Source organism: Elgaria multicarinata, chromosome 10, assembly GCF_023053635.1.
Source record: "Elgaria multicarinata webbii isolate HBS135686 ecotype San Diego chromosome 10, rElgMul1.1.pri, whole genome shotgun sequence".
NCBI classification, from domain to species: Eukaryota; Metazoa; Chordata; class Lepidosauria; order Squamata; family Anguidae; genus Elgaria; species Elgaria multicarinata.
The window spans coordinates 92,427,950-92,716,307 of NC_086180.1; the positions used below are offsets into that span (position 1 = coordinate 92,427,950).

The 288,358-nt window shown below is 43.4% G+C and overlaps 3 protein-coding genes and 1 long non-coding RNA gene across 11 annotated transcripts; 2 read left to right on the plus strand and 2 right to left on the minus strand.

Moving 5' to 3' along the window:
• Positions 1-39,335: 39,335 nt before the first annotated feature.
• LOC134404817 (solute carrier family 2, facilitated glucose transporter member 3-like) lies at positions 39,336-64,470 on the plus strand. The gene is made up of 10 exons (XM_063135730.1): positions 39,336-39,350; positions 42,403-42,498; positions 48,751-48,911; positions 49,457-49,697; positions 50,787-50,949; positions 52,996-53,183; positions 54,972-55,076; positions 55,765-55,866; positions 58,763-58,966; positions 61,601-64,470. The coding sequence occupies exons 1-10, from the start codon at positions 39,336-39,338 to the stop codon at positions 61,796-61,798; spliced, it is 1,473 nt and encodes a 490-aa protein (XP_062991800.1). The 3' UTR covers positions 61,799-64,470.
• A 2,299-nt stretch (positions 64,471-66,769) lies between these two features.
• ABLIM2 (actin binding LIM protein family member 2) lies at positions 66,770-171,854 on the minus strand. 3 transcript variants are annotated; one of them, XM_063135741.1, is made up of 21 exons: positions 170,698-170,737; positions 154,026-154,169; positions 147,630-147,813; positions 145,548-145,657; positions 143,757-143,883; positions 140,809-140,902; positions 134,595-134,682; positions 132,712-132,770; positions 127,799-127,882; positions 127,212-127,358; positions 118,504-118,624; positions 112,557-112,655; positions 92,646-92,747; positions 91,464-91,517; positions 85,596-85,648; positions 83,693-83,837; positions 75,972-76,030; positions 72,643-72,697; positions 70,485-70,492; positions 69,938-70,018; positions 66,770-67,822 (listed from the first exon to the last, which is right to left on the minus strand). In XM_063135741.1, exons 1-21 carry the CDS (start codon positions 170,720-170,722, stop codon positions 67,709-67,711), a joined length of 1,953 nt encoding a protein of 650 aa, XP_062991811.1. In that variant the 5' UTR covers positions 170,723-170,737; the 3' UTR covers positions 66,770-67,708. The 3 variants fall into 3 exon arrangements, with proteins under 3 accessions (XP_062991811.1, XP_062991810.1, XP_062991809.1); XM_063135739.1 differs by lacking the exons at positions 66,770-67,822; positions 69,938-70,018; positions 170,698-170,737 and adding an exon at positions 171,665-171,854 and having other exon boundaries at positions 70,403-70,492; XM_063135740.1 differs by lacking the exons at positions 66,770-67,822; positions 69,938-70,018; positions 91,464-91,517 and having other exon boundaries at positions 70,382-70,492.
• Positions 171,855-205,530: 33,676 nt separating this feature from the next.
• Positions 205,531-212,359, minus strand: LOC134404905 (uncharacterized). Of its 2 annotated transcripts, none has more exons than XR_010025910.1 (3): positions 212,189-212,359; positions 211,728-211,828; positions 205,531-205,650 (listed from the first exon to the last, which is right to left on the minus strand). It is a non-coding gene; the product is annotated as an uncharacterized LOC134404905 (long non-coding RNA). The 2 variants fall into 2 exon arrangements; XR_010025911.1 differs by lacking the exon at positions 205,531-205,650 and adding an exon at positions 206,551-207,089.
• Positions 212,360-212,564: 205 nt separating this feature from the next.
• Positions 212,565-277,671, plus strand: SH3TC1 (SH3 domain and tetratricopeptide repeats 1). Of its 5 annotated transcripts, XM_063135755.1 has the most exons (18): positions 212,573-212,654; positions 213,447-213,553; positions 215,287-215,515; positions 217,283-217,410; positions 219,909-220,014; positions 221,185-221,325; positions 222,093-222,258; positions 223,834-223,907; positions 229,627-229,834; positions 231,131-231,261; positions 242,719-242,760; positions 243,470-245,158; positions 250,912-251,092; positions 253,045-253,195; positions 265,715-265,837; positions 266,039-266,189; positions 274,985-275,181; positions 276,881-277,671. In XM_063135755.1, exons 3-18 carry the CDS (start codon positions 215,299-215,301, stop codon positions 277,136-277,138), a joined length of 3,963 nt encoding a protein of 1,320 aa, XP_062991825.1. In that variant the 5' UTR covers positions 212,573-212,654; positions 213,447-213,553; positions 215,287-215,298; the 3' UTR covers positions 277,139-277,671. The 5 variants fall into 5 exon arrangements, with proteins under 5 accessions (XP_062991824.1, XP_062991827.1, XP_062991828.1 ...); XM_063135754.1 differs by lacking the exon at positions 213,447-213,553 and having other exon boundaries at positions 212,565-212,654; XM_063135757.1 differs by lacking the exons at positions 213,447-213,553; positions 215,287-215,515 and having other exon boundaries at positions 212,565-212,654.
• The last annotated feature ends 10,687 nt before the right edge of the window (positions 277,672-288,358 follow it).

A 288,358-nucleotide genomic window follows, 5' to 3' on the forward strand; every position in this document is an offset into this window, starting at 1 on the left:
CTAGCCCAGACAGCATTCTGTTTGCAACAGCGGCCAGTATCGGCCCTGGGCAGCCTATAAGCATAACATGAGGACAACTACATCCCTCTGCTACTTGCTCACCACTACCTGTTATTTTTTATTTGGGGGACAGGAATGGGGGAGAAATTATATATGTGCACGAGAATGAAAGAGAAAGAAGGCTGCGTGGTCATTTCTCAAGCTTTGGTGTTATGTTCTCCATCTTTACAAGAGGACAATGTTTTCTAGAAAATCTTATACATCCTTACTTCCTTGAGCATGTAATACTTATCTTGGGTGGCTTGGCTCACTCTCTTAAGGCATCTGTTCTGCATACAGGAGGTTATTTGCAGCTTTCTGATTGTGGCACAGCTGTAGTCCGCACTAGGTTGATCTATAATAGCCTGCCATCATGTGTGGATGGCATTGCTTGGTAGCACGGGACTTATAACTAAAAAATGGTCAAGCCGTGGCTTGTTGTTGAGTCCTAAACAATCCAGTAGTTGGGGTCTGGACATCATGTTCAGCAGCCTATGAAGGAGGCAATCATGGATTGCTGATAAAAATTATGGGTTAGTATTACATGCAAACAGGGCCTAAACACACATACACACACTCCTGAAAAGATCAAGGATGATCACTTCCTAGCACTACCAGTCAAAAAGTGTTCCATCTTTTCCTCTTCAATGGACTTTTTATGGTAAGAAAAATGGAAGAAGAAATTATGGGGGGAAACCATGGGGGATTACAAATAGATGGCATTGAATCCCCCATAGAATTCCATGACTGAAGGAGGCTGACTACACAATAAAAGCCTCATTTGGAAGCACCCAACCCACTATTAGGGAATAACTCATGGAGGATACGCTATCCCTCTCTGCATCTGTGGCATCAGAATCACCCAATTAGACACCACTTGACATTGAATGGACAAGCTCCCAATAAACCTCTGACCTGGTTCACATGACATGGTCAGCTCATCATAGGTAATTTAACATGCCATGTGGCTGCCATTTTCGGGGCAATCAGGGGTTGTGCCATGTCATTGTGTGTTATTAGAGGGTTAAACAATCCTTGCATAACCTTTGATTGCTAGCAGAGTTAAGCAAGGGTAGTTCCACTTCTTAAATAACCTAGGATGGCCAGTTTCGCATGACATGGCACAACCTTAAATCACCCCAATCAGGGGTTGCATATTCAAAATGGTGACTACATGCACAGCCCGACAATGAGCTGGCCAGGATAAGCCAGCCATGTCAAGTGAGTTGGGCTTCTGTTAGGTGGAATCTGAGTTAAGATATTCTCAGGAATTGATACCATGTTTATGGGGATTTATGTGATGGTTGAAACCTAGAAAAATCCTTGGATACAAGGGACAGAAATGCAAATAAGTTGAATTTACTATTTTCTAGTGGTGGGCTGAAAATCTCAACCATTCCATTTTTGGAATTTCATGGCAGGGGTGTGGGGCAGGGAATGAAAGATGAAAGAGGCTGGGAGAATTTTTGGAGAATTTTCTCCTTGGGGAAGGAGGAAGGTTTTCTACATACCTTTTCAAATGTAGCCAGATGTTGAGGGGTCCTGCAAAGTTTCGGGGGAGGATATTCCACATTCGATCTTGCCCATGTTTCACAGTGGTTGCCACTTCACAACTGTGATGCTGTGGGTTTGGGGGCGGGGGGATCAGCAGTGAGAGCGGTGCTGTGTAGACAGCCCCTTTGTGCCTTTGTTTACTGCCTCCCCCGCAGTTTAGTAAAGAAGAATGCATCCCAAAGGGTTGCTGCCAGGTAGCTGAACTGAATTCTTGGAACTTCGATGCCCTCCGTGGCCAAAGGTGGCTTTCAGGATGTGTGTTGCTGGAGCATTAGCTTTGCGTGAGCAAGGCACTTCCCTGAAGTGAAGTGATTTGTGGTGCTATTGCGCACAGGAGGAGTCTGCTGTTACACCCCACCCCACCCACCCACCCACCCTCCCTCCCTCCCTCCCTCCCTCCCTCATTATGAGCAAAACCCAAGAACTCTGAGGCTGTGGCATGAGGAGTCCAAGTTAAAGATACGCAATATAATCTCAAAGGAGCACATCACCTCTATCTCCCAAGCTCCTAAGCTCTCCCCATTAGTCCAATTGCTATGACAGCACCGTCTCTATGACAACCCTTCAGCAGAGAACATCCTCAAGGAATCGAAGCAGGGAAGATGAGAGTGAATATGAGAGAGAAAGAGACAGGAGGCGTCCCAGTGCTTCTTTGCTGACTGCATCATTGAAGGTTAAGTGTCAATTGTTCAGCCTGGCATTTTGCTTGGATCTGGACTTAAAATGTCAGGCTGTGCCTCTGCTGGGTCCTCTTAATCTTTTCAAGAGTGGAACTGAATATTCACAAGATATTTTTCCATTCAAATTCTAAATATGAGATTTTGAATTCAATATTCAAATCGATATTTTGCATTTAAAATTCAGGTTGGTGTTTTAAATGTGAACTTTTCCCTCAGGAATTTCACGTTCTTTACAACTGCTAGTAACTCTTGCATGGGCAGGCATCAAATATAAAATAACACTATGTGCAGGGCCAACTCAATACATTTTACTGCCTGAAGCAGAGCAGAAGGGGGCTGTCCCCACCCAGCCAAGTCAAGGTGCATAGCACCCCCAAAACAACCACGTGTCCCGCTTTGAGACCTTGGACTTATCATAGCTACATGGAAACACTTGGCAGAGCCCAGAGAAAATGGACTAAAAATATAATAATTAATTTGAGGAGTGCTCTTTTCAGTCACCATAGATTATCACGGGAGACAATCTTTTTGCTACAAGAAATTCCGCAGACACTTCCTTCTGGCAAGTAAGGACTCATATATTTTTACCTTTGTAATAGGCCAGATTTATAAGGTTTTAAACAATAGTGTATAGGCCTTATTGCACTGTGTCATGTTTAAAAGTTGTTGTTTTTTACCAATATATATGCATAGACTCCTGTGGCAATGTGCTTAATTAACCTATTAGCAGAAATATAGAATCATAGAATCATAGAATAGCAGAGTTGGAAGGGGCCTACAAGGCCATCGAGTCCAACCCCCTGCTCAATGCAGGAATCCACCCTAAAGCATCCCCGACAGATGCTTGTCCAACTGCCTCTTGAAGGCCTCTAGTGTGGGAGAGCCCACAACCTCCCTAGGTAACTGATTCCATTGTCGCACTGCTCTAACTTTCCTCCCATGTCCGTCAAGATGAGGCCTAGGATGTGGTCATCCAGAACCAGAACGTTGTTACATTGTGGTAAGTGATGACAAGTTCAGTGTGGGGCTGTGCCCCAAATCTTCAAGTGCTTAGCAATGCCCTTTGGTGTGAACACCCCTTCTGGAACCCAGGTCATGCTTGTTTGCATGGTCCAAGAAGCTCACACTATTTCTTCTACTTCCATTTGTTTATCAATCTCAAACTGTAATCCTGCCCCCTCAACTTCTGCTTCACTTTTTCCAGGGGGGTCATAGACCCGCTTTTGAGAGAAGACTGAGGCAAAGTAGTAATTGAGCACTTCAGCCTTTTCTTTGTCATATGTTATCAATTTGCCATCCTTGAACCACCATTTCTTTCCTCTGTCTTTTACTACTCACATATCTGAAGAAAACCTTTTTATTGCTTTTAGCATCCCTTGCTAATCTCAGCTCACTCTGAGCTTTAGCCTTCCTGACGCCATTTCGGCACTTCTGCGCCACTTGTCTGTACTCTTCTTTTGTAGCCTGGCCTTCCTTCCACTTCCTATATGTATCCTTTTTTGTTTTCAGGTCATCTCTAAGCTTTTTGTGGAGCTACATTGGTTTCCTCTGTTGTCTTCTATCTTTTCTTCTTGTTGGAATTGTTTGTAACTGTGCCTTTAAAATTTCCTTTTTTAAATACTCCCACCCATCCTGCACTCCTTTTCTCATTAGGCTCATTTGCCATGGGACCTTACTTATCATAGTTCTGAGTTTATTAAAATCAGCTTTCCTAAAATCCAGAGTACGTGTATGGCTACACTCAACTTTTGTCTCCTTCATAATCAAGATTTCAAGTATGATGTGGTCACTTTCCCCCAGAGTTCCTGTAACTGCCACTTTATCCACTAAGTCATCCCTATTGGTCAATATCAAGTCAAGGATTGCCGATCCTCTAGTTCCTTCCTCCACTTTCTGTAGGAGAAAGTTATCACCCACACATGTCAGGAATTTCTTGGAAGGGCCGCTTTTGGCAGTATTGATCTCCCAACAGATATCAGGGTAATTGAAGTCCCCCATCACTACTACATCACACTTCCTTGAAACACTGGCAATTTGTTTCTCAAAAGTTTCAACCTTGTCTTCTCCTTGATTGGGTAGTCGGTAGTAGACTCCGATTACCATGTTCTTTTTATTCCTTGCCCCATTTATTTTAATCCAGATGTATGTATAATCCAGATATATGTTTTAATATTATGTGTTGTCTCATTGTACCCTTAATATTACAGCCCCCTGAGGAAGGCTTCTTGAAAATAGCCATTTTGCATCCTGAGAATGTGTTCCAAATTTGAGGAGGTGCAGGGAACGCTTATCAAATTTGCAGATGACACAAAATTGGGTGGGATAGCTAATACCCTGGAAGACAGAAACAAACTTCAAAGTGATCTTGATAGGCTGGAGTGCTGAGCTGAAAACAACAGAATGAAATTTAATAGGGATAAATGCCAAGTTCTACATTTAGGAAATAGAAACCAAATGCACAATTACAAGATGGGGGATACTTGGCTCAGCAATACTACAAACAAGAAGGATCTTGGAATTGTTGTAGATTGCAAGCTGAATAGGAGCCAACAGTGCGATATGGCTGCAAGAAAGGCAAATGCTATTTTGGGCTGCATTAATAGAAGTATAGCTTCCAAATCATGTGAGGTACTGGTTCCTCTCTATTCAGCCCTGGTTAGGCCTCATCTGGAGTATTGCGTCCAGTTCTGGGCTCCACAATTCAAGAAGGACGCAGACAAGCTGGAGCGTATTCAGAGGAGGGCAACCAGGATGATCAGGGGTCTGGAAACAAAGCCCTAATGAAGAGAGACTGAAAGAACTGGGCATGTTTAGCCTGGAGAAGAGAAGATTGAGGGGAGACACGATTGCACTCTTCAAATACTTAAAAGGTTGTCACACAGAGGAGGGCCAGGATCTCTTCTCGATCCTCCTAGAGTGCAGGACACAGAATAACGGGATCAAGTTAAAGGAAGCCAGATTCCAGCTGAACATCAGGAAAAACTTCCTAACTGTTAAAGCAGTACAACAATGGAATCAGTTACCTAGGGAGGTTGTGGGCTCTCCCACACTAGAGGCCTTCAAGAGGCAGCTGGACAACCATCTGTCAGGGATGCTTTAAGGTGGATTCCTGCATTGAGCAGTGGGTTGGACTCGATGACCTTGTAGGCCCCTTCCAGGTCTGCTAGTCTATGATTCTATGATTCTTTCTGACCCACATAGTACCCAAAGCCAGCCAAATTAGTTTGGAACACGAAGCATAGGATCTCACAATCCCTTCTCCCCATCCCCAGCAGTAAAAATATAACAATAAATTAACTCACAATTTGCTTCCCCTTCATGACAGCCAAATCTGCTGCCTGAGGCAGATGCTTCACTTTCCCTAATGGTAGGGCCGGCCCTGACTTCATCTCATCAGTCCTCTCTGACAACGTTCGACTGATACAAATACAGTGAAATGTCAAATACCAATACTTGATTAATACTACGATGTGCTTAAACCTCCAGTTGGATGGAAAGAAGCATCTGCTGAAGCTCCTCCCACAAATTTCATCCACAGTTAGGTTTTCTGAGACTTTTTATATTATTTATTTGTTTATTTATTATTACATTTTTATACTGCCCATATACGTATACTTTATACGTATACTTTATGTGAACTATTGGGCAGTTCGCATAAGGCCTTTATTCATGATTCTTCACTCATGGTAGTTTGCAAATGCTCATTCTCCAGGACCTCTCTTGTTCTTTGTCATCAGCATCACTTTTTTTTCCTAACGAGGAAAGTCTGGTATTTCTGTGAACAGCAGCATGAAACCCTGGTGTATTTGTGCAATTGCACTATACCATAGCACCTAGTGGTTTTGTAATGGAACATACAGAAAGGCAGAGAAAGAAAAACCATGGGGGTGGGGTGGGGAATGAATCCACAAGCAGAAGCCTCAGTAAAGTGGCGGGTTGAAAGCCTCGTGTAAAAAAAGCCCTCTGTTTCTCTCTCACACACGCCTGCTGTAGTGAGCAGATTTCCAGATGTGCCACACAGGAAGCAATGGGCAATAGGACCATGAAGGGAATGCATTGTCATCATCGTCATCATCATCATCATCATCATCATCATCAATTTCACAGTAAAATTACCATCAAAACATTTTTTTTCTGAAATAATTCATACATTGATTGATTTAGGTAATAAACCAAATTCAAGTAACAGTAAGGAAAAAGGCTTTCAAACATTTCCTTGACATAGATTAGACAGACAGAACACTTTCTTTTGAAAACTGTTATTTTTGAACCTGTGCAGGCAGAACCAAGAAGGTCAACTCTCAGGCCTTAGCTAGACCTAAGGTTTATCCTGGGGTTGTCCCTGCCTGCTCCCGGGATATCCTGTGTGTCATTTACGTGAACAGGGATGACCCCGGGACGATCCCGGGATAAACCTTAGGTCTAGCTAAGGCTTTAGTGGAAGCAAACTGAGGGCTTTGCTAGACCTACCGGGTGTTCCGTCGTTGAGGAGCAGTGAAAGCGGATTTTCCCGTTCAGCCGTGACGCCTCATGATCCACATCTGCCTTCGATTTGTGGCGGAAGTTTGCGCCGTTTGTGCTGCTGCCACCGCGAGCACAGTTGCGCAGCCACACTGGCCTGATTGCCGCGGCTTTTTTTTCCGCTCGCTGCACGGTTTGCGCAAGTCCGAAAGACCGCAAACTTGCGCAGCCGTCAGCGATGCCGCCGCCGCCCCGGCGGCGGAGCCGGCGGCAGAGCCGGCGGCAGCGGCGGCAGTGCCAGTGCCAGCTGAAGTGCTGTTGGTGCTGTTGAGGGCATTGATGCGCTCACTTCCTGATGGGGGTCGTGGCGGGTGTAACATGACCCGAGGTCAATCGTCTGCATGGGCACTCTGTGCCTACATCTCCCATCATGCCTCTGAGGTGTCAGCGGCGATGACCGCCTCTGTGCCCTGTGCCCCATCCCAAGGAGCCAACCCACATCTGGCCGTAGCCATGGCAGCAGCCCACAAACAGCTCTGCCCTCTGCCAGCCTGGTACCCACACTAACAAGCAGCGTACAGCACCGCCATTATGCGGCCACGGTAGCTGCCCACCGCAAGGAGTCACCAGCCACTTTTCCGTTCCTCCGTTCCTGCGCAAACTGTCACTGGGGGAATAATAAAAAAAAGCCGCTCCGCCGCACTGCCCCAGCTGGCGGACTGGGCGCAAATGGCGGAGGCGGCTTGACCGAAGCCGCTGACCACTCCCCCTTAGCACGCCTTTTCCTGCCCAGTGCGGATCGCAGTGACCTCACATCCTCCCACACGTACTCCGAATTACCGTGGGACGGCAGGAAAAGGCGCACTAGAACTCACTTTTTTAAAGTCGAGAGAAAGAGGCTTCACCGCAGGATAACGGCGGATCCTGGTGAACGTCATCTGGAAGCCTCGATGTGATTGCAGAAGGTAACGCGCGCTAGAGCCCCGTCTAGTAACACCCTGAGACACCTGGGCCCTGAACACCTAGGAAACCCAATGCATGTTGTTCTGTATCTAAATAGCCATCTCTGGCTAATTAGTTGCCCCCACTGAGAGGGAACGGAGGAGAATGTAGATCTAAAGAAGTTGAATATGTCAATTCTTATGCTCTTCTGCAAGTTTTATCACCCATAGTGCTCCTCAAGTAGGTTGTAAGTTGCTGCAGACATGAAAATGTTCATTCACATCCAGGACTTGATGAAGTTACTGCAATGGCTATGGCACACAGTCAGTGAAGTTCACTGAAAGACAATTTCAGTTCTTCTGAAGTAAGCATTTGGTTCATCGTGTCAGTTTGTATTTGTCTTTCTCATTCATACCTTTTAGAACTTTTGGAAAGTCCATCCATGTCACTGATATAATGTCTTGCAAATAATCTGAGCTTTTCTGGATAAAGAAAGTTTTCTGGATCAACGTTTTGAATCACAGAATAGTAGAGTAAGAAGGCCATCAAATCCAACCCTGTGGTCAATGCAGGAATCCACATTAAAGCATACCTGACAGTGGTCCATCTTGTCCAGCACTCTGTTCATACAGTGGCCAACGAGCTGTTGGCCAGGGACCAACAAAGCAGGACACAGCGCAACAGCATCCTCCCACCCATGTTCCCCAGCAATATAGGTTTACTGCCTCAGATACTGGAGATTTCACTTAGCCATCATGGCTAGTAGCCATTGATAGCCTTCTTCTCCAGGAATTTATCCAACCCCCTTTTGAAGCTATCCAAATTGGTGGCCATGACTACATTTTGTGGTAGTGAATTCCGTAATTTAAATACACGCTGTATGAAGAAGTACTTCCTTTTATTTGTTCTGGATCTCCCACCAATCAGCTTCATGGGATGACCCCGGGTTCGAGTATTTTGAGAGAGGGAGAAAAATGTCTCCCTGTCCACATTCTCCATACCATGCATAATTTTGTACACCTCTATCATGTCTCCCCTTAGCCTCCTTTTTTCCAAGCTAAACAGTCCCAGTTGATGTAACCTTCCCTCATAGGGGAGATGCTCCAGCCATCATTTTAGTTGCCTTTTTCTGCCCCTTTTCCAGCTCTACAATATCGTCTTGTACTGTTCCTCTATTCTTGCCAGATCTACGGCCTGTCTTGACAACAACGCAGTGGCGTGGTGAGCCCCCCAAAACCTTCAGTTTCGTTCCTGCAAGGTTGTCCCCATGCCAAGGAGCAAACACGTGGTTTGCATTCATCTGAGGAGGAGCTAGCACCGCTGCCAGTCCCCCCCACACACACCTTGAGGGGCTTTCCCTAGACAGACAAGGGAACAGGAATGGAGGAGAACTTTGCTTCTCCCCATGCCGGAGGCAGTGCAGGGGCATTCTGGCAGCTATTCAGCTTGCCAGCCCACCCCTCCCTGCCCGGGCAGACGGCAACCAATCATGAATCATAGAATCATTTTTTAGTAGACTTGGAAGGGGCCTCTAAGGCCATCGAGTCCAACCCCCTGCTCAATGCAGGAATCCACCCTAAAGCATCCCTGACAGATGGTCGTCCAGCTGCCTCTTGAATGCCTCTAGTGTGGGAGAGCCCACAACCTCTCTAGTCGTACTGCTCTGTCAGGAAGTTTTTCCTGATGTTCAGCTGGAATCTGGCTTCCTGCAACTTGAGCCCATTATTCCATGTCCTGCACTCTGGGCCATCTTAAAGTTAAAATCACTAAAATAAAGAACAATGCATCTGATTCAATACAAATTTCAATGTATCTGAAATTAACTTCACTTACTCCTACTTTTGTAGCTTTTGCTGTACTCTGTGTGATACATTCTCCCCTTAATTTTAAAACCTCAAAAATATTCCTAAACATCAATGGATGAATGGATCTGATTCAATATTGGCATGGCTAAAGCCCTTCTTGAGATATGCCAAGGCACCAAGTTTCATCTCTTTATCTTTAAAAATGACAGGGGTTGTTTTTTAAAAAAATAATAATTTCAAAACCTCAATGTTTTAAAAAAATCCTAAAACTCAATAGATGAACAGATCTGTTTCAAATTTGGCATGAATAAAGCTCTACCTAAGAGCTATCACGGTGCCAAGTTTCATCTTTTTATCTTTAAAAATGGGGAGCTATAAGCATTTTTGTTAATTCCTATTAAAGTAGAGCTGCCTTTGGAGTGGGGAGGATGGGAAAAATCCAGATTTTTCTTCAAATTTCATAATTCCCCCCGTCCCAGATTTGTTACCAAAAATCCTAACAAATCCAGGTTTTTCCTGCATCTGGTCACCCTAGGGCCCTGTTTTATCAGGAAGCCCAGACCAATTCAACCCTGGTTGCCGAAAGTGACACACATTCTTGCTTGCTTGCAGCTAGAGGCACCTTCTTGTGCTTTTTGCAACATCCCAAGAACTCTACTACAATTCCTGTGAAGGACATTGACCTGGGTTCTGCTTTAATTCAGTGTTGCCTTTTTGTGCCTGCCAGAATGTGTACATTATTGTGATCTGAGTTTCGCTGTCCCAGGCTCGGGTGGGAGGGAAGAAGCAGGTCATCTTGGCCTGGCAGTTCCAACTCCCCCTGTAGCACCTGGGGATTATCAGGGGTGCTTAGAAGTCAACTCATTTCAGCTGTGGGAAAGACTGTGGGTCTCGCTCCTGTTGGGAAGGGTTGTCAGGAGCCCGGGAAAGGTACTGGTTGGTTGGTGTGGATCATGGGGTCAAGTGGCCGAAAAGGGATAAAAGTGTTTAGTGCTGGAGGGTGTCCATCTTCTTTGCTAGACGACATGCATATCAAGAGAAGATCAGGTCCAAGCAGTCAGGGGGGACTGCTTGGAGTTAGTTAGTTTTTTCTTATGTTTTAAGTGTTGGGGTATCTTGGACAAGGTCAGCCGCCGCTGCGGCTGGGTGGTGGAATGACTGATGGTTTTATTGGGGTAATTGCTAGCTTCCTTTCCTCAGCTTTGTTTCTCACCCCTTCCCCCCACTCCCTTCCCCAACATTTTCCCTTTCCCTTTTGCTTAGCTGTTACCAACCAAGGCCTTACATGTTAGTCTTAGTGGTGTTGATAAACCTGCTTTGGTCCCTAATGTGTGTTTGTGCTTTATTCATGGAGCATCTGGCTCACCCCGGTTGTGGACAGGGCTAGGGAGGCAGGTTGCCTGGGAGTCTAAGACATTTGGTCCAGGAGCCTACCTTGCAGGGATGTCAGGTGGACCCTGACTTCCGTTACAATTCCCATCTTAAAAATTCTACTACACACCAAAGGGGGGTGTAGAAAAAACAACAGAAGCTCTAGCTGGACCCTCCCTCACCCACCCACCCCAGCAATGTAGCTGTCCACACCTCTCCCCTGCTTATCAGATGCTTCTTCTTTTCATTAATGGATTGTGACTGGTCTGTTGGCATCTTGAAAACTATGAGCTCCATCGGATGATCACTTTATTGCATGCTCATGGATGTTGTCTGCCTCCCAAGTGCCTCTGCTCCTTCTAGCCTTCTTCGCGCAACAAAAGAACACCCAGTAACTCTGACTTATTACCAAAGACAGAAGTTGCCGTTATCTCCTGCTCTGTGCAGGAGAAGCAGCGTGATCAAAACGTCCCACTGAATGGACCACACATGCAAGTTGTTTACTTCCTCTTTCAAAGGAGGAAGTAAGGAGGGACAAATGCATGGGTAGAAAAGTGACGGTAAGCAAACGTGGTTTCCTCCATGTGATGACGCTCTGTGTCAATAAGCTGCAAACTGTGTAGAATCATAGAATCATAGAACAGCAGAGTTCCTACAAGGCCATTGAGTCCAACCCCCTGCTCAGTGCAGGAATCCACCCTAAAGCATCCCTGACAGATGGGTCCAGATGTTGGCTCAAGAGCTGCACCTGGACTGTAGAAGAACTGCAGGGGATATTAACATATGAGATGCATGTGGTATATGTGGAAAGGTCCTTTTGATCAACTAATGACAAGAGTCCAGCAATGGGGGGGAAGCTCCTTGTTTGAGGGGGCACTTGCCCCCCCCTTTACCCTTCTGGCGCTGCCCCTGTCTGCAGATTCACAATTAGCAATGTTCCCAACACCACCAGCCCACAAGCTGAGGCATTCCTGGGGTTGGGTCACTTGGGGAAGTGAGTATGAGCACAATTAATGTTCTAGTAGGATGGAGCTACAACTTTGCTTTGACTCAGTTGTACACAAGATTGAAAAAGGTTCACTTCAGTATACAGGACATTTGGGATCCACTAATTTTGTAATGTGTGAAGGAGATATATATATAGCCTGCTTCAACAGAAGTAGATTGGCATTTATGCAATTCACAATACTGCCTCATAAAAATATTTGGACCAGATTGTGAGGCACCTTAATTAGAGGGAAGGAGGATAATATATGTGTGAAATGCATCATAAAACTTCAATAAATAAATAAATAAAATAAAGGTGGTGTGAAAATACCACAGGGGAGGAAGACAACATTACACAATGGTGTACACATGATGACAACCCATAGGATACATTACAATTTTGGAAAGGAGAATAAGGGTCCTGGTGGGTGGGGTGCACGAGATAGTATTATATTATTTCAATTAGTTCTTTTTAATTTCATTATTATGATATATTAAGTTGATGTAGCGTGATTATTGTATGTATTATAAAATTCAAATAAAAATTATTATTTTTAAAATGACAATCCATAGGTTGTTAAAACCACTCACCCGCTCACCACTTCCACTTTGCATTCTCTTTCACAACCAACCTGGGAACACCCCATTCTTGGGTTGTTTGATGCAATATCTGAACCTAGAACTCTGGGTTGTTGGACGACAAAAAATCCAGTTTTAACCCATGGTTTGTTATTGGGTTAAAACTTTGGGTTGTTTGGCCCCCACAACCAAGAATTCTGGGTTCAGATATTACATCAAATAAGCCAGGAACACCGTGTCCCTGGTTTGTTCATGAAAGTGGATGCAAAATGTGAATGGAGAGTACGAGAGAGGCAGTGTGCTTGCTCACTCTGGCATGACCTCACCAATTTGTTGCTTAAACAACCCAAGAATTGGACTTACGTACAAACCTGGTCTATGATTGTCATTTCATACTGGAAAGAGGCTAATGGGGGTTGAAGTAAGAGGGCAAACTTAACAAACTAGTGGGAAAGAATGTGTTAGATGAGCAAGACAAAAGATTGTATGTATCAGGGGACTGGTCTTGAAGTCTCTGTCTTTCATACATGCTCCAAAATCTCACCAATCATAACAATGCTACAAATTGATCTCCTGTTAACATAAATACTGTTGTTTTATACTTTGAATGGTTTTAATTTTTGTGAACCGCCCAGAGAGCTCCGGCTATTGGGCGGTATAGAAATGCAATAAATAAATAAACAACTTCTTGAGTGAGCAGCACTTATTGGGTTTGGTTGTTGAAGGGACGAGAACAAATTAGACACACAGGCATAGCTGGATAATAAATTGGCCACAACTTCATTGACTCACTTGAATAGGCTTGGCGGCAGCATAGGGCCTGGATCCTGTAATTGGCCCGCCTGCTTGTTGACTGCTTCCGCTTCCTGGCCCGCATGCCAGAGGCACTGGTGGTGGATGGTAGGGCCAGGGACACACCACGGCATGGACTGCTAATGGAAACCCCTTTCCATCTCTCTGGATGTGGCCAGCTCGCAGCCCCCATGTTGGTCTGGTCTTGGTGCCACGTCTCTGAGATCCCTCATGGGAATCCTCACTGTGGGGTAGCAGGGAGGCCAGTCCTGCTTCCCCTCACCAATGGATCCACGTAAGATGTGACAAATGTTATAAAATGAAGCATCCACACAGAATTTACTGATAGTCCATTTATTTACTATGGAATTAATCTTGCAATGGGGAAGGCAAAAATCCTGTACAGTCTTTGCCAATTGGTGTGCAGGTATAATAATAATGATGCCCCCTCACTTATTTTGTTGATAATCCATGTATTATATTTTGGGTTATTGTGATATTTTACTCGTTTACCCTTGGGGGGCTTTCAAAGGTAAAAAGGCAGAATATAAATACTTTTATTCTATTAATTGCTCCTTTTAGCTTGCCAATGCTTGGGCAGTCTTGGGCAAAATTCTGAAAAATCCAGGTGCCCATTTACGTCACCACTCATGGTCCTCCACCCCATCACTCCTTTTCCTTGCCCATTCCATTATTATTTATCTCTGATGCTGCCTGACTTCGTCTCTGTGCCGCATTAGTTCACACCAATCCGTATCTGAAACTGCACTTTTCTGGAGGGCGCTTTATTTTTTTACTGTTCTTGCACAGCTGTGCTTCTCTGGTTTATAAAAACTGTGCCTTTCTGGAGGGAGATTTTATTCTTTACTGTGCTGTTGCACAGCTGTGTATATCCCGGTTTGAAAAAATAGAGATCTGTGGGATGAGTTCATGCCCATTCCTACAACATAGCAGGGCGAGCCTGGAGTGGGACGGGTAACGAGCCTCTCTCTTATGGAAAAGGTTTGCTCTCGCCCACCCACCCGCCCACCCACCCAGAAGTATGTTTTTCCCAGCACTGAAAAACCGGGTTTTAAGGGCAGCTGGCTCCGCTGTCTAGCGTTGATGGAACAAAGCCAACTTCAACATGCAATGGAGAATAAGAGCAATGCACTTTCATAGAATCATAGACTAGCATAGTTGGAAGGGGCCTACAAGGCCATCGAGTCCAACCCCCTGCTCAATGCAGGAATCCACCCTAAAGCATCCCTGACAGATTTATTTATTTATTTATTACATTTTTATACCGCCCAATAGCCGAAGCTCTCTGGGCGGTTCACAAAAATTAAAACCATGATAAAACAACGAACAGGTTAAAAGCACAAATACAAAATACAGTATAAAAAGCACAACCAGGATAAAACCACGCAGCAAAATTGATATAAGATTAAAATACAGAGTTAAAACAGATGCTTGTCCAGTTGCCTCTTGAAGGCCTCTAGTGTGGGAGAGCCCACAACCTCCCAAGGTAACTGATTCCATTGTCGCACTGCTCTAACTTTCCTCCCATGTCTAGGCCTAGGATGTGGTCATCCAGAACCAGAACGTTGTTACATTGTGGTAAGTGATGACAAGTTCAGTGTAGGGCTGTGCCCCAAATCTTCAAGTACTTAGCAATGCCCTTGGTGTGAACACCCCTTCTGGAACCCAGGTCATGCTTGTTTGCATGGTCCAGGAAGCTCACACTATTTCTTCTACTTCCTGCAGTGGTCACTCAACGTTCCCTTTTTTTGGTTTCCTACGAACACCATTGAGCAAGTCATCATTTCCTCTTCTTTTCTTAACACATCCTCTGTTGTTTGTAGGTTCTGTTGCTACAAATAAAACTCTCTAAAAAGCCTTTCCATCTAATAACCTCCCTTGCTTCTTTTCATTCAATCACTGATAAGGGTGAGGGTGTATTTACATTTAATTTACTTTTCGTTTCCATCTCAACACTAACCTTAGTTCATTTGTCTCCTTGAGATAGAGGGCTTGAGCATTTTCTAAATAAATAAAGAGGGATTTTTCTTGGGGCAAACAAATTGGATAAGGGCTTTTTCTCTCCCTAGTATCTCTCCTCAGCATCTACCATATTGGATTCATGTTGGCTACAGTTTTAGTTCTTGTACCTTTACCATGCAAGTGGCCACACTTTTTAAGGTTTCCAGCCAGGAACCTCCTTGACTGACATTGAGGGCTACATGTTGCTACACTCTGCAAACGTCTATGAAGCATGTTGGAGGAGGGTTGGACTTCAACAGTCCTCACTGTCCATTTCAGCTAGCCCATTTTCAGGTAGCAGTGAAGGATGGAGAAAACAGAGGTCTAATGTAGGCAGCACAATCTGTGGGGTTGGAGGGTGGGTATTGACTTCTCCCAGATCCATTGACCCAGTTTTGTCATAAGTTTTCCCCACATCCCTGCTTTAGTTCTAGAGCACTGTGGTCGGTTTGCAAGAGGCTCCAGACAAATATGCCAGAGACGCGAGGGGTGTGGAGGACAGACATTGAGGAGAAAGGTGAATGAAGTCCAGCCAAGCTGAAGCAGGACGTGGGTGGGAATACTCCATAGGCTGGATTTGTAGGCTGAGGGATGCTGAGAAGAGAGAGAGGTTGAGCTGGCTGGAAACAATGGCAGGGAACATTTTGTGTAGTCATTGTTATCCTGCTGATCCTATTCAGACCCCCTTGTAAGGTTCACATGATACATGTCACAACTAACGTCTGCTACCCAATTTAGTCTTCTTTACTTGCTGTACTTCCTGTTTGGCTCTCCTCGTAGACCATCTGCTGTCAGATGAGAGATATGCCCATAGCACTAGGCCGCTCTCCCAGCTTCCCCGTGACTCTCGCTCGATACATACATTACCGGGGACTTGTGATATTGCAGGCAGACTTATTATTATTATTATTATTATTATTATTATTATTATTATTATTATTATTATTATTTATTTATATAGCACCATCAATGTACATGGTGCTGTACAGAGTAAAACAGTAAATAGCAGGACCCTGCCGCATAGGCTTACAATCTAATAAAATCATAGTAAAACAATAAGGAGGGGAAGAGAATGCCAACAGGTACAGGGAAGGGTAAGCAGGCACAGGGTAGGGAAAAACTAACAGTAGAAAGTAACAGTAGAAGTGTTATTGCAGTCCCAGTTATACCCCCTTTTTAATCTTTTTATTATTTCCAAACATCAGTAAATAAAAAACACTAACAAAACAAACACGCCCACAAAAATAAGACAAAACAAAATCAAACAAACAAACAAAACACCAAATAAATTGTTCTTCCAATATTCTCCTCCCAGTTATGCCCCCATAAGCCTTTGGTCCTCCAGCAAAGGAGATCGTTGCCTTGTCGTGGTGCTGGAGCTTGAGCACCTCAAGGATGCCATGAGCTAAACCGTGAAGGGACACCCAAGATGGGAAGGTCATGGTAGAGAGGTCAGACTAAATACAATCCCTGGGGAAGGTAATGGCAACCCAGCCCAGTATTCTTGCCGTGAAAACTAAATGGATCAGTACAACCAGAGATATGTCAGTACAAAATGCTACTGGGGAGGAACAGAGGATAAGTTCAACTAGCCCCAGATGTGATGACACAGCTAGCTCAAAGCCAAAAGGACGGCTAGCGGCCGACGGTGCTGGTGGTGAACAACGAATCCGATGTTCTAAAGATCAACACACCAAAGGAACCTGAAAGAAGGAAAGCAAAAGGCAACAGTGATAGGGGGAGATATGCCCAATTAAATGCAAAATTCCAGAGGTTAGCCAGAAGAGATAAGGAATTATTTTTAAACAAGCAATGTGCGGAAGTGGAAGAAGACAATAGAATAGGAAGGACAAGAGACCTCTTCCAGAAAATTAGAAACATCAGAGGTAAATTCCAGGCAAAAATGGGTATGATCAAAAACAAAGATGGCAAGGACCTAACAGAAACAGAAGAGATCAAGAAAAGGTGGCATCTGTATATATACGGAAGATCTGTATAGGAAGGATAATAATATCGGGGATAGCTCAGACGGTGTGGTCAGTGAGTTAGATCCAGACATCCTGAAGAGTGAGGTTGAATGGGCCTTAAGAAGCATTGCTAATAACAAGGCAGCAGGAGACGACGGTATCCCAGCTGAACTGTTTAACCCTTTTGCAGCCCCTGGCCTTGCATGTGGCAGGCTATACAGATGCCTTTTAAGATGAGAGCGATCCGGTCCACTTCTTGTTTCTGTCTTCCTTACCAGTGAGCAATTTTGTAGAGAGCCCTGTTAGCATTAATAAGTCCATCTAAAAAACACACGTGTTTCAGCTTGGTTCTTGAGGACACTGTTCTACTGGGAAGATGTGATTTCCCCTGGACCTGCCAGTGAATGGATAAGAATGTGAACCCCCTCTATCCTGAATCTCAAACCGCTAAGAGAGGCTTGTTTAGTAATATTACCAAGCATTTATCTAGCATTTTGAGTGCTCAGGAAATGTTGCGTGCACATTGTCCACAATCCCTACAATCTGGGCACCTAATCCACATTAGTGCCTAAATCAGTCCTGGGACTCCTCCCAACTGATGCCTGGCTCAGAGTTTTTCTACACAAGGCTGCTAATTAGCTGCATCTACTTCTGGTTTCATCACGGAATTGCGATCCAAGCACTGCATGAGGAGTATTTCCTTGCATGCTTTCCCACTACGTAGGTGGCACTGTTTAGAGGAATAGCACAAATGCACAAGAGAAACTGTTTAAAATACTGCAAGATGATGCTGTCAAGGTGATGCATGCCATATGCCAGCAAATTTGGAAAACACAAGAATGGCCATCAGACTGGAAAAAATCAACTTATATCCCCATACCAAAAAAGGGAAACACTAAAGAATGTTCAAACTATCGTACAGTGGCACTTATTTCACATGCCAGCAAGGTAATGCTCAAGATCCTGCAAGGTAGACTCCAGCAATTCATGGAGCGAGAATTGCCAGATGTACAAACTGGGTTTAGAAAAGGCAGAGGAACTAGAGACCAAATTGCCAATATCCGCTGGATAATGGAGAAAGCCAGGGAGTTCCAGAAAAACATCTATTTCTGTTTTATTGACTATTCTAAAGCCTTTGACTGTGTGGATCATAACAAACTGTGGCAAGTTCTTGGTGGTATGGGGATACCAAGTCATCTTGTCTGCCTCCTGAGGAATCTGTATAACGAACAAGTAGCAATGGTAAGAACAGACCACAGAACAATGGACTGGTTTAAGATTGGGAAAGGAGTTCAGCAGGGTTGTATACTCTCACCTTACCTATTCAACTTGTACGCAGAACACATCATGCGACGTGCTGGGCTTGACGAATCCAAGGCTGGAGTTAAAATCGCAGGAAGAAACATTAACAATCTCAGATATGCAGATGACACCACTTTGATGGCTGAAAGCGAGGAGGAGCTGAGGAGCCTTATGACAAAGGTGAAAGAAGAAAGTGCAAAAGCTGGGTTGCAGTTAAACCTCAAAAAAACCAAGATTATGGCAACCAGCTTGATTGATAACTGGCAAATAGAGGGAGAAAACGTGGAGGCAGTGACAGACTTTGTATTTCTGGGCGCAAAGATTACTGCAGACGCTGACTGCAGCCAGGAAATCAGAAGACGTTTCCTTCTTGGGAGGAGAGCAATGACAAATCTTGATCAAATAGTTAAGAGCAGAGACACCACACTGACAACAAAGGTCCGCATAGTTAAAGCAATGGTATTCCCCGTAGTAACCTATGGCTGCGAGAGCTGGACCATAAGGAAAGCTGAGCGAAGGAAGATAGATGCTTTTGAACTGTGGTGTTGGAGGAAAATTCTGAGAGTGCCTTGGACTGCAAGAAGATCAAACCAGTCCATACTCCAGGAAATAAAGCCAGACTGCTCACTTGAGGGAATGGTATTAAAGGCAAAACTGAAGTACTTTGGCCACATAATGAGAAGACAGGATACCCTGGAGAAGAGGCTGATGCTAGGGAAAGTGGAAGGCAAAAGGAAGAGGGGCCGACCAAGGTCAAGATGGAGGGATGATATTCTGGAGGTGACAGACTTGACCTTGGGGGAGCTAGGGGTGACAACGGCCGACAGAAAGCTCTGGCGTGGGCTGGTCCATGAAGTCACGAAGAGTCGGAAGCGACTGAACGAATAAACAAACAACAAAGAGTAAAAAGGGGCTGGGCATCCATCTCATTATCTACCCTCTGACCTTGCCTTGTATCTTTGCAAGGCTTTACAAATTTTCCCGACAGCTGGATAGGTAAAGTTAGGGCTAGAAAAGCTCTGACAATGATGGGAAAGAGAGACTGGTGGAGGTGGGTGGGCTATGGGATAAAAAACTGGAGGAGAGACATTGTGGGAGAATTTAATGTGAAATGGGTTATGAAGAAAGTGCAAAGTGGGAAAAGGAAAGGGAAGGGGGAGAATGGGAAGACGGATCAAATGAACAAATAAAAGGCACCACTGGTGCTCACGTGTTGGTTCATGCTGGTTTGCTTGCCTGCCTGAATCTTTTATGCCTTAAGCTCCATCCGACAAGTGTCTTATTGCACGCTCATTCCTGGGCTCTCACAGAGTTTGCTCAGGGCCCTCACATGACACCATCTGCCTCCCGTACAACTTCTGCCTCTTCTGGCCTTCCTCTTCACGTGACAAAAAAAACCCTCTTTAAGTCCAATGTTTTTTTAAACTCAGAATTGCTGCTCTCTCCTGCTGTGCGCGGGAGAAGCAGTGCCATTAGAACAGCGGACTCAATGGGCCTTGTGCTCCTTGTGCACTTCCTCTTTTGAAAGAGGAAGTAACTGAGGAATGAAAACACGGGCGGAGAAGCGATGGTAGGGAGCGTGTTAACCCCCGGTGTGATGGAGCTTATAATCTTATAGGGCCTTTTTGCACATCCAGTGCTGTTAACATGCACACAGACACATGTGTTACATGTTCCTTGCTACTGTTGTGAAGGTATATTTTCCGAGCACTGGATTGTCTACGTTGGTGGTGGCCAATGTTTGGGCCAAACTAAGACGATGCGAAAAGCGAGACCCGCCACCAGCCACCTCCGAGTGCTGCTTGCCTCGAGTCGACTGAGGCAGTCCCCAGGTCGGCTTTCCACCTGACACTGCACATAGTGCTGTTGCATGACTGAGGCGATGCCACTAGTCAGGAGTGGCATGTTCTGACCTTCCTCAAAATAGTATTTCTAATTCTTTCCACTGGCTGGCATTTCAGTCGGACAGTCTTAACTTTCTATCAGATGTTGCCGGAAAAGAAACAACTGTCTCTCTTTTTTAAAAGTTGTCACTCTTTAGCCTTCCCATCATGTTTTGCTAAACTATAGAAAACAAAGCCAAGGGGCTAGGGCAAAACCTTCCCATCCCATCCCTGGCAGTGGACAGCCCAGCCTCCTTGGATGGAAGCAGAAGGCTGCTTTGTGCAGAGTCCAGAGCAATGAATTCTACTCCCTCTCTGGGGTCTCTACAGTATAAGGCCCTTCCTTCATACTGACTCCAGCAGACCCTCAAAGCCACATACATGGGTAACAGGCCATTCCGCAGCCTCCCAGGATTCCTCATGTTCCAGTGTGATGGAGATGTTGGAGGCTGGGGGGAGCTGCTGCATTGCCTCACTTTGCTTGCCCTGCATCAACATGACAGGCCTCGGTTCCCTCTCTCCAGTTATGCAGGGCCTGGACAGAGGCTCTGGATTTGCACCGGGCACAGCATCCCCAAACTGGGATGGGGAAGAGAGAACAAAGTATGAGGGTGACAACTTTGGGGGCTGGCAGGCGTTTGTTACCACTCGAGCTGCCTGCTGCAAGGAGTGGGGATGCTCTCTAAACAGTGGCCCCAGGAAATGAGTTGAGCTGGTGGTGGACAAAGCGGTGGGAAGCATTTTGGTGGAGTATATGGTGGTGCCACATCCCCCATTACCTGGCAAATCTGCTGATGTTTCCTGTTATAAAAACATATAATAAATAAACACAGTAATAATATAATGATGGATAGAAACAGCAGCAGCAGCAGCAGCAATACGGGCATAGAAACATCAGGGAGTGTTATCCTCACCTAGAAACAGATGTTCACACAAATACAGATATGTGCCACAAAAAGAATTGTAATAGCTTGTGGGTTTCAGAGATTGAAAGACAATCTCAAAGAGAAACGTGACTGTGATGAAAAGCACAGGTCAGCCTCTAAGCCAACACAAACTGTACATTTTGGGCCAGGTCATGTGACTTAGCTTTCCAATCTTCTCAGAGTCATCTTGAAAATACCGACGGGGTGATGTGATGTAGCCACACAATTCCAGGGACAACAGGGGATCTGTGGAGAAATCACAGGGACAGCAAAAGCCACTGCAGGGCAGGCATCTGGCAGCCTTGGAGGGCAAATATATGCACACACAGGAAAGTGCTGCCAGCATAAATGCTTTGTTTGTAAGGAAAATGAGGCGAGGAAAGAGAAAGCTGTAAGTGTGGCCGGCTCTTTGTAGCAGAGGGTGGAGGCGAGGGACCCGGTAGAAATCCTTCAGCATGGACAGATTCCTATTGGCTGAGAGAACCCAGCATCCTCCAGATTCCCATTGGCTGAGAGAACCCAGCATCCCTCCGACTGATGACTGATGCTCTGCACGTACACACCCTCCTTTTCTGTCTTCTCAAGCACAGGCTGACTGGAAAACAATTATTTGTTTCTAGGGCCCATCCAAGGCAAATTCTTTTCTCATGAGTGAGCTACAAAATTGCCATGTAGCAGATGTAATCCTGCCTCCAGTGGCAGATTTGGGGCATCCTTAAAGATGGTAATGTGGGATGTTGATGGGCCAGAATTCACTGGATCATTCTCCTGTGCAAGCATCACCTATTGTGCCCTTGTGCAGCTTCTGTTCATTTCAATCATGCAAGAGAACGTCTTAATGGATTGTGTCCCATGTAAATTAGAGCAATTTGGGCCTCATATGAGACAGCAAAATATCTTGCACCATCTCTGCCTGATAAGAATATCAAAATGTTTTGTACTGATTACATTTTCATTTTCAATTTCAATCACTTTTGAAAAGTTCAGCCTTAATGCCAGGCAAGGAGCAGCTGGAGATGAGCAAATATGCACAGGGGCAAAACCACTGTTGGGCAGGACAGATTTCTTGGTTCAACTCAAATGCACTGAACTACACTGTTAGTCATGTTTTTCCAAAAGAAATATCTGAACACATTTTCTGAATCAAGGGACCACCGTCTGTAATTTTACAATTGGCACTTGAGCAGAGGCTGTACAAGTAATGTCTACTAAAAACTGATTTTCAATCTGTCATCATGGTATTAATTGGATAATTAATAAGTGAATGTACTATTGAGTTCTAATGAGGGATGCTGATGCATCAGAAACTCAGCAGACCAGCTCTGGCTGCTCAGGCAGAGCCAGGCTCTGTCCCACCCAGCCTCCCAAGCAGCGCTTTGCCTTGGGACTCATCAAGACCTGCACAGGCCCTGTCATGTAGGAAGGGGTAACAAAGATGAAAGTGCCTCTGAGCATGCACAGAATGTGTGATACATATTTTGCCAATACACACGTTCCTGAAATGTCATGTTAAAGCAGCTCCTGAGGGGGAGGCCTTTACCAGTTGTACTTCTGGAAACCCTTGGGTGCCAAAGATCAACCCTGGAACTTTAGGCAAGAGGTTTACAGAATTCAAAATTAACACAAACATGTTACCTAAGAAAGGGGTTCTGCTGGTGTTACATTTGGAGTCTTTAAAGGACATAACATAATTTATGTTTGAGGCACGGATGGATGGCACAAGTGCCTTAGTCAGCAAGAGTTTGTGAGTATGCCTGGGCAATGGGCATGCCAATGGCTTAAGCCCTAAGCTGTAAGGTTGGGCCTCCCTGCCTGCCTGCCTCTCCAGTGCTGTTCTTTGGACTTGAGGCAAACCAACAGTAAGGCATAGCTGGGTTGGGGAGGGGGGTTTGCCTAGATACTGTTCAGTGGCAATTTCCAGAAACGGGACATATTAGTCTATTGCAGCAAAAACAACAGAACCTTGTACCACCATGAGGATTAACAAATATATTCCGGCAAAAGCTTTTGTGGACTAATTAATTCTATCACCAGAGGCTTGAACAGCAAATAAAGCATATATCACACTATGTGTGTTAATTGGCTTGCCTAATGAGAGAATATTTGTATTATCAGCAACAATTTCACAGTGAAAGACCACTGTTAAATAATGTGATTCTCATTTTCTGTATCTAAATTCCTTTTGAGATCACTATTTACAGTTCTTTTCCACCACCACAAGAACTCCATCTGATGAAGTGGGCTACAGTTCACAAAAGACTTGCAAGACTTCAGATATCTCATTCCGGAAATCTCGCAAGGCTTGAGGCTTCTGGGAGAGGCAGCGAGGCCAGCTTCCCTTCTTCTCCCAGAAGGTATGTGCACCAGCTGCCCAGGTGGGCAGTCTGGGTGGGCGAGAGATGTGCAGGTGGGCAATGGGACCAAGAGGCGGCTGCTTGCTCAGGCACCTCTCAGCTGCTAGGGCTGCTTGCCTGGACAGCCAGCTGGTCGTGCCCGCTGGCTGCAGAGGGGGAAGAGATCACGGGAGGAGGAGGCCATGGGAGGAGGCTGTGGTGGGGAGGGAATCACGTGGCTGAGGAACAAGAGATAGGTGCAGTGGGTTTCCACTTCAGGTGGTGACCTTCCTTGGGCCATGCCTGGTCTCCCTGTTTCTTTTCTGGGCTCCCTCTCCCTCTTGAGGAGCACCAAGGCATTTGGTACTCCTGCATCTCAGTCCCACAACCCCTAAACTTTTCTCCTGCAGTGGAGGGGTTGAGAAAGCAGGTGTTCCCCTCCTCACCTTTAAAGCTCTGATTGGAGCAGTGCCCCCCTCCCCGGAGAAAGAGCACTTTCCCTTCCTCTGCTCCAATCAGGGCCTTTAAGGTACAGCCCTATTGAAATGTTGGAGCCCTATTGAAATGCTGCTCTGTTGGAGCAGCACTATTGCATACTTTGGACTCACTTATATTTATTTAGTTATTTGCTTGCTACATTTGTACACTCTATAACATAAAATATGCCCAAGACAGTTAATAACAGTAAAATCAACAATTAAAAAACAATACAATAACAGACGCTAGGGGATGAAAGAAGTCTAAATGCTTTATGAGCTAGCAAGCTAAACGGTAATATAACACAGGGTTAATCAGCAATCCCAGGCCGGATCTTACGTCTCTGGATCAATATGTCGGAGGGCCCACTGACGACAGAGGAGTGAGTTCAAATGGCCCGTTCAGTTGCACAGCACCTTCCACTGCAGTCTCCGTGGACCCAGAATGCTGAAGCTCCTCTCACGCTGCCCAAATGTCTCTCCTGAAGCTCTCTCCTCAAGAAGTTTTCAAGTGGGCTTCTGACAGTCTTTTATGCACAAGTTTCCCAGGGACTACCTGCAATTCTGTACATCTCCCCAATTGATCACACCTGTGATGTGACCAGCTAAACTCCCAAGGGAATGGCTGGTAGCCAAACTGATACAGAGAAAAACCCTCCCTGCTGTCAATTACTAAAAGGACATTAGCCAAGTTAAGACTCTCCTGCATATCAAGGGTGTTCCCTACAGCCTTGAGACATGGATTATTCAGCTTTCAAGAGTTAACCCTTGGAGAACCTGATTCTGAAATCCAGAGAGCAAAGAGGCATTAGAGGCACAGAAGAAGCAGTGATATTATATCACTATGTCCTCGAGGTTCCATAGTCTTCCGCATTTGCATTACGCTTGGCTGCAACGTTCTGAACCAGTCTTCAAAGGCAGCCACACAAGGAGCCCCATGGGGAATAATACAAATGGGATGTAACTAAGGCAGGTGTCTTCATGGCCAAATCACACGCCTCTGCCACATATCTGCAAAAGGTTGGCTAATATTGCCCTGTAATATAAATAACCCTACCCTGACTACAATACACATTGCATTTGTTTCCAACAGTAATAACATTCCCAAGTAACAAAAGAAGTGCAACTTATGTTCAATTAAGACAAGGGTGGGGAAATAAATACTGGGGAGGGGCCCACCAGCACTCCACATGCTGAATGACATCAGAGAGTGGGGCTGCACACACCACTGTCATTAAGTTCCTGGCCAATACACCGGGTGAATCATCGACCTGGTGCACCAACTGGAGCCTTTCTTCTCTGTGTTCCAGCTTCCCCCACTGGGCAAGGCCAGTGCGCAGCAAAGCCGACCTGAGTGCTCCAGCTGCCAGCTCAGCCGGGAGATGCTTCACCTTCATGGTGTCCTCCCCAATGAGAGGAAAGCACTGCATGAGAAAAGCTGCCCTGGCCGAGTCAGTGGCTGGAGGCTTGCTCTGGCCAGTGTTCTTTGCCTATGCAGCATCCTCCCCGACAGGGAAGGCAGTGCACGGGTGAGTCACTGTGGCACCATGCACCATCCCCATGGAGCAATGATGCACAAACATGCTGAGCCAGTGGTGGGAGAAACAGCTCCTCCCAGCACCAAGTGTATCTCCCACCACCCACCACCCAAATCTCCTGCAGGCCTAGCCTTGCCCTATGGAAGCATCCGTAAAAGCTCTGGGGGTGGGGGGTGGAGGGTGGGGTGGGGTCTCTCTTCCTGATTTAAGGCGTGGGTGTCTTTAGTCCAGCCCTGACCATTCAGATTTTACCTCCTGCCACTAGTCATTGATCTGCTGTTTGGAATTGCTGGGACTATTGGAAGGAGGAAGCAAAAATTCTTTGTACCAGGAGTGGAAAAGCAGCAGAAACTCCCATCTTGTGAGGAACTCTTTGTGTAGGATCTTCCAGTCCTATTTTACAGGCAAGGATTCCACAAGCCATAAATGTTTATTTTCTTCACCCAGCATGATTGAGGTCTTTGATCAAAAAACCAAAACCAAAACCCTCAGCCTCACAGCTTCATCACACAGTAGCGTGACCCTATTTCGGAAACCAAACAGGAGGACAACATGGCCTGCCCACAAGGAGGCGTGCCCACCCTGACATGCCCAGCCCCAAGGGAGTGGGCCCATCCAGCCCCCAGGGGCGCATGGCCTTGGTCACATGTCTGATTCTACAGCTCACAATTAAGACAAACCTATTCTACATAATATGTTACTGTTAGAATCACTGAAATAAAGAACAAGTGAGACATTCAATGTATCTGAAATTAAAATGTATTTTTAGTTACTATTCAAATTTCTTTGTGGTAGTTCTTTTTGCTGTTTTCAAGATCAATAGAAAAGAAAATCTATTATTTTCCATTTTTTAAAAAAGAAAACAGGTCCGGGATTAGAAAAGAAATAGCTAAAGAACACTGCAGTTAGGAGCGGGTACAACAGTGCTAGGCTAGACAGAAAATGGGAAATATGTGATAAAGAAAGATTAGAAAGGAAGGCAAAAGGGGCTGTCCTCTAGCCAGAAGAGAGTCCTACAACTCCCAGCATTCCACAGTCAGCATGCATAGGACTGTGCCCTAACCAGAAGCAAGAAGCCTCACTGAGTTTAATAGGACTTATTCCCATGGAAGGGTGGAGAAAGTGTCACTGTAGCAATCTTTTCTCAGGCCCATTCAGTGTGATTTAATATTAAGCAAGAAAGAGTGTCTCTCTTTAAAACATTTTAACACTTGAGAAGAAATACAAACTAGATTTTCATAAGGTCTTGCTCCAGGCATAGCCTTTTCAAGAGTTTTAGCTGTACACTATTGGGAGAACTAATGATAAGCCTCAGTGATATGATTTTATTTATTATTTATTTATTTATTTATTGCGTTTCTATACCGCCCAATAGCCGGAGCTCTCTGGGCGGTTCACAATAATAATGATATGGCCTCAGTGGTGAGTTTCTACCAAACCCTGTTAACTATACCACTATCAAAACATCTGACTACAAGTTGCAAGATTACAGAGTTTACATTTTATTTGTTTATTCCATTTATATACTGCTATTTCCCCTCCAAGGAACCCAAGGCAGTGTACTTAATCCTCCTCCTCTCCATTTTATTCTCACAGTAACAACAACCCTGTGAGGTAGGCCGAGCTGAGAGTCTATGGCTGGCCCAAAGTCACCCAGTGATCTTCCATGGCCGAGTGGGGACTAGAACCCAGGTCTCCCAGCTCCCAGCCCAACAGTTTAGCTGCTACACAACAATCAACAACTTCAACATTATTAAATGGATAGTCAATGTGTAATTCAGGTTAAATCTGGTTAATTTTGTGTGAATGACTAGGCAACATAGCATAATCCTACTCAGAACTAAGTTCAATTGAGTTTACTAAACACAAAAGAAGAAGAATGTTGTAGTTTAGTTATAACAGAAAAAACACAGCATAAAAAAGTCTCATAAAGTTAAAGGTGGTGGAATCACTGAAATTATTATGAAAAAAGGAAAGCAGCCAGAACACAGAATACTTTATTGGCATAATTTACTATATAATATCTACATTTTACAGGTTTTGGCAGAGAGCCAGGATGGTCAAGGCCACTGGTGATTTGGACCTTTTATCTAAAATACTTGTGCTCGGAAGACACACCATGGCACTTCCTTATTTTAATTTTTTTAGTTAAATGAACTTGTGTATAAATTGACCATCTGCACGACAATAAGTGCACACATAAGGAATCATAGAAGAGTAGAGTTGGAAGGGGCCTATAAGGCCATCGAGTCCAACCCCGTGTGAAGACACATAGAATGATACAGCCACTGATTAAGATCCAAACGGCATGTGGCTTGAATTGTGCTTAAACAGCATGCTTAAGATTGACCATCTCTCTTTCTTTACAAAAAGCAGCTGTGGGGACCCAATTGTGATCAGGGCTGTAGCACCCACCCATCCATGCTGTTTTCCTGGTTCAAATTTCCCCAAAGCTGCTATTTGACCCAGGTAGGATCATTAACAGCAAACAGCACATGGCCCTGGTTAATGGTCAACCCACCACCTTATGGTGCTGGTGGCATTATGCCACTGCTATGGACCCACATAGAGGATAAAGCAATTTTCAATACCTCCTGCTGAAGAAATTTTATTTATGGAAAGTCCTGAAGGAAGAGTAGCAATTTGTGCTGGTCATGACCATGAGTCATAGTTTGGTGGCAAGAGAAGAGTCTTGGGAGTTGCACCCAAGGCATGCTGGGAGTTGTAGGCATAAGCCTCAGTTTTTTATTAAATTCTTTAAAAATACTTAAAATCCAAAATTTCATGTTTTTAGTTTTTTCTGGTACATTGTACAGCCAGACCTATCAGTGTGCCAGATTTCAAGGTTCTACCCAATGTTGCTCAGGCCCCCTAAGATATATGTCGGCAAACATCTTCAAGTAGTATGCCAGCGCTAGGCCTGTGAGTTAACTTAAACGAATTATTTATTTATTTATTTATTAAACTTATATACCGCTCCCATAGCCAGGGCTCTCTGGGCGGTTTACAGACATTCTAAAATTGAGGTAAAAACAAGTATACAAAAGTATAAATTTGTTTCTTTTTTAAATTTGTTTCTTTTTTTCCTCTCTTACCCTCATGACAAACCTGCAAGGTAAGCCAGTGCTAGGCCTGTGAGGTAACTTTAAACAAATTAAATACATTTCTTTCTTTTTTCCTCTCTCTCTCTCTCACCCCTGACGCCTTAAAGCCACAGCTCTCGGCCCACTTGACCATCTTCTGCCTGAGGCTCTTGGCGGGTAGCTGGGCTGAAGGCCTGCTCCTGCCTCGGCCCGCACTTCTCACGGACCAAATGCTCCAGCAGGGGGCTGCACTGAAGCGCTGGGGCCTGCCTGGGCACTTGATCTCCTTCCTCAGGCCTACTCAGGCCTGAGGAAGTTGCCACCACCATGATTTTCCTTGTCCCCACAGAATACAAAAACTACCACTCCTGGGCATGCTTTTTGCCACTGTGCCCGACTTGCCCAATGGGACTCCTGCCACCAAGGCTCGCGGGAGGTGAAGCCTGGCCAATCCGGTCCATGCTGCACTACGCTGGCTGGCTGGCTGACGGTTAGCTTGGTCATTGTCATTGGCGATGGGCCTGCATCTGCATCCTCCTTCCCTTCCGCTCCTGATCACGCCCAGCAACCAAGGCAGCCAGCCGTACCTGGGGCAGATCCACACTTAAGCTTTGGGACGCCCTGACGGCGCATTGGGGCGTCCCGAAATCGATGATGTGAACCCTACCTTAAGCGTTGCAAGAAGAGGCGGCGGCAGAGGAGGAGGAGGAGGCCCCTCGCGGGGATGGGATGAAGAGTAAACCACGCCCGGCACCTTTGCCGGGCAATCAGCTGCCCCCCCCCCGCTGTTTGCCTGGGTGAGATGTTCACTGCCGTCCACCTACCCGCCGGCCTCCTTTTGCCGGCGAAAGAGCCACCCGGGCAGAAGCTGCCGCCGGCTTCTTCCGCCAAGCTCTCCAACCCGGGTGGTCCCGGGTGGCTCTTTCGCCGGCAAAAGGAGGCCGGCAGGTAGGTGGGCGGCAGCTGATTGCCCGGCGAAGGCGCCGGGCGCAGTTTACTCTTCATCCCGTCCCCGCGAGGGGACGCCTCCTCCTCCTCCGCCGCCGCCTCTTCTTGCAACGCTTAAGGTAGGGTTCACATCATCGATTTCGGGACGCCCCAATGCGCCATCAGGGCGTCCCAAAGTTTAAGTGTGGATCCTCTCCGGCTCTCCCTTCAGGCCCAGGATGGCGAGCCATTTTGAGATGACGGTTGCCAAAGCCTGATAAATCTTCCCTTCCCACCGAAGGCATGCTGGGAGTTGTAGGCCCTTGAATAATGTGTTAATCTTTGAACACCGTCTGGGGTGTGGTGGAAGACAACTGGAGAGAGGGCCTTCTTAGTTGTGGCACCCTGCTTAGGGATTTCTTTTTCCCAGGCAGGCTTGCCTAGTGACTGCATTAATGGCTTTTAAGTGCCAAGTCAATTTGTTTTTTTAATATATATATATATATATATATATATATATATATATATATTCTAAGGCCTTTTAACTTGATGAGATTTTTTATGTTGGGGTTTCCCCCCCTGTTATAACTAAACAACATTCCAAGACAGAAGCAAGGATTACTGAATGAAGTTTATGATTTTTATGTAAAAGCCTGACTTTGCCATTGAAACAGAAGATTGAATGGAGGAATGACTGACAGCTGAGGCTAGAATGGAATGGTGGGTTGGGTTAGTGGCATTGGGGAAAGTCAGGTAGAAGGATTTATTAGCAGAAGAAGAACAAAGACAGTTAGTGAGAGGTCAGGAAAGTGGGAGCTGGGTTAGGATTGAGAGATAGTGACGTGGTTTGCACATACTGACCTGGTTTGCTAACCCATGCTTTATTTAAAATCAGCCACTCTACATGCCGGTACTACACCTCCCAGCATGCTTTTGGGGGCCCGCAGGTGCACACGTCCTCTGAGAGGCGCTTCCCTCCTCTCATTGCCGATGCTGCTCTTCGATAGAGGATTGAGGAGGAGTATTGCGAAGGAGGGGAAGTAAGCGGCTGTCAGTGAACACGCCCAACTCCAGCCAAGTCCTGCCAGGACTGCCTCAGCCTGCACTTCTTGCCCACCAAGTGCTCCATCAGGAGCCTGTACTGAAGGGTTGGGACTGGCCCATCTATTTGTGTGGGGTGGGTCAGAGCAGGGCGTACATTCTCCGGGCCTCTGGAAAGCCGGACATATTAAAAATTCTGCTCGGAGTCCCCTGAGGGCTCAAAAAGGAGGACATGTCTGGGCAAAACCAGACAGTTTGTTAACCTATCACACAGGGGAAAATCTTGTTTGCTTACCGTCACTTCTCTGCCCATGCGTTTATCCCTCATCACTTCCTCTTTTGAAACAACTTGTATGTGGCCCATTCAATGCACCCTTTTGATCCCACTGCTTCTCCTGTATACAGCAGGAGATAGTGGCAACTTCTGTCTTTAAAAACAAGTCGGACTTACTGGGGGTTTTTTTGTTATTGTTGTGCGAAGGAGGCTAGAAGGGGTGGAAGGCATGTGGGAGGCAGATGACACTACAAAAATCCGTGAGTACCTAGTAATGAGAGTTCAATAAAACACTTGTCTGATGGAGCTCTCAGTGTCCATTTTATTATGATCTTTTCCAGCTTCATAGTACTCCTATTAATAAAAGAAAAGAAAGACGGAAGAATGAAAGACATTAGTTTGTTAAAAATTTACAAAAATAAATATAAACTTTTATATGTACATATGTCTTGACTTAAATTTCTCCAAAAGATACAAGATTAATGCTAAAGAGTTTTCCTTGGAACATATATACACAATATATTAATTTATTAATATACATAATATCAACTCTTCCATTCCAGTTAGCCTAGAAAATGTTGTAACCTTTGACGATGGAACGTTTACATATTTGTACCCATTAACACATGCAAATCAGCCCTACAAATTCTCCCTTCCTGAACCTCATCCATCAGAGAGGCGGTGACCTATAAAGGTTTTGTTAGAACATTTCCTTCAGATTGACCTAGTTTTAATTCTCTCCACATTGCTCCCGTTGAATCTTGGAGATATGTTTTACCGAGAGAGGTCAAATCAGAACTGTCCACTTGAGGCAGACAGTTATAAAGTCCTTATGTTTTCAAAATGTGGAACTATTATTAACCTAGCAATGATTGGCCCCAAACTCTGGCATTTCTGGATGTCATCAACTTAATCTGTACCTAATTTTAGTCTCTAGTAGTGAGATGAAAGGAGAGACTGGTTCTTTCCCGTGACTCTTGCTGATGTAATAGGTTTAATGGACACTCCACCCCTATTTGCTCGATGTCCCTCCCTCAATAATTATCTTCATTCCAGGAATAGAAAGTATGTGTATTGTGGGTGTTCTCAGTACCGGCTCGGGACATTTGGCTTTGTGAGGCCAATCAGCAAGTGACATCTCCTTCCATCAATGTACCTATGAGCATCCACACAGTGGATTTTAGGGGAATATTTTATTTGAGATCAGGAGACCATTGTTAAGCCTCCCCACACATAAATGAGAACACATTAAAAACAGATGCCCCTAAGCTCAGCCTCTGTACCAGAGGACTGGAGGATGGCCAATGTAACACCAATTTTCAAAAAGGGATCCAGGGGGATCCAGGAAATTACAGACTAGTTAGCTTGACATCTGTTCCAGGTAAATTGGTTGAAAGTGTTATTAAAGCCAAAATTAGTAAGTATATAGAAGGGCAAGTCCTGCTGAAGAAGAATCAACATGGCTTCTGCAAAGGCAAGTCCTGTCTCACTAATCTACTAGAATTCTTTGAGAGTGTCAACAAACATGTAGACAGGGGTGATCCGGTGGACATTGGACTTCCAAAAGACTTTTGATAAAGTCTCCCATCAAAGACTCCTGAATAAACTTAGTAGTCATGGAATAAGAGGAGAGGCAACACATTTAACCAGACAACCCACAACTTTGTGATAGAAGGGTCACAAAGGGGTAAAGGAGAGAAAGTACCGCCCCTTCCACCTCAAATTTTTAGTTGCAACCTCTTTTTCTTTCTACATACAATGACAAGGGGAATGAAATCCAGAAAATGTGAGGGGACATGATGGATTTGCACCCATTGCAATGGGTATGTGTATATTGAATGTATTTAGACAGAAGTAAAGATCTTGTAGTTACAGCAGAAACAGTACAATGAAAATGGCAGCCTAGTGCACTGCAGCAATGGAAAAGCATATTCAGTGTTAGGATTTACTAGGAATGACACCGTAAAGAAAACTTATATCATAATGCCATCGGCATAACACTGTCTATGGCATACACATCTTTATTTCCAAATTCCCCACTAGATGCATGATTCAGTGCCTCTATTGTAAAAGGCTGTAAGCTCCATCACACTGGGGGTTAACATGCTCCCAACCGTCGCTTCTCTGCCTGTGTTTCCATTCCTCAGTTACTTCCTCTGTCAAAAGAGGAAGTACACAAGGAGCACAAGGCCCATTGAGTCTGCTGTACTAATGGCACTGCTTCTCCTGCACACAGTGGGAGATAGCAGCAATTCTGAGTTTAAAAAAACATCTGGACTTACTGGGGTAGGAGGGTGTTTGTCGCACAAAGAAGACCAGAAGGGGCAGAAGGGGCGTGGGAGGCAGACGATGTCATGGGAGGGACCTGAGCAAACTCCGTGAGTGCCCAGTAATGAGCGTGCAATAAAACGCTCGTGGGATGGAGCTCTGACTTGTGTAAATGATCCCTTTCCTGTCTGTTTCAATTTCCTGGGCAGTATTCAATATTATCAGTCTACCAGCACTGGTCATGTTGCGCTAGTGGAAATGGCCACTCATGCAATGGGAAGCTGGCACTTGGGAGTGCATCCGAAAGGAGTCCAAAGGAGCCCTTCCGGAAGAGGACAAGCCAGTGAAGTTCCCTTCCACGTGCACAAGGGCAGCATACAAAGTTTATCTAGGTAGCTCTATGCCTGGTACCATTTCAGCGAGAGCTCTGCAAACACATTTTGAAGGAGAAACCACATTTTTGCATCCTATCTTGCCACACAGAAGTCATATGCTGGCTTGTTTTCTTTTGTGAATAGCTGCAGATGGTAGTGGGGGGGAAATGAATATTATGAGGGAAGGGGAAGAGAACAAATATTGTCAGTTGCCAAGTGGGAAGGTGAGAACCAAAGGGTCTGTCTTCCCTATTAGAATTTGCCCGTGGTGGAGCTTCGGGTGTGTATTGGAGAGACCTTCCCTTTGCTTCATTACTTCTGAATGTTTTGCAGGGACATATACATCTCTCTCTCTCTTTCTCTCTCTCTCTCTCCCCTGTCCTGAAATAACCCTGCCTGCCATTCCCGCCATGGCCCACCCACACAGCACTTTGCCCAGTTGCTGCCAATCCCAGCCGCCTGTCATCCTCCTTGCCCCAGGCGTCCCCCCTCCAGAGCTCTGCTAGTGACTTTCTCATCTGGTTATTCTAATCTTCCCCTCAGGAGGACTCTGCTATCTCAGTCTTTAGAAATGGCAACTCTGCCAGTTTTTCTCAGCCCTGATCACTGATGATTGTACTACTAGTGCTCTCATCCCGAGGGGGTTTGAGGGGTGTTTTTTTTTTAACTCTTCTCCTAGTTTGTACCGATGATGCTCTCTTCAGTGACACTTCCTCATGCACTTTTTCTGCTGCTGCTGCCTCCTTAGCCTTCTTCCAGCAGCTGTTTTGCTGCTGTCCTGTCCCTTGTCCTCTGCGTTCAGAAGAAATGCAGCTTTCAGTGTCAGAGACCTATGAAACATAAGCATAAATATCGCCCTCAATTTCTAAGGGTTGGGCTTGTGATTTTAATTTGTAACTAAACTATATGCAGGATCTCCTGAGAATCTAGTAACTCTTGAGAAATGTAAGTCCTCTTAGATTTAAGCTTCACAAGTGTGCAGAACGCAGCACCTTTGAGGAGTTCCGTGGCTCAAGAATTCTGTCCACATCCTTTTTCCCCAGCCCTTCAAGAGTGACAGCTGAGGAGCCCCCATTTCTGAAATTGGTCCATTCACATGATCAGGATGGGGGAGATAAGCCATGGTGCCCTATTCCCTCTGCTGCCTTTTTAAAAAGTCAAAATATATACCCCCTGCACCTATTTCCTGACAATAGGCAGGTATTATATAAAGCTTCAGCTATTGGGCGGTATAAAAATGTAATAAAATAAATAAATAAATAAATATTATCCCTCCTAAGGGGCTATTATGTCTGCAATTATTACCCAGTTCTGACCAAGAGAAAAAAGCTATAGACCTTTTTAAAAAAATTCCCATGATAGTCAATGAAAAGCAGGATGCCTTGGGTTTCCAATTTTCAACCTGAGTTCAGTACCGAGTTGAAGTGGGCTGACTCCAGACCAGTCCAAGCAGAAGCAGGACATTTAATTAAGCATTGAACTGGGATCTGAGTTGAAGCAGGGGGTTAGTACACACCTCTATTACACATATATATCCACACACATATAAGCACACACAGCCATGACTGGAGATTTTGAGATTATCCAAATATGTGTGTGTGATGACGGCCAAGACAGGTACACACTCCACACAGAGAGACAGAACTACACAAGAAATGAGCATCATCAGTATGGTGTAGTGGCTAAAGTATCAGACTGGGAGTCAGGAGATCCAGTTCTAGTCCCCACTTGGCCATGGAAACCCACTGGGTGGCTTTGGGCCAGTTGCAAACTCTCAACCCAGCCTACCTCACAGGGTTGTTGTTGTGAGGATAAAGTGGAGAGGAGGAGAATTATAAATGCAATAATAAATAAATCGCTTATGATACTCCTTAAAAATATTCCTTTCTTGCTTGTTGCAAGGCCTTGTTATTATGGTAACATTGTTCAGGGAAAACTGAGCTTATGAGCAAGATGCTGAATCGGAGCCTGAGTAAGAGTGAGCGAGGTGGCCTGAAGGATTGAAGGCAAGGACATTTCAGACAAGCTTTCCCAGGATGTCACGTCCGCCTCGTGAGCAGTGCGCAGCAGTGCTGCAACAGCGCAATCTTTCTCGTAACAGCCCCTTTTCTGTGGCTTTGATGGTTTCCTCATGTCCTCTCCACAACACTTCTCAGACTTAAAAAACGGAAGGAGCACCAAGATGACTGCTCGTATCTTGTATAAACAGTTGCAGAGGAAAGCAGTGAAAGAAAGGTGAAGGGAAACTTTTCCCATGCATGCCTCCCTCTATGATTTTATAAACATGTACACAATGCTAAAACATTGAGAAGATTGATTTCCAGTTCTGGTCCAGACATCATCCTGTTAGGACCGCAGGGTGTGTGTAGTTGTCTTCTTGGCTGTTTACCAAATGGCTACTGTCTAAGCTCCAACTGGAAAGGCTTGATGCCTGATTCATAGGCAAAGGATTTGCATTTGTGGGAGGGAACTGAGTGCATTGCGAATGTCAGGGTTATTTGGGCAATGTCAAAAAGTCCTGGAGCAAAACCAAAGAACGAGCCTCTCTGGCCCAACTCAGGCTCCTCCCACTGAATGTTTGAGAAGCCAAGATTACAATTTGGAAGCTGACCGATTGGGGGAGGATCTGAAATTCAGATTTTTTAATGTTGTTGGATGTAGTATTTCTCCCATGTCTTCTGAAACAGTTGACATATATCTACACCAATTCTGTAATGTACCTAGAATATTTACAATATATTCTCTAGAGTTCTAGATCAGGCCATTCCAATCATTAGGGAAAGTAAAGTAGCTACTTCAGGCAGATGCCTTTGGGTGCCATTAAAGAATATATTTAATGTATTTATGTATTTATTTATTTACAATATTTAAATACCGCCCAATTATCTAACAGATTCCAGAGTGGTGAACATAGGTATAAACAGTAAAAGGAAGATTTAAAAAGTAATTTAAAATTGTTCAATTTAAAAACAAAGGAACATGAAAAAACAGTGGCTAGTCAGCTGAGGAAGGCTTCCCAAAACAGTTGTTTTCAGGAGGTGCCGGAAGCAGCCTACTGTTGGCGCCTGCCTGACCTCCAGGGGCAGGGAGTTCCACAGAGAAGGAGCCATTACACTAAAGGCTCGTCTCATGGTGGATTCCCATTGGGCCATAAGTCCACATGGAACCACCAGGAGCATGCCCTCCAATGACCTCAGTGATCAGGTAGGATGTTAGGGGAGAACCATCTGTCAGGGATGCTTTAGGGTGGATTCCTGCATTGAGCAAGGGGCTGGACTCGATGGCCTTGTAGGCCCCTTCCAACTCTGCTATTCTATGATTCTATGATTCTATGAAGGTGCTCTCTCAGGTATCCTGGTCTCAAGTTATTTAGGGCTTTGTACACTAGTACCAGAACCTTAAACCTGGCCTGGTAGCCAATAGGTAGCTCCTGTTGTCAGGACATGCTGAAAAAAGGCAGCTCCTGACAACTGCTGAACTGCACAATTCTGCACTAGCTCCAACTTCCGGAGCAGTCTTAAGGGCAGCCCCACTTACAGCATAATGCAATAATGCAGTCTTCAGGTTACTAATGCCCATAACACTGTGGCCAAGCTATCCCTGCCCAGAAGAGCCAGACGAAGCTGATAAAAGGCACTCCGAGCTGCTGCGGCCACTTGGGTCTCCATTGACAACGATGGATCAAACTATTAACCTGATCTTTTAAAGGGAGTGCAACCCCATCCAGAACTGGCAATGAGCCTGTCTCCCGGACTCGGGAACCACTCACCCACAGGGCTTCCATCTTGCCAGGATTCAGCTTCAGTTTATTGGTCGTCATCCAGCCTATTACTGAGTTGAGGCATTGATCTAGGACTTGCACAGCCTCTCCTGATTCAGATGTCACAGGGAGATAGAACTGCGTTTCATCCTTGAACTGATGGCATTTTGCTCCAAATCACCCAATGACCACACCCAGAGGCTTCATATAGATGTTAAACCACATTGGGGACAAGATGGTGCCCTGCTGTACCCCATAGCTTAATTGTCAATGGGCTGAGAAATGATTACCCAATGTTACTGTCTGAAATCGACCCTGCAGGTAGGACTGGAACCACTGGAAGACAGTGCGCCTCCAATGCCCATCTCACAGAGTTGATCGAGGAGGATACCATGGTCGATGGTATCAAAAGCCGATGAGAGATTGAGCAGAATTAACAGATTTGCACTCCCCCTGCCTCTCTCTCGACAAAGGTCATTCATCTGGGTGACCAAGGCTGATTTACTCCCGTAACCAGGTCAAAACCCTGATTGAAATGGGTCTAGATAATCAGTGAAATCAGATAATTAGGCTGAAATCCTATATCCACTTACCTGGGAGTAAAGATAATTAAACTCAATGAAATTTACTTCTAAGTAGACATGCATAGGATTGTGCTGGAAGTGTATTTCAATTATTTATTGTATTATTATACTTTTACAGCTAAGGTGTGCATCTGGATTTTCAAAATGTCTTGGGCTGTACACCAAGCAGCATATGACACTTTGAAAACAGTTTGAAAACTGTATACGGAGCATGTCCTGGGCCCCAACAGTTGTCACTACTGTTACAAAGCATTTCAAAACAGTAGTGTAGATCTTGCCAAAGACACATTGCTGAACTAGGTGGATGTGCAGAAACAAACTAGTTCCAAAGTCACTTTTTTTTTAATATTGGTTTGTTTCCAATCTTTGATTAATCATCCTTAGCAATCTTTATGGTGTCAAAAGAATTACAGAAACCAGATTAATTAAAATGAATTGTTCTAAATCAAGTTGTGGAAAAGGAAAACATTGATAAAACAGCATCAGGTCCTTTGGTAGGCTACAGCTCAGGAGCTCTGCCAGGGTCTAGAATATGCCTCACTGGGAAAAGGTTTAGCATGTAAACCTATACATGCCTGTTTAGACAGAAGGAAAAGTCCTACAACTCTCGGCAGGCCCCAGCCAGAAATTGTGGGGCTTTTTTCTACCTAAATAGACATAGGATTTCACCCTTAATTGTGAAACGTTCGAATTTCCTCAAAATGTGATTTATTTCATCTACTTCTGAATTGTGCTTACCTGTTTAAGAAATGCAGTTGAAGGAGAAACTGAGATTCAGGCTGGACAACTAATTCTTCTTCATTCTTTATTCTCCAAAGCGTAAAACAATTTGGCTGAATTGTGCTGCTCTACGATCGTAATACATTTCTTTGTCTAATTTGGAGGTTTGGGGGACATTTTCATCACCCGCCTACACTATGGTTTGGTGCTTGCAGCAGGTTTGAAACGGGGAAACAATGTCGTCACGTGTGCAGAAGGTATAGTAAAACAATACATAAACCATGTGGTTCTCTGTATTTGGCTGAGTTCGGAAGCCACGCTAATCAACGCGCGCGCACCCGCACGCACACACCCCGGTTAGCGCGGCGTCGGAACGCAGCCTTCATCCCGCGCAGGGATGGACTAGGGCGGGGCCTCGTCTTTCTGCCACCCTCGAACTCTCCTCCCCGCCTTTCCGCCAGAAGCCATAAATAGGCAGCGAATCTAGAAAAGCAGACACGGGAAGAGGCTCTAGACCAAGCAACTCCCCCAGTCAGTGGCCGCGTCTGCGAGGCTTGGGAAGGATCCGCGCCGCCTGCGAAGGACATCCGAGCCTGCCCCAAGAGGAAGCCTGGGCGCGGGGGGCGGTGAAACCAAGGGCAGGCACGATGGAGAGCAAGAAGGTAAGGAAAGGCTGCTGGGCGATCGGCGCAAATGCGTGGTGCGCGCCGTGCTTCCAAATTAAGCTTGTTTCTAAGCAGTTTACACCGTGCTGTTCTGGCGCCGCCGAATGTGCATCCACTTTTTAAATGCTAAGCTAGGAACAATAGCAACAGACAACGAGGATGGGGTTGGGGGAGGCAGTGCTGGTGTTTCTGTGAGAGCCGGGAAGTCCTTGAGGAATGCAAAAGGTTGCTGCTGAAGTGTTCCTCGAACATCATTTAAATATATTAATCGTTTCTTTTTAAGCTGATTTCTAGACTAACCCCTCCCCCAGAACACATTGGGGTGGGGGGCTGGTACTTAACCCGATGTAATGGGAAAGGAAAGAGAGCACGGCCCCCCACCCCGCAGCGTGTGCAATATAAATGAATGAATGTGTCTGTCCTCACCCTATACATCCGAAGGCTTCGAAGTTTCCACATGGAAAAGAAAAGAAAAGAAATTACCTTTGTTCCTCCTGATGTTGAGAATTAGGCTCTGGGAGGTCTGAGGGCCACGTTGTGGCTGGGCATCCCCCTGGTGTGCTGCTGTGTGCATGAGTGGAGGATTCATTTTAAGCATGTGCCTGAGAGCACGCAAGCCAAGACGCCAGAGGAGGGCAGGCCAGGCCAGGCCAGGCCAGGCGCACTGCAGAGATGATGGAGGGATGCCTGGGGAGGCTTGCTTTGCCGGAGCACTTCTGGCCCGTGGGACAGATGCACTGTTTGACTGCTCCTGTCCTGGTTCAGGAGAGTGGTCTTGCCAAAAACCTCTGTCAAGGTCATTTAGAGGATGGCAAAGGACAGTCCTTACTGTACCATTTGAATTCAACAAGTGATAACAATTCTAGAACTAAATTTCTAGAGGAGAGGTTTTAAAGCCTTCATAAAATGTGGAGCTAAAACACTTGATATGTGAGCAGAGGACAAAAAATATTAAGTTCAGAGGAATGGACAGCCAAGCACATGAAGTGTTTTCAGGCAAAGGTTGCTCATGGACTTGCACAGGGCTCTGAGGGCCTTTGCAGTGGGAAAAGGCAGTAGCAGAAACTCCAGAACAGAGCATTGTCCATAGTTGCGCTTAGGACTATCACAGACCCCTCTGAGATATAAAGGCATTCAGGTGAGTCCGCAGGAAGACAGAGCTGCATGGGGAGGAAAGCCAGGCTGCCTAGCAGAGTGTGGCCTGTAGAAGAAAACCACGTCCCACGGTGTTTGCACATGTGATCATGGACTTGCACGGGGTTACACATCATTGGAGAAGGGGTTGAAGACCCCAGCCCCCTACAATCAATCAGAATAGTGTTGCAGTTGTAGGCCAATATAGTGACTATGAGTGTGAGCTATTCGACAGGAAGTCCCTACTTCAAATCTCCAACTATGAAATCCCAAGCTGACCTTAGGCAAGTGACTCTCTCTCTCTCTCTCTGTCTGAGCCCTCCATCTTCAACTGGCATGGGGTGGGGGTGGGTTAATAAGATTTTGTGGTTAAGATTACAGATATTGAAGTGCTTTGAACATTCAAAACGCATTTTACCCATGTTAAATGATAATTATTAGACTAAGAACTGAAAGATCCTAAACATTCGTGGCCATCCTTGGGGGATTTATACACATGTCTTTGTGCATTATGCTTCTTCCCTTTCAACTAAAAGGGCTACCAAGGGGCTCTTGTTAGACCTGAATGGCAGCAGATGGCATTGCTTCAAATTTGCATAAAGTGGGATGGGGAAACTGAAAAGCACAGAGGGAGCAGACAGGCAGGAAGGAGGTAGTGGGGCTGAATCCCTCCCCCACTCCTCAAAATAAGCTCCTCCCAGCAATTTTCTACCAGTGTTTTGGGGGTTGTTTGTTTTTGGCCTTAAGCTCCACTGGGAGAAAAACAGCTTGTGTACGTGGGGCGGGATAGAGGTAATAATGGCGAGACAAGTGAGGGCAGGGGAAGAATTCAGCTCTCCTGTCCCTTCTTTGCTTTAAATCATCCGCCACATTTTGCTTTATTGAAATTAAGTGGGACCCATGTCCACAGGCATTGCATTATCGTGCTATTATGTATAGTTAGTCTCTTCAGTGCCCCCAAAATGTAGTGATAGAAATTAGCTATCTTCGAGGAGGAGATGATGATGATGATGATTTTGAAGATACTCCCAAGGCTGGCTTTTGGGGCAGTGGCTTTATTCTGAATATACAAGACACCACCACTGGAGAGTGCCTTGCTATTCCGTGGCGCACAGCAATCTCTGTTACTTTTGCAAAAATTTAAAATATGAACTTTAAGCACATTTAAACAAAACAAAAACCAGGCCAGATTTCTACTGAGATCTTATAAAATGCAATTAAGGCAAGACACTGCATTAACACAAGCATCTGGATTTCTCTTTGGTTACTGACTAGGAATCTGGAGTTGATGTGATTATGAGCTTGTTGCCTTGCATGGCAGACTCCTTTGCCTTTGGGCTTAGCTTCCTAAAGGAGGGATGCAGGCAGGAAATCTGGTGGGGATCTCATGAAGGGATAGGATAAACTGAAAGCATATGGAATCAATGGACTTGAATAGACCTTACCTGACTGGACCCATACACATTGCTGTGGTGGTCTGTCCCACCTAGGGCCTTGAAGTGGGCACCTGGGTACCTGTAAATAGGCTGGCACAGTTTAAAGGCATAGGAAGGACCAGGGTGGTCATCTTAGATATCCCACTTAGTAGCTACCTCCAAACTCTCTGGGACTATACCTATAGCAATTCCAGAGCATTTAAACTCAATAATGGAGGCTCAGGCATTTTGTTTATCTCGAACTTCAGTATTAGGTAAGGCACTGGAAAGTTAAGCACATGTTACATTCTTAGCTATCCCTAACTCACATTCAGTCTAGGTTCTTCTTTAAAAAATCTATACTTAACACTTTAAATTCATTGAGCGATATATTCTGATATTTAAGAGATCCTGAACTGCATTCTATGTCTGCATAGAATGACAATTTGTTTGAGGACCATGTGAAAGGACTAACCCTCTTCTCGCCTTCCCTTCTGCAGAAGATAACGTGCTCCCTTGTCTCCGCCGTGTGTGTGGCTGTCATCGGATCCCTGCAGTATGGGTACAACACAGGAGTCATCAATGCTCCTGAGGAGGTAAGGGCACTGACAAGCACTTTATGGGCTTTGAGGCGGCTCCGTCACTACCTTAGAATCAGTTGTGCTTGGGTGTAGTGACAAGGAGGTTGAGGGGTCAGGAAAGTCATGAAAGGGTACAGAAGACTGAGAGGAGAGAGAAGCCACGGAACTGCATCTTCATAAATAGGATGTATCTTTATTCCATGACTTCTCTCCTCTCAGCAGAGAAACTCTCTTCAGAGGGACAAAAATCCTTTATTTTGAGTTTACAGGTGCCATCTTTGTCCTGACAAAGGTGCTGTTCATAACAGCTTTATGTGAGGAAGAAATTCAACAGTTGCAGTTCCGTACTGGTGATACCTCCTGGATTCCTGACTATCACACAGCTGTTAACCCACGATTTGCCATTGTTTTGTGTGAATCCAGTCAACATATTATTGTTCGGAAAATGCAATTAGTTTTCCAGGTAATAGATGGGAAAGCTCTTTGTCAGGTATATATACACACACACACACACACACACACACACCCCATGCAGCAAATCTTCAGACTTGGTCTTGAGGCAGAGGGAAACTGATAACTTACAAGGGGCATCTCCAGATGTTGCCTTCTAATTAATCATTTTCAATTTCATTCAGTTTCCTCTTTGTAGGGAAATGCTTCACCTTTGGTAGGCAGGCACACCATCCAGTCTTTAAATAGGGCTGGGAGAGCAGGAAGATTATGAATTTCCCTTTCTGCAACAAAGATACCTCCCCACAACTATTTGGAGCTGCTAGGTTGCAACCCAAGAAGCATTCATATAGAAAGCTGGTGCAGTGGTTAAGAATATTGGACTGACCCTTGGTAGACCCAGGTTCAAATTCCCACTCAGCCATGAAGATTACTGGGTTATCATGGGCTAATCATTGACTCTCGGCCTGACCTACCTGATAGTATAGTGTTGTAGTCATTATTGTTGTTGTTGTTGTTGTTATTATTATTATTATTATTTAAATTAAAAGTATACAATAATCACAACACATCAACTCATTACCCTACAATAATAACCAATAAAGAACAAAGAAAAAACTAATACAATAATCTAGTAATAATAGTAATAACCATAATAATCATAATAACCATTATAAAAATGATAATAATAGAATCATAGAATAGCAGAGTTTCAAGGGGCCTACAAGGCCATCGAGTCCAACCCCCTGCTCAATGCAAGAATCCACCCTAAAGCATCCCCGACAGATGCTTGCCCAGTTGCCTCTTGAAGGCCTCTAGTGTGGGAGAGCCCACAACCTCCCTAGGTAACTGATTCCATTATCGCACTGCTCTAACAGTCAGGAAGTTTTTCCTGATGTCCAGCTGGAATCTAGCTTCCTTTAACTTGATCCCATTATTCCGTGTCCTGCACTCTGGGAGGATCGAGAAGAGATCCTGGCCCTCCTCTGTGTGACAACCTTTTAAGTATTTGAAGAGTGCTATCATGTCTCCCCTCAATCTTCTCTTCTCCAGGCTAAACATGCCCAGTTCTTTCAGTCTCTCTTCATAGGGCTTTGTTTCTAGACCCCTGATCATCCTGGTTGCCCTCCTCTGAACACGCTCCAGCTTGTCTGCGTCGTTCTTGAATTGTGGAGCCCAGAACTGGACACAATACTCTAGATGAGGCCTAACCAGGGCCGAATAGAGAGGAACCAGTACTTCACGTGATTTGGAAGCTATACTTCTATTAATGCAGCCCAAAATAGCATTTGCCTTTCTTGCAGCCATCTAGCCCACTTTTAGCTAGTTTGTTAATCAGAATGTCATGTGGTACTTTGTCAAAAGCTTTGCTGAAGTCAAGATATATGACATCCACAGCGTTCCCACGGTCCACAAGGGAGGTTATCTTATCAAAAAATGAGATCAAATTTGTCTGACAGGACTTGTTCTTGACAAATCCATGTTGGCTTCCAGTGATCACCACATTGATTTCAAGGTGTTTATAGATTGACTTCTTTATAATCTGCTCCAGAATTTTCCCAGGGATGGATGTCAGACTGACTGGTCTGTAGTTCCCAGGTTCTTCCTTTTTGCCCTTTTTGAAGATAGGGACAACGTTAGCCCTCCTCCAGTTGTCCAGCACCTCACCCGTCTTCCATGATTTTGCAAAGATAATAGACAAAGGTTCTGAGAGTTCTTCCGCTAGCTCCTTCATTACTCTAGGATGATTCAAGGAAATTAGGTGTTCTTTGACCATTTATCAATCACAAACTGTAATCCTGCCCCCTCAACTTCTGCTTCACTTTTTCCACAGTGGTCATAGACCCGCTTTTGGGAGAAGACTGAGGCAAAGTAGGAATTGAGCACTTCAGCCTTTTCTTTGTCATCTGTTATCAATTTGCCATCCTCATTAAGCAGTTGAACCACCATTTCTTTCCTCTGTCTTTTACTACTCACGTATCTGAAGAAAGCCTTTTTATTGCTTTTAGCATCCCTCGCTAATCTCAGCTCATTCTGAGCTTTAGCCTTCCTGACACCATTTCGGCACTTCTGCGCCACTTGTCTGTATTCTTCTTTTGTAGCCTGGCCTTCCTTCCACTTCCTATATGTATCCCTTTTTGTTTTCAGGTCATCTCTAAGCTTTTTGTGGAGCCAGTATAAGTGCAATAAGTGCAACCCACCCCCTGGGACCATTATTCTCCACTCCAAAATTGTAACACCTCTTGTGACAGTTTATACCCTTTCCATTTCCCTAATACAAATTTAACAAAATCATTCCGCTTTAATATTCCTTTCTTAACTTTCATACACCCCGTTAGCCTATCATTAATAGCAATATCCCAGACTTCTTTATACAGTTCTTCTATTTTATATTCCCTTTGTTCTTTCCAATTCCTAGCAATTATCAGTATAGCTGCTGTTAGTAAATTAGTTATTAATTCTTTACTATTTTGTGTACATTGGACCCCTTCATATATTGATAACAATGCTGTCTGTGGGTCTATTTCTACATTTCATCCCATTATTTCATTTATTTCTTTAAATACCATTTGCCAAAACTTCTGAATATTTTTACAATCCCACCACATATGAAAATACTGATAGCATAGTGTTGAGGATAAAATGTGACGGGGAGAACTTTGCATGCCACCTTGAGCTTACTTGAGGAAAGGTGGAATAGAAATGGTGTGTGTGTGTAGGTATATAAGTCCCCCTTTGTAAATGGAAACAAGCAGCCACCTGTGCCCTTTCCAAATGATTCCAACATCTGTTCACCTCCTTTGCCTGCTGGAGTGAGTCGGACTTCACAAGTGCTTCTGCAGCAGAAGCTGGCAGGACCAGGATTGGGAATGGGCAGGAGAAGTCACAGCTTCTTTTTTTCCTGCTGCATCAGGCAGCTTCACAGTAATTCCATATTCTCTGGTGGCACCTGGAAGCCTACATCAATTAGATGAAAGGGATTGATTGATTGATTATTTATGGAGATTTCTATCCTGTCCTTCAAAAAAAAATTCCAGGGTGCTTTACAAAAAAAAAAAAAAAAATCAGCATTGCATTAAAAGCTATTAAAAACATTCAGATAATAAAAGAGAGCAATGTAAAAGTAGCAGCAACAGAGTTTTTTTTAAAAGATCCGATTAAAAGGCCTGGGAAATACAAAGATATTTTCCGGGCATCAAAAGAATATTGCTCTATTGTCTTTGCAGAAGAGTCCTGTAAGGACTTAGAATGTTATAGGGCACAGTTGGAACTATTAGCTGGAGGACGCAACCTAAGAAATGCCCCTGCTCTTGCTGGCCATACTTCAAAACACAAAAAGGCCTTGTTGGTTCTATAAAGAGAATTTTGTGGAGGGGGGGTGGAGATTTGAATCCTTGAATTAGAGTGAGATTGAACTACCTTCTCAGGAACATGAGTGCTTAGGAGGAAATGGACCCTATTCTTTGGGGATGGGACTGGCAGGGGTAGAGGGCTGGCCATGACAAACTGAGGGCAAGGCACATGAAGCTGCTGAATCACGGAACAGCTAGTTGAAGGAACGAGGGGAGCAGAGGGCAGGACAGGGCATAGGGAAGGAAGCGTCCAGGAAGAGCCAAGAGAGAGGAAGAAGGTTCCTGTTTCTCCTGGGTTTCTCTTCTACTTCAGCGCTCGCTCCTAGCTGCCCCGGCTGCACACTCGTAGCTAATTGCTGCCTCTCGCTCAGTCATGTACCTAACTACTACTTCTCCCTCTTGCTCTCATGGATCTAAGTCTTGCCTGTCTTATCCAGCTCTCATATTTTAAATTCCTTGCAGTCAAAACAGGGAATTGCTGGGGGAAGGAAGATGACTAGGGGGAAATTCCCAATAGCACATCTCACACTTGCGCCATTCCATTAAGAGAGAGGTGCGTGGGTGGGGTCTTTTTTGAGAGTGACTCACATGTAGCACAGCCACCCAGACTCCGGAAATATGTGGATGTCATCGCCTGGGGGTGGGGGGTGGGGGTGGGGGGGAGATGCAAAGCTGCTCTGCTGGCCAATCATGTTATTGTCCTGTTGCCATCTGGTGGTAGAACAGAATATGGCTGTACCCTGATCTCTTTCTTCAAATAAAGCAGCACTAGTATTTACACATTTGAATTGGGTAGTCCAGATGCAAAGGTGGCAAGGAAAGGATTTCTGTGACTTTAACAACTGTGAGAAGAGGGAATTTTAGCAGAGAGCACTTTTCTCACTTCTGGCTTCACCAGCCCCTTTTTTCGCAGGAGCCCTGGATCTATTGGAAGGTGGCCCTTGTGTGTCTCTATTAATTTTTTTAATTCAGTGGTTTTCTCTAAAAAATGTTTGGGTCACATGGTTAAAAGAATTGTTTAAACAGAGCCACATGTGAGAAAATGGACCCTTTTAGAGATACAACCTTCTGCAATTTTTCAATATAATCAAGGAACTTACATTGATCGATATGTTAATATTACACTGTATAGGATCTATTTTGGGATATCAAAATGTAGCCTATACTTTCCCAGGTAAATGAGTATAGGATAGCAGCTTTAGCAAGAGAAGATTGTCTCATGCACCGATAATACCCTCTGAAGTACCGAGTCTGTTGATCTCTCCAAAGGCACTCTGCTTTTCTTCCTGAAAGAGGCTCTATGCTTTGTCAAAGAATGATGCACCTTTTGAATTTCTGCCTGATATGCAAGCAGCAGCTGTTAAAGGCAGTAATCCACCTAAGGGGGGAAACTTGGGAATCCCAAGGCAGCCTCTCTTCCCTTCCTACTTCAGCCATGCATCTCCTATCCACTCCATATTTCCAGACTGATTCTTTTCTCTGCCTCAGATACGACCTAAGTACTCATTGGCAGAGAACGGCTGTGGGCACCAGATAAAGACTGGAGGCTGTGGGAGCAGCAGCTTGCAAAGAAGCAGAAGGTCTTCCAGCACTCATGGGGCAGGGTTTCCACACTACTTCACTGAATGTTCATTCCTGTAGAACAGCTTTTAGACTTTGAATCTTTAGGGAAACTTTCTACATTGACTTATCTGTAATGGAGCCACATTGCAGAGGATCTGGGGATATTTTCTAAGATGTGCACCCAGTTTATGGGGTGTACTGGATAGACCTGTTGGATCTCACCACTGATCCCTGTAAACTGAGACCATGACATAGATTCTAGATTACCCCATATTCTCCTGAATTGCATAATGATAGGTCAATAGCTTTCAAGGAAACGTGCCTGCCATTGCAGATATTCAATTGTTGTAAACTGCCCAGAACGCTTCAGTTATGGGGCAGTATAGAAATTAAATAAATAATAATGAAATTAATATGCTCATCAAGAAATTCCTGGTCAATTTTCACGGAACCAAGGCTTCTATCCTAATTTAGAATTTCTGAGCATTTCACCTTTTCTGAACCAGATTAGCGTTTTCGTCTCTTAATTTCTGTGGTTCCAGAAATCTTCTGTTGCTGTAACAGTATATTATTTTTAAACCACCTAAGGGTGCAATTCTGCGTCTAGATAGAAAAATTCCTACAACTCCAAGCATTTCCCAGCTAGCCATGCTATCTGAGGAATGCTGGGAGTTGTAGGACTTTTTCTGTCTAAACATGCATAAGATTGCACCCTAAAATCCCTAACATTTTTGTAAGTTTAAGAATATTTCCCTGTGTTTTCCTGCTTTTCTTGTTCCCTTCTACCCCTTTGTCCTTTTGTACCATGTCTTTTGTGTATCAAATTTCCAAAATGTTCTTGATGTATGGCTCTAACGATTAGAATCTAACCCAATGCCTGGTGTCTTTCTTAATTTTACAGATTATCAAAAGCTTTTTCAATGACACATGGATAGAGCGGACAAAACGCCCCATCTCTGCTACTCTCCTAACTTCACTGTGGTCCCTCTCTGTGGCGATTTTCTCAGTAGGAGGGATGATTGGCTCTCTTTCTGTTGGACTTTTTGTCAACCGATTTGGCAGGTATGGTAGAAAGATTCTGGCCGACTGAGCAATTTCTTCCTCCATTGTGAAGCATAGGAAGGGGGCGGGGAGAGAGAGGAAACTGTATCCCCTCTTGGAAACCAATGGGGAATTCCTTTCCAAAAAGTGAACTCAGACACAAGGTGGAGATTTAACTGTCTCTTGCCAGACATGACAGATACATGTTGTGGAATTACCTAGCGGGAGCTCTGCCCAGAGGTGAAATAAGGTGGCCACTTCAGCAGCAGATTTTCGGTTCCATTATGGGCAACAAAGGGAAAGAAGAACATAGCTGAACTGTGGGCTAGTAGGAAAGGCTTCTGTGCATGGCCCGTTGAAATGCTCTTCAATGAGGTTTGTTTGCATGGGAAGATGTCCCCGTGATGGATTGTGCCTTGTGTTAATTAGGGGTGGGTAGTGCCACTTGGATTTTCTGCTTCAAGTACCCAAATCTCCTGGGCCAGCCCTCAGTATATCTATTTCCAATGTGATTTTCTCCAAACTTTCCTCTGTTTTTTTAAATCACTACTGATTTTTCCCTGTAGGCGAAACTCTATGCTGCTGGTGAATATTCTGGCCATTGTGGGTGGCACTTTGATGGGCTTCTCCAAGCTGGCACATGCCGTGGAAATGTTTATTATTGGCCGCTTTGTTATTGGTCTCTTCTGTGGCCTCTGCACTGGCTTTGTGCCCATGTATATCAGCGAGATCGCCCCCACTGCACTGCGAGGGGCATTTGGCACACTGAACCAGCTGGGCATTGTTGTGGGCATCCTGGTGGCACAGGTGAGACCAGCTTTTCTGCAGTGGTTTCTAAGCCACACAGCTTTGTCATTCATTGGTATTATTCGAAGGGAGTCTGGGAGCTTTTTCAGCTGAAGAGCGGGCAACATTTTCCAAAGAAATACCCTAAATGGGATCAGGTGGGTGAGGTTTTGGCAGAGCTTTGCTAGTACTGGTGCCGATTTCATCTTATTAGGGGAACTCTGGGATGGACATCTGTGCAGAGGGACTTTTGAATCCACCAATCCTGAGCAAACTACCATTTCCAGGATTCTTTGAAGGAAGCCATGTCAAAATGGAATAACTATTATCCTATTACTGGATGTGTGTCTGTTTGTCTATCAGGGCAAGACCATGAAACCTAAAACTTGTCTGTTGGTCTGTTAGTGCAATATTGCCAAGACCATGAATCCTAAACACCTGATACTTGGGGTGCATACTAAGAGGATCCTAGGGGCATACGCCTTGGACTTATTTGATTTTCAAAATGCATTAATTAATGTTAATGAATCATAGAATAGTAGAGTTGGAAGGGGCCTATAAGGCCATTGAGTCCACCCCCCTGCTCAGTGCAGGAATCCACCTCAAAGCATTCCTGACTGATGATTGTCCAGATGCCTTTTGAAAGCCTCTACTGTGGGAGAGCCCACAACCTCCCTACGTAACTGGTTCCATTGTCGTACTGCTCTAACAGTCAGGAAGTTTTTCCTGATGTCCACCCGGAATCTGGCTTCCTGTATGTTTGAAGTCTGCAGTACCATCTTCAGTGGCAAGACTTCCCTAATGAGGGCATGCCTTTGCAATCAATACAATTTGAAGCCAATCGAGAGAAAGTATTACACAGCTGCCTCCTTCCTGGCTACTGAGGAGCACCGCCACTGCTCAGAGGAATGAAGTGAACAGACCCCACTCCCAGGGTGGGCACAGTGTGTCCAACTCTGACACCTGCATAATGTTACTTGTAGGCTTCACTGTACCAAACTAAAGGCTCTTCCAACCATGCCATTTGCATATATACACATAATTGAAATATATGGGAATAGTTCATGATACTTCTATCTATCTTTTCTCTCCACCAAATGTTACCATTAGGTCTTTGGCCTAGATGTGATCATGGGAACGGAAGCACTCTGGCCACTGTTGCTGGGATTCACCATTCTCCCAGCCATCTTGCAGTGCGCAGCCCTGCCCTTCTGCCCTGAGAGTCCACGTTTCCTGCTGATCAACAAGATGGAAGAAGAGAAAGCACATGCAGGTAGCCACAAACTCAATACATCACCAAAACAACCTCAGCCCCTTCTGCCAGTACATATTTGTGGATCAGGACCACCTTACACCACCTCTGTTACCACTGGAGTAGCTTTTGTTTTTACCTTCATGGAAATTTTCCCTATGCACAGTTCCTAACACAATTGCTCTTCCACTGTAAAGTACAAGTAGAATTGTAATTGTCTTCTACATTACTGGGGGTTCATTCCTCCTTTCCTGCATTTAACTTCTTCTCACTATGTTCAGTTAATACTGTTGGTTATGGCACAGTAGGGAAGGAGGAGGGCAGTCATTCATAGATATTTTTTCTGATCAACTTTTTCTTAGTCAGGCACTTGATTTGTGCTGTAACAGTTATTTATTTAACCCCAATTGCCCAACGGCTTACTTGTAAAAAATGTTTTAAAATGAAGCACTTAGCAAGAGCTGTATCAGAAGTGTTTTATTTATTTATTTCATTTCTATATTGCCCAATAGCTGAAGCTCTCTAGGTGGTTCACAAACATTACAAATCACAAATATAAATACAAGGTAATAAAAACATCATATAAAATCATTAACATACAAAATTTAAAACAATTTAAATAGTTAAAAGGGTTACAATAACAAACTGTACCTGATAAAAACAACTGAGATAAATGCTCCATCATATGCCATCAACTGCCTGGAAGTGGAGGACAGCCCTAAACTGGCTGGTGTCTGGGTAGGTTTATTTGTGATAGTTATATACTATAGTTACATAACCTATAAAGTTATATAACCTATAGTTATATAACCTATAAAGCCCTACATGGCTTGGGACCACAATACCTGATGGAACACCTCTCCCGACATGAACCTACCCATACACTGCGCTCAACGTCTAAGGTCCTCTTCCGAGTGCCTACTCCGAGGGAAGCTCGGAGGATGGCAACAAGGGAGAAGGCCTTTTCAGTGGTGGCCCCCCAATTTTGGAATGATCTCCCCCACGAGGCTCGCCTGGCGCCAACATTGTTATCTTTTCGGTGCCAGGTCAAGACTTTTCTCTTCTCCCAGGCATTTTAACAGCATTTAACAACGTTAAGTTTGTTTTTAATGGACCCCAGAATTGTTGTTTTTAAATGGATACTGTTGTTTTTATACTGTTTTTATGTTTTTTAAATTTTTGTATACTTTTAATGTTTACTATTTTTAATTGTTGTAAACTGCCCAGAGAGCTTCGGCTGTGGGGCGGTATATAAATGTAATTAAATAAATAAAATTAAATAAATAAATATACTGTTACATATAATAAAATCCCTTATTTATTTATGTATTTATTTATTATGTTTATATTCTGCCCCATAGCCGAAGCTCTCTGGGCAGTTTAAAAAATTAGCAGTTCATGTTGGAAGAAGTGCTTTTAACTGGGGGGAAAATGCTAAAATTACAGTTATATTAGCATTATTACACACTTGTATTTGCAGGCTATTGCATGTATATTCTAATTTTTTTAAATGGATATGCTTAGCAGGTCTCAGCCTGATCTTATATCATCATCATCACCACCACCACCACCACCACCACTTGATACAGCACCATCAGTGCACCTGGTACTTTATAGAATTTGACAAGCAAAAAGGAGAGTTTCCTGCCACAGTGTAAAATTTGCCCAAGACGTAAACAGAGAAAGTAAAGGGAGAAGAGGGAGCCTTGGGGCACAAGGCATGAATGTGGGGATTTCATTCAAGTTGTTGTTGATGATGATGATGATGATGGGGTTAGGCCAAAGGCCAGTTCATCTCTAAGCTGAGCAGAAGGGTTAGAGTAGCCTTCCCCAACCCTTCTGCTCCTGGGCATAATGGGAGTTCTGGTCCAATACATCAGGGAGGCACCAGGTTGGGGAAGGCTGGGCTAGAATAAGGAACAGACTATGTCACCATGGCGATGTGAATCCCCAAGTTAGGAAGGGTTCCCACCTGGAAGTAAGCTCAGAGCGTATAACTAGTTGGTTCTCTGTAAATGGATGCCTCCTTAAGTGTAATTCAGACCTTTGATTCCCCACCTCCATCAGTTCTCCAGAAGCTTCGTGGTATCCAAGATGTGTCCAGTGATATTCAAGAGATGAAAGAGGAGAGTGCCAAGATGTCCCAAGAAAAGAAGGTGACCATTCCGGAGCTCTTCCGCTCCCCCAGCTACCGCCAGGCCATCATCGTTGCCATTGCACTCCAGCTCTCTCAGCAGCTCTCCGGCATCAATGCGGTATGCGAGCTTCCTGCTTAGTTTTCTGAGCTCTTCTCTCTTCCTGCCAACCATTTGCGTCACGCCGAGGGAGAGCCCCACCTCCTAAATGGCTGGCTGGCTGTATGGAGAGGCCAGTTCCCATGGGTATTCATTAGAATGAACACCTAGTGGTTGTGAGCTCACGTGGACAAGTTGCAGACTTGTAACTTTCCTACATGAGACATGTATTGTGCGTTCATCATTTCTGCTTGTTTACAGTTCTTTAGGCTACGTCATGACCCTCCAGTTTCACTCCCGTTTTTTAAGAGCACTTTCACGGAGTGTTAAGAGCATGAAAAATGGAGTACCCTATCACACTGAGCTGGGAGCAAGTCCCATTGAATTCACAGTAGACAGGCCTAAGGTTGCTCTTAAGAAAAACGTGACGTTCAGAAATCTTCAGGGCTGAACTCCGTTACAAAGGCTTTGTGTAGTTCACGGTTTTGCCACCTGAGTGCAGAAATGAATTGGTGGCTTCTGCTCCTGTGTGTTTATCACCAACCTCACAGGCACAGCTTCATCTGCTACATTTTTGTGGGACAGGTTGGTGTCAGTGCTATAGAACTGGGGTCGGTTAAAAAGGTGCTAAGGCTAGGACAAATTGGTATTAGGCATAGAATTCATATATTGTGACCTTATATGAGTGAATGGCAAGAGACGGATGAATCAGTCTTTAGCCAACCTGTTGCTTCTCAGGGTTCCAGGGATGATCACTGTCAGAGGCAAAATTAGAATTGCATTTTAATAGTCTCTTTAACAGCAGCGTGATGTACAGATATTGCTTAGCAAGTAATAATGTGCTTATCTCCATACTGTAAAAGCCACTATCAAAGGCACAGGAGCAGATTTGGCTGCTTTTTCCTGGTTGGTTGGCAACACTAGACAGGGTTATGAGTTGAATAGTATTTATTACATTTTTATCTCCGCTTTCTTCCAAAGAGTGCAGGGTGGCACACCTAGTTTCTTTCTCCCATTTGGGAGTGTTTGTTCATGAGACACTTGTTTGCACACCATTCCCTACTCATGGTTGTTTACAGAATCTTTTGATGACAGTGTGACCCTCCAGTTTCAGCAAAAGAAAATGCCACTTCCATTTATGTATTTGTGCTATATCACAGTGCCACCTAGTGGTTTAGTAGTGGAAAATCAGGAACAGAAAAACTCATTGTGTAGTGTTCTGATCTCAATTCTGTGACAAAACCAAAAGCAAATGTAGCATTGTGTAGAACAGCCTTGTGTAGAAAAGCCCTAATTATCACAACAGACCTGTGAGGTGGTTTTATGGTGAGGATAACGACTGGTCCAGTGGCAAGGTTGATGAGTGGACATATGAACCTGGATTCCTCCAGTTTAAGTTCATTGCTATCTAGTACACTACACTGCCTCTTCATTTGAAATTGTATTGCTGCGTTTAATATATGACTGACCATTTAAAAAGCCTAGTTCTATCCCGGTATTCCCTCCACATGACAGGAATGGGGTGGAGAGGGAGGGAAGGGCTGTGCCTGTTGACTTCACCCCACTGTCATGTCCACTGTCAGCCCTGCCCCCCATGTGATGGGGGGGATATCGGTATAGGGGAACCTTCTGTATGGGCATAAGCTCCCGTGGTATTTGAGAACGCGGATGGCTCCGAGTTCCTAATCATGGGGTAGCCTGCACACATCCAGCAGGCTTCCCTTTACAGAGGACCACCCCACCCCAGATGGCAAGGGGTCCCATGATGCCATGATGGGTCACTGCTTACAATTATTTCTCTGCCTCCAGGTGTTTTATTATTCAACTGGAATTTTCAAAGAAGCTGGAGTGCAACAGCCCGTCTATGCTACCATTGGCGCTGGTGTGGTCAATACCATCTTTACTGTTGTATCGGTACGTAGCGCTGGGTAGCGTGGAAGACTGGGTAGCATGTCTTTTATGGCTGGACCAAGAGGTCTAAAAGTAATTGGGGGGGTGGGAATTGAAGGGGGGGAAGGTTTCCTGAAACTGCCCCGTCCTCATTCACCGTTTTTGCTGCTGCAGCCACATGGTTTATCACACTCTCCATGCTTATTGAGCACCATTTCTTTCTTTCTTTGAAGTTGCCTCTATTCCATCTGCCCCAGACTGGGCGCATGTGTTCCTAATTCTGCCTTCATTCTGATTGTTACCCTGAAACTAAATCAGCTTGAGAGCAGAAAGCAGGCTGGGAGAGGGATGGGACGATCAAGTGGGGGCAAAAACCAGCCCAGTTTGCATTCCTTTCGCTCCTCGGAATGTCCACCCCCCAACTGAAGAGGGGAAGACTTGGGGGTTGCACTCTTAGACAGTCTTAACTGAAGTGATTTGAGGCACCGCACAATACAATTTGGGCCTGAAAGCTTTAACCGATTTAAACTGCAACCCTATATCCATTTGTGTGGGTGGGAGTGAGCCTCACTTGAATGTGACTAAGCCACACTTAGAATAATAGAATAGTAGAGTTGGAAGGGGCCTATCGAGTCCACCCCCCTGCAAGTGTGAGCCTCTTCTGCTGCTGCTGCCACAGAAAGCATTTCATTTATTTCTCCTAATTTTTCAGCTCTTCCTCGTGGAGCGTGCAGGGCGCAGGACACTCCATTTAATTGGTTTAGGAGGGATGGCGATCTGTGCGGGCCTCATGACCCTCGCCTTGGTATTAAAGGTAAGTTGTGAGTGTTCCTGCTGCCTTGTGTGTCAGCAGAGTCAGTGACCCACTTTGGGTGTTGCAGCAAATTGAGGTTTAATTAAGAACATAAGAAGAGCCATGCTGGATCAGACCAAGGGTCCATCTAGTCCAGCACTCTGTTTGCACAGTGGCCAACCAGCCATTAGCCAGGACATGGTGCAACAGCACCCTCCCACCCATGTTCCCCAGCAACTGATGCACACAGGCTTACTGCCTCGAATACTGGAGATAGCACACAACTATCAGTGCTAGTAGCCATTGATAGCCTTTGCCTCCAGGAATTTATCCAACTCCCTTTTAAAGCCATCCAAATTGGTGGCCATCACTACATCTTGTGATAGAGAGTTCCATAATTTAACTATGTGCTGTGTGATCTCCCACCAGTCAGCTTCATGGGATGGCTCCAGGTTCTAGTATTTTGAGAGAGAGAAATGTCTCCCTATCCACATTCTCCATACCATGCATAATTTTGTACACCTCTATCATGTCAACCCTTAGTCTCTTTTTTCCAAGCTAAACAGTCCCAGTTGGTGTAACTTTCCCTCATAGGGGAGATGCTCCAGTCCCTTCATCATCTTAGTTGCCCTTTTCTGCACTTTTTCCAACTCTATAATATCCTTTTTTAGGTGTGGTGACCAGAACTGTATAGAGTATTCTAAGTGTGGTCACACCATAGACCTTACTGAATGTAAACAAAAGATTAAACCCAAAATGTCCCCATGTGCTCAGTATCAATTGTTGGTTACCTTTCCCCCCCTTGATCTGAAAATCTTATACTTTGAAATGAGACGTGTCACTAAGAAAAACAAACCAAGATCTGAGCAATTTTTAAATGAGGAAAGGAATCACATAAATGAAGAAACCAGTCACTAATTGGCATTTTACCATAGCAGGATTAGGTTGTTGACTTGAGTCTTCTGTAGTCAAGTTTAACTGGGAACTGCCAAAAAAAGTGCAGCCAAGTAACCCACAATATGAAGCAAAATCTCTACTCTCATGCAAATAATAAAATAAAATAAAATAAAATAAAATAATAAAATAAAATGTACATTGATGGTGCTATATAAATAATAATAATAATAATAATAATAATAATAATAATATCCAAATAATTAATTCCATATATATTTATATTGCATGTACAATTGATGATGATGATTCCATCAATTCCAAGAAACAATAGACCATGTAACAGGAGGATGTAAAATTCTGTGAGGAATGGACTATACAGGCAGACACAGTACAGCTGCAAAAATAATTCACCAATAATTGATCATCAAATTCAGTCTCATCAAACAACCTACACCATACTATACACACTCACCCGAAACAATCTTGGAAAATGCAGATCATAAAATATACTGGAACAGAACAATTCATATGGACAAGACAATACCTTGCAACCGACCAGACATAATGGTCATAGACAAAAGGCAGTCAAGTTACCCAAAGGCAGTCAAGTTATTGCAGCACCTGAGGAAGAAAATCCTACAATTGCTTTTGACCCTCCCTGGCAATAATGATAATAATAGATCAGATTATGAAAACATATGTACACCTAGTGGAAGGGAAACTCCGGCAGCTGCCACCGAAAATGAAAAAAGATTAAGAGAATCTCCCTCCCACCCCGCCCAGGGCCTCTTGTGGCCAGGTGAAGACTGGGTGGGTGCAATACTGAGCAGGAGCAGACCCGGGCAGCCAAATTAAGCCAGACCGCAGCTGAAAAAAAAGGGGGGAGGCCCAGGTAGCCAAATCAGGCCACAACACAGCTGGAGAAAGGGGGTGTGCTCGCCTGGGCAAGGACATTCTCAGCGCTACCTCCTCCTTACCTCCTTCGCCCATACTGCTCTTGCTGCTGCTGCTATCACCGCCTCACTGGCCCCAGTGGTTGTCCTTGTCCTCTTCCTCCTTTTCCGCTTCTTCCAAGGAGAAGGCTAGATCTGCACTGGGTGGGGGAGGATGTGTTCCCGGAAGTCCAGGAATGCGTCCTCCAGCACCTCCCAGGCTGATCCAGGCCTTCTGCTTGGCTGGTGCAATTGCGCCAGTCAAGGAGAAGGCCAGATCGGCACTGGTAGGGGCTGGAGGACGCGTTCCCAGAAGTCCGGGCATGCGTCCTTCTAGGCCCTCCTTGCACCGATCGGATCTGGGCCTTTCCCGGTAAATTGGGGCCCAGTCCCAGTTGCCCCAGAGACCCTCATTTTCCTGGAGGTCTCTGGGGTTTTCCGGGTCATCTAGTCACTCTAATTTAAGACATCAAGAAATGTAACCTCTTTGTCATGACTGGAATATGAAGTTATCCAGTCAATGTTCTGCGAAAATATGGGGGGAAACGGGGAAAGATGATGTTGGCTGAGGAATTGTACAATGGCTGTTTTGTTGCTATTTGCTGCTGCTGTTTTTTGAATGTTTGATGTCTGTGGTTATTTATTTATTTATTTGTTATTTTGTTTATATTTTTCACTGTTGGGTGGGGGTTAACTGAAGAACGTTTGGGTAGAGGGTGGCCTTAACTTTAACCTGAACGTCCTTCAGTTTTTCCCTGCCTCCAAATAGTAATCCAATCTTCAGGGAGAGAAGATTCAGGGAGAGAAGATTTTTGCTCCCCCACCCTCATGGTTTTGGCCTCCCACCCACACCCACAAGTTTCAAAAATTGCTGGGCTAAAGTAAGATCTTTACGTAGCTATGAATACAGTGGGGCAGAGGGGAGGCTCTTTGGGTTGTTGTTTTTCCAGCACCATTCCTTTTTTTGTAAGATGGGAATAAAAGTGAGATGAACCAGATAAAGACTCTAAAATGCTTTGCCAAAAGTAGGCATGTTAGGGCTATGTTAATGTGCTAAGTGTAGTTAATTCTCAATCTCTTCGTTGCAGACTACTGTTACCTGGATGAGCTACATCAGCATTATTGCTACTCTTGCTTTTGTGGCCCTGTTTGAAATTGGCCCAGGGCCCATTCCCTGGTTCATTGTATCGGAACTCTTCAGCCAGGGTCCTCGTCCGGCAGCTGTGGCAGTGGCTGGTTGCTCAAACTGGACATCCAATTTCCTGGTGGCCATGCTCTTTCCCTACGCAGTGGTAAGCACTCTCCTTTGACCGCTTCCTGCTGGCAGGCACACTACTGACCACTACAGCAGTCTGTGTCTGGGGGCTGACAGTAGAGCAAAAACAAAAAGCCTGGTCCCTTCCCATGGCATTAGTAGTCTAAAATTTAAAAGAGAAGAGAAGGAAAAAGAAAAGTGGGGAAAAACAGAAGAAGGAACAGGATAGAACGCAAAGGCATAAAGAGATAAGTGTGAGCAAATCTACTTTATGGGTCCTGCAACTTCACCAAGGTTGGGAGTGTTTGGCAGGGGGGCAGCTAAGCAAGGGCTTCATGGTGAAGGAGTGACATTCCCTGCAAGTGATTCATCAAATATAAATGTTCTTTGGGACCATCCCAAGTGGAAGAGTTTTTCCTGGTAACTTCTACACAATCTTGACTTCAGCAAAGCTTTTGATGAAGCGCTCCATGACATTCTGATCAGCAAACTAGCTAATAGTGGGCTAGATGGAACAATTATTAGGTGGATCCACTGTTGGCTACAGAATCAGACTCAGAGTGCTTTTCAAAGGTACCTTCTTAAACTGGGAGGAGGAAACGAGCGGGGTACCACAGGGCTCAGTCCTGGGCCCAGTGCTCTTCAACATTTTTATTAATGACTTGGATGAAGAGGTGCAGGGAATGCTTATGAAATTAGCAGAACACACAAAACTGGGTGGGCTAGCTAACACCCTAGAAGACAGAAGCAAACTTTAAAGTGATCTTAACAGGCTGGAGCACTGCACTGAAAACTACAGAATGAAATTTAATTGGGATAAATGCCAAGTTCTACATCTAGGAAAAAGAAACCAAATGCACAGTTACAGGATAGGGGATACTTGGCTCAGCAATACTGCAAGCGAGAAAAACCTTGGAATTGTTGTTGATCACAAGCTGAATATGAGCCAACAGTGTGATGTGGCTGCAAAAACAGCAAGTGCTATTTTATTATTATTATTATTATTATTATTATTATTATTTATTTATTTATTTATTTATTTATATAGCACCATCAATGTACATGGTGCTGTACAGAGTAAAACAGTAAATAGCAAGACCCTGCCGCATAGGCTTACAATCTAATAAAATCATAGTAAAACAATAAGGAGGGGAAGAGAATGCAAACAGGTACAGGGTAGGGTAAGCAGGCACAGGGTAGGGAAAAACTAACAGTAGAAAGTAACAGTAGAAGTCTGCACAACATCAAGTTTTAAAAGCTTTAGGAAAAAGAAAAGTTTTTAGTTGAGCTTTAAAAGCTGTGGTTGAACTTGTAGTTCTCAAATGTTCTGGAAGAGCGTTCCAGGCGTAAGGGGCAGCAGACGAAAATGGACGAAGCCGAGCAAGGGAAGTAGAGGCCCTAGGGCAGGCGAGAAACATGGCATCAGAGGAGCGAAGAGCACGAGCGGGGCAATAGTGTGAGATGAGAGAGGAGAGATAGGAAGGAGCTAGACCGTGAAAAGCTTTGAAGGTTAACAGGAGAAGTTTATATTGGATTCTGAAGTGAATTGGAAGCCAATGAAGAGATTTCAGAAGCGGAGTAACATGGTCGGAGCGGCGAGCTAAGAAGATGATCTTTGCGGCAGAGTGGTTAACAGAAACCAACGGACTGATGTGAGAAGAAGGAAGGCCAGAGAGAAGAAGGTTGCAGTAGTCCAACCGTGAAATAACCAGTGCATGAACAAGCGTCTTGGCAGAAGAGACAGACAAAAATGATCGAATCCTGGCAATATTATACAGAAAAAATCGACAAGATTTAGCTACTGCCTCAATATGAGGAATAAAGGAGAGCGAGGAGTCGAAGATAAAGCCAAGGCTACGAGCTTCCTTGACCGGAGTAAGCGTAACATCATTGACAGTAAGAGAGAATGAGAGATGAGGAGAAGGTTTAGGAGGAAGGAGGAAATTTTGGGATGTGTTAATAGAAGTATAGCTTTTAAATTGTGTGAGGAACTGGTTCCCCTCTATTCTGTACTGGTTAGACCTCATCTTGAGTATTGTGTCCAGTTCTGGGCGCCACACTTCAAGAAAGACGCAGACAAGCTGGAGGGGGTTCAGAGGAGGGCAAGGAGATGATCAGGGGTCTGGAAACAAAGCTCTTTGAGGAGGACTCAGTGGCCTTATAGGCTCCTTCCAATTCTACTATTCCAACTCTACTATTCTATGATTCTATGAATGCATACGCACGCACACACACACAGGGTGGGGGGGCTAGAATGACCTACTCCCTTCTCACTTGCTGCTCAGTGAAGAGTTGTACAGGGGCTAAACCCTTTGCTTCTCCCCACGAAGCACAAAAGGTACAGCCCCCACCCTTCAAAAAAAGTGTGAGATGTGGTGTCAGATGGAGCATCTTACCTTGTTTGTAAGATGCCACCAAATTATGCAAAGTCTTCCAGTGACGGGGCATTTAACAGCATACCGGGTATGGCCACACCATAGTATGTGGTAGAGGTGATGTATGAGTGGTGTGAGCAGCATTGCACCCTGCTGGGTTCCTGCTCACTCAGCACAAAGGACAGAAGGAAAAGACCATTGATATGTCACTCTGGCCCTTGCAGTCCTGTTGCAACCATCAGGCATGTTACCTTGTTGGAAGTAATAAACGTTTCTTGTTCCTTTTTCCCTTGCAGCTGTATTGTCAGGCCTATGTTTTCCTCATCTTTGTTGGCTTTCTCATCTTCTTCTTCTTGTTCACCTACTTTAAAGTCCCTGAGACAAAAGGCAGGACTTTTGAAGACATCTCCAGTGGCTTCGAAAGGCGGACAGAAGACGGCGTTGCCCCAGCAACTGTAGAAAAAAGTCAGATGGTGGAACTGACTAGCATTTAGCCTATTGAACATGCTGCAGACAATGTTTAAAGTGCGCCACTCGTGACCCTTGCTTATCTCTGGGTATAATTCTGATACTTTCCACAGCAATTCTATGTTTTCATTGCTGCTATTCATGTTTTTCAGTGTGGCTGTGGAAAGTGTTCAAAATACTGAGATTTAATGTAAATCGGGGAGAGCCATGTTACTTTATTTATTTGATTAGATGTATATTTTCTTCATCTGTGGAAAATAATATGGATAGAAACACAAAATATTTTCCAAACATTTGTCTACAACCCATAAGGGTTTATTTACTAGAGTTTATTTATTCCTGTGTCATTTTGCTTGTAAATATTTATTTTTATGTAAAAAATACTTCTATGTTTTAAGAAAAAATGTTTTAAGATAAAGAAGTGTTTTAAGAGATGGTGTTGTGAATTGAGAAACATGATGACTGTAAAGGATTTTTGGTGGTAGGTAATAGCATACCAAAGAGAAAAAAGGTTGCTCTGCACATAGGTACATGGCCTCTGCCACTTTTAAGAGTGAATTATGCCTTCAAGAAAACTGAGCCCTGGGGAGAACAAGCGTGACATTTCTGTACTTACCAGAAAATGTGATGAGTGTGTTGAATACCTCTCATTAAGTATTACTTGAAAATTGTGATGTTAAAGGGGCATTGCAACTCGATACATTCAGTCATTATTCCTATTCACAGAATAAAGACTGCAGGCCGTTTCTGGTCTTTGAAGACATGGCTGCTAATGTGAGAACGTAATATAGGTAGGGGACCCTACGTGACTCTTTACCGCTAAGGACACGGCCTCTCGCGTTCTGCAGGGGCTGCCATTTGGGCTGAGGGATGAAATGGCTCAAGCCAGACCTGGTGGCATCTCAACAGTTTTCACAACATTCCCTTTCTTTCTTTTAAGAGTAAGCAAAGTTTGAAAATAGACTGAAAGTGAAACTAAATTAGTTTTTCCAACACATATTTTTGTAATCAATTATTTTATTAGATGAAAGCATATGGCAATTTCTGATCAGCTTAGGCTGGAGATGATGGAATGCAGGAATAGAGACCAAAGCTACTAAAACTTGATATTTCAAAAATAAAAAAAGATCTAAGCCCATTGTATCTGAATAGCCTGAAGAAAATATTTATTAACCATAATGAATGTAGATAACTATTGTTTCTTTTGGCTAACTACTGTATATGTTATCAGTATAATATATACAGATTTAGCTAATTATTGTATATATTTTCAGCATTGTCAATGGGGTATGTTTTCTTATAGGTGCAGAAATATAAAGAATTTTAATATGGGTGTGTCTGTGTGTGAATGTAAATGTGAATGAATGCATTTCATTGGAGGGAAAAGCCTCTGTGTGTTAATGTGTCTTCTCCTGTTCATAGTGAGGGAATGGGAAGATGTATTGAATCTGTGGGTATATCTACACCATAACCTTAAACCAATATTACCATCATTCCCCCTTTCCAGGGGACCCTGGGAACTGTAGCTTGGAAGACCTCCAATAGAAAATGTTCAGCACCCTTGGCAAGCTACTATTCCCAGTATTCTTTGGGAAATGACAGGCAGTTAACATGGTATAAAATAAATGTAAGTTTGTAGTGTAGACAGGGCATCTGCTGCTGCTGCTGCTGCTATGGCTTTCCCTTCAGCATGATGGTGTGTGTTTGCCGTTTGTTATTTAATTAGCTAGGAGGCTCTGAAGGAAGAGAATCTTTGGGGTCATGTCTACTGTCCTGAAGGATTGCTAACATCCATAGCTGAGTTTCACATGAATGAATCACTTTTCCAGAACCACTGAAAGCAAAATAAGATGGCCATAAAAATTGGAAATAGAAAGTCTTTACTGGTTAATTTTACCATCCTAGTCCAAATACTGCCTACATACTGCTTCTCTTTACTGCTTCGCTCATCCCATTAGATAGGGCACTGTTTGTGTAGTTGGAGCAGGTTTATTGTAATTATGCCAGAGCACAAGAATTGGATATAGATTTTGCAGCTGGGATTCTCAGAAATTGGTATCCCAAATCTTTGTCCCTCATGATTTGAAATATTTGGCTTACAAGAAGGACATAAAAAGCCTCTCTTTTTCTCTCCCAAGCTGCATTTCTCCAAGAGGTAGTGAAAAGATTTTTTGTGGCTAGTTCTCCTTTCCCACATATCAAAACATCCTGGTGAGGTATAGTTCTGGTGGTGCTCTGAGAATTCTCCTTTTGCTTAATACCTTCATCCAAATATCTGTAACTTACACCGAGTCTGCATCACTATTTTATATATATTTTTACAGCCTCTGGAAAAAAGTTGTTTTGTGACAGCTTATAGACTAACACATTTTAAATGGTATAAGCTTCTCTGGACCCCGGCCACTTCATTGGAGACATCTTTAGAACTTGAAATCCCCATTATTGGAGCAAATGAGTTTGTTTCCATTCCTCCAGCTTTCAATAGATGAATGTTGGCATCTACTGAAAAACAAAATCCTTTCTGTGTGGGTGCAACAGCCTTCTACATTGTGCGTTCCACTATTTGTGCAATGCCTCAAATTGAAAAGTGTATGTCATTCTTTTTGTTGTCTGTGTTGTGAAGATTTCCCATTGGTTTTATAAGTTTTCTTATTGTGAATATGTTTTTAATAAAAACAATAAAAAGTTTCGATGGAAAGATTACATATGCATGTTCATCTATTATTCTGAATTTTGTCCCATATTTGCAACCAAGGTATCTCCAGCAAATGGAAGAGAACATATGTATTTCTACTTAACTTTTTCATGTATATTCAACCCCTGCGTATCGTTACACAGCCCTCTTCTTAATCATTTAGATATGTTCTACACTCCCTGTGAACCTCCTTGAATGCCCATCAAGACCCCTCTCTACAGACACTTTGGATGGCCTGCATACATATAACCTATGACTAAATCCCTTGCTAATCCTGATGGTGAGGCCTCTGCAAGCAGGTCGATGATGGGTATTGGCAGGTGTTCATATCCCTGCTCCCTTTTAGCAACTGACAAGTTATCTGTACAGTACCACCAGACGTCATTTGGCCCTGCAAGGAATAGCTCAGCAGACCAATGATGCAGCATGGCTGCTCTTCTGAGCAGGTGGTTATCCAATCAGTCTGCTTGCAGAGGCCTAAAGAAAGCTTTGGCCCTTTGCCCATCCAGCCCGCTATTAACCCCCACTCCTAATTAGCACCACTGCAGCAAGTTGCTAGGATACAACATCCAGCTGCTATCGTAGGTTGTTGATGGCATTGAGCTACGCTAGTTTCTAGAGGCATCTGCCAAGACATAATGAAGCCCAGGGGCCTGTCTTCACAGTGCCACTCCTCCTCCCTGAAGCCCTGCAATATCACTGTTGTGGGGTGGTGGTGGGAAGTCCCCATGCCAGGAGGGGGAGTGGGGTTTCCTGGCAGTCATCCAGGTACTGGAGCCCACCCACCTTCCAGCAACTAATCACTGGTCGTCATTGCCCAGGAACACCCCTGGATCAACCCCAGATCGAGGTCACGTGGCAGAAGGGCTGTGAACTCGCTTCTTCAGGAAAAGTCGGGGTAAGTCCCTGACTGTTCCAACATGCAGCTGCAGGGGAAAGCTCCACAGTGGCTGTGCTGTATAACCAATGCAGCGCCGAGTCACAGCCACCACAGGGTTTAGAAGATGTCTAGACAGCCCCCAGGTCATCACAGAGTCTTGCAGATCACAAGGAGCCATCGTCTATGCACACCGTGAGAATCTGTGTGGATTCTAGATATTCCATAGGAATCTAGTATCCAGTCAGATGTACAGATTAATCTGTGGAATTCCTCCACATTTTGCTCGTATTGATTTATTTACAAATTAGTACCAAACTAATTTACTTAAAATAAATCCCAAATATTTTGTCCACTGGATTAGGACAAGACAAAGTAATCAACCTAATAGTGCAATCTTACACATGTCTATTCAAAAGTAAGCACCACTGAGTTCAACTGGACCTATTCCCAGGTAAGTACATATAGGATTTCAACTTAAATGTATTATTTCATTTTAGCTAGAGAGATCTGAAATGATTACTATTGCTGGACCCACTCTTAGCACTGCAGAGGTTTCTTTGCACAAAAACATGCATATACTCATAGACAAATGGTTTTATATTATTGATGGGGTGCTGTTGCATGTGAATTGGTTTTTATTGTGTATCTACTTTTCACTGTAACAGTATCCTTAAGTGAGACTGACAGGGAAATCTGAAGAAACCCCCAAAACCCTTCTGTCTGATGTGGGAAAGTGCACAAGCACCCAGGATCTCTCTTCACCCCTCTCTCCCTCCCCTTCTTGCTTTTCGAATTAAGAGGCACAGAAAAGCCTCTTGGCCAGCTGTTCGAGGCTGCCCTGAACTCTGCGCCTTTTCACTGGCCCCCTATCTAGCATGGCCAAATGCTGCTTTTTCCTAAAACACATCTGCCTTGTGTTTAGGAACCAAGCTCTGTAACACATACATGAAGGCGCATCATTCTCTGTTTATTGCCCTAAGCCCCCCTGACTGGGCATTTTGGAAGAGTCAGAGCATACTCAGGACTTACCATTCACCCTTGGGGTGCTTATCAGGTACAAAATGTAACACTTGTCAGTAATAGAAAATATTGTTTATGTAACAATGGTTTTGTTTATGGAACATGTATGGGACTTATGAACAGTCACCGGAGGGGGAGGAGGGAAAGTATGATTTCCTCACAGCAACTTTGAAAGGATAAAAGTCTGCTGTATGTGGATGATGGAGAGAGAGAGAGAGAGAGAGAGAGAGAGAGAGAGGGAGGGAGAGTGTTCAGCCTTCGGCTTGCTGGAGGTGAGCTTTTCTCCTACGTACGTAGTTCCTGAATAAAGTCTTTGAATCTGGGCATGCCTGGATTCCTGTCCTCCCCCTACTGGATCAGGGAATTTCCTTGACACAACAAACAATGGAGTAACAAACCATATAACATTTAATTACAAAACAATATTTTTAATGTGAACACCAGTGTATGCATAGAGTCAAGATTCATTACACATTCTTTGTACTAGAGTGAAATGTAGAAAAAATAGAAATACACAGTCAGAATTGCACAGCCTTATGACATTTCCACACAAGAATTTACTTTTCTGATGTGAAGATTAAATTTCTACATGATCCCTAGCTGAGTTAATCCAAAGAAATTAGAGGAACTTTGACTCACTAAAGTAAACACCTAATACATTTTAAATCAAGTATTCTGTATAAAGTGGGTTGTAGATTGAACTGCCTGTTATGGTCATCTGGACACATTTACATTACAGTCTATTTTTACTAAAATAAAAGTTTTGATAGCTTTTTTTTTCATTTGCTACATTACTTTTGAAATAGTAGCTTACATTTAAGTGAGAGAATGAGACTTAAAGTGCTTTATTATACGTTTTCTTTTATTCCTAAAAAGATGTCACACACAAACATTGGCAAGAGTGACTTAATCACATGCTTTTCTTTGGCCTTCATGACATTTGCTTCTGGGGAAGTTTTGTTTTCCACCTCTGTTTTGATTCTGTACAAGTTTTGCTCACTAGTGCAAAATGTAGAAACAAAATGGTAGCTAGCTATTTTGTTTGTTTGTCCAAATGACCCTTCCTTCCTATTTAAAATGACTTATTTTTGCAAAAAGCGACAGTTAAAGCAATCATTAATTTAAAGCATTAATTTGTTATATTCTTTAAAGACCAAGCGTTTACTGAGATATTCATCCGGGTCACGCAAACAGCATGTTTTTTTTTTTCTCTTTGCTTCTGCTTGCCCACTCCTAACACATGAAGTTGGACAAAGGGTCTACAGCAAGTGCACATGATAAGTTGTGGCAAGTGTGAGTAGTTTGTTTTCATTAAGCACATTTCTGTTGGTCAGTGGGAGGCTAGAAAAGCAAAGCCTTTTTCTTTAGCTCATTCCGTTTCCAAAGTGCAAGTCGTTCAAATTGTTCAATGCTCATTTTGAAGACTTCCTGGAATTCTTCAGGGGACAGGTGCCGCTTGAAAAAGAAAGGGAAGTATTTCTAAACAAAACATCCTTCCATTTATATATCTTGCAAGAAATAACGTTAAGATTTGGATCAAATTCATAACATCTTTTGGAAATCAGCTCCACAGAAAACATAACATTTCCAGTTAAACTCTTTGTGAGTTCCTGCACAGCTGTAGCACTTCCTGAGAGAACAACTACATCTTACAGCAGAGGTGAGTGAAATGAGTTGACTGAATGCGATGGCCACATCACGTCCTCTCCCTTTAATATACAGTTCCATTTACCTGTGACATGACATTGTACGATTTTGAACTTCCTATTCCCACCAGCGGCAGCTGAGGATGTACACCAGATATTGGTAAATATGCAATAGTTTGGATCCAAAAATACGTTGACTTTAGGATGTTCTTGGAAAGAAATTTACCTGTCCTCTCCTCCTCCTTACAGTCATCTGCACCTCCCCCCACCCACTGCACCCAAAATGTCTCTCTAGAGGGCCAGAGGGACTTCCTGAATAGCACTGGGCAGACCTCAGCCTGATTCTGAGCAACTCCCCTAACTGTGCCCCATGCCCCAGCCCACATTATTCAGGAGGGACCCTGATCCCCAAGAGAGGCTTTGGGGTGGGGATGGTGCATATGGCTGAAACGGGGAAGAGGAGATGGGTCATTTTCATTCTGTGAACTTCCTGAAGCTACCTAATTTTAGGATCAAAGCCATGATATGACAAGCAAGTGGAACTACACATGAGAGGGAAGGGAAGGTGGAATGGGAATGGTAGTTCCAGACATCTCTCTAGCCCTACTCAGGCATTCATCTACTCGCTTGTAGCACTGAACTGTATAGGGGTGTGTGGGTGTACATAAGCTACACACACACACACACACACCAGTGTCCCTTCACGCCTGACTTCCATGTAACACACAAAGGTTTGTACAGGGCTCTGCAAGCATGCTCAGCTGAACTTGACAGGAAACCCTGAAAAAGCAGGAATCACAATGACAGAAACTCTGTAAGCGTGTTCAGCTGAGCACACTCACGGAGCCCTCTTCAGATCTTTGCACTTCATATGTGGAGGTCTGTATGGAAGCCAGCATGTGGGGACAAGCTTATGTGTACATCTATGCCCCCCCCCCCCCCACACACACACTTCTGCCCTACATGCAAGCAGGCACAGACCTGTATAGGGCTTCTACATCTGCCATAACATATATTTTACCTATGAGTTCTGCTCTACTCTGTATGGTCCTACTTTTGTGCTCTTCTTACTGCTTAACCATCTCCATTCTTGAAAATGATGTCTCACTGGAAGGTCATTGGCCTTTGATTATTTATTAAAACATTTATACTTGCATATCTGTCCCACACAGAAAGACAGCTCACAGTCATTAAAACAACAGTATAAAAAGCAGTAACTTAAATGACATCTTAAGGTTAAATTTTAAAAATAGAAAGAAAGCAATGGCAGCAGTGAAATAAACAAACAAAAACAGTGTGCAGAAACAAGAGAAAGCATCATCAGTTCCGGTATACACCAAAACTCAGTAAAGAAGATAGGACAGGGAGTTCCAGTGTTTGGATGCCACAACAGAAAAGGCCCCGTCTCATATCACCAATGGCACTTCTGACAATACAGAGCAGGGCCTTCCTCAGATAACTTACCAGGCAGGCATGATCAGGTGGGAAACTGTAGCTCTATAAATATCCTGTTCCTAAATAATGGAAGAGCCACATTCCGCTTGGAACCTCCCTGACTTCAGTCCTTAACAGGGGTGGGTAACTGGTGGCCCTCCGGAACTCCAACATTGGAGGGCCACATGTTTTTATGGGCTACAACTCCCATCAACCCTAGCCAGCATATCCAATGATGAGGGGATACGTGGGCCCAACCATCTGAGGGCCACAGGTTGTCCACGCCCTGTCTCAACAAAACCTGATGCTCCTGATATTGTCTCTTGAGCATGATCCAAATTTGAATGGACTCCAGAGGAGTTATTTTCTGACATATTTGTATTAACCAAGCCCCTTCTGAATCTGCATGGCGGGTGGGGGGTTGCCCATTGCAATTAAACCATAATTAAACTATACAGTTATGAGAATTATAAGCAGATGCCTTTCTCACCTCCAGCCTGGTTCTATCGACATCCTTTGGTAGTTTCACCCGGACTCTATTTGTTACAATAAGTGTGTCGTAGGGATAGACCTATCACAAAAGAAAAGGTATGATGCCTAGAAGGATGTAAATGGGTCATGCATGGATCTATAATGTATGTATAAATTCCACATGGAATAAAGAAGAAGAAAAAAGGAATACCATAATCTTGCTAAGAAGAGCTGATTCAGAGTCACCCAAGACATTTTGCTGCCTGAGGGGAAGAGGACAAAGTGCCCCCCCTCCCCATTCTGGATTGGCAATCAAATCTTACTTCACCCTTGGCAAGAGGACAGCACCTCTCATGGTGGCCGGCTCACAGCGGCGACACAGGGCAGGCAGAGCGGCACACGCAGCTCCGCCCCCCCCCCGCCACCGCCGCCAGCCCTAGCTGCTGCTGCTGCTGCTGCCCACCTCCCAGCATCTGCAGCCTGAGGTGGCTGCTTCACTCTGCCTAATGGCACGGCCGGCACGGGATGCCTCTCGACATTCTTCCAGTGTTAACAGCAAGCCTTACCTTGTATTCTGTAAGAAACCAAAAATAAACAAAAGTGTGGATTAGAGCAGGCCCGGCTGTTGTTCATATATTTCCTTTTGAGAACCAGTTTAGGCCTTACTTTCCTCATGTGAGTACTGTCAAAAAGATTTACTCTGTGGAGCCTCTCCATTTGGAGGCTGCAATAGTTAAATGGTCCTAACCCCATATGTTAGTCAGAGACATACATATATTAATATATGCCTACCAGCTCTGGAATATCCTTAATATCAGTCTTATTGGAATATGTTTTGTACACTTGGGCAAGGATGGGCTAAAAGCATTTCAGTATTACCACACCCACACGAAGTCATTCCAGACAGAAGAGGACTTGAGGGAAAGACACTCACATGAGGGGGCTCCCATCTAAACCAGTAGTCTTCAACCCTTTCAGACTGGCAGGGTTACTGTGGCAACTCACTAGAGGCCAATGTCGTGGGTTCTGACTTACCAGTTAGAAGACCAATGATCTAAGCCAGGGGCTGTAACTTAGTACCTGAGGGTACGCAGGGGCACTCATCAGGACCCCCGATGGCACTTACCAAGCCCCCCATGCACCAACCTCAGCCCCCGCACCTCCTTCACTTCCCCCGGATCCACCTTCTCCAGCCATCGCCCACCTGGCCTCAGCAGCCCCAGAGCCCCAACCAGTAAGCAGGAAATTGGCAGCTTAGGAGAAGTCGTCTCCCCATCTGCCATCTTCCACTTCCTGGTGAAAGCTTTGTGGCTGCTGAGGTGTTTGCAACAGAGGTAGGCCCCAGAAGGGGGGAATCCCAAGCATGGGAGGAAAGGAAGGTGTGGTGGGCAAGGAAGGCAAGGACAGTGGGAAAGGAGCAAGGGAAATGGGAATCCAGGGGGCGGGGAGCAGGAGAAGAGGGACTCCATGGAAAGGGGGCAAGAAAATGGGCCTGGGCCTGGGGGGGTGGAATAAAGGGTGCCTATAATACGGGGGGGAATGTAAAGCAGCCTATAGTGCCTCCCAAAATGTCACATCTGCCCACGAGCCCACAAAGAACTCCATCACACCTACTTTCCCCCCCTGGTTTCCCTCTGCGATTTCTAGCTCCGTTTCATTAGTGTATGGTTTTGCGGCATCACACTATACCGATGAAACCTCCATTTCACTTATTTGCTCTTCCACTCCACTCCACCCTGCCCCATCCCACCCCTTCTCCTTCTGCCTCCAGTTCATTGGTTGCAACATTGTGATGGGTGTGGGCTCATTCCTCCCTCGCTCTGGCTTTGCTGCCTAGTGATTTACTGACATGGAGCTGGAGGGGGAGAACCGCCCCACCCTCCCCTTTCGTCAGCAAGCTCTCCCTTCAAAGCACATGACCCCCCAACAAAGGAAATAGTGAGAGGACAGCACTACAGGGGGGCTGAAGGACACTTTAATTCCATTTGGGGGAAATAATCCAGACTTTCCCTGCTCTAGGAAAACACAAAAAAGGGAGGGGAACAGGTGGGGTCTCTGCAGGACAGGCACAACGTCATCTGAGTGTTGCACTGCAAAACTGCAAACCAGGCATGATGAGAGTGCGATAAAACACTGGTGTAATGGAGCCCAAAGGTTGCCTATGTCTGATCTAAACCATCCCTGAGGGTCTGAACTCACTGAGATGACCTCTCTTACCCAAGTGGTCTGAACGTCCTTAATGTTATTAGTTTTAAAAGCAACTTAAGTTGGTAATTTGATGCAAAGTTTGCAAATGCTGCATGAATCCAAAGTCATTACATTATAGAGAGCAGCCCAAGGTTTGCCTGTGCATCCAGGCATAGTTCTGAAGTCATCTGATGGTTGTTGTATGCTCAGTTTTGGAAAGTACCTGAAGGCTGCAGTGAGAGACCACAGCTCAGTGTGACGGAGTGCATGCTTTGCAGGCAGAAGGTCCCAGGTTCGAGCCTGGGCTTCTCCAGGTAGTGCAAGGAAAGGACCCTAACCCTGAAACCCTGGAGAGCTGCTGCAGCCAGTCAGCGTTGACATTACTGGGCTAGATGGGCCGAGGGTCTGACTCAGTAGAAGGCAGCTTCCTATGTTCCTAACAGCAGAACTCACTCAAAAGACCTATGTTTGGGGTCCCACCCTCATAAGGCAGCCATGGGGCGGCCATGCTGACTAAAAAGACGTTGTGTGGTATACCTCTCTTTCCCCAAGCAGCATCCTGGTCAGTGTCATATTGGGTCACATCTGCAGCCTAGAACAGAAAGAAAGACAGATTTTGGGGGGCAACATTTATGTTTGTAGAATTCAATTCCTATGGAAGCCCACAGGGCCCCCTTCACCACCAGCCATTACGCCTAGGGCCTGAAAACACTCACTTGCTTTGAGCCACTTTGGGTGCTTCCAGACAAGGCTTTATATTCTGCAGTTTAATTGCCCTCCCTCAAACACAGAATTTTTACATCAGGCCAGATAGTGACAGACGTTCAATTTGTAACTTTCCCGTTTTCTCATCAGATCCGATTTTTCTTTTCTTACCAGAAAAGACAGGAGTAGCAACACCTGGGGGCTGCCTTCACAGTGCCTGTTTGGCACCGCCTTCCTTCTCAATCCTGTGGGGTGGCGTCGGGTAATCCCAACACTGAGGAGGGAGTGCAGGGTTCCTGGGTGGCCATCCGGTTCCTGGAGCTGACCCCGCCCTCTTCCTGGTGGGAGGCGACCAATCGCTGCTCAATGTCCACCAGGCTCTGCCCCCAGATTGGCCCTGGAGTAATGTTACATGGCGGAAGCATTGTGTTGATGTCGCTGTCTTTGAAGAAGTTGGGGTAAATCCCTGGCTTTTTCAAATCGCAGCATTTAACAACATATGCTGAGTTTGTTTGTTTTTAACGAACCCCAGAACTATTGTTTTTAAATGGATACTGTTGTTTTTATGCTTTTGATGGTTTTAAATTTTGTATACTTTAAATTTTGTTAACTGTTTTTAACTTTTGTAAACTGCCCAGAGAGCTTCGGCTATGGGGTGGTATATAAATGTAATAAATAAATATAAATAAATTGCGGTGGCTGCGAACCTGTGCCTCAATCATTCAATCGATGGGGCATAGATCCACAGCCTCTGCCAGGCTTTCTCCATGTGTAGACAGTCCTCTGGGTCTTTTTATTGGTAGTACCAAGGGTCCTCTGCAAGATCAAATCAGCTTTTTTATTTGTCAGATCATCACACACCAAAAACATTTAGCAAAAGTTAGTGGATCTCAAGAGAAAGATAACTTATTTACATAATGTTAAAACAAACCCAAGTCCTTTGTCTGGAAGCACCCTTCCTCTTATAAGAGATATCTGGGGATGCTGGTTTTAAACTGAATTAAAGTAGAAATTGAAGCAAATATCTTTTTAATCCATTTTATGTAATAGCAAATTTATTTGGTTGGGAAGAATTCCCTGCTTTACTAGCCTTATTGGTATTATCTTGCTGTTGGACTCTATTGTGGTCTTTATTGGCCCCCCTATTTTTGCTTATTAATTATTTCTAGTGAGTTTTATTATACTAGAAGCTGGCTTGTGAAGGCTTGACCCTAAAGGGCAGTTAAAACTATCTTAAACAAATAATCAAAGGGTAACACAGGGGAGGAAAAAACGTCTTCTAAAGGGTGAAACCTTTAATATAATACTTTACCTATGATGTGAAAGTGAAGAAACAAGAGAACTATAAATGTTTATACTAAGAAATTTTGGAGTGTGGTCTGTAAATATTGAAACATTCATAATTATAATATTGTATTAAAGTCAATGTTTATTTCCTTCAGTAAGCATGACATTGCCATTTTTGAGATCTATATCTTGTTCAACAACTCTTTAAACTGTAAAAAAAATCCTAATATGACAGACAATAAAAACAACAAAACAACATATTTGATGATTCTGTGTGAAAGATCATAATCATAGAATAGAAGAGTTGGAAGGGGCCTACAAGGCCATCGAGTCCAACCCCCTGCTCAATGCAGGAATCCACCCTAAAGCATCCCTGACAGATGGTTGTCCAGCTGCCTCTTGAATGCCTCTAGTGTGGGAGAGCCCACAACCTCCCTAGGTAACTGATTCCACCGTCGCACTGCTCTAACAGTCAGGAAATTTTTCCTGATGTCCAGCCGGAATCTGGCTTCCTTTAACTTGAGCCCGTTATTCCGTGTCCTGCACTCTGGGAGGATCAAGAAGAGATCCTGGCCCTCCTCTGTGTGACAACCTTTTAAGTATTTGAAGAGTACTATCATGTCTCCCCTCAATCTTCTCTTCTCCAGGCTAAACATGCCCAGTTCTTTCAGTCTCTCTTCATAGGGCTTTGTTTCCGGATCTCCAGTCAGCCAACACTCAGGGTCCCAAAGGCCTATTGTTAATACATTAGTTATCTCACTAAATTAACAAAACTTTTTGAGTGCAATCTTATATCTATTTACCTGGGAGAACGTCTTATTGAAAGCAATGGGGCTTACTTCTGAATAGACATGTAGAGAGGCTTACAATCTTGACTGCTCTAAGGTATCATTTTAAGTAATTCAATCTACCATTTTATTTATGAATGCTGTTAGGATTATTTTCTTTCTTTTCAAAGAAGCATTAACATCAGATGACCAAACTGCACATTATGATAAAGTCATGATCACGTTTAACACATCTGGTTTTTCTTAGTAGCAACATTCAAAAATGGCATTTTAGAGTGTCTTTTCTCAACTTTTGCCTTCCTTTTGTACTGTTTTCTTAATAGTAGCCATGGCGGGCCCTAATCAGGATTAATACCTTGGCACACAGGAAAAGGATTTGCCCCTTTCCCCCATGACCTGGCCCCAGTGAAAACCATTCCCTTATTGATACTGCTATTCAGCCTATGCAGGACATTGCTATTGGTGCCACAGAAAGGGATCCCCGCCCCCCCCCCCCACACACATATTGTTGGTCTACATAAGACATGTTGTTTGTACTGATGAAGTATATATCATATTTAAGCATGTGAGATTCTGTTTTGTTAAAACAACAGCACTCTGGTAAGTAAAATGAAGGTACTTTTTCAGTTGTAGCACAATGTAAGATGTTGAGATGGCTCTTAGTTTAACTTGATTCTGAAGTGGATTAGAGGTGTGTTTGGAAGGTAAATCTATTAATGCTTATTAGCCATGGTGGTCATTCACTGGCAAAATGCAGGCACATGGTTGCAGAAAAAAACTCTAGAGCTGGTACAAGGAACTGAAGCTCAGCAGTAGTGCCCATGTCTCATTTGCAGAAGGTCTGAGGGCCGATGCCTGAGAAAGCTCTCCATGTTAAAAAAACAATCAGGTAGCAAGTGACGTGTAAGACCTATACCTGAGACCTTGAAGAGTCATTGCCAGGTAGAGTAAACAATACTGGGCCTGACTGACAAATACTCTGACCTGGCACAAGGCCCTTTCCCTAAGCACAGAGGGCTAAATAGTTCATCAATCTGACGAAGGCTGACATTCCATATGTATTTGGAGATTTTTATGTCTACCTACATGGTGTAATCCATTCTTTCCATAGTCAGGAAGAGAAGCAGATTTGGAATATGGAAATCCTGTAAAATATACAGAAAAGAAAAGAGATTTTTAAAAACATGCGGTCTTACATGGGCATAGATTACAATAAGCAAAACAAACAAACAAAAACAATAAGGAAGAGCTCATCTCAAGTATTTAAGTCATATTGGAAAAAACAATTAGGCCTTGTCAAACTGATCTATATGAAGGCAACATCTGCTACATTTCTTCTAAGTTTATGTAAAAATTTAGCTGATTTCATGTTATTCATTATTTTACCATAGCAACTTACTAAAAACGAGTGGACTATGGATTTCAATCTTTCTAGTTATACCACCCCCAAAGAGGAAAGTGGGAGGAAAATAAATGGTTCATTAGGTCCGGGATTTTAGCATACATTTATTAGTGACATGCACTTGGAAAAATCTTTTTTCTTCATTTTTGTATTTTAAATATTTTCACAATTTATTTATTACATAACATTTTAATTCATATTTAGTTAATTCAGGATAAGTTAATTTGGATTTAAATTCATATTTCAGACATCAGTATTTGCAATTAGAGACACCACTATCCTGTCTTCTGTTGCCTATTACTTTGTCATTGCAATGGACTAAAACTTGCAGACCCCTCCCTCCATGCCTTTGTCCGTCAAATTTCAGGACAATTGGTCACACTGCCCCACTGCAAAGATGGAGGACTTGGGGTCATGACAGAAAGTGGGAGCTGAAAAGCCCCGAGGTGTGAGTCAAGCACTGGGTGAGGAAAAAAGAATTCAAAAGGAAATGTGATCAAGCTGAGTGTGCAATCATTATAAATACTAATAGTGAACTCAGGTGGTGACCTATGCAACTAAAATGCAGTACCAACAGGCTCTGAATAACCCCAGGTTTTTTGGGTTTGTTTTTTAGGAAAAGCAACCCCCTTGACAAGAAACAGTCCAGTGAGGGCTAAGTGGCCACAGGAGTGTCTGTGGGAACATGGGGGGGGGGGCAGAAAAGCAGGAGAAATGGAATGGGGTTGCTTGAAAGAAGGGATGGCAGGCTGGTGGAAACACTGAATGGAAGCTCTGCAGACGGCAATGTTTTGTTGCAGGTTCCACTTGTGAAAGTCTAATTCCTAAACAAGATCCCAGAAACTTGAATGGAGAAAATTCTTATTATTATTACTAAACAAGGTAAAGACCTAAGGATTATCCCAGGCAAATGGTGGGGCTGTCCCTGCCTGCTCCCAGGATCCCCTGTGTGTCATTCAGATGCACAGGGATGATCCCGGGACAATCCTGGGACAATCTGTGGCCTGGCCATAGATCTCTCTCTTTCTCTCTCTCTCTGAGTGCTGAAGTCGATAATATAATAAATTGTGAGAACTAACTGAAATAAAATTAAAAGCAGTTTCTGGAGGGGTGATTTATACTAGGATTTATACTAGGATGGAAATTAATATGTTAGTGTCTATTGAATGAAGAGCTGAGCAAAAACAAGAGCATATGTTTCCTGAAAAGGGTTGCTCCATGTGAAATGGACAACATTTCTGAGGGTTCAGAAAAATGAACCCTGAGAAAAATATTATCCACCTATTCAGAGTAAGAGCAGGAAGCATTGTCCTCACTCAGATTTGACTTCCTGTAATATCCTGACTCAGAAGGAAACAATGATGGTGTCATGTATGGGGAATCAATATGGATTTAAGAGATTTATAAATTGTCATCATGTGCTGATTTTCTTCGAATGATTAGAATCGCTTGAGGGAGAACGGGAACACTCTCTCCCGGCCCTCCACATGTCGGGAATTCACGGTTCTGCATCTCACAGCGAGTCTACACTAGTATAGTAGGCTTCCAACTATGGAGCCCCCCTCCACATGCTGGAGGCTGCAATGGGGATGGGGTGGGCCTAGTGCTCTCATCCCCACTCCCCCTCATTGTGTGAGGGACGTGGACTGGCTGGACAGGGCTACCAATTCCTTGAAAGAGGGATCCTGAAAAATATGTGTAACAGGGGCAGGGGTTAGGTTCCCATTTCTTTTCTAATCAGATACTTCATAACAAAGCATTTTCAGGAACAGTGACAAGTCAGATATTTGACAAACTTTAAAGAAGCTATGAGTAAGTGGCTAAAAGGTGTTTGGAGAAATCCAGCAGTTATAATAACAATCTCCATCAGCTTTCATCATCTCCAGTCATCCCCATTTTGGGTTAAACACGTTCTTCTGAACAACTGGAGTCTGCCTCTCTATGTACCTACTCTCCTGCTATTAACGTAAGACATTTTAAAAAGAAAGAGAAACGAACATTCAGGCAGTGTCTATACCAGCCCTTTCCCCCTGGTTCTTCCCTGTGCATCCAAATGACACACACGGGATCCTGGGAGCAGGCAAGGACAACCGCTCCATTTCCCCAGGATAGAACTTCTTCAATAGTTGTCCCGATTTTACCTGTGGTCCCAGGACGATTCCGAGGACCGCTGGCTTCTTCCCTCCTCCCCATGAGTAGCGGGGTGGGTGGGTCAGCAGAGGGAAGGGGCCAGGCAGGGGGGAGTCCAGGGACATCGAGGGGGGAGCAGGGGCTGGGCTTTCTTTCTTTTTCTTTTTTACTTGCTTTTCGCTGGAGTGCAAGAATGTTCCAGCTCCTGACTTCTTAAAATAAATGGTGGGCATGACGGGTGCAACGTATCTATTCCCTTCCACAACATCACACTTCCATTTGGACACAGGTAAGTCCGCGATCCTCCCCCCTCCCTCCCTCTACAACCTTAGGTGAAGAGTCTATCTTGGAGGCCATTTCAAGGTCAATATTGCATATTCGTGTCTCCAACAATAAATGCAGGTTGCTTACCTGTAACCGTAGTTCTTCTAGTGGTCATCTGTGCATTCACACACTATGGGCTTCTGCGCCTGCGTAGGACCAGTGTCGGGAACTTCAATAGCTGAGTATGATTTTTGGAGGGATCCCCGCCCACCATCCTACTGCGCATGTCCAGGGTGTCCCACCATGCTCCTCAGTTCCTTGAGACTGCAGTCAATAGAACCAAGGATATATATATATATATATATATATATATATATATATATATATCACTATAATGTATATGTATATATATATATATATGTGTGTACACTAGTATGTAGAGAGACAGACATGCATGTCTATACATATCTTCAAACCATGGAACGAAGCAAATGTACACATGTGTGATAAGTTGTCACATTGTAGAGTGCAGTATACCTCAAGCCTCAACGAGACAAGAGGGGATGGTGGGTGGGTTGTGTGAATGCACAGATGACCACTAGAAGAACTACGGTTACAGGTAAGCAACCTGCATTTCTTCTTCGTGGTCTCTGTGCATCACACACTATTTATTTATTATTTATTTATTTTATTACATTTATATATGGGCGAATAGCAAGCTGACTTACCAGAGGAGGGTAGTCTTGTTGGTCGCGTTGATGTTACAGGAGTGAGGATCAGACAGCTCTACCGAAACTGGAATCAGCTCTGGCTCTGACATCTAGTCGGTAGTGTCTGATGAAAGTAGAGGGCCTAGACCAGGTGGCTGCTCTACAAAGTTCTTGAATAGGAATTCCTCTGGAAAAGGCCATAGAGGTGGCAATGCCTCTGGTACAGTGTGCCGTCAGAGGATTAGGTATAGGTAGGTTTTGCAGTTGATAGGCAAGACAGATTGTCTGGGTGATCCATACTGCAAGCCTTTGCGATGATACAGGTGAGCCTTGGTTCGGCTTACCATATGAAACAAATAGGCGCAGAGTAGTTCTGAACGACTCGGTTCGAGCTTTGTAGAATGCCACGGCTCGGCGAACATCGAGACAATGCAAAGTTGTTTCCAATGGAGAAGAGGGCTGTTTAAAGAAAGTAGGAAGAATAATATCCTGGTTGAGGTGGAAAGATGTTACGACCTTAGGAAGGAATTGTAGATCTGGTCGAAGTGTGACCTTGTCAGGGTGAAAAGACAGATATAGTGGGTCGACATGAAGGGCTGTGAGTTCAGAGTGTGATAGCCATGAGGAAGGCTACTTTCATCGAGAGGAGGTGTATGCTGATGGATGCTAAGGGCTCGAAGGGTTTGGCCGTTAAAGCTTTTAGGACGACCGATAGGCTCCATTGCGGAGTAATGTGTCTTGTTGGAGGAAACAAATTTTTGGCACCTTTTAGGAATTGCTTGATGAGAGGGTGAGTGAAGACAGAATGTCCTTGGATTGGAGGATGAACAGTGGACAGGGCTGCCAAGTGGACCCGGAGCGAAGAGTTCTTGAGACCAGAGTCCACAAGGTGTTTGAGAAAAAGGCGAACATCTTTAATGGAACAGTTTTGAGGGTCAAATTTGTGTTGCCTTGCAAAGGATCTGAATCGGCGTCGTTTGGCTCGATAGGCTTTCCGAGTCGATGGTTTTCTCGCGGAACGTAATATGTGCTGAATTTGGGGGGGATGTCTAATGATGATTGTTGATCTTCCATGCAGTTATTCGAAGTGTTTGGAGATCTGGGTGGTGTATGTGTCCGTTGTCCATTGTGATGAGGTTCGGTATCGTGGGCAGGCGGATGTAGGTCTGGTTCAACATGGAGAGGAGGGGAGCGAACCAAGACTGGCGGGGCCACCAAGGGGCTATGAGAATTGCAGTCATTGGTTCTGTCCGTAGGCTGGCAATGACTGTGTTGAGGAGAGGGAAGGGGGGTAATATGTAAGCAAAGGTGTGTGCCCACTGAATCTGAAAGGCATCTCCGAGAGAGGATTTTCCGTGCCCAGCTCTGGAGCAGAAGAGTCGGCAAGCAGTGTTGGTCTGAGAGGCGAAGAGGTCTATAGATGGAGTTACCCATCAAAGAAAAAGTTTGAGAAGGATGGTCCGGGAGAGTTCCCACTCGTGGGTCGGGGAGAAGGTGCGACTGAGGGTGTCTGCAACTTGATTGGACTTCCCCGCAATGTGGATGGCGATGATAGAGATGTTCCTGGGGATTGCCCAATTGAAGATGTCGAGGGTAATGTTGAGGAGTGTAGGGGAGCGTGTCCCTCCTTGTTTGTTGAGGTACCACATGACTGAGGTGTTGTCGGACAGGATTAGGACATGCTTGTGTTGGATGTTGGGCTTGAAAGTGACGATCGCTTTGTATACCGCTAGGAGTTCGAGGGCATTGATATGTAACGTGCGTTCGCTGGTGGACCATTGACCTTGGGTGTTGAAATGATCGGTGTGGGCGCCCCAACCAAGGTTGGACGCATCGGTCGTGATTGTGATGGATGGTTGAGGTTGCCGAAAGGGCATGCCTTGGAGAAGGTTGTGTGCTTGAGTCCACCACAGCAGGGAGGAATGAACCTCTGGTGGGATGATGAGGTAAGTCCGACGTGGGTCGGTTGTGCCGTTGTAAGAGCGTATGAGGTACGCTTGGAGAGGACGCATTCGCAGGCGTGCCCACTGTACAACATATACGGTGGATGCCATGAGGCCGAGCAAGCGTTGGATGGCCCAGACTATCGGAGAGGGGCGACGATGGATTGTATGCGTGTGAACGATGAGGGTGAGTAGTCGTTTTTGAGGTAGATACGCTGTGGAGGTTCTTGAGTCTATGTCGACTCCGATGAATGAGATGCGTTGTGAGGGAAGAAGGTTTGACTTTTCGTTGTTGACACAGAGACCTAGAGAGGCAAGGAGGTCGAGGGTGTATGTGGTGTCCCGAAGGACTGTTGAGGAAGATGGAGCTGTCAGAAGCCAGTCGTCTAGATAGGGAAAAATTGTGCACACACTGGTGCCATGCACTTTGTGAATACCCTTGGGGCAGAGGAGAGTCCGAAGGGAAGAACTGTGAATTGAAAAACGTCGGTCCCGATGGCGAAACGGAGGAGTTTGTGATGGGACAGGTGGATTGCAATGTGAAAATACGCGTCTTTTAAGTCGATGGAGGTGAACCAATGGTTTTTTCGGAGGAGGGGAAGGATGTAATCCAAGGTGGTCATTCTGAATTTTCTTGGATGAATGTATGTGTTGAGGTTTCTGAGGTCTAATATAGGACGTAGTCCGCCGTCGGCTTTCGGTACCGTAAAGTATCGGGAGAAGAATCCTCGGGTGGTATTGGTGGAGACTCTTCGAATGGCTCCCTTGCTGAGGAGGAGACGCGATTTGTCTATGAGAGGTTGTGACGGAGAGGTGATTTTTACGGTACCGAGAGGTGGAGTGTCTTGAAGCTCGAGGCGGTAACCTGTTGGGGAGGAATTGGTTGTGCCAATGGAATGGCTCTAGATGATAACGGAGAATCTCGGAGTTCACCTTCTGATATTGATGCCGTAGGCAACGGTACCGAGGGAAGCGGTGGCGATGTCGGTGGCAGCGGAGGCGACGGTATCAACGGTATCGGTTGCGGCTGCAGAGTTGGAGGGCGAGATGGAGGACGCGGCTCCTTGTCTCGGCGAGGTTTTTTCTTTTGCTTTCCGTTGTCCGTCTTATGATCCCTTGCCCTTTTTGAGAGCTTTTTTGCTGCTACAAGGGTGTGGGATTTATTGCCCGAAGGTGCCCGTTGCTCCATGATAGGAGATCGAGGGAGGGCAGTCAATGTTGAGGCCTGCGGAATAGGTTCGTGAACCGATTCAAGAGCCTTTTTCCAAAGAAGAGCTTTCAGTCGGTCAGCTCTATTGCGGCGAGACTGTTTGGATAGTTTCATGTAGCACGGACAGGATTCAACGACGTGCGACTCGCCCAAGCATAAGAGGCACAAGGAGTGTCCATCAGAAAGAGGAACCTTTCCATTGCAGGAAAGACATCTTTTAAAGGGGCCTTTGTTAGAGTCAGACATTAGAATGGAAAACGAAAGTAAAGGAGTAACAAGGACTAACTAAGTGTTTGGTTTTTGTTTTTTTTTAGGAGAGGAATGAAAGAAGAAGAAGAGGAATAATAGTAAGAATAAGAAAAGGATAAGAACCGACGAAGTCTCAGCTAAATATTCTCTTTAAGGACGAGCGAAGCTCCCGACGTGCTGGTAGCAGCGCGGTCGAAAGAGAACTGAGGAGCATGGCGGGACCCCCTGGACATGCGCAGTAGGATGGTGGGCGGGGATCCCGCCAAAAATCATACTCAGCTATTGAAGTTCCCGACACTGGTCCTCCGCAGGCGCAGAAGCCCATAGTGTGTGATGCACAGAGACCACGAAGAAGAACTGGTGCTGTAGTGGTAAAATCTGAACTGCAGGAACTCAACATGACAGTCCCCATAGACATGTCCCCAAGGAGAGGGCAAAACTGGAAAAGGTTGATCAATCTCAACCAACCAATTCCAGCATTTTTCATCTCTACCAGGGCCAGGTCTTTAGTGTGGGTCTTAACTGCCATTAAGAACAGGCCTCCCTGAAATACTTGGCTTTATGACAGGGATAGCTCACAACAATATAGAATCGTTTCCCCCCAGCTACGCTCAGAGGGAACGGAGGATTCTGAGGCCGATAAAAACTGGGACTTCTGAGACACCCCTGTGAGCTCCACTCCTCTACTGACAATAACTCAAGAAACTAGGCTGATCCTCTGGCACGCTCCAGCCTCTCCCCCATAGACTCATCTGATAGCTTTGGCTAAATGTTTATGGGATGACGTCTGAACTTCCCCCCACCTTAGGGGCCTTTATTACACTGCTATAAACCATCTCTTGAAATGGTTGTGTTAATCAGGTCTCAGTGCATTTATTAGAAAACAAACCAGTACTTACGTAGATAGATTGTGTTTGCATTATTGTGCAACCGCTGAATCTCCCTGTCAGTTCCAGGACTTTGTGGGAGTGACTGAGTATCCAGAACTGGAGAGTTCATTCTGACATCCACGTCCCCTTTCAAAGTGAGCCAGCTGGACTTTAGCTGAGAAGAATAACCATTAAACATTTGGTACTTTCCAGGAAATTCAAAAAGGTAAGTATTCTCCATGTGAAACATGCAAGTAAAAGCAACTTTAAAGCCTTTCCACCCAGCAGGGTAGTATTTCACGCTGGGATGCTAAGGAGGGCAAATGGATTTCTTGTTCAGCAACCTTTTAGGGGCCATTTAATTGCCTCACCACCACCAGTTCAAGTGTTGGGTTATTCTGTAAATTGTCTTCAAGTTTGCTGGTGGAATCCTCCATGTTGCACACTTTACAAAGAAGAATGTAGCAAACAGTTTTCAGCCCAGAACTTCAGGAAGGAGTACCAATGCGAAAGCCTGAGGCCTCGCCGTCAAGATGGGGAGCCCAGGCCAAATCTACACTACTGCTTTAAAGCACTTTATAACAGTTTTGACAGCTGTCTATGGAGCTCTGTGTCCTGGGCCCCAACAGTTGTCAAGGCTGTTATAAAGCACTTTAAAGCAGTAGTGCAGATCCAGCCCCAGTTGGACATGAGGTGAACGAAAGACCCTGCTGATTCCCTGAGAGAAGAAGTCAGCATTGCGACGTCTGACCTGGCCAAGCGAGGAGCGCTGGAAAAAAGCAATCTGGCAGTAACAGCAAGCATTCATTAGTTTGCATATCTATCTAAGTGCATATCTATCTAAGTGGGGCCATTTTTTAATTGGGAGAGTTGTTATTAATAGGTTTGATTAATGTTGCATTCTTGTATGCTGCACCTCAGCAACCAACCCTTGGGGGTTCCGTATTACCACACTCCTAGTATGTTTTCTTTTAAAACGTTTAATTTAAGCATTAACTTGGCTCTTACAACATGCAATAGGAGGTAGCTAGGCCAGCTACATTGTTATATAAATCCTACACTTGATCTTAGCCCAAAGCCCTTAATGGTTGGGTCCAATGATATCTCCTCTGCAAGCATAAGTCTGTCACTATTGGCTGGTACAGATTATTACATGTCACATAGGACTGCCAAGTTTGCCCAACAGGCTCTGGAGAAACGAAAGTCACTGGCAGCCATAAAAGACTAAACTTATTAATAGAATATGTCAGCAAATATTGTCCAGGAGTACAAGATGTTTTAACCTGCTCTTGTTAGCCATTTCATTAACATTTTGTGTTTTGGTACTACCTCCGGCGTGAGGAGTATTTTATGTCTGTGTATGTGCATGACCTGACTGGCTTATAAGCAATAAACTGTTGTTGTTGTTGTTGTTGTTATATAAATCATGATGGCACCTGCTAGATCTTTTAGCAAACCATTGGCTGGATGTTATGTTTAGAAGATAATTTCAAAATTTATGCCATAGGTGACTAGCATGTGTAACACAGCCCATCTGATCCATGTGGTCTATAGTTTTAGGATTTTAATTCATTATCCGACATGTTTTGTTGAATGTGCAAAAAAGCTGTATTGCATAGTAAGTGGGTGGATCCACTATGTATTTCATTATTACCATCTGAATTGCTTTCCATGGCTAGCAACTTCAATAGTTTAGATACATATTCATTACTAATAGGTGTTATTTTTAGCTGTGACAGAACTCTGGAACCACTTACATGGAGCAGCCCTACTGATTTTAATAAGGCCATTCTCTTGATGTGATCTCAGCCTCTCTTATCATGGATATTTAATCAAATGTGTTGCCAGTTCAAAGCGAACGACTCCAATTAATAAAGAAAAAAACTACCCCAAATGCTAGAGAAAACCACGCCTTGGTGCCTCCTAAATTTACCTTCCTGCTGTCTTGGTCACAGCTCCCACTGTCACCATCTGATTTTCTTGATGCTAGACAATAAAAAGAATTTCCAGAGTAAAAATAGAGTTTTGCTTTTTATAAAAAGGGTGTCCTCAAAACCCAACACATCAGATACATGATGCTGGAATACTACCTTTGATAATGACATCAGTATACATGACAGACATGCTTGTGGGCATTTTGCCCTAGTTTTCTACAGATTGGAGGAGAACCCCCCACCAGCACACACACACAATCACTTTCCATTTGCAGACCAAACTATATAGCTGGCTCATGGTAGGTCACATTTATTAATATGAACAATGCCATAATCTGAAAAATGTGAAGCTTTAACATAAGTATTGGTCCACATTTCCCATCTCCCCAAGTAGTAGAAACCGGGTGCCCAGATGTAAGAAGGGACACATCAACTGCATCTTTAACAGTTGTGTAGAAGAGGAAATTTCAGCAGATGTAACTTGTCACAGCACCTAGGTAGGAAATCCCACCGCAGCTTCCTTGTTGACTTCTGGAAGCTTGTGGCGCTTTTTATAGTAAAATGTTATTTTATTGTGGGAGTGGGGTGGAAAAGAGGCTATAGACCATTGTCAGGGTCAGAAGAGGTCACACTCTACTGAGGTTTAGACAGCTAGCGCCATTCCTCTTTTGCAAGGTTGGGGGCCCCATCAGAAGGGTCCACTGCCAGAGAGTGATGGAGCCTGATGGGATTCCAATTTTTTCCTGCTGACATGGCTGGTGCGCCTGTTGAAGGCCTGGTTTTCTGGGGGGATACAAAGGTGACCAGGATGGTTGATATGATCACGCCTGAGTGTTTTCTTTCTTTGGCTGAGCCTGTTAGGCACTATGGTATACTGTGGAGCTGAGGGCTATGAAATGAAATGGAAAATAGCTGGAACACAGATGCACTCCTGCTGAATCTGACTAAATACGTCTTAGAGCCCATTAGTGAGGCTACCTTGCGGCAGTGATGGTGGCAAAGAAGTTATTTTCCATCGATAAGCAAAAGAGCTATCCAGGCCCCTTAAAGTAAAGTCAGTAAAGTAAGAGAAAGGGGCGGATCATATCACTATCCGTATTCGCATATACTACAAAGGTAATAATAATAAGTATTATAAAACCCTTTTAATACATTAATAAGTTTCACTAGTGCAGAAAAAAAATTGCCACTGTAGGGCTGTGTAGTCTGACATTAAGAACACATTAAGAATACACTAACAAATACTAAGAACCCATTAAAAAAACATTCAAAGTCAAGGAATTTTTTTAAAAAAACAGACCAAAACGCGTTTCGACCCTAAAGAAGGGTCTTCCTCAGTGGTCACATATACTCTATAGACACTTAGAAATACTAAGTAGTTATTTACAAATTGCCAATACCTGAAAGTCAAGGGAGACACGGGATTAGCAACATTCATACCCACGCTAGAGCCTCCAGCCCACAGCCCTATGTTCCAATTGTTTAACCTAATTTTTTTTTTCTAAAAACACACACTTACCACTAGATGTTACTGTCCCTTGCTTTTTAAAGTAGGTATTGGGCTAGTATATTTCAGCCAGTATCCCAGGTTTGGAATACAGCTTCCTGTCACAACTGCCAAGGTGGTGTTCTAGCTGCAGGGAGCCTCTTTATTACATTCTAAATGCAAATGTGCAAAGGGGCATATGTAAGAAATTTTAAAGTTAAAATCTTGTATACATACAAAGCTAAAATGCTGTTATCAAGAGGCAGATCGTTATGGTGCTAACTGGCTCTATCAGAGGCATTACTGGTATGTAAATTGTTTGACCCTACAAGCAGGCGCCATCAATTGAGTTGTAAATTGTACTGAGCATAGCTACATATCAAACAATTTACATACCAGTAATGGCTCTGATAGAGCCAGTTAGCACCATAAAGAACCCCATTACCTAATAGAATATACAAGATGCCTTCAGGCCCAGCAGGTATAGTCAGTATTACAGTTAACTCCAACTTGGGCTCCAACTGTCTCTTGCACTATATAATGAGTTAGATGGCTGGTAGCGACACCCTGCCTCTTGATAACAAAATAAATGCATGTGAAAACACCAGTGACATCCGGGACAGCTTTTGCTACAGGTAACTAGCTTGAAATATATAACTTTGCATTTTAGCTTTGCATCTATACAAAATAAGATTTTAATATTTAATATTTCTTACATATGCCCCTTTGCACATTTGCATTTAGAACATAATAAAGAGGCAGTTGTGACAGGAAGCTGTATCCCAAACTGAAATATACTAGCCCAATACCTACTTTAAAAAGCAAGGGACAGTAACATCTAGTGGTAAGTGTGTGTTTTTAGGGGGGGAAATTAGGTTAAACAATTGGAACATAGGGCTGTGGGCTGGAGGCTCTAGCGTGGGTATGAATGTTGCTAATCCCGTGTCTCCCTTGACTTTCAGGTATTGGCAATTTGTAAATAACTACTTAGTATTTCTAAGTGTCTATAGAGTATATGTGACCACTGAGGAAGACCCTTCTTTAGGGTCGAAATGCGTTTTGGTCTGTTTTTTTTTAAAAAATCCTTGACTTTGAATGTTTTTTTAATGGGTTCTTAGTATTTGTTAGTGTATTCTTAATGTGTTCTTAATGTCAGACTACACAGTCCTACAGTGGCAATATACTTTTTTTCTGCACTAGTGAAACTTATTAATGTATTAAAAGGCTTTTATAATACTTATCCACCTTTGTAATATATGCGAACACGGATAGTGATACGATCCGCCCCTTTCTCTTACTTTACTGTTCTTTTCCACCATCCTTGCATCCTATAAATGTCACCCTGCAGAGCTTTTTCGGTGGTCTGTGGCCTTGTACAGGCTGATCAGAAAAAATATCGAATTGAACCCTTAACTGCTTGTTGTGGTGGATTTGCAGAACACTCTGAAGATAAAATTGCTCAGATCTGTCACAATTTGGATTTCATAAGAGATGCCACTGCACTGCCTTGTCCACTGCACCAGTTTTATGGGATGAGTTTTCATTACTGAGGTCTGCTGATGAGGACAGAGCATTGGATCTGTCCGTCTGATCACCTGTGCTCTTGACTCCTGCCTTACAGCCAAGAGATCTGCCCTTGGGACCTGTATCCAAGACGTGATCAATGTTTCTTTGAGGGATGGACAGTGGTTTGGCATCTCTTGAAGAAGCCAGGATTAGATCCAGAGGACCTAAATAATTTTAGACTGGTGGCCAATCTTCTATTTTTCAGCAATGTGATTGAGCAAATGGTTGATGGTCACTTTCAGGCACTTCTGGATTATATTGATTATCTGGACCATGATCGTTTCTACATGAGGCATTTATTGTGCATTTCTCATTCCCTACCTGTGGCTGTTTACCAGTTTTTAAATGCAGCCATTACCCTACAGTTTCACTTCTGCTTTTTAGGAGCACTTTGGGCAAGTTTTTTTAGCACAGGGAAAATGCAGTATTATTTGTGAAAGCAACCCCCCTTTCCACTCCTACATAATTGTGCTATTCTGCTCTACCATAGTGCCACCCAGAAGTTATGTAGTGGGAAAGGAAGAAAGGAAATACTCTTCATATAGTTCTTGAATCTCAATTCTGTGATGAAACCAAAAGTAGAGGAACTGGATTAACAGCCTTGAGTAGCAAAGTTCCTTTTCAGTCAGGTCATAGACCTGGTTTTGGAGTGGAGACTCATTTGGTTGCCCTGTCTTGGTGCTGACCTCTAAAGCCCAAGATTTTCCGTGTTAAGAAAAGCCTGCAGCATAGGGTTAAGAAAAGGAGGGGAAGGGACTCACACAGTGGCAGCACAAGCCTATACAAGCCTATGCAAAAGTAAGTCCTATTGAGTTCAATGGGGCTTACTCCAAGATAGGATTACAGCCCAAATGACCGCAAAGGAAGTCGTAACTCATATTCAAGATTTACCCATGTCACACAAGACTAAATTCAAATTCTAGTAGACACAAAGTACAACAAAATGGTGGATTATTTAATATACTGCAGACATGACTTCAGCCCTTAATGCAGCTCTTTTTACGTTGCACGCCATATTCTAAATGTAGGGTGACCATATGAAAGGGGCTCCTGTATCTTTAACAGTTGCATAGAAAAGGGAATTTCATCAGGAGTTATTTGTATGTGTGCAGCACCTGGTGACATTCCCTCTTCCTCACAACAGTTAAAACTGCAGGAGCCCTGCCTTCTTTTGTATCTGGTCACTCTAGTATAGCTCCTGCAGCTTTAACTGTTGTGATGAAGAGGGAATTTCATCATGTTCTCCATATATACAAATGACACCTGCTGAAATCCCCCTTTCTATACAACTGTTAAAGATACAGGAGCCCTGGCCTCCTTTTCATGTGGTCACTCTATTTAATGAATATGTTCATCTGATATCTCATCAATATATACAAATGCCACAAAATATTCCTCAGCTTCAGATTTGTTGGTGACACCTGAGTCTTTACAAATCTGATTGTTCCTAGTAAGTGATCCATTGTAACAACACAATGCCTTGTTTCTTGGATGAATAAAGTGCATTTTGCACTTTATTTAGTCTCTCAAACAGGAAAATATTGTTCCATCACTTCTAACATTGTCAGGGGCTCTTGGCTTCAACCAGGGACCTGAACAAGGGAGATATCTGGTATGTGGTGTGCCCTGGCTACCTTGATCCCTCTTCAGGCATTGCTGGGACTAGTGGTATGGAACATTTGCTGTTGTTTTAATTCTGTATTTTAATCCTATATCAATTTCTGCTGTGTGGTTTTATCCTGGTTGTGCTTTTTATATTGTATTTTGTATTTGGGTTTTTAGATTGTTGGATGTTTTATTACGTTCTTAATGGTTTTAATTTTTGTGAACTGCCCAGAGAGCTTAGGCTATTGGGCGGTATAAAAATGTAATAAATAAATAAAATAAATAAATACTGGTCTTCCACATTTGCCTAGTCAACCTGTGGCCATCACAAGCCCCTAGCTCTGGTTCAAGGCCCAACGTTCAGCAACTAAACTCAGGGATTACCTTGTCCCAGACATTACTGCCTGAGGAAAACAATGCACATGGGAGGTCATCAGCACCATGGCAGCAGGCTCCACCCTTGGCTTGCATTCTTTTCTTTTCTCCAATGTCTGAAATGAGCCTGCATGTGTACAATCCTGCCTACCTGCATGTGTTCATTGTTCCGGACATTGGGCATTTGACAAAGGGCTACGGAAGTGGATCTGGCCTGGCCCTGGCATGTTCTTTTTCACCTTGTTTCAGTCTAATCATGGTTTTGCCAACAGCAGCATTTGTTGAGGATCATTTCCCAAATTCTTTGCATTTCTTTATGCACGCCACAAGGTTTGTTGCACTTTCATGCCCACTGAGATTTTTGGAAGATGTTTCCCCAGGGGTAGGGGGGAATCCCATTGCAGAGAAACTGAGTTAACTAATAGTCTGTAACAAAAACAGAGTACCTCATACAGGATTTAAGAGTACACAAGCCACAGGCAAAGTGATTGTGGAGTTTCTCTGACAGTGGGCACTGGAAAAGAAAAGAGGGAAACACAAGCCTACTATCCAGGCTAATCGCACAAAAGCATGTACCTGTTCAGATTTCGCAAACAAACAAAAAGAACCCAGGAAGTGAAGCACACGCAGTGCACCAGGTTCTATCAATGGCAGATTGCACACGAACAAAGAATAAACTATGTCTGTCTGGACACACTCTCATGCAGTCAGAATAGTAGGAACTTAATGAGAGCAAAATGGCAGGACACATTCAGAGGTAAACATGCGTAAGGTGGGGGTGGGGTGGGGAAGGACCTGGCTAGAACACACTGCAGCAGAGAAAAGCAGACTGTACCATGCTGTCTGTAGATAGGGGGTTTCCTATAGATGTTATCTTTTATTCCAGTGTCTGAGAAAAAGGAAAGAAACAAAGAACCAAACAGTAAGCAAGCAGTTGAAAAATGGACCCCTTATTTTGAATGCCACCAAACCGCCACTTCTTGAGCAATATAACTTGGATCCCAACCTCTTGCTCTGTGAACAGAAAACGCTTCTGTTTACATGAGAGTAGCACTTCTATGAGAATAATTCTATTTCCATGAATGGTAGTTCCAACCATTCACAGAGTAAAAAGGTGGGATCCAAGTCAATTTCAAGTGTATTTTTATACCATCTTTTCATGGTAAGCCCTGAGCAGAGACTGCTCAGTTTAATCATATTTCTTTTTAAGTGCAATTTTAAATATTAGCTGCATGACTGCTGAAATTTTCATTCATTCATAATAGGACTAAATCCAGCCTAGGCGTGATGCAGCGGAACTGTGATCATAGCTCTCGTCATTTTCTTTCCTTAAAAGCTGCCATGTCGGTCCCAATTTGAACTATTAAACTAGAAGAAATATGGGGTATCTGAGATTAGATCTCCCAACATTTTCGTTCTTTACTTAAAAGCAGTTGGGGCATGATCTGGATCAGATCCATAGTGCTGGGAAAAGAGAATTTAATTCTTCCTGTGTGCCATTTCCTTAATCTAACCCTCTCCTTAGAAGATGCTACTAGATATAGGGGGAGGTAGTGGGGAGACTGAGGCAATATGTATTCCCTTCCTTTTCTACTCAACGGCTAACAGAAGCTCTGTATGTTGCTGAGTGCACGTGCGCGTGAGATTTAAATCAGGGAAACTGCATGGTGGGAAAGGGTTAAAAATCCTATTTGCATCCCAAATCAAAATTGGGTCTCAGGTACTTTTAAGGGGAGCAGAAAAAAGAAAAGAAAAAGATCTCTCACATTACTTCTAGCTTGGCTCTTAATAATTTTGATGACCTAGAAATGAGTTAATAGATGGAAGTTAAGACCTGTATATACAAACACAAATAGGCAATTAACTATAGTGTTATTTTAAAACCTGCTTAATAGAAAAATAAGTTTGTTGCCTATTTTTAATACCACTAAAACATATTGTTTATACCTGTATACATCTGAAAAACATTAGAGATGGCAGCAATTGGAGATAAAAAAAATAAGCAATGAATGCCTACCTGGGACATGAAAGTGTCTAGGTGCTTGCTGATAGAGAGAGGATGAAGATTTGCTGTCTGAGTACATGGATAAACTTGGAGTGCTCCGACCACTTTCACTGCCTCCAAGGGGAAGAGCAAAAATAAAAAATAAAAAAGCATATAAAATAAAAAATATGGCAGGCAAAGTAGAGAAATTCAAGCAGAAAAAAGCTTTCTCAAGTAACTTGTTAATCCAACAGATATTTGGAAATCCTTTAGAAAGGTTGGCCTATTGCATCATGGAACTCTGCAGCCTCCTGCTTGATTGGCTGGTTCGATTGCTCTGATCCTTTCACAGGGCCAAATTGGATGGGACGTTAAACATGTGATTGCATTTAACATATTCGTTTTTCCATTTAGAGAGGCTTAGTGGGACTCAGTCCTGACCATTCCCACTCACAGTGGCTGTTATTTAGGAGAAATACTAGACCTGTTAAATGCAATCACACATTTAATATCACATCTTTTTTAATCCATGAAAACAAGGCAAGACCTGGACGAGAATCGGCAGAAGAATGAGGCAGTTTACAAATTCATTTCTGTTCCATATTATGCATGGAACTGAAATGTGTCTTAAAATCAATGCTATTGATATGGACACAGTTTGTACATAACGACAATCCATCAGTTTAAACACAGATGGGTTGTCAGGGGATGCGCTGACTGCAGCACGTCCACCTCTTCCATTTTACTCAGCAAGCCACAATCAACTCAACACTCCATGATTGGCTCCCCGTCTGAACCCAGGCCACTGATTGAACAATAGGTTAACCATGGGATTGTTTAGCCCCTAACAACCCAACATTCTGAATTCAAACATGACATATTCTGCATGAAGAGGTGGGCACACCCACCCACTCTCTCTTGCTTATGCTTGACAACCCATCCATTTAAAAACCGATGGGTCGTTGTTATATGTGATCCAGATCACTGCGTTAATTCTTTGCAAAATATTTTGTCTGCATTTTGATATTCCTTTATTCCTGGCACTGTATGTTTATTATTTTCTCTTTTCAAATGGTTAAGATTGAAAGACTTCTTTCATGATTTATGCCTTATCCTCTACTTCAAATAAAATGTCCTCACTTGTAAATATTACTAACATTGTCTCATTTTTGGATTTGTAATGATCAGTGCCACAGCATATTGTGTTCCTTCTCCAAATGATTGATTTATTGCTTTTCATAAAATAGTATAAAATGTGGCTGGTTTCTGAACAACAATTGCTTGTTTACAAAACCAATCTTCTCAGGGAACTGCTTTCAGTATTAGAAATCTGGCCCACAAAAAGTCTTATGAGATTAATTACACTTAAGTTTTTTCCTTTTCAGGCTAGGCTTGCTAAAATAAGTTTTAAATGACTTAGATAAATGACAGTAAATTCTCCTCCATCCTCCATGGTGACACATTCTCATCCCTTTATTGTCACCTCCCACCCATTGAATTATTTGTATGTGTTGGATTATCAAGTCATGGGTTTATAATGCCATACCCAAAGTATCCTGATACTACTGATTATGCACAAATTTAATTCCTCTTGTCTTCATTTTGTAATTCTGTGGTGTGAAACAATCCTCAATTGCAATCTTTATGGCATTATAAAGCAGCTGGGCAAACAAAAGAGACCTTCAACTTTTTCATGACTAGTAAAATTAGTAAACACCTAGAAGCTGAAAAGAGATTCCAAATACTGTAACAACTGATGCTAATTTGGAGGAGCTGCTTAGCATGAATAGAATGAGAGAACAATGAATATGACATGGAAATTAGTTTGAAGACTACACTGCATCTCAAGAGTGGCCAAAGATTTGTGGGTAGACTTGTATTAGGAGGCAGCTACCCTTAACCCCACTCCAGGTTGGGGGTTTTCATAATCCCAGCTAGTTGAGAAATCAGATACACAGTTCCCCTCAAACAGAAACATTCCACAAATTCCTCCTTCCTATTCTCCATCAAACTACTGGTTTTAGTTTGCTTTTAAAGGGCACTCATGTACAACAAGGTTGGCTAAAATGTAGGAGTGCTTCCAGGTGAAGGCTTTTATGGTGCAACTCCACTGCCTCATTCACCGAATTTTAGGTCTAGCTGATGTCACCTTCAATTTATAGACCTCACATGTTTTCTTGTTGCTTCTTCCTCCTTTTTTCCTACCAGAACAAAATCCATTAAGAAAGAAAAGACAGAACAGCTGCACAGTGTGTTTTGATTATTAGCACTAACGGCCTTCTGTCTGGAAACACCTTAAGGACGCTATCCCACAGAAAAGGTCCTACAACTCCCAACATCCCCCAGCTAACTATGCTGGCTGGGGAATGCTGGGAGTTGTAGTACTTATTTTCTGTCTAAATATGGATAGGATTAAGTCAGAGTTTTAAAAGTGATGCATCTCTTTCTGCTGCCCTGTATTAAAGGGATATTAAATTGAATTCATGAGGAGTCAACTTTGGTCGTGGGACCTGGCTCTTTGCCTATCAGTGAAATATAGGAAAATGGACTTTTTGTCTATTTCACCTCTATGGAAAAAATAATTTCTCCAGATGCACTGCAGAGACAGGGAGAAAGCTTGTTAATTACACTGCTGCTTTTTGCACAGGAGCTAAATTTCATTTTATTACTTATTTAAAATAACAATAACAATAATAATAATAAATGCCCTATATCAATTTGATTTCATGGTGGTTTACAATCACATGAAAATACAATAAAACAGCAGAATGCAAAGTTTAATTAAAAACAACAAATACATCTAAAAGGCTTGGGCACACCAGCAATAATTAAGAAGGCAATAATTAAGGTCAGCTTCTTGGGGGATGGGGGGAGTTCTACCAGCAGAGCACTACATCCAAAATGCCCTCTCTCTGGTCACCAGCCCCCCCCCCCTTGGTTCTCAATTAGTGTTGAAATTTCCAAGAGCAAACGGTTGTGTAAGCAAGCAGGAAGGAAGGGGGAAAAACAGCTGGGGCAGAGTGCGGGGAGGAAGCACACATACACATTGTTCAGAAACTCCACAGGTACCTAAGGTCCTCCATAGTTCCTCCAGATATCTGATCCCATGAACAGCAAAATCTAAGGGGTCAAGTTCTGCACATCCCTACGGATAAACAGCTAGACTGGGAAAGGGAGCGGTGAAGACCTGAGTGATGCCAGGACTGAAGCCTACCTGAGAATCATCAACTCAGATCCTGCAAGGGATTAATGGTTGCCCTTAGGGAAAGAAAACATCAGAGGGTCCCCCACACATGGGAGGATCAACTCTTCAATAAGGGCTTTTTTACACAAAGCATTGATTATGCGTTTGCCATTCTCTACTCACAGTTGTTTATGGGTTCTTTAGGCAACATCATGACCCTCCAGTTTTGCTTCTGTGTACTAACTAGCACTTTTGGCTAGTTTTTTTTTAGAACAGAGAATATGCAGAATTTAATTGTAAAAGTGAAAGAAAGTGCCTTTTTCTCTTGTGCATTTGTGCTATTCCTCTAAACAGTGCCACCTACGTAGTGGGAAAGCATGCAAGGAAATACTCCTCATGCAGTGCTCGGATTGCAATTCCGTGATGAAACCAGAAGTAGATGCAGCTAATTAGCAGCCTTGTTTAGAAAAACTCTGAGCCAGGCATCAGTTGGCAGGAGTCCCAGGACTGATTTAGGCACTAATGTGGATTAGGTGCCCAGATTGTAGGGATTGTGGACAATGTACACACAATGTTTCCTGAGCACTCAAAATGCTAGATAAACGTTTGGTAATATTACTAAACAAGCCTCTCTTAGCAGTTTGAGATTCAGGACAGAGGGGGTTCACATTCTTATCTATTCACTGGCAGGTCCAGGGGAAATCACATCTTCCCAGTAGAACAGTGTCCTCAAGAACCAAGCTGAAACATGTATGTTTTTCAGATGGACTTATTAATGCTAACAGGGCTCTCTACAAAATAGCTCACTGGTAAGGAAGACAGAAACAAGAAGTGGACCGGATCGCTCTCATCTTAAAAGGCACATGCAAGGCCAGGGGCTGCAAAAGGGGAGCTGGTGAGAATGGGGCAAATTCTGACCCCATTGGTCAGAATGGGGCAAAGCGTGGCAAGAGGAACAAGTGGTCAGAAAGGCTTTGGAAAGTGTGGCATTAAAGAGACACACAGAGAGCTGCAGCAGGGCTTCCCCTGGACCTTTAGTCTTCCCTCTTACAATCTGTCAGCAGGGTAAGTTGACACACCGATGCCGATCAACAACACACTGACACAATTCCATGACCGGGGGGGGGGGGGGGGCGGAGACACCAAACAAGATGTTGCCTGTGGAACAGTTGTCCTGAGGTTCACTATCCTGCACTTCAAGCAGTCAAATTATTGCAGCAATGATACTGTGTTAACGCTTCCTCGAAATCACTCTAGACGTGGTACAGGATACTTATTGAGAGCCTGCGTTTTGTGCAATTAAAATCTGGGTGTGGCCATGTACTTGCTGACATCCCTTTAGCATCTCGTTTCTCTGTGAGAAACAGACGGCTAAATGTAATTCCTTTAATATTGCCTGTGTAGCAGAAGTGTGCCATGAAGTGGGGAGATTAAACACTGGTGTCATCACATCATGCAGAATCACACCAATTGAAGAATACTCATCCTTAAGAACGTGAGCACTGTGCTGGATGAGACCAAAGGCTTATTTAGGCTAAACTTTTTGTTCCCACAGTGGGAAGACCACGAGCAGGACGCAAGTGCAGCAGCATCTTCCTGCTTGTGGTCCCCAGCAACTGGCAGTCCGAGGCACATTCCTTACTATGGAATCATAGAATAGCAGAGTTGGAAGGGGCCTACAAGGCCATCGAGTCCAACCCCCTGCTCAATGCAGGTATCCACCCTAAAGCATCCCTGACAGGTGGTTGTCCAGCTGCCTCTTGAAGGCCTCTAGTGTGGGAGAGCCCACAACCTCACCAGGCAACTGATTCCATTGTCGTACTGCTTTAACAGTCAGGAAGTTTTTCCTGATGTCCTGCTGGAATCTGGCTTCCTTTAACTTGAGCCCGTTATTCCGTGTCCTGCACTCTGGGAGGATCGAGAAGAGATCCTGGCTCTCCTCTGTGTGACAACCTTTCAAGTATTTGAAGAGTGCTATCATGTCTCCCCTCAATCCCGGCAGTTACAGCCATCCTGACTAGTAACTACTGATAGCCCTTATCCACCATGAATTTCCCTTTTAAAGGCTTTCAGGTTTGGTAGCAGTCACGACATCTTGTGGCAGGGAATTCCATTAACTATGTGTTGTGTGAAGAAGTGCTGCCTTCTGTTGTCCTGATCACCCACCAATCTGCTTCCATGGATGACCCCAGGTTCTTTCATTAAGAGAGAAACTAGCCACTTTCTCCATGCCACGTATCATTTTATAAACCTCTATCTGATCCTGTTTCATTTGTCTTTCTTTCCAAGCTAAAAAGCATCAAATGTTGTAAAAGTTTCTCATAGGGAAGTTGCTCCAACCCTGTGATCATTTTGATCACATCACAGATATGTAAAGGCATTATGATGTTGCCAGTTTTATTTCCCATTGATCCCCAACATGGTTATTTCCCCCTTTTTTCTTTTCTTTGTTTACAGCTGCCACACACTGTTTCATTACTGAGCCTTATGAGGACCTCTTCTCTTTTCCCATGGCTGCTAAGCTTGCTCAAGAGTCTATGGTAGGGGTGTGCAAAGTGGGTCTTCCCCACCTCGAAATTCGATCTGGAATTCTGTAGAGGTGTTTCTCTGCCTCGATTTCTAGAGTGGGTCTCGCTCTCTGCCTTGTCAAATTACCCATCGAAGAACTGTTCCATTTTTGGGAAACTGGTACATTCTCGTCAATGGGAATTTACAGAAATGCTTACAGCTCCCTCAGTTTTAAAGATAAACACATGAAAATTGGCACAGATCCCTGTATGCACTGATTTATAGTGATTTTTTAAAGTCTGAACTCAAATGTCCTCTCTCAGGCACCTCTCGTGGGGGAGAGGAAAACGAAGCAGTGGGAAAGTGCTTAGTGCAAAAATAAATAAATAAATAAATAAATATATTAATAAATGCCACCACAGCAGCACACAACTTGTCCAACCTCAGAGAGGACAGGAGGCTGACAGGAGGAGGAGGAGGCACCCCTCCCCCACTGTCGGTCAGGCACATTGGAGTGAGTCAAGTCAAGGCAACAACAGCTGCCCCGTAGGAGGCTATCCAGGAGGAGGAAGAGGACGATGATGACACCCCCCCACACACTGCACTGGAAGCCCAGCCAGCCAATAGGGGTAATAGTTTATCTGAGAAATAAGCAGCACCTGCCTGACTCAGGTGTAGAAGCTTACTCACTGACAATGCTAGCCCAGCAGCACTTTCACACTGTGGCTGACTTCTATGAGTCCAAGCAGAAAGGCACAACCAACGAACCAGCCCTGCGCTCCCTCGCCCTGCACAGTCAGGATCAGCAGAAGCAGCAGCAGCGTTTCCTACGACTCATGATGGAATGTTATCAAAGTGTGCTTTATTAATTGTGTACTGCGTGTGTGCATGGCACAACCCTAAAACACACAAACAAGTACAAGAGGACACTTGTAACTTTGAAGCCAAATGCTGCTGGGGAGGCTCAACTTAGAGGAAGGAGAGCTGCAGCACGTCAAACCGTTGAGGAGAATAACAACACTGGAGGAAAAACTTGAACAGAACAGGCAGCAATATTTCCAAAAGTATTTCAATTGAAACGGCTTCTCCCCCACCCCTGATTTTTAAGTTTAACACACACACACCTGCCTTGAATGGACTTAAATGAATATTTGAAGGATCAAGTCAAAGAAAAGCCTTTTTAAAAGGATTTCTTAAGATTTTTGGATGCGCACATACTGGGAGCGGAACAGCTCAAATGAACGAAGTATTAAAGACAGCCAAACAAACAAAAAACAGGTCTGTCTCTCTCCTAAGTAAATTAAATTTGCAACAAACACTAAAGAAACGGTACCTTTGCACTCTCTCTCTCTCTGACCGAAATGAACACCACCAGATCAAGAACCCAAATAAGCGCAGAAAAATGATTGGCATTCCCTGCCCCGAATACTTGCGATTGGAGGAGACCCACCCCATCACCTCATGTTCCTTATTTGGAGGTTTTCAATTAGACACACCACACACTTGAATAATTTCGGAGATGTTAGAAGCTCTGACTGGGCCGTCTCTGCTCTGAAATTATTTGATGGGTTTAGAAGCAGCCAATCTCCTCTCTGGAAGATCAAATGCACCACGGATATTCACGGTTACCAGATAATTCTAGGGGCGGAGAGCACACCCCTAGTCTATGGTGAAGAATGTTTATTTGGGTGTTCAAAGCCATTTGAACCCCCCAATAAACAATGTCTGGATGCCCCCTATCCACGTGCTAGCTGACACTCTCAAAGAACCATTAAAGATTAGTGAGGCAGGACGTACCTTTGCAGAAACTATGTTGATTCACCTTCATGTTGATTCACTTTCACCAAGACTTATCCTTCTATATGCTTGATTAGTTTATTTTTTAAAATTACGCTTTCTACCAATTTAAGATGTACTGCTAATGGACAGATGCTAAGCTAAATGGTTTGTCATTTGCCGGACCTCCGTTGAATTATATTTTTCTTTAATACATAGGTCACTTTCCAGTACTGTTATACAGAGGCTGAGCTTAGGCTACCTTGAGCACCATTTTGGGGGAAAGGCAGAACATATATTTCATTTCATTTCATAAATAAATAAATAAATAAATAAAGTATTTTTATTAGATCAGTATTTTCACATTTGAGTTTCTTAAAATCCTTTGGATATATACCATTTGGTCCAGATGCTTTGTTTGTAATCAATTTGTCAAAAAGGTTTAGAACTTCCTCTCTTGTCACCACTGTCTTTGAAGTCGCCGTAATTTCTTTAGTTGTGAGCTGAACAAATAGTCAAAGCCAAGGATGAATTAGGAAAAGAAAAAGGATCACTGGGATTTTCTGTTTGAAAATTGATATTCCCATTTGGCCCTAGGAACACAACACAATTTGAAAACCATTGGCTCATTTTAGTAGTTTCTGTTTCTGAATGAAGTAGATTTTACTTCTGAATTGCCAGAAGTTTGGTTGGAGACTCCTCCCTAGCCCCCTCCATGAGTTTAAGATCTGACCGAAGCCATTACACTGAAGACACTGGTTGTGGGCTTCACTGATGGGCTGTGTGAAGTCTGCCTTGATGGAAAATCTTACTAGAGGGAGTCCAAAGGTATTAACATTAACAAAAAAATCTTCATGTTTGGCCCCCCAAAGAATTTTTAATCAATATGCAGACACAAAGTCAAGGTCATAATGGCAGAGGACCTTCACGGAACGGTAGCTTGCTCATTAGTACCAATGTTACTATGCAAGGTGCAGGCGCAGCAGAGGGTTGGGCCTGTTCCTGGGTGCATCTTCAGTACACGCAAACGGACTGGGCCTTCTGGACCTCCCTGTTGCTCTGTATGAACAAAGGTTGTGTCCTATAACCTTTCTCAGAATCCTCTGCAAAAGGTACAGATCCCAAGGCATCTGTGGGTCAAACTACACCTTGTGTTAATTACTCTGCATGTAGCTGAGCCTTATCTGTCTTTTTAACTCTTAAATAGGGACATGCAACCCTCATTCAGATTCGGAACACTAGGCACTGCAAGTGGAGAGTTAAGTCTTCCTTCTATAGCTTATGCCTCTCAAAATCATACCTACCCCCAACCCCACCACATACAGGTGCTAGAAAAGGGGAAATAGTCTCTATTGATGCCACTGAGAGGGGGAATTTTGAGAATCAAATTGCTCACAAACATTTAATTCTCCCTACACAGTGTAGGTGATACCAATCTTTTGTAGGTGATACAAGTGTTTTATTATGGTTTTAACTTTTGTGACCCGCCAAAGAGCTTCGGCTATTGGGTGGTATAAAAATGTAATAAAGAAATAAAGAAAGAAAATAATCTGAATCTGGGCCTGCACACACTTACTCAAGAGCTGAAGGGGGAGTGGCCTGATTGTCAGTTGGACTCAGCAATCAGTGCCTAATTGCTGTTGATTGTTGTTGGCCTTTCAGTGACCTCATTCTGGTTCCTGACTTGGAGCTGAGCAGGAGCAGGGAAGAGCAGCTGGCCCAGCTCAAGTAGGAGCTATAAAAGTAAGCCAGATTCCCAGGGAGCGAGCGAACAGGAAGAGCAAACAGGAGTTTGACAGGGGGAGTTTGGCAGGGGAGGCCTCTTAAAAAAATAAATAAAAATAAAATAAAATAATAATAATAAAAAAAATGAGGTGGGAAAAACAAAGAAAAGCATAAAGAGAAAAAAAACCCACAAAAGCACCACCAAAAAACACACAAAACCCCCCCAAAAAAACCCAAAAGATCTTACTTTCCCTTAAGACATCCTCATATAGTTGTGTACCTTCAGAGAGGACACAACAAAGCAAAGGCAATTCTACTATAATCAAAAAGGAAAAAAACCCAAAGCAGAAATCGACAATATGGATGGAAAGGAGTCCCTAGAGGTGGTGACCTGCAAAGGGTGTGCAATGTTCGTGTTTCTGCCTGAGCTCAACATGGCGTATACCTGCAACAAGTGCAAGCTGGTGGCACTTTTGGAAGAAAAAGTGAGAGGACTTGAGCAGCGAGTGTCCACCCTCCAAGGAATAAGAGAAGTCGAGGAGTTCTTAGACCGAACGGTGGAACTGCAACAGCAACAAGAAGCACATGAGATTGAAGAACAACAGCCAGCTGAAGCAGAAGTGGAGTATGCTGAAAGGAGGAAAGCCAATGAAGAGGAAACTCCCTGGAAAAGAGTGACAGTTAGGAGCGGAGGAATTAGAGAGCGTTCTGCACCGGTGGAGCCATTGGAGTTAAGCAACCGCTTTCAGCTTCTGGAGAATGAGACTGAAGGACAGTTTGCAGAGGAGGAAGTACAGGAGACACCATGCAACAGTGACCAAGAGGCAGAAGGTAGGTCAACCAAGAAGAAGAGAAGAGTAGTCGTTGTGGGAGACTCCCTGCTGCGTGGGATTGAAACCCAAGTATGTCGTGAAGACCCATGGACTCGCCAGGTGTGCTGTCTCCCTGGAGCACAGATTAGAGATGTGATTGAAGGGTTACCGAAGCTCATAAAGCCCACGGACACATACCCCTTTCTTCTCATCCATGTGGGAACAAATGATGTCACCAAGCAGAGCTATGAAGAAATCATTTCAGACTTTGAAGTTCTGGGAAGGAAACTGAAGAACTTTGGGGCCCAGGTAGTTTTCTCATCCATCCTCCCGGTTCTTGGAAGAGGATTAGAAAGGGAAAGAAAAATACTCCGGATGAACGACTGGCTTCGAAGGTGGTGCCGTCGTGAGAGTTTTGGATTCTGGGACCACGGGCTACGCTACTTGGAACATGGACTGCTGGCAAGGGATGGGTTGCACCTCACAAGGGCTGGAAAGAATGAGTTCGGCCACAGCATGAAGAACTTCATCAGGAGGGCTTTAAACTGAATCTTACGGGGGTGGGAGACGTAAATTTTGAGGCAACAATGGATGAAGGCCAGTGCACCACAGTACAGAGAACAGCTCCAACAGTGTCCCAAAATAGTGTCTGCAACAAGGTAGGAACAAAGCCAGACTATAAAACACATGGTCTTTGATGTCTATATACTAATGCCCAGAGCATGGGAAACAAACAGAATGAACTTGAACTCTTATTACATGAAGGCAAATACGACTTGATAGGTATAACTGAAACTTGGTGGGATGACTCCCATGACTGGAATATAGCAATTGAAGGATATAACTTGTTCAAAAAGAACAGAAGAAATAGAAAGGGAGATGGAGTTGCACTATATGTTAAAAATACCTATCCCTGTACAGAAATACAGGCGGATGAGATTGGGAGCCCCGTCGAGAGCGTCTGGATTAAAATAAATGGGGCTAGGAATAAAAAGAATATGATAATCGGAGTCTACTACCGACCACCCAATCAAGGAGAAGACAGGGACGAAACTTTTGAGAAACAAATTGCCAGTGTTTCAAGGAAGTGTGATGTAGTAGTGATGGGGGACTTCAATTACCCTGATATCTGTTGGGAGACCATTACTGCCAAAAGCGGCCCTTCCAAGAAATTCCTGGCATGTATGGGTGATAACTTTCTCCTACAGAAAGTGGTGGAAGGAACTAGAGGATTGGCAATCCTTGACTTGTTATTGACCAATAGGGATGACTTAGTGGATAAAGTGGCAGTTACGGGAACTCTGGGGGAAAGTGACCACGTCATACTTGAATTCTTGATTATGAAGGAGACAAAAGTCGAGCGTAGCCATACACGTACTCTGGATTTTAGGAAAGCTGATTTTAATAAACTCAGAACTATAATAAGTAAGGTCCCGTGGCAAGGGAGCCTAATGAGAAAAGGAGTGCAGGATGGGTGGGAGTATTTAAAAAAGGAAATTTTAAAGGCACAGTTACAAACAATTCCAACAAGGAGAAAAGATAGAAGACAACAGAGGAAACCAATGTGGCTCCACAAAAAGCTTAGAGATGACCTGAAAACAAAAAGGGATACATATAGGAAGTGGAAGGAAGGCCAGGCTACAAAAGAAGAGTACAGACAAGTGGCGCAGAAGTGCCGAAATGGCGTCAGGAAGGCTAAAGCTGTGAATGAGCTGAGATTAGCGAGGGATGCTAAAAGCAATAAAAAGGCTTTCTTCAGATATGTGAGTAGTAAAAGACAGAGGAAAGAAATGGTGGTTCAACTGCTTAATGAGGATGGCAAATTGATGACAGAGGACAAAGAAAAGGCTGAAGTGCTCAATTCCTACTTTGCCTCAGTCTTCTCCCAAAAGCGGGTCTATGACCCCCCTAGAAAAAGTGAAGCAGAAGTTGAGGGGGCAGGATTGCAGTTTGAGATTGATAAACAAATGGTCAAAGAACACCTGATTTCCTTGAATGAGTTTAAATCTCCAGGGCCCGATGAACTGCATCCAAGAGTAATGAAGGAGCTAGCAGAAGAACTCTCAGAACCTTTGTCTATTATCTTTGCAAAATCATGGAAGACGGGTGAGGTGCCGGACGACTGGAGGAGGGCTAACGTTGTCCCTATCTTCAAAAAGGGCAAAAAGGAGGAACCTGGGAACTACAGACCAGTCAGTCTGACATCCATCCCTGGGAAAATTCTGGAGCAGATTATAAAGAAGTCAATCTGTAAACACCTTGAAATCAATGCAGTGATTACTACTAGAAGCCAACATGGATTTGTCAGGAACAAATCCTGTCAGACTAATTTGATCTCATTTTTTGATAGGATAACCTCCCTTGTGGACTGTGGGAATGCTGTAGACGTCGTATATCTTGACTTCAGCAAAGCTTTTGACAAAGTACCACATGATATTCTGATTAACAAACTAGCTAAAAGTGGGCTAGATGGAACAACTATTAGGTGGATCCACAGTTGGCTACAGAATCGGACTCAAAGAGTACTTATCAATGGAACCTTCTCAAACTGGGGAGAGGCAACAAGTGGGGTGCCGCAGGGCTCAGTCCTGGGCCCAGTGCTCTTCAACATTTTTATTTAATGATTTGGACGAGGAGGTGCAGGGAACGCTGATCAAATTTGCAGATGACACAAAATTGGGTGGGATAGCTAATACCCTGGAAGACAGAAACAAACTTCAAAGTGATCTTGATAGGCTGGAGTGCTGGGCTGAAAACAACAGAATGAAATTTAATAGGGATAAATGCCAAGTTCTACATTTAGGGAATAGAAACCAAATGCACAGTTACAAGATGGGGGACACTTGGCTCAGCAATACTACAAACGAGAAGGATCTTGGAATTGTTGTAGATCACAAGCTGAATAGGAGCCAACAGTGCGATATGGCTGCAAGAAAGGCAAATGCTATTTTGGGCTGCATTAATAGAAGTATAGCTTCCAAATCACGTGAGGTACTGGTTCCTCCCTATTCGGCCCTGGTTAGGCCTAATCTAGAGTATTGTGTCCAGTTCTGGGCTCCACAATTCAAGAAGGACGCAGACAAGCTGGGGCGTGTTCAGAAGAGGGCAACCAGGATGATCAGAGGTCTAGAAACAAAGCCCTATGAAGAGAGACTGAAAGAACTGGGCATGTTTAGCCTGGAGAAGAGAAGATTGAGGGGAGACGTGATAGCACTCTTCAAATACTTAAAAGGTTGTCACACAGAGGAGGGCCAGGATCTCTTCTCGATCCTCCCAGAGTGCAGGACACGGAATAACGGGCTCAAGTTGAAGGAAGACAGATTCCGGCTGGACATCAGGAAAAACTTCCTAACTGTTAGTGCAGTGCGACGGTGGAATCAGTTACCTAGGGAGGTTGTGGGCTCTCCCACACTAGAGGCATTCAAGAGGCAGCTGGACAGCCATCTGTCAGGGATGCTTTAGGGTGGATTCCTGCATTGAGCTGGGGTTGGACTCGATGGCCTTGTAGGCCCCTTCCAACTCTGCTATTCTATGATTCTATGAGTCAAAAGGTAAGCCTCAACTATATGCTATGCTGATAATTTAGTTTGTAGTGTGACCCTTGGTAGGGGTTCCTTGACAGATAAGGCAATATAGTAAGGATTCCCAGAAGGTAGGAAGTTTGAAAACTACTGTTCAGAATTGTAAAAATAAGAATTTAGATACCAATAGTATTCCTTCCCATTCTGGAACTTGCAATTAATTATGCCTAATTTATTACTTCATTTTTATAAACACATAGTCAGGTTTTTTTAGTAAATGTCAAAAAGACTGTATCTCATATCCATGAATACTGAGCTTGCTTTTCCGTACTTGCGAGAATTTTAACCTAGTGACTAAATACATAGAAGGAAAACGATTCTTTTTTACTTGCAAGTGGGCAAGTGGCCCCCCATCTGGATAAGGACCAATGCACATGGCCAGGGACATTTAACCTTCTCATCCAGCCCCTTTCCCACCAATTGCTGTTTTTAAATGGATACTGTTTTTATACTGTTTTTATGTTGTTGTTTTTTTAAAAAGTGTACTTTTAATGTTTACTATTTTTAATGTTGTAAACCGCCCAGAGAGCTTCGGCTGTGGGGCGGTATATAAATGTAATAAAATAAATAAATAATAAATAAATAAATTCCTCCCATATGTGGGGGCTAAAAGAAGAGAGAAACCCCTCCAGTTGAGCTTTCCTCCCTTTTTAGCCCCAAGTGAAATTTAGGGGGGGGGGAGTGGTGGGTAGCTTTAAATCTCCCTTACTATCACAGTGGTCTCACCTCTGTCCTACCTCCCTGATGTATCCAGCTCCATTCAAACACAGGTGAAAGAGAGCTCAGCCAAAGCCCAGCCTACCTGCTGCTTCCTGCCCAGTACGTATCCTCCTTACTTCCCCAGAAAACAGGGTTTGCCCCAGGGAGGCTGCTGCGTGGATTCACACAAGGGCGGCCTAAGACACTTTGCTTTCTTATGGTCCCCCTTTCCCATTCCCTGCACAGATGCCAGGGAGACTGGCAGTGGAATCTTTACTTCAACATGGGAGATGGGATAGTGGCACTGAGAGGGTCAAATAATTTGATAACAGAAGTTTGAAAAGGCTACTCCAAACCGCAGATGGCTAATTTGATCTGGAAGGAATGATTTTGGGGAAATCTACAAGGAGACCTCCTAAAAGACCCCAGACTCATATTCCAGACCCCTGGCCCATGGGCAAGACGACCCTAAAATTATGATTCTATGCCAATTAATGTTATGGTATTATAATACCTCTGAGAGCTCCATCACACCTACTTCTTTTTCCTGGTATGCACCCGTGATTTTGACCTCTGTTTCATTAGCACAGCAAGTGCTGGTCCCTTTCACCATTGCTGCTGTACCAGTGAACTTTCTTTTCACACGTTTGCTCACCCACTATTGTGCCCACCCCACTCTTCCTTCCCCCTTCAGTTCATTGGTTCTTGTCAGGTGATGGACGTGGGCACCTTCCTCCCCTCCCCGCTCTGGTTTTGTTGTCTAGTGTTTGACAGATTCCGTGTTTAATTGACTGGGTGCCATTGCTGCAGGCAATGAAGGTGGGGTTGGAGCAGCAAAAGTTTGTTCGACCAGCTCAGCACAAGTACATTCGTTTGAACAACAGACTAAGCAAGCTGGAGGAGAACTGCTCCGCCCTCTTCTTTCGTCAGCAGGACCACCCCCAACAAAAGCAACACAGCTTGAGGACGGCAATACATGGGGACGGAAGGGCACTTTTATTTCACGTGGAGAAAATAAATCACACTTTCCCCACCCTAGAAAGAGATGGAAAATGGAGGGGAAGAGACAAAGTGACTGCAGAACAGGCACGACATCATGTTTCAAAATGACAAACCGGGCAGGATGAGAGTGGGATAAAATGCTGGTGTGCTGGACCTCTGAGACTCTGGGGGGAAAAGGGATTTTGAAAAAAGGGATGGGGTGGGGTGGAGTGGGGAAGAATGCAACCACCTTCAACAAAGGGCTTTATGACAAAAATAACACAGCAAGTCGTATCTTGCAGAGCTTCTGACAACAAGGGCATCTTCAGATGGGCTTTACTTTCATGCGATCATCACGGTTTGGTCACTGGTTTTTCCACAAGCTTTACACAACACCATCACCATGCAGTTGTCTCATGTCTTCCCCACCTTTTTGCCTGTCATTTGGAGGGTAACGTGGGGGGAAATTACGTTTTCTTACAGGTGCTTCTCTGCCTGTATATTTGTCCCTCAATATTTCCTTTTTCGAAAGAGGAAATAAAAAAGGTGCACATGACCCATTCAGTGGGCCATTTTGATCCTGCGGTTTCTGCTGCACACAGCAGGGGATAGCAGCAAGTTCCATCTCTAAAAATAAGCCAGATTTCCTAGGGTGTTTTTTTGTTGCGTGAAAAAGGCCAGAAGGGGTGGGGGGCAGCTGGCGTCGCGAGGGGGACTCATGAAAATCTGCGAGTGCCCAGTAACAAGCCTGCAATAAAACGCTCGTCTGATGGAGCTCTTTGCTATAGGGAAAGTACGGTATTTTAGCCGTCATGCAATGAAACCGCCATCGTTTCCCTGTGTAACCCTTCCATCGCTCTATGGCCTGCTTTGCGTGGGCGGGTGTTGGGCGGTACAGCTTTGACTTCAGTCCTGACGAGGGTCAGTTGGGAGTGAGTCTCCCCCCTCCCCATCCCTCTGCTCCTGCTCGGTTCCATATTTCAGGAATGCTTCAGCAGAGGGGCCGTGGGGAGGGGATGGTGGTGAGCAGATGCAACCCGTTTCCATTTAACTCCCAACTCAAGGGTTACTGTTACTGTTAGAGTGTTTTCCGAGGGGAGGGAAATCGCATGGCTGGGAAGCCTGGTCAGAGCTGCAAAGACGCTCTTACGGGGACAATGCTGATTTGCAGTTGTGGGAGGCGGACCTCTGAAGATGCGGACTTCTGAACTTGCGAAGAATCAGCGCTTAGCAACGGGACGGGGGCTGCTCTGCACGCGCCTCTCGGAAAACTTTTAACCCTTTCTATTCAATCCCCCCTTCAACACACTCCCCTCTCCCAATGTTACTGTTGCTTTTACAGGGACAATACTGACTTGCATGGGCGGGCGGGGGCGGGGGGGGGCGTCTCCAAAGACAGAGACTTCTGAACTTGTGAGGAAGTGTTTCATTTCATGCCGAGACTGGCGAGGGGCTACTACACCAGAGGGGTGGGCAACAGGAAGAAGCAGTAAATTGCAGGAGAAAACGCCCCCTCTGAAGACGCCCCAAGTAAGGGAGAGGACAGCAGACAAACGCGCAGACACCCATCAAAAGTGGGGGTGGGGAGGGGGGAGGCTTTGCTAAGCAGCTTGTGTTGTGCTCTGATAAGGGAGGCTGACCTTACGCAATGCCTGCTGGGTTGAAAAGCCACAACAAGAAGCACAAACAATGTTTGAGAAGAGGCACAGGTAACAAAAAATGATTGTGTTCCCCGATGCTGGACCCTTGGCCCTTGTCTTCACGACATCGGGTCTGCAGTGCGGGGCAGCGCAAGGCAGTGTGCCGCTGCTTTGATGCTCCTTTCGACCGTATCTCAAACCCAATTGGTTGTAGGTCCTGGAGCTAAACAGGAGCAAATTAACATCCACCACTACTCCTGAGGCAACTTTAGTTTAGAGGGGAACAGATGGGGCTCAGCAAGAATAGCTGGGTGAGCTGCTGCTGCTGCCGCCCCCACCCCCATCTGCTGCCTGAGCCAGCTGCCTCGCTCTGCTTAATGGCAGGGACATCCTCAGATTCACATGTGAACATGTGGAGGGAGAAGGGGGTGGGATTTACTTCTGAATATAATATGCATGGGGGAATAAATTAATGGAATGCAGAGAACCTGGTGGTATGTGTGTGAGACATTTAGGGTATATGAGATAGAAACACAGAGAAAAAAATAATGTGGAGTGGTGATGATATTGACAAGGCATGTGGAGTAGCTCTCCCTTGCCCCCTTTTGTTTCTTGCCCCAGCACCTGCTGGTATGTGGTCTGTGATAGACTATTCTGAGGGAATGCAGTCCTTGGGCGGGGAGGAGGCTTCCCAGAACTGGATTATAGGATGCAACAGCAATTGTGATTGGCTCTGGTGTCTGAACCACTACTTTGTGACTATGAGCATTTCTACACAAGGTTTTTATTGCATGCTAGTGATTGGACACTCACAGACATTTGTGTGTCTTTACACAATGTTGTCAACTTCTAGGGTGTCCCCTGCACATTTTTACTTTTATCCCACTTTTTAAAAGATTGAAGATAATGCGGCAAGGAGTATTAATCCAATATACCAGCTGTGTATAATGATAGAGTTGTGCTATTGACAGTGCCATCTAGTGGCTGTATAATGCAATGTATAGAACTTGCAGACAAATTAAGACAAAGCATATGTCTGCCCATAATCTTGCAAAAGCCCATGTAAGTTGCAGGATAAAAAGCCTGGTGTGATGGCAGCCTACAACAACAGAAGCAGGTAGCACCTTAAGGGCTAACAAATTGATCACGCTTTCATGAACTACAGTCTACTTCATCAGATGCATGAAGTATTATCCTCAGTTCCAAGCATATATATATATATATATATATATATATATACACACACACACACACACACACACACACACACACACATACACACACGGGTGGAGTGGAATTGTACACACTCATGTTCAAGGGAATGCAGAAAGTACAGAAAAATGCAGAAACTGTTGCATTTTGTGACTACATTTGGTGGATTCCACATTTCTAGTTAAAAGAATCATACCAGCCTGGAGTCTGCCCACTCCTGCTTTGTAACATTCATATCCAATTACTTTTGAGTGCAAGGACATAGTTGTGATTAAGCTCTAAAGAAAGCTCCCACACACTGTTATTGGGTTTTTTAAAATAAATAAATAAAAAGCCTAAACCGTTCCACTTTACTTGGGACATTACTTGTGGCAGTATCCAATGAGGCCGCTGTGCTATTCCTCCCCCCACCTTTTAATTTAATGAGCTCTACCTGCAGAGCTCCAGAGATTAATATAAGAGAAAAAACGGGGGGGGGGGCGAATGAGGCAGCAGAGGAGGACGCGAGAGGGACTGAACACGTCTCTTCCTTCTGGCTGCCTGATCGCCCCCTTTGTTTTAATTTTATAAGCTCTTTTATAAAAACGGGAGAAAGGAACGAGGCAGCAGGGGAGGACACGAGAGGGACCGAGCAGCGTCTCCTTGCTCTGGCTGCCTGTTCCTCTCCACCCACCCACATTTATTTTTATTATTTGTTTCTGTAGAGCTCTGCATATAGAGATCATAAAATGTTTTTAAAAAGGGAGGGAATGGCACTGAACCTCTCCTCCCCCCCACTTTTTTGTTTTTTGTTTTACCTTTTTAGAGGCGTGGGGCAGCCCGACTTTTCAGGAGCGGCGTTTCCAGGGTTTGCCCCTGGATGGCTTCGCAATGGAGGCTATGTCATGTAGATGACGTGACGCTACTGTGAAGCCACACTGGGGCAAACCCTTCATGTAGACGTGCTTGTGGTAAAGTGGTGCAACAGGTTTTCTGGGGAAACCCGTTGCACAAGCTTATGCTATTGTCGTTGCGCTAGAGATCGCTTACACTAGTGCTACATCCAGTGTGTAAGTGCAGTGGCCCTGTTGAATCCTGCCCTTTGAAATCAGAATCTGTCTCTTGGATGGTTATTTTCTAAACACAGAAAGGAATTAGGGTTCCTACCCACAGAAACAGCAGGTATCTCTGAACACTCAAAATAGCAAGGTAAGATGCAACTCAAACAACAGTTTAATAGGAGATACTATCCTAAATGTGTGGACAAGGTCTCATGATAGTCTCCACATTGAAAAACATGCCAATCTGAGGAAGGGGCTCAAATGGACAAATAGGAGTTTTCTACAAAGAAGACACTAGAATTTTTATGGCAAATTGCCTATGGCAGGGGTAGGCAACCAGCTGCCCTCCCGATGTTTTCGACCACCCTTACCATTGGCCATGTTGGCTGACACTTTCATGAACTGGAAAAAATCTGCATCATCAGTTGATGATGGCCATCAATGTTCAGGACTGGCTATCTCCCCAATTGCCAATAAAAATCCTGGGTCGATAGCTGATAACACCACCACTCATTACTTCGATGGGATTTATACCTTAGTTTTACCAAAATAGGAATAATGAAATAAACATGTTTGAAATAATATAGTGTCATTTAAAAAGTTACACAATTTTCCCTTCAGTGAATATTCAACACCCATTAAAGAAAAATCTAAAATCTATATCACGAAGGTACTCACAAAAGTTAGAGAAAATGTACTCATTAGAGGGCCATGCACACACAACAACAAAACACACTTGGAGATGTCTACAGTTACCACATCACAAATGCCATTCCTGGACCTTACCTTTGAAGAAAGGGATGTAATCATGCCTGAATGTAGATGCAAGGCTTGTGTGTTGGGGCAGGGAGGTGCAGCTACTGGTACCAAGAGTCTGAGTACCAGCTAGGGGGCAACAGAAAGTTAGGTGAAAATAAAACCCTTCATTTACTTTCACAAACCTACAAAATACTCACAGCAATGAAACTTTTCCTTTCTAGAAAATTGCCTAACTAATAATGCAAAAGTTTATTCACACTGGTTTTGACTGAAATAAGATGTGGAAGGATAGCAGCTTTGATTTGGCAGTTAAGTCCCATGTGATGGGAGCATGGGGGTGGGAGTGGCTAGGTGAGAAGGTTCAAACCTCTCTTACCCACACACAGAAATCGCAACCCAGATCAGGGCTCCACTCGCTGGCTTTGAAGTTTAAAAAGCAGCTCCTTTGCCTAGGGGCATGTCCCGTCACCTTGGCCATGCCCTTTGCCTGCCTCCACCTCCTCCTTCCCCTCCTTGGGTTGCTCCTGTTCCTCTATCCTATTTGTTGTTTCAACCATCACGGTCATACATTCTCTCTCAGAAAGAATGGGAAGAGTGGAGCTTCCTTTTGGAAGGGGTCTGTGTACCAATTTATTTATTTATTTAAATTTATTTATTTCATACTTATACTGTGTAACAGCCTAGGCTCTCTGGGCAGTTTACAATTAAAAACATAATATAACACTCCAGATTCATACTTAAAACTTAAAATAAAGAGTATGTTACAGTCCAGGCAAGGCTTGTCTAAAAATATATATATTTTAGGAGGTGTTTAAAAGATATTACATTTTCCGCCTCCTGAACCACACAAGGGAGGGTTTTCCAGAGGGTGGGGGCCGCTACAAGGTTCTTGGCTGCCAAGGTTCTTCATGGCGGCATTCTCGTCATCTCAGAATGGCCAGTAGGGCCTCTTCTGAAGGTTGTAAATGTCACCTGGGTGTGACATTTGTGACAGTAAATGTCACAAGGGAAGGCGGTCTGCTAGGTATCCTGGTCCCAAGTTGTTTAAGGCTTTATAAGATAATAGCATAACCTTGTACGTGGCTCGGTAGCTAACAAGCAGCCAGTGCAGTTCTTTTAACACTGGTTTTATGTGGGCAGAGCTAGGCGTCCCCATGTGCAGAACACACCCTAGCTGCTGTGTTCTGCACAAGCTGCAACTTCTGAACCTCACCCATGGGTATCCCCGCATAGAGCGCGTTGCAGTAGTCTAATCGTGAGGTTACCAGCGCATGAATGACCGTGGCAAGGCCATCCCGATCCAGGAATGGGTGTAGCTGGTGTACCAACTGAAGTTGATAATGGGAGCTCCGGGCCACCGAGGACCCCTGGGTCTCCAGTGACAGAGATGGGTCCAGGAGCATCCACTGAACAAAGCATCACCTTCCAAACTAAATGCAGCTGCCGTCAGCAGCCAAGTATGCAGCCACAGCCACAGGCAGAAAGTGAAAAGAGGTTTATCAAGACGCTGGAGGGCTGCTTCCACATGGGCTGCATTTAGCCTGATGGAAGGTCTGAAGTGTAACAACATTCTATAGTTTAAGCCATCAAAGATTTGAGCTGAGAAGAGTCTTGAGAGTCTCCAAGCCATTATTAGAATGCAAACATTTCCAGTGTAGATTTCAGTGCACAACAACTGCCTGCTCTGAGTAAGACAGCAACGATGTAACACCCTGATGGATAAAAATTTAAGCACTGATTTAGTTTGGGTTGAAACTGTAGCTAACTTCAAGCATAGAAGAAGACACCCTAATACTCATCAACACATACTTTTAGAACTCATTCGAATTTTGTCATAGGATCTTTTTTAGAGTCATTTTTCTCTCCGTGTTTGCTGTGTCTAGATGAAAAGTGTGTGATAGTGTAAAACATTCAGAAAAAATAGCTAATAAGAAATGTTACTTTTCCACTTGGAAGGAGAGCATAAGAGCATTAAGAGACACAGTCTCATAAGATCATTTCTGCAATATGACATGCTTGTATATTGGTACAAACCACACAGGGACAAGCAAACAGGTCTAGAAATTGTTCTAAACAATGGAATCAATGCCTGCCCAGCTTGTATCACAAAGATTTAATGTGAGAGTATTTATGACTGCGATGAAAAGAGAACTGCCAATTAATAGAGTGTATATCTGAAACCAGAACCAAGAGCAAGAGAATATCAGTTCCTGTGAGTGTATCAAGTGAAGGTAGGAGAGGGGAAAAACCCAGGAGTGTCCACTAAATCAGAGACAGCAAATTTCTCAGTAACCAAATGATCTAAAGTCCATGAAAGAAGAATTTCCACTGACATTTGCTGGAAGGACAACACTACAAAAGTTTTGTTTTCCAGGAGGTTGGACTCATTGGCCTTATAGGCCCCTTCCAACTCCACTATTCTATGATTCTATGAAATCATGCTTTTTTCCATTATTCTTGGTTGAAGAAATGAAAAATTATTATTAGCAAACAGTAAAATTGGCAGGAATGAATGACTGGCTTAAATCAACTAACACAATCTGAGCAGAATGAAAACTGTTTTACGTAGTGTGATTTAGACCCTTGCAGCTTGTAGCAGTTCCAATTTTTAGTCAGCTTTGGTTAGCTACCAATGGTGATGCCCTGGGCTATGCCTGCTTTTGACACCACATTGGCAGCTATTTATAAACTTCCCGTTGTGATAATAGCCAACTTCATTCTATGGCAGTGTAGCGTCAGGCAGTGGCTAGCTTTTGATATATTTTCACATGCTATCATTATAGGAAAGCTTGAAAAATGACCATCAGTGATTTATATGAAGTGATATATAGACCAGCATCAGAATGGGAAGAGGAACCCAGTGCAGTTTGAGAGGCTGGAGGCCCACTGCAGTTCAATGTCTTCTTCATCAGTGACTTGGACGAAATAATATGCAGTATATTTAACACATGGTTGGATGGTAAATGCATTTTAAAAATGGAAAACGCTTTAGTGGCTAGGGAAAGTATTCAAACGGATACTGCTAAAAATGGGAGACCTGGAATCTAAAATTCAACAAGAAGCAACATACGGTGTGTTCCACAAAGGAAACAACCAAATGTACAACTACGGCTAAGCTCAGCAGGAAGCAGCCCTTCAAAGAGGGGTTTCAGGTTTGTAGTAATTAATGACATGCACATGATTAGCCAACTAATGCTGTGGCAAAAAATGGCAACACTCTTGTAGTTTGTTTCAGAACATGGTTTCCTGCCACCCCTCCCTATTTCTATCTCCACAACACTATGAGGAGGTTAGACTGAGAGGCCGAGAGTAGCCCAAGATCACCCAAAGGGATCCATGGCTGAGTAGGGAAATGGCCCTCCTGGTTCAGCGCTCTAAGCTCTATGCTATCCTGGCTCTAGGAATGCGCAAACTCCCACTCCCACCCACACCCACAACTATCTGGACTTTTTCTTTTTCTTTTTGAGGTTCCTACCTAATGCTCAAAGAATATAGAGGGTTATTCAACAGGAATGCCCCCAAAGCTCAGAGGGGTGCCAGGTCCCCTTCCACAACTTCCTGAAGCAAAAGCCCTCTACTTTAGAGAAGGGGGAGGGGGAAACAGGAAAAGGGAAGGGCTCACTCCCACACAAGGCCACAAGACCTCTCCTCTGCTAAAAACAACATGCAGATCATGGGGCTTATGGTTTAAAAACTACATGCCCCATGGTCCCCAGAAGAAACAGGCATTTGGGTGTAATTTTCCAGTAAGGAGAGGCCTTGTGGGCTTCTTTGATGTGGTAGTGAAGCCAGCCCAGGCCATCAGCCTCTGCCCCTACCCAAGGCAAGCCTCTTTTTTCTAACACTTGCAGAGGACCTGGCAGAGGGGTCGAAACAGTGGGGGGAAAGTGTGAACCACACTTCAAGGGGGCTGGATCCAGCTTGAAAGGGGGCCAGACGTTTTGAGGAGGAGGCCTTCCTTTGCAGTCTCACACCTTCTCTGCTTAAAAATGATATTGCAAGCTGGAAAGAATGCAGAGGAGAGCTGTGAAAAGCAAACTCTATGAGGGAAGGCAGAAGGAAATGGGAACCTATTAGCTCAGAAAAAAAGATAATTAAAGATCTCAGGCAATTGTTTCTCGAATATTCAAAAAGGATTCCAGAAGAAATAATAGGGAAATATTTACCATCTCCACTAGTGACAGGAGAAGAGCAATTGCTTTGAAGTAGACAAAAGCACATTTTGGTTTAACATTAATAAAAACATTCTAACTTCAAAGCATTTCAGCAAACTGAATAAGGAGGTTGTGGAATCCAAGAAAGTATTGGCCAGGGGACATTAAATGCTTTAAGGATAGGAGTTCTAGACCCTAAAAAAAAAAAATCTAGTTTTTAGGTTTGTATGGCTGTTCTCTCTCTCTCTCTCTCTCTCCCTCTCTTCCTGTGTTGTTTATATAGCTATTCCTTTGTTTGTTGTTTTATATTTTATTGTATTCTCTTAACGTTTTGTATGGTATTTTATTCTCCGAACTGATCATAATCCACTCAACAAACGCTAGCTATTGAGCGGATTAAAAACAAAACAACCAAACAAAAGGCCTGAGTGGGGCTTTAGCCAACATAAGCCCTGAGACAAGCCTGTCTAAGGGCTGCGGCTGCAACAGCCTTGCTTCTGGGAGAGGCCCAGGGCCTCTGGTTACATCTGCAGATATTCACGCCTCTTCCCTAGATTCGAAGTACCTTGGCTGCAGAGCTACAAATACAACCTGTAGCTGTAGCTTCAGAGTGCCGCAGTTTCAGAATTTTTGTTTAGTTTTAAACAGTTCTCCCTTTCACCTTTGTAGAGAGGCTTTTGGTTTTTTTAATGAGCATTGTTTTGCAAGAGATTCAGTGGGTTTCCTATCAATCTGTTAGACTGGTCTGCAATCCAGTTTGCATACTTGTCTGTTTCCCCCCACCCCCTGTGCAGTCCCCCTCTGAAGTTGGGAAAGATGGAAATAACGTAATTAATATTTTATCCCTTCAACCAATATAATAAATTCCCACCAAACTGTATGAATAAAAGAAGATATAATTGCTATGGAGAGGGCATGCATTCATTTCAGTCTCCTGGACAATAAACACATTCTCCAGAAAACATACGGATGCTTTAATTCCCTACAAGGCTGCTATAACTTTTATGATAAGCAGCCTAATCATTGCGCCCCTGAAGATGCTCCTGCCTCCCGTTCCCAGCCCTGCTCTCACAGGGCGGAGCTGTGCATAGAACCCAGGGTTTCCCATAGGCCTGGGGAGGGGAATACATCATCAGCACAGGGCTCATCTTTGTGTAGGTACCTTTAAAGGCATTTTCCCCTCCTGTAGTTCTGTAGGGGAGGGGTAGATTCCAAAGCTGTTTCCCACATGTGTGCACAGACACACAGCACTTAAGGAGGAAAACTGCTGCTGCAGGGTGGAAAAATATTTATTTAAAGATATTTATATTCTGCCTTTCCTCTAAAAAGTACCCTGGGTGGCTAACGAAAAGGTCCAAGTCATAAAACACACAAAATTGCCCAATGAATCCGGGTGTGCTCATCTCTAGAACTTTTTGGTTTAGGGTCATGGTATTTAAATCCAATGAGGATTAATTTTGTAGAAGGTGTAATCAACCTATTCTTTGGTGAGCGCTGCTGTCGAGGAAGAAGGGTTGCATGATATTCCCTACTCTGAGAAGACGTTCAGAAATCTCTCCCAGCCCATGTAGGTCTTGCAGATGCATGCCTTGGTATTGTGGCCTAGGACTGCAGTTCTGCAAGAACTTTAGGAGGGCACGTGCCGTGGATTTCCCCGTGTTTGTGTTTAATTCTCTCAGGATGGCAAGATTTGAAAAAAATTAAAATATCCTGCAAGAATTTTAATTATTTGCCCGCAACATGCATCTAAAAAGAAAGAATGCCTCTACTTCTACAGGCCAAAGAGGCACGAGAGAGTCAAGACACCCTGCCCCACCTACCTGGTCTGCTGTAGTTCTGAGGTGAATGGCTAGTTGGGGTGTTACGGCCATAGCCAAGCGAGCCAGTGGAACTAGGGCTTGAAATCCTGTACTGCTTCAAAGAACGGTCATCTTGGTCACCCTGGGAGGAAGAAGAAGAAGGGGAAGGAAGACCTTTTATGTCTTTAGGGAAGAAAGAATGTTAAGTTATAAAATACCTATAATAAATCACATTTTGCATTCATGTCATAGAAAGGGCTCTATATTTTAGATTTGGTATGTTTCTTGTCCAATTCTGAAGACATGTAAATTGCAGGTACAAATAGTTTGTACCACTCCTACTCTAGTAGCTAGAAAAAATAGCTTAAGGTTCTCACAGGACTTTGTAATTGAAACTAAGGCTGTAATCTTATATTCACTTACATGGGAGTAAGCCCCAATAAACTCAGTAGGACTTACTTCTGAGTAGGCATGTATAGGATTGTGCTGTAAAGAGCCAACGATGGCTTTTTAGCATATGTGTGTTTTTATTAGGGCCTTCACATGATTGCATCACAGTGCTGAAAGCATCCCTTGTGGCTGCTCCCACTGCCCCTGTGCATACGATCGCTATTTACATTATTCGCCATGCTGCAGCACGGGTTGGCGCGTCATCCAAACCTGGTGCGCAGTGCGACTGGGAGAGAGCTTTGTACCCACCCTACATTTCTACTGCACTTCGTGAATTGTACAGTGGGTACGACACTCCCCAACACTATGCCATGCACTGGGTTCATTTGACATACCAACTTGTGTTGCAGCACGGGGCATAACGTAAATGGTGGCCACAAGCAAAGGGGAGCAGCCACAATGGTTGCTTTCCCCACTGCGATTGTATGAACCCAGTCATAGAGTTGGATCCACACGAAATAGTCATCTTTTAGTCCATTGAAATCAACAGGGGAAGTTGGGGGAAGAAAAGTGGCTCACTGCTAGAGCTCAGGCTCTGCACCTTTGACTCTGCACCAAAAGGTTCCAGGTTCAATCCGCAGCATCTTAAGGTCAGGCTGGAAAGACTCTTGCATTGATTTCTGCATTGAGCGGGCGGGGGGGGGGCGGTTGGACTCGGTGGCCTTAGAGGCCCCTTCCACTATTCTATGATTCTATGACTCCTGCCTGAAACCTAGGAGAGCCACTGCCTGGCACTGTAGACCATACTAAGCCAGATGGTCTGCTGCAGTATTAGGTAACTTTCTATGATCCTAACCTAAGTCCTATTGCTTTCAATGGGACTGAAGTGGGACTATCTGAAACTGTATGAGTTGGATCCAGTTTATTCCTACATTGTAGGATTGAGCAGAAATGTTATACTAAATTTAAATGAAAAAGTAGTTCACCACTTAATGGAATTAATTCGTTTAAAACATTAAATCATCAGCTTGTTCACATTTTTAAAGTATCTGAATAAGAAATGCTGATGTCAATCAGTAGAACTATCACATCAATGTGATCAAGGACAGCGGCCTCCTGAAAACAGCAACCAAACCCAAAGTAACTTCTTTACAAAGAAGCCCTGCTCCTAGTTGTCCTGTGTCCTGGCTCAGATTGTAAAGATATTTTTTGAGCATCAGACATACTGATTTTTCTGTAGCCAAAAAAAGGTTTTTCTGTACGAGTTGATGCCTGCTGCTCGAGGTTCCTGCTCCCCCATTCTGCCCAAATGCTGCAAACACCGGCTCTGTCTGTGTGAAATAGTAACGAATTATTTAAGACGGAAGGCTTGCCATGCACGAGTGGGAGGGAGCAGCTTTGTTGCCTGCAACCCATGATCAGCTGCTTCGTAGGTTGCTGAACAGGACAGCTGAACCCAGACTGCTGGGTTGTTTAGGGCTAAACAACCCAGCCATCTGGGTTTTGATATCATGGTCAGCAATCGTGGGTTGCTGAGTAAAAGCAGAAAAGGCAGGTGTGCTACAGGCAGTGTGTCCATTCTCTCCTGCTTCTGCACAAACCAATGGGTTTAAACTGTGGGTTGACATTATGTGCAAGTCAGGTCATTGGGGAAGCCTCCATCTTGATGCAGCCTCATCCGAGAAAAAAATGAACTCAATGCTATTAGCTTACAGTTTCGGCTCAGACAGCAATCTTTGTATACAAATTGAATGAGTCATGAACCGAAAAAACCAAATCTTTGGGGATTACCTCAGTGGATGTGGGTTGCAACTGAGGTGACTGTGAACAGCAATATAAATAATTAAATAAATACCAATTAGTGAAATAAATTCATGCATTGTGTTACTTGCAAGTAAAGCCATTTTGAAATAATACTAATTATCTATGCCATGTTCTCATTACAAAACTCTATCAGTAATCCAGTCTACATTGTGGGTCCTTAAAGGAGGAGCTTCTGCATTTACTTCACATGTGCAACAGGAGGCTCCACAGATATTCCACTGAAGCAAATAGGAAAATAAATCTTCGTACAACAGTAGGCTCATGGGAGTGTGGGCAGAAGTCATCTCCATGGACTCACAATAATGTTAGTTCTTTCAAAGAGAAGAACTGTGATTGAAAGCTATACCTCATTTAATAACTCCTGTGAACATTGCACAAAGAACAACGATCTTGAAGAACTCCTATATGAAGTGATTTTCAAGCAAACATAAGAAAACAACGAAACATTTTTGAGCATTAGGAGATGACATATGAAAACGTTGATGCGTGGACCCAATAGTTTGAGATAGCTGAGTTTCCACATATTCAGAGTGCAGGCTAAAGCTGTGTGTTTTGTTTGAAGTGTCCATACATAAATTCACTACATTCACCAAAGAGTGTTTTCTTTAAGGTACTTTAGCAGTTGAATTAACTCATGCTGGGCAAATTCAGAGCAGCTATCCTGAGGGCTAAGGCAGAAGAGCACAAACATGCTGCCGTGTCACCCACTACTGCCACCATGTTGCCCTCTCATTACTGCCCCCCCATCACTTCACCCATTCCCATTGCCTGCACTCTGGCTCACTCTCAGAGCAAGCCAGAGGGTGTGGGTGGGTCCTCTGAAGAGCCGCATTGAGTGGAAAAAAGCACCCAGTACAGTTTTTCAGTGAGTTGGCCAGGCCCAAATGCAGAGGGGAGCATTCCTGTGTCAGGCATTATGGAAGGGGTATCCCAGGAGATCACCTGTACTACAGTCTAGGCCCTTACTGAAAAGGTTGAGTTTCTTGTGAAAACTAACTCAGCAGTATCCATACAAGTTGGTGCTGGCCAGCAGGGTTTCATTTGCTGTTCTCAAATTTCAAGGTTTATATGGGAGGAGGCACAATTTCCTCTTAAGGTAACAAATATGCAGAATTTTCATGAATACATAGGTCAAAGAGAACCTTGAAGTGGGCCCTCAAACAACCTCACAAGCAATATAATTGTTTCAGAATATGTATAATATGATTGAGCTGACTTGTGCTAGTCACTAATTGGATGGCAGCATTTGAACCAGCTGAACCATGTCTTCAAGAGCATATTATAATAGTTTTAGTTGATTTGCCTTCATCCAGTCTATTAGCAATTTCAGACAAATTCAGTGATGCAACCATCAAACCAAGATGATGAAAGGACAAAAAGAGACAAGTATCGGCACACTGATGACATTGCACCTCATAATTCACCCAGGTCTTTCATCACTAAAGATCATCACATAGAGAACTGGAAGAACTCCACAGGATAGCTTCTCTAGAGAGAAACAATAATGTCCCAGCACCATCTTTGGAAACTTGTTTTCCATAAACGAACAGCACCACCATATAGTTGAGCCCCAAACTTCAGAACAATACAATGGTATTAAAAAGCCTCCTGAGCCATGACATGCCCAAAAGAACTGAGAGGGTCACACTCCCCCATTTCCTGGCATAGCTATTCCATAAAGGTGATCAGGGCAGTTTTTGTCCCTACAACACCTGGAAACTCAAAAGATGTTCAGCTTCATTTACGAGTCCCTGCCTTGAGTTCTCCAGTAATCACTTGTTCCAAGACCTTGCTCAACAATGGCAGTTTTATATTAAGAGTATAACTGCTCAAGCCAGTGGGGTCTGACAATGTTTCTTAAGAAGCTGAATGACCACTTACTTAAAGGTGGCCAGGAAAGGTTCCCATGATGACTAAGGTAGCCAGCTTACCTTAGCAAAATGTTACTAACCAAGAAGATAGAAGACAACAGAGGAAACCAATGTGGCTCCACAAAAAGCTTAGAGATGACCTGAAAACAAAAAAGGATACATATGGGAAGTGGAAGGAAGGCCAGGCTACGAAAGAAGAGTACAGACATGTGGATCAGAAGTGCCGAAATGGCGTCAGGAAGGCTAAAGCTGTGAATAAGCTGAGATTAGCGAGGGATGCTAAAAGCAATAAAAAGGCTTTCTTCAGATACGTGAGTAGTAAAAGACAGAGGAAAGAAATAGTGGTTCAACTGCTTAATGAGGATGGCAAATAGATAACAGACGACAAAGAAAAGGCTGAAGTGCTCAATTCCTACTTTGCCTCGGTCTTCTCCCAAAAGCGGGTCTATGACCCCCCTGGAAAAAGTGAAGCAGAAGTTGAGGGGGCAGGATTGCAGTTTGAGATTGATAAACAAATGGTCAAAGGACACCTAATTTCCTTGAATGAGTTTAAATCTCCAGGGCCCGATGAACTGCATCCTAGAGTAATGAAGGAGCTAGCAGAAGAACTCTCAGAACCTTTGTCTATTATCTTTGCAAAATCATGGATGATGGGTGAGGTGCCGGACGACTGGAGGAGGGCTAACGTTGTCCCTATCTTCAAAAAGGGCAAAAAGGAGGAACCTGGGAACTACAGACCAGTCAGTCTGACATCCATCCCTGGGAAAATTCTGGAGCAGATTATAAAGAAGTCAATCTGTAAACACCTTGAAATCAATGCAGTGATTACTAGAAGCCAACATGGATTTGTCAGGAACAAATCCTGTCAGACTAATTTGATCTCATTTTTTGATAGGGTAACCTCCCTTGTGGACTGTGGGAATGCTGTGGACGTCATATATCTTGACTTCAGCAAAGCTTTTGACAAAGTACCACATGACATTCTGATTAAGAAACTAGCTAAAAGTGGGCTAGATGGAATCCACTATTAGGTGGATTCACAGCTGGCTACAGAATCGGACTCAGAGTACTTATCAATGGAACCTTCTCAAACTGGGGAGAGGCAACGAGTGGGGTGCCGCAGGGCTCAGTCCTGGGCCCAGTGCTCTTCAACATTTTTATTAATGATTTGGACGAGGAGGTGCAGGGAACGCTGATCAAATTTGCAGATGACACAAAACTGGGTAGGATAGCTAATACCCTGGAAGACAGAAACAAACTTCAAAGTGATATTGATAGGCTGGAGTGCTGGGCTGAAAACAACAGAATGAAATTTAATAGGGATAAATGCCAAGTTCTACATTTAGGGAATAGAAACCAAATGCACAGTTACAAGATGGGGGACACTTGGCTCAGCAATACTACAAACGAGAAAGATCTTGGAATTGTTGTAGATCGCAAGCTGAATATGAGCCAACAGTGCGATATGGCTGCAAGAAAGGCAAATGCTATTTTGGGCTGCATTAATAGAAGGGGAGATGTGATAGCACTCTTCAAATACTTAAAAGGTTGTCACACAGAGGAGGGCCAGGATCTCTTCTCGATCCTCCCAGAGTGCAGGACATGGAATAACGGGCTCAAGTTAAAGGAAGCCAGATTCTGGCTGGACATCAGGAAAAACTTCCTGACTGTTAGAGCAGTGCGACGGTGGAATCAGTTACCTAGGGAGGTTGTGGGCTCTCCCACACTAGAGGCCTTCAGGAGGCAGCTGGACAACCATCTGTCAGGGATGCTTTAGGGTGGATTCCTGCATTGAGCAGGGGGTTGGACTAGATGGCCTTGTAGGCCCCTTCCAACTCTGCTATTCTATGATTCTAAGGGAGAGGACAGGTGGAAAGTTGTGGCATGGACTTCTTGAAGCACCTAGACTTCATTCTCAGGCAGAAACAACACACTCACCTAAGCAACAGTAGCCAACTGATACCAAGTAGGCTTCCAGTATGAGCAATTTTATCTAAGAAACACCTATAAACACGATGCTTATTATTTAAACCTAATTTTCCTCCAAATTCTAACACAAGTTCAGATATGAATCTAACACAGCCCAACATTGATTGTGAGCACCTGGCATTTGACTATAGGAATAAACTGGAGCTGGTGTACCACTCACCTAGCTGCCCAGCAGACTCTTTAGCTGAGCTGATAGAGTTGGCCTTGGCTATTGGCCTGGATGACTTTAACATGAATGATGAAGCTACCATGAATGATGTAGCTCAGGACTGCTTGGATTTCATGGCAACACCAGGGTTGTTTTAGTCCTAGTAGAAAGGCAGGTCTCCAGCAAAGGAAATCGTTACCTTGTCGTGGTGCTGGAGCTTGAGCACCTCAAGGATGCCATGAGCTAAACCGTGAAGGGACACCCAAGACGGGAAGGTCATGGTAGAGAGGTCAGACTAAATACGATCCCTGGGGAAGGTAATGGCAACCCACTCCAGTATTCTTGCCGTGAAAACTAAATGGATCAGTACAACCAGAGAGATGTCGGTATACCATCGGAAGATGGGACCCCCAGGTCGGAAGATGGTCAAAATGCTACTGGGGAGGAACAGAAGATAAGTTCAACTAGCCCCAGATGTGATGACACAGCTAGCTCAAAGCCAAAAGGACGGCTAGCGGCCGACGGTGCTGGTGGTGAACGACGAATCCGATGTTCTAAAGATCAACACACTATAGGAACCTGGAATGTAAGATCTATGAGCCAGGGCAAATTGGATGTGGTTATTGGTGAGATGTCAAGATTAAATATAGATATATTGGGTGTCAGTGAACTGAAATGGACTGGAATGGGCCACTTCACATCAGATCACCACCAGATCTACTACTGTGGACAAGAGGATCACAGAAGAAATGGAGTAGCCTTCATAATTAATAATAAAGTGGCTAAAGCAGTGCTTGAATACAATCCAAAAAATGATAGAATGATCTCAATTCGAATTCAGGGTAAGCCATTTAACATCACAGTGATCCAAATACATGCCCCAACCACAGATGCTGAAGAAGCAGAAGTAGATCAGTTCTATGAGGATCTGCAGCACCTACTGCAAAGTTGACTGTCTGCACCATAATGGCAGGGGATCAATTAGGATGGTCTAGTCCTGAACACAGGTGAATCCACTGGGTTTCTTGAACTCTCTGGGGAATTTTTACAAAAGATTTATGTGATAGTTTGGGATGAAAGGTTTACTTGGGCTATTGAAATAATTGCTACTAGGCCTCCTCTCCTCACCTCCTCCCTGATCTCGCCCATAAACCCAGTCCTCTGGCTTGCCGAGATGCCAGGTGACTTGAAATATGTTGGCAAATAACTAGGGCAATGGTGGCAAAAGACACCGTTCAAATCCAACCGAGCAGCTATGTAGCTCATTTGCAGGCCTTTGAGGAGGCCATGACACAGTGGCATCTTTTCTGATATCATTGCATCAGCTGAATTACATCCTGTGAAGCTTAGTGAGGCTGTGTAGGGTCTTTTGGCCCCTAAGGCGTCTCAACTGTAAGGTTAACAATCAATAGTTACCTCTCTTTTTTATTTTTGCTGGATTCTTTGGTAATGAAATTGCACAGATCCCCTCTGACTTGGATGTCATAGTTCAAGCAGAGTCTAACAGGCGGCTGCAAGTACTGAGTCATCACAATTGCTTGGATGGCTTATTTCAGGTTTCCTCAAAGATGCTGAGTTGTTGCTTAGCATTATGAAGATGTCGTATATTATTTGGACCCTTTACTTGGAAACATGGTAGAGTCTATGGTGATAGAGAAACCTCAGGCGTTCCTAAGTTGATTCATTTCGATCTGGTTTGCAGCCTGGTTTTAGGACTGAGATGCCCATGGTTTCCTGGGCAGATGATCTTCAGCTTGTACTAGGCAAGTGAGACAGGGCATAGAGACAGGAGGGCATCTATTACAGCCACCTTGCTGGAGCTAACCATGTCTAGGACTAGTCAGTTCTTAGATGGAAGATGCAGGGGTGCCCTCTTCTGTGTGCCACCTTGAGCTCCCTTCAGGAACAGTGGGACATACATTTAATCAATAAATACAATGTGAATGTTAGAATAAACAAACTTCCCAGGTTTGCCTGTGGCAACGTATTGGAATCTGCAGTCACTGTACCCCTTCATAAAACAGTCCGTTCTATATGTAGTGACTCTACAATGGGACCTGCAAGTTTCCATAATAATGAGATATGATGAAATGAAATGAAAGATAAACATCCTGGTTGAAGAAAGGCTTTGTATTTTTTTAAGTGTTACACAACACACATCACTGACAACAATTGTTTATTATATATAGCCAAAAAAAAGGCCAATGTACATGGGTGACATGAAGATGAACTCTGTGGAAAGACAAATAGAGGTGAATGTACACAGGGGAAAGAGTCACCTATATTCTGCTTCCACAATATAAAATCAAATTCATAACAAAAATATGAAGTTCTTTTGGCTTGGTTTCAAATTTTGAAGTCAAATTTAGCAAGGATTCCTTGTTACCTATCACATGTAGACATACATATTTTTACACAAAAACATGCTTTTTTAATTAAATACCATTTGGAATTAAAACACTTGAGCATAACAAGTGAGCATCTAGGTATACATGTAGCATCAGTACCTCCCCGTAAATGTGTCTGTCATCTGTCAGATAGGTGATATATGGAGAATAGGAGATCATATCTGGACGATCGATGTTATAGATTGCCTTATTCTTAGGAAGAGCAGCTAAATCTCTGTAATCAAGGATTTCATCTCCAAGTTTTGCCTAAGAAATAGAGAGAAAAGGCAACTAAGCACAAGAAATATCACAACACACTTTTGTTCCTGAGGATGTGAAGGACGTACCCAGCAAGGGACTCCCTGGACAAAATGTTGTCCCCCCCAGTGCACTCCCAACAGCCTGCGAAGTTAGAGGTCATTTCAGCTATTTTCAGGATGGGGCACAAAAGAAGGCAAAGTCACCAGCATTGATGGCACTCCCCAACCTCTCAGTGAAGAGCAACCACCATGCACACACCCCTGCCCAGGATTCCTGTGGATGGTTGCTGAGATGCTAGTTGCAAAATACAAACTGTTTGTGCTGATTAAAAAAAGAACCACATTCCTTTTTTTCCTTTTACCGTTTTACTTACAAAACTACTTATCTTCAGTCTTAGTCCCCATTGCTTCCGTCTATTTTCTTAGTCCTTGAGCACAAATACTTACATAAATCACTCGACTTGGGGACCCTGAAGTACTTGAGACAGGTGCGGAGATTATGCTTTCAGATGATGTTCTAGTTTCCTGCAACTGAAACCAAATATGGAAAACGAATGTTGTTAAGTACTTATTAAGGAAAACATTTCTGAACCTCTTGCATTATTGAAATTTATAACTGGAAAATATTGCTAAACTCAAATCCCAGAGAAGGATCTTGGAATTGTTGTAGATCGCAAGCTGAATATGAGCCAACAATGCAATATGGCTGCAAGAAAGGCAAATGCAATTTTGGGCTGCATTAACAGAAGTATAGCTTCCAAATCACGGGAGGTACTGGTTCCTCTCTATTCGGCCCTGGTTAGGCCTCATCTAGAATAGTGTGTCAGTTCTGGGCTCCACAATTCAAGAAGGACGCAGACAAGCTGGAGCGTATTCAGAGGAGGGCAACCAGGATGATCAGGGGTCTGGAAACAAAGCCCTATGAAGAGAGACTGAAAGAACTGGGCATAAAAGAACTAGCACTCTTCAAATACTTAAAAGGTTGTCACACAGAGGAGGGCCAGGATCTCTTCTCAATCCTCCCAGAGTGCAGGACATGGAATAACGGGCTCAAATTAAAGGAAGCCAGATTCCAGCTGGACATCAGGAAAAACTCCCTGACTGTTAGAGCAGTATGACAATGGAGTCAGTTACTTAGGGAGGTTGTGGGCGCTCCCACACTAGAGGCCTTCAAGAGGCAGCTGGACAACCATCTGTCAGGGTTGCTTTAGGGTGGATTCCTGCATTGAGCAGGGGGTTGGACTCGATGGCCTTGTAGGCCCCTTCCAACTCTGCTATTCTATGATTCTATGATTCTATGTCTTAAGCAGACATTCATCTGGACAGGGGTTTTGAAATGATTGTCTCAGTTCAGACCCTCCACCACCCTTTTTTTTTTAGTGGAGAAAATACGAAAAACCTCAAAAAAATACAACAGTTCCTTCACAGGCCGAGTTCCCCGCTTAACGGGGAGCAGTGAGTTGTGAGGCACGCTGCTGGCCGGCAGTGGAGGGAGAAAGGCTGATGGAGAGCGGTGCGGGGGCCCAGCCTTGGCAGCAGCACAGGCCCAGCAGCAGCAACTCCTCCCCAGGAGGGGGCTGCTGAGCCAATCAGCGCGATGATGGGTGTGGCCAAAGAGGCAGACCAGGCAGAGTGAGATCTCACCTTTGTTCTGCCTCCAGTTCAACCTGACACTTCACAAGGAGCCTTTCCAAGCAGCTCCAGGATTGCAGTTGCTGGATTGGCCTCCCTGCTCCCCCACAATGAGGATTCCCGTAAGGGGTCTCAGGGGCATGGCGCCAAGACCAGACCAGCATGGGGGCTGCAAGCTGGCCACGTCCAGGGAGGTGGAAAGGGGTTCACACTAGCAGTCCACGCCATGGTGTGTCCAGGCCCTACCATCCACCATCAGTGCCCCTGGCATGCGGGCCAGGAAGCGGAATCGATTAGCAGGCGGGCTGGCCTATTACAGGATCCAGGCCCTATGCCGCCGCCAAGCCTATTCAAGTGAGTCAATAAAGTTGTGGCCAATTTATTATCCAGTTATGCCTGTGTATCTAATTTGTTCTTGTCCCTTTGCCAACAGGACTCAAGAAGCGCGGCTCACACAACTGTTTTTGCTTGATACTATTTCTTAACTCTATTTCTTAAACTAAATCCTAGGGGACAGCCAACAGGCGCTGGGAAGCATCCGGTTCAGATTAAATCATCTGAAGGAGATGAATCTCATCCCAACATAGAAGGGGAGCAAATAGGTCATGAGTACAGGATAGAACATGATAGCCAATCAAAGAGGCTAAAGTGGAAAGGGGGACATGGCAGAGACAAAGGAGGTACACCGTATATAGGTGTTTCTATGCTAATGGTAGAAGCCTCCGAGCCCAAATGGGAGAACTGGAGTGCTTGGTTTCAAAGGAGAACCTGGACATAGTGGGCATTACAAAAACCTGGTGGAAAGGAGATAACCAGTGGAATACAGTCATCCCTGGATACAGACTTTCCAGGAAGGACAGGGAAGGGTGTACTGGGGGTGTTGTTGCTATGAATGTCAAAGAGAGCTTTGTGTCAAGCAGACTAGAGCACCTAAATGGGGAAGACTCTTCCACAGAAGTGCTGTGGGTGACAATGCAGGGCCCCAAAACTAATGTAGTGCTAGGAACGTGCTATCGCTCCCCCAGACCAACATACTCAAAGTGACCTTGAGATGGAGAATGAAATCAGGGAGGCCTCCAAATGAGGAACTGTTGTAATAATGGATGACTTCAATTTTCCTCACATTGACTGGATTAATTCACATTCCAGTCTCATGACAAAGAAGTTAAATTTCTTTATGTCCTAAATGACTGTGTCCTGGAACAGTTGGTCATGGAACCAACCAGAGGGGAGCCGACTCTGGACTTAATCCTAAGTGGTGTTGCCCAGGACCTAATACGAGATGTAAATATTGTTGAACCAATCGGCAACATTGACCACATTGCTATCAGATTCAATATACACTTAAGTGGGAAATTGCCTAGGAAATCCAACACATTCACACTTGACTTCAAAAGAGGAAACTTCTTTAAAATGAAGGAACTAGTGAAAAGAAGGTTGAAAGGGGAAATCAAGAGGGTTAAATCCTTGCAAAACTCATGGAGCTTTAAGATAAGCTCAACTAAAATGTATTCCACAGGTTAGGAAAGGTAGCACCAAGTCGATGAGGTCACCAGTATGGTTAACAAGCAGTGTTAACGAAGCTATTGTAGAAATGGGGGCTTCCTTCAAAAAATGGAAGTTTTGCCCAAGTGAGGAAAATAAAAGGGAGCACAAGCTTGCACGAAGAAGATGAAAGCCAATAATAAGAGATGCAAAAAAGCATTTTGAAGACCACATCGCTAATAATATCAAGGCCAACAATAAAGAATTCTTTAAATACATCAGAAGCAGGAAACCAGCTAGGGAAGCAGTTGGACCGTTGGATGACAATGGAGTTAAGGGAGGACTAAAGGAGGACAGGGAGATTGCAGAGAAGCTGAATAAATTCTTTGTATCAGTGTTCACTGCAGAGAATACAGGGGAGATACCTGTGCCTGAACTAATGTTTTCAGGAAGGAAGTCTGAGGAACTGAGGAAAATAGTGGTAACAAAAGATGAAGTTCTCAACCTTATTGACAAATTGAAAGCAAATAAATCACCAGGTCCAGGTAGTATCCATCCTAGAGTTCTCAAAGAACTCAAATATGAAATTGCGGACCTCCTCACAAAAATTTGCAACATGTCCCTAAGCTCAGCCTCTGTACCAGGGGACATGAAGATGGCTAATGTAACACCAATTTTCAAAAAGGGATCCAGGGGGGATCCGGGAAATTACAGGTTGGTTAGCTTGACATCTGTTCCAGGTAAGTTGGTTGAAAGCATTGTTAAAGCCAAAATTAGTAAGCATATAGAAGGGCAGGTCCTGCTGAAGAAGAATCAGCATGGCTTCCGCAAAGGCAAGTCCTGTCTCACTAATCTTCTAGAATTCTTTGAGAGTATCAACAAACATGTAGACAGGGGTGACCCGGTGGACATGGTTTACTTGGACTTCTAAAAGGCTTTTGATAAAGTTCCTCACCAAAGTCTCCTGAACAAACTTAGCAGTCATGGAATAAGAGGTGAGGTCCTCTTATGGATCAGTAACTGGTTAGAGAACAGAAAGCAGAGAGTAGGAATAAATGGTCAATTCTCCCAAATGAGGAAAGTAAATAGTGGGGTCCCACAGGGATCGACATTGGGACCAATTCTTTTCAACCTGTTCATAAATGATCTGGAGAGAGCAGTGAAGTGACCAAGTTTACCAACAACACCAAATTAATTTAAGGTTGTTAAAACACAAAGGGATTGTGAAGAGCTCCAAAGGGATCTCTCCAAGTTGGGAGAGTGGGCATCCAAATGGCAGATGCGGTTCAATGTAAGATGATGCAAGTTGGGGCAAAAAAAACCCAGCTTCAAGTATAACCTAATGGGGTCTGAGCTGACAGTGACCAAACAAGAAAGAGATCTTGGGATTGTGGTGGGAAGCTCGATGAAAATGTCTACCCAGTGTGCGGCCACTGTACAGGCAAATTCCATGTTAGGCATTATAAGAAAAGGAATTGAGAATAAAACGGCCAGTATCATACTGCCTATATACAAATCTATGGTGCAAGCACACTTAGAAATCTATGTACAGTTCTGGTCACCACACCTAAAAAAGAATATCATAGAGCTGGAAAAAGTGCAGAAAAGGGCAACTAAAATGATTAAGGGGCTGGAGCGTCTCCCCTTCGAGGGTAAGTTACATCAACCGAGATGGTTTAGCTTGCAAGAAAGGAGGCTAAGGGAGACATGATAGAGATGTACAAAATTATGCATGGTATGGAGAATGTGGATAGGGAGACATTTTTCTCCCTCTCTCAAAATACTAGATCCCAAGGTCATCCCATGAAGCTGATTGTTGGGAGATCCAGGATAAATAAAAAGAAGTACTTCTTCACATAGCACATAGTTAAATTATGGAACTCACTACCATGAGATATAGTGATGGCCACCAATTTGGATGGCTTTAAAAGGTGGTTGGATAAATTCATGGAGGTGAAGGATATCAATGGCTACTAGCCCTGATAGTTGTGTGCTATCTTCAGTATTCGAGGCAGTAAGTTTGTGTGCACCAGTTGCTGGGGAACATGGGTGGGAGGGTGCTGGCTGATGGCTGGTTGGCCACTGTGTGAACAAAGTGCTGGACTAGATGAACCCTTGGTCTGATCCAGCATGGTACTTCTTATGTTCTTATGACATAGAGAATTACAGAAGCTAAAGATGTCTAGCACCCTAGACAGCCTATAAAAGAAAATGAAATACATGTTAATTCAGGAGGCGTTTACCTTGGTCTTTTCTTCAGCTTTGGCTGCCTGCCTACAGGTTGGATGCCAAATGGAAGTCCCTAAAAAGCAGTGTTAGCATTCTAGTTAATTCTTTAACATTGTCACAATTTTTATTGCAATGCTCAAATTACTGGTGCAGAAATATAAAAAATGTATAAAACACTGCACTTAGTCCTATACTACATGTGAATCATTAGGCATGACCAGAATCAGGTAGATTAACCTGTATGCTAAATAAGATACAGAATTAGTATCAACTCCTCCTCCTTAGGTTTAATTGTTTGACCAATTTCAAGTGTGAACACAGGATCCGTCTCCTTTGCATTACCACAGCTCAGAGAACAACGGCTGTTCAGCCATCACAAAGCAACAGCAGCCACATTCCCTCACTGTATTCTTTCATCAGAAGGGTTATCTATTTGCGGGGAAAGCCCTGCAGTGACTGTGAATCTGTGCCATGTCCATTAGACGATGCAGGCGCAGCGTCACAGCCAACATGGGACTTTCCCGCGATGCTGCCATTTGAAAAAAACAGGGATTTACCCCAACTTTTCAAAGGGAGAGACATCAATACGGTGCTTCTGCCATGTGATATTTTATTTATTTATTTAAAATATTTATATCCCGCCCTTTATCACTAAGATCTCAGGGCGGTGTACAGATAAAAACATACAGTATAAAACCATAAATATAAACAGTTAAAAATAAATTAAACTATGATCCAAGTTAAAACAATATATAATTTAAAAGCAATAGATACAGTTAAAACAGTTAAAACAATGTGCCAGTGAGTTTAACCATCAAAGGCTTTGTTAAAAAGCCATGTTTTTACTTGGCGTCGAAATGAAATCAATGTTGGCGCCAGTCAGGCCTCCAAGCAGAGCACATTCCACAGTCGGGGTGCCACCACAGAGAAAGCCCTCTCCCTTGTCCCATCATAACGTATATGTTGCATTGGTGGGATGCGGAGAAGGGCTCCTCCAACAGATCTAAGGTCTCAGGCAGGCATATATAAGGAGAGGCGCTCCCTCAAGTATTGAGGTCCCAAGCCGTTTAGAGCTTTAAATGTCATTACCAGCACCTTGAATTCCGACCAGAAGTGTATAGGCAGTCAGTGCAGTTCCTTTAAGACCGGTGTTATGTGGGCGCTATAAGATGTACCCGCCAGCAGTCTAGCTGCTGCATTTTGCACTAGCTGCAACTTCCGCATCATCTTCAAGGGCAGGATTCAGCTTCAATTTATTGGCCCTCATCCAGCCCATTACAGCCTCCAGGCACTGGACCAGCACCTTCACAGCCCCAGCTGACTCCAACGACAAGGAGAAGTAGAGCTGAGTATCATCAGCATACTGATGGCACCCAACCCCAGAACTCCTAATGACCTCACCCAATGGCTTTATATAGATGTTGAACAGCATGGGGGACAGAATAGAACCCTGTGGCACCAGGGCCAATCCCGGTCAACCCGGGGGCGGAGTCTGGTGGAAAGTGACCAGTGATTGGTCAGCTTCCACCAGGAAGAAGGCTCAGGTGCTCCAGGGCCAGGATGGCTGCCCAGAAACCCTGTGCTCCCTGCTTGGCATTGGGATTACCTAATGATACCCTGGGGGAGGGAAAACACGGGGTTGAAGAGGGGAGGCAGTGCCAACCTGGTGCCCTGAAGACAGCCCCTTGAAAAGAAATCTTGCATGTTTACTTAAATTATTTCTTTACCACAGTGCCCCACTCTAAAACAATTACTTAAATAAAGATAAATCCATATTTATCATATAAAAGCTACAATAAAAACAGATCCAGTTACAACTGAGCTAGCTGAAAGTACCTCATCAGTGTACATGAAAGTACTTCATCAGTGTCAGTAATTCAAAGATTATGCTCTTTACCTTGAAGATACATTTCTTCTCCTTCTGCAAACATCTGGCTGCACTTGATACATCGCGCACACGTTGGGTGGTAGTGTTTTTCTCCTGCCTGTTGGGGGACAAAAGGGAACGGAGATGAAGGTGGTCACAGACGTAGATCATTTGCAGTGCAATCCTATGAAATTCTACTCAGAAGTAAGGCCCAATGAATTAAATGTGTCTTACTCCCATGTACATGTACAAGGCTAGTCTTATTCTTTGGCTGAGACATTGGGATGGAGGGTGGGGGGACTTGCTTTACAAAATAATTACTTTTCAAGCTAAACAAATAAAAGCACTGAAGATATCGTAAAGTTAATCAACCACATAATATCCTTACACACACACACACACACACACACACACAAACACACACACATTTGGATGGGGTTAATGTAGACTCTGCTGTAGTCATGAGCCATTGCACAATTTCTGGCTCGTGTTCCTGCAAAGAGGGCTGGATTAGGTGGACCTTGGTCTGATCTAACAAACCACTTCTTGCATTCTTAAACAAGATGCATATTCAGGATCAGTGAAGACAAAGTAATTATCCTGACTATGCACTCTTGCTTTGTAAAATTCAGACATATTGACGGGCCAAGGAGAATCTAATAATTATTTCAAAAGTAGGCAGAGAAATACTACAATCTGGCTAAACTTGGTCCTCCAGGATGAACAGGGCCCAGTGCAAGAACATTTTAACAGAAACAGAGGCAATGACAGAGGCATAAATGTAACAAGATCATTACTTTTAATCAATCTTACAGCAAATGGGCTTGAATTAGCAGTGCATACCTCAGACGAACGACAGTCTCAGCACAATACCTATGTGGTGTTTGCAGTGCTTTAGATCACTTTCTTTAGATCAGCCTTCTCCAACTGGTACCCTCCAGATGTTTTGGATATCAACTCTAATCATCCCCAGACAGCATGGCCAATGCTCAAAAAAGCTGGGAGTTGCTGTCCAAAACATCTGAAGGGCACCAGGTTGAGGGATGCTGATTAAGATACTATAGTAAAGATCGTTACACACCCTCAGCCATTATTAAATCCATTATTGTTCCACTTCTGCCAATGTAAGAGTTGATGGGCCTAGAATCAGGCTTGAAAGTTAGACAAGGAAACTGTCCAGCTAGGAGTACCAGAGCCAGGGTCTTAGGCACAACCGGTGAAACAACAGGGGAGTTCTGTTCTGGAAAGCTGAGGCATGGAACAAGGACTAGGAATTTTCAGGTGCATGTTGGAACCCCATAATTATATGAACATCCTAGAAAAGCCAACAGCCTAAAGGTAACAATATGGAAATATACTACAGCATTAGCTTGAGAATTTTGAAATGCAAGATGCATTTAAACCCATAAAACCTATTACCAAATCACCTCCTGAGTACTGCACTGCTAGGTCCCAGCTCACTGATAAAATTGCACGCAGCCTGCTCTTTTAATCCTAGTGCAAGTCATTTTAGAATACACATTTGAACAAGTTCGTCCTTATAGGATAACGAAATACTGCATTCCTGCTTATTAGGTAATATCAAGATAGAAAGCCTCAAAAGACTGAAAACACATTGAAAGGCAGGTTGCTTACCTGTAACTGTCGTTCTTCGAGTGGTCTCTGTGCATTCACACCTGTGGGCTCTGCGCATACACGGAGCCTCGGTTCATGAAACTTCCACAGCTGAGAGACGTTTTGGCGGGAACCCCTCCCCCACCATCCTACTGGGCATGTGCAGCAGGTTCCTGCCTATCCCCTCAGTTCCTTGAGACCATGTTGGCCTCGAGACCAAAGGGGTACATAGGAATACCTCGGTATAGAAAATAGCCTACACCAAAGCGGGGATGGTGGGTGGGTTGTGTGAATGCACAGATGAGCACTCAAAGAACTACAGTTAGAGGTAAGCAGCCTGTCTTTCTTCTTCGTGGTCTCAGTGCATCACACATATGGGTGATTGACAAGCTGACTTACCGGAGGCGGGCCAGTGTAGGTGTCTTTATTGGAGAATCGATGATAGGACTGCTCTACCAAACACACAATCTGCTCAGGACCATAAGTCAAGCCTGTAGTGTGAGATAAAAGTTGTTGGCTTCGCCCACGTAGTAGAGATCATGAAGTGGAATGCCTTTGCCAAAGGCTGTTGATGTTGAAACGCCCCTAGTGGAGTGCACTTCAATGGAGTTAGGTAATTCTAACTTGGCCAAGCTGTAAGCTAACTTGATAATGTCCACTATCCATGAGGCGAGTCGTTGAGAAGAAACCGGACAGCCCTTCTTGATTCCAGCATAACAGAGAAACAGCCGTGGCGACTGACGGAAGTGTTGAGTTCTAGATTTATAGAAAAGGAGAGCTCCCTGGACATCTAAGGTATGGAGAGATTTCTCAAGGTATGAAGAGGGATCCTGAAGAAAGGCAAGGCAGCACAATATCTTGGTTAGCGTGAAAGTCTGAAAGTACTTTAGGTAGAAAAGAAGGGTACACGCGGAGGACAACTTTATCCTTATGGAACTTTAAGTATGGTGGATCAATGCAAAGCGCACACAGCTCTGACGCTTCTCTTGCAATTGTAACTGCCACCAAAAAGGCAGCCTTGAAAGATAAGAGTCGAAGATCAGCAGTAGCTAATGACTGAAATGGTTTGGACATCAGTGCTGTTAGGACAACTGAAAGACTCCATTGGGGGGGGGGGGAGAAATCTCGAATGGGTGGGATAAGGTTCTTAAGTCACCTTATAAACTGCCGCACCAGCGGGTGGGTGAAAACAGAAAAAAACCTGAACATGGGTATGCGATGCAGAAATCACCACTAAGTAAACCCTTATTGAAGAAAATTTTAGCCCTCTTTTGAATAGGGAATGTAGAAAAAGTAGAATGTTAGAAATAGGGCTATGAACAGGGTCAGGTTCAATATTTCTAGCAAACGAGGTGAAAAGATGCATACAATTTTTTAGTAGAGGGACGACATGCTGCTGTCAAGACCATGCATACGGCTTCTGATACTGACAGGAGGATGGAGTGGTGCGTATCCTCCAAGCCATCAACTGTACGGTCGGGATGGAGCGTCTGCCCTCCGTTTTTGGAGAGAAGGTTGGGTTGTAGAGGGAGGTGCAGGAAGGTCCCTTGAGTCAACCTGAGTAGAGGCGCAAACCATGGCGTGATGATGATGCAGTCGGTATTGTCTGCTCTGATCTTTGCAATGGTCCTGGTGATGAGTGGAAAAGGTGGAAATAGGTATGTAAACTCCCATTGCCATGATCTGAGGAAGGCCTCCCCTAAGGAGCCTTGGCTTCTTCCCGACCTGGAGCACTATCTGGGGAGTATTGCATTTTCACTGGATGCGAAAAGATCGATGGCCAGTTGCCCTCAGAGATCGAAGAGGCGGCATAGGACTTCATGAGACAGCTGCAATTCGTGAGTGTCGGGAAAATTTCGACTCAATGTGTCGGCCAAATAATTGTCTTTGCCTGCAATGTGAGCTGCTGAGAGTGCCCAATCTCTTTGTGATTGCCCAATTTTTGTGAACCGCCCAGAGAGAATTTTTGTGAACCGCCCAGAGAGCTTCAGCTATTGGGCAGTATAAAAATGTAATAAAATAAATAAATAAATAAAAATAAATAGAAAATATCCAGTGTTAGGGAGACAAGTTCCATGGAATGAGTTTCCCCTTGCCTGTTTATGTGCTAGAGCATCAAGGTGTTGTCGGTGAGAATTCTGACAGTGTGTCCTCGGAGATCTGTTTCAAGTGATTGTAGGGCTTTTTTGATGGCGAGGAGTTCCAAATGATTGATGCGATGATGCGAGAGCCGACCACCGTCCTTGTACTGTTAACGTCCTGTAATGAGTGCCCCATCCCAATAGGGAAGTGTCTGCTGTTATCGTCTGGGAGGGTTCCAGAGAAAGAAATGGGAGGCCCCATAGAAGGTTGTTTTGATCTGTCCACAAGAATAGGGAGTCAGCTACTGAAGTAGAAATTGAAAGCATAGTCCTTCGGGAATTGATGTTCGGGAGACATCAATGTAGCGTTCGCATCTGTAATGTGTCCACTGAATGACATGTACTGTCGACGCCATAAGTCCAAGCAGACGTTGAATGGAAAAGTCGGAGGTATGCCTTCAAAGTAAGAGTTTCAATGCTATGGTGGTTAAAACTGTCGCCCGTTGGCATGGGAGATATGCTTTGCCTTTTATCGCATTTAGGATGATTCCTACAAAGGCAATAGATTGTGTTGGATTGAGTTTGGATTTTTCTGGGTTGATGACGAGTCCTAATTGTGATAGGAGTGTGCATACTGTCGATGTAGCTGCTATTGCTTCTGATCGGGATGGTGTCGTGATGAGCCAATTGTCAAGGTCCAAAAGTGTCCACAGACAGCTGCCATGCATTTTGTGAACACCCTTGGAGCTGTGGCTAGGACGAAGGGGACAACTTTGAACTCGAACATCTCCGAAACGGAGGTATTTGTAATGAGAAGGATGAATGGCCACATGGAAATATGTGTCTTTCAAGTCGACTGTGGTGAAATATCGGGAGAAAAAAAAACCCTGTTGAGCTGTCAGCTGCCGAGTATCACTACCTAATGCTTGGACCATCCAGAGAACTTGGTCGGTGAATTGAACTGTATCTTCGGATGGCGATGTCCTATCTGGAGTATTGATGGCATCATCTGGTAATGGCATCAACAGTGGAACCGATGAAGATGAGTCGGATTGGTAATCCTCAACAGAATGTGGAGAGGAATCTCGAGGTCGAGGTGTGTCTTGATGCGGAGGATTCAATATTGGTGTAGGCTGCATAGTGACTTGTAGTGTTGTGTCGTGGCAATGTTGAGGAGACTGAACTCGTTGAGGGTGCTGAGAGAGCAATCCTTGAGGAGTAGATAGTTGTATGGTGGGTTCGCCCTGAGGTGGAGGACGGGCCAAAGTTACCGACGGTGAAGGTCGATAAGGGGATGGGATGACTCTAACATATCTAGACCTTACGATCCCGATGGCATTCTTCATGGTAATAATGTTGCTGTGGGGGAAGTGACCACCCTGAAGCCGTGTCCAAATCATGAGCAAGAGAACGCGACCTCCAGCGGCTGTCTCGATAGTAGTCACGAGCTCTACTTGGTGTTGTTGAGCGAACTGACTCTAGAGATCTCCGTACACTAGGCGAGACACGTGGACAGACCAGTGTATTTGAGGCACTTCGTTGGGCAAAGAGTCCTTTATCTCCTGCTCTGATACTGAGGTAGGTTGTCTCGATGTCAATCTTGGGACCAACATCGACAGCGTCAGATCCAAGGGAAGTGTCGGCACCGGCCGTATTGGCACCAGTGAGTCTGCTGGCAGCAGCAGTGGCAATGGTACAGCTTGCATAGGTTTGGAAGAGTCTTTCTTCCTCTTTTTCTTATGCAGGTCAGAGGACGTCTTCTGTTCCTTAGGTGAAAGTCCTCCTGGGAGTAGGGGGATTCGTTCAACCCACAGATTGGACCGAAGGCCCGGTGATACTGGTTGAGGAGAAGGTATTGAATAAGAGTGAGGTCTGCTCTATTTGTCCCTCTGATCTATCCTGGGAGCGTCCACAGCTTCCAAGGCCTTTTTACACAATACAGCTTTTAGCCGGTCGGAGCGGGGGCAACAGGTTTGTTTAGAAAAACCTTGGCAGTGCACACAAGCTTCAACTATGTGGGCCTCGCCGAGGCAAAACAAACATAAAGAGGGGCTGTCAGTAGGAGGTGACTTATTCCCGCACCAAACGCAGTTTCAGAAAGGTGCTTTTAATTCCATAAGCGGCAGAGAAAGAGAAAAAATCAGAAGAAGAAGAAGAAGAAAGGATTTTTTTTTTAGTAGTCGAAGAAAAGAGTAGAAAGGAAAGATAAAAGAGTAAAATGGTTGAAATCTCTCAGCAAAACTGCACTCAAAGAGCAAGAAGTTCCTGACAAGGCTATTAGATAGCACTATCAAAAGAGAACTGAAGGGATAGGTGGGAACCCGCTGCACATGCCCAGTAGGATGGTGGGGGAGGGGTTCCTGCCAGAATGTCTCTCAGCTATGGAAGTTTCCCGAACTGAGGCTCCGTGCATGCGCAGAGCCCATATGTGTGATGCAGAGAGACAACGAAGAAGAAGTTTCAGTTCCTGTATATCATGAATCAAATCTCAATTCTAGGATGTTAATATTTTTTAAGATCTATCCACTGAGTGCAGAGAGTTATCTTACCTCCAGAACTCTTCCTGTTATATAGTTTTCACAATTGTCACATCTTATTCCAAATTTAGCATGATAGTCTATTTCACAATATGGAACACCATCTCTGGAACAAAGAAAATACCCAGTCCATTGATTCAACTATAACTTTGAATACTGACTTCTAGAATTCTGAGAGGGAGAAAAAACTCTCTCTATCCACTCTGCCCACACCATGCATAACTTTATACACCTCTGATAATGTCCCCCAAACACACACATACACAACACATCTTTTTTCTAAGCTAAAAAAACCCAGATGTTGTCACCTTTCCTCATAGGGGAGTTGCTCCAGCCTCTTGACCATTTTGGTTTCATTTTTCTGAACCTTTGTCAGCCCTACAATATTCTTTTAGAGGTGAAGTGACCAGAACTGTACAAAGTATGGGTGGTAACACCATAAGTTTGCATGAAGGCATTATTTTCAGTTCCTTTCCTAATGATTCCTAACATGGCATTTGTCTTTTTGACAGCAGCCAGACACTGGATTGACTTTTTCATCAAGCATTCCAGCACAACACTAAGATCCCTTTCCAAGTCAGTCATGGCAACCTTGCTAAATAATTTAGTGTCATCTTGAAATTTGGCCACCTCACTGTTTACCCCCAACTCTAGATCATTTATCCTTAACTTTAAAAGCACTGGTCCCAATACAGATCCTTGGGAAACTAATCAGCAGAGCCACCGCGATATCTTAAAATAGCGTGGCCTACTTCCGGTCATATGTGTCAGCGGCAGCAGAAGCTGCCAGATGCAAGGATGGCAGTGGCAGACGAGGCAGCAAGCGCCCCAAAGCTTTGGAGCCAATTGGCTTTGACGCACCGAGTCGAGGCAGGCCAAATCAGCCCGCCTCGGCTCAGATTTGGGGCCTCAGCCCAAGGTGCTGCACAGCCCTAGTACAAAGAAGATCATAAAATTAACATGCAGATAAACTACTGCATGTTTCATCGACTGTGATTTAGCAGGTGCAATGAATTGTCCTTAGTAATTCCTCTGGCGCTGGTTCTTTCTTTAACGGCTATTGGATGAAGATATTCATGTATTCATATCCTTGCTTTGGAAACATGTTGCAAACTCCAAGTGATTTCCATAGCAAGCATTAGAAATGAGCCCTTTACAAGTGGTACATAGCACCATCAACAGGCAATTCAAGCTTTCTGTGGAGTGTTTCTTAGGTAGGATCTACACTACTGCTTTAAAATGTACTGAAGTGCATTGACAACTGTTGGGGCCCATGACACAACTACACCAAGCAGGATATAACACTATGAAAGTGGTATGAAAGCAGTATATGGTATGTCAGTGGGCCCCAACAGTTGTCAGTGTACTTCAATACCACTATAAAGCAGTATTGTGGCTCCTGCCTTTTATATACCGCTTTCATAGTGGAATATCCTGCTTGGTGTAGATGAGCCCTTAGTATACTTCACTGTATCCTGAGTGGCTCACAGTCCATAGAGCCCTTTGGCTCTTCATCATTTCCACCACCACCCATCAAACATATCTGTCCGTACATTTTGTTCTGATGCTTTACTTTTCTGGAATGCTTTGTCTACTTCTGGAGACTTGTTTTTAAGTTCTATTATTTGCTGAATGTATAGTCTGGCACATTTATAGCACATTTGCTGAATGTATAGTCTGACACATAACTATTTTTGTTCAGCAATTGGAAAAAAATGCAAGCATTCATTCAACACTCTGCAAATGTAATTTCTAGTTTCCAGGCATTTCTACCCATATAAATGCCATTGCTGTATCAACCATGTGAAGCTACATAATGTAAATGTTTGTTGTTCTACTTTTTTCCAGGTTTTCATTAGTTTCTTCAAGCGTTTTGGATGAGATTTGTAACAAATTTATCTTCCCAACTAGCATTTCTTTAGTAAATGGATTTCTCAAAAAGTAAGAAAAGTTCCTTGATTACTCTGTTGTCAATCTCCATTGCTTCACAGGATTCATGGGGCATTTCTTTGTTCTCTTTAGTAGTTGTATGTTAACTCTGGGTTGTTCAACCCCTAAACACTCAAGAATTCAGACATTATAAGAGCAACCTACGATCAGGGCAATTGTAGATTAAAAATGAAAGCTGAGTGAGGAGCATGTGGGAGGCAGTGGGCTCCCTCCCTCCCACTCATGCTCAGCAAATCATGGGCTAATGCCTGAGGAATGGTGGGCTCTCCTTTCATGGAGGTATTTACGCCGTCCTACATTGAGCAGGGTAGGTTGGACTGCACTGTAGTGATTTCCAAGCTGGAAAGAGTTGCATTAAGGCAGAATCTAACGCCTCATTCAGCCAGGTCTTGATGATACAAAGTCAGCTTCTACATTTAGAACCACGTCCTGAATTAGAGCAGTTGTATTAATAACTGACTTGGCATTAAAGAGCAGCAACTGTAGGGTGGGTGGAGCTGACATAACACTGAGAGATTATGGATAGCTGGCTTCCCGATTCAATTAAGTAAACAGAAAATCCAGGACCTGCAGGAGTGGCGTGCCCCCTGTGATGTCTCTGGAATGGGGTATAAACAGTTAAATAGCCACAAAAATATGGGAGACGCAAGAGGAAGAGCATGCTGTGGAAGACAGAGGAAATCATTAGATGTGTTGTGTGTTCTGTTCACTATGGCCCTTTCTACACCTAAGGGTTATCCCAGGCAAACGGAGGGGTCGTCCCTGCCTGCTCCCGGGATCCCCTGTGTGTCACTTGGATGCACAGGGACGATCCCAGGGGAAAAGGCAGGTGTAGAACGGGCCTATGTCTGCCTCAATGCTACAAGTGCTTCATGTTAAACACCATTTTAAAAATCTAAATAACAGCTGACATTCCACAGACACTGTCTCATCTGGTTTGTAAATCTCAGATCACCACACAATGCTGAGAAGTGTCATAAGAGTAGCTAAATTCACGGTCTCCAACCTACTTGCTGATATATTCAGCATTCAGACGTTTGCCACATATCTTGCACTTAAAACAGGTCAAGTGCCAGTGTTTGTCCAAAGCTACCAAAGACTGTCCATTTTTTATTTCGGAGCCGCAATCCCCACAATCTGTAAAAAAGGAAAAATGATTTTTTAAATAATATACTTTATGTATCATTTATGAGGCTACAGAAAAATAAATGCACTTTACTCACCTGGCTTTGAGTATTCACCCAGGGCACCGAGCCATGGCTAGATTTCAGAGTAACAACGAATACTGTGCACATTTCATCCATGCAGTAAACACTCGGAAAATGTAAGACAAATGCCATAAACACCTTATGTGTCCAAATTCTGAATCCCTTCAAATTAATAAATACATTTCATCTGGAGGTTGAAAGGTTTTTTTATTAGTTTTATTACTAATCAAACCCCTTGCATCCTCCAGGTGTTGAGTATTATTTCACCATAAGCAAATTAAATTCTTGATGACTTCATTCATATATATATATTATCTTCCTAATGCTTTTGATGGACATCTTTGATTGGCAGACAATGTTACTTGTTTTTGTGTGTTTTGCAGCTTATTGGATATCACTAGATATCAAATATAATATCCATACTCAATAATTTGATGTTATTTAATTGAATAATTGGTTGAATTATTGGTTAAATTAGATGAGGGCCAATAAACTGAGACTCAATCCAGACAAGACAGAGGTTGGTGGTTCATGTGCCCAGCTAAGTGATGCTCAATCTGTTCTGGAAGGGGTTGCATTTCCCCTAAAGGCTCAGTTTCGAAGTTTGGGGGTGCTCTTGGATCGAGCATTGTCACTAGAGGCATAGGTGGACTCAGTGACATGGAGCGTCTTTTATTAGTTTAGGCTGATACACCAACCATGTCCATATCTGGACAGAGATAGCTTAGCTACAGTCTGGATAACTTCTCACCTGGATTACTGCAATGCATTATATGTGGAGCTGCCTTTGAAAATTTCAGGTAGTCCAAAATAGGGCAGCAAGATTGTTAATGGGGGCTGGCCAATGTGATCATATTGTGCCTGTACTTTTCCATTTGCACTGGCTTACAGTCCATTTCTGGGTCTGTTTCATAGTGCTGGTATTAACATTCAAAGCCTTTAATGGCTTGGGTCCAGGCTACCTTTCTCTCCTCCAATATACACCTGCCCAGACTCTAAGATCAGCTTTAGTGGTCCTTCGCCAGGAGCCACTACCAAAGGAAGTGAGCTGAGTGGCTACTAAGAAGAGGGACTTTTCCGTTGTGGCACCCGGTTGTGGAATGACTTTTCCAGAAAGGCTTGCGTGGTGCCTACATTATGCTCTTTCCAGTGCCAGGTGAAGTCTTCTTATTTATTTATTTATTTATTACATTTTTATACCGCCCAATAGCCGAAGCTCTCTGGGTGGTTCTTCATTTTCAGTTTCTGTTTAAAATCTGGTATTATATTTTGAATTTTTGTACTGCATCTAGGTTCTATTTGGTTATTATTATTATTATTCAGTAGTTTTATATTTTTATATTGTATTCTATCGAATTTTGAGGAGCAATTTTATTTTAGTTGTTTAAAAAAGGTCCAATAATAATAATAATAATAATAATAATAATAATAATAATAATAATAATAATAATAATTTATTACCCGCCTCTCCCTCTGGATCAAGGCAGGGAACAACCCTAAATAAATAATACATAAAATTAGTTAAAAGAGCATACAAAACCAATATATTAAAATAACAATCACAATAATAGATTAAAAGAATCCGTGACTTACTTTGGAGAACTGGAAAATTGCTGTTACTTCCAGTAGGTGGCAGAGAACATTTCTGACAGACACAGTCTTTGCCATTGAAAGTCACACGATCCCCAGGAGGAAAAGGCTGCCTGCAGAAAATTAAATTAAATGTATTAGAAAATGAAATCCTTGCATTCTTTGAACTGCATTTCTTTTTAGAAAAGGGGCTCGTTTATTTATTTTGTTTCAGCTCTTTTTATCATTTGCTCCCGGCTGGCAGATCAGACCAGCTCCTTGAAAGCTCAGCACTCAAGAGGCATTAAGTGAAGGAGGACGCAAATATACCCTGGAAAAGAACTGGGGCACCATGAAAGGCCTGGAGTACCTTCCACAATGTGCTTTTGGAGAAGATACATTGACATGAAAAGCATCCCCCCCTTTCTACAAGAAACCAGCTAGGTAGAAACAGGGATGCTTTAGAAACCAAAGCTGCAATCTGAAGCATACCCAAACCAGGGCAATTCTGAGCTAAACTTAAGTACGCTTATTTGGGGCTTAGACTACATGAGCCACACCTCAACGTACACATCAGGCCCCCTCCCATGTTCCTCCCTTCCTCCTCCTCTACATCACCCTTGCCTCAAAAGCGCCGACTGCCCCTGCTTCTCCTCTCTGGCAACCCTCTCCAAAGATCAATGGCCCCTCCACAGATGCCCCTTCCTCCCCTGTCACCCCACAGGGATGGGACTCCTCTGGTGCTTCTCCCTCCTTCCCTTTTCAGGCTCAGCCTGTCTTTCCACAGACATCCTGAAGTCTCCCTGCTATGTATTCTATTCACGTTCTAGAAATGACCAACATGTAATTCCCAAAACCCACTTTAGACTCTCTCGTTTTTATAACAGGAGGGTAAACAACAACGATAAGAGTAGAAGGCATCTTCCTGGAGGGGCCTCACTGCCACAAGCAGCCAAGTGTGTTTCTTAAAGGACATCAACCTGTGTTAGTGAAGCCACACCTCCAGTCTTACATATTCCAGTCAGCGGTGCATATAGCTACCACATTGGAATTAGTTTTCTAACCCTAGTGGGAGCTGGAACACCACCTGAAACATTCATTCATGACAGGTATCTTGGCTTCTAATAATAACACCAATACTGAATGAACCAAGCAAATCAATCCTAATGTTTCCATCATCATTGTTGCACTGGATTCAAAGAAGGCAATTGTAAATATACAGATTTGTTTATTATTAGGTAACTAAAAGTTTACAAAACTGCTACCTAAGCTCTGTTTGGTCTCAGGGTACCTTGAAATGAAAACTTCCAATGGAAACTGCTGCTAAAAGACTTGCCCTTAAGCAAGGGTTACAATGTTGCCCAGAGCATCATGGAGTTAATGAAGCACAGGAATCGCCAAGGTGCATCCCATTTTTTGAAGTAGAGTTGCAATCCACAATTAGCCAAAGTAGAACTGCACTCTTGGTGCAGGTGGACGGGAGAGGGACTTTGCACCTGGCTCTCCAAGACAGGCAAGCTGACTGCAGAAGCCTTGTGTGCAGGAGAAAGAGGAGGGATCCGGCCAAACGCGAAGCAAGGGGGCCTCTCCCACCTGCACTCGCCCTGCAATATTGAGGCAGCTGATGACCTTGGGGAAAGGCAGACTAAGGGATACAGGAGGGGGACAGAGCGTAGCAGTAAAGGCAGTGTGGCAAAGATGAAGGGCAGCTGGAGTGCCAGCAGCAATGCTCAGGAGACTGGGACAGGGTATCTTCCCCAGTGGGGAGACAAGCAAGCTACTGGGCGACCACCTTGTTCCTGCTACAAATGACAAAAATCTGGCAAGTTGAACATGTGGCTTTCTTCACCCTTCTCTCTCATCAAGAGAAGGTGAAGGATAAAGGCAGGGCCAACTCCACAGAGCAAGAAAACGTGAAGTGCAGACAGGCTTATAGGAACCAGGCTAATTGGCTGTCTAATTTCACTGCTTCACAGCAAAAGGCCAAACAGATGTCAGGATGAAAAATCTGGTCAACTGAATCTTTTATGGAGTTGACCTGCATCATTTGGTCCACCTCATTTAAAAAATATAGACACAATTAAAGGTTCAGTAAAAGAAACTTACCTGCAAGCCACACACACAAAACAATTTGGGTGATAGGTTTTCCCCAGTGCTGAAACCACTTCTCCCTCAATAAACTGATCACAGCTGAAGCACCGCGTGCCGTAGAGTCGCTGATAGTCCAAAGTACAGATATAATCTCCTTGTCTCACAAAAAATCCTCCTTGAGCCAAGTCACATCCGCATGCTGTAGGCAAAAATAGGCCAGAACGTTTAAGAGAAGCAGTTCCATCTCTAAGAAGGTAAGAACATCACTGTCAGCAATAACTTTATTAGCTGAGAGAGATTTGGTAACTCGTACCTTCAGGCTCCTTTTGTCTATCACTCCTTACATGAGTAAATAGACTCTACCCTGTGCAAATGCTCTGGGAACCAAATTGCAGGAGGGGAGTTCAAGAATTAGCCCCTTCTGAAAGTACAGATCCCTTATATTTGCAGGAAAATATTGGGAATCATATGGGCAGGTGGACAAAGGGCTCCTCTTGTGTCCTGTCCTCAGGCTGCCCAGGAAAGGCTGGCAGCAGCCAGCAGTGTCAGAGTCTGCTATTTGCTTCCTTTTAGTCTGTCAACAGTGTCCACAATGGCCTTGTGAGCCAAAGTGGAGAGGAAGCAACCCCCTGACTTCATGAAAGCTTAACAGCAGGCCTAGGGTGACCATATGAAAAGGAGGACAGGGCTCCTGCAGCTTTAACTGTTGTGATGAAGAGGGGATTTCACCAGGTTCTCCATATATACAAAGGACATCTGCTGGAATTTCCTTTTCTATGCAACTGTTAAAGATATAGGAGCCTTGTCCTCCTTTGCATATGGTCATCCTAGCCAACACTGCAGCCCCTACGGTTCAGCCAGGTACTTCCTGAAGCTCCTTGCTCCAGCTGGAATTTCCTAGCTGGAAAAAAGGGCTGCAAAACTTCGTCCAGAACACAGCTCACTGGAGTCAAGGTTGCTCATAGCTGTGGAGAGCCAGAGACTTGCTAGACGGTTCCTGTCTCTACCCAAAAAGTTGCCTACTCTGTATTTCGATATTTGCTGCAGATCCCCTTTGTAAAGTTAATGAAGTTGTGATCCTAGTTCAACCCAATGATGTGCGCCTCAGCTCTTATTCTGGGCACATACATCCCTGGCACATTGTTTTAACTGTTTTAATTGTTTTTACTGCTTTTAAATTATATATTGGTTTTAACTTGAATAATGGTTTGTTTTTAGCTGGGTATTGTATGATTTTATCTGTACGCTGTCCTGAGATCCTAGTGATATAGGGCGGGATACAAATGTTTTAAATAAAATAAATAAATTATAAATATTAGCATGTTGCTAAATTAAATGCAAAAATCACAGAACTATTTAATCTGCACTTTATACATGGCTAGTTTCCCCTCCCCTCCCCCAAGTACTCCTTGTCCTGTAATATGAAGTCTCAGCATCTGAGAGGCCAAAATGGGATTTACAGTTAACACACATGTGCTGTTGTTACTACAGTTTAAAGGCCACGTTTGCTATATGCCTGTTCAGGTTGATAAATCGACAAAAGAATGTACACAGTTTCCCTTTGCTTTTACTTTGTTTTCATCTTTCATCATCCACTGGTTGAATTCCTGCAAATGGCCCCAACTTGTGTAATCTGAAACACCCTCATTTTACCCTTTACGTTCTCTTATGCTCTCTCATATTACACCACAGTAGTTTTTAGCAAACTTATTTATAGACCAGCAAGTGGAGTTGATCTGATACATGCAAAGCAATTCCCTGTTATTAACTCACACATAGCTTCTCTTTTTTAAAAAACTACAAATCTTACGTAGTCTTTTTTTTTATTTATTTATTTTTTACTATATAAACATACATAAAACATTACAATAATAATAATAACAAAAAGAAAAACATCAAACAACTGCTACATACATATTGAATAAATGTTGAGTACATATATGTTGAATAACTATTACCTATACCTTATCATACTACAACATCCTCATTCTTAACATAAAAGTGCACCCCCCCACCTCGGGATCATTCCTGAGTCCAAAATCTAATCGTTTCTTCTGCTGGCGGTTTCCCACTTCCCTTAGCAAACACAAATATTAGGAACTGTTTCCAGATTCCTTCAAACTCATTTAAATCTTACGTAGTCTTAAATCTTACAATTTTTTCAATTTAAGTCAGTTCTGGCAATACACTGCCAGCCAACATGCAAAATAAATGCACGTTTATGTGATCTTATCATGCGAATGGTATAACAGAAGAGCTGTGAATTCACACAAGAAGATCATACTGCTGGCACTAAACATAAAAAAAGGTGGCAGAGCAGCTTTTAACCTCAACCTATGGGAACCCCAACCGGAGCTAGGAAGCATCATCCTTAGGGGATGAAGATGAAAAGGTTTCTGATTATACAAATGGAGACAGGGAGCCATGATAGTCACTCAGAGTCCTCAGGGCCATAGCAGAAGATGCACACACCAGAGACATCTCAGAAGGGACATCATATGGGTATTTCGATGCTAATGCTATAAGCCTCCAAGCCAAAATAGGAGACCTGAGAGAGGTGTACAAAATTATCCATGGAATGGAAAAAGTGGTCTCCCTCTTTCAAAATACTAGACCTTGGGCTGATCCCAAGAAGCCGATTGGTGGGAGAATCAGGACAGATAAAAGGAATTACTTCTTCACACAGTGCATAGTCAAACTAAGAAATTCACAGCCACAAGATATAGTGATGGCCACCATTTTGGATGGCTTTAAAAGGGCAACTCCCTTGGATTGGTTGGATAAATTCCTGGAGGAGAACACTATTGATGACTACTAGTCCTAATGACTATATGCTACCTCTAGTATCAGTATGCTTATGTCTACTGTGTGAACACAGGAAGCCAGATCCCAGAGAGCGAGCAAACAGGGAGAGCTAACAGGAGTTTGACAGGGGGAGTGTAGGGGAAGAGGAGACCAAGGCAAGGAGGAGAGAGGTCTCAAGTAAATCCAGGAGGCTGCCAATTCAAAGAGGCCGTGTGCTTGCCATGTGCTCCTCAGTGCTGAGTCCAGGGGTGTGTGGTGAGAATTGCTGCAGGGCCTGAAGGGGAAGTGGCCTGATTGCTGGTAGTTATTGGCCACCCAGTAACCTCATTTGGCTTCTTGACTCCAAGCTGAGCAGAAGCAGAGAAGAGCAGCTGGGGCAGCTGAACTAGAAGCTAGAAAAGGAAGCCAGCTCCCAGAGAGCAAGCGAACAGGGAGAGCTAACAGGAGTTCGGCAGTAGAGGTCAAGGAGTAGGTCTCTAACAACAAAAAAAGTTTTCTTCGTCTCTTAAGACATACTCATATAGTTGTGCACCTTCAGAGAGGACAGGACAAAGCACAGGCAATTCCACTATAATCAGAAAGGGGGAAAAAACAAAACAGAAATAGACAATATGACGGAAAGGAGTCTCTAGCAGTGATGACCTGCAAAGTGTGTGCAATGTTCATGTTCCTGCCTGAGGTCGACATAGCGTACACCTGCAACAAGTGCAAGCTGGTGGCATAATTAGAAGAAAAAGCGACTTGAGAGGCAAGTGTCCACACTCCAAGGAATAAGAGAAGGTGAGGAGTTCTTAGACAGAACAGTGTAACTGCAACAGAAACAAGAAGCACAAGAGACTGAAGAGCAACAGCAAGCTGAAGTGGAACTGGAGTATGCTGAGGGGAGGAAAGCCAATGAAGAGGAAACTTCCTGGAAAAGAGTGACAGTTAGGAGCAGAAGAACTAGAAGACATTCTGCACCTGTGAAAGCATTCGAGTTAAGCAACTGCTTTCAGCTACTGGAGAATGAGACTGGAGGACAGTCTGCAGAGGTAGAATTACAGGAGACACCATGCAACAGTGAACAGGAGGCAGAAGGTCGGTTGACCAAGAAGAACAGAAGAGTAGTTGTTGTAGGAGACTCCGTGCTGTGTGGGATTGAAACCCAAGTATGTTGTGAAGACCCATGGACTCCCCAGGTGTGCTGTCTCCCTGGAGCACAGATTAGAGATGTGACTGAAGGGTTACCGAAGCTCATAAAGTCCACGGACACATACACTTTTTGTCATCCATGTGGGAACAAATGATGTCACCAAGCGGAGCTACGAAGAAATCATGTCAGACTTTGATGATCTGGGAAGGAAACTGAAGAACTTTGGGGCCCAGGTAGTTTTCTCATCCATCCTCCCAGTTCTTAGAAGAGGATTAGAAAGGGAAAGAAAAATACTCCGGGTGAACGACTGGCTATGAAGGTGGTGCTGATGTGAGAGTTTTGGATTCTGGGACCACGGACTACGCTATTTGGAAGATGGACTGCTGGCAAGGGATGGGTTGCACCTCACAAGGGCTGGAAAGAATGAGTTTGGCCACAGCATGAAGAACTTCATCAGGAGGGCTTTAAACTGAATCTTACAGGGGCGGGAGACGTAAACTTCGAGGCAACTATGGATGAAAGTCCATGCGCCACAGTACAGAGAACAGCTCCAATAGCGCCCCCCAATAGTGTCCACAACAGCCTGGGAGGCTGCAGAGCAGTGGTGAGATGTGTAATAGAAAGAAAAAGATATGCAAGCAGCCCCCTCAGCCACCTCGTAGTGATGACTTAAGGTCAAAAACACCACCAACACACATTCAAAATAAATTATAAAATGCTCTGAGAATGAGGCAGAAAAATGGAGGCTCCTTTCATGGGGAAAGAAAACTTTCAGAAATTCCTGAGGTTTTTCTTTTTTTACCCCTAGAAATAAAAGGACACTTTTCAGAATTTTCTCCACATTTTTTTCACCATTATTTTTTGTATTGGCTGCATTCCCTCCCCCTCAATGTCCTGCCGTGATCCGAGGTATATGGGGGATGCAAAATGGGGGCCAGGCTGCCAACACAGCGGCTGCTGCTGCCACTTGCAGTGACAGTGCAAAAAAATAAATCCCCCCCAAAAAAATCTTTGGGGGGGAAAGAAAAAGAAAGATGCTGTTCTGCCACTCTTGCCAGTGGTGATGCCCTACCTGTGTCAAATTGTTAGAGAAATTCTCCTCTAGCCCAGAGAGCTCCGGCTATTGGGCGGTATACAAATGTAATAAATAAATAAATAAATGCAATATATAAAAGGCAGGAGCCACACTACTGCTTTATAGTGGTAATGAAGTGCACAGACAACTGTTGGGGCCCAGGACACATCTACACCAAGCAGGATATAACACCATGGAAGTGGTATGAAAGCAGTATATTGTATGTGTCAATGGTTGACCCTGGGCCAGAAATGCAGCAGGCAGAAAGTACTGCTCTGCCAAAGACAAGGCTCCTGGATAATTAATCCAAGGCTTCATGCTGCCGGCTCATCGCAGTTGTCAGTGCACTTCAATACCACTATACAGCAGTAGTGTGGCTCCTGCCTTTTGTATACTGCTTTCATACCACTTTCATAGTGGAATATCCTGTTTAGTGTAGATGAGCCCTGGGATTGGGGTTTTTCCATCACCGGCTTCCTGGTATCCATGGCTGGTGTTTGGGTTCGGGGTTGACCCTGGGCCAGAAATGCAGCAGGCAGAAAGTACTGCTCTGCCAAAGACAAGGGTCCTAGATAATTAATCCAAGGCTTCATGCTGCCTGCTCATCGCAGGGGCTGATGTTGCACACCTCGATTTCCTTCTGTGCCTAGAGAGAACTCTGAGACACGAACAGTCACGTGTGGCCCACCAAGCTAAGCCACCCCATCAGCCCAAGCATGTCCCAATCCAAGCTCTGGACCCCTGACAGGCATTCCTGCTGAGCAGGACTGGTTCTACAATAAGACTACAATAAGGGCCTCTAATTTTTCAGGCTGCCATTGTAGCGGACATGATGGTTGCTAGAATCTCGCGCCCTGCTCCAGAGTTTGCATCCCATTTTATCAACACATGTTGGGTAAGAGTACCATGCAGAATGTCCTCCTTTTTGCACTGGATGGCTTCTGCACTTTTAAAAAACAAAACACTGCATTTTTCTAAGGGGCTGCTTTCAAGGGTGAGGAAGTGCTGCTCTGGGAAAAGAAGCCTCCCTTGCCCTCTGCCATGCACAGAGCGAGCAGAGGCTTCATGGGAGGAGACTAGATTGGGGAAACATTGCCCACCCTCTGCACTCTTCAAAGCAGTTGTGTGACCTGCTAATCACTTTTAAGTAGGAGATCCTAATCCTGGATCTTTGTATTCATTCCAGTTGGTTTATTTACTACTGTTTTGTTTCCCCTGGTGTAGACTTTTGCCTAGTATTTGTGAGTGCGTTTTTAGGGAGGTCTGTTCCTCTGAATACAAAAGAGACAGAAAGGATCTCCTGTTTAAGAGTTCATGCCTTTGTCCAATTGCAGGAGGCGTTTTTAGGACATTTAAAAGTTAACGATTACACAATACAGACAATAATAAAAATACATACCATTACAAACAAAACACTTAATATGGAAATACTTCTTTTGCACTCTTAGCACCTCTCCTTTGCACGGATTACCACAATTGTTGCAGAGGATTGCAGCTCCAGAAGGCTTCTCCAGGTGGCTCTGCACAGCCTGAGGGTGAGAAGCTATGAGAAAAGAAAGATGCCTCAATTGAAGTCCAGAAAGAAACAGAACAATGCCAACATATTGCTTCCTCTAGCAAGTCCCAGCAATACTGTGGTGTGATGTTGTCGCATCACTGTAACTTGTTCTCAGATTACTTGGCAGTGGAGACAATCAAACACTGCTCTGGCCTTTTTTGAGGTGGGACCATCAGAATTGCAGGCCTTGGCTATATTCTCCAAACCACTGCTATATTATGTTAATCATTCTAAAATGACATTAAAGGGGACACTTCTGGCCTTTATTTAGGTATGTCCTCTGCTGTTAAGACAGTCAATTCTATGTATGACAGAACTCAAGTCTGTCTGCCTTTCTGAATCATCAAATAGTGCTCCAGTGCAGATGTAATCAGTTCCATAACTTTGGTTCCGTTCTGTGATCAGGGGCACCCTGCAGGCTCGCACCCCTTCTTCCCTCTCCCACGGCTGTTCCCCCTTTCCTTTCAAGTTTCGTAGCCGACTATGGTTAGCATGACAAACAGTGGGCCCTCCAAGTCACCAGGATCCCTAAGGAAACCAGGTGCCAACACTACGCTGGGTTTTTCTCCCTATCATCATGACTCTGTTGCACCTCCCGCAACCTGATGCCCTCCAGATGTTTTGGACTTCAGAGGCAGCTGGACAACCATCTGTCAGGGATGCTTTAGGGTGGATTCCTGCATTGAGCAGGGGGTTGGACTCGATGGCCTTGTAGGCCCCTTCCAACTCTGCTATTCTATGATTCTATGATTCTCATTAGCCCATGATCACGAATCCTGGGAGTTGTAGTCCAGAACATCTGGAGGGCACCAAAGGTTGGGGAGGGATGGTCCACTGGCTCCTCCTGTGACTTGCCTGACTTGAGGTGTCATCCCCAGGCTGGAACACTCAAACCACAGAGGACATCTGGGGCAAGATGGAGGGGAATCGCCCATTACTAGGTGATTGGGGTGGGTGAGCCCAATCACCCATCATATCCTTTTGTGGTAAGAATTAGGGGGATTGCATTTGAGATATATATAGATCACCACAATCCACAAGGGCCAGGAATTCCATACAAAGGGTGAGGTAGGAGGACTGCACAATAAAAGCCTTCAGGAGCAGGGGGCCAATGTGTAAGGTGTCAGTGTCAACAGTAGATTTAAATATAGGGACCTGAAAGGTGGAAAAGAGGGGCCTGGGGAAAAAGAAATCAAGCAGTGAAATGAAGAAAGGCCCCTAAGCTGTATGTGCATGTGGGGGCGGCCGGGGGAGGGGACGGGGGTGTAGTATTTATGGTTTCATATATCTGAAGAACTTCCTACAGCCAGCATACGAAGAATAACCTTTATTTCAAGTGAGTCACGATACATACAAAAACTGCCTCTCCCATGTCAGGTGAATGCATTTATACAAATCACTAGAACACTCACTCAAGTCAATTAACCCAATCAGCACACAATCATTACATCTTTCCTTTTTTCTATTTTTTTCTTTTAATTTTCGTACCCAAATCTTAGGGATTTTCTCGCAATTCTTCCTCTAGATGTGATTACTGGTTTCTCCTCCAGCTCCATCTTTTTTTCTTCATTCTGTTCCATATTTACACTTCCACCACCTTCTTTCTCACTCTCCCTTTCATGACTTTCCTCACTCATCCTTTTCCCAGACGTTTGTAAGACCTTTCTATTTCTCCTATATAACCTTTCATCCTGCGTTTCCACCACATATGATCTAGGATTTTGATGATGCTCAATTACTTTTGCTGGTTGCCATATTCCTTCTTTCTGAATAGTAACTCTTTCTCCCACATCCAGTGGTGGCAACAGCTTAGCCCCACGATCATAATAGTGTAGGAAGTTCTTCAGATATATGAAACCATAAATACTACATAGTGTCAGAAGTAACCAAATGGATCAGGTAAAGCCTCCAGAAAAGCTTTTGTTTGAAGGTAATGTGGCTGAAAAGTGGAGAAAGTGGAAGCAAGCATTTGAACTGTATTGTATAGCAAGTGGAGCTGATAAGAAAAGCGAGAAGCTTCAAGCTGCTTTATTTTTGCATGTAATAGGCGAAGAAGCAAGAGAAGTATACAATACCTTCCATTTTGATGATGAAACTGATAGGCACAAGATACAAATTTTGCTGAGTAAGTTTGAATTAAATTGTGCTCCTAAAAGAAATGTTACATATGAGAGACACAATTTTTTTTCAAGGGTTCAAAATGAGGAAGAACCTATTGATTCCTATGTGACTGAATTGAAGCTATTGGCACAGTCATGTGAATTCAGTCAGCTGTGTGACTCTTTAATTAAAGACAGAATTGTTTGCGGAATAAGATCAGATAATCTCAGAGCAAGGCTACTGAGAGAAGCCGATTTGACTTTGGAAAAAGATGTGGATATTTGCAGAGCAGAGGAAGTGACTATGAAGCAATTAAAAGGACTGGGATTAGCCGAAAAACAAGTGGATATTTTGAAAAACAAAGATAGTGTACAAAGGAACATTCAGCTGCATGAAGAGCCGATCGTGAAACCCGTTTCAAGTTTTGGTTCCAGTTTAAAGTTTTGTTCTCGATGTGGAAACAATCATAAGATGAGACAATGTCCTGCATTTGGAAAAGACTGCAGGAGATGTGGAAAAGCTAACCATTTTGAGAAAATGTGTAAAATTAAGGATGTCCAATTTGTTAACAAGAAGATGCATTTGGTGGAGGAAGATGATTTGCAAGATATGTTCATTGGAAATTTAACATCTGATAAAGGGGAAGAAGAATGGACTGTGGATCTTAAAATAAAGAATAAACATGTAAAGTTTAAGAGTGATACTGGGGCACAGGCTAATGTTATATCCTTAAAAGCTTATAAGAAATTCCAGAATGAATGTTTACAGAAATCAAACACGAGATTAGTTACCTATTCAGGTACAAGATTGGAAGTATTTGGGAAGTGTGTTATGAAACTTACATATAAAGGGAGAGAATTTGAGTTAGAATTTCAAGTAGTAGATTTTGAAGCACAATCAATTTTGGGTTTAAAAGCAGTTATTGAATTAGATTTAGTGAAAAGAGTAAATTTGTTAGAAGGAGAGGAAGGAATAGAAATATCTAAACAATATGAAGATGTGTTTCAGGGATTAGGATGTTTGCCAGGTCAATATGTAATTAAAATGGATCCACAGGTAACACCAGTGGTGCACGCTTCTCGTAAAATTCCAGTTATGTTAAGAGCAAAACTGGATAAAGAACTTAGAAGAATGGAGCAAATGGGTGTAATTGTTAAAGTAGAAGAACCTACTGAATGGGTAAATTCAATAGTAATTGTGGACAAACCTGGTAAAGATCAAATAAGAATTTGTTTGGATCCAAGGGATATGAATAAAGCAATCCGAAGAGAATACTTTCAATTACCTACAGTAGATGAAATTACTAGTGAGTTGTCAGGTGCAAAAGTGTTTTCTGTGATGGATACTAGTAATGGATGCTGGCAGATCAAACTGGATGAAAAGAGTTCCAGACTATGTACTTTTAATACACCTTTTGGCAGATATAGATTTACCAGAATGCCTTTTGGTATCTCATCTGCTCCTGAAATATATCAAAGAGCCATTCAACAAGTGTTTGAAGGGTTAGAAGGAGTTGTGTGTTATATTAATGACATTTTGATATGGGGAAAGACACAACAACAACACGATGAAAGAGTTAGACAAGTTCTAGAAAGATGTAGTATTTATGGTTTCATATATCTGAAGAACTTCCTACAGCCAGCAAAAGAAGAATAACCTTTATTTCAAGTGAGTCACGATACATACAAAAAACTGCCTCTCCCATGTCAGGTGAATGCATTTATACAAATCACTAGAACACTCACTCAAGTCAATTAACCCAATCAGCACACAATCATTACAGGGGGAACAGGACCTTTTGCAGGGCTTAAAAGATGCAAACATGTTATGGGCAGGAAGGAGTCAAAGCAGGGGGAAAGAAACAAGAATGCTGGGAAATGAAGGGCACTGGTTGGCGCAAGGCTGATCAAAGGCAGCAGGACCAAGAAGGACATAAACAAACAGAAGGGAGGCCCAGGAAAGGGTGGGGCAAAATTCATCCAGGGCTAAGGTTGCCGTCCCACCCCTCCACTCCCCTAACATGGCCTGTGTGCTTTTAAAAGCTTCATGACTGGCAGGAATGTAACAGATGCTGCTTTCTGTTTGACTGCACATCTATGCAAGGAACAGCTGCAGCTGTTACATTTCTGCATGACATGCTGCTTTTAAGACGTAGGAGCCCAGCCACAGGCAACCCTATACATGGCATAGAGGCAGAAGGAATTTTGGCCCAAACTAGAGGTGCATGAGCTTAATTATCCCATGCTGGTTTGTTTGGCTTTGGCCATAATGCAAGCAGGGGGAGTCTAGTTTTTAAACAGCAAACAAAGCAGGGAAAGGAGGAGAACAAAACCTCCCCATGCATCCTTAACTTGCCAGGATGGGATGCTTCCCCCGCTCCGGCCCCCCCAACACACACACAAGCTCCGACACCAGTAGCGAGCCAGGATGGAAGGAAACGGGTGAAAGCAGCAGAGCACAGGAAAGGGGGGGCAGGGCCAGGCAGTGTGCACTTCCTCCCCCCACGTGTTCTGTTTCACATTTAAAAAGTGTCTACACTCAGCCCCACTTTCTAGCCAAAGAGGGCAGCGCCTGTTTGTTAAACACACATCTAATTTGGGCCTGTAATTTGGGACGTAGAGCACTGGGCCCTTTTCCTTTACAGAAACAGCATGAGATAGTGATACAATTCTAAAATGTAAATTAAAAACGCTTTGGTTTAAGAAGAAGAATTAAGTGCACTCAGGCACCCAAAGGCATAAAAACAAAATTAAAGCAAGTGGGCAGACTTTAAACTTGTAAGATCTAGTTTGTTTTTTAATAGAACCCTTAGGTTCACTAATCAGAGCCAGGTCAAACTAGAGGCCAATAAGGGGCGGGGGGCAGTGGAATCAATTGCCTATTACGCCCCATGAACAATAACCCATGTATAAATTAAAATGTATTTACACCTTAGATCAGGAATTCTAACACAGAACTCTCAAACACATTGGCCCCGTTCAGACAACACGCTAAACCATGCTGCTTAACCACAAAATGGTTAACGGAATGCATTGACCTTAATGCATTCCATTAACCATTTTGTGGTTAAGTAGCGGGATTTGTTGTGTTGTCTGAACCAGGCCATAGACTGAGTTCAAACAACACAATAATCCAGATTCATTGGGTTGTCATTGACCCATGGAATGTGTTGAAATGTGGGTACTATGTTGCCTGATCACAGCCACATTAACAAACCATTTGTTAACCATGAACAACCCATGAAGAGAAGCCATGGTTGGTTGTTGAGTTGTGAACTGTGGGTTGTTTGTGGCTAACAAACTATGGTTCGTTATTGCGGCTGGGTTCAACAACAACCCACAGTTCAATGACAACTCATACTCAGCCCATACTGAGCCCCTGAGTATGGGTTATTGTGTTGTCTAAACTCAGCCACGGTCAAAAGCAACCAATTAATGCCATATTTTATTGAGGCTACAAATAAGTGAGATAAGCCCAAGATCAGCCATGGCAGAGATTTTTGTTAACTTGCCATTTTATTTGCTATAGTTAAACTATTGGAATCAGAAACCTTTGCTGGTCTACTACAAATCACTAAAGCAGAATGAACTTGCGAAGTCATTCCGGAGACGAACCTGTTCAAACTGTGCAATTAATCATGATTTTTTTTGTCATGATGTGCCAGAATCACCACTACCAAACAGGCTTTTAAATTTTACTACGGTAATAAGATTGTTGAAGAAGAAAACTAACCAGAAGAACAAATGAACAACAACATTAACAAAACATAAACATGGATTTTTGAATTGTTAACTATTTCAGTTTTTAGGTAGCAGTAGCTGCTGCTAACACTACCATCCTCTCCCTGTGGACTTCTGCCTGGCAGACTACTACTCCCTGCAGGACCAGACCCCTGGGTACTGAGCCAGCTGCTACTGACAACCTGCACCTGTCCCCCTCCCTGGAAGGGGATTCATAAGCTGGCTGGCTGAGGTGTCCTGGGAAAACTAGTGCCTGGGAGAGAAGGAGGGATGACCCCCACACCCCAGGAAAGAGGGAGTGTGGCGTGCTGCCTCTGCTGCCGCCACCACAAGAACAACCTAGCCATTGAGCTCTGCAGGCTCTTGTTCCTCTGCCTGGCTTTCCCAGGCCTGAGCTATGTGCCTGGGAGAGCAGATACGGAGATAAATGGGGGAACCTGCAGGGACTCAGTGTGGTGATGGGTAAAGGTAGAGTGACCAAATGACAGGAAATCCCTGGATTTGTTAGGGTTTTTGCTAACAAATCTGGGGGGGGGGGATTTGTGAAATTTGAATAAAAATCTGTCCTCCCCACCCAAAGGGCCTATGAAGTTAAGGTTATGGCAACTCTCAATTTTTCCTATATCGCTGGCCACAAACTACAGTGGCCATAAAGTGGAATGGTCTTTTATGGCTGCTGTAGTTTACAGCCATAGATATAGGGAAAACAGAGCTGCCCTGATCTTAACTTCATAGTTCTGGGGAAACAGGGTTGCTGCTGCTTGTGCCTACACACACATACGCTCAACCCCCACCTCGTCATAAGGGCAGGGGTAGCTGAGTGAGTGAGTGAGTGAGTGGGTGCTTCTTGAGGGGAAGGAGGAAGAGGTGGAAGACATCTGATCCATTTTGAGACTGGGCTGGCCTGACTGACATGGGCTTAGCAAAAACAGGAGGCAGGGAGTCTGAGGAGCAAGGGAAATGGTAGGGAAGAGACCTGGGCTGAAGGAGGGGGTGGTGCAGGAAGAGACGGACAGGGGAACTTGCCCTTCCTTCACCTGTGCCTGTATTTGAGTGAGTGGTGGCTGAGGGGAAAGTCTCCATCCATCTGTTTAAGGGGTGGGATGGGTGGAGGGTGAGAAGGACGGGGTTGGGCTGCTGTAGGGGTTAATTGGCTGAAGAAGAGCCGGGTTCACACACACACACACACACACCGAGAAGCCTCCTCCTCCAAAAGCCTCCTCAGCCTGTTGCGCACTGCTCCCCACCCAAGGGGATCTTCTTCCGACACGGAGTATATATAAGAAATAAAGAAAGCACATGTTTGGAATTTTTATACTGTATTTTGTATTTGTGTTTTTAACCTGTTGGTTGTTTTATGATGGTTTTTAATTTTTGTGAACCGCCCAGAGAGCTTCGGCTATTGGGCAGTATAAAAATGTAATAAATAAATAAATAAATAAATTGTGAGCTGTAACCAAAGTTTAGTCAAGATTTGGGGCTCTGTATATTCTAAAATAAGTAGTCAAAACTTTGTTTGGTTCATTGGGGAAGATAGTTTGGCTTTGTTGCCCAAGCACTGGCTTTAGAGAATTTGTGAGCAAGGGGCACACCTGTTTTTGGGAACAGAAGGGAAGGGAAAACACTTGGGGAAAGTTTAGTTCCTAATTGGAAGTGTAGAGCAATTTAAAACTTTTACTTCCCATTAAATACTGTGGACACAACACTATTGAAATTAAGCATTTTATGCTCTGTTCATTCAATTGTTTAACAGCACCATCCTGTGTATGTTTACTCAGAAGTAAATTCCACCTATGTTCAGTGAGGCTTCCTCCCAGGAAAGTGTAACTGGATTGCAGCCCAATTATCCTATTGACATGTTACCCTCTGCCAACTCATCCTTTCACACTTTTAGCCTCACGTCAGGAATCTTCTGCCTGGAATTGGAGTCATTAATATTTTTTTGCAAACTCGATGGCCTTATAGGCGCCTTCCAACTCTACTATTCTATAATTCTAAGTGGCAGCAATCCTATGTACTCATAGCTGAAACCCTTGGAGTAAATCTCATTGAACTCTGTGGGATTTAATTCTGAGTAAATATACATGGTCTGGTCTCCATAACAACCATGGGCCTGTCCCAACATGCCACTGGCCCAACGCATGTAGCAGGTAATACTCTAGACATGGTTTTCTCAACTGGACATGGAGATGGTGATTTGAAAGTGGGGGGTCTCACATCAGTCTCTTTGTCATGATCAGATCACTGTTTGCTGAGGTTTAGACTTACAGCAGCTTTTTCCCTCTGCAAGGGTTGGGGACCTATTAAGATGGTTCACCCCTGGAAACTATTGGATTTGGATGTTTCCAAAGGGCTCTGGGGAGATTTCCAACTGATAGGGCACTCCTGTCGCAGATGCAGACTCTTGTTGCAGATGCAGAAATGACCCAGGCAGTTGACATGATTGCTCCTGAGCGCCCTCTCCTGAGTAGAGCTCCTACGGCTCCATGGTATATCCCAGAGCTGAGAGCAATGAAAAAAATTAAGAGACAGCTTGAGTGCAGATGGAGAAGAACTCCTAGTGGATGCAATCAAACACTGGTGAGCGCCTATGGTAAGGTAGTGAGGGCGGCAAAAAAACAATACCTTGCTGCCACTATTGAATCATCAATCTGCCACCCAGTGGAGCTTTTCAGAGTTGACTGGGGCTATTACACGCTGGCCCCAAGGAGATTGTAGAACTATCTGAAGCCCACTGGGCACTTCCAGAATAAAATCTTTGGTATCTGCCAGGACTTAAGACTCCAGTGTTATATCAGCTGAATCAAGTAAGATATCCAAAGCATAGTCTTGTCCTGTTTTCTTGGATGAGTTTCAGTTGCTACAGATAAAGGACGTTGACAAGGTACTTGGACAGGTTTGTGCAACCATCTCCTTATTGGTCCTTGCCCGTTGGCTAATAAAAACTAGCAGAGATGGAACAGCCAGCTGGGCTAGAGAAGTGATTAATGCCTGCCTGCGAGAGGGAGTGGTCCCACTTGAAATAAGTGGTAGTGAGACCACTCCTGAAGAAAGCTTCCCTAGAACCAGAAAAACTTATCAACTATAGGCAGGAAGCAAATGTTCCATTCCTGGGCAAGGTCCTTGAGCGTGTGATTGAAGGCCAGCTCCAGACACCCTTGGATGAGACTGGTTATCTGGATCCATTTCAGTCAGGTTTCAGGGCTGGTTTTGGCAAGGAAACAGCCTTTGTCATCCTTTCACTTATTTCGGGAGAAAGACAGAGGGAATGTGACTCTGTTGATTCTCCTTGATCTCTCAGTGGCTTTTGATACCATCAACCATGGTATCCTTCTGGAACAACTGAGTTGGGGGGTGGAAGGTACTGCATTGCAGGGCTGTGGAGTTGGAGTCGGAGTCGTGGAGTTGGAGTTGGAAGTAATTCTTGGGTTACTGGAGTCAGAGTCGGTAAAAATGTACTGACTCCGACTCCTAATAAATTTAAATTATATATAGAGTTGTGATATGTATGTTCACTTGAATTTTATATTCAAATGATACTTTAATCTCGAAAAAGGTTTATGTTATTTATGTACCTAACTGAGTTCATTTCTTATAAAATGGTCATTTGTTAAGTTGTTTTAGGTGTTCAATTGTTTTGTACTTTTTTGTAGTTTTGACTTTGATATCAAAGAATATACTTTAGATTTTTGAACTAGTAGAGAAAGTTGTTCCTGATTTTCTTTTATAGTTTCATATCCTATTACTTTATACTCTATAGTCTTTTGATAAACTGCCCAGAGAACTTCGGCTATGGAGCGATATAAATGCAATAAAATAAATAAAAATATAACCTCATTTTTTCATTTTTGGGCTTCTTTAATAAATAAAATAAAAAATCCAGAATGTCTTAGCTATAGCCTGTAGATCCGGGCTTTAACAGGTTAGGGTTCTAAAAAGTTGCGTGCCTGCAGTCAATGTAGGAAATCTATAGGAAATTTATTTCCTATATCAATATATAATTAAAGGAGTCGGAGTCAGAGGTGCCATGAATAAAGGAGTCGGAGTCGGAGGTTTTATGTGCCGACTCCACAGCCCTGATTGCAATGGTTCCACTCCTACTTGGCGGGTCGGCTCCAGAAGGTGGTGCTTGGGGAGTGATTGTAGATGTTGAACACCATGCTGTTCAACATCTACATGAAACCATTGAGTGTGGTCATCTGGAGTGTGTTGTCATCAGTATACTCAAGACACACCGCTCTCCTTCTCATCTTCATCAGGTGAGGCTGTGGATGTGCTGAACTAGTGCAACAATGGACTGGATGAGGGCTAATAAACTGAAATTCAATACAGACAAGACTAAGATGCTGTTATTGGGTGGTTCTTCTGACCGGATGACAGGTGTTCAACCTGTCCTGGAGGGGCTTATGTTCCCCCTGAAGAAGCAAGTTCGTAGGTTGTTGGTTCTCCTAGAACCACCTCTGTCACTTGAGGCTCAAGTGGCCTCAGTGGCACAGAGTGCCTCCTACCAACTTCAGTTGGTGGCCCAGCTATGCCCCTATCTGGACCGGGATAACCTGGCTTCAGTTGTCTATGCTCTGGTAACCTACAAGTTAGATTTACTGCAATGCACTCTACATGGGGCTGCCTTTGAAGATGTTCCAGAAGCTGCAGCGTGTACAAAATGCGACAGCCAGATTAATAACGAGGACCAGGAGGTTCGAACATATAAGACCAACTCTGGCCTGCTTGCATTGGTTGCCCATATGTATCCAAGCCCGATTCAAGGTGCTGGTTTTAACCTATAAAGCCTTACATGGCTTGGGACCACAATACCTGGCAGAATAGCTCTCCCAACATGAAGACACCCATATACTACGCTTCTTCTGGGTGCCTACTTCGAGGGAAGCTCAAGGACGGCAACAAGGGAGAGGGCCTTCTCAGTAGTGGCCCCCCAATTATGGAATGATCTCCCTGACGAGGCCCGCCTGGTGCCAATGTTGTTATCTTTTCGGCACCAGGCCAAGACTTTTCTCTTCTCCCAGGCATTTAGAAGCATGTGTTGAGTTTAAATCAACCCCAGATATATCTTTAGGACTCGCTTACAGCTCAAAGTTGTTTTAAAATGGATGTTGTTTTTGTATGCTATCTGTTTTTATGGTTTAAATTTTTTGTATATCGATTTTTAATGTTTAATGTTTTCACCTTTTGTAAACTGCCCAGAAAGCTTCAGCTTTGGGGTGGTATAGAAATGTAATAAGTAAATAATAAATAAATGTAAAAGTTCTTTAAAAAAATCAAATTTAGCCAATTTAAATCACAGCAGGTACAGAAACAAAATATTCCCAAATGAGGTCTCTTCTATGGCCTGCTGCTGCCATACTAGGTGTTTCCCATCTACAGTGGGAAGTTTCTTCTGGAATTAAGACTGCATGAAACTCACTATTGGTTTCATTGTCTATTCCCTCCAGGCTGCGTATGTGTTCATTCTGGAAAAACACAACTGCCATCCAGAACAGGCTGGATGCCAATTAGTTTCATCCAAGCTGGCTGGAGTTGAACCACTATCTCCTTCTTGAGTACCTTGCTCAAGAAGAGGGTATTTGAAACTGAGAGACAGTTATTATAATTTTCCAGGTCCATGGCGGGTTTACTAGGGAGATGCCACACAACAACACCTTTTGAGGTGGCTGGAGACCAGGAATTACCTCCTGAACCCACACAGTCAATCCCCTCCAGCTCAATGTAACTAGCTAAGATTGGCAACAACTGAGAACACAGATGGTAAGCTGAACCCCCAAAACACCTTGTCCATATCCTCAGATCACACGCCTGCATCAGCTGAAACTGATCCTTTATAACTGGGTTCGATGTGGTTGTGGACACCTCCAAAGGAACTGGACCAATAGCAATGTCAAGGTCAGAGCAAATGTAATCGATTTTACCTTCAAAATTAGGGCTGTGCACAGCCTCCCTGACTTGTCTTGGAGACCATTTCACAGCCTCCAAAACTTGGGGTGCTTCAGGGGGTGCCTGCTTTGCCTCAGTGCTAACCCACTTGAGAGTGAGTCAACCTAGAAAGTTCCTAGGAGCCAGGCACGCAGCCGGCACCCAGGAAGGCCAGATGCAAGACCGACTGGGAGTCCATGGGACTCCTGACTCTAGGGCCACAAACTACGACATTCCACTTTATGGCCACCATAGTTTACAGCCATAGATCTATTAAAAACAGAGAGCCTCCATAGTAACTTAAATTGCAGCTTAGCTCTCAGGGAGGATGACATGATTTAAGGTAAGTCAAAGAGGTCAGAGGTGAGCAAGGAGGGAGAGGGAGGTGAGTCAAAGGACTCATGGCCGGCCTTATGCTGGTTTTCCCAAGCAGCAGGTGAGCACAGCACCACCCCAAATTGGCCCAAGGTGCCCAAGGATTTGGTGCCAATCTGCTTCAGGCTTGGCGCACTTCAGGCTCAAATCCAGGCTGCGGCAATGGACAGCCCTTGCAAACATGTCACGGCAGGCCTCCAAGGGTTCTAAAGTATCCCTTCAAGAATCCTTTCAATGTCATTCTTAACCCATGCATTCCAAAAGCTGTCATTCATTTTAGTACATCCCTATGCCTTCCCAGAAGTAGATAATCAGTACGACTAACAATGCATCAAAGAGAGTGCAGGTTTGAACATGGCATGTTCAAGATCAGTTCGATGTTTAGCCATTAAGTTATCTAACTGGCTTTGGATAAAAATCCATCTCCAAGTCTAATTTATGTCACAAAATATTTAAAGCACATTGTATAAAACAATATAAAAAACCCAACAGAGCTAAAACCAATCACAGGAAAATCTTGTGCACGTTTATTCAGAAATAGAACTCAAGGTGTTCAATGGGGCTTACTCACAGGTAAATGCACACAGGACTGCAGCCTTAACCTCTTACATGCCCCAAATACAAGCTCAAACACCTGGACATTGCTCCATTTCCTTACAAATAAAACTCTCAGCATTTTTAAAAATCGTAATATTATTAACGTTTGATAGGGTCAAAAGCCAAATAAAGTTGCTTCAAAGATTACCCTACCCGTGGACTGTCGGTGGAATATCTCTGGTCTAGACTTTGAAACCCAAAGGAGGCGGAAAGGCCCCACAGCCAGGGAGATGAATTCCACAAATGGCTTTGAACTCTCCAGTCAGAACTACTTTGGTAGGAGGGTCACAAGACAAATCCTGGGACTCAGAAAGTCCCTTAGTGAGGGAAGACAAATGAGCAAGTGACACCAGGTCAGGATCTGCACAACTGCGTCATAACAGTATTGACAACTGTGGGGGCCCAAGACACATTGCGCATACCGGTTTCGAAGGGTCCCATCCTGCTTGGTGTAGACCTGGCGCAGGTTTCGGTTTTCCTCCCTCCTTCCAATTGTGGCAGCAGGCAGGTTCACACAATCGCAGAGGGAAAATAAGCTGTGGAAGTTCATTTCACCACACACGCGAGTTACAAGTGGCCTAATTAGCATAATTACCCTTGGCAGGCACAGAAACTGAACAGGGTCAGTGGTCCTGGTGAGGGTGACCATACAGGGAGGGAAAATAAACCATCCTGCATTGTTTTCCCTCAGTGGTCATGCAAACCCGGTCAGCAGCTCTATCTTCTCGAACAGGGGTGTCATCCGCTGAGGGAGTCGGGCAAGGTGAGAAGAAACTCTGACCTGTTACAAGCCACATCTTTCTCTTTCCAGGATTCAGTCCACAAAAGGACTACAATGGTGGCTTTAAGCCTAGGGATACCATCACAGAGAAATCAACATCCATAACTTCTGAGGGAAAGGGTAGCTATAGGGGAGCCTCAGAGAGCAGGCAAGTCCATATGGGCACTAAAAGGTGGGAGATCATCCATTGGTAGGAGATCCAGGACAAATAAAATGAAGGACTTCTTCACTCAGCACATAATTAAAGTATGGAACTCACTACCACAAGATGTAGTGACGGCCACCAATCTGGATGGCTTTAAAAGGGGGTTGGATAAATTCCTGGAGGCGAAGGCTATCAATAGCTACTAGCCCTGGTGGTTGTGTGCTATCTCCAGTATTCAAGGCAATAAGCCTGTGTGCACCAGTTGCTGGGGAACATGGGTGGGAGGGTGCTGTTGCACCATGTCCTGCTTGTTCATCCCTGGCCGATGGCTGGTTGGCCTGTGTGTGAACAGTGCTAGATGGACCGTTGGTCTGATCCAGCATGGCACTTCTTATGTTCTTATCCATCCACTCATAACTGAGTGGTGGGTGCAAGAACATGGTCAATAGTACACTTCTAAGTAATAGTAATAATAATAATTTATTTCTTACCTGCCTCTCCACTTGGATCGAGGCAGGGAAGAACAGTGAATATAAAACACATAAAAGCTGATTAAAAACATAGTATACATGATTAAAACATCCTTAAAACACCTAAAAACTAACTTCTGCTCTCATTTTATATACCGTATACAGATGTATATATATAGGGCAGATGTCAAATGTCACTGGTATCATTCTGAACCACCTTTCTACATTCTCCTATTTTAGCCATCCTTCCTATTATAGACTGTAATGATGAAATAGAAACCAAACGCACAGTTACAAGATGGGGGATACTTGGCTAAGCAATACTACAAACGAGAAGGATCTTGGAGTTGTTGTAGATCACAAGCTGAATATGAGCCAACAGTGCGATATGGCTGCAAGAAAGGCAAATGCTATTAATAGAAGTATAGCTTCCAAATCACGGGAGGTACTGGTTCCTCTCTATTCGGCCCTGGTTAGGCCTCATCTAGAGTATTGTGTCCAGTTCTGGGCTCCACGATTCAAGAAGGACGCAGACAAGCTGGAGCGTGTTCAGAAGTGGGCAACCAGGATGATCAGAGGTCTAGAAACAAAGCCCTATGAAGAGAGACTGAAAGAACTGGGCACATTTAGCCTGGAGAAGAGAAGATTGAGGGGAGACATGATAGCACTCTTCAAATACTTAAAAGGTTGTCACACAGAGGAGGGCCAGGATCTCTTCTCGATCCTCCCAGAGCACAGGACACGGAATAACGGGCTCAAGTTAAAGGAAGCCAGATTCCAGCTGGACATCAGGAAAAACGTCCTGACTGTTAGAGCAGTGCGACAATGAAATCAGTTACCTAGTGAAGTTGTGGGCTCTCCCACACTAGAGGCATTCAAGAGGCAGCTGGACAAGCATCTGTCAGGGATGCTTTAGGGTGGATTCCTGCATTGAGCAGGGGGTTGGACTCGATGGCCTTGTAGGCCCCTTCCAACTATGCTCTTCTATGATTCTATGACATCCTGTTTCAAAGCCAACACCTAAGCCTGGCAGCTAAATCCTAGGTATGTCTACCTGGGAGTAAGACAACAAGGCTAACTTCTAAGTAAACTATTGAGCATAATATTCAATGTCATCTGATGGACTGGGTATGTATGTGTTGGGATCAACCTCAAGGAAATATATCAGTGCAGATGGGCATACCTGGGAGAAATTGTGGTTTTATAGCTCAATGCTTTCCCACAGCAATTTAAACTTCTTACAATTTATTTTCTTCAGAAAAGATTCCTAGAGGAAGGTATTATAAACAAATAACATCCTCTTTATTGCCAATGAAAGGAATAGCAGGTTTAATAAAATATTCTGAATTCCAAACTTTAAAAAAAATATACAGTAAATGTTATTCGTATAACTATGCTATTCATATAAACCAGTGGTGAGAAACCATTTTTTCCGCCAAGGGCTGCAGTGCTATGCAGGTCCAGAGCTAAACATGGGTGGAGCCCACCCGTTCTTTCTCTCTGCCAACCAGATCTCTCTGCCTGGCAAAGGGACTGCACTGCAGGACAGAAGTGCAAGTTTGTGATGCAAGTCAGCATACAAATCAGCTCTTTGGCAAGGAGGGGGGGGAACTGAGCATGAGGAGAAGGGAACCCCCTCCTCTATTGATCTATCACATTTTTATTCTACCCATCCTACCAGGAGCTCAGAATATGACCATTCCTCTATTCTCCACGCAACGACTCTGGGAAGTAGTTTAGGCAGTGAGCTTGTGACTGGCACAAGGTCACCCAGTGAGAGAGCAGGAATCTGAACCCATGTCGAAGCCCATCACCCTGCTGCCCACTAGCTTCTTCTCCCAAACGGCATAATTTTAACTTTTTTGAAATGGCTCCACAGGTCAGGTACTGGCAACAGTGCAGTCAGCAAACACAAGGCAAGAAATTCAGAAAGGCCAGACGTTGCCAACTGCTTTGTTGATTCACACAGCGGTCAAACCATCTGCCCTGAGGAAATCTGCAAGCAGGACACAAGTACAACAGCACCCTCCCACCCATGTTCCCCAGCAACAGGTAGACATGGGCACACTGCCTCTGATACTGGAGGAAGCATAGAGCCCTCCGGCCTCCTAGGTGAATCAATAGCTCTTTGCCAAACCACACCTAATTGGTTGGTTCAGCAATTAGACTCCAAGTGAGAACAAAATCACCAAAAATGGCAGGACAACAGGGGGAAACATGGGAACGCCATGGTTCAGCAGCAATATCATGTGGACAGAGTGAAGAAATGACATTAGTTCTGGAGAAAAGGCCTAACATGGAAGCAGCTAGAGAATTTCTTGTTCTTGTGGGAACTCTAGTTAGCAGCCTAAGGATCTTTTCCAGTACTGTCGTTTACCTTTAACATTCGCATTTTTATTCATTTATATTAAGAATTGTAATCCATTCTTCCACTCAAAAGGGACCACCAAAGCGCATCCGAAAAAGCAGTAAAACGGGATAAAACTCAGCAAATAAAAAACACGAATACGAAAACGATAACCATAAGGGAGCAGCGCGGCAGAACCAACAGCAAGCCAGCAGCCCCAAAGATACGCCCGAATGTAACCGCAGCCACTCTGCTCCAAATGAAACCTGGCCAGGTCTGGAGGCCCCCCGCCCTGCAGAGACACCCCACCCCACCCCGGCATCCGCCAGTCCGTCGCCATGCTGCTGCTCTAAAGGAGTCCTGCTATTAAAACCCTGGAACAGGCGAAGGCGGCTTAAGCGGCGCGTTTTCTGGCGGAGGGACGCGCCTGCAAGGGCGGCGTCACCGTGTCTCTGACCCACATAGCCGGCCCTGCGGTCTCCGACAGCGGCGCAGGCCGGCCACCCGCAGACACCAGCCCTGCGGCAGGCCGTTCACAAGGCGGGCCCGTGGGGTCGAGAGGGCTCCCGGAACGGTCCAGCGGCTCCCCGCCCCGCCCCGCCCCGCCCCACGCATCAGTTCACTGCAGGATCGACCGGAAGAGGGAGAAGCGGAAAGATGCTTCCCGCCTGGGGCGGGGGCAGGGACCGCGGCGGCGGCGCCTTCGGGCCCCGACAGCCTACTCAGGCAGAGCTTGACGCATCGTTCCCAAGCACCACCTCCCCGCCCCTCGCTCCAGCTGAACGAAACCGGCGGGGCGGGGCAGCTGCAGTAGGCGGCGTTTCTGCCTTGCTTAGTATGATAACGCGGCTCAAGCAAGGGGGGGGGCGCCTTCCTTCCGTGCCCGAGGCGCCGGGCGGGACAAACGCAGCGCCGTAGCCTGGGGTCGTCGGCCCCGGCCCCCCTCGCCCCCTGCTCTCAGGCCGCCGCCGCCCTCACCCTCGCAGCGCTTCCCTACCTGTGCCGGAGCTCATTTTGCGTCGCTTCGAGCTGCAGCGCCAAGCAGGCTGCGCGCGGGCCCCCGGTCCTGGCTACGCGTGGGGCTGGCGGGGCCGGCACCCAACCCCGGGCACCTGTTACGCGGCCGAGCGCCTCCCCGGCCAGCGGCTCGAGCGCTCCTCCGCGGGTGCCTGCGCACTGTTCCTCCCAGCGGCTCGCGGCAGCAGCCGGACGCTTGAGCGCAGCTGCCGTTCGGGCTTGCGGGCTGCGGCTCTCCGGCGCAGGAGGCGGGGCCCCGCGTGGCGGGAGCGGCGGAGGCTGCTGGTCCGGGCGCGCACCTTCCCTCCTCCCTCGTGATTGGTGGCGGCTCACAGCCGCGCCCCGAGCTCGGCGGTGCTGCAGCCCGCCAGGGCCGGCAGCTGTGCGGGTGGGGCTTTCTGCAAGCCGCTAGCGCCTACTCGGAGCCGTTCCAGGCTCGGCGGCAGCTACGGCTGCTGATCCGCCGCCACCTGTTCTGGCCCCGTTAAGATGCTTGGGGGGTGGGGAACGTATCCTATAATAAGGCCTGGAACTCCGTTTGTGGGGGGAGGGGGCGCAGTGCTGGTTCCCCACTCCTCCGTAGGCATTGGAGCAGCGCGTTCGATCGCCTAGGGCTGCTTGTTGGCGCGCGAGGCTATAGTGCGTCTTAGGGCACAATTTCCCGTGCTGCGGATGGTTCGTATATGGGGATCAACGCTTATTTGGGGATTACAAATCCCCAGTTCCTCATTCGTAAGTGTGGCCTGGGGCAGTCATTTGTTACTGGCTGCATGTTCTGCAAAACCAGTGTTTTGAATGGGGAAAATACTTGTGTATATATCAAAGGGGACGGTCTTCCAGTCATACTTTTAAAGTCCTACATCATTTGGGCACAGGTTACCTATGGGTACAATCCTCCCTGCACACTCAGGTCCTCTAGGGAGAATTTACTTCCATCAGCCAAAATTAGGTTGCCAACTGTTACCCAGAGGGCCTTTTCTTCTGTTACCCCCAGACTGTGGAATGGCCTGCTGGAGGAGATTCGTCCAATCAGCACTCCTTCTGAGTCTAAGGGCTCATCTACACCAAGCAGATATTCCACTATGAAAATGGTATGAAAACGGTATTTAAAAGGCAAGAGCCACACTACTGCTTTATAGTGGTATTGAAGTGCACTAACAACTGTTGGGACCCATGACACATACCATATACTGCTTTCATACCACTTTCAGAGTGTTATATCCTGCTTGGTGTAGAGCTGTCATGGGCCCCAACAGTTGTCAGTGCACTTCATTACCACTATAAAGCAGTAGTGTAGATCCTGCAGTGCACTTCAATATCACTATAAAGCAGTAGTGTGGCTCCTGCCTTTTATATACCACTTTCATACCACTTTCATAGTGGAATATCCTGCTTGGTGTAGATGAGCCCTAAGACAGCAATAACTACTAGTCTCTTCTGGCAGGCCTACCCAGATGAATTTTAAACCTAAGATGTCCTGATGTTATTTTAATATTGTATTGGTTTTATATGTTCTTTTAATTAGTTTCATGCATTTGATTTATATTGTATTGTTATATTAATGTTGTTCCCCACCTTGATCCAAAGGGAGAGGTGGGTAAGAAATAAATTGATGATGATGATGATGTAGATTTACAACATACATGGGTAACCCAAAAAATTATTTTGAGGTGCTGAGGCATGTAAGTTGTTTAGAATGCCCATGCAGCTCTGATTGGACCATTCAGATAAAGAACCAACTACTTCAGCCATGTTGTAGTAACAAGGCTAGTGCAGTAGAAAAGTAGACCAAAGTTAAGAGTTTTCCATTTAATTTTACCCAAGTATCCCTTTTGATCCAAGTTAGAGGGTTTGCTGGAGGTCTTATTTTGGTGGATTTTGGATAAGTTGTATATTTTTTCTGAACATTTGGTAAAATAAACATTTGTGTTTCTTATTTTATCTTTGTTACACCATTTGTCTGTTCTGGGCAAATACCACTGTCCCACTTAAGCATGGCCATGAAACAAAAGCTAATGCAGTGTCAAAAGAATTACGAATGTGGAATAAAAAACAGGAAATAACACTACAGGGATCATCAGACACGTGTTTTGTAGCACACTCGTTACTGGGCACTCATGGATTTTTGCAGGTCCTATTCATGAAGCTGTCTGCCTCCCATGCATCTCCTGCTCTTTCTGGGCTTCTTCCTATGACAAAAAAGTCCTTTTTATTTTTGAAACAGAACTTGCCACTATCTCCTGCTGTGTGCAATAAAAACACCCTGCAAATGGGCCATGTGGATGTTGTTTACTTCCTCTTTCTTCTCGGTTGACAAAGAGGAAGTATTGTGTGACAGAAGGGGGGCGACACGACGTAGGGAACCATGATTTCCCCCCATCTGATGAAGCTTTTGGAAAGCGTATGTGGAATGTGGATTGTGCCCCAACAGTTATCAGTGCACTTCAATGCCGCTATAAAGCAGTAACATAGATCTAGAGCATCATTACATGGGGAAATGTTCCTTACTGCTGTCGTGTCTCTGTACTTCCTCATTCTTCCCAGAGGGAAGTAAATAAAGACCACGTGGCCCATTCAGAAGCTATTTTTATTGCATCACTTTTCCTGCACACAGCAGGGGATTGCGGCACATTCCATTTTTTAAAAGAAGTCGGATTAAAAGGGGTCTAAAGGCAGAAAACGTTGTCTAAAGGATGAGCGCAAATCCGTAAGTGGGTAGTAGCATGCCTCCACCACTAAACCTGAACCTGTGTATTTTTTCCTTACATGTGTGGGCTGCTCCCACCAACACGTATCTTTCACTGGGGTTGGTGGTGGGGCTGCCTTTGAGCAGAGCACTGCATCTCCCTCAATACAAGTCCTTCTGCCTGCAAGCTCCACCCATACTGATCAGCATCTGGGCCATTTTTCAGTTCAGTGTGAATTACTGCTTTTCTGATACTGTTGCTGTGAAGAACTGGCAGAAAGAGGGCAGGACCAGGCAAAACTGCCTGACATGCCATCATGTCTATATTTTTGGACAAGCAAGTACAGAGGCATGGAGGTGGGGATGTTCCAGTCAGGAAGCTGGTTGAAAGAACCCTAGATACAGCCCAATCAAAACAGAACTTAAACATTTTATATAATGTGTCATTATTTCTAATATATACAACTATTTAAATTCCAACTGCCATTTCAAACAAAACACGAGAAATTAAAATAAATCCAGGTGGGGAGCAGTGAAGAAATTGTTATTTGGTCTAGCTTTCCGTGCTCGTCTTTGAGTTGCTCTTGTTCCTAATTGTGTTGGTCAGCTTTTAAAGTAAGTTTTTGAGTTCTGTGGGTTGTAGCATTTTAAAATGTTTGTGTTACATGCTTACTGCCTTGAGGGTCCCTTGACTAAAAATGGCATAGAAATACTTCTGATAAATAAGTATTTCAGAAGCCTGTTGTAGGCCTGCTTCATTGCTTTTGGCTTGGACTAGGGTGAATGGAAGGAAGAACCTGGGTGGGATGGATAGGATTTGGGGAAAGGCTAGAACTCTCCACGTTTCCCATCCGTGTAAAAGTTTTTGGTTTGATACGTATATGGGACACTTCCCTCAATGCCATTACACTCCAGTGTGACCAAGAAATGGAGAGCAAGGCTGGTCTGTTGTCTACCTTGAATCTACCCAGCACATCATCAGACAAGTGTTTTATTGCACAATCATTACTGCCCACTCACATTTTTTCACAGGTCCTTTTGATGACGACGGCAGCCTCCTGCACGAGACCCGCTCCTTCTGGTCATTTTTCCACAACAAAATAAGACCCAGTAAATCCATTTATTAAAAAAAAACACAATTTGACACCATTTCCTGCTATGTGCAGGAGAAGCAGCACGAATGGGCCACGTGGTCGTTACTGCTTCCTCTTTCTTCCCCGTGTGAAGGAAGAGGAAGCTGCTTGTCCCACTTGTGGGACAGCAGCAGGAGATCAAAGTGACGGTCAGGAAACACGATTTTCCTTCCATATGAAGATGCTCCTAATGTTAGGAGACTGAGAAGAAAAGTGCTACTCCATTTTCTTCACATCATCTGTTTTGTCATGGAGCATTCCCCTGTTCCCTGAATAACAAAGTGCTCCTATCATTTCAGCCTCCCCTTCCAAGCCTTTGATCATTTGGAGGCTTTACTTCCCCTTTATTTTTTAACAACTAACAGTGCAACCCTATACATATCTACTCAGAAATTCCATTAAGTTCAGGAGTGGGTATAGAATTGCAGCCTTAATTCCACTTAATTGCAACTTAATCCAACTTTCACAGGTGTTTTCAATGAGTTACTCATTGTGAAGGAAGGCTGGGGTCCACCCAGCATCCCTGCAAGGTAGGCCCTGGACCAAATGTCCGATTTCTCAGGCAGCCACCTCCCTAATCCCCTCCCAAGATGGTATTAGCCAGTCCTTCAAAGAATAACCACACAAACACATTTTAAGGACTGAAGCAGTTTATTTACACACACTAAAACAAACGCGTAAGGATCCAGTCAGCGCTTAAGCAAAAGGGAGAGGAGAGGGGGAGGGGGAGGGGGAAGGATGGAGGGTTAGGAAAGAATAGCAGCAATCAAACATACACTTAAAATGAACCCACCACGCCACAAAGGTGGCTAATCTCCCCTGAAGCATCCAGACATTTTAAAAGACAAAAAACCTCTCTAAAACCAACCTGTCACCCAGCCCGACAGTGATCTCCCATCCCACACACATGTAGCCTCAGGGAAGGTGGCTGCCCCTTCCCCCGGGCTACCCACTACTTTATCCTTTTTGGGGTCTGTTGGCATCGTGACCCATCTCAGCCAATCCCAAACCCCACTCGGTCCACTGGTGGACAGGGCCCCCCTCACCAGGTCATTGTTCCCACAGCTGAAATGAGTCAACCCCTCCCTGGCACGACCTTTGGCCAGGCTGAAAACTTCCCAGGTGCTGTTGTGGGAGAGATGGAGCGCTTAGCTCAGCCAACTATTCTCTCTGAGATGGACCTTGAGAGTTGCTCCCATACACTCCCTCCTTCCTCCCTGCTAGGAGGCCAGGGCAAATTTGAACAAGGCCAAAAGATCCGAACAAGGCCACAGCCATTTTGGCGGGTGGTCTTCACACTCATCATCTGCAGCCTCAACATGTTCTTTGAGTAGTCCTAGCCAATTTTACCCCATCAGCTCTCATAAATCTGCCATTGCACAAACACTGTCTGGATTTGTCATGCCCTGCGTGGGCATGCAGTCAGGGGATGGGGACATGGAAGAATCAGGACCCAGCACCAGCCCAGGAGGCGTGAAGTCGGGACTGGCAGAGACTCCTGCGGAGCCAGAGAGGGAAGAGCCGTGCCAGCCGGGACCTCGGCCAACTCAGTTGGCTCAGTGCCAGCAGAGACCTCTGCCAATCTGGAGGGTTCAGAGGAAGAAGCAAACGTACCTGTGTTTAGTCAGCTGCGTGCGGAGAAGGAGACTAGGCGGCGCTCGTGCCACCTTTATCTAAAACGCCAAGCAATCAAAGAACAGCTGAAGGACCGTGACTCAGCACCCTGACTCAGCATAAATACGCTGCAGTCAGCCGAGGTAGCTTTTGTGAAGGACTGGGAAAGTTATAAAATGTATTAGGTCCTAGAATACAGTTGTTCCCGAAGTAATTTGTGTTTTTTTTGTAGGTAATAAACCTTGTCTTCCTGTTAGGCAGTAAACCATAGTGGTGATCGATAGAGGAAAGATTAACTTGATATGTTTATGGGAGGAATCTGGCCAGCTTGTTTATGGGGTAAACCGGCGCCAGGACCCAGCTTTTGGTATGTGGGAAAGTGGGAGTTAAACTTACCGAGGTCAGGCTGAGGCTTCACACCTGGAGGTTATCTCCTGCCTGGGCTAATTGGGCTTTGTGTGAGAAGAAAGAACCGACTCCCTCATTAGGAGACAAACAGATAAAAGCTGATGGGATTAAGCTGGGGGTTCGTCTTTAGCCCCGAGGCTATGGATGTCTACGGTTGCCCGGTTAGGGAACTGGGAGAGCGTTAGGAAGCCGTACTTTGGCTGTGAGCTGGTTTCTCTAAAGGCAAGTTGGTCGGTTTGACCAGGGAAGGGAAATTTAGTGGATTGACTGTCGGTTCTTGTATGAATGGATTTATGGGTGGCTCTGCCTGACTTGTATCTGTTTTATCCATTCCCTACCCCTATTCCCTCTTATGTTCTGTTTTATGTACCTGTCTATAGCTGCTACCGACCAAGTGCCTATTTAGTAGCTGTCTTTTTACAATAAACCTTTTATCTTGGTTACTTCGGGTGTTGGTGTGTTTTATTCCAAGGAAGTACTGGTTCTTCGGGCGAGAGCAATTGGGGAAAAGACCCTGGGGAAGGACTGATTAACTCAGACTTCCATTACAGCTTTGTCAGAGATTAACTGAGTTTCCTGGCGAAAGCTTCTGTTCCTGAATCTCTTGACCCCGTGCCTTGCGTCCTGATTCCTGATTCCTGCCGTGACTCCGGACCGGTTCGTGACCACATCTCTCTGTTCCTGACTCCTACATTGACCTTGGACTGTATTGTGACACCGTTTGCCTGCTCTTGCCCTGTTGGACCCTTGGACTGCTGTTTGGACTTTGCTGACTGCCGTTTGTGCTGACCCTGGACTGAACTCTTGCCCACGTTGCCTGCCAAAGCCCTGGACCTTGGACTTGCCACAAACTACTCTCCCTGCCGTAAGCTTGGACCCCGTGCCTTGCCTTCATCCCCCATTTGCTCCCATACCTTCCCTACCTCCTCTGCTGGGCTCCCAGCCTCTAGCAAACTGCTGGGTTTCTAAATAAACGTACATTTAACCAGCTGTGAGCATTCCGTTGTTATCTTGTCAGCACTTGGGCAGCTTTCCCGGACAGGATTCACTTAACTGATTTAATATGGTTTTTCTCCACAAGGTTGAGGCATTGACCCTGGAGCAGGACTGTGGGTGTTTGTTTTTGGCAGGGAAGGACATGGTCTGCCCCTTCCCAGTGAGGGCATTTAAGCCCCTGGATTGTGGGGGGATGAAAACGCAACATGATGGCAAGATGGTGGATAGGGGATCATCCTGTCACAATGCCAAAAAAAAGTAGCCATAATTGTTCCACAGGTGTTTTCCTGCCCAATTAGCTTGTGAATAGTGACTTGATGAGGGCCATTCTCTGATTTTTCACTCCATGCTTTAGTCCAGCCTTCTTCACCCTTATTCCCTCCAGTTGTTTGGGAGTTGAATTCCCATCAGCCACAACCAGCATGGCAAATGGCCAGGAATGCTAGGAGTTGTAGTCCAAAACATTTCAAGGACACCAGATTGTTTAGGGCTTAGCTCACCCCCCTCCAATCACTCTAGTTCTGTTAAGAATAGGGGATGCTTCCAGACTGGGTGGGTGGGTGGGTGGGTGGGTGAGGGCTCGCAGCACTATTGATATTTTTCTAGTAAGAAAAAAAGAAGGACGAAGTGATGGGGAAAGATGAGAGGGTCACAAGTGGACATTGTCTGGGTGCCTTGTGAAATTCTGTGCATGAGACAGAGCAATTGCACAATAAAATCCTTCTGGAAACACCTAAAGATATGCACCACTACTTAAAGAAGCATATATACTAGTCCTCCCTTCTCACATTAACTTATGTTCTTGGGATAGGTTAACATGTGTCAGTTAAACTGAGTTGCTGTTGTTGCAAGAGTGTAGGCCAAGTTAGTCTGCAGTATAGGTTTGCCAACTGACCAAAGGAGTGTCAGGCCTTGTTCTTGTGCCTTTGACAGCAGCTTGATGCACAAAAATCAATGTATGAAGCTTTTCAGAGCCTTAACATCTGTGAATAAAATACTTTCATGTTTTGCTATTAAAGGCATCACAACTTCAAGCTGGCAATGCTACTTACTGCAGGAGCAAAAAGGGTCACAGATCTAGGCTACCCATCCTTAATTCCAGAACATCCCTTTGTGTGCAGTTGCGCTGACCTTCCCCAACCTGGCGTCCTCCATATGCACCAAACTATAACACCCATCATCTTCAGCCAGCCTGGCCAATGGTCAGAGGTTATAGAAGCTGTAGTCCAAAAGATCGAGAGAACACCATGTGTCTATCTCTGCTTTAAATGTTTTTTGTGGGCTCTGCCACTCAGCCTTCTAGGACTGAGGGAAGGTCTGTCTTGACCCATAAGCTGCCAGCCCCCACACCTCCAGAGCTGCCATCCTAGCCATTAGAGAGGGACCAAAGTGGGACGGAGAGAAGTTAGAGGAGGATAGTCTGGTGCCAAATAGAGTCCACTGATGCTCTGTCTGTGGACCAAGGGAACATACAGAATGGAGCCAAATCTGAAGACAGGAATTGGTGTCATAGAAGTGTTGGACCTAGCTGGGAAGGAGGAACCATATCATTGGGATCCACTTCAGGCAGCGAAATGGACACACATTTGTTATGGATAAGATGGAGGGAATGTCATCAGCTGAATAGGGGAAACGGGGAGGGTGGGTCAGTGGGGGCCTCTGTATCAGAAGGCAGAGTCAGATGAATGCAGTGGGGGGGAACAAGTTGGAGGGAGGGAGGGAGGGAGAGAGAGAGAAGGTTAAGTTATGTTGGACAAAACCTGTTTTAATTCTGAGTGGGAAGCAGTATGATTATAGGAGAAGGAGGAGATATTGAGAAGGCCGTACAAAAGCTCCCCTCTCCCCCATGACACTTGATATTCCCCAGAGACAGTCCAGCATGTTACTGTTTCAAGTCTCCTTTCCATTTGTAAGACAATTAAGTCCAGAGTCCAAATTTACCTAACTGTAGTCAGTGCCTATGGAATACGATCCAAGGTATCTGTGCTGATCTTCCAGGACCTGATAGCAGTCAGGCAGCAAAGGTTTAATTCCATTTGAAGTTTTCAGAGCGTTGCAAATTACCTGCCTCTTTACCTCAGTTTGCCCCTGTAAAATGGCTTCCTGCTGGAGTCTACAAGTGAGCCCTGTAATAAATTGTTCCAGGGTGGCATGTTTGTGTTTAGTGTTCAAGCAAGTCCGTCCCCCCACCCCCTTGCCCCTCAACCCCAGCCTATGTTTTCTGGGGGGCCTCCAACAAGCATCCAGCATTCAGTGCCTTCCATAAGTATTCATCTCCCTGCACTTTGACTTGTCCATATTTTGTTGTGTTACAGCTTAGAATTAAAATGGAGTTCATTAGCATGATTACCAATTGATTTACACAATATACTTAACACTTTGAAGGTGCAAATTATTTTTTATTGCGGCACAAAACAAAATGAGTTGGCCTTTGAGGATCGCATAAGTATTCACCCCCCTGTCCTGTAACACCCCTAAAAAAGGTATTATTATTATTATTTATTTACATTTATATATCGCCCCATAGCCAAAGCTCTCTGGACAGTTTATGAAGATTAAAACATTGAACATTAAAAAAAGATATACAAATTTTAAAAAGCATAAAAACAGACAATATCCATTTAAAACAACTATTCTGGGGTCAGGTGCAACCAACTGCCTTCAGAAGTCACATTAGTTGAATGGAGCCCACCTGTGTGCAATTCAAGTGTCACATGATCTTGAATAAAATATTCCTGTTTCTGGAAGGCCCCAGAGTTTGCTGGAGAGCATATTTAAACAGCGTTATGAAGACCAACTAGCTATCAATACAAGTCAGGGATAAAGTTTTGGAGATGCATCAATCAGGGTAGGGTTATAAAACTATGAACATCTCCCCAGAGCATCATTAAATCCATTATTGCAAAATGGAAAGGACATGGCACAACTGTGACTCTGACTAGAGAAGTTCTGACCAGAACTTATGGGGGTACATCTTGATGAGGGCTTTGCCCCAGGGTGGATCTGCAGTGGCGGCAGGTCAACTATATAATGCAGCCACCATCGTGAATCCATCCAGAGGCAAAGCCCCAAAGCTCCGCTTTAAAAGAGTTGGCTACTTACCATGACTTTTTCCTGTCAGCAAGGCGCAGATGCACATTTGCCATCTGTCCCCATCCACTGACATTGCACCAGAGGCTTTTCCCAGCCAATGCCTCACCCTGAATGGTTGGCCAGCCGGGACAAGGGGAGGAGCAGGCCAGAGCACCAAATGGCCGCTGGGCCACTTCCGCGCATCTGCGGACCATTGTTTTAAATAAATAAATGATAAACAAATAAAAGTGTGTGCACTGTTTCCCGAAATTTGCCGTCGTCCTTCTGTTTTACTGCCTGGGCAAGCTCTTCCCACTTACGGCTGATATAGACTGACTTTTTCCTTCTCAGTAAGGCCTTGTATGCCGATCTTTTCTCTATCAGAGTTTTTAGAAGCGTATTCGAGTTGGCCTTTCTGACCTTTCTGCTTAACCCCATTAATTCTTTTTTCATGTTTCTGCATTCTTTATCAAACCAGCCAGTGTTTCGGGATTTAGCGCTGCCATATGGTCCTGACTGGACAAAAAGGGGTTTCAAGTAATTCACAATCTGTTGGTAGCCCTCCAAACAACCTAGCTCCCCTTTTTCAATCTGCTCTTTAAAACCCATGAGGATTGGACCGTGAAGCAGATTTACTACTTTGGAACTCAAGGATCCTGACCATTTGATTCTTCTGCTACCTCTGGGACCCAGCTCAATGGAGTAGGTTTTTTTGACGCTAGTTCGCGTGTCCAAGGCTTGCATCACTAGTTTAATAGGAAAATGGTCGCTTTCAGGCCGGTCTTCCACAGAAAATTTTTTAATGTTGTGGAGCAGGTCAGGGGAAATTATAAAATAGTCCACTACACTGCCCCCCCCATGAGAGAGGTATGTGTAGTGACCATTAGAGTTGTCAACTACACTACCGTTCAAAATTAACAGAGAATGTAGGTATGCAAGCATTATTAAATTTTTGCCATACTTATTTATTCTTTTGTCATGAGAGTGCCTTTCTAAAAAGAAGCCATCGTCCAACGGGACAGGCAACTGTTTCAGTAACTCTGTATTTGATTGCCCCAGACGGGCGTTTAGATCACCTCCTATGATAAAATGGGGATTTTCAAAGTGTTGTTCTATTTCGCTTATTGCCAACTTCAGTGATGACCAAATGGGAGACACCTCCATAGTTGCTGGGGGCACATAGACGTTTATACAATGTAAGGAGGAGCCATTTTTGAAGGATACACGGACAATAAGAATCCCCTCATAGCTCTGAGGAGCCACTGTTACTGAAACGTAGTCCAAATCTACTGAAATGAGGGTTGCCAAACCCCCACTGGCACGGCCAAATTTGTTTTGCCTTGTTGCCGCTTTTGTAAAGGATTTATATCCTTGGAGCTGAGGTTGAGAGCTGTCTTCCACCCATGTTTCTTGTAGGAAGATTATGGAAAACTGTTGTAAAAATTCAACGAAATCCTTGTCAACTAATTTTCCCATCCAACCCGATACGTTCCAGGAGACTATTTTTAGTGTCGGAGAAGTTGTTTCCACTGGCTCTCTTCTTAGTCAGTAGTTTTGTGTGTCAGCAGGGGATCTTACTGGCTCTGGTCACTTTTGGCAGAGCTCTCCATTGTTCTCCTATAATACTTCTCCTATAATGGGGGTTGGAAAACCCAAGTGGAGGCAGCCAAATACTCAGCTATAAGATCAGCCAAAGCAATATTATCATATGGAAGACACAAAGGTGGCTCCTTGGTTGCCCCTACCCTGAAGCTTTTTGTAGCCAAAGTTCTCCCGCAACTATTGTATGGGGTAGAATTATGGGGTCAAGACTCTATTTCATCAGTAGAGACCGTACAGAACATGGTGTTGAAGGAATTGTTAGCTCTTCCAGTAGGGGTTCCCGCCGCCTTATTAAGAATGGAGGTGGATTTGCCCTCCTTTAAGTCAAGAATCCACAAGAGTATCATACTTTATGGGAAAAAGTTAATGACCCTAGATGAAAACAACTTAGCTAAAAAATGTTTCAATGAACAGTTGGCGAAGGGCGGATGGGCACATAACTGGTTAACTTTGTCCCAGCTCTATGTCAAGGAGGTGCAGGAGTTGCTAGCAAAAGGAGCATTGGAGATAGAATCTATGAGGCTGATGCCCAAGGAAACGAAATAGCTAGCCAATTACAGGCCTTCTCTCCATGGTTTAGTTTTATTAAGAAAGAACAGTACTTTGCACAATATTTGCTCGACCTATCGTTTCCTGCCCTAAGAAAGGCCTTTACTGCCCTTCGTTTCCAGACAATGCCCTCTGCTTTCTTGGAGGGGAAGTATAAAAAAGTCCCCCATGCCCAGCGGATCTGTATCTGTGGCTCGGGGGAGATTGAAGACCTAGCGCATTACCTTCTGCGTTGCCCTCTGTACAAAGAAATCAGGGAGCGTTTTCTAAAGGAACTATTGTTAGCAAGAGCGGGTTGGCACACCAGAGACATTATCTGCGATCTGCTGGCGGACCATAGTAAAGCAATCACAATCAAAGTAGCAAAGTTTGCTGCTGCAGCCCAAAAAATCAGAAATAACTTTCTTAACACAGTCTGCGTAGATTGTAAGGGGGACCATTTGATTTAATAACCTTGTATAAACTATCATCAGAGATCCCACCTATCTGATAGTGCCAGTTATTGACTGTTAGCACTTCAGGTTAAAATGTAATCACTGAAATTATTCTTGTGACTTTGACATGCATGTCACCAGTGTGATAGCAAAGGGCGGGCGCTGCAGACAAACGGAACACCCCTAGAAAGATCTACAGATTGTCTCCGTGGATAATAAAGGATTGTACCCTAAAGATTATGAATATTGTAAATAATGTGTGTTGCGATGTTAGCAACTTTGTATTTTGTAATGGTCTTTGTGCCACAAACTTTGTGCCACAAACAAATGTGTGTTGCGATGTTAGCAACTTTATATTTTGTAATGGTCTTTGTGCCACAAACAAATAAACCATTCATTCATTCATTCATAAAAGTGTGTGGATGTGTAGAGCTGGAGCTCCCCATTCCTCCTCCTCCTCTCCCCCCGCTGTAGTTTTTTCTTTTTGTTTATCTGTAAATGCGAACCTTCACATTTACAGATTTTTTTTTTAAAAAAAAGAACCAAAAAAAGCTGCCCCATCTAGCACCCATGCAATGTCCTGCTGCACACATGGGCTTGGGTACATGGGCACGGAGGAGTGACAGCAACTCATTCATACAAAACCCGTACTTGCGCACCTTCCTGTGCAGATAACAGGAAGGAGTGCTGATGCAGGAGTTCGAGGCGTCGGGGTGCAGATGTGACGCCATCAAGACGCGACCTGGATAAGGAGGGCATTAGAGGAGCAATCAAGAGGCCAATGGTAACTGAAGAACTGGAGAGATCCACAGCTGAGATGGCAGAAATTGTCCATGGGACAACTATCACCCAGAGGCACCACAAAGCTGGGCTTTATGAAAGAGGGGTGGGAAGAAAGATATTACAGGGGGTGGGGGTGGATCCCATGCAATCCCCATTTGGATTTGGCATCTGAGAGGCACAGCAAACATGTGGGGAAAGGTTCTCTGGTCTGATGAGACTAAAACTGAACTTTTGGGCCTTGGCACCAAACGCTATATGGGGCTCAAAGCCAAAGGTGCACATTGTCCTGAGAACACCCTTCCCAAGGTGAAGCATGGTGGTGGCAACAGCATGTTGTGAGGGTTGCTTTTCATTGGCCCTGTTCAGAAGACATCTTAAACCACGGCTTTAACCACATTACATTCACTGTACATCACTTGGGATCCGAATCCTGAATCTGAGGCGATTCAGGGTGATTCAGAGGGCTTTGAAGCAGATCTGAATCAAATCAAAACAGGTCTGAATCAGTCTGAAGCGAATCACATGATCCAAATCCATTTGGATTGATTCTGACCTTTTTCAAGGATAGATATGAAAATTGGTGCCATGATATGGCTTCAATAGGGCTTCATTCTGGCAAAGTTAGAAGCACATTGGTTCATCCCCTGATTTTTAGGATTTTTTTTTTAATGATGTTTTAAAATTATTATATTTACAAATACGTTGTCATTTTTTAAAATATTTTTATTAAACTTAAACATACATCAGTACCATAACAAAACAAAACAAATGTTTTTTTTACAAATTAAAATCATAATACATAGAATTGAATAACATTTCTAATTTAATATTTTGACATCATCCCATAACATAAAGTGCAACCCCCCACCCCGGGATCTATTCCTGTTTCCAAAATCTCATTTTTTCTTCTGGAGGTGGTTTTCCACTCCCCTTAGATAATGCATATTCTAGGAACTGATTCCAAATTCCCTCAAAATAATTCATTTTTGTTATCCCTCTTCTTACTTTTACATTACATGTCAATTTATCATTTATAGCAATATCCCAAATCTCTTTATACCAATCTTCGACATGATAATCTCCTTGTACCTTCCAGTTCCTAGATATGAACTATCTAGGAACTTGCTGCTGTCAGCAAATTCGTTATCAGTTCTTTTGTTTCTTTATTACACTTTAATTCTCCATATAATGATAGCAATGCCACCATAGGTGTCTCTTCAATCTCCATTCCAACAATATCTTTTATCTCTTTAAACACCATTTTCCACAATTTTTGAACAAATTCACATTCCCACCACACATGTAAATACATTCCTTTTTTTTTTACATCCTCTCCAGCAATTTGCTGAGTTCAGCTTGTTCATTTTATTTAATCTCACCAGGGTTAGATACCACCTCCATATAATCTTATAGTAATTCTCTTTTATTCTCACTGACATGTTTCTCAACACTCTTTGTCTCCATATTCCCTCCCAACTCTGTTGCCCTATTTATACCTTCAGATCAGTTGCCCATACCATCTTGCCCATATTTTCTGACTCCCCCTTCCCAACCAATATTCTATATATTTCACTCATCAAACCTTTTATCCTTTTATTTTCTCCCTTCTCAACTTCTCTCCTTAAAATCAATTCCTTAAATTTCATCATTTCTCTACACTCTCCGTTGTCTTTTAACCATTTCTTCGTCCACTGTTCTAATTGGTAATAATTTAACCACGATAAATTCTTCTCCTTTAGTGCCTCTTCTAATTCTTCTCGAGTGTTCATCCTCCTTAACCAATTTTTTAGCTTCATTATATCCCTCTCTATTAAAATTTTCCCCAATTTATCTTTTAGGTTCCCTGGAAAGTTTCCTAACATTATCACTGGTGTTATTGAGGAAATACTTGGAAGTAAATCCTTTTTATATACACGCCACATTTCCCAGTAATTTTTTAGAAGGGGGTTCTCTATTTCTCCCCCCCCCCCATTTTTTATTATATTCTCTAAAAAATATATTTTCCAATTTCCAATCTTCGTCCATTCCTTTTCTATCCTCCAACCAACTTAAGTCTCCTACTCCTAACATACTTTCTACTATATGTCTTAGTCTATTAGCTACGTAATATAATTTTATATTTGGGAGTCCTAATCCTCCTTTTTTGTGTGTTAAATACCACCTTTTTTAATTTAATCTTGCTTTCCTATCCCCTTTACAAAAATTTTTACAAATATTTTGCCAACTTTTTATCTCTTTTTCAGATATTCTTATTGGTAACATTCTAAATACAAAATTTACCTTTGGTAATATCTTCATTTTTACTATAGCTATTCTTCCAAACCACGATAAATTTAATCCTTTATATTTTTCTAATTTATCTATAACTTCTTTTTTCAAGTTGTTTAAGTTCTTCTTTTCTAAATTTTTTGTAATTCTAATTCCCAAATATTTAATCATTTTTTTAATTTTCATATTCTTCTCTTTACTTTCCCAATCCTTCCCTTCCTTTTTGGTATAATTAAGAAACATCATCTCTGACTTTGTCCAGTTTATTCTCAATCCCGTAACTTCTTCAAAATCCCTCAGATGTTGCTTAATTCTTTCCATTTTCTCTAATGGATTCCTAATTGTCAACAATGTATCATCTGCAAACATATTTATTTTTATTTTTATTTTATTATATCCTACTCCCTCTATATTATCATCTTCTCTTATCACATTTGCCAATAGTTCTATAACCAATACAAATAGGACCGGTGAGAGTGGGCATCCTTGTCTAGTTCCTCGGGCCAGTTGTATCTTTTCTGTAATTCCATCATTTATCACCACTGAAGCTGTATTTTGTGAGTATAATTGTGCAATTAAACCTTTGAATCTATTTCCAAACCCCATTTTTTTCTATTATTCTCTTTAGTGCCTGCCAGCTCACACAAACGCCTTAAATATATCCAACGCTATTATTCCTGCTTTTGTCTTTATCTTTTTTGCCTCCTGTACCATGTTTAAAACTCTTCCCACTAAGTTATGCATTTGTCTACTCGCCGCAAAACCACACTGATCATCTCCAATATAATTACCTATAAAAGTATTCATCCTCCTTGCCATTATAGCTGGAAAAAAAAATTGCGTCCTGATTTATTAATGAAATAGGTCTATAGGAATCTGGGACTGTTAAATCCTTATCCGGCTTTGGAATTAATATAATTAATGATTGTTCCCATGATGGTGGTATCTTCTCTCCTTTTATTATTCCATTATATAAATTCAATAATTTTGGTACCAATATTTTTTTTGAATGTTTTATAATACTCAGATCCCAACCCAATTAAACCCGGGGGATTTACCCCCTTTCAATTTCTCAATAGCTTCCTCTATTTCCCTTTGAGATATATCCTTCTCCATTAAATCTTTATCCTCTTCTATTAGACCCTTCTTTATATGTTTATCTATATATCTCTCCATCTTCATCTTTAGTGTATCCTTCTCTTTATATAATTCTTGATAAAATTCCTGAAATATCTTTATTTTCCCTTTCATGATACTACATGGTTTTCCTAGTTTATGTTTCACTATCCCTATCGAGTTCTTTGACTTTTCCTTTTGTGTGAGCCTTGCTAGCAACTTTGAATTTTTATTGCTATTCTCAAAATACTCTTTTCATATAAATCAAATTCTTCTGTACTTCTTCTAAATTCTTATTATCTAATTCTTTCTTTTTTGCTTGTAATTCTATCAATATTGGTTTATTTCTGCTTTGCAAATACTCTTTTTCTAGCTTCTTAATTCCTTCCTCTAAGTTTTTCTGTATTTCCTCTTGTTGCCTCCTTGCACCAATACCCCCATTCTCGTTAATTTCCCATATTTCCGACATTTCTTTCTGCATTTTTTCTACCACCTTATCATATTTTAAGATCCTAGTATTCATCTTCCATCTTTTCGCCTCCCTATAATCTCTTTTTACTTTAAAATCAAGGCTTACCAATGCATGGTCCGTTACTTTAATTACCCCTAATTTCGTATTACATACCTTTGTTGCTAAATCCTTTGAGACAAAAATATAATCTATCCTAGAGAAAGATTTATGAACTGGAGAATAATATGTGTACCCGGGCTCCCCCATCCTAGTTAATCGCCATCCATCAACATAATCCTTCTCTTTTATCATTTTATTTAAAATTGTAATATTATTTCTTATTTCAAACCTTGTAGGGTTAGACCTGTCTACTCTTAAAATCATATTAAAATCTCCAGCTAAAATAACATACCCTCTTTTAAACTCCTCTATTTCCCTAAATAATTCTTTAAAACACTCTTTTTGTCTCTCATTTGGGGCATATACATTAATTGGTATAATAATTACCTTCCAATTGCCCTTTCTCCAATATATCTCCCTTTCTCATCCTTTTTACTCTTTTCTATAATAAATCCATATTTTTTTTGGAAATTATTATAGCCACCCCATTTTTTTTGAGGTCCCCAGGGCCTTTTCATAATAGCCTGACCATTTTAAACGTATTTCATTCATACCTTCCTTAACTTGATGTGTTTCCTGCAGAAAGATAAAGTCGGCCCCCTCTTTATTTAAAAATTGCTCAATTCTCTTCCTTTTAACAACTGCCCCCAAACCTTTGACATTGAGTGTTGAAATTCGTGTCTTCTTATCCATAATCTTTTTGTTTAATTTCTTTTAGATCCCTTGTGCACCCCCACATTATTAACAAAAACATAAATTCTAACATATAACATATAAACACTTTTAAAACTCCCCCTCCCCTTTTCCCCCTCAAACCCCCTCCCTCCCCTCCCCTCTCCCCCCTTTCCCCCCCTCTACTACTCCGTAGGTGGAACACCCCGGTCATGGCCAACAACCTTAAGGGGGGGGAAATGAAGCCCACAGTTCTGAGATGGCAAGCCTCCCACTCATTTTTTTAATTTTTTATTATCTCCCTTATATCAAAGCTTTATTTCCCACTTGGGCCTGGACCTTCTTCCTCTCCTTCTTCTTGCTGAGATTACAAATCACTATCCATCCCCAGACTTCTCAGCAGCTCTATTCCCTGCTCCAGTGATATTACTCTGTGCTGTTTTTCATCTCGTGTAAATCTCAGGTAACCCCATGAGTAAGCAATGCCCACCCGCTTAAGCTTTGCCTAAATCGGTTTTACACTTCTTTTCCAGACAATGGTTTGCTGACAGAGATCATTGTAGATTTGGACTGGCGTATCTTGAAACTTCAACGTTGCAATTGATCTCAATTTTTTCATAAATTGCTCCTTCTTATAATAATTGCCAAATTTAACCAAAATGTCTCTTGGCATAGCTCTTGATCTATTTCCAGCTACTCTGTGGATTCTGTCGATGTCCTGCTGCATTATATCAGTGTCGGGAACCAGCTCTTTGAGCCATCCTAAAATACTCATTCTCAAATTTTCATCTTGTATTTCAGGGAGATTTTTTATTTGAAGATTCCCCCGTTTTCCTTGATCTTCCAATTGAATCAGCCTCTTCTCATGCAGATCAAATTTAATGTTATGCTGAATTAACTGTTGTTCATTCAAATCCACTTGTTTTGATATTTGATTAACTTCTGTTTTACTCTCTTTTACATCTTTCTCAACTTTTACAACTGAGGTATGTAAACCTTCCATTTTTTTGAAAACTTCTTCCTTGATCAGTTTCATTTCTTGAAGCATTGCTTTGCTGTTACTTTTAATGAATCAAGTTGGTCCGCAGTTCGTCGAGTGCTGATTTTGGCCCAATGCCAGCTTCTGCCACCATCTTTTCGCTTTGTTGCTGTTCACTGTTTTGTTTATTTTCCAGACCATTTTCTTCCCCGTTGCTATCACCAGGGGTGTCAATTTTAGTCAATCTTGCTGCCGAATGGTCTGAGGGGTGTGATTTTTCTCTCACCCAGGTGGGATTTTTAGCTTTATTTTTCCTTTTTGGCATTTAATCTTCCGACGCTTCTAATTACTGGGCGGAAGTCGATCACATCAATAAATCACAACTTTTGATCCTTCCTTTGCCTCAGTTAATTCTTCTAGGTAATGATTAGTTACTATCTCTGCATTCTGATAACACTGTGATTTACAGCATGAAAGCCTCTCTTGGAGCTGTGTAGCTTCCCAAACCGAAAGTAAAAAAGGTTTAACACTTTTACAGCTCTCTGAGAGATATTTCAAACTTTTCTGCTTGCAGAGATATTTCACCATTCATTATTATTATAAACAGAACTCACATGTCTTGCCAATTAGTGGAGATAATTGCGCTTCTAGGCTTTCTTTTCCGGAGCTGGGAAAAAGCCTACCACTCCATTGAACCGTCAGGCTCCGCCCCAAATACGTTGTCATTTTTAAAGATAAAAAGATGAAATGTAGCACCATGATAGTTCTTATGTAGGGCTTTAAGCATGCCAAGGTTAAAACATATTAGTTCATCCCCTAATTTTTTTAAAGTTTGAGGTTATTAGGTGTTCCTTGGCCATTTGTTAATCAATTTTAAACTGCAATCCTGCTCCCTCAACTTCTGCTTCACTTTTTCCAGGGGGGTCATAAGCTGCTAAAAAGTCAGTAATAAATCTTCTTTGACATTTTATATCTTTCCTTTTCAGCTACTGTACTTAATACCTAGTGTTCCTCTATCTCTTCCTTCTGTAAGGTATCAAGAGCCCCAATATTACATCTTATCCATGCTGTTTAAACAAGACCTGGAGCTCAACTGTAGGGTGACCGTATTTTGGAAACCAAAAAAGAGGACAACATGGCCGCCCCCAGAGGGGCGTGCCCACCAACATGCCCAGCCCCCAAGGGGGCGTGCCCACCCAAACATGGCCTTGGTCACATGTCTGATTTCACAGCACACAAACCTATTCTACATAACATCTTAATGTTAAATCACTGGAATAAAGAACAAGTGAGACATTCAATGTATCTGAAATTAACTTCACTCATTCCTACTTTTGTAGCTTTCACTGTACTTTGAAGCTTTTGCTGTACTCTGTGTGATACAGTCTCCCTGTAAAGGAAGTCAGGGTCCACCTGACAACCCTGCAAGGTAGGCTCCTGGACCAAACATCCTAAACTCCCAAGTAACCCACCTCCCTGCCTTGTCCACAACCGGGACAAGCCAGATATTCAAGGGAATAAGACACAGACACACATTTAGGGACCAAAGCAATTTTATTGCAATCACTAAAACTACCACGCAATGCCTTGGTCAGTAAAACAGCCCCTTTTAAAATGGGGAAGGGAAGAATAAGGGGGAAGGAGAATGTGGAAAAGGGAGAGTGAGGAAAGAAGGTGAGGGAAAGCTCTAATACTTAGCCATTACCCATACGCCCCCACACCCAGCCGAAGAACAGCTGGCCTTCTCCAGAATATCCACACACGTTAAAACATAAAAAAATCTTTCTAACTCCGGGAAACCTCCATTGGTTTCCATGGACCTGACCTTCCCACTTGACATACGCACGCACCTCCAAGGAAGATGGAGGATCTTCTTCATAGAGCTTTTTATCTCTTTTTGGGACCCCCTGTCCCATTACTTAGGCAGACCAACCAGTGCCTTTCCCAGGCTATGGCCCACCCCTCTCCCATAGGGGCCAAGCCACATCTTTTTCCCACAGCTGAATAATCTTCAGGTGCCGGTGGGAGTTGGACTGGCTTGAGACAGGGATAACCTTGGCTGGCAGCCACCAAAGCCTGGCACAGCCAGTTTGAACAACAAACCATAGACCATACCTAGGGGCAGATCTTACAACCTTGCTGTACTTTCAACAGCAAGGTTAAAAGTACAGGTTTGCACCCCTGTCCTTCACACTCCCCTTCTCTCAAATATCTTTTCTGACTGCAAGTCCTTTACTGGATGACCATAGTCTCACTTTCCTAACTCTTTCCCATATCCATATTCACACATTCAGCATACTGCTACCACTGAACAAATGAAGTAGTTGACAAGTACAGAAAAATCTAGTACAACAAACAAGCATTCAGAAAGAGTATAAACTACTATTACCCTGCAAGCATCAGCCATGGAACAAAATGGACTAAAAGGCTAGCACCACTTAGCTTGTTTTAACTTCGATCAGACATAACAATAAAAATCAACAAAGAAAAACACACCTACCTCATTGACATAGCAATACCTAATGACAAAAATGTTGTAGAAGAGAACAAGAGAGAAAAATACCTCCAAGTTTGATAGATTCTGGCTCAAGGAGATCCCGGCTGAGAGGCTCTGGCTCAAGCTAGGTGTCAGGGCCGGGGTTTATGTTCAGCCTCTCCATTGGTTGTACTAGTGCTTTTTTCTGATGGAGAAGGTTTTCCTGCATGCTGATTAGGTTCATGACAGAAACACTTCTGCAGAGAACCACTCTAGATATTACAGTAGTAGAATGAGAAATGATGGTGTGACATTCTGTAGAATTTTCTTGGATGTCTAGTTTGAATGCTTGTTTTCATGGGATGGCTTCAGGCACCAGAGTGTGTCTGCTGCCCTTTCCATCCATCAATCAGGCATGTCTGGTGTCAACCTAAAGAAGAAAACATATAAAGGTTTGGCACATAAGCCTCTGAATCTTTGCCTGCATTCTCTCTTCTCTCACCGGAATTACGGATATGGGCCAAGGATGGGGGTCCTACCACAATCTGTTGACCAGGTTTGACAACAAACAGCCTGTTGGCAAACTACAGCTTGAAAAACTCTTTGGACCTTGTGGATGTTGGCAATACTAGTCACCCAGCCTGTAGTAATTCCATTCCATTAGTGAACAGGAATTTGTTCAGAGTTGTGAACATGAGTGGCTCCACCTTGATTTATTATCCTGAAGTGTGTGATATGCTAGAAATAGCCAGCTGCATTGTTCAGTTTGAAGACAATGGGGAGGAAACATTCATCCTAGATCTGGAAAATAACTGTCATGAATCATTAATAATGGTGTTCTAAGGGGCTACTCATGTGATAACACTTATTTGTTCTGGGAAACGTCCAGAGTGATCCCATGACAGCTTTAAGGCACTCATGGATTGACTATATCCATAAAGGTACTGGGTCATCCCCCGAGTCACCCATTTTAAGAGTTTCATTCCCATCAAATTTTGTTTTGGATTATTCGTAGATATTTTAATACTTATTTTAAATCGTTTTTCTAATTTTATGGATTGACTGGTTGTACTTTTGAGATCTGTATAATTAATAATTTAAATTACAATATTTATTGAAATATTGTCCTGTAGTTTGATTTGTAAGCCATCTTGGGAGGTGTTTTGCCCTGAGTGGTGGGCCCAGATGGATACTTAAGTGAAATAGTTGTGAAGCTCAAACACTTTACAGGAGCTGCTTAAAGGAAAACTGTATTCAGTGCTTTTCTCTCAAGTTTCCCTTAAAACAGGTCTTGGATCAAACCCTCCCTTCCGCAACACACATGTGCGCACGCACGCACACACACACACACACACACACTATTTCAGGAAAAATTCACCCATTAAATTCCTGTGCCAGATTGCTGTTAAAGGCACAGGCACAGAAACATGGGAAATAAATGAGAAGGGGGGAACAAGAACGGCAGTGGTTTGGGATACCATGAAGGCTGTGTTTAGGGGGAATTGTATTAGGGAAATGTGTAATCTAAAAAGACAACAGGAGGTAAGGCAGGTTACTTTAGAGAATGAGATAAGGAAGCTGGAAAATGAATATTGGCAAACTAAAAATAAATATAAATTAATAGAAGTACAGGCAAAAAAAAAGGAACTAGAAAATATTAATTTAGAAGAGGTTCAGAGGAACTTAATTTATATGAAAAGGGAATACTTTCAAAATAGTAACAGGAACTCGAAGATGCTTGCCAAACTCACACAAAAGGAAAAAGCTAAAAATGGGATAGGGGCAGTAAAAAATAGGCAGGGTAATTATTGTCATATGATGAAGGGTAAAATAAAAATTTTTCAGCAATTTTTTGAAGATTTATACAAGGAAAGAGATATTCAAACGAAGAGGAAGGAAGAGTATGTGGGTAAATTTGTGAAAAAAGGATTAGAAAATGAGCATAAGAAAATTATGGATAGTAACATACTGCAATGTGAAATAGAGGAGGTCATAGATCAGCTTAAAGTAGGGAAATCACCGGGGGTAGATGGCCTGGGACCAGAGTTTTATAAAAGATTTAAAACATTAATAGTGCCAAAGTTGTTGAAATTATATAATGCAATAATGGAAGGGGAGAAGATTCCAGAGTCATGGGAGCATTCTATAATAATTTTAATCCCGAAACCAGATAAGGATTTGACTCTCCCTGATTCATATAGACCAATTTCGTTAATAAATCAAGATGCCAAAATTTTTTCAACTATTTTGGCCAAAAGATTAAATAAATTTATAGCAAATTATGTAGGGGAAGACCAATGTGGTTTTATAGCAGGCAGACAGATGCATACATTAATAGGGAGAGTCTTAAATGTAATACAGGGGATAAAAAAGTCAAAGAATAAGGCGGGTATTTTAGCGCTAGATATTTTTAAGGCTTTTGATTGTGTGAGTTGGCAAACGTTAAAGTTGGTTTTAAACAAAATGGGATTTGGTAACAAATTCAGAGCAATAATAGAGCAGTTATACTCTAAAAACACAGCTGTAGTGGTAGTAAATGATGGAATAACGGATAAGATACGACTAGCCAGAGGGACAAGACAAGGATGCCCACTCTCGCCAGTCCTGTTTGTATTGGTGATGGAATTGTTGGCAAATGCAATAAGAGAAGATGGGGAGATAGAGGGGATAGGTACTAGAAAGAAAATTAAGTTGAATATGTTTGCAGATGATACATTGATGACTTTTAGAGATCCGATAAGCAAAATGGAAAGAATTAGACAGCAGTTAAAAGAATTTGAAGAAGTTACGGGGTTAAGAATAAATTGGGCAAAATCCGAGTTGATGTTATTTAATTACACTAAAAAGGAAGAGAAGGAATGGGAAGGGAAGGCTTCAGTTTTGAATAGTAAAGAAAAAATTAAATATTTGGGTATTAAGATTACTAAAAATTTAGAAGATTTGGAAAGTGAAAATTTAAATGGATTGAAAAAAGAGGTAATAGAAAAGCTAAAGAAGTATAAGAAACTGAATCTTTCTTGGTTTGGAAGAATAGCTCTAATAAAGATGAAAATTTTGCCAAAGATCAATTTTATTTTTAGGATGTTACCAATAAGAATTTCAGATTTAGAGTTAAAAAGTTGGCAAAATCTTATAAATAATTACTGCAATGCGGAGAAGAAAGCAAGAATTAACAAATCTAATTGGTATATAAATCAAAAGAAGGGTGGATTGGGTCTCCCGAACCTGGAGTACTATTATATAGCAAACAGGTTAAGACACATTGCTGAAGCAATTCTAGGGGTAGGGGACTTAGAATGGATGGAAGATAATACATTAGATAATATTGAGCTAAATTTGCAGAATGTTTTTTTTAAGGAAAAAGGGAAGGGTAATTGGCTTAATGAAATAGATAATTACTTTTTGAAGTTCCATTGGGAACTCTGGAATAAATATAAAAAGGAATTGCTTTCAATTAATTCCCCTTTAACACCAGTGATAATGTTAAAGAAATTTCCTGAAAATTTAAAGAATAGATTAGGTAAAGTTTTAAAGGAGGAAAATAAAATGAGATTAAGTGAATGGTTAAAGGGGATGAATACAAGAGAGAGGATGGAAGATGTTTTAAAAGATTTGAAATTATCATGGTTAAACTATGGGCAATTGGAACAATGGACTAAAAATTGGGTAAAAGAAAATAGAGAGTGTGGAGAGAAGACGAAATTTGAGGAATTAATTGAAAAAAAAGGGATTGATAAGGGACAAAATATAGGGATAAAAGGGTTAATGAGTCAACTATACAATATATTAACTGAGAAAGGAGTGTGGGATAGCAGTGGGAAAGTGGTTTGGGAGACTGATTTGAAGATACAGATAGGACAGCAGAGATGGGAGGGATTATGGAGACAGAGAGTGTTGAGAAATATGTCAGTAAGAATAAAGGAGAATTACTACAAACTGGTATGGAGGTGGTATTTAACTCCGGTCAGATTAAATAAGATTAATAATCAGCTTTCAGCAGATTGTTGGAGGGGATGTGGTGAAAAAGGAACGTATTTACATATGTGGTGGGACTGTAAACATGTGCAAAAGTTGTGGAAGATGGTTTTTTATGAGATTGAGCAGATAGTGGGATTTAAAGTAGAAGTCACACCAAGGATTGCACTACTTTCACCGCAAGAAGAACTTAAATGTAATAAAGAAACGAAAGAGCTAATAACGAATCTGTTGACGGCTGTGAGACTGATTGTAGCCAGGAACTGGAAGATGCAAGGAGACTATTGTATTGAAGAATGGTATAAAGAAGTGTGGGACATTGCTATAAATGATAAATTGACATGTAATATTAAAATGAAAAAAGGTATAGCAAAAACAAATGATTTTGAGGGTATATGGAAAAAGTTCCTGGAGTTTGTATTTTCTAAAGGCAGTGGGAAACCACCAACAGAAGAAACTATGAGTTTTTGGAAACAGGAATGAGATCCCGAGGGGGGGGGGGAGCACTTATGTTTAGTATAAATATGTTTAATAGGCAAAATTTGAATATTTGATATTAAGGTAATTTTATGTATATGTAATAAGTGTTTTTTATTTGATGTTTTGTTGTTGTTATATGTTGTTGAATAAAATTTTAAAAAAATTAAAAAAAAAAAAAAAAAAAAGGCACAGGCAAGGGGCACATAAAAAACAACCAACCCTGGCAATCCTATTCCAGTGCTTTCCCCCATAGTAACAGTCCACTCATTTGTGGTAAGCACAGTCGCCTGGTTGCCATGACATGCCCCCAGCCTATAGAGAGCTCCGGCTATTGGGCGGTATAGAGATGTAATAAATAAATAAATAGTGAATATATTAACCTTTCCCTCTTTGAAGTTAAAACAGGACACCAGCATTTGTTACATCTAATAAATAACATTGTTAAGCACACCCCTATTCTCTGAGCAGTGAGAACACCAGGGGTGAAGTACTATCCAAGTTTAGTTTCCTTTAGAATGAAGTTACTGGAAGCTTACTGCTGTTTTCTAATATTTGCATTTATTTACAACTGTGTGGAGGCTCTCAGTTTAGCTGCCCAACAGACACCCCAAAATCATCCAGAGCCCAGACCAGCTGGATGACATCATCCCCAGAGAAGGGAGTGAGGAGAAGAAAAACATGCTCCCTTTCTTGAAGGAGTGTCTGTCTGTTCCCTTAGCCTTTGTTAAAGGTAAGCTCCTTAACAACAGGAGGGTCCTGGGCAACTTATGACCTTAGTTGACTTTAAAGAGACTATGTCTAGAGATGATAAGTGTCGCCTAAGGCCTGCCCCCTCTTAGAATCAAGAACCACCAAGAGATGTAGTTTAGTCTGAACTACAATCTCATCACAGTGTCTTACCTGATGCTAAGGGTTGGCAGATTAGTTCACTCACCAGGTGAAAAGCAGCCCTCTCCCACCATCAGGCTCATGGTCCTCTATGGCCCAGACTCCCTTTGGCTGGCTGGCCATTGCCTTCTGCCAAGGACACACACCGAGATCCTATGTGAGGCTGCCCCCAGCTGGTCTTTTTGTTTGGCCTTGTCTTTTCTTGTCTCCCTCAGTTCTTTGCTTTTCAGTCCACTGGCTGCTCTGAGCCTCACTTCCTTCTATGACTCCCTTAGTTTAGGGACCCTCTTTTGATTTGATTATCTGGAACTTCCCCCACATGAAAAGCATCTGCATCTTGGTCTCTAGGCTGGGTTCCTTTTACATGCTTTTCACCCAGACAAATGAGGCCTGTCTTGATGAGGTGTTTGCCCCAGGGTGGATCCGCAGCAGCCGCAGGTCACTGATAGGATGCAGCCGCTGCCATTGCGGAGCGTCCCGAGGCATTCTCCCAAAGCTCAGGTTTGAAAAAGTTGGGGATCTATTGCCTGGCTCCAGAGCTGCTTCGGAAGCATGTCTGGGCAGATGGTGGAACCTGATGGGTCACCATCTGGCCAGACAGGGGGGAGGGGTGGGCCAGTGAGCCGAATGGCCGCTGGCCTGCCTCTGCACTTCTCCGGCATGGGGAGAAGCCCCGAAAAGGTTTTTTAAAATGGGGATGCGAGGAGGCACAGGTGCCACGGTGCACAGGTGCGGCACCTCCGAAGAAAAGAAAAGAAAAAGAAACAGAGAAACAAACAAACAAACACCCAGGGATGCGAGGCAGTGCTCCTCCTGGCTTGCAGACCCCCACATTCTCTCCTTCATATGTGGATAAGGCAAAGGAGCGCAAATGCAGGAGTTTGGGGGCTCACGGCGCAAAAGTGCCATTGTCAAGATGCAGCCATGAAGACCACAAAACTGGCTCTTGTGTTCCCAAAACTGGCTCTCAGTCCTGTTTGCTTGAAATCAGTATGTATACTTTCAACTTTCCATACTTATAACATAAGAATATTAGCAGCCTGGACAATTGGAGAGTAATACAGTCTGCACTGCAGAAAAAGAACCTTGAATTGATTGATCTGAAGTAAGTTGAATTGCTAATTTAATGCCCACCAGAAGGTGTAGTTTATGAGGTGACAGAATAGGGCACAATGTAGGCCCTTTAAATTTAAATTGTCCTTGTCACACTTATTGGTGCAAGTCTCCCATCATTGGCTTTCTGACTGCTAGAGTCCTTTGTATTTCCTTCCATGACTCGGCCTTGACAGTTGGCGTTGTTCTACTGCCAACTCCCACAGTATTGCTGTTGCAGGGTGGCAGCGAGTAGTCTTCACAGGAGGAGGCAGCACGGGCTTCCAGGTGGCCAGTCAGCTTGCTGGCCCAGCCCAGCCCGGCCCCCTGTCCCTCACTGTCTTCCGATTGTACGCTCTTACATGTGTTCCGTCTTACGCCACTTACGAGTCTTATGCCACTTAGTCTTAAGCCATCTTCTGACCTGTTTCATTGTCTAGAGCTCCCCAATAAAGCAGAGTTCCACATTGTCAAAGAGGGAACTCAGGAGCAATTGCATTGATGGCCCCTTGCCCCTCGCCATTCCATAGTGCGGCAAGGGCCTTGATAGAATTGCCTACTCTGACTACTGAACATTCCACCAGAGCATTCAGGAATTGCTTGGATTTCCTAAGTTTCTGGGGGCGGACCATCTTAATGGGTCCCCCCACCTCTGCAGGGAGTAACTGGCACTATGAAACCAATTTTCACCAGTAAGCGGGATAATTTCCACCCCACCCCCAATATCCATACCACCATCCAATCACACCCTGAAGCAAAGACCAAGTCAAGGGTATGCCCTGCCTAGGTGTTGGGCCAGTGACGTACTGAGACATCCCCATAGTTATCACGGAGGACATGAAGTCCTGAGCTGGTCCTGCTAAGGCAGCCTAGCATTGTCGAAATAGACTTTCTGAGACTGGTATTTATGAACACGCAGTTTATTTCAGCATGCTGGAGTGACCTGGAAGGGGCAATGCCCCGGTGGACTCTGCCAGAACAACAAGTATGTGAGTTTCATAGTAGGGATGCGCTCCGCTCCGTAACGGATCCTTGGATCCGAAGCAGGCTGACCCAGACCTCTGCAGCACGGTTTCAGAGTGGATCGGGGGAGGTTTGGAATGGTTCAGAACAGTTCGAAGCGATTTGGACCGTTCCGAAGCTCCGGACCCAGGTAAGTGGGGGAGGGGAGCTTACCTGGCTCCCCCATCCGCCGCGATCTGTGCAGCGATAGTGGCAGAGCCAGGTAAGGGGGGAGGGGGACTTACCTGCTACTGCCGCCGCCGCTGCAGTCCACGCAGTCCATGCCGGTTCAGGGATGGGGTGCACAGCCCTATCTCACAGAGCACAAAGAAACAGCATTCTTCGGCCTAATTGCATACAGTTTGTGTACGTAAAGGCTTGCTTAAAGACTCACACTACACATTCCTAAATAGCCTTTTTGCCACCCACCTAAACACTTCTTCCTTCCTTCTGCGTATTTACATAGGCTTTGAGCATCGTCAGATGGGAAGGGGGAAAATCATATTTCCCTACTGTCGCTATGGCCGCCTGCTGCTGTCCCACAATAGTGACGATTTCTTTACACAGGGAAAGAAAGAGGAAGCAGCACGGCCATGAGGACATTTTTATTGTCCTGCTTTTGCTGCATACAGCAGGAAATGGCAGCAAGTTTCGGATTTACCGGAGTCTATTTTGTTGCCGAAAAAAGACCAGAAGGGGCAGGAGATGTGTGGGAGGCAAACAGCATCATCAAAAGAATGTGCAAAAAAACATGAGTGGGTAATAATGAGCGTGCAATAAACCGCTTGTCTGATGATGCCCTTTATCTTACCTGGTTTTCTACAGCATGAATGCTGAACTCTCCCAGGACCAGGGTCCTAGGTTTTCCAGCACCACATCTGAGCATTTCAGCCAGCACGGTCAGGGAATCCATTGGATAGCAGGGTGGGCGGCACACCAACAGTATCCCCAGTCTGTCTCTTAGGCCCAGCACAAGGTACAGGCCCTCATAGCCTGTCCCAGGGCAGAGCGGTTTCCAGGTGAGCGAGATTGAACATTTATGGATCACAGTGACTCCCCCCTCTAGCATGGCTTGGTGCTGCACTGAGTAATGATGGGCCAGATGGGCAAAACTGGGTCATCTCTACACCAGACAGCTCTCCCACCCAGTTCTCAGTGATACCCACCAGGTTGGCTCCCTCATCCGCGATCACATTAAGGATGAGTGAGGTCTTGTTATGAACTGACCTGGCATTCACCAACACCACAACTAGGCCAGAAGTGCAGTAGCCAGTCCACCAGGATGGTGAAGTGTTCAGAAGGGGGAATGGCTTGTAGCCATCTTGCTCCCCCACAACTTCGATGACATTTCCTCACCATCCCTTCCCTACGACAGCTGTTACGAAGCACCCTCCATGTCAGCCTCTCTTCCACACTGCCACATTCTGGTTTGTAGCCACCCCTTCCCCAAAAATTGAGACAAAAGAAAAGGTGGGGGGGAGTGAGGGAGAAAGAGGAAGAAAAGGCTAAGGAGCAGGGACAATGGGCTAGAGCAACTAGATGAGACCCATGCGTGATTGCATTCTACCCCCAGTTGGTTGGAGCTTTTGACCTCGATTTCTATCTTTCTCTTCTCTTGACTCTCACCCAACATACCACAGCTTTTCTCACCCTAGGTCAGGGTTACAGGCCTGGCAGCAATCCTACATCCAAACCAACAGAGGGGACATCCCTGAAAGGGGCTCCCCCTTTGATGTCACCCCTTTGGCATTGGCTGGTTCTTTTATAAGTCTCTTCCAGGTGAGGCTCTGGCCCAATCCAGCCACAATATAGACCCCAGCTGCAGACACTTACTAGCAAGCTGCAAGGTAAAACAGTTCAGCTAAGCAGGTATGCCAGCAAGCAGAGCTTGGGAAATCAGGGAGGCACTCTTGCTAGCAGGTAACAGCCATTGAGGCAGAGGGCAAGTAGCGCTTCAAGGGCAGTTTTCAGGGGTGCTCTGTTGTGGAGTTTTCTTCTCCTGGTCCTCAGTGTGTGTGTATGTGTTACAAAATGCCACCTTGAATAAATATGAAAAGATATAAATCTTTCACTACATTTACTAAACGTGCATGATTAAATTCAGAAAAAAGTACTAACGTCCTCTCAATCCCTTTTACCAAAGGCAGTATGACTATGCTAGTTTAGTTAATTGGCAGGATCTTTCTGAACTACAGCAACTAGCGAGATCGTGCTTTTTATCTTGAAAGTACTTTCCAGATGGAATGCCTTTTCTTAGATTGTAGGTCTCCTCAATATCTTAACCTCTTCAACTCTAGCTCTTCCACAAGATTGTGCCTAAAGTGGCTCACAACGTATCAAATGAACAACAATATTACAAAGTTAATGGAAGCAATTAAAAATAACCAGTAGGTAAATTCATAAATCAATTGCACCATACAATATCAATAAAACAATACAAGTAAACTGACCTAATCCAGAAGTTTAGAATCAAATTGGTAGAGAAAAGTGCTTAATGAAGAATTAAAAATAGCCTAACAGAAAGCCAACAAGGTCTCCATTCCACAATGGCATCAAAGGGTTCCCCACAATTAACCTGCTCCCACTGGTTGGCAGCCGCACCTCTCAGACAAGGCAGCCCTGGCTCTGAGCCCCCACCTGGGTGCCCTTGGTTGCCTCTTCCCTCACCTCTCACCATCGAGCCCCCAAGGACCCTTTTTTTATTATTTACTCTGTATCTTTTTGTCAAGCATCTCCTCCAGTACTGTCTTAGACTCCCAAATTCTTCTAGTTTAGGTTGGCATAAATTAAAAACCCTTCTGTTGAAATCTCATACTGGTATGTTGTCTAAGCCTAAAATCAAGCATATTCATACATGAAATTTGGCACATACAAACATTGACTTAGAGCTTCATCACACCAGTATTATACTGTGCAATCACTGCGAATTGTGTGCAAAGGACTCCAAAGTTTTCCAGCTTATAATCTGCTTTGACTGTGAACTACTCCTGCTTTAATTGTGCTTCTTAGCCAAAACAACTGTCGTATTTTACTACTCCTTTAAGAGCAAATCTTTTGTTGTTCTCCAAGCGGCCACCGGGAGCACAGGAGGAGGATTTGATATGTTTAAACTACCAATTAAACAAATGCTTACATCTGTGTAAGTTTTAAAGATAAAGACATCAAAATTGGCACAGTAATAGATATTAAGGAGAGCTTTAAGCGTATCAAATTTGAATCAGATTGGGCCATCCGTTGATTTTTTACATTTCTCCCCCTTAAACCTTTTTCCTGGTATGCAAAGGATCTTAGGAGCGCTGTTGCCCAGGGTGTGATTTAGCTAACAACAACAACAGCTTTATGCTATAGGGATAATTCGAGGGAAATGGGTACGTGGGATGAAGCTTTCTTAAAAATATGGCTCCCACTAAGCAATGCCTCCAGTGAGCAGGAAAGCGATAAATGTGTGTTTTGCTCTTTCTAACCACATTCCTTAAATTAAACAAACTTCAGTGCTATGTGGCTAGAGTACAAAGGTGTGTGTGTGCCAGCACAGGCATGACTAACATGAGAATGCTGCGAGGTGGGGATTCTGATCCAAATCCTGAATTATGCAACTGTGATCCTGCGCATAGGATTGAAGATTGCATTGTCCAGTCCCTAGTGATCCTGCCTGGCCTGCAGGGGCCTCTGCTGCCTTTACGCTGCCACCAACAGTATAATAAGGACCATCTCTTTCCTCCTCTCAACAGCCTTTGGTCTCCTCAGTGCTCCTGGCTTTCCTGCTCAGCTTCCCATGTGCTTGCCACACTGGGAAAGAAACCAAAATTGCCTAAACTACACAATGAACTAGTAAAGGAGTATAGCAATCATTTGGACTATCTGAGACAACTCCTTGGGAAACCAGAGCTCTGCAAAGGTGAGTTTCTCTTATCAACAGTTTAGTGTATTTCATTGCACCATTAACATTGCTATCATCCTGCTGTTTCAGGAAAGTGCGAACTGTGTATCCAATCTATGATGAAGCATTCCATGTTCTTAGGGCTGCTGTTTCAACACCTGTACAGAAACCAGGGCCTGTGCTTGTGATGGATGAGCTGCTGTTTGCTTTGGCTTTCCTGACACTCATGATGGTAGACACATTGCTGACCGTGGGCTCGCTGTATAGACCCCATCGTGGCTGTGCAGTTGCACCCCGTGGTTTATATGATGCAGCCGCCGACTCGCAGCCACATCGCACTTTTCCCCAGGAAACTGCACTTTTTCAATGTGTCATTTTGCCATGACTTTTTACATTGCTCCAATGTCACCATGGTTGTTTGTTGTCTGTCAGTAATGGCCTCAGTTCACATCAACAGAGTGGGCGTAGTTAGGGCTGGATCCCAGTGCAGGGTAGGGCAGGAATGCAGGGCAGGGCTCAACAAGTAACAGCTGCCGAGGCAATATTAAAGTCTGGAGGGGTCCGATAAATGGCTCATATTTGGAGGGAGTAGGAAAACAGATAGACTCACTCCACCTCACATATCAAGAAGCACACAGGATTATTCGTAGAGAGGCCAGCCCTTGCTTTCGAAACACCACCGGTCATTGGGTTGCCCCTCGCAGTGGGTTCGGTGCAGGGGCTGGACCCTGGTACTCAGCCCAATTTTCAAGTCAACCTCACTGTCATACAAGGACTCAGTTTTACCCAGAAAATAACACAAAATTTCCTTAGCTTAAACTAACAAAAACTTAGGTCAATCTTGCAGGGTTGTAGTAAAAAAGGAGATGGGATGGCAAAGTCAGAGCCCCACAGTTAGAGATTTCAAAAGGCCTCTTACCTTGGGTGTGTGCACAGGTAGGGTTTAGAAAAAGCCATCCGTTGAACCACTTCTCCTCTCAAGGTGTGCTCATCCTGGACATGAGCCCCCAAATTGTCCAGGATAAAAATCCACTTTGGTTGTAAGGCAACTCTGTTTTATTGAGCACAACACAGCTGTACAGAGAGAGTCCTACAGACAAAGAACTTAGAGTCATAGAATCATAGAATAGCAGAGTTGGAAGGGGCCTACAAGGCCATCGAGTCCAACCCCCTGCTCAATGCAGGAATCCACCCTAAAACATCCCTGACAGATGCTTGTCCAGCTGTCCAGTCCACATGGCTTCTCCTCAGGCAGTGTGAAAAGCAGTAGCTTCTTAAGGTGGCAAAATTCTAAAGCAAAACAAAGACAGATCAAAGGTAACTTCTTCATTATACCTTATCAACAGATGCCCCATAACTCTACTAGCAGTGCCAGATTGACCTGGATGGTCAGTCCTCCTTATCAAGCTAGCTTATTTGTCTTAAACTTAGGGTGACCAAATGTCAGAAATTCCCCAGATTTCTCTGGGAATTTGTTAAATCCTGGATGTCAGGGGGTTTTCTATAATTTTCTATCATGTCTGGGAAGATGTGGTTTCCCACCCCCACTGTTCCAATCAGAGCCTTAAAGGCGAAAGCGTGTCATTCCTGGACATTACAGAAAAGGCCCCAACTGGAACAGTAGGGGCAGGAATAACATGCTTTCTCCTCCTCCACTCTAATCAGGGCCTTTAAGCAGCTGCCCACTCATAGGCCTGGGATAAACGTTAGGCCTTGGGAGAAGTCCTTTCCTCCCCCAACACCTGGGGGAAGAGGCTTACTTGGAGGCAGGGAGGGGGTGGGGGAAGAAAGGGGACACCTGTGGACCTCTTTTGGCGTCTCACCCCAGCATCCCCCCCCCCCACGATTTCCTGCTTACTTTCTTTTTTATAACCCCATTGTGGGAGAAAAAGCAGGAAATTGAGGGGTATGTGGCAAAAATGCCCCCCACTGTGTTGCCCCCACAGTGCTTGGCAAGAGAGTCATGGGGGGGGGGGGCATTTTTCTGAAGGGAAAGCTTCATAGAGCGCCCAGGAATCTCTATGAAGATCACCCATAGAGAGTCCTTGGTGCCAACCCCATTAGCACAAATGGGCTCATAAGAACAAAAAGGGGGAAGTGGGAGGTGTGTGGGGGGGGGTCCCCACACTGGGCCATCCCTTTCATCCCCCACCCCCTGCCCCCTACCTCTAAATAAGCATTTTCCCACAGATTAAGCTGCGCAGAAGAAATCATTTTACCTCAATTGGGAGGGGAGTTACCTGGAGGTAGGGAGGTGTGGGGTGGGGAGGAAAGGTGTGTGGTGGGACCCCTTCAGTTGTCTCCCCACACCCCAGCACGCCTCCCCATTTCCTGCTTTTTTGTTTTGTTTTGTTTGTTCTTATAATCCCTTTTCTGTGAAAATTTTCTGATGAAAATCTACACTCCTTCTAATACTTATTAAAATCATTTGATACAAATTAGACTTGTAATTGGATCTTTGCCCTTGCTTCTGACAGATCCTGGCTTATCTCAGAGACAGGCCATCGGATCCAGGACGAAGCGAGGGTCTACTTCTGGAGCAGGCAGAGGAGCATCCACATCGCCAGACGTTAATGACGTGGCCCAAGCTAAGCCAGTGGTCAGGTTCTGCAGCAGCCAGGCAAGAGGGGACAAAGCCAAGCAAGACAGGGGAAGGGATCCTCCAGTGCATCCCCCTTTGGCATGTTGTTCAGATTACGGAGCTGATTTCGAGAGGTCCTACGATGGTCCTGCAGAGAGTAATGAGCAAGTGCATGAGTAACGATAGTCACTGCAGAGAGTAATGACCAAGTGCAGTTAAAGTATGAGAGGACAGAGCTAATTGCCCCCTATGTCCTTTAAGCTTCCCAACCTTAGGGATAGTAGAGTCCGCTGTCCCTTTGCCAGGGGCTGAAGTAAGATTCACCTGCCAAATAAAGTTTCATCTATATTTGCAATGTGGGTGGCACCTGGGTATGTCACCTTGTCCTTTGCATGAGGTAGCAAAATGTCTTGGGCCGGCCCTATTTATCAGGCATATTGGGATCTGGCTGGCAGTATTCAGGCTGATACTGAAACCTAGAGGGCACTCTTGACTCATTGGGGTAGTCCACCAGGTTTGCTGAGAAAACCAGAAGACTTGTGTTATAGGGGATAAGGTGCTGGGTGGAAACTGACCACTGGAGGCCTTGGCTGAAGACACAGGCCCAGGGTGTTTGACAGTTCTGGTGTTTATTTAACCCTCCCCATGAGATAGGTTAGTCTGAGAGTAAGTGACTGGTCCAGTGAGCTTCATGGCTGTGGGTGGGATCTGCCTACTCAAGTCCAATGCTCTAACCACTATGAGCTTCTTCCCATGTACCTGCTTCCCTTGGATTATCCCCGTAGCGCTAAGCTTTTGCAGTTGTTTTTGTTTTTGCATACCAGGAAGTGAGTTTAAGGGGGGAAATGTAAAAAAAAAATCATAAAAAATCAGTGGATGACCCAATTCAATTCAAATTTGGTATGCTTAAAGCTCTCCCTAATATGTATTACTGTGCCAATTTTGGTGTCTTTATCTTTAAAGCTTACGCAGATTTCTTTAAAATCCTGCTCCTGCGCCCTAGCAGCAGCTTGGAAGATACACTCAAAAAGTAGGGGCTAAATATGGCGAATCTTTTGGCTTTATTGCACAAATAAGGCAGGATGCAGGGGAGTCCTTCACAATCAAAGCAGTTTATAAGGTGGAAAACTTTGCATGCAATTCACAGTGATTGCACAGTATAACGCTGGTGTGATGAAGCTCTAAATCACACTGCCGTATTTAAATACATTGCTTCAGAAAATCTTCAATGTATTCAGCCGAACAGGGAATCACAGTAAAACAGGAAGCTATGCTGTCCCTGAAGAAAACAATAAAAGGAAATGTTGTGATTTCCCCCTGTATGTGATCCATGTCTCAGCTTCCTTTAAAGAGAAGCTTTACAACATTAGGCTATCCAAAAGAGATTGGGGGAGGGAGACTGTTTTGCGTGCCTGTTTAAAGAACCAAAGGACAGCCACATTTTGAAGACTGAGAAGTGGATATCATTGAATACCATTGTGTAATCTAAGAGAACTATAAAGAACAACATGGGGTAGGATCCAGGCTAGGATAATGCCTATTGAAATCAATGAAGCTGAAGTAATGTCCAACTTTTCACACTGTTTTCAATGGGACTAAGTGCAAGTAACTTAAGCTGCAATCTTAGACTGTTTACTCTCAAGTAAGCCTAATTGAAAATAGGGGACTTACTTCTGAGTGAACATATATAGGATTTTGGTGCCACTCTGGATCCACTATTTTTATAGTGTTTCCTTTAGTAGAGTTTAATATGAGCAGAATAGGATCCAAGAGCAAAAAATTCTGGAGAAAGAGGGGGGTGGCCCTAGAGAGGGATGGCTGCTTCTGCCCCATTGCTGTTTGACCCTTACAGTGGATCCTCTGGCTACAGTGATCAGAGGGGAAAAGAACAACCGTGACATACAATTTCTTACCTAAAAGTTGTACACAGAAGACATTATTCTGTATGTTCTGTATGAGTCATGTACAGAAATTAAAATTCTAAGCACATATAAGTTTCAGGTTATATGATTAAATGTTTAAAAACTCTGAATTAATAGGTTGAAATTTTAATTAAAAGCAGTTTGTCTTCACATGGCAAAAATGACATTGGAAACTGCAGTAAAATATTTAGGGATATAGATAAGTTACCAACTTAAACGGCATTTATAAATATACATCTTAATAAATGACAATCTTAAAAGTAAACTTTTGGGGGCCATCAACCACCTTACCCATAACTTGAGTTGGCAGAACTGCTAATATCAAGTTGAATATTATGTATCGTATTTTAATGTATAAATATGCCCCTAAAAGTTGACATCTCTACTTGAATACTTGGCAAAAAAATTATATTAATGTTTGCGTGGAATGGGAAATGCCCAGGAATAGTGCATAAGGTCTCATGTAAAAAGAAAATAGAGGAGGAATGGGTTTACTGGATGTGAAATTGGATTCATATGTCTGTCTTAGCTTCAAAGCATGTGTACTTTTTGCTTGGGAAGGACATTTCCAGAGAGCAAAAACATTTAAACTGAAATTTGGCCAGTCTGTTGTGGCTCAACAACTCTGTTCCACTTTGGAATTCTGAAATAAATACAAAACCTGACTTCAAATTGTATATAATGAGCAAACAAATTTACTAAGGGCACAACCCTATGTAAGTTTTTGTCTCCCAGCATTCCCCAACCATCTATGTTGGGTGGTGAATGCTAAGACTTGCAGGACTTTCCCCTGTCTAAACATGTTTAGGGTTACCCCTTTAAAAGGATTACTGGGGACACCTTGATTTGGACAAGCTCCAGCAATGGTGTAGTGCAGGGGGGGAAATTTCTTTCAGACCAAGGGCCAAATTCATTTTTGGAGGAGCTCTCAGGGGCCATGTTCCAATGGTGGTTGGGGGCCAAAGGCAAAAGAGCCGGGGATGATGATGATGATGATGATGATGATGATGATGATGATAATAATAATAATAATAGCATATTATCACTGAATGCCCTTACTGCCAGTAACAGCCGTAAGAGAACCATTTAAACATTTTAGAATGTGGTGGTGGAGAGTCAGTACAAAAGCCAAGAAACAGCCGAATGATTGGTGGAGGAAAGGGGGTGCGGCCAGGAGAAGGTGGCATGACATCTAGGGAACCACAGGAGGGCCAGATTTGACCCCCAGGCCTGAGGTTCACCACTCCTAATGTAGTGGACAATGAAAAAAGCTGTATATAATGTACTTTTTGTGGAATTAAGGGTGGAAACCTATCCACCTAGTCACCAGCCCCTGAAATTGGAGGCTACCAGGATGGCTGGAGCACAGAGGAGATCCTTTCCTCCATGTTCCAGCTGCCCTGCATTTTTTGCAACTTCACTTGTCTAGGTGCAGCATTGGGAAAGTGGAGGGAAAGGGACTTGGAGACCTGATAGGAAGCTGCGTAAGCAGCTTCTGTGGCCTTCTCCCCTCCCTGCCCTCGGGATTGCCCCCCTTTTGCCCTCTTGGTGCTTCATTTCCAAGCACGGAGATGTAGCTGGCACAGCAAGAACCCCAATGGCTATGAGGGGTGCGTGCAGGGGAGAAGGCAGGGAGAGTGATTTCTGGGCTTCGAGGTCGCAGCCATGGTTCCTACATCAGTTCCCAGAAACCAAAGCATCCTGTGGCCCTCTAGACAATGTCTAGTTGTCATAGGATTGCTCACTAAAGCTCCTTGAAGTATCCAAGATGGTGTGCTAATAGAGAGGTTGTTACAAAAATATGCAATAAGGACTATTAGCACATTTACAACGTCAAGCTAACTTAAACAGACTGTGTGAAATAAGCTGATAGGGCAGAGACCTCTGGTATTGTGAACTGAGTAGCGTCCTCTCCCTCATTATCTTTATGTGTGCTTTCTTAGTTTATATAGTGGCATCACTGCATATGGCATTTTACAGAGGAACATAAACCAACGAAGACAGATCACAGCTAAATATTAATTGTGGGGAAGATGACAAAGGAGGAAAGGAGGAAACAAAGGTAGCAATTGATTTAGTATCAATTACTTTTCTATTGAATTAATGAAAATATAAGCAGAGGAATTATATTCTCCCACAGAGTTACAGCCAGACTGAGTGCAGCCATATGTAAAATCCAGGCAAGGAGTTACACAGTCCTCAGTAGTGACAATGGGTTGCTGTCTGTGCTTTCTCATAGCCCTAGATAAATGTCATGGATAAAGACCTTCCTTTTTCAAATAATTTATGGGCCTTAGTGCCAGTTTCTGGATTGACATTGGCAGCCAAGTACAGTTGCGTCTAAAGTGCAGTTTGGGAGTTTGCTAGAAAGAGCAGCTGATAAATGCTGAGAGTAACTTTGCTGCACTGCCTGGATTCCTCTCTGAATTGCACTATAGAAGACGATGTGGATTACCTTCAATACGTCAAATGTCTTGGTTATTCCTGAAACCTGAAGCACTGCAGTTTTATCATGTAGGGGGTAACCCTATCGATTGTGCCCTCAATGATTTGAAGCCCCCCCAAATTTGGAGCTTCTGATCATGCAATCCAAGGCAAGAGGAGTGCAGAGGCAATCTGTGCCTTCCCTTCCTCCCACCCTGGAAGTCTTTGCTTTTTGTCTGTCCAGCTGGGGCATTTCAGAAGGGCAGGGGAGGAAGCTGGAAGGCACTCAGGACAGCTCGTATCCCAGCCTCTCTGGTCTCCTCCCCTCCTCAGCTACCAGAATGCCCCCAAAGTTCCCCTGTCTCCGATGTTGCTTTTCCAATGTTGAGGGTCTGCGAGGGAGTGGAGGGGTCGGAAGAAGTTGCAGTGCTGTCTCTCACCTCAGAGGGGAGAATCCCCAGAATCTTTTGGCTCCTCAGACAATCCCTAGTCTAAACATGTGGCTCCCGTCGCTTCTCTGTCATTGCTCCGACGTCGCTTCCTGAAAACAGAAAGTAACGAGGCCCATTCAGTCCGGCAGGAGAGAGCAGCAACCAGACTTTTTCGTGGGGGGGGGGGGGAGGGTTGCGACGCAAGGAAAGCCAGAAGGGGTGGAAGACATGCAATAAGCAGACAACATCATGGGAGCAATCCATGAGGGCCCAGGAACGAACATGTGCCGTGAAATGCTCGCCGGATGGAGCAGCTTCATGTCGAGGGGCCATCAGGCTGCTCCCTCAGCCTATTAAGGCCTAATTGGAGCCAGGGCTCAGACCCCTGCATTTTCAGTGCTAAGGATCAGCTCTAGAATATAAGAAGTAAAAAAGGTAAAAATGAGCCCTGAAGAAGTGCATTATCTCACCAGTGGGTAAGTCCAGAGTCCCCACATGCCAGAGATTGCGGGGAGGGCTTTGAGGTTAGCAGCTGGCATTTCCTGGGACACGTTGAGCTCCAGCAGTTGCTTTGCTGGAACTAAAAGCCCTGTGCCATGAGGCAAAAGCTGGACACCAGACAAGCCCTTTATAACGTTGTGGTTGTTGCTATTACAAACAACAACAAGGATAAAATGAAGTTCAGGGATTTCAACGGGCTGATGGCAACAGGGCACATTTTAAAAAGAGGATCTAAGATTAACAGTGTCTGTTAATGGTCAACTTGCTGTGTTAGCTAAAATGTCCAGATTAGTTGTGAGCCAACAGGAAAAGAAAGTGGTGGGTTAGGGGAAACTCAAACAGGAAGAGATGTACCAGAAGTCATATGAGACAGGAGCAGTCAAATGTGCTTTATGTTGCTGAAGTGGAAACTGGGAACTAGCAAGGCTGAGAAAGGTAGGGGCACTTGCACGCTTTTGTTTCTGCAGTTTGCTTTATCAGTGTGGCTTACTGTCATTTCACACACAGGGCAACTAAGAAGGCTTTTTGCAGCATGATGGAATGCATGAAAGGAGAGAAAATGAGGGAATTACTCTGTAGAAAAGTAGTTGTGGTGTTGGAGAAAAGTTTGCAAATTTATGTAAAATTGAAACTTTGCATTTTAATATAGAAACTTGCCTAGGAGTCCCCTCCCCTCACTGCCCCTATTCATGGAATATTAAATCTAAGGAATTTTTAGTAAGTCCTAAATCCCGTTGTCATTCTCTCTGTCAAAATTAGAGCTGGTGTTGGGTTATCAGGATGAGCTGAATTACATATTTGAACTGTGAACATGAGATTCCCAAATGATGTCTGAAGGTGATGTGCAAAGAGATGGCAAGAGGCTGTTTTGGAAAGGAGAAATGTTGGGAGGGAGACAGTACTTAACCATTTGATGTTTTTTCTCTATCACTCCTTCATAAAAACTTAAGACCAAGGTTCCACCTAACCCAGCATTCTAGTCACACAGCAGCCAACCACATGCCCATGGGAAGTCCACAAGCAGGACAGTGCAACAGCACCTTCTGGCCCATGTATCCCAGCAACTGACATGCAAAGCCATCCTGCCTTTGATATTAGGGGTGTCCTTTAGACGACGATGTCTGCCTTCCGCGTGCCTCCTGATGCTGTGTGCAAGAAAAGCGGCGCAATAAAAACGGACCCTGAATGGGCCATGTGGTCTTTGTTTACTTACTCTTTCTTCTCCAGGTAGAAAGAGGAAGTATCATGGGACAGGAGCGAGAGTGGAGAAGTGACAGTAGGAAACCGTGATCCCCCCTCTGAGGACGCTTTAGAATATAAAGCCATCATGACTAGTAGCCACTGAGTCTTATCCTTTGTGAATTTGTCTAATCTTCTTTTAACACCGTCTAAATTGGTGGCCAACTTTCCATGCCATTTCCCCCCAACTAATGTTTTGACATTTGGTTTGTAGGTCAATTAGGAAAAAGTGGCTAGGGGAGGAGTTGCAAGAGAAAATGGCAGTTGGGGAAGAATGAAATGCCCCCCCTCCCATCCACCACTGCTCCCCTACAAATGCTTTGTGTATCAGCAGTAAGTTGCTCCTTCAGGGAACTATGAGGGTGAGGGCCATCCCCTCCTTGCCCTGTGAGTCTTGGTGAGAACGGGAGTTTCATAACTTTGTAGCTCTTGTAGAAGTTAGATATGGAATGGATGGGTTTTGGGGGGTGGATGTTAAGTGGGAATTGAACTTTGTGGTTTGGTTCCTAAAAGAACTTCTCCCTACTCCTTTTCACCTGATAAGTTTACTGTTTTATGAAGTGCTTACATTTTAATGGTCTCTGTGGTTTTACTGCTGCAAAGATTCCTTGTGACTAGTAATAGGGAGTGATGTGCTGGCTATAGGGTGGCAACTGCAGCATCTGGGGATTTTGGAGGGGATGGGAGGGAGGAGTCCAGGTGCTGCCATTCTGTGTGTGGTTTGCAGGGGGAGATTTGCCTTGGGAGCAGGGAAGCAGAGGTCAGACCTTTGGGTGCTGTTTTGCATCCCACCAGGGCTTCCCTGCTTGTCATGGTAGCTGTTCCTCAGTCCTCAAATTGCTACTGACTAACATCAGGTCGCTAAATGTAAGACTGCTGTAATCCAGTAAGTGATCCTAGAACAAGATACTGACCCAGCGTGAATATGACATCCAGCTAATTGGATGAGGGGGAAGGAGTTGCTTTGTCCCAACTTGTTTCTGGATGCAGCAGCACATGACACACGGTGCTCAGGGAACCAGAATTGCAGTTGTCTATCCTGATCTAGGTGTCCCGGTCCTAATTTTGACTATTAGTGGTGATGATGGGGACAGGATTAGGATTCTGCTGGTGAATCCCGCAGCTGAATACAGAGAAACAAGCTGTTTCCTGTTAAGTTAGTAGTTTTGGTTGGTTGCAATCCTATGAGGGTTTTGAATATTAAAAGTAATAAGCAACCTTTATACAGCACTTTCAAGTGTTCAAAGCACTTCACATGCATTATCTAGTTGTAATCCATACACAAACCTTGTAAAATAAGACATTATTATTATTATTATTATTATTATTATTATTATTATTATTATTGCCCATGTTGCAGCTGGTGTGGGGAGAGCAGGAGGGATGGAGGCTGGGAGGCTTGCCTAAGGTCATCTAGTGACACATGTGAGATTTAAAGGACAGACTTAATGATTCACAGCTCAGAGATTTTCTACACAAGGTTGTTAATTCACTATCTAATTTTGTTTTTGTCAGATTTGAAATCTGAACATTACACAAAGAGTGTTTCCTTTCCTGCTTTTATGCTACATAATGCCTAGGTGTAGCACAATTACATAAGTGGAAAAAACATTTTCTTTCACTTTCCTTAAAAAAATACTGCATTTTCCTTGTTCTAAAAATCTCACACAAAATGCTGTTTAAAAACACAAGTGAAACTGGATGGTCTCAACATTGCCTAAAGAACCCATAAAAAACAATAAATGCCTAGTGTTGAAAAGCTATTTGCCATTATGTTACACCAGGAGAGTTGCAACATATGGTTTCTGTGACAATGTACTTTTTATAGCATCTGTAAAAGATGGCAACAGGAGAAGAACCTTTCAGCACATCTGTTTCTGAGTGTGATGCTGTTACAGAGGGAAAGAATTCCTGCTTTCTGGAACCAAAACAGAGAACTGCTTGGAAAGAAAACACAGAGTTACTAGGAGAGAAGGCCTCCTCTTGTGCACATGTGGCAGCTAGCTCAAATGTAATCACACCTTCAAATTGTATTGTATTGCAACAGCAGCTGAAGGGTAAGGCCTGTAGACATCTTCCAGCTATTTATTTTCCCTCTGATTTTCTGATTGTTTTCCTCCTCTGTGACACATACTCATAAATATATTTTGGGTTATATGCAGATCAAACTTACCTTGCTTACAACAGGGGAGGGGGAGCCCTCTAATTCTGCTTCCTCTGTATTAAAACTAGGAAGCTGTCTAAACACTCTGAAAGCCCTAGGGTGGGTGTGCAGTGGCATGACATCAATTATACAACACCACTACAATTCCACACCCACCCTGGGGCTTTCTGCCAAAGCTGCAGAGAGAAAAAGTTGGGGACTTGCCCCCAACATTTTTATCCTGAGGGAGGCGAGGACATGCAAGATGGCATCCAGGCTACCCCCTGCCTTGCTCTGGAGTGGCAGCGGAGGTGGCCACCAGTACTCCCTTCTCAGAGGTACTCCCTTCTCAGAAGTACTCCCTTCTCAGAGTTTGGATTACCTGATGCCACCCCAGGGAAGGGAAAGCACAGGATTTGAGAGGGGAGTCAGCGCCAATGCAGCGCTGTGAAGACATCCCCTGGGTAAAATCGGGCATGCTTTTTTTAAAGACATAAGAACAATTTGTATTTGTTTTAAAGAAGAAAGCTTTCAGCACAGGGAATGTTTACTTTGTAACTATGTACATATTAAAGGTCATAGTTTTAGCCTACGATGACCTCTTTGTCTTTGATACATTACAACTATTACCTTGTTACAACTTCAAAATTTGACCATCCTTGGCTTTTGTGTCTACAGCTTGTATGTCCCATAGACACAAATACACATATGCACACAATATTTGCATGTTGTAAATGAAGCAATAACATTCTAGAAATGAAAACATAATCACAGAGACAAACAGTTGCTAAGAATGTATTCCTTTTATTTGCTTTCAGGAAAAAATTGTAAGGAATGACGTATCTCATAAGCAATACTATTGAATAAAGTATTATTATTGAGGATTTCAGGGTTTGTATTCATCTGGCTATGATTTGTGGAATCACACCCCACTGAAGGATATAACTCTTTGATGGGCTCAGTTCAGACAACACATTTCTCTACGGTGGAGTTTTTTGGCAAGAGCAGCAAAAGGAGAGAGTACCGCTCTAGGAAAGCTGCTGGGATTTTTTTTTTTTTTTTTTGCAGCAATGGCTGATGGGATATCATCAGGGGGACTGGGGGAGGAAAGAGGGCAGAAGAACTGTCAATCAAACATCCCATTGCCTTTTACTCAACTTCACGGTAGCCCATAGTCACACAACGATGGAGTTAGAACATGTTGTGTGGTGAGTACCCCCTAAAAACTCAACCATTGAGTGGAGTTTTCCCACTGTGTAGAGAAACACAGTTCAGTCTTGTCTGAACTGAGCCATTGACAGTCCAATATATTTGGTCATAATATTACTCCTCTTGCTCCAATGCCTTTAGCACAGAAAAATGTCCACCACAGGTGATGGCTGTGCCCAATTTATTTTTGACATTTATTATTCTAATTTGTATCAAAGTTATTCATATTAAGTAGTGTCTAGTAAATATTTCATTTGTATTTCTTGTCTTTTTCTAATGAAAAGGTTTAAGGGTTAAATTCACATATCTACCTTTTCACATAGGAAGAGACATTTGCCTGAAGCCCTTCTGCCTGAGGGCCTTGCAAGCCAAGGCCTATCAGAGTAGGTAGGATAGATGGACAACTGATCTGACTTGGTATAAGGCAACTTCATATGTTGATATTAATAGTCCATAAAACCCATATTTTCAGATATATCCCTGAAGATAATCATGGTAAAACGTAAGACTGGACTTCCTGACTCTCAGCTGCATGGATATCTAAGAAGACGACTCCGTCTTTTGGAAAATGACAACACAAAGGCCAAGGCAGTTTTTAATGTAAGTCATTTACACACAACTGTTAAATATGGTTGTCATTGATGGAGCAAAATTAAGCTTCCAACTGGCCTCGTATTAGTAAATAGCCCTATTTACTAATTCTCCTTCACGTGATATGGGGTTCCTCTACATTTGACAAAAATCCCGTAGCCTTAGTGGGGCTTTCTCTTCTAGAGTCTTCACACTTTTAACAATTGGCAAAATACACGCCCTCTCCCCATTTTGGCCGGTTCCCTCCCATATGTTTCATTGTTACTGCCAACAGATGGCACTGTTTTTTTTGCACAATTTAGGTTTATTACTGCATTTTTGGTGACTTTTAAAATGGTGGATTATCCCTTGAAAACAATGTGAGAAGCATCAAAGTTGATGACATTGTGAAAAGGACCCACCAACTTCCAAGAGTGAACAATCACTGGTGCATGATAAATGCCTCATGCAGAGACACTCAGGCTCCCCACTGAAGATGCTCAGCCTGAATGTGTGGAAGGCTGCAGGGACAGACTGTCTGGGACATGATGGGGGGAGGGCATGACCAACTAGCATGATCCCACTCTCCCCCCTAATATGATTCACATTGTATGAATCTTATTAACTACAGGATGAAGAGACACATATTATTTGTCTTTTTTAAAAAAGTTAATGTACATTAGGGCTGTGCAAGCCTCGGCCTCAGATTCGAAAACTGAGGCCTTGGCAGACATTTCATGACAGGACCGCCATTTTAAAGCACAGCCCTAGGACTCCATAGTGGGGAAACAGCCTACAACTCCCAGCTTGCACTGCCTGGGAGGGCTGTCTTACTGGGGCCCAGGAACAGCAGGCACTCATGGCCTTGCCGCTGATGCTAGCGCATTTGCCCACCCGCTGGCACGATCCAGGATGCACCAGTCCCTGGAGGGGTCAGTGCACATTCTGCGAGCACCTTGCAGCCGCTTGCTTCCCTCGAGAGCTGCCCACTTCTGGTAGCCCAGCTTTTTTCCAGAACATGCGGAGATCCTCCCAGGGAGCTCCACTAAGCCTTCTCTTTCCCTCTTCATCCCCCCCACCCCATCTGATGCAGCACAAAAACAAAGTCCTTTTTAGTTTTTGAGCTGCATCAGATGGGGTGGGGGGAATGATGTTTGCTTGCCTCCCCTCGCTTATTGCTTGGTACTTCCTCTTTCTCTCATGGAGAGGAAAGAGGAAGTAAACAATGCACACGTGGCCCATTCAGGGGCCGTCTTTATTGCACCGCTTCTCCTGCATACAGCAGGAGATAGCGGCAACTTCTGTCTTTAAAAATAATATGGACTTACCAGGGTCTTTTTTTTTTTTTTGGTTATGAGAAGAAGGCTAGAAGGTGCAGGAGGTACGCAAGAGGCAGACGATGTCATGAGAGGGACCTGCGAAAATCTGTGAGCACCCAGTAACAAGCATGCAATAAAATGCTTGTCTTATCATGACGCCCTTTGTCTTGTAAGGGTTTGTTTTTTTAAGAATGATTTTCTATGGGTGGCTCATCCAGCACTAGAGTGGATATATGAGTGCCTTAACTGTTTTTCTTATACAGAACTGATTGAAAAAATCTTTATCTTGGAATAACTGTTTCCTAATCATAGAATCATAGAATAGTAGAGTTGGAAGGGGCCTACAAGGCCATTGAGTTCAACCCCCTGCTCAATGCAGGAATCCACCCTAAAGCATCCCTGACAGATGGATTATAAATGTTTAGTGAACTTCAGTATTTTTTTTAAAAAAAATTGAATATGTGTTCTACAGCCATGTATGAAAAGCAAAAATAAAGTGTAAAATTCATGCCTATGCTGATTAACTGCAATCTATTGTTTGTATATGTCTGTTGGTTTCCTGGACTTCAAAAACATGGAATTTGAGGCCATAGTTATTATTGTGTGCCATATTTCAAGAAAGGAATTTTGAAAATGGTGTTATAGGATCCCACTACAACTTTGACTTATGAGGACTGGGGGCAGGGAAACTTTCCCAGTGGGGACAAAGATAATCTGTCAAAGGGAATCTTCCCACAAAACCATTATTTATCATACGTACAGCAAATGTTCAGTCGACTTTCTGTCCAATGGTCTCTAATTGAGACTACTAGACAGATTATCTTTACTGGACAGCCCAGTAAAGATAACACTTACTAAGTAAGTTATTGTAATAACTGCTTCAAAATAAAAGATAATAGTACAATTCCTTCATATATCTATAAACCACTTTCATAATAACCTACTGCTTTTGTATCAAGGATGGGGACTGTCATAACAGAAGTTGTTGTTTTCATCAGTATCTGTATATGCTTTTGTTTCTTTTTATCTCTTTCTTTGGTACAAAAGGACTTTTTTTCACTTGAATCTGCCTTGTGTCAGCTTGAGCCCAGTTATACTTAGGGGAAATGGTTAAATTCCTTCCACGATGTTCCTTTTTCTTTAAACAGAAATGACGCTTACTGGTTCTTAACATAAAACTATCATATGAATGTGTCTTGGCTTTCTTAGGAGCTGTCTGCTAGACTACTGTCTATTCACAGTGAAGACCACCTAATAGTGGTAACATTTTGGACCTTTGAAGAAATCTGGAAGTTTGTAACTTATTATTCCCTTGGTAAAGCACTTCTTCCTATAAGAAAATTCAGTATTTTTGTAGTTATTGATAACTCTGAATAGTGAGAAATATAAATTGGTTTACAGATATAAGTTTAATTTATTTTAATGATATATATGGTGATGCTTTGGTTAATGATTAAATAAAATCCAAAATGGAAGATTCAGGCATGTGCTATTTGGAGTCCACATCCTGTAGCCATTTTAGAGTGGACCCAGGTCTCCTCCAAGGCCTGGATGTGATCCAAAATAGTTTTCTTTCAGCCCACTGTTGTTCCCAGGTGTAGGGGTTGGCTCCTGCCACCTGGTGTTGGTGGGTCTTGAGTTTACATTCTGGGAACTGTGGAAACTATACCTCCTATGGTGTCCTGAGTCCCTGGATGCTGCTACACATGATTGCTATAAGTTTCAGGGATGCTAGGAACCATTAGGGACTGAGTTTCCCATGGGTGTTGCCATCCTTCGATCCCATGGTGGCAAGCATGCACAGTAGTACCCAGGATCTGAGGCTTCCAGGAGCACTCTAGTAAAGACTCAACAAAATAATACATTACCCTAAATTATTTCCAGAGCAGAGTAAGATACACCTGTCCATTAATAATATTGGTGCTAGAATGTTGCTGATGTATATGTCTGTAATGCAATGTAATCCTATAGAAATAGTTATAGGGGTATCATTGTGTGCACTGTATTTCAACGCCCGTTTGAGTGAAGTGTGCTTGTAACAGGCTGTCATCTGAACTTCTTCTTGAGTTCAAAGAAGTTCCAGTTTGAGAAAACATTTAGGATATAATTTGACCGAAATTAGTTACTCAAATCTAATTGGTTTCAACAGTAGAGTTATATTGATATTAAAATCAATGGTATTTAAAAGAAATAAAGTAACCAGAATTCAAAATAAGAATTTTCCCAGTTCTGCAACATTTCAGTATGATATAACAAGATGCAGAAAGATTCTTTCCATAGGACACAGCTGCCTCGCAGCCGTACCCCACTTTTTCTTTTGTGAATTTAAATAACCTGAGATCTTTTGGAGTGCAGAAAAATATATTACAGGGTTCAGAGAAATGTGAATAAGATACCCTCCCACTTCTTGTTGTTACTGCCCCCCTTTTTTGAAACAGTAAGTTGTATTAAATAATAGGTTTACATTGGAAAATGTCTTTGACAGGTTTTTTAAATCATTGTATGGAGAACCTGTTGCTAGACGACTATTTATGGCTCTCTCCACCAGAGGAAGCAGTTGGAATTGATGTCCATCTAGATGAAGAATGTCTTGACATGATATATAGAGGACTCTTAATTCAAGAAGGTAGCAGGGTTTGTAATTATTATTGTCAGCAAATATTGCATATTCACTGAATTGAATGAAGATCTTTCGGAACAACTTGTGTGGCATATTCTGCATTACAGGTGGGACCTGCAATCTACTAAAAGGAGTTCTTCTGTTCTGGCTTACAGCTAGGCCTCTTGTGGGTGGTAGTCGCGGGGAGCTTCTGAAATGGGGAAGAGGAGAAACTTTGTCAGGCCCAACTTTGCTGATCTACATTCAACTCTAGAAGGTTTAGATTACTGGCCAGACAGGAATTTCAGCATTTTGTTGCTATACAACAGTCTGGAACTTCTGGAGAGTGGGAAAGCAGAGAAACCGAGTCCTTTTCCCTTCCTTACGGAACACTCTTAGATAGGGGCAGGGAGGGAATTGATTTTTAGGGAAACGGTTAAATAATTTTTGAAAGCTTTATTCTAGCTGGAGGAATAATATATGAGAAGAAATGTCATCTTTTTACCAATATTTTCAATTTCAGCATTTTCTTATGCAATAGAAATTTTAAGTAAAGTATATTAATTAGGGTAGAAGGAAAAACAGAGTAAATTGAATAGTAAGGCCTTATTCACAACATGCACTGACTGACTTTGGCTGGGACTCAGAGCAAAGATGCCTATAAAATTAGTATATTACTATTGGAGAGCCCCCTAAGTCATAGGCAGGTGGTGTGAATCGCAGTATTTTATGTGGTTTATCTTTAAAAGTCTGCAACATATTATACCTGTTTCATATGTAGCTTTTTCCTTAAGGTGCCTTCTTTGTATTTCACCCTGAAAATGTTGTAAGTGAAAAAAGAGCTTCAGAGGACAAAGGAGCAGCCAGAATTCACCAGCTGAAGTGGGAGAGAGGCCCAGAAGCCGCCAGGTGGGATGACCCAGCGAAAGGCACGGCGGGGGCCCTGGTTGCTTTTCATCAGTAGGTACCTGAACTTGATTTTCAGCTTTGTGTTGGTTTGCATGTGTATATGTGCATTTGTGCACATATATAATAACACACTGAATGACTTTTTAATATAATAAAGTACATATCTCTTCAAATTTTATACCAGATGGGGGAAGGATTAATATTAAAATGCTTTGATGTAAACTGAAAGTGAGGATTTTTGCTGAATTTAAAAGAATGCTTTCCCTATGAATGTAGGGAACTGAAGCACAAAACACAACTATTTTCTGTAAACAAAGAAAACTGACTTTTCAGCCTTCAAAAGGAAGTTTATGAAAACTGTAAAGAACAGTATGTAACAATAGCAGTGTTCAGAAGACGCCCCCCAGGTGTCCAATGAATGTATGAGGGAATAAAAGGATTGCATTGGTTTGTTTGTGGTGGCCACGTCCTCTCTGTCTGTGTGAAGAGGGCTGTGATCACTGAGGGTGGTGGCAGAAGACTTGGCTTGCAGGCACGGTCCAGCTACCCTCGCATTCATGAAATGCATGTGGGAGCTATTTTGAACATTCATATTAATATTGGATTCCTTTTGATTCCGTCTGATGATTAAATGGGAAGTCTCTTGAAAGTTGTCATTGTTAATGTTGAATAAAGCATACTTATACGGAGCTCCATCAGACAAGCGTCTTATTGCACGCTCATTACTGGACACGCAACAGATTTTCACGGGTTCCTCTCACAACGTCATCTGCCTCCCGCCCCCTCTAGCCTTCTTCGCACAACAAAAAAAGCCCCCAGTAAAGTCTGTATTAGTTTTAAAGACAGGAGTTGCTGCCGTCTCCAGCTCCTCCTGAATGGGCCAGGTGCACTTTTTAACTCCCTCTTTCCTCTCCCTGAGAGAAAGAGGAAGTATCAAGTAAGCGAGGGTAAGGGTAGGCAAGTGTGATCCCCCCTACCCACCCCCTCTGATGGAGCTCGCAGAGTGGCACTTAAGTTTATAGTCAGTTTATTATTATGCAAGCACTGTGTTACATTTTACAATGAATAATTTAACATAGCTTTCTTGCAAGCCTAAATTTAGCAACAACAGTGAGATTACATATAAACAGCTGCAATCAAACACAGAGTTAAGTTTCCTTTTGGAAGAATTAATGAGATAATACATGTGAACTTCTTTTAAACCTCAAAAAGCAATATATAAATGCTGACTATTAGAAGATCCTAACTTTGTGTTGGACTGTGGCCAGCTTGATTAAATTTATTTTCAAAGAAGAAAATAGGATTGGGGGGTGGGAGGAATCATCCTTTTAAAAAGAGCGAGCGAGCAAAAAGCAGTAACTCCTCCCTCCTTCCTTTCCATTTTATTTATAATTTGCACTGAATAATGGTGTTTTGCATCACCAGGAAACTGAATTCATGTGCTCTGGTATTTTCCTACTCTTCCACAATTTGATCTGTTTCACTTATTATAACAACACAATCATTTATTTATAGTGAGTGCTGAGGTGATCTGAAGTCTGAGATAGTCTTGGTTCAGAGCATCGTTAAAATTAGTGATACCATTTATTTCAGGCTTTCTAATTTCTTTGAACTTTTCCATTCAAGGTGGTTTCTTAAAACAAACACAGACCCTGTTGATTTTGCCAGAGAAATGGAAACTATAGCCACTGATCAAATTGGTAAGTAACTGCGATTAAAATAGAAGCCCTAATAATATTACTTACTTAGTTTTCATCTCTGCTGCATTGGGTTGGAGAAATGTTTTCACAAATATTGTGCAGATCCTGTAAATGCCCCCACCCTTACCCACCCAGTGGATGCCATATCTAGGGCCACCTACCCTGCCCCAATGTTTGTGAAGCTGAGGAATGGACTAATGTTTAACTTGGTAGGGACACCACCTGGGAAACCAGGGCCGAATCTACACTACTGCTTTAAAGCGCTTTATAACAGTTTTAACAACTATGTATGGAGTGTGTCCTGGGCCCTAACAGTTGTCAAAACTGTTATAAAGCGCTTTAAAGCAGTAGTGTAGATCCTGCCCTGGGCTGTTTTGCTTTTTCGCTTGTGAAACCTGCTAATATGGACAGGGCTGGCTCCTTAGGCAGAGGGAGGCAGCCTCCTTAGGCAGCAGATATTGAGGGACAGGAAGTGGAGGCTGGGTGTTGGGGGACCCCGCGGTGTGGGCCATGTAGCCTACCCTGGATCCCCTTAAACTAGCCTGCTGCCCTCAGGAGTGGTGGAGGACACACTGCTCTGTCTAAAGTGCTGAAGTAAGCTGGCTCTCATGCATGGAATGAGGTTAATGCCATCTTGTCTTTTGTCTCAGGCAGCAAAATGCTGGCTCTGAGTATTGAAAACAATTCTCACCCCATAACCTACCTCACATGGTAGGAGAAAGTTATCACCCACACATGTCAGGAATTTCTTGGGAGGGGCCACTCTTGGCAGTCTTTGTCTACCAACAGATATCAGGGTAATTGAAGTTCCCCATCACTACTATATCACACTTCTTTGAAACACTGGCAATTTGCTTTTCAAAAGTTTCATCCTCGTCTTCTCCTTGATTGGGTGGTTGGTAGTAGACTCTGACTACCATGTTCTTTTTATTCCTTGCCCCATTAATTTTAATCCAGATGCTCTCGATGGGGCTCCCAGGCTCATCCACCTGTATTTCTGTGCAGGGATAGGTATTTTTAACATACAGTGCTTCTTTTTGAACAAGTTATTGTTAGCAAAACTCAGGCTACAGGTCACTGACCTGAGGCTAAAGGGTTAACAAACACCTACAGGGTGGGAGGGGATTGCTACAATGCTTGTCTTGCTACTTCCTGTCTCCTCCTTCCTTCTTCTCCTTCTGCTGTTTTACCCACCTGCATAGTGTGCTGACCACGATGGGGGAACCAAGCCATCCCATCGTAGGATATGTTAAATGTTGCTAAGTAAAGTTTTCTTTTAAACCACCTGGAGTGTTTCTATTGTCTGTACGCGTGGCTACTCACACGGAGCTGATTCGGTCGACAACAGGTTATGGGCCCAGGACGCAAATAAAGAATAACCCGTGAAAGGAATCACTTGGGAACCTATGAGTACTGCTTATCGGTTAGACAAGACAAGATAAGAAAACTCTTAGAGTGTGGGACGATGGCTGAAAGCAACACATACGCAACCATGGCAAAGCTAGACACTAGGAACTACCAGACATGGAAGTTCAAGATGGAAATGGTGCTAGTAAAAGATGACTTGTGGGAGGTTTTAGAATCAGCTCGACCTGCAGAAAACCGCCAGGACTGGGATAAAAGGGACAGAAAAGCAAGGGCAACAATTGCTTTGTCGGTCCAAGATGACCAGTTGCTCCACATTCGAAATGAGAAAACAGCAAAGGGAATGTGGGAAGCATTGCAAGAAATACATCAGCCTAGCAGTATAAACACAAAGCTCTTTCTGAAGAAAAAACTGTTTAAAATGAGGCTGGAAAGAGACGCTAGTTTGCCAGACCATGTAAATGCAGTCCTGCAAGTGGTTGAAGAACTAAGAGCAATTGGCTCAGAGACCTCGGAAGAGGATGTCGTGTCCATCATTTTGTGCAGCCTAGATGACTCCTACGAACCCCTCATAACAGCCTTAGAAGTGTGCCCCGAAGCAGAGTTAAAATTGGATTATGTGAAGGCCAGGCTGATTAGTGAGTGGACTCGCAGGATGGAAAACATGGCCGACGCCTCATGTAACAGGACAAAGGCTGGGCGGGAAACGAAGGCCACAAAGGAATCTGAGAAGGCCTTCAAGGCAAAGGCCAAGCAATGTTACACTTGCGGGGCGAAAACACACCTTAAAAGGGACTGTCCCGAAAACGGCCACAAGAGGGAGACAAAGGGCAATGAAAAACATGCCCGGACAAACCTTTGCAAATTGGCCTCCCTTGAACCATCCAGAACTCAAGGCGACAATCTGATTTGGATATTGGACTCAGGGACCAGCTGCCACATGACTAGCCAGAGAGAGTTCTTCACCAAACTGGATCATCGAAGGCAAAGTTATGTTTGCCTGGCAAATGGCGAACAGATAAGAACAGATGGGGTGGGAGAAGGCACCATAGACTGCATAGCCCCACCACATGGCAGGAAGACAAAGCTGACAGAAGTCTTGTTTGTGCCAGACCTAGAAGGGAACTTGCTCTCAGTGAGAAAGCTTGCAGCGGATGGATTTGTCCTGCTTTTCCAAGAGGACAGATGCCAAATCAGCAGAGACGGAAGCCTGTGGGGCAATGCCGTGGCAAGGAACTCCATGTATGAGGTCACCGGCGGCAGACAAGAGGCCAGAAGGGCAGAGCACATACCCCACGACAGCTGCATCCACCTCTGGCACAGGCGCATGGGGCACAGAAGTATGGAGGCAGTAAAAGAGTTGGTGACTAAAGGACTCACTGCAGACCTACAAATCCCAGCGTGCAAGTCAAAGATGAACTGTGTTTGCTGCATCAAGACCAAGTTCACACGAGCCCCACTGCCCAAGGCAAGCAAGAGCAGAGCCAAAGAACCATTGGAGCTCATCCACTCTGACCTTTGTGGACCAATGAACACAGTAACCCCTGGAGGGGGTAAGTACTTCCTTACTTTCATTGATGATTATTCCAGGTTCACAACAGTGTACATCATCAAGCATAAGAACGAGGTGCTGAGTAAGCTGAAAGAGTTTGTTGCAGCGGCCAGAAACAAATTCTATAGGACATTGGGTGCCATTCACACTGACAATGGAGGAGAGTATGTAGGAAAAGAGATGGGAGCATACTTGCGGGCCCAAGGCATCAGACACCAGAGGACAGTCACCTACGCGCCGGAACAGAACAGTGTGGCTGAGAGGCGCAACAGGTCACTCGTAGACATGGTAAGAAGCATGCTGTGAGATGCAAACCTACCATTCAAATTCTGGGGAGAGGCGGCGTCCACAGCGGCCTACATACAGAACAGGCTGCCAACCAGAGCCTTTGAGCTGTGGCATGGAGCCAAGCCAAAAGTGGGCCACCTGAGAGTGTTCAGATGCAAGGCCTATGCTCACATCCCAGAGCAGAAGAGGACTAAGCTAGGTGACAGAGCCATTGAAGGGGTCCTGGCGGGATATAGCCCCTACAGCAAAGGCTACAGAATCCTCATTCCACGAGACTGTAGCATCATAGTCAGCCGAAGTGTGCAGTTTGACGAGACTGCAAGGCCCGGGACTATGGAGTTCATAGAGGTGGGTCTAAGTGCACCTGACAGCGGAGAAGGGGAGCCCAAGGCGTTCAAGCAAGATGAGGGGGCGACCAACATGCCCAAAAGCAACAGCGAGGCCAGCGACACCGAGGAGCCCAACCTGGAGGCAATAGAGCAACAGGAAGCCAGGAGGTCGGAGCGGGCTACTAAAGGGGTGCCACCAGCCAAATACAGTGACTATTACTTCACAGCTAAGGCACAACAGGTCCAGGAGCCAGCGAGTTGGGAGGACATTGCCCACCTGCCTAAAGATGAGGCAGACAAGTGGAGGAAAGCAGCTCAGGAAGAGATGGACTCATTACATGAGAATGAGACCTGGACCCTGGCCAAGCTCCCACCCAATCGCAAGGCAATCGGCTGCAAGTGGACTTTCAAAGTGAAACGCAACGCAAGCGGCGAAGTAGAGTGCTACAAAGCCAGGTTAGTAGCAAAGGGATACTCTCAAAAGTATGGGGAGGACTATGATGAAACTTTTGCCCCAGTAGTAAAACACACGACCATCAGAGCCATGCTGAGCATAGCAGCCAGCAGAGAGATGCAAGTCAAGCATCTAGACATTAAGACTGCATTCCTATACGGTGAGATAGAGGAGGACCTGTACATGATGCAACCGCCAGGATTTGCAGATCCAGAAGGGGTGGGGAAAGTGTGTAAATTGCACAAGAGCATCTATGGACTTAAACAGGCAGCCAGAGCCTGGAATGAGAAAATTAATGGAGTCCTAGTAAACCTGGGTTTCACCAAAGGGAAAGCAGACTTGGCTCAGTCTGAGCCAATTGCGATTTGACTCAGGCAATTACTCACTGACATGGGGCTGGTGATCACTCAAGCCACAGTGCTACATGAGGACCTGATAAGAGACCTAGTAGAGCAAAGAGTGATTGAGCTAAAGTACTGTCCAACTGAAGAGATGGTAGCAGATGTACTGACAAAACCCCTACCGGGGGAACTGCACCAGCGGCACCTGATGGGCATAGGACTGATGCAATGACCTATTTGGACTGGCGCAGTGCCCTGTGGCCTTCGAGAAGGGGTGTTAGCAGAACTCAGGCTACAGGTCACTGACCTGAGGCTAAAGGGTTAACAAACACCTACAGGGTGGGAGGGGATTGCTACAATGCTTGTCTTGCTACTTCCTGTCTCCTCCCTCCTTCTTCCTTCTTCTCCTTCTGCTGTTTTACCCACCTGCATGGTGTGCTGACCACGATAGGGGAACCAAGCCATCCCATCGTAGGATATGTTAAATGTTGCTAAGTAAAGTTTTCTTTTAATCCACCTGGAGTGTTTCTATTGTCTGTACACGTGGCTACTCACACGGAGCTGATTCGGTCGACAACAGTTATATCCTTCAATTGCTGTATTCCAGTCATAGGAGTCATCCCACCAAGTTTCAGTTATACCTATCAAGTCATATTTGCCTTAATGTATTAAGAGTTTAAATTCATTCTGTTTGTTTCCCGTGCTCTGGGCATTAGTATATAGACATCGAAGACCATGTGTTTTATAGTCTGGCTTTGTTCCTACATTGTTGTGGACACTATTTTGGGGCACTATTGGAGCTGTTCTGTGTGTTAGGGTGTGGCACTTTAATTCAAATGACCTAGTGAATGTAGCTTTTGCTATTAACACAACCAATCTTAAAGATGCATGTTTTATTAGCCAGTCATATTTCTTGGATAGCACTGTATTTGATCCCTACTTCTGGAAGTGTGTGTGACCGCTCTCTCAAAAATGCTGAGATGGTATTTCAAAGAGCCTATTCCTTTCAGGCACTGTTTTTCCAGGAGAAAAGGGCAGCTGTGATTGCACAATGTGCATAACAGTATCCAGAATTGTGAGGATTCCTTTTTTGTCACTACTCAGAGCCCTTCTTAACCCCTTCAAATGCAACTGTTTCATGTTCTAATGACCAGGGAATAGTTGCACTATAATTGTAAGCACCTATTGGATGGCACCTGTGACATCAAACTAAAACATGTTGCATGTCCCATCCCATGCCAAGGTAAATCATCTGTTGGTAGCATGTAAATCTAATTAATCTAATTTGCAATACTGAAACTAATGTCATTGATAACTTATTGTCTTTCTTGCTTAAATCAAATGCCCATATAGTCAATTATCATATTACTGGAGCTTCTTTATTATGCAGCCACAGGTTCTTCTGTTGCCGTTATTAGCTATGAAAGTGCTAATAGCCCAGAGGAAATTGATTTCAAGAAAGGAGACAGAATTGAAATTATTGGCTACTTGATGAAATGCATGCAGTGGTTTGTGGGAAGGCATATCCCTACCGGCCAAGTTGGTTTTGTACAGAGCAGTCATGTCAAACCTGATGGCTTCAAAGATGCTGTAACTGAGTAAGTATAATGGGTGATGACAAAGCAAGGCAGTTGCATCTAGCCATCTACATCTGTTGCATTTAGAAATGTCTCTACTGTTGTGCATTGATGGTCATGAACTTAAATCTCCCACCTGATGTTTGTTAGTGTTATAGATATTCTATTCTGTAGTTGCTAAACATATTGATAAGTGTGTGTGTGTGTGTGATGCCCCCTTTCCATTGCTCCTTTATTCTTTCCCTGAATCAAAGGAACCAGATCTGGATCAGGCATCAAGGGGCTTGGAATAGTACAAACTGCCCCCGTGGCATGCCACTCTTTTCCTAGCCCCACAGCAGCCCAGCTCAGCAACCCTCAAAGACCACACCAGTATGAATTAAATGGCATTTATTAACAAGATGTAATTTCAGATATGAAAGTTTAATGGTTTTCTCAGGTAAAAAGAATGGTGGTTACAAAGGCACACTACGTAATGGTTTCAGTTCAATACTTTTTCCTAGAACATTTCAAATGTAACTTCAGTTGTTAACTTGCCCTTTCTAGTCCACCTCTCCCCCACAATCTATTCCACCAAAACAATTAAACACGTTGTTACTCCTTATCTCTACCCTGACAGATTCACACCCAAACGACTACTCTAATCCAAATCAAAGCAATCTCTCCCACAGCACTTCAATATACACACACTCAGCTAATTTCTTCCATTCTCTCTCTGCCAACCAATCCAGGCATCCCAAATAACCAGCCAATCAACAGTCACCCTCACATCCTGGTTACTCACTCTCCCTACTTCTAGGGACCACACTTCCAACCTAGTTCCTGCAACATAAACACAGCGAGTACATTTCTGGCTAAACAACCTTCTTCAAAATGATTAACATTTCTAAAACCTTTTACATACTCAGCATAGAACAGCCAAACATCACAGTGTGCTATTAGAGGTGGCTTCCATGAATGTGAATGTACGAGGTGTACATGAGAGAAGCCTAGAAGGAATGATGGAATAACTTTTCCCTTGGAACAACTATACCAGTCTCTAAGTCAAGAACTGACTAGTTGATTTAGGGTGGATTCCTGCCTTGAGCAGGGGGTTGGACTCGATGGCCTTATAGGCCCTTCCAACTCTACTATTCTATCATTCTATGATTTAAATCAGTACGTGAAATGCAGGCAAACCACCACCTTCGTTTCATCCTTTGTTGCTGCAGTGGAAATAGAAGTCAGAAATAGCCATCCCTACTACCTGAACAGCCTTCATACCACTCCTGGGGATCATAAATGTCCTAATTCCTTTATATTGTCTGCCTCCTTCAGACCTCCACACCTGGCTTTCTTCAAAGATGAACATTCTGCTTTTACAAGAGAAAAAGCCCTTTTAGAAGTAAATGTGACGGGGCTTTTGACACAAACATCAAATTATAGCATTTGCAATACGTATCAAATAGGTAAGCAACTCTGGTGTTGTATATGAAATATATGTGCAAGCCTTCCTATTTGCTCTCCTTGGATTTTGCTAATGTGAAATTTTTGCTAGGTGTTGATTCAACCTCATTGAACCTGATACAGTGTAATGTGCCTGGACTTGCAGATTCAATCATTGGAGTCATTCAGAGAAAGTTCTCCATTTATTGGCTAATATTCAAGCATAAAAGCAATAGCCAATAAGAGGTTGAATCCAGATTTCATCATGCTTAGAGTGAGCCCATTGAAATCAACAGGCAAACTCAGACATGAATAACTTAAGTCTCATTTATTTCAATTGGTCAACCTTAAGCATGGCCAACTCGATGTTCTCTTGGTGTGGCTTAGTGGCTCGGGCAGTTCTTCTGCAAGGAGGCTGCCTTCATGGCACCAGATTGCCCTGCTTTTGAGAAAACCCCATGCTTTCACTGCTGCAGAATGGCAGCAGCTAACCCCAACGCAGAAGGGAGTGTGGCGTTTCCAGGAGTGATTTGGCTTGCCGGGCCTGCCCCCTGCCCTCTTCCCGGGCTTCTGGCAACCAATCAGGAGTTGCCGTCCATCCAGTAATACCTCCACCTTGAAGCCAGAGCAAGGTCAGACAGCAGAAGGGCCATGTTCACCTTGCTCCAGCATAAAAAGTCGGGGTACGTTCCCAATTTTTTTTAATCTGCAGCTTCATGTGGAATTCCCTGCCTCTGGAGGTCAGGCAGGCGCCAACCTTGTACTCCTTTCGGCACCTCCTGAAAACATCTTTATTCCAAGAAGCTTTTCTTTAACATGCAGCCTTGGATTTCTGTTTTTGCTTCTTTTTAAATTTTGTTTTAACTGTTTTATTCTGTTTTTATTTTCATTTTACCTTGTACACCACTCCAAAATTTTTCAATGGGGAGCGGTATATAAATATTCTAAATAAATAAATAAACAAATAAATAAAACCCCACTATGGCTGTGAGGTGGCTGCTGTGTTGTGTACCCAAGGCAGCACCACCACGCAGCCACTGCGGGGCTTTTAAAATATACGGACAATCCCCTGGTGCCCTCCAGATGTGTGAAAGTTCAACTCTCATCAGCCCAAGCCAGCCTAGCCAATGAACAGGAATGCTAGGAGTTGTAATCTAAAACATCTGGAGGATACCAGGTTGGGGAAGTCTGGATTAGGGGGGTGGATCTGGAGGGTGGGTGGATCTGGACTTTAGTCCTTGACTAGCTAGCTTACTTTTGGTAAAGGGCTGCACCTCACTGGTACAGCAGATACTTGGATGGAAAAAGTTCCAGGTTCAATTTTTGTCTGAAATCTTGAGAAGTGCTGCTTACCAGTGTTAACAATGCTGAAGCTCGATGGTCCTGGCTCAGTCTGAGGCAGCTTCTTGTATTCCAAATGAGTAAATGTCAATAAAATCAATCTTCATTAAATATAAAACCTGTCTCGAATTGCTCAATGTGTCTTGACCTTATGATCTTTCTCAATGGCTTTTATCTGGAAAAAGTAACATGTTTGGGGGGGGGAAAAACAGAGAGCTCCATGGTTTAATTTTCAGTAAGAACATAAAAACATAAGAAGAGCCCTGATGCTGGATCAGACCAAGGGTCCATCCAGCCCAGCATTCCATTCCCAAAGTGGCTAACCAGCTGTTGACCAGGGACCAACAAGCAGGACATGGTGCAACAGCACCCTTCCACCCATGTTCCCCAGCAACTGGTGTATATAGGCTTACTGCCTCGAATACTGGAGGTAGCATATAGCCATCAGGACTAGTAGTCATTGATAACCTTCGCCTCCAGGAATTTATCCATCCCCATTTTAAAGTCATCCAAATTGTTGGCCATCACCCCATCTTGTGGTAGTGAATTCCATAGTTTAACTACACACTGTGAAGAAGTACTTCCTTTTATCTGCCCTGAATCTCCCACCAATCAGCTTCATGGGATGACCCCGAGTTCTAGTATTATGGGAGAGGGAGAAAAATGTCTCCCTGTCCACATTCTCCATTCCATGCAGAATTTTGTATACCTCTATTAAGTCTCCCCTTACCCTCCTTTTTTCCAAGCCAAACAATCTCAGCTGTTGTAACTTTTCCTCATAGGGGAGATGCTCCAGTCCCTTGGTTAATTTAATTGCCTTTTACTACACTTTTTACAGTTCTACAATATATATTTTTAAGTGTGGTGACCAGAACTGTACACAGTATTCTAAATGGGATTGCACCATAAATTTGTATAAAGGCAGTATAGATGACACAGGCGCAGCTTCGCAGGCACTGTGGGGCTTTCCTGCGAAGCTTCGTTTTGAAAAAGTTGGGGGTTACCTCAACTTTTTCTATCAGAGCAACGTCAGTACTGTGCTTCCGCTGTCGGACGCCACTCTGGGGCCAATCTAGGGTCAATCCGGGGACGGAGCCTTATGGAAGGCAACCAGTGATTGGTCACCTTCCACCAGGAAGAAAGCGGGGGGTGGGGGTGGCTCCAGTACACAGATGGCCACCCAGAAACCCCACGCCCTCTCCTCGCCATCGGGATTACCCAACTCCACCCTGGAAGAGGGAAAACGCAGGGTTTCAGAGGGAGGTGGCGTCAACCCAGTGCCGTGAACACAGCCTCCTGGTCAGCCCTGGATTGACCTTTAAGCAATATAAGCACATGCTTAGGGCATTAACGGGAGGGGGCACCACCAAAATTGAAAACTCTGCTCTCGAGATCACATAATTTCAGTAGAGATAATATCAGATCTTATTTTGTCTTATAATCGTTTGGTTATAAGACAAAAGAAGACCAAATATATATTTGGTTATATAATAGTTTAATCAAAAATTGATTAAAATAATTTTCAATCAATTTTTGCATTTGCATTTTTTCCTTTATAACAGTTTTATTTTATTTTTTAAAAATGCATAAAACAGTGATGAAAATTCGTATTTTTTTCTGTAGCCTTAGTTGTAAATGTAATTGGCTTATATTGCTTGCTATTTAGTGTTAAATATAATAAAAGAAGAGTTTATATTTAATATAGTTGTGTGTTCTGGCCTGGGGGATAGCCCTTATTTCACCTTCAGCACTTATTGAGTCTTCATGTCTTGCTGGCTAAGCAATGGAGGGGCCAAGGGGGCACCAGGGTTGGGCTGTGCAAAGGGCATCAGCTGGCCTTAATCCGGCCCTGCTCCTGGTGGTGGGTTCTACAGAAAGGCCTCTAAAACCGCTCTTAAACTGTGGGGGAATTCATGTGGGCAGCAGCAGAAGGTGGCGTGCTGCCACCGGAAGTGGCTGCAGTGCCAGAATCCCAGCAACTCTGCTGGGAAATAGAGCACATGGGCAGCACATGCCATGGCTGCCAGCAGAATTGGGCTTCTCACAGCCCACCAAACAGCTGTTTGGTGGTCTATGGGGAACCCCATTTTTTTATATATATAATTTTTATTGATTTCACATCTTAAAATACAACAACGTAATACTAATTAAAACACATAAATCATTACATAAATTGCTTACAATTTAACATTTGTAATTTATCATTTTAACATAATCACATAACATAAGTGCTCCCCTCCACCCTTCGGGATCTATTCCTGCTTCCAGAATTTCACTGTTTCTTCCAGTGGTGGTTTTCCACTCCCCTTAGATAATACCTATTATAGGAACTGTTTCCAAATTCCCTCGAATTCATTTACATTTGTTATACCTTTTCTTACCTTTATATTACATGTCAATTGATCATTAATAGCTATATCCCAAATTTCTTTATACCATTCTTCAATATGATAATCTCCTTGAACCTTCCAGTTCCTAGATATAATTAACCTCGCTGCTGTCAGCAAATTTGTTATAAATTCTTTAGTCTCTGTATTACACTTTAAATCTCCATATAATGATAGTAATGCCATTATAGGTGTCTCTTCAATCTCCATTCCAACAATTTTTTTTATCTCAATAAACACCATTTTCCATAATGTTTGTACAAATTCGCATTCCCACCACATATGTAAATACGTTCCTTTTCCCCCACATCCTCTCCAACAATTTGCTGAATTCAGCTTATTTATTCTATTTAATCTCACCGGGGTCAGATACCACCTCCATACAATTTTATAATTTTCTTTTATTCTCACTGACATATTTCTCAACACTCTTTGTCTCCATATTCCCTCCCAACTATCTGCACCCTCAAATCGGTTTCCCAAACCATCTTCCCCATATTTTCTGTCACCCTCTTTTCAACCAATATTCTATATATTTCACTCGTTAAACCTTTTATCCTTTTATTTTATCCTTTCTCAATTTCTTTCTTTACAATCAACTCTTCAAATTTCGTCATTTCTCTACACTCTCCATTATCTCTTAACCATTTCTTCGTCCATTGTTCCAATTGCCAATAATTTAACCAAGTTAAATTGTTCCCCTTAAAAACCTCTTCTAATTTTCCACGAGTGTTCATCTCTCTCAACCAAGTTTTTAACCTCATTAATTTTTTCTCTATTAAAATTTTACTCAATCTCTCTTTTAAATTCCCTGGGAAATTCCTTAACATTATCACTGGTGTTAATGGAGATGTACTCGAAAGTAACCCCTTTTTATATAATCGCCAAATTTCCCAATGGTTTTTTAAAAGAGGGTTTCCTATTTCTTCCCCCCACTTTTTATTGCATTCTCTAAAAAATATATTTTCCAAATTCCAATCTTTGTCCATTCTTGTTCTATCCTCCAACCAACCTAACTCTCCTACTCCTATTATACCTTCTACTATATGTCTTAACCTATTGGCTATATAATATAACTTTATATTTGAGAGTACCAATCCTCCTTTTTTTTGTGCTATGTACCACCTATTTTTATTTATTCTCGCTTTCCTATCCCCGTTACAATAATTATTTATAATATTCTGCCAACTTTTTATCTCTTTTTCTGATATTCTTATTGGTAACATTCTAAATATAAAGTTAAGCTTTGATAATATTTTCATTTTTACTAATGCTATTCTCCCATACCATGATAGATTTAATCCTTTATATTTTTCTACTTTATCTATAACTTCTTTTTTCAGCTTATTTAAATTCTCCTTTTCTAAATTCTCTAAATTTTTTGTAATTTTAATTCCCAAATATTTAATCTGTTCTTTAACTCTCATTTTCTTTTCCTTACCTTCCCAATCTTTCACTTCCTTTTTAGTATAATTAAATATCATCATTTCTGATTTTAACCAATTTATTCTTAATCCCGTGACTTCTTCAAACTCTTTCAAACATTGTTTAATTCTTTCCATTATCTCAAGTGGATCCTTAACAGTTAACAATGTATGATCTGCAAACATATTTAATTTTACTTCCTTCTTTACACCTACTCCTTCTATAATCCCATCCTCTCTTATCGCATTTGCCAACAATTCCATAACCAATACAAATAGGACCAGCGAGAGTGGGCATCCTTGCCTAGTTCCTCTGGCCAGTTGTATTTTATCTGTAATCCCATCGTTTATTACAACTGAAGCTGTGTTTTGAGAGTATAATTGTTCTATTATACCTTTAAATCTATCTCCAAATCCCAGTCTTATTATTATCATCTTTAGTGCTTGCCAGCTCACACAATCGAACACCTTAAATATATCCAATGCTATTATTCTCGCTTTTATCTTTGACTTCTTTACCTCCTGCGTCATATTTATAACTCTTGCAACTAAATTATGCATTTGTCTACCTGCTACAAAGCCACACTGATCATCTGGGCCCAGTGCTCTTCAACATTTTTATTAATAATTTGGACAAGGAGGTGCAGGGAACGCTGATCAAATTTGCAGATGACACAAAATTGGGTGGGATAGCTAATACCCTGGAAGACAGAAACAAACTTCAAAGTGATCTTGATAGGCTGGAGTGCTAGGCTGAAAACAACAGAATGAAATTTAATAGGGATAAATGCCAAGTTGTGAACCGCCCAGAGAGCTCCGGCTATTGGGCGGCATAGAAATGTAATAAATAAATAAATAAAGTTCTACATTTAGGGAATAGAAACCAAATGCACAGTTACAAGATGGGGGACACTTGGCTCAGCAATACTACAAACGAGAAAGATCTTGGAATTGTTGTAGATCACAAGCTGAATATGAGCCAACAGTGCGATATGGCTGCAAGAAAGGCAAATGCTATTCTCGGCTGCATTAATAGAAGTATAGCTTCCAAATCACGTGAGGTACTGGTTCCTCTCTATTCGGCCCTGGTTAGGCCTCATCTAGAGTATTGCGTCCAGTTCTGGGCTCCACAATTCAAGAAGGACGCAGACAAGCTGGAGCGTGTTCAGAAGAGGGCAACCAGGATGATCAGAGGTCTAGAAACAAAGCCCTATGAAGAGAGACTGAAAGAACTGGGCATGTTTAGCCTGGAGAAGAGAAGATTGCGGGGAGACATGAGAGCACTCTTCAAATACTTAAAAGGTTGTCACACAGAGGAGGGCCAGGATCTCTTCTCGATCCTCCCAGAGTGCAGGACACGGAATAACGGGCTCAAGTTAAAGGAAGCCAGATTCCAGCTGGACATCAGGAAAAACTTCCTGTTAGAGCAGTGCGACGGTGGAATCAGTTACCTAGGGAGGTTGTGGGCTCTCCCACACTAGAGGCCTTCAAGAGGCAGCTGAACAACCATCTGTCAGGGATGCTTTAGGGTGGATTCCTGCATTGAGCAGGGGGTTGGACTCGATGGCCTTGTAGGCCCCTTCCAACTCTGCTATTCTATGATTCTATGATCTCCAATATAATTCCCTATGAAAGTATTCATCCTCCTTGCCAAAATAGCTGAGAAAATTTTTGCATCCTGGTTAATTAAAGAAATAGGCCTATAAGAGTCGGGGATTGTCAAATCCTTATCTGGTTTTGGAATTAATATAATTAGTGATTGTTCCCATGATGGCGGTATCTTCTCTCCTATTATTCCATTGTATAATTTCAAAAATTTTGGTACCAATTTTTTTTTTGAATGTTTTATAATACTCAGATCCCAACCCATCTACCCCCTTTCAATTTCTCAATAGCTTCCTCAATTCCCCTTTGAGATATAACCCTTTCCATTAATTTTCTATCCTCCCTTATCAATCCCCTCTCTATATACCTATCTATATAACTCTCCATCCTCATCTTATTTGTGTCCTTTTCTTTATACAACTCTTAATAAAATCCCTGAAATACTTTTATTTTCCCTTTCATAGTACTACATAATTTCCCCAATTTATCTTTTACTATTCCAATTGAATTCTTTGACTTTTCCTTTTGTGTGAGCCTCGCAAGCACTTTAGAATTTTTATTACTATTCTCAAAAAACTCTCTTTTCAAATAAATTAAATTTTTCTGTACTTCTTCTAAATTTATATTTTCTAATTCTTTTTTCTTTGCTTGTACTTGTATTAATATTTGTTTATTTCTACTTTGTAAAAATTCTTTCTCCAACTTCTTAATTTCAACTTCTAACTTTTCCTGTATAGTGTCTTGTTGCCTCTTTAAAGTGAACATTTCTCTAATACAGATCCCTCTGGTCACAGCTTTCATTGTATCCCATACAATTGACATTGAGGTTCCTCCCTTTTCATTAATTTCCCACATTTCTGACAATTCTTTCTGCATTTTCTCCACAACCATATCATATTTTAAAATCCTGGTATTCAACTTCCATCTTTTCGCTTCTCTGTAATCCCTTTTAACTGTAAAATCTAAACTTACTAATGCATGATCTGTTACTTTAATTACCCCTAATTTCATATTACATACCTTAGTTGCCAATTCCTTTGAAACAAAAATGTAATCTATTCTGGAGTAAGTTTTGTGAACTGGGGAATAATAGGAATAACCAGGCTCTCCACCTCTGACTAACCGCCACCCATCAATATAATCTTTTTCTTTTATCATTTTATTTAAAATTGTAATATTATTTCTCTTTTCAAATCCAGTGGGGTTAGACCTGTCTATCCTATTATCCATAACCATGTTAAAATCTCCAGCTAAGATAACACACCCTTTTTTAAAATCCTCTATTTCCCTAAATAATTCTTTATAAAATTCTTTTTGTCTCTCATTTGGGGCATACACATTTATTAAAGTATAGTAATTGCCTTCCAATTGTCCTTTTATCATTATATATCTACCTTTCTCATCCTTTTGTGTCTTCTCTATATCAAATCCGCTTCTCTTTGATATTATTATAGCCACACCATTTTTTTTATGTCCCCAAAGACTTTTCATAAAACACTGACCATTTCAAACGAATTTCATTCATACCGTTCTTCACTTGATGAGTTTAAACAAACCTTCTTTGTTTAATAATTGCTCAATCCTTTTCCTTTTTACTACTGCCGCCAAACCTTTGACGTTGAGTGTTGAAATCCGAATTTTCTTATCCATATTCCTTTTGTTTATTTTCTTTTAGATCCCTTGTACACACCCATATGAACAACAATAACAAAATGTTAAACATATAACCCCCTTTTTTATCTACCCCTCCCTTCCCCCCCTCTGTCCCCTTCCCTTCCCCCCTCTCCCCCTATTTCTATTCCCCCCTCTAATTCTCCGTAGGCCTAACACCCCAGTCATGGCTATAACCTTAAGGGGGGGAAATGGAGCCCACGGTCCTCTTTCGGCAAGCCTTCTACTTTAATTATTCATGCTTTTATTATTATCTCTTTGATAAGGAAAAGTTTATTTTCCACTTGTGCCAGGACTTTCTTCTCCTTCTTCTTCATGCTGGGATAACGAATCATCATCCAGCCCCAGGCTTTTCAGCAGCTCCAATCCTTGCTCCAGCGAGGTTACTCTCTGCTGTTTTCCATCTCGCATAAACCTCAAAATCACTGGGTAACCCCAAGAATAAGCAATACCTGCACGCTTAAGGTTTGCTGTTATCAGCTTAACACTGTGCCTCCAGCTGATAGTTTGCTGACAAAGATCATTGTAGATTTGAACTGTTGATTCTTGAAACTTCAACGTTGTTATTGATCTTAATTTCTTCATAAGCTGCTCCTTCTTATAATAATTACCCAATTTGACCAAAATATCTCTTGGTATTGCTCTGGATCTATTTCCTGCTACTCTGTGGATTCTGTTAATCTCCATCTCTGTTATCTGGAAGTCTGGAATCAGCTCTTTAAACTAGGGGTGTGATCCATTCCGATTAGGAGCGTAGAAGCAGTAGCGGATTGGCCTGCTCCGCCTTACCCAGAGGCGGAGTAGGAGCAGACCGCGGACCCCTAGAAGCAAGGCGAAGAGAAGCGGCCATTTTCGGAGCACTTCTCTTTCCGCGGAGCGCTCCGATCGCCATCTTGAAAACATTTCACCATAGGATTGCATTGCGGCAAATAATCGCGGATAACTACGTTCTTTTTGAAGCTATCGTTCTGGAAATTCTTGTGCTCAGAGAGTCGTGGATGGGGGTCATTTTGAGACCACTCTCACCTCTCTGCGTCGTGCGGGTCGCGTGCTATATTTTTTTGAAAATCGGGTCAACCGCGCGGCTCAAACGGCGTTTTCGGCTTTTCGCCCATAGGATTGCATTGCGGGAAAGACTCGGGCATAACTGGGTTGGTTTTTAAGCTATCATTCTGAAAATTCTTGTGCACAGAGAGTCGTGGATGGGGGTCATTTTGAGACTACTCTCACCTCTCTGCGTCATGCGGGTCGCGCGCTAGAATTTTTTTAAAAATCGGCGGGAAAAATACCTTTTTCAAAGGGCTGAGGGGCAGAGTCAGCTCCCGGTCATGATCACATGATCCCAAAGTTAGAGGAGGGCATAGGCAAAACGGGTAACTTGGGATTCTGGGAAACTTCTCTTTCTTCATCTGAACGGACTTTTCCCAGTGTTTTTTAACACAGTAGCCCCACCAAATGCACAAACACAACCTGAAATCATATACTAAGCCAAGAATAAGAGATAGAAACACAGCACTGCTACCCACCCTAACTTTGGGGAACAACTGAAAAGATGTGGTGCAAGGGGATGAGCTCCCCTAGGGCATCTCATTGTGGACGTGCCCCCACTCTCTCCTGCACTGGAAGGCCATTAGAGCCTTCCAAAGAGAGTAAAACGGTGGAGCAATGCCTATCATGAGTCGAAGTGAGCGTTTACTTCTTAGTGGTGGAGCGATGCCTATTATGAGTTGAAGTGAGTGTTTACTTCTCAAGCTCAGAGCTGTTGGTGAAGCAATGGCTGTCTTGAGTTGAACTGGCAGCTACTTCCCCCTCCCCTGGGCACGTCCCCCTATTGCTGGTAAAAGACAGATATAGCCTTTTTAAAAAAATTCTTCTTGCTGTTTATTGAGCAACACTGCTGCTTTTAATTCCACCCCTCCTTTGTTTATTTATTTATTTATTCCATTTTATATGCATTACTGGCTTATCCTTGGCTCACTTCCTTATGCCCCCAGAAATGCCAGCTGCATGCCTGCCTGCCTTCCCTCCCTCCTCCCCTGCCCACCTCGCAGGGATGTTGTTTGTGTGTGGCTTTGACTCAGGGGAGAAGTCCTTCCTGCGCTCACTTGGAGTTTTGGAAGTTCCAAATTTTGCAGGTTTAAGCCCCGCCAAAAAACAGGGGGTGATGGGACTGCCTTGAGTCTCGGCGTGCGGCGTATGTATCCCTGGATAAGCTGTCATGGTGGTGAGTTTGAGGGGTTTTTTTAACGTGCAAAATTGACGGAGCTATGGAAAGGGGTGTTGGATTTTCATAAATTCCCCAAAAATCAGGGGATGATGGGACTGCCTTGAGTCTCGGCGTGCGTATGTATCCCTGGATAAGCTTTCATGGTGGTGTGTTTGAGGTTTCTAATGTGCAAATTGACGGAGCTATGGAAAGGGGTGTGAATGGGGTGCCCGATTTTCAAAAATTCCCCAAAAATCAGGGGATGATGGGATTGCTTTGAAACTTGGCGTGCGTGTGTATACCCCCATGAGGTGTCATGGTGCCAAACGTGAGGTTTCTAACTTGAACAGAAAAAAAGTTGTATAATTTTTTAGCTTTCAATGCAAGCCTATGGGGGGGGAAAACGGAGCTCCGATCCGGATCCGGAGCTCCGAGCGGAGCGGAGCGGAAGTGGGCGGAGCGGGGGCGGGGCGGAGCGGCCCGATCCGAAAAATGGCGGATCTGCAAGTGAAGCAGAGCGGGTGAAGGCAATGCCATGAATGAGCAGCATTTTGGTTGGTTGGAGAGAATCACACCAATCTAATTCCTCTTTGGCAAAGGAAAGACTTTCGCTGCAATTATTCTAGTTCTATTCAGGAATGGCAATATGGATGAATGGAACAGCCTACGATCGTAGCTAATGTCAAGCATATACTAAGTAATGGTACCAAATCCTTTAACTGACACAATTGTGTTGAATTAACAGTATCACATTCACATTGCACTTTTATGTGGCTGCATTCTCTACAAAAACTTTGACTTCCACATTTAAGACATGTGACCAAAATACATCTTTTTTCTTATTAGATGGACAAGAAGATTTTGAACTTGATAAGTCTTCTGAGCAAGGTAAAGGCTTCAAGTATTTGAAATGGTGGGAAATCTAGGATCAATCTCTGTGCCCTCATTGAAATCAATACCCCAAAGCTGTTCCTTCTGCCTTGTCTACTTTGCTCTAAAGTTTATCTTGTAATTTTTGCTTGTTTCCCCCTTTTGCACTGAGGTAAATGCATATTAACAACATAGTGTAGTTTTACATTTCCTCTGAAATCAATTTTGCACTTCCTTGAGTTGGTGCTGCTTTGGATCCACTCTGTTTTTATTCTTGTGTGGGGGTGGGGGTGGGGTGGGGATTTGAATAGATATTGTTTGTGAACTTTTCTTTCTCCGAGTACCCAGGGAGGTCAGTGTGAGGCAAAGTTGCCCTTCCTCTCATGCCTAGTTCATAAATTGACTTTTTACCAGGAACTTGCACTTGAGGCTTTTATCTCAATGAGTTGGATGCAGACACAGTCATACTTAGAATAGACTCATTGAAATCAGTGGGATTTAAGTTAGTCTTAGCTAACAAGTTCCATTGACATTACTCATTCAACTATAAGTATGACTGAGTCTGGATCCAACCCGTTCTGTTTCTATGATTTTCATAAGTTGTTCTCAGTGAAGGCTATAAGACTGTTTTTCTAAAAGAAAGGTGAACTTTATTCTTATGGTTTCCTTATTTGCATTTTTCTTATACTTCTCTTTATGTATCGATCCTCCTTCTTTTGTATTCCAGAGATGTCACATAGCTTCCTTAATACAACCTCTAGCTCGATGAAATGCAAAGTGCTGCAGACACTAATGAAAGTGAAAAACTTACAGTTGCACAGGGAAGAGATGGATGATCAGAAAGGGCAATTCTCTGCTTTGAATGGAGAGACGACTTCTCTGTCCCAAGAGCCACGTTTCTGCATATACCAAGATGAATTTTGTGGACCAGAAGTTTATTATTCATTACTGTTGTTTCTGAATGGTAAAAGCTATGAGACCAGCTTCAAAAACCTTTATGATCCCTCATTTTCCTTTCTGAAAACCTTGTTTTATGGCTATGCCAATGAGGAAGAACTGGTTGATTATTTCGTACTGGCAAGGGAAGCGGCAAAGCAAGCCAGCCTGCCATTGGCCTTGACCAGGCTGTGCTATCTCCTGGGGAGAATGAGTGTCCGGAAGTTCAAACTTTCTCAAGCTCGAGTTTATTTTGAAGAAGCTTTGGCAACCATACAAGGAGATTTTAGTGACCTTTATCTTATAACTGCTCTTTACACAAATCTAATAGGCATCTACCTGAAACAGAAGAATAAGGAGAAATGCACTTGCCTTTTTGACAAAGTTGCTTCTTTGCTCATGGGAATTCCCAGCTACATCAGCAGCACAGACATGGAGTCAGAGATTCTGAAGTACGCCTTAAAAAGGGCAATCCTAAGTCAGAGCAAGAATGCAGAAGCCAGAGCATGCTCCCTGCTAGCAAAGCACTATCTGAACTTTAAACAAGGTGAAGAGGCACTTCCATTCCTAGAAAGGCTGCAGCTGCTGAATAATGAGTTGGGTTTGCAAAATGGCTCATTGTCAGTTGACTGTTATTTTAAGCTAGGTCAGCTCTATAGCCAAAAGTGTTTGCCCCACCTTGTGCTAAGCTGTGTCAAGGTTGCCTCTTCTTGCAGCTCATGTACTTTGCTGGTGTCATTCAGAAGCATTGACTTAGTACTAAAAAATGCTCCCAAACTCCATAGTCTAAAACCCGTGGAGCAAACACATCCCTCCCAAATTGCATATTATCTCAAGCAACTACTCCACATGCTAGAGACTAGCAAAGAACACCAAAAACTGTGCAGTATGGTTTGCTGTAATCTCTCTCTATTATACAGCCATCACAAACAATACAGAAAAGCAATTGATTACATGGAGAAAGTTCTGGACACAAATGCAGATACAAGCACTGAAGAAATGGTTAACCATTTAGTCTTTCTCAGTTGGTTATATATTCACCATCAACAAAACACGGTGGCTCTGGACATATTAAATGCCATAGCAGAGTCTTCACAGAGCAGCCAGCAACAGTTAGGTGTTATTTATAACTTGATTGCCATTATTTTGAGGCAGGTGAACAATACGAAGCAAGCAGCTGAGAGCTATTGTAAAGCTTTGAGCATATCGAGAGAGTTGGGCATCATCCATAACCAGGCTGTGGCTTGTGCCAACTTTGGGATTCTCTGTCTGCATTCAGCTGCCAGAAGTCTTGGGGAGCATTTCTTAATTAAAGCCGTAAAGCTGTTTTCTGAACTGCCAAGTACTGAGTCTGGAAAAGATTTTATAGATGTCCTCCTCAGGCTGGGGTGCTACTACACCGATGGGATTGATAAAGACAAAGGGAGGTGCTGCCATGAATGGGCATTTTTGGTTGCAATGGAAATAAACCATTTGGAAGGTATGTATATTTCTTTGCTTTCAAAACTAGGACAACTTATATTTAAGGGCCTTCTTTCCTAGGTTAAAAGCCTTGTGGTGGCTGTGCGGTGGCAGTGCGGCAGTTCTACGACGCAGAAGTCACTTTGCAGCCACCGTGGGGCTTTTCCCGCAAAGCTGTGCACTGGAAAAGTTGGGGACTTTCTCCAACTTTTCCTGCTGGAGCGGGGACACTATGGCTCTTCCACAGTCTGTCCTCACTCTGGCATCACGCTGGGGGTGTTCTCGGGTAGAAAGCAACTTGTAATTGGTCACTGGAAGCCAGGCAGGGGGTGGGCCCAGCAAGCTGAATGGCTGCCGGAAACTCCACGCTGCCTCCTGCATTGGAATTACCTGACGCTACCCTGCAGCAGGAAAAATGCTTTCCCCCCCCCTAAAAGCAGGGGCAACCTAGCACTGTCAAGAGAGCCTCCTGGTGCTGGAATGAGAATCTTTCCCTGAAGGTAGAAATAATTGGAAAATTGGTCTTCCTGCCTGCCGGCCTGCTTGCCTGCTTACCTACCTTCCTTATCTTTGTAAGCTCATTTGCTCTCTTTAGTCTTTGTTGGCATTATCCATTGACCTCCTTGTGTCTCCTCCCTCTTCCTACTAGACAAAACTTCTCAAGACAAGGACTGCTGCCTCTCTGTTCCTCCTCTGCTGTCATGACATGGAACCAGCAATGAATGTAAAAAGAAGGGAGGGATAATGGAAACTGCCTCTCTTCTTCTGTTATACCCCTAATTATTATTAACGTTCAACACTTTCAACATGCAAAACATTTTGTAATCTTGATTGTGTCTGACTGTGCACAATTGCGGCCACTATCCTTCTAGTTTTGTGATGAGGAATTGAGACCGAAGATCTGTAGCTCAGTGGTAGCACATGTGCTCTGTGTGCAACAGGTCCCAGGTTCAGTCCCTGGCATCTCCTCCAGGTAGACTGGGAAAGTTTCCTTTCTCAAATCCTGGACAGCTGCTGCCAATCACTGTAAACAATATCCAGCTAGATTGACCAGTAGTGTGACTCAGGTCAAGTAAAAACATTATATTGTATGTGACTAATAGCCGTTACAAACAACATCATCTAATAACAAAGTCAGGTTAGCAAATCACCTCCACAATTACTGCAATGGCATTCAGAATGTCTGCATGAATATGTTTCGTGAGCTTAGCAAACAAGGCCGTTTTATATGTGACGTTGTAAACAGCGAATCTGACAGTAACCAGCAAATCTCCACATAGATACATTTACCCTGTAAAGATGCCAAAATCTGTCTTAAGAATCTCTCCCTGGGGCTTCGATATAAAGAGCAGTGCAGTAAATAATGTGAGATATCTTTTAGCTCTCCCAGACCACAGATACAGAACTGTTGTTCCTTGGAACAGCCTATATCTTCCATCCAACAATGCTGTTATCATGGTCTGAAAACATAATTCTGCAAATGAAGTTCTCAGGGAAGCAAAAGTGAGAGTTTGTAGGCATTGGACTCGTTAACTATCCATTTAAACTCCTGTTGATTAAGTCAAAGGCTGAGGAGAAGCCAAGGAAAGCAGCAAATAGCCTTTTGGAAGGACCGGTATGACTTAAATTGTGGCAAACAAAAATCTGGTTCGTCTAACTATGGCCTTTGCTACACCCAGCTTGTTCTGGGTGTAAAATATTAGTTTCATCTTCCCAATCAGACAATTTCTGGATGAGGAAACAGCTATAGATCTTAGAGCTGATATTCACTAAACTGATCGATGATGAGGATGTTCAGTGTCACGAACTGTGATTGCTTACAACTTACCCCCCATGAACCTACACTTTTCCTAGGTCTTTTAGGCCAAATCCAGATGGGGCAGATGGAGTGCCTGGGACCAGCAAAGATGCCCCATATTGTTCTGTTCCTGTATTGCTTTATGAAGTATCTGAACATTGTGTATTGCTAGAGGAATTCTCCTGTGAATTCTCCTATACCTGTTTATTAGGGCTGTGCAGAGCAGCTCTGATGAGGTGCTTCTTCACTCCAATTTTCGAAGCAGCTTTGTCTGTCAGCACCATTGAAGCTTCGTTGGAGCTCCATTCCTAAAAAAATCCTAAAAATCAAGGGATGGATGGATCTTATTCAAACTTGGCATGAGTAAAGTCCTACTTAAGAACTATCGGTGCCAAGTTTCATCTCTTTATCTTTAAAAATGACTAAGATGTAAGCATTTTTGTTAATTTTCATAAGCTAGAACAAAACGGCTGACACTCTGAAACTTTGACAGCTGTCAAACTTTAAAAAGTTCCTAAAATCAAGGGATGAACAGATCTGCTTCAAACTTGGCTTGGCTAAAGCTGTACTTAAGAGTTATAATATCTTTAAAAATGATGGACCTGGAAGCATCTTTGTTAATTCCCATAGACTATAATGGAGCAATTATCTGAAAACAGAATGAAGCTCCGATTGTTGCATCTCCACTCCACAGGTATCCAATGGTTTTAAAACCATCCCCAAACTGCAGTTTCAGAGTTCTGATGGAGCTCTTATGGACCTTCTGGTTTTTGGAGCAGAGCACACACCCCTACTGTTTATTTCTTGTAAGGGAGCACAATATGTGGCATTGCACATCATCACGGACCATGGGGCACATCAGTGAAGGCATCAGCTTTAGCTTCCAGTTTCCTGGCTTTGTGGAGTTTGAGACAAAATGAAATTGCCTTAACTCCGCTCTTAAATCAGCTCGGTTTTTATCATTGAATTTCTCTGGCTTTTTAAACAGTAAATGTATTATTACCATATCCTATACACACACAAAGGCAAAAACACAACTCATTAACTGGGGAGATGTGTACAAATGAATAGATATATCCCCATATGTTGAGAATAGCGTACTTCTAAGTAAGCCTCCACAGGATTCCAGCGTAACTTCTTCCTTTTCCTCCTTCTCTTCCTCAGTGATCTGTCAATCAGCGAGAGTGATTCCCTCAGCCTTCAAATTTACCTCACTCTTATCTCAATTGACAGTTTCCTGCTACCCCTCCCCCACTGTCAGAATGCTAGCAGCAACACTGGAATTCAAAACCCCTGGAGTATTGGCAGAATTCTAGTTTCAGGGTGAAACTGAGCATTCCCAACATAATTTTGCCAGCAGTTGCTACCCTAGGCTTTCATGGGGCAGAAAACCTTGATAACTTCTAAAGCCTTGCTCAGAACTTCATCAGAGCAATGAAAGGCGCACCTCCTCAGCAGGCCCGAATAAAGTGCATCAGTTGTTTACCCCAGTAAACAATAAAGATTGATTGATTGATTGATATTTATTTATTACATTTTTATGTAATAAATACATAGCCGAAGCTCTCTGGGCGGTTCACAAAAATATTTGAAATAAATATATGATATGCTGTGCTGTAACTTGGAGTAAAAAGTACAATCGTGTCAATTTTTCAGCACTTTTAAACTTGCTGAATCTGTTGCAACTTGTATGATATCAGCTCGAAATTTTCAAGCACAATTGATAGACCTTTTCAGGTAGATTATGGGTGCTCAACAGGTGTCATTTTTATAAGCAGTAGAATTTTGAAGGTCATAATGACAGAACCCGTGTGTGTGTGTGTGTGTGTGTGTGTGTGTGTGCACACGCATGCAACTCAACGTTAACTAAAAGGGCATTCCTGTGCCCCTTTTGTCAGATGGGGAATATACATTTATACAAATTTAGATACCCAACTCATTCCTACCAATATTGATAAAATAAAATTACTTTCAGATTGGTAGGTTACTAACGCCTTGGCTTCAAGCTTCACCAAGATGAGTGAGCGTAGCCAAGACTCCCTGGCTCTTCCTTTCTGATTGTGTTCCGTTGCAGGAAGCCGAAAGAAACAAAACCCCTGCAGCGAAAGCATTGAGTTTTCCAATAACCACATTTCTGGAAAACAGAGGATGTTATAAGACAACAGAAATTTACTAAACTCTTGATCTTCTAACTTATTATGCTACCCAGCAATATCCATAATAAAACAGAGAAGGGGAAACATGAATCCAACCCATCTAGTCAGAGGAATTGCCAACGACTTGGTTTTAGGGAAAGTAAACAAAGTTTCCCCCACATTTTTCCTGATGTTCTTTGAAAAACAATTTTTCAAAGAATTGTTTCATCTCTTGCTTGGATCATATATATTTCTGTCCGAATCAGTTGGTTTCAACACTTGTATCATGATTTCTAGTATAATGAGTAGCAAGCATAGGGTTTGGGTCCCCCTGATACTCAGAACCAGCCCCTCATCCATGCCATGAAATGGGGATGTTATTTGAATAAGTCACAGACATGGGCATGGCTTCCTTAGAGTTCCCCCTATTATAAGTGCTCTCTTGGATGAAATATTCCCATTACACAGGTTTGGGAAGTGAGTAATGATCTTATGCCTTTGTCTGCTTACCTTGCTTAAAAGACACATTGCTACTCTGAAAATGGGAGAGAAAATTCCAAAAACCTTGGCAGATAAATGTCAATTTGATTATATCTCTTGTTTTCTTATACCCCAAGAAATATAAACATGAGCAAATCATGTCCCCTTTGTCATCCCATAAAATCCCAACTGTTGCAGCTGGAGAAATAAGACATGGTGGGTGGGTGCTGTTGCACTCATGTCCTGCTTTGGTTTCCTGGTCAACAGCTGGTTGGCCACTGTGACTAGATGAACCCTTGGTCTGGTTCAGCATGGCTTTTCTTATTTTTCCCATCTCAGTTGTGTATCAAGGGGATTGACATAATTACCCTCAGCAGCGAAGCTTGTGTCACGTGAACCTGGTCAGGGTGACTTCTTGCCATGGTTAACAAGCCATCCAGAAACCAGAGATGTTGTAGAGTTCTGGATGGCTTGGTACCCTTGACAACAAGTCTAGCAACATTCCTTCTGGCAAAAAATCATTTATGAGTATAATTCATATAAAGCAGCTTCCTATGACTGTGTGCTATGAGTGGTATGACTTGCAGAAGTCTACAGAATTAGTACCTGGTAAACATGGAAGCATAGAAGCTTGTCCTCATTACGGTGGAAAATTTGCAGCTGCAGGTTCATGAGGGTGGGGGGAATTAAGGCAAGGATTATCCCTGCTGACATACTTCTCTGTCTCCTTCCCTCACCACTGCCAAGCATTATTCTCAAACTTATTTCCATAGGTGCCAGGACATTTCTTTTCTGTTCCAAGCCTACTCACTTTAGAGAGGTGGAGGAGCACTCTTTTAGGCCAGCACGACTGTGTGGGACCCTGACTATATCCTGTGCTACAGCAGACATCATTGAGCTTCCGTCCTATCTATCACAAATTCTACTCCCTATTCTGGTGACAAAAGCACTAGACATTCCTCTGTGTAAAGGATAAATAGAAAATGCACCTATGGGTCAACATATTCCTTTGGGGCCTGGCCTGAAATTATCTGGTCATTGCAGTTCTAAAAAATCATTAAACGAAATGGCAGGAGGAAAATCCACAGCAGTGAATACCTATGCCTATAGATATAGATATGTAATAGTTTATAATCAAGAGTATTGGTTGAGTGCTGATGTGGGTCAAGTAATTAAACTGTGGATCAGCAAAATAAAAAATGCAACATTTTTAAATTAGTGTCTACATAATGTATCAGTAGCAATAAATCACCCTGAGCTTTCAGGAAAATGGGAAATCAATATCCAGTGTCATTACAGTAGCAGTAGGTTCCCTTGCAACTAGTTTGTTCAATTAAGCCTCTGTTCCTTCCTCTATAGGGCAGCTCCAGGCCGTTCAGTATCTATGCCAATTCTACAGCACAGTTCTTCCAGATAAAGCTCAGTGTGTCATCTACAATGAGTATCAACTCTCCTTAGTTAGGAAGATGTCCGACAAAGTCATGGAGGGACACATATTGGAAACCATCAGTCAGCTGTATCTATCTTTAGGCACAGAAAGGTACAAAATAGTAACTCCGAGAGCTGATTTGTTTCAAACTGAATGCTATTTAGTTACATTGCTACTTTTATGTCAGTGGGTTGGATCCGAAGGTGCCCTTCCGCATGTAGAAGGAACCTTGCATTCATAGAGATGTTATTTTACACCTTGCACTAGAGTCGAGAATAGTGAAATTAATCCAGAGACATTCTTCTGCTTCTGCAACTTCTTCCACAAAGGGATACTTGTGCTGTTATACATAATAGTGCTGCACATAACACTTCCATTTGCTGTTGTACACAGGTGTTAGGAGCAGCACTAAAGGTATTTTCTTTTCTTAGTTCTTTGGATCTAATCATTCTCATTGTTATTATCTCAATTCTATTAGCTTCAGTCCTGGAGTAGGGAGAGGCAGCCCCTAGAGAAGCTGGTGAAGTTTGTTTGTTTATTTATTTATTATGTTTCTATACTGCCCCAAAACCAACGCTCTCTGGCAGTTAATAATTAAAACCATAAAATACAGCAAGTCATAATATCAAGCTTAGAAATACCATATAAAACCAAAATAAGTTACAGCACAGGGAAAAGATGTTTTCAGGAGGCATTTAAAGGTTAGTAATCTCTGTCTCCCAAATTGCACAAGGTAGGGTTTTTCAGAGGGTGGGGGCCACTAAAGAGAACCCCCCCCCCCGAGGTTCTTCATAGCAACATTCTGTTCATTTCGGGATGACCTGCAAGACCTCCGCTGAAGATCGTAAATGTTGCCTGGGTGTATATAAGGGAAGGAGGTCTGCTAGGTATCCTGGTCCCAAGTAGTTTAGGGCTTTATAGGATAATATAACCTTGTTCCCCTGGGCCACAGTCATTACGGCCTGCATCTAACGAGTTGCAAGGTTTACAAGCCCCCAAATTAACTGGATGAAATTGTGGCATTAGGATGGTAGTTGAATAAGACGGTTGTTTGTATAGCTAGAGACACACAACTAGTAGTTTCTGCTATGTTGTGGACTTGGCACTCACAGAGCTTGCAATGTTTCTAATGTCATTTGGGGGCTGTCTATATGCACAGAACGCCCCGGGCTGGGTTTGTGGTGGTGTTGTTTAGATTATACGAAGCAGCAACCACCTCGCAGCTATTCCCGTGAAGCTGTGAAGGGAAAAAGTCGGGGATTTGCCCCAACTTTTTTCTCCAGAGCAAGGTGAGTATGGCACGTTCGCCATCAATCCTTGCTCCAGAGTCATAGTGGCCAGGCAAATGGTGAGCCTTAATTGGTTGCTGTCTGCTCGGGCAGGGAGTGATCCCAACTACTGGAAACCCTGCAGTTTCCATGCTGCATTGGAACTGGCTCCCACCACCCTGATGCAGCAAAACTGCGGGGGTTTGCTTATTGCGGCAGTCATGAGTTCCTGAACTGGTATATATCAAACAGCACTGCTTTCTAGTATTCCTTTTCAGATAACATGGTCCCAAACTGTTTAGGGCTTTAATGCAAGCATGGGGGACCTCCAACCCACAAACCATAATTGGTCTATGGGGTTCCCCATTCATACCGGCAGCTTCTTCCCTCTCCAAACAGGGAAAAGCTCTTATGATTGGAGAGGAAAGCTTACCCCGGCTGAGCACTGAAAAATGGCCCTTTCTAAGCACCCAGCAGGGAAAACTCATTAGAACTTTACCTTGCTGGGGAAAGGAGGTGGGCCTGGGGAGGCTTATCCTGATTACTTCTAAGTAGGCTTAAAAACAGTAAGAGTCATGTTTGGACCATGCCCACAGATGGAATGCAGCTCCTGAGACTTGGAATTTGGCCAATATCAAAGCAAACTATGGATACAGTGCAATGGTCAGCACTGAGTTTAAGGACAACAGTGTGTGTAGTAGCTAGAAAATACGATATTTCCAAGAAAATTATGCCCTGTTAGTTGGGGACTGGTGTTCCTTCCCCCCCCCACTCACATGCTGTGGTTTTTTTTAGGGCTTACCGATCTGCCCTGGAATGCACCAAGAGAAGCCTTGGAATATTCATCGATCTTCAAGAAAAAGAGAGGGAAGCACAAGCTTGGCTCCAGGCAGGGAAGATATATTATATATTGAGGCAAAATGAGCTAGTAGATCTTTATATCCAGGTAAGAGTAATGATGTCTTGGGGATTTGGAAACTGTAGTAGGGGGGAAATAAAAATGAGAAAAGAGATGAATCAGCTGGAGATTACATAGCTAAAAGATGCCACACAAAGTATTGTTTGTCTTCACTTGTTTCACCTCCAGTTATTACACCTGTCATCTGAGAACATATTCATCTGAGTAGAATAGAACGTGTGTGCGTGGGAATTAACTTATTTAAATTTGCATTTATACATATTTACATGCATATAGAGGTGCAAACCTGAAGCAAATTTATATTTGCACAATTTTTTAGTCCCTACTTTTTAGTCCCTATCTTTCTTTGAGGCCTGTCATGCCTCATCTATAAATGCACACACAATGCATGCCTCACACAGCAAAGGCTGTAAACAAATGTTTGCAGCTGTCAGAGTCGGACACATTGTGCCCACCCTGTTGCAGTAAGAAAAGAAAAGAAAAGAAACCCACCCTCCACGGACCCTCACTGGGTTTGTGTGACATGACAAACCACACCTGGTGAGGGTGAATACAATACTTATATGGAGCACGACCAGCAGCACATACAGGGCAGTAAAATAAGCTACAGTGGCTTATTTTCTTTCCCTGGTCCTGCGAACCCGGCCAATATCTCCTGGCTTCAAGTTGTACAGACTGAAAAACTATGTGCTGTTAGGGATGTCTGCCGATAGACACATTAAGATTAAATAAATAAATATGTTTTAAAAACAAAATAACCCCAAGCAGCATTCCCCTTAGTATGCATATTAAGTTTCAAGTTCTTGGTGATATGGCAGTGCTAGATGGATGGACAGACACACATCTCTCTATCTGAGATAGCTTGTTCCTCTTATTTTCCCAAATTAATATCAAATTGAGATCAAATCCATTTCCCCTAAATTTATTTAGATCTGCCCACTCAGATCATCTTCAGGCCTCAATCCACTCATTTTCCCTCCTCCTCAACTCCTACAAACATGGGGAGCTAAACTCCCAGTGAGCTCAGTGAAAGTTACTTCCAAGTAAATATGTGCAGCATTGCAATGCTAGTCTTTGATATACACATCACAAATGCATGATCATTAACCTCTGTATTCTGGAGCTACAGAATCCCATCAGATGTTGATAGTTTGGGCAGTGAGGGCAGATCTTGGACGCCAGCAAAGATGGCAGCATGACCTCAGCAATAAATGAAAAGCTGCCACAAAAGTTAAGAGTACATAGAGGAATAAAGAAAATAATTTCAGGATGGACTGGCAAAAATACATAGACTATATGAAAAAAGAATCAATAACTTTGGCAGAAGCATACAGAAATATGTGGGACTCATGAAAAGAAGGTAGATAGATAATTGATTAATATATTACCCTGAAATCGAAAAAGAAAATGAAAGATGTAAGAAAAAAACCTTTGAAATGGATCAAGCATGGGGAGGGATTTTGAATTAGTATCAATGTGTTTTGTTTTTGTTTTCACTGTATATTATTTTGAAAATAATAATAATAATAATAATAATAATAATAATAATAATAATAGTTTGGGCAGTGTTATTTGTTCCGAAAATGATCTTCCATGTTTGGCCATAATTATGTAACAGATCACCTTGTATGAAAGTTCATCCAGAAGTCATTATCTTTTACTTGTGACCCTCCCAAATTTTCTTACTGCTTCGTCCATCCTTTTTCTAAACTCAAAAAAATAAAAAATTGAGAGAGTTTAAAATTGAAACAGCTGCTTTTTGACAGGGTACTGCTAGGAGCCCTCTACCAGGAAGCCTCCCCTAAAAAAAACTGGAAAAAAGTTTCCCTAGTAAACATCAAACAGGTTAGGTTTTACTAACACAACAACAATACCAAAAAAAGGGTGTTTTTTTTGACATATCATAAACCTTTTAGGGGGGGGGGAATCCACTAAAGCTACTGAAGAGAGTTCAGGGAGAACAAAGCATAAGAGATTTAAGAAGATTAACTAACATAAAAGATTCAGTGAATGGATTTTTTCCCCATTACCAAGAGATTGCAGAGGATCTGTGCTCAAACCACTAGCTGGAACAGGGCTGTAGAATCTTTTCTGGTCTGGGGGCTGCACAGGCTCCAAGGACCCAGAATGTGCTTGGAGGAGCTGCTCCAAACAGGTGAAGTAAGGTATCCAGGTACTTGGACCTGTGACATCAAGAGCTTCTCTACAGGAATGATTTATTGCATGCTCATGATTGGCCATTCACAGAAGTTTACAGGTCCTTTATATGATGCCGTCAACCTTCAGGATATCTCCCACACTTTCCCCAGCTAATCTCACTTTTTTAAAAAACACACACAGAGATAATGCCTCTACATGAAGGTGCAAAGAACCGCTCTGGGATTGTTTTGCCTGGGGGCGTAGTGGTTAAAAAGAGTAAGAGGAAACATGATAAAGGGGTACAAAGTTATGCATGATGTGGAGAAAGTGGATAGGGAAACTAGTAGTGGCTACCAGCTAGTAGTGGCTATTAGTCCTGATGTCTGTTTGCTGCCTCTAGTATCAGAGGCAGTAAGCCTATGTACATCAGTTGCTGGGGAACATGAGTGGCAGGGTCTTGTTGCACTGTGTCCTGTTTGTGGTTTCCTGGTTGACAGCTAGTTGGCCAGTGTGTGAACAGAGTCCTGGACTATGTTTGTTACGAGCTCCTTTAGACAGCGACTAATGGTGACCATGTGTTTTGTAATTGCGTATGTCCCCTCTGAGCAATGCTCCATAAAGTTAAATGAAACAGCACCATCTAGTGGTATAATAATTCCCATTATTATTTTAAATACTGTATTATCTCTTGGGATTTTAAAATGAGATTACTGGGGGAAAATATAGGAGCTGTCCTGGAGGTTGACCATGTCATGTAAAGGACTGAGCATGCAATAAATTACTCATGAGCATGCAATAAATTGCTCATGTAGAGAAGCATTAAAATTGCAGGGTTATGCAGCAAGCTACACTCCAGTTGGACATCAGGAAAAACTTCCTGACTGTTAGAGCAGTATGACAATGGAATCAGTTACCTAGGGAGGTTGTGGGCTCTTCCACACTAGAGGCCTTCAAGAGGCAGCTGGACAGCCATCTGTCAGGGATGCTTTAGGGTGGATTCCTGCATTGAGCAGGGGGTTGGACTCGATGGCTTTGTAGGCCCCTTCCAACTCTGCTATTCTATGATTCTATGATTTGGTATTCGCTTTGTGGAAGGGGCATGCGCCTTCTTACTTGAAGGAGGTAGTAATGAGATCTTTCCTAAAGAAACCTTTCCTTGACCAAACAAGTTTGGGAAGTGATAGTAAGCCAGTCTCAAATATTCCATTATCGGACAAGGAGATTGAGAGCGGGGAGGTGGCCTTGGAACTCCAGATGCATTGGGGGATACTGATTATCTGGACCATTTCAAATGGGCTTTCATCTGGGATATGGGACTGAAACAGCTTTCGTAAATTTGGTGGATGACCTCTGCCAGGAACTAGATGGAGTGCAGGGAGTGCAGCCGTACTAGTTCCCCTGGACCTCTTGCCAGCTTTTGATACCATTGACCATGGTCTCCTTTCAGTCCACCTACTAGACTGGGCAATGAGGGCAACTGTATTGCAGTGTTTCCTATCCTTTCTATCAGGTTGTGTCCAGAAGGTGGTGCTGAAGGGCTGCTGTTTGGCACTGCAGCTGTTGGTCCACTGGGCCCTGAGAGGTTTGCTTCTCAGTTTTTGAGGTAGAAACTGGAGAAGAATGGAACCTGGGGAGGAACGTCACACACATCTTAACTTGACTTTTTAAATTATTATGGTTTAAAAGGTTATTTTTAGTGATTTACTATGTTTTTATTTGATTACTAGCTGTACCCTGCCACGCGTTGCTGTGGCTCAGTCTGATTAAATTGAAAAGAAAGAAAAGACAAAGTGGATGTTTCTAATATGTTTAATTTCACAATGCTTGTGGATATACAATATTTTTAGTTGTTCCATTGTCTGTGTAGATATAGAGATTGTCTGGTTTGCCAACTCTAGAACACGCAACATATAATTATGTGAGAAGCAATCTGTGTCTAGATCTAAACCGCACAATTCTAAAGATTGGCCCTGAGCTTTGTTGATGGTGATTGCAAACGCCAATCGAATTGGGAATTGCTCTGCGAGTACGACAACCTAAGTGTGATCTTCTGTGAGGCATTATTTGGATGAAGTAAAGCAAATTGTTTGGTTTTTAAAAAAGGATGTTTTTACGGTGAGAGGGTTAGTGGAAACTCCTGGCAGTTACCTTTCTTCAGAATGTGTAACTGTCACAGGTGTGACATCTATATTCACTCAGCCAATTGTGAGAGAACATGCAAATAAGAGAGAAGGCAGAGGCAGCGGATTGGCCTACTGGTTGGCGATGTCACAATGATCAGCAGGACTGGTTTTGAGGAGGCCTATTTCTTCGATTTTAAGACAAACCTTTGACCCCATATAGAACATAGTTACATAACAACGCTCGCGTATTCGAATGCAACGTTGTGTCAAAATTTTAAAATTTCAAAGCAATCGGTGAAGAACTTTCGGAGATATAACGTCTGTTTCGAACGGACATTTACATTTTTATTTATATAGATTGTTTTAAAGCTCTATTGTAGCTTTAAATTTGTTTCCAAATCCCATTTTATTTAAATCCATCTTTAATGCTTGCCAACTCACACAATCAAAAGCCTTAAAAATATCCAGCGCTAAAATTCCCGCTTTAATCTTTGACTTTTTTATCCCCTGTATTACGTTTAAAACTCTACCCACTAAGCTATGCATTTGTCTACCTGCTATAAAACCACATTGGTCTTCCCCTACATACTTAGCTATAAATTTGTTTAATCGTTTAGCCAAAATAGTTGAATTTTTTTTTGCATCTTGATTTATTAACGAAATCGGTCTATATGAGTCAGGGAGAGTCAAATCCTTATCCGGCTTCGGAATTAAAATTATTATCGAGTGCTCGCATGATTCTGGAATCTTCTCACCTTCCAATATAGCGTTATATAATTTCAATAATTTTGGCACTAATCATGATTTGAAAATTTTGTAATACTCTGGTCCTAGACCATCTGCCCCAGGTGATTTCCCAGTTCTCTATAACCTCCTCTATTTCACTTCATAGAATCATAGAATAGCAGAGTTGGAAGGGGCCTACAAGGCCATCGAGTCCAAACCCCTGCTCAATGCAGGAATCCACCCTAAAGCATAACTGACAGATGGTTGTCCAGCTGCCTCTTGAAGGCCTCTAGTGTGGGAGAGCCCACAACCTCCCTAGGCAACCGATTCCACCGTCGCACTGCTCTAACAGTCAGGAAGTTTTTCCTGATGTCCAGCCGGAATCTGGCTTCCTTTAACTTGAGCCCGTTATTCCGTGTCCTGCACTCTAGGAGGATCGAGAAGAGATCCTGGCCCTCCTCTGTGTGACAACCTTTTAAGTATTTGAAGAGTACTATCATGTCTCCCCTCAATCTTCTCTTCTCCAGGCTAAACATGCCCAGTTCTTTCAGTCTCTCTTCACAGGGCTTTGTTTCTAGACCCCTGATCATCCTGGTTGCCCTCTTCTGAACACGCTCCAGCTTGTCTGCGTCCTTCTTGAATTGTGGAGCCCAGAACTGGACACAATACTCTAGATGAGGCCTAACCAGGGCCGAATAGAGAGGAACCAGTACCTCACGTGATTTGGAAGCTATACTTCTATTAATGCAGCCCAAAATAGCATTTGCCTTTCTTGCAGCCAAATCGCACTGTTGGCTCATATTCAGCTTGTGATCTACAACAATTCCAAGATCTTTCTCGTTTGTAGTATTGCTGAGCCAAGTGTCCCCCATCTTGTAACTGTGCATTTGGTTTCTATTCCCTAAATGTAGAACTTGGCATTTATCTCTATTAAATTTCATTCTGTTGTTTTCAGCACATCACTCCAGCCTATCAAGATCACTTTGAAGTTTGTTTCTGTCTTCCAGGGTATTAGCTATCCCACCCAATTTTGTGTCATCTGCAAATTTGATCAGCGTTCCCTGCACCTCCTCGTCCAAATCATTCATAAAAATGTTGAAGAGCACTGGGCCCAGGACTGAGCCCTGCGGCACCCCACTTGTTGCCTCTCCCCAGTTTGAGAAGGTTCCATTGATAAGTACTCTTTGAGTCCGATTCTGTAGCCAACTGTGAATCCACCTAATAGTTGTTCCATCTAGCCCACTTTTAGCTAGTTTGTTAATCAGAATGTCATGTAGTACTTTGTCAAAAGCTTTGCTGAAGTCAAGATATATGACGTCCGCAGCATTCCCACAGTCCACAAGGGAGGTTACCTGATCAAAAAATGAGATCAAATTAGTCTGACAGGATTTGTTCCTGACAAATCCATGTTGGCTTCTAGTAATCACTGCATTGTTTTCAAGGTGTTTACAGATTGACTTCTTTATAATCAGCTCCAGAATTTTCCCAGGGATGGATGTCAGACTGACTGGTCTGTAGTTTCCAGGTTCCTCCTTTTTGAAGATAGGGACAACGTTAGCCCTCCTCCAGTCGTCCGGCACCTCACCCGTCTTCCATGATTTTGCAAAGATAATAGACAAAGATTCTGAGAGTTCTTCTGCTAGCTCCTTCATTATTCTAGGATGCAGTTCATCGGGCCCTGGAGATTTAAACTCATTCAAGGAAATTAGGTGTTCTTTGACCATTTGTTTATCAATCTCAAACTGCAATCCTGCCCCCTCAACTTCTGCTTCACTTTTTCCAGGGGGGTCATAGACCCGCTTTTGGGAGAAGACCTAGGCAAAGTAGGAATTGTGCACTTCAGCCTTTTCTTTGTCGTCTGTTATCAATTTGCCATCCTCATTAAGCAGCTGAACCACCATTTCTTTCCTCTGTCTTTTACTACTCGCGTATCTGAAGAAAGCCTTTTTATTGCTTTTAGCATCCCTCGCTAATCTCAGCTCATTCACAGCTTTAGCCTTCCTGACGCCATTTCGGCACTTCTCTTTATGCTTTTCTTTGTTTTTCCCCACCTCATTTTTTTTATTATTATTATTTTATTTTATTTTTATTTATTTTTTTAAGAGGCCTCCCCTGCCAAACTCCCCCTGTCAAACTCCTGTTTGCTCTTCCTGTTCGCTCACTCCCTGGGAATCTGGCTTACTTTTATAGCTCCTACTTGAGCTGGGCCAGCTGCTCTTCCCTGCTCCTGCTCAGCTCCAAGTCAGGAACCAGAATGAGGTCACTGAAAGGCCAACAACAATCAACAGCAATCAAGCACTGATTGCTGAGTCCAACTGACAATCAGGCCACTCCCCCTTCAGCTCCTGCAGCAACTATCCACACCGACCCTTTTCACTCAGCACTCAGGAGCACATGGCAAACACACGGCCTCTTTGAATTGGCAGCCTCCTGGGTTTCCTTGAGGCTTCTCTTCTTCTCTTCTTCCCCTTTCCTTGGTCTCCTCTTCCCCTACACTCCCCCTGTCAAACTCCTGTTTGCTCTTCCTGTTAGCTCGCTCCCTGGGAATCTGGCTTACTTTTATAGCTCCTACTTGAGCTGGGCCAGCTGCTCTTCCCTGCTTCTGCTCAGCTCCAAGTCAGGAACCAGAATTTTGTGATATAGTTTTTTCCATTAATTCCTTGTGCTCTTTTTGTAATCCCTTCTTCATATATTTGTCCACATACACTTCCATCCTCTTCTTTTGGGTATCTTTTTCCTTATATAGATCTTCGTAAAATTCCTGAAAATTTTTAATTTTATCTTTCATCATATGACAATAATTCCCTTGCTTATTTTTCACTGATCCATTTTTAGCTTTTTCCTTTTGTGTGAGTTTAGCAAGCATTTTAGAATTCTTATTACTATTTTGAAAATATTCTCTTTTCATATAAATTAAATTTTTCTGTACTTCTTCTAAATTTATATTCTCTAATTCCTTTTTCTTTGCTTGTAATTCTATTAAGTTATGTTTATTTTTAGTTTGCCAATAATTTTTTTCCAGCTTTTTTATTTCTTTCTCTAATCTAACCTGCAATGCATCCTGTTGTCTTTTTAAGTTACACGTTTCCCTAATAAAATCCCCCTTGTCACAGCTTTCATGGTGTCCCAAACAATTGCCGTCCTTGTTCCTCCCTTTTCATTTATTTCCCAGTTTTCTGACAATTCCTCTTGCATTTTTTCAACCACTTTGGTGTGCTTAAATATCTTAGTATTCAATCTCCACCTTAACGCTTCTCTATAATCCTTACTAACTGTAAAATCTAAATTTACCAATGCATGGTCTCTTACTCTAATTACCCCTACTTCCATTCTGCATAGCTTAGTTACAAACTCTCTGGAAACAAAAATATAATCTATCCTAGAATATGTGTGATGGACTGGAGAGTAAAAAGTGAACCCAGGATCCGCCCCTCTAAGAACTCTCCAACTGTCAACAAAATCCTTTTCTTTAATTAATTTATTTAAAATAATAATATTGCTTCTCTTTTCTATATTTTCTATATTAGTGGGGTTTGACCTGTCTACTCTATTATCCATAACCATATTAAAATCTCCCGCCAAAACAACATATCCCTCCTTAAATTCTTCAATTTCTCTAAATACCTCTTCATAAAATTCTATTTGTTTATCATTTGGTGCATAAACGTTAATCAAAATATACATTTTTCCTTCAATTTGACCTTTAATCAAGAGACATCTACCATTCCCATCCTTTTTAATATTCTTTAAAGTAAATCCACTTCTTTTTGAAATCAAAATGGCCACTCCATTTTTTTTGAAGTCCCCAACGACTTTTCATAATAGACTGACCATTTCAGACGAATTTCATTTGTGCCATTGTTACATTGAAGCGTTTCCTGCAGGAATATAATGTCAGAGCCATCTCTATTTAATAATTATTCAATTCTCCTCCTTTTCACGACTGCCCCCAGACCCTTGACATTGAGCATTGAGATTCTTATCTTCTTATCCATACTTAATTCCTTGATATTATTTCCGATCCCTTGTGTACTGAGACGCAAATTTAGACACATAAAAACATAAACCCCCTTTCATACCCCTCCCTCCCATATCTTTCCCCCCCCCCATTAATTCCCCGTGAGTCTAACACTCCGGCCATTAATTATTAACCCTTGGGGGGGGGGGAAGTGAGCCAGGAATACAGAGCTAGCAAGGCTTCTAATTTGTTCATACTGCTTATCATCACAATGTTATCCAATTTACATCCCACCCCCTGCTGCGCCTCTTTCTTCACCATCCTCCTCCTTTGAGCCATCGCCGACGTCGTCTCGGGGACCCAGACCTACACTCTCAAGAAGCTCCAGGCCTTGCTGTAAAGAAAAAAACTTTATAGAATTTCTCCTTATATGAAAAGAGCAGAAAAACTGGGTACCCCCATGCATAAGATATCGCTCTTTTCTTCAGCTCCGCTGTTATAGGCTTGACGCTGCGCCTCCATTCCAAGGTTTGTTGGCATAGATCATTATAAAATTGCACTGGAACTCCTTGAAACTTCAGCTCTCCCAATGATCTCAGCTCCCTCATCAGCTGCTCTTTTTTGAAGTAATTTGAAAATTTCAGCAAGACGTCTCTTGGAGTTGAGCTGCTTCTGTAGCCTCCAACCCTGTGAACATGCTCCACTTCTTCTTCACCAATTTCCAGGGTTGGGACCAGTTCTTTAAACCAGTGTAGCAGGATCTTTCTGAGGGCCTCCCCTTTCTTCTCCACAAGATTACGAAGACAAAGAGACGATCTCCTGGTTTGATCTTCCAAAGATATCAATCTCTTCTCATGATCATCAAATTTAACCTCCTCCTCCTCCTGCATCTGCTTCACTTGCTTTCCCACCTGGTCTACTTCTGATTTAAGAGACTTTAATTGCTTATCATTCTTAGCCAACTCTGCAGCTAATTTATCCACACGCTTGTTTATTTTTCCAGCTTCCTCCTCAATTTTCGCAAAGATCGCATCTTTCACTCCTTTTAATAAAACTGTCATTTCGGCCATAGTCGCAGCCTGTGTATCTGGCTCCATGCCAACTTTGGCGGCCATTTTCGGTTCTCTTTGGCTCTGCTCGCTCTGCTCTTTATCTCCGTTCAAATCAGTTAACTTTTGGAGACAAGCGGCGGTGTTATTAGACGGGTGTTTTCTTTGCCACTTCGGCTTTACAATTTATTTATTTATTTATTGTGACATAAATTGGCTTTATCTTTCCTTTATTTACGGGCTGCCCTTAGTTTCGCTTTCGACAAGCACAATTGCCGTGACGCATCTGAGCACACCGGCGGGGGATTATTGCCATAATTAAACAGTAATTACCGAAATGGGGCTATCGTCATCAATCACTCTCTCCTGACGCTGGCATTCTTCCAACAAAGTTTTCCTTTCAAGATAACGTGCTCCGTCAGGGACAGTGCTCCAAGAACTCCACTTCTCCAAGCCCCCGCTTTTCTACAGCCTAATTGTCCATTACACGTAGCAAAATAGTTTATTCTTTTCCTCCCACCTTAAGCCCAGAGCTTCCCATTGCTTTCTTCGCCACTCTCAGCCCGTTTGCTTTAGATGATAAGATTATTAGGACTCACCATCCTGGAGCAAAGATTTGCCCTACTGCTCCATCTTTTCGCTGTCCCCAACTTTTAAAATGCCGAGCTTCTCTGGAAAGCCCTGCGATGGCTTCGAGGTGGCTGCTGCCAGAACATATAGACAGCACCTAGGTCAGCATATTCATCCAGAATTGAATTCTGGATGAATAATGTTTGCCCTAGAAATAAAAAGCAGTTCTTTTAAAAAGCTGGAAGAAGTTTTTAATTGGTGCTGGATGATGATGATTGTGTTTCTTTTGTGGTTTTAATTCATTGTTTTTAGGTATGCTTTAATTAACATTTTATTTTTAATTTGGATTTTATTGTTAGCCACCCTGATCACCATTTTTGGTGGAAAGATGACATATAAATAAAATAAATTAAATTAAATTTAGGCAGGAAGGTCACCATGGCTTCCTTGGTTAGACTGTAACCTGAAAGGAGGGAAGGACAACCAGCAGCCAACCCTCTTTTCCTTGCAGTGGCTGAGTTGGACTCTCCCACAGAATCTCCCCTTGCCAATAATTAAATGAAACCGTCCCTATTTCCCTAGTCTCTAAGACATATCTTCGAGGTCCACTAAAGTAGAAGCAAAACCACTTCCTAAAATGCAAAGTTGGAAGATTCAGGGAGTGTAACCTCCTGGTTACGATTTCCTGTACCTCCAAATAATCTGACACACACACACACAACCGGGGGGGGGGGGGGAACTGCCCCATCCCACCCACCAGACAGAAAAATGGCCAGAGAGGACTACCCTGAAGTCTCCTTAAGGGACAACTTCCTTTTTTGTTACCCATTAGGGGGGGAAGTCTCTAATGTGTAATGTGGTCAGAGCTGCTGACAAAGGTAGGCCCCCGTCTTGACGACGGCAGGTCTGCCCTGCAAGGTCTTGTGCTCCCAAATTGGTGCTCCTTCCAGGCATCTGCACAGGAAGGAGCACCAATGCGGAGTTGCCACTGCCGCTGCCAGACCAAGCACCAAGGAGGGGGGAGGAACAGGGCAGCCGGCTCTCCTCCCTCTGGCTGCCCCGTTCCTCTCCCCCCACCTTTTTATTTTTATTTTTTTATCTGTAGATGTGAACCTTTGCATCTACAGATTTTTAAAAAATGGTGGGAGGGAGGTCAGAGGGAGGAGAGCCAGCTGCCCCGTTCCTCCCCTCTCCCCAGTGCTTGGCCTGGCAGCAGCGGCAGCCTCCTCCCGGCTGCCCCGTTCCTCTCCTCCCACCCCGTTTTTAATTTTTTTATTTACAGGGCAGCCCGACTTGGAGCTCCTTCCCAGTCCAGCCCAGCCCAGCCAATGGCGACCTATCAGGGGCGCCATTGGCTACGCAACCAAAAAAGACGGGGGAAGTACCCAACTTTTTTTATGTGGAGTTTCTGGGGTTTGCGCCCAGATGGCTTCACAATGGCGCCTGCGTCACGTAGATGGACCGGCCCCTTCTGCGAATCCACCCCAGAGCAAACCCTTGGTCACGACAATCCCTAGGAAGGAGGAACGTTCTGGCGGCAACGTCTGTTCACAAGGAGGGTGACAGGCACATGGAGGAGCAAGCAGGTGGAGGGACCTTACTTGCCGTGGTTGCTGGGCTGCCCCTAATATACCTGCACAGACCTGACAGCTGAATTAACTACTGACTCCCCGAGGAAGACGTCTTGAATGTATTGTGGGTAGCTCCCAATGCAGTTGAATAAAAGCTGGACAGAATGTTTGCAATTACATCAGATAATATATCCATATGGATACAATGTGTGATGTTTGGATGAATCCCAGAGGCCATGGTTACTAGCAACGCCTCTGATTCTAAAAAGTGAGAAATCTTAGCATTAAATACAATGGTATGTCACAAAAGGAAAACAGAATAAAAATATTTCCTGGATTATGTAGTGTTTCTACTTAAGAGGGTCACTATTTTTATTGCCCAATATTACAGAATCTCTCTCTCCTTCTAGGTTGCCCAAAATGCTGCTCTGTGTACTGAAGATCCCAATTTGGAAATGGAATTATTTGAAGCTTCAGGGGACATATTTTTTAATGGAGACCAGGAAAAGGAAAAAGCAGTGCCTTTCTACAGGGTTGGTATTCTGCTCTCGATTTTTCTAACCCTTTACCAGTCACTGCAAGTCATGTTGGTTTTGATGATACTGCAGTTGTGGTTTGCGTAGAATAAAATCCAATGCCTTTAACATGTGGAGTAATGATATAGGACCTTCCTTATAAAAACATATTTTTCAGTAATAGCCAAAATGGTCTTTTTGTACTTGCACTCATTTTAGGACAAGGCCCTGCCGCTCGCGACTAAGACAAGAAACAGCCGCGCTGAGCTCCGACTGGTCAACAAGCTGGTGGGAGCGCTGCTGACTCTGAAGGCCTACCAGGAGTGTCTGGGATATGCACAAGCCTCGTTAATGCTCAGTGTCAATTTAGGTAAAGAGAATAAATGGAAACCTGACTGTCAGGTGCCTAAAAGTCACTTGGGGCCAGATCAGATGTGCATATTTATATCTTTTTTTTATTTTTTTATTACATTTCTATACCACCCAATAGCCGGAGCTCTCTGGGCGGTTCACAAAAAAAATCACTTCATTTCTCACATCTTAAACCTGAAGACCCTCGACTGAGGGTGAGCGGGGAGTGGGGGATGACATGAGCCCCTGGCTTGCCTAGGCTTGTTCCTGTTATAAACCCTAATTTATTGGGACACACGAACACAGCCAATGCATGAATTGTTGAAAAGTGTTTTGAAGAGACCACTTGCAATTTCTGTTTATGGATTTTGATCCGTCATTGTTGTCCCCCAAAGGGGTGAAAGGCTTGCTACCCCGGCGCGTTAATATCTAATCAAATACACGAGGCTGGAGAACGCTCTTCATGGTTTTTACCTCCGATACTGCAGTACGGGGTGCTTTCCGATGATATGCAAAATGGAGGCACCCCAAACAAAGGAACCTCACAGTATATATATGCTTTGATTACACAGGGGGTGTTAGTTTCTTTCTAACCCTTTGATTGGTCAGGGCAGGGTTAGCAAGTTAAGGTGCACAATTTCAATGAGTTATAGGTTATATTCGATGCTCCATTGGTTGAAAGTTTTTCTCTTTGTCTGCTAGCACATGATGTCCACCATTAAGGAATGTTTGGCATGTGGCCACTTTTGGCAGAGGGGCATTTCTTAACCTTTTCCCTGGCACATTACATACTTTCACAAGATGAAATTCCCCCTGCAGCCAACATTTGCCAACAGCCAACAGCCAACATCAACCTATTCAGAGATTTCCTTTCCCCCATCTGAGCCTATCTACCTGCAGATGTCATCTTTGGGGGCCCTACTTTGTGTTCTCTTAGTTTGTGACATTAAAACACCATTTTAATGAGGCTTCCTCTGCAGCTGCCATGCTGTCGTGGGGGTGTTGTCTGCAGGAAGCAAGTGTACAATCTTCCTTCTCGAGCTATAGGTGCTTAGGTAAGGCCTGCCTGTCTGTGAAGGACTTGGGGCAGTGTCTTAGAATCATAGAATCATAGAATAGTAGAGTCGGAAGGGGCCTATAAGGCCATCGAGTCCAACCCCCTGCTCAGTGCAGGAATCCACCTTAAAGCATCCCTGGCAGATGGTTGCCCAGCTGCCTCTTGAATGCCTCTAGGGTGGGAGAGCCCACAACCTCCCTAGGTAACTGGTTCCATTGTCGTACTGCTCTAACAGTCAGGAAGTTTTTTCTGATGTCCAGCTGGAATCTGGCTTCCTGTAACTTGAGCATGTTATTCTGTGTCCTGCATGGCACTGGGTTGGTACCGTGTCCCTCAGAAGCCCTCAGGGCGCTTTCCCTCCCTGGAGTGGCATTGGGTAATCCCAATGCCGAGGAGGGAGTGTGGGCTTTACTGGAGCCGCCCCCACCCTCTTCCTGGTGGAAGGTGACCAGTCGCAGCTCGCCTTCCACTGGCCACGCCTCTGCAGCAACTCCAGAGCGAGGTGAGGGGTGCCTTGATGCCGTCTTGCACGTCCTTGCCTCGCTCCGGAGAAAAAAGTCAGGCTAAGTCCACGACATTTTCTCCGCAGCTTTGGCGGAAAGCCCTGGGGTGGGTGTGCATGTAAGTGTTTAGAGAGCCCCTTGGGCTAGGTGGCTGGATGGCCTTGCAGAGGCCTGGCTCTTTATATTGCCCCCTGGTTCTTTTTTCTGTACTGTTTTTGTAGCAGTTTACAATTCATGTGTGCAAGTTGACACCTGATATTGCAGTCAGTAGGTGATGAACTTGCATGTGTGAGCGAGCTAAGAGATTTCTGTGTAAGGCTTTCATGACCCATAAAGTCAACACAGTCTTCATTCCTTTTCAATGGAGCACAGCAGATACATGCTACAACAGGATTAAAGGACCTAAGCCCAGTTGAGCAATCCTTAAATGACACTGTGCTATGAATTTAGTGCTCACCCAGCTTTGAAAAATTATCGTGTTATTTTTTACTTAGCATTTTTATAGTCATCTCTATAAATAAAAGTTCTCAGAGCAGCTTATAATTCAGTTACGACACTACAATATGATGCAGGCAAAGACCATTTTATTTAAGAAGGCCTTTAGTCTGTAAGTGGGCCTGTTGGCATTCCAGAGCCAGGGTGTCCCCCGTAAAAAAGCCTTCTTATCAGCAGCCCCTCGCCACCCCTGACCTGGTGGGGACAGCCAGTGAAGGGCCTCTGAGGAAGATCCCAGGGCCTGGATAGGTAGGCACATATTGGGAGAAGGGATCATCCCAAGCAGGGCCGGGCAAAGCTGGTAATTGGTCTGGGCCAGATGGGAAATGTAGGCCCCATTTCAAACTGCTCATTAAATATTACTAGATATCACTCTTGCTATCCAGCATTCATATTCTGCTTAATTTTATCTCCCACTTTTGCCTCTGGGGAATGCATTTTATGAAGTCTATTAGGAACTGAATCGCTTGATCTAGCCTTTTGTGATTGCTCTCAGCCACATTCATGTGCTTTTGTCTCATCTCTGCTGGAGATGGGGGGGTGAAGACACCTTGGCTTTTTGGCTGACTCAAAATGGAGTCAGTATTGCTCACTCACAGGAGAGCTACTTTGTAACAAATCTTTACCAAAGGGTCCCCCTTTGCCTCTACTCTACTGGGGGGACTCGGAGTAGCCTCCCTAAAAATTGTAGGCCCATGCCAACTGGCCCCACTGCCCGCACCCCCTCTGCCCAGCCCTGATCCCAAGTTCCATCTTTTAGGGCTGAATCAACTTGGTACAAGATGTGTAAAGGAGACAAGTCTGGCTTGACTTAAGGAGCTTCATGCAGCTGATGAAACTGAGAGAATTAGATTGACCAACCCCCTCTTTTCGTTCCTGGTAGCAGTTTCCATTAGGGAAACCTTCAGAGGCAGGAGGAAGAAATTCAAGATTTGAAGTGGTTTATTTTTGCTTGAAGTATCAAGGGGGCTTTAAATAGTTTTTTGGTTTTTTTTACAGTATAAAAGACAAGCCATGGCTCCATTAAAGTGTGTGGCAGCCAAGCTTCTGCCTTGCACACAAATTAAAGCCTTGAAGGCCCTGTAAAGGAAGCATGCCCCAGCAAAGCTAGCTTTTCCACTGGATTTTGCACAGATCCCCAGAACAAACGCACACAGCTCCAATTTAGAGGGTTATGACCAAATTAATTTCAGGATAAGTGGTAGGTTACATGGGATTAGCATAGTAAAACTCTAAAACTATAAAACATACATGCATATGAGAACCCAGAAGAAGCAAGTCAGAAACTAAGTTGCAGCTCATACATCACCAGCCTTGAAATCACCCAGCTCAGACCAACCCCCCTTCCCAAGAATAGCCTTTATAGTTTCTTTTTCCCTCGCTCCTTCCCCCCTCCCTTCGGCTTTCCCTACGAAGATCTTTCACACCTCCGCTTGAGATGTAAATTTTCTCTCAAGGCCGGCCGGGCCTTGCCCCAAGCGGTTCCAGGATGTGCCAGAACGCCCCCATGCAGCTGGCCACTTATCGCCCAGTTCCTAGGACCATAATGATAAAATTTAACATATTAAAAAAGAACCATTCCCAGTAACATTAACCCTTCCTTACACCTTCCACCTTAAGATGGAATTTCTAAAAAATTCCATCTAACCCAACACCATTTTTATTATTTACACATTGACCCCTCTTCCTTTGTTCACTTTTTTGTGCCCACGCAGGGGCAGGGATTTTCTTTCCCGATCCCCTTCCTCCCCCTCTCGGCTGAAGCTCCGGGATAGCCCATCTGCCACCACATTTTCTTTTCCCTTTATGTGGGAAATGGTAAAATCAAAGTCCTGCAGTGCCAAACTCCAACTCAGCAGCTTTTGATTGGTATTTTTGACCCGAGCCAGCCAACACAAAGGGGAATGATCGGTTTGAATGAAACGGCCGCCCCCACAAATACGGGCGCAACTTTCCAACTGCCCAAACAATAGCCAAGCACTCTTTCTCCTGGAGCTGTGGCTCCCTGATCCTGAGACATCCTTTGGCTGGCCTACTCAACCTTGCTTAGCCTGGGTTCAAACTTATGCTTCACCACTCTCCCTTTCCTACCAGCGTTTTGTTCCTCCGGATCTGTGTCGAATCCCAGCGCTGCCCACCATGTAAACGAAGCACGCCCCAGCAAAGCTGGCTTTTCCACTGGATTTTGCACAGATCCCCAGAACAAACGCACACAGCTCCAATTTAGAGGGTTATGACCAAATTAATTTCAGGATAAGTGGTAGGTTACATGGGATTAGCATAGTAAAACTCTAAAACTATAAAACATACATGCATATGAGAACCCAGAAGAAGCAAGTCAGAAACTAAGTTGCAGCTCATACATCACCAGCCTTGAAATCACCCAGCTCAGACCAACCCCCCTTCCCAAGAATAGCCTTTATAGTTTCTTTTTCCCTCGCTCCTTCCCCCCTCCCTTCGGCTTTCCCTACGAAGATCTTTCACACCTCCGCTTGAGATGTAAATTTTCTCTCAAGGCCGGCCGGGCCTTGCCCCAAGCAGTTCCAGGATGTGCCAGAACGCCCCCATGTAGCTGGCCGCTTATCGCCCAGTTCCTAGGACCATAATGATAAAATTTAACATATTAAAAAAGAACCATTCCCAGTAACATTAACCCTTCCTTACAGGCCCCTGGGAAAAAACACCATGTGATGACATACTTTCATCCCCAGGGACATTCTGGGGTGGGGTGGGGGGGAAGATGGCTGCCCTGTGGGAATGATGGTACGTCATCATGTAGCCACACTTTCCAGGGACCTGTATTTATTTTGTTGTTGTTGTTTATTCGTTCAGTCGTTTCCAACTCTTTGTTACTTCATGGACCAGCCCACGCCAGAGCTTTCTGTCGGCTATCGCCAGCCCTAGCTCCCCCAAGGTCAAGTCTGTCACCTCCAGAATATCATCCCTCCATCTTGACCTTGGTCGGCCCCTCTTCCTTTTGCCTTCCACTTTCCCTAGCATCAGCCTCTTCTCCAGGGTCTCCGGTCTTCTCATTATGTGGCCAAAGTACTTCAGTTTTGCCTTTAATACCATTCCCTCAAGTGAGCAGTCTGGCTTTATTTCCTGGAGTATGGACTGGTTTGATCTTCTTGCAGTCCAAGGCACTCTCAGAATTTTCCTCCAACACCACAGTTCAAAAGCATCTATCTTCCTTCGCTCAGCTTTCCTTATGGTCCAGCTCTCGCAGCCATAGGTTACTACGGGAAATACCATTGCTTTAACTATGCGGACCTTTGTTGTCAGTGTGGTGTCTCTGCTCTTAACTATTTGATCAAGATTTGTCATTGCTCTCCTCCCAAGAAGTAAACGTCTTCTGATTTCCTGGCTGCAGTCAGCGTCTGCAGTAATCTTTGCGCCCAGAAATACAGTCTGTCACTGCCTCCACGTTTTCTCCCTCTATTTGCCAGTTATCAATCAAGCTGGTTGCCATAATCTTGTTGTTGTTTTTTTGTTGTTGTTTTTTTGGAGGTTTAACTGCATATACCTCTCCACATCTAAACAGATTCCAGAGCAGTGAACAATTAAAGATGAAAAGAATGAAACACCATATTAAAAGTTTTGTAAAAAAAAAAAATGCCAGTAAAAAGTATGGCTGGTCAATCGAGGAAGGCTTGTTGAAATAAAGGTTTCTTCAGAAGTTGCTAAGAACAGCACAGTGCTGGTGCCTGCCTGACCTCCAGTGGCAGGGAGTTCCACCTTGAAAGCTCTATTCTGGGTAGACTCCAACTGGGCCATAGGTCCATTCAGACCTACCAGGAGAATCCTATCGGATGGCCTCAGTGACGGGCAGGTTGAGAAGGGAGAAGATGTGCTCTCAAGCATTTGAGGTTCCAATTTCAAAGTGTACGGCAGCCAGGCTGCTGCTGTGCACACAACAAAGCCACAGTTCACCGTTTAAACTTTAGAAAGAAGGATACAATTATTCTAAAAGTCCTAGAGCACCTCCTTGATTCTGTAAGTTTAGATTCACCCACCCACCTGAACATCTGTGCCCAATCTTTGGGATTATTTCCCCCTGTGGCGGAACCCAAAACCACGGGTTCCTGTGTGGTTCGCTGAGTGGTGGTCAAAGACTCTCAAGACACAATTTCTCTCTCCTTAGAAGGTTTATTACGAGCAGCGCTGCAAGGTGGCAGTCTGAGGAAACTGCCCAATAATTTCAGGAAATGTCAACATATTTATAGAGTCAGTTCCCCTTAGATACCATGGCAGAACTTTCTCACCAATCATAATACAGTTCTGAAAATGCAACAACCAATAAGAAGCTAAGCATTTAGGCATGTACAGAGTATGAGTGCTTCTCTGACTAGAAGATATCACAGTTACAGAAAAACATCTCTATCTGTTATTTTCTTGGTTATCTTTCCTTGCAGGCATCCTCCACCCTCTGACTGCCGGGGTGGACAACGCCTATGTTGTCACATAGTTTCTGCATGAACTTAACTCTAAAAGCAAAAGCAATTGCAGCATTAAAAACAAGGTTTAAAGGAACAGGAAGCCATGAACTTTATGAACTATAGCTAAGGATGATAGGCCATTTTCTCATACCTATGGGCATAGCAAAAGAACCAGCTAAAATTCCGCAACAGATTCCCTCCTGATGGTCGTTGCTTTGCCCATAGCCATAAAACCATTCTCTATTAAAGCTCTAATCTTCACTCTTTTGTTCTTTGCTTAATAATGCAACTGAATACCTTTTTTTTCTTTTTTTACCTGCTCAAGTCATGGGATGCTTTTGAGACTCTTTTTTGGATTGCAATGCAAGGCAGGGCTTGTATAATAAGAAATAACACACACTCAAATTTCATTTTTACAATTCAGAGAACTATAGAGGTTAAAAACACACAAAGTAGTTGTAACGGCGTTGTCTTAATATCTTCTCTTCACTGAATGTCTCTTAGAGCATCCAGATTTCGTTGGAGGGTTATTATGCCTCGTTAACTCTGAAACTCTTGACTTGAGGTTAAAAGGACAGCTGATCTTGCTGACTGACCAGATGTCGTTCCGTGGAGGGGAGTTCCTGCTCTTCAGCCTCAACTCGCTCTCTCCACTGGACACTTGGTCGCTTAGCATGTACAGGGGGCTCTCTTGGCTTCCTCCTGACAGCTTCTTTCATCCTTTAACATCTCAATCAGGTCTGAGTAACTTTCTAGTGCAACTGGATCATCTGGATCATCCATCTGGCATCCTGGATTTAGCTTTTTCACATGGGCTGCATGTATCCAGGTGTGTGTGGTCAGCAACACAATACACTGCATCTCTTGGTTGGAAATGATGACATGGAACATCAGCTGGAATCAGTTGCTTGTTTCTCATTTTTCTTTGGAGTTGAACTAATAGTCTGTGTAAGTGTAGAACATAACAGATTATTTCCTCACTGCTCTCAGTGAGGGGAAAAATGGTTTTGGCAGAGACAGTCCAACAGCCATAAGCTTCCCAAATACAATCTTATGTTGTGTGAGTCTATGTTTTCTGTTGGGGCTGTTTCTCAAGTTCATTAATACCAAAGGAATTTCACTTAATTCTTAGTATAGTCTGAATCTACCCTTAAAGGTACGCTAAATCTGGGCACCACTTCTCTTAGTAAGCATTTAATTGTGGATTTTTCTGTTGCATATTATACAGGAAAACTTTCTACCCATCTACTGAAAATGCACACAACAGTAAAACAGTATTTAAATCTTATTGCGTTAGTAAATTCAATCAAGTCAATCTGCAATATTGAAATGGACTATAAACTCACGGGTGTGTGCAGATAGTTTAAGTATGTTAGTGTCTTAACTAAATCTCAAGATGCAATTAGTTTGTCATTATAAAATACCCATACGTTATTTTTCTCAAGTTTTTATTATTATTATTTTCCTCTTAAGATTCTTTTCTTTAAGTTGCATGATTCTTTTTCCTACGTTGGAATAGTATCCTGGGAAAAGAGTGTTCTCTTTAGTGTTGGATTTGCAAGATTGCTTCAAACAACTTTGCAGCTAAAGGGCTATTTGCTATAGGCCCTCCTGCGGCTGTCATAAAGCCTCTATATTCTTAGATTTGCTCAACTGCATGCCCGCCCATAGCATCCCATCTCCACCTCCCAAATCTGGAGAAACTCCATAGTGTGTGTGGATATTTGTATCAGCCCTAGTTTCCACCTTGCAATTACCCGTACCTTTAACCAAACTAGTAGTGTGGTACGGAAAGGGTGGGGTCTTTTAAATGTAAAAAGGGAAGTCTATGTACTTGTCTGTGTATGTGATATTGATACCTCTCTGTATTATAATGTGCAACTGACCAGTTTAAAAGAGCTCCCTTCTCTTGTCCTAAATCCATGGCTTCATCATGCCCCAAAAAGGGTGTGTGTGCGTTTACTTCACAAATGTGTTTTTTGAATCCTGTGGTGGGGCCAATCAACTGTGTTGGTGGTGAGGGAGAAGTTTCTGGCTGGTGGAGAAAGAGTTAAGTGCGCAAGTGCATACACACACACACACACACACACACACTTAAGCTACAAAACACTCCTTTCTGAGCTACTTTGTGAGAGAGAACAGGGTCGTCAACCTATTATTAACTTATGTGGCTGAATATGTCCCTTGTGTTTTAAGGAGATATTGAAGTTCTAGCATGTGTGAATCAGGCCTTATTCCTCTATATATTCTCATAAAAATACTGTATTGTTTCAGTCTTTTGTATCTTAGATCTCCATGCATATTCTCTTGCTTACCTTATTAGGGAATCAATTAAATGAAAGAATAGCGTATCATCGACTAGCCGTTATCCACCATCATTTAGGTCAGTGTGAACTTACTGAACACTTCTTCTTGAAAGCCTTGTCCCTCTGTCCCTCACCTCTGGAGTTTGATGAGGAAGCCCTATACTATGTAAGAGTGTACCTTCTTCTTGGAGACATTACTTTCTATGATCTAAAGGTAAGACACCTGGATGGAATTGATATCTAAATATGGGATATATTTTAGCTTCATGTGGCTTTGAAGAATATACTTGAGGAAAAAGACACAGATTTATAACAGATAGTTATATTCTGTTATTACATAAGTGGGTGGGTGGTTTCCCATTATCCTAAGTTAAAAGTGGCTTCCAAGGTGCTGTCTTAAAAATGTTTTGTTTGTTTGCATGAAATGATTCAGACTATTGTATTCACTATCTAGGCATGGGTGGAGAAGCAGTGGCCCTCCAGAGGATTTTGGACTACAACTCCCACCATCCCTTGATTATTTGTATTGCTGGATAGGCTGATGGAAGTTGGAGTTCAATAAAATCTGTAGAGAATCCGGTTCTCCATCCATGATTGGTTGGATAAAAATTTTCTGTAGGCATCTCCCTAGTGACTGCTGCCTCTCTTCCACCCTCAGATCCCCTTGTCATTTCTTTGCAAGGACTTGTGTATTGACTGAAACATATGAGGGAGCTGCTGGTCAAAAGTAGACATGTTGGGGCTCTGAGACCACAGACCTCCTGTATTTAGATTCAAATTTGAAGAATAGCTTTTTTAAAAGAGAAGTGATGTTTCCAGGTGCAGAAAGCAGAATATGGAAGCAGAAGCCCTGGTAAAGTTGTGGAAGAAACAACCTGGGGCTACACGAAGGGTTTGCTCCAGGGTGGCTTCACAGTAGTGGCAGGTCATCTACATGACGCAGCTGCCATTGTGAAGCCATCTGGGGGCAAACCTTGGAAGCTCCACTCCCAAAAAGTTGGGGACTTACCCCGACTTTTTTGGCAGCAGAGCGTTGGTGCCCCGATTGGTTGCTGTGGGCAGCCCCGCACCTAAAAAAGTTTAAAAAGGGGCAAATACAGGTAATAAAAATAAAAATTGGGGGGGGATGAATGGGCAGCCAGAGAGAAGAGAGATGGTTCGACCCAAGTCCCTGCTCCCTTGCGTCCTCCTCTGGCTGCCTCGTTCTTCCCCCCACTTTTTAAAATTTTTATTATCTGTATTGGCGCAGATACATACAATAAAATAAAAAAGTGGGGGAGGAATTGCCTTTAAAGACCAGGAAAGTTCGCACTTGCATTCCTTCCCATGCAGATGCCGGGAAGGAACGCAATTGTAGGAGCCAGGCGTCGAGGTGTAGAGAAGCCCAAAGTGGGGGTGGAGGCAGGGAGAGGAAGATGTTGGATACGCCTGGTTTTAGGCATGTTTGTTTTTGTTTCAAGATAAAAGGCAATGTTTTTGTAATGCTGAGTTTAAGAGATAGTTCATACTTTCACAGAGCAGCCTAAGTACACTGGTGTTTGGCCAGCAATTGCTGCAGTGAAAGCATAAAGTATAAAAGAAAATGCTTTTCACTATACTCACAGGGAGACATGTCAGGGAAATGTAGAAAGTTTCAAGTATCTGAACCTGTTTTCCCCCTGTCTTGACAGTATTCTTCTGCTTGCTTTTAATATTTCAAGGCAAAGTTAATACAAAGTTATTGAAGGCTACAACAACATATCCTCTTCCAGAATATTAATGTCTGCAGAGTCCCGTGTTTAAATCCAAATGTCTTCTTATTTCACCTTTCTATAGCGCTGCTGCCTGCAAGCAGCGACAGTCATTTTTCGTTATTATTAACTATTCATACTACACAATTGCACAGTGCCTTGTATCTTGCTTTACTGTTTCAGGATCCTTTTGATGCTGCTGGCTACTATAATTTGGCCCTTGCAGCTGCCATGGACTTGAGGAATAAAAAGGCTCAACTGAAGATTTACACAAGACTTGCAATAATCTACCACAACTTCCTCGTGGACCGAGAGATGTCTCTCTACTTCTATCAAAAGGCAAGAGCCTTTGCAACGGAGCTTAATATTCGTAGAATAAATCTATGCCCTGATCAGTCTATGAGGGCAACAAGGGCCCCTGTGAATAATAATATCATGTAAGAATAGCACCGGGGCATCCAATGCTGGTGAGATTTGCTTCTGTTTGGCCCTGCTTCAACAAGCCCTTTCGTATATGGTAGATTTCGAAATGGTAGATGATCCATACGGCACCTGAGCGCTCCCCTGCTCTGAGGCAAAGAAACATGGATCTGTGTGCCCCCAATGTTTAGCCACAGGAGCTCCAGTGAAATTTGGGCAAAATGTTGTTATAGAGCTATGTCAACCATCTGTCTTCATCATACAGTTACGGAACTGTTTAACTGTTGAAAACAGAGGAAAGGTAAAACATGATTAAATGCAGGAATTAACTGGAATAATAAACATGGTGATTGATTAAGTTTAAAATTGTCTCATGCTCTAATACAAATTAATACAAATGTTCTAGGACTTGTTTGGGAAATACTTGCTCACAAGTAGGGCTGTGCATTCCTGCCATGCAGCCTGTGGCTGATGGGGCTGAAGAAATAAAGGCTGGCATCGAACACGGGCATCCATGCTCTAATTTCATGTGCAGAATTGAATTATACTTTAAAAAAAAAAATTAAAAGTGAAACCAGTCTGCAAGCAAGTCAGTGGAACAGGAGATGTGTATGAATGTAATTGAGTGTGGGATTTGGCCTGGAAGGAGGTCACACTCGGGGCTGCTGTATACAAGTGACAAACTAAAAGGGGAAGAACAAACTGTCCAGTATTATCCTTATATTGCAGATGGGATAAAAAGTAATGACGAACTCCTCTCTCAAGGCGACCTGCAATTTGCTTTGGAAATTGCATTAGCAGCACATTAAAAAAATCAACAGGGGGGAAAAACACTGAACAGGCAATAACTAGTGTTTCTTGTACATTTGCAGTTATAAACTACACCTGAAAATTCCAGAACAGCAAAGATTGCCCAGGTTCCCACATTCAGTCCCCAGGTAGGGCTAGGAAAGAGCCCTGCCTAAAACCCTGGACAGCTGCTGTTGCCAGTCAGCATTGGAAATGCTGGGCTAGGCAGGCCAGGGGTCTGACTCCGCACAAGGCCTCGTCCCTGTGCACATGCCCATTTTGTTGGGGTTGACATATTTTAGGTCAGATGTTTTATCAAGAGAACTTCCACTTGTTTAATGTCTCTTTACCTCAGCAATAAGGAGGAAATAGTACTTACCAACTTCACAAGGCTGTTGTAACAATGATTGAGTTAATGCATGTGAAGTGCTTGAAAGCAGTAAAAAAAAAGGGGGGGGAGTACTATATAGATAATACCAAGAAGTACTAAGTGTCCCAGACCAAAGGGCTTGGTGGTAAGAGGTACTTGGTGGTAAGTCATCGAAGTGGAAACTTCAAGAGTTTGGGCTTTCTAGGTAGGAAAAGAAGTATGTAAAGAGAATATAAAAGAAAAAAAATCAATGACCAAAGGGCTCCTTTAGATGGGGAGAAATCACATTTCCTTACCATGGCTCTGCTTCCTGCTTCTCTTCTGCATTTGCAACGAGCTGAAATTACTGCTAAAACTGGGAAATGGAGCGGGAGACGTGCAGGAGGCTGACAATGTTGTCAAACTGACCCATGAACATCAGTCAGTGGCCAGTCACGAGGGTGCTATGAAGTGCTCGTTTAAAGAAGCCCAATGACTCCAGCTCCCAGTAATTGATAGGAAACCTGTTTTCAATAAACTAAAGAGAATGTCCTTTCTTACTATCTACAGTCAGTGTATGGAATCCATGGTTGAGTTTCTGAGCCTTGTTGCCAAAGTCTCCTAAAGCCCAGCCCCAGGAAAAGGCAAAAGAAAGGTGCTTTGGACTTTGCTTCCCAAAGCCCAGAAACCCAGAACTTAACAAAACCCTTTTCAAAAATTCTAAAATCACAAGCATTAGCTTTGTAATCACGTGTTCTTTCACTTTATTTATTTATTTATTTACTTTAGTGAGAAATTCCTTTTAAATCAACAGATGTCCAAATCTAAAAAGAGAGTTTATTTAGGGGGGAAACAAAAACAAAGAAAAGGCAAATATCACACACATATACAGCATTCCAAAGAAAAGCAAAAAGTCAGTGTAACTTCATCACATTTACCTACCTGGGTAGAGTTTTTGGCCTCAGAGGTTTTGCCCTCAGACTTTGCCCTTATGCAAATCCAGGGTATGGCCACACTTGGAATACTCTGTAGAATTCCGGCAACCACACTTAAAAACCAACAAAACCAACAAACAAACACACAAAAAGGATATGGTAGAATTAGGAAAAGGGCAGAAAAGGACAACAAAAAGGATCAAGGGTCTGGAGCAGCTCAGGAGAAAAAAAAGTTTCAACTCTTTGGGGCTTTTTAGGTTTGGAAAGCGGCATGGCGTGGAGAAAGCAGACAGGGAGGCATTTGCCCCCTCTCCTAAAACAGGAGAACGCAACAGGGCCATTCCATGAAGCTAATTTTGGGAGAGTCAGGGCAGTTAAAAGGAAGGTCTTCTTTACACGCTAAATTATGGAATTCAGTTCCACAAGATGTTGTGATGAAAACCAATTGTGGACGGCTGTAAAGGGGGACTGAACACATTCCTGGAGAAGATGACCATCAGTGGCTTCTAGCCCCACAGGCAGCTGGTTGGCCAGTATGTGAGTAGAATGCTGGACCGTATGGATCTTGGTCTGATCCAGCACAGCTCTTCACATGTTCTTTTGTAAAAGTTACAGGTGTGAGTCAAAGGGTCATAAGCTTCAGGAAAACCAGACATCAACACAGGCTTGGTACAAAGTCCACCTCAGGCAGGGGCAGGTGAATAGGCACAGCAGCAGCCTTCCACGCAGTAGGTCCCCAGGCCAACTCGGATATTCCACAAGAAGGGTAAGAGATAGCAGAAGGCTGCACCTCTTGATAATGCATGTCACAAGGGATAACACTGAGGAAGAACAAGGTTTCTTCACCCAGTTGCTGACACTCTGTCTAACCTACCTAATGTGGTAGTTGTGGGTCCCCCTCCCCCATGACATCTTCTCCAAATGCTCGGGCAATCAGCCCGCATAGGCAGTACAGCCCTCTGCGCTGTTGAGCAACAGAATCACACATATCGGCCATTAGGCTGACCATTTGACTTTTTGGAAACCAAAAAGGAGGACAATATGGCCGCCCCCATGGGGAAATGTCCAGCACCAAGGGGGGGGTGCCCACCCGAACATAGCCTTGGTCACATGGCTGATTTGATAGCACACAATTAAGATTTAGGGTGGATTCCTGCATTGAGCAGGGGGTTGGACTCGATGGCCTTGTAGGCCCTTTCCAACTCTACTATTCTATGATAAGATAAACCTGTTCTACATAACACCTTAATATTAAAACCACTGAAATAAAGAACAAGTGAGACATTCAATGTATCTGAAATTAACTTTACTCACTCCTACTTTTGTAACTTTTGCTGTACTTTGAAACTTTTGCTATACTCTGTGTGATAGTCTCCCCTTCCCTCAAATGTTTTTTCTGACTGCAAATCCTTCACTGGATGACCATAGTCTCACCTTTCCTAACATTTAACATTCTTTTCTCTTTCCTTACTCTCAGATTCAGCATGCTGCTACCATACTGTTATTACACCTCTGGTTCATTAGCCATGTAAACAAGACCCTGATCAGACCACTGTCTCACCTTTCCAAACATTTAACAGTCTTTCCCCATCAACTTTCTCATATCCATACTCACAGATTCAGCATACTGCTACCACTGAACAAATGAAGCAGTTGACAAGTGCAGTCACTTCTCACTAGCACCTCTTAGCTTGGTTCAGTTTCTGGTTTATCAGTTGGAAACTAATCTAAAAATTTGTCATTATAGCTCTTGTTCATTAGCCATGTAAACAAGACCATGGTTAGTAGCAATACAAAGAAAGGCCAGAACAGATGCCCATTATCATAATACTAGACAAGGATCTTTCCCTCCTTTTATCCAAATATTTCCTGAGTTTACACTGCCTCAGTGTGCAGAGAACAGAAATCCCAATCAGGGTCCCAAAGAAACCTCAAAAGAAACTATACCTTTAGGCTTCATGTCTGCAGGTTTAGGGGGCCAGGAAAAGGGCCCTCAAGAATCCAGTGACCACTATGTGATAAGGGTTTGCAACTGACTCAGCACCCATCCCCAGTGCAGTATGGTATACTGTATAGTCCCCCACTTGGCCATGGAACTCACTGGGTGACTTTGGGCCAGTTAGAGAAGAGGAAGCTGACCCAGCTGGACTAGAAGCTACATAAGGATGCCAGTTCCCAGAAAGCGAGTGATCAGAGGGGATGTAATGGAGGAGGAGACCCAGGCAAGGAGGAGAGAGGAGGAGAGTAAATCCAGGGGGTTGACTATTCAGAGATGCCTGTGCTCATCATGTGCTCTTGAGTGCTGAGTCAAGGTTGTGTCCTGAGAGCTGCTGCTGGGCCTGAAAGGGCCTGATTGCTCTAAACAGCTGAGTGGGCAGAAAGTCTCATTCTGTTTCTCAGCAGAGAAGAGAAGAGGAAGCTGTCCCAGCTGGACTAGAAGCTACATAAGGAAGCCAGCTCCGAGAGAGAGAGCGATCAGAGAGAGCAAACAGGCATTTGTCTGGGGGAGATTGGCAGGGGAGGTCCCCAACCATTTTTGTTGTTATTCTTGTAAAACACACCCATATAGTACGGGATTCTGTTGTTAAGCTTCAGGGAGGGCACGACAAAGCACAGGCTATTCAGTACAGTCAGAAGGACAGAAATAAAAAAGGACTATAGGCAGAAAGGTGACCTACAAGGTTTGTGCAAGGTTTATACTCCTGCCTGAGTTCAACATGGCGCACACCTGCAACAAATGCAAGCTGGTTGCACTATTGGAAGAAAAAATTAGCATACTTGAGCAACAAATGTCCAAGTTCCAATAGGATGACCAGATGACCCAGAAAACCCTGGAGACCACTGGAAAAACAAGGCTTCTCTGGTGCAGCCGGGGTTGGGGCCCAATCTACCAGGGAAAGCAGGGAGGGCCTAGAAGGATGTGTTCCCAGACTTCTGGGAATGCATCCCCCAGCCCCTCTCTGCACCAATCTGGCCTTCTCCTTGGCTGGTGTGATCGCACTGGCCAAGGAGAAAGCCCAGATCCTATGGCCGGCCTGTCCTGGCCCTGGCTGGAGCCATAGCCTGGCACGTCAAGTGGGCAAGTTCGCTGGCAGGCAAGCAGCAGGCGGCCTGGCCTGGGAGCCCTGGCCTGACAGGCCATAGAACTGCGGCGCTCTGGCCGCGTGAACCCTGGCCTGGCACACCCTGGAGATGCAGCGGCGGCAGCCTGTGGAGCCCCAGCCTGTCCCTGGGAGTATGTTCCTTAATAGGATTTACAACTGAGTAGACATATAAGGCTGCACTGAAAGTATTGGTAAAACTAATTGGCTGTGTTTACATTTGTGCTGTGTCTGATGGCTCAGATAAAAATGTACCAAAGACTTCTATCATTCTGCCCTTTTATTGGTTATTTATATCTGTATATAATAATAATAATAAAAATATTAATAATATATTTATTTATTTATTTGTTACCCGCCTCTTCCTCTGGATCGAGGCTGGGTACAACACAAATGCAAACACCATAAAATATAACTAATTAAAACATTTAAAACAAGGGCTCAATCAATCAAGCTTTATTTACAGTCAACAGACCATTATTATAGCATATAAGTACACAGATGTTAATAAAAATACATGATGGTAAAAAGAAAGGATACAAAATCTGTGAAAATGCTAATCAGTAGGTTTAAAATAATGAACAGACATCCGTGATTGGTCTAATGAGAGTAGCCAGATTCAAAAATTTGGCCACTTGCACTAAAATGAGTAGAAGATAGAACAACAACTTTATTGCAGTCAATAGACCATTCCAGCAAAAGTTACATACAAAGGACTGAGCATATATTTAACTATTAAAAGGACAAGTAATCATAGAGGATCTGATAGAAATGGCCAAGTTCAAAAACTTGGCCACTTGCTCAGGGATTGACTTGTCTGAGCTCTGAAGTAATAGGGACATTAGGAATTCAGTTGGGTGACCAGGAAAAGACTGTAAAATGGGGTTCAGAAGATCATTCCTAGCCCCTTGATAAAATCTACAGAACAGTAACACGTGATGCTGTTTCCACCTCGGTATTTTTACAGGGACAGCATCTGTTGGGTAGTGGGATTTTTTTGTATCTGCCATCTAGAAGTTTAGAGGGTTAGGCTTATGCACCATAACAGAGAGAACAGCTCTAATAGCCCCCCAAAATAGACTTCACAATAGTATAGGAAAGAAGCCAGACTATAAAGAACATGGTCTTCGATGTCTATATACTAATGCCCAGAGTATTGGAAACAAACAGAACAAACTTTAATTCTTAATACATGAAGGCAAATATGACTTGATGGTATAACTGAAACGTGGTGGGATGACTCCCATGAGTGGACTACAGCAATTGAAGGGTATAATTTGTTCAAAAAGAACAGAAGAAACAGAAAGGGAGGCAGAGGGGCACTATATATTAAAAATACTTATCCCTGCACAGGAGGATAAGCCTGGGAGCCCCATAGAGAGCCCCATCTTTATCTTTAAAACTTATGCAGATGTAAGCATTTGTTTAATTTCCATTTTAAAAATCCCTTAAAATCAAGGGATGACCCAATCTGATTCAAACTTGGTGTGGATAAAGCCCTCCTTAAGAGCTATCACTGTGCCAAATTTGATCGCTTTATCTTTAAAAATGAGGGTGCTGCTGGCAAGGAGGGTGCATTTTCCTAATTTCTTTTAAGGTGAAAATGCCCACTGGAGAAAAGGCATGCCCCTCTCCGCCCTTTGAAAACATGCCCACAGAACATCAGATTGAAAACAATGCATGAAAATACATGTTGAGGGTAGCATGTTGTCCTTTCGATTTACTGGAAGAACCAGACTTTCTCCGCTTCAAAAAACAGCGTTAAGAGGGGGGAATAAGCAAGGGCAGAGCAGGACATGGAAGATGTCATCTGAGTCCTTTGCACACAACCCATGTTGACAGTTAGCTATAACGCTGGTGTGATGGAGTCATAGAATCATAGAATAGCAGAGTTGGAAGAGGCCTACAAGGCCATCGAGTCCAACTCCCTGCTCAGTCCTAAATGAGCTGGGAAAGATTTTGAGACCCCTAAAATCATGCACAAAAAGTGGCTTTGAATGTTTTCAATTTTGGAAAGATCTGTAAAACCCCAAATTTCTGCACCATAGATTAACATCGTTATCACCTTTGCTTTAGAAGTGTTTACTTTTGGATGTTGTGCGCCAGGCTATCTATAACTGAATAGTCTACTCAAAGACTGTAAGCAGGCAACTGATTTTACTTCATTTTTCTTTATTTGTAAGGGCCAAGATCCTGAGGCCAAAAAAATTATACCAAGGAAGCAATAAGATTGTACCTGTTCTATCACTTTAGAGTTCATCCCTTAAAATCAAGGGATGACCCAATCTGATTCAAACTTGGTGTGGATAAAGCCCTCCTTAAGAGCTATCACTGTGCCAAATTTGATCGCTTTATCTTTAAAAATGAGGGTGCTGCTGGCAAGGAGGGTGCATTTTCCTAATTTCTTTTAAGGTGAAAATGCCCACTGGAGAAAAGGCATGCCCCTCTCCGCCCTTTGAAAACATGCCCACAGAACATCAGATTGAAAACGATGCATGAAAATACATGTTGAGGGTAGCATGTGATTTTTTCTTTTAACCAAAACCTATTACTTTTGATTTGTCATTGTTAATGACTAGGTCATTTTCTGCACAGTAAGCACTGAACTGTTTTAGAAGACTTCTTAGACTGACTTGTGATGTTGAGAGTAATATCATATCATCTACGAACAGAAGAAGATTCAGTGCTCCATTTGGGATTTGGGCATATGATAGTCCTGCTCAGGGAGGTCTGCTGCAATGTCATTAATACAAAAATTAAAAAGAAAAGGAGCTAAAATACAGCCTTGATGTACACCTTTTTGTGTTGGAGTCTGGTCTGTAAGGGCAAGGCTTGTTCCCGTATGGACTTTCAGATATGTATCTGAATAAAGTACTTTTATTAGAAATAGGAGCCTAAGATCAATATTTGTTTGTGACAGCTTTCCCCAAAGACGGCACCAATTTATGGAGTCAAAAGCTGCACTTAAGTCAATGAAAGTGATAATAAGCTTACACCCCCCCCCTTGTTGCACTTAGTTATCAGATGATGCAGAATGTAACTGTCATCCATAGTAGATTGCTCTTTCCTGAAGCCAGCCTGTTCTTCCACAAAGATGAGGTTTTCTTCCACCCAGTCCTCAGGTTTGTGCAAGAGATACCTGGCGTACATTTTTGCTGGGGCCCACCAATCTACATCACTTTTGAACAGGTCCGGTGGTAAAAAAAAAAAATCCTCACCTGGGGCCTTACTATTCTTCAGAGTCTGGGTAAGCAATTTAATTTCCAAAGAGGTCACCAGCAGCCAAAAAGGGAGTAAACTGATGTCCACCTCAAGGAGCTACCTACCACAAGACCTTTCTGCTGCATCTTCTTTGAATAAATTGAAGTAGAAGTTTTCTCATGTTGAAGCTGGAATAGGTAAATTGAAAGAGTGTTTTACCTCTTTGAGCCTCCTGGAAACTAAGTGCCAAAAGTATGCTGAATTGGACTGTGTGGCCTGCCACTTCAAGGTCAGCCCAGAATTTTGCCTGGAAAAGAGGTTTTTTTTAGCTGAAATTAATTTTTTATAATCTCGCCTGAGTTTTAGCGTGGTGTTCTGTTCTTTAGGCTCATGTGAGATATGGGACCTTCGTATGTGTCTTCTCAACTTCTAATTTCTTGACATTCTTTATCAAACCATAAGGTCTTCATAGGTTTCAAGTGTATGATAGAGAGCCAGTGTAGTATAGTGGTTAGGGTGCTGGGAGACCCAGGTTCTAATCCCCACTCAGCCATGAATCTCACTGGGTGAATCTGGGCCAGTCAGACCTTCAGCCTAACCTAACACAGTGTTGTTGCGAGGATAAATGTAAAAGTAATCAATAAATACATATTGTTCATACAGGGTTCATACAGGGCAGTAGATAATTTACTCTCCATCCTGAGCCACTGTTCTCTGTCTGAAGTCTGCCTACCCCTCCTCTAACTAAATTCCACTAACTCTCCTCACTCACTTTCCTAGTCGTTTTTGATTACTGCGGTTACTCACAGAAGGTCCTACCGACATTCCAGAAGGGCCACATCAACCATGAGAAAATGGCATTTATTTTATGAAAATCTGTCCATGGGAACTGCACACTGTGTGGAATAGACTTCTAGTTTGGCATCTTTAAATTACACTTTGAGGCACAAGAAGAGGAACTTTTATCCTGCATTCCAGAAAAGTCCATATACGTGTAGAATACAGCTGAGCAAAGAAGCTTCTTTAGAACAGAACAGAATTTGCCTTAGGGTTATTTTCCCTTTTGTTGTTTTAGGCTAGGTTGATATTGGTGGATTCCCATTATTTCTTCCAGAGACTGATATCACTCCTTCATCTGATGCCAGCATTTGCATTTGAACCAGTAATTCAAAAGTACATTAATTGTATGACTTACAATTAACTTAGTAGTCTGAGCGTTTTTGGTAACATATCACAAAAAGTCCTTTTTAAGAGAAACGCATGCCAATCTACTAATTTACTGATTTACATTGATTTACATTGAAACCCGTTCTCACGGCCTGGTTTCCAATGCATTTCCATGGGTCTACTCTGAGTAGGACTATTTTCGTTATGTGTTTCTTTATATACATAACGTTATGTGTTTCTTTATATACATAACGTAAGTTTTGTGTTTTGTTGCCAATTCTAGTTAAACCCTTCAATAAAACGTTCCACGGGAGTCTTTACTATATATTGCAGTAGTCTGAGCGTTTTTGGTAACATATCACAAAAAGTCCTTTTTAAGAGAAACGCATGCCAATCTACTGATTTACATTGAAACCCGTTCTCACGGCCTGGTTTCCAATGCATTTCCATGGGTCTTCTCTGAGTAGGACTATTTTCGTGTTTCTTTATAAACATGAGGAAAGTTTTTGTTTTGTTGCCAATTCTATTTACACTCTGTAATAAGGCACTCTATTGGAATCTCTACTATACTGCAGGAGATTGAGCATTTCTGAAGTCACTGTTAACATCTCATTAATAAGCCCTTTTTAAGAGAAAAGCATAGTCTGTCCATCCCAATCAAAACAGGCCAATACGCGTATACATTGAAAAATGTTCTCCAGGCCGGGTTTCCAATGCGCTTCCATGGGTCTACTCTGAGTAGGACTATTTTCTTGTTTCTTTATATACGTAACATAAGTTATGTGTTTTGTTGCCAATTCTAGTTAAACCCTTCAATAAAACGTTCCACAGGAGTCTTACTATATATTGCAGTAGTCTGAGCGTTTTTGGTAACATATCACAAAAAGTCCTTTTTAAGAGAAATGCATGCCAATCTACTGATTTACATTAAAACCCGGTCTCACGGCCTGGTTTCCAATACATTTCCATGGGTCTACTCTGAGTAGGACTATTTTCTTGTTTCTTTATATACGTAACATAAGTTATGTGTTTTGTTGCCAATTCTAGTTAAACCCTTCAATAAAACGTTCCACAGGAGTCTTTACTATATATTGCAGTAGTCTGAACGTTTTTGGTAACATATCACAAAAAGTCCTTTTTAAGAGAAACGCATGCCAATCTACTGATTTACATTGAAACCCGTTCTCACGGCCTGGTTTCCAATGCATTTCCATGGGTCTACTCTGAGTAGGACTATTTTCGTGTTTCTTTATAAACATGACGAAAGATTTGTGTTTTGTTGCCAATTCTATTTACACTCTGTAATAAGGCACTCTATTGGAATCTCTACTATACTGCAGGAGATTGAGCGTTTCTGAAGTCACTGGTAACATCTCATTAAAAAGCCCTTGTTAAGAGAAAAGCATGATCTGTCCATCCCCATCAAAACAGGCCAATACGCGTATACATTGAGACATGTTCCCCAGGCCTGGTTTCCAATGCGCTTCCATGGGTCTACTCTGAGTAGGACTATTTTCTTGTTTCTTTATATACATAACGTAAGTTTTGTGTTTTGTTGTCAATTCTAGTTAAACCCTTCAATAAAACGTTCCACAGGAGTCTTTACTATATATTGCAGTAGTCTGAGCGTTTTTGGTAACATATCACAAAAAGTCCTTTTTGAGAGAAACGCATGCCAATCTACTGATTTACTTTGAAA

Coding starts and splice junctions, on each gene's coding strand:
- ABLIM2 (XM_063135741.1), bottom strand. CDS start 170,722: ATGAATAAAAATGCGAATGTTAAAG. Junction 145,658..147,629: donor TTTGTGTGTGTGGCTTGCAG/GTAAGTTTCTTT, acceptor AATTTTCTGCAG/GCAGCCTTTTCCTCCTGGGG. Junction 83,838..85,595: donor GTGACCAAGACAGCAGGAAG/GTAAATTTAGGA, acceptor TATTCTTCTCAG/CTAAAGTCCAGCTGGCTCAC.
- LOC134404817 (XM_063135730.1), top strand. Junction 50,950..52,995: donor AGAAGAGAAAGCACATGCAG/GTAGCCACAAAC, acceptor CACCTCCATCAG/TTCTCCAGAAGCTTCGTGGT. Junction 58,967..61,600: donor TGCTCTTTCCCTACGCAGTG/GTAAGCACTCTC, acceptor TTTCCCTTGCAG/CTGTATTGTCAGGCCTATGT.
- SH3TC1 (XM_063135754.1), top strand. CDS start 215,299: ATGGCAACAGGAGAAGAACCTTTCAGCACATCTGTTTCTGAGTGTGAT. Junction 245,159..250,911: donor GGAAATAAACCATTTGGAAG/GTATGTATATTT, acceptor CTTCCTCTATAG/GGCAGCTCCAGGCCGTTCAG. Junction 253,196..265,714: donor TAGTAGATCTTTATATCCAG/GTAAGAGTAATG, acceptor CTCTCCTTCTAG/GTTGCCCAAAATGCTGCTCT.